The following is a 249230-nucleotide window of genomic DNA, read 5'->3' on the forward strand; positions in this document are numbered from 1 at the left end:
AAAGCAATTGCACTCAACAAAAACTTTCATATCCATCTCTAGGAATATGAAAAAAAAAATTCATCTAGAAACATTATTTAGGTGGACATACATTTGTGCATGGTTTAGAATTTTAAGTTTCGACCCATAGCATTAATAAGTTAACCAATTCTGTACTATGCATGAGCATAAAAATCTAATAGTTTAAAATCTTTTGCTATGTTTTATTATTTCAATTTTATAAAAAGTAGTGTTTCAGATGAAAGACTGCATGAAACCATAAAAGACAAAGCCTCTAGCTATCACATGAGATTTGAAATAAGGCAAATGTTAACTAAAAAAATTTCAGACTAATATTTTAAATAATGAAATGAGGACACAACTATGTATTTTATGGCAATCCTTGAAATACTTCTTTTCCATTAGTTGAGAGTAAGGAACAGAATTTGAGTAGATACTTCCAGGAAAAGTACCTCAAGTAAATCTACATCCTCATTAAACGTGACTAACGTCAAATACTGAATTTGGTTAATCATACATACAAACCATCAAGATTTATATTTTATTCTGGATGAATTTCCAACATATCAGTATAACATTTCTGTATTATGAACTGCAAAAGAACTCATGACAATACAATGGGCAATATGCAAGTTTATTTAAATAACTTAACACTGCACAGAAAGCTAATTCAGAAGTATAAAAATAGATGGTTTAGGAACCAAATATAAAGCACCACACTGAAGAATACACATACACCATCAGGCCTTTGGAAGATTAAGGCAACATTAATATCTCAAATAATTTTATGAGAACACTTTACTCATATGATAGATGTTATTAAAACATCTCAAAATAGAGTCCACAATTTTTTCAGCATGAAGTCTTCCCTTCCAGTTTTCTTGTCAATATATTAATGATTTTTCTTAAATACTGTACAACAATTAGTCTAGATTGACAAATGGGCTATCAAAGCCGCTATCTTGCTGGCTAGATAGAGGAGCAATTAATTTTCTCGAGGGCTGGCGACACACAGATGATGGTACTGTACTGCTCAGTTTTTTGAAATCTGACTTTAATATATCAGCCTTATGATGAGGTGGGTGTCTAAGAGTCATACTGATCTCTGGCTGGGAACAAAGGGTGTCTTCTGACAGGTCTGAAGTGTGGCCACTCTGACATTTCATTGGTTGACAAATCATTTTATTTTTCTCTGTAACTGAAAGACAACTGGTCGCTGAAAACTGTTTGAAATTAATAGCTTCAGTTGGTATATCCAGAGTTTCTTGTGGTCTGCTGTGTAGAAATGACACTTCGTTGCAGGGTAAAGTGGCACTGTTGGACTGCCAGCCTATGGAGTCATCCAGGTCCCCTCCATCCTTCACTGGAGTTTCCTGAACACCCAAACTTTGACTTTTCTCAGATGCAACATTTTCACTCTCCATTACTGGATTGCACTTATACACCTTCAAACCAAGCCTTTCATGAGGACCTCGAAAGGTTATATGTGTGGATCCAGATTCAGAAAGACTAGGGGTATACCTAGGTGAGGGTTTATTTCCAAAGGATCCAAGAAAGGGGTATACAGCAGAATGCCCTAGTGATTCAGAGCCAGTATCACTGAGGTCTTTCTTCTTGTGCAAACCGAATCCTTTTTCACCTTCGCAAGGAACAAACTCAGGGGAAACATTTTTTAGCAACATGTCTGGGTGTTTATAATCGTTATCGCCAAACTGGAAGCCCGAGTGTGATCCTTTGGAACCCACGTGCTTTGTGTCCCCATGCTCTGCGTCCTCTAACCGTCTTCTTAAGTTACAAGCAGCCCTTCTCTTAGGGACTTGGTCACATATACTTCTGGGGATAGTTTGTATACTGTTTGATTTGCTTTCAGTGCGACATGGTGTATTCTGATTCATATCATTTCTTTTTGATTTTTCAACTCTAGTCAGCATCTCTGAAGTCAGAGGTAGTACTAAATACAAGGGAACACAAAAGTAGGGGAAAACAAAATCAGGAGAAAAGAAACACTGAAAGAGGACGGGAAAAAATTACAGTTTCACACATTTCCAAAGAAAGCTTATATTTTAATCATTCTCAAAGAAAATACATTAATGCTGGACATTTAAAAATATTATTTTACATATATACATTAAATAAAGTGAAGCGATTTTGTTATTGAAATCTGACATTTTTATATATCTGATCTGTTATTTTCTGCCACAGATGTATATTGCACTTCAAGAGCCAACTGCAACATTTCCAATTCTGCTCTGAAGAAAATTTGCTAAAGAATCCCAACACCCAATGCCTACGACGTGTGGGCGCGCGCATGCGCGCACGCACGCGCGCGCGCACACACACACACACACACACACACACATACACACACAGAGAGACACAGTAAAAGCTAGAATGGAGTTTCTGATTTAAGCTACCTAAGACACGAAATCTGTTCAGAAGCAAAGCAGCAACATAGCAGAGAGTCAGAGAAATCAGACTTCACCATTCCCAAATTTACACAAATAATCTTTGTGCCTTTTTTTTTTTTTTAAGATTTTATTTATTGGATAGAGACACAGTGAGAGAGGGAACACAAGCAGGGGGAGCGGGAAAGGGAGAAGCAGGCTTCCTGCTGAGCAAGAAGCCTGATGCGGGCTCGATCCCAAGATCCTGGAATCAATGACCTGAGCCCAAGGCAAATGCTTAACAACTGAGCCAGCCAGGTGCCCAATCTTTATGCTTTTTGAAAGAATGTCTACCAATATCAGAAGATCAGGCTTGTGGATTCCTGAACAATCTCTGCTTCAAGGTTTCTAGAAGTTCAAAAATCCCATTTCCCCACAGATATGTTCAAAATCCCCCAGTGTGACTGGAAACTTATTTTTAAAACATTTCCATCAGCTTTTGCTTTATGTAGTCAAAGCTATTTTATTATGAATAGAAAGAGCCCATTTATAGGTACTTAGGAGTCTTTACTACTAGCAACTTTAATTCCTTTCAAGTATAATTGGCTTAATATTGTATTTAACTTTATAATATATCTAATATCAATACTGCATTGCTTAGTATATTTATTCTCAATTGTTTTCATAGAAATAACATATGTCTGGATTTTTAAAAAATAAAAATTATGGTCTTTTAATAAGTGAGTTTAACCTATTTATGTTCAGTGTGATTGCTGATGTTTGACCCTACAATAATTTTCTATTGACCCATGCTTTCTAGCTGTAGTTTTCCTCTTTTGTGATTCTGTTAGATTGAAAAGTTTTCCTTACAAAATTTTCCCCTACTAGTTTGAGAGTTATATATTCTATATCTCTATTGGCTAGCCTTCAATCTTATTTATTTATTTATTTATTTTTTTACGATTTTGTTTATTTGACAGAGATCACAAGTAGGCAGAGAGGCAGGCAGAGAGAGAGAGAGGAAGGGAAGCATAGTCTTCAATCTCAATACACATACTTAAACTTGTATTTTTCTAAAAATGCCTAGAGTTATCAGTAACTATACCCTTTCCTTGAACATAGTAAACCTCTTAGGCATATTTGTTAGTTTCCTCTACAATATGTTCTTACATCCTTTTGAGAATACTACACTTTGCTAACATTCTCAGGTCCTTTTGTTTGTTCTATTACTTGTATCCACAGGTATAAGTTGTGTTGTTTTTTTGCCTTGTCTTATTTTGAGTTTGGTGTCTTTTATCATGGTGCTGCTGGCTTTCTATATTATTTGCTAATTCTTGGTTGAATGTTTTGAGTTTGGTGTCTTTTACCATGGTGCTGGCTTTCTATAGATATTTGGTGATTCTTGGTTGAATGTTTTGAGTTTGGTGTCTTTTATCATGGTGCTGGCTTTCTATAATAGATATTTGCTGAATCTTGGTTGAATGCTTATTTCATAGATGTTCTGAGTATGGCATCACCTTATTTAAAGAAGTTGAGAGTGTAGTGAAAGGAACAAGCTGAAGGGTAGAAAAACTCAATAGCTACTACTTTGGGCGTGTATGATCTAAGCTCTCCCTTGGTGTGACTAGCCCTCTAGAGCCTTGCCCTGTTCTGAGACTCTTGGTTCCTCTTGCTCATACTCCAGCCCAGTATTGGGAGTAGAGGAAGGGAAAGGAGAATGATTAATAAAGAGGGTGACCCTACCTGGTTACTGTTGCTCTAGAACACCAGCTAATTATAATTATCTCACTGGTATCCCCTAGGCTTACTACTTCTCCTGCAACATACTGCTTTCATTTGTGGAACAGTTTTGATACTGCTCCTATGTGTAGGAGTTATCTTCTGGCAGTTTTGAACTGTTTCCATCTTCGGTCTTATATAGTCTTTCTTTCAGGGATTTCTCACAGCTTCTGGCCTTTCAGTTGTAACTTTTAAAAATTATTTATATATTTTTAAAAATTGAAGTACGCTTGCCATACAATATTGTATTAGTTTCAAGCATACATCATAGTGATTCAACAGTTCTAGACATATACACTGCTTACCATAATGTGTAATTACCAATCTACCTCCAAAGTTATTAAAATACTATTGACTATATTTCTCATGCTGTATTCTTCAACCCTGTGACTTGCCTATTTTATAACTGGAAATTTGTAGCTTTTAATCTTCCTCTTCCTTACTCTGGGATCTTCCTTACTCTGGGAACTATCGATTTGTTCTCTGTATTTATGAGACTGTTTTTCTTCAACATGTTGTTTTTTCAGATTACACATATAAGTGAAGTCGTATGGTATTTGTCTTTCTGTCTGACTTATTTCACTTAGCACAATACTCTCTATATCCATCCATGTTGTCATAAATGGTAAGATTTCTTTCTTTTATTATGGCTGTGTAATACTTGTGTGTGTGTGTGTGTGTGTGTGTGTGTGTATGAAGTCTTCTTAGTCCATTCACCTAGTGGTGGACAGTTAAGTTGCTTTCATGTCTTGGCTATTGTAAATAATGTTGCAATAAACATAGGTGCATATATTTTTTTCAAATTAGTGTTTTTTTAAATTTTTTATTTGGGGGGTAAATACCCAGTAATGCAACTACTAGACTGTAAGATAGTTCTATTTTTAACTTTTTGAGGAACCTTTATACTGCCTTCCACAGTAGCTGTACCAGTTTGCATTCCCACCAGTAGTGAGGGTCCCTTTTTCTCCACATTTTCTTCACCAACATTTGTTTCTTGTGTTTCTTATTTTAACCATTCTGACAGGTGTGAGATGATATCTCATTGGACTTTTGATTTGCATTTCTCTGATGATGACTGATGAGAGCATCTTTTCACATGTCTGTTGGCCATCTATGACTTCTTTGTAGAAAAATGTGTTCATGTCTTCTGCCCATTTTTTAATTTTTGATTTTTGGACTATTTGTTCTGTGGGTGCTGAGTTGAAGTCATATGATATTAACCCCCTTATGAAATATATCATTTGCAAATATGATCTACTATTCAGGAGGTTGCCTTTTTTTGTTGTTTCCTTTGCTGTGCAGAAACTTTTATTTTGCTGCATTCCCAATAGTTTATTTTTGCTTTTGTTTCCCTTGGCTGAGAAGACATACTCAGAAAAAAGCTGCTAAGGCCAATGTATAAGAGATTACTGTTTAATTTTTTATGGTTTGAGGTCTTATAAATATTTAGGTCTTTAATACATTTTGAGTTTATTTTTGTCTATGGTTTAAAAAAGTGATTCAGTTTCATGCTTTTGCATGTAGCTGTACAGTCACAGCTACACAATGACTCATTAAAGAGACTATCTTTTCACCATTGTATATTCTTGCCTCCTTTGTGGTATATTAATTGACCATATAATTAATTGACCATGTAATAATGAGCTTATTGAACTCTCTGTCATTTTCCATTGATCTATGTATCTACTTTTGTTCCAGTACCACAGTTTGATTACTAAAACTTTGTCATATAGCTTGAAATCTAGAACTGTGATACCTCTAGTTTTGTTCTTTCTCAAGATTGCTTCGGCTATTCAGGGTCTTAGTGTTTCCATACAAATTTTAGGGTTATTTGTTCTATTTTTGCAGAAAATACTATCAACACTTTTATAGGAATTGCACTAAATATGTAGTTTGCTTTGGGTAGTATGGGCATTTTAACAATATTAATCTTCTCATTTATTTACATCATTTTCAATTTCTTTCATTGATGTCTTAAAGTTTTCAGAGGATAGGTCTTTCACCTCTATCATCAAATTTATTCCTAGGTATTTCATTCTATCTGATGTAATTATAAATGGAATTATTTTATTTCTCTTTCTGATACTTTGTTATTAGTGTATATAAACACAACAGTTTTCCATACATTAATTTTATTTCCTACAACATTACTGAATTCATTTATTAATTCTAGTCATTTTTAAGTGTTGTCTTTAGGGTCTTTTATGTATAGTATCATAGCATCTGCAAATGACAGTTTTGCTTCTTCCCTAATAATTTGGATTTTTCTTATCTGACTCCTGTGGCCAGGACTTCTGGTGCTATGTTGAATAAAAGTGGTGGAATGGACATCTTTGTCTTGTTCCTTATCTTAGAGGAAAAGCTTTCAGTTTTTCCCCATTGAGTATGATGTCAGCTGTGGGTTTGTCATATACAGACTATATTATGTTGAATTATAATCCCTCTAAACCCACTTTGTTGAGAGTTTTTATCGTAAACTGATGGTGAATTTTATCAAAAGCTTTTTCTGCATCTATTGTGATGATCATATGGTTTGTTCGCTTAACTTTGTTATTGTGATGTATCATGTAGATTGATTTGTGAGTAATGAACCATCCTTGCATGCCTGGAATAAATCCCACTTGATCATCGTGAATGATTCTTTGCATGTACCATTGAATTTAGTCTGCTAATTATTTTGTCAAGGATTTTTGCATCTATACTCGTCAGAGATTTGGTCAGTAGTTTTCTTTTTTTTTAATAGTTTCTTTTTCTACGTTGGTATCAGCGTAATGCTGGCCTCGTAGAAATGAATTTGGAAATGAATTCCTTCCTCTTATATTTTTTGGAATAGTTTGAGGATGATAGGCATTAACTCTGCTCCATAAATTTGGTAGCATTTACCTGTGAATACATCTGGCTCTAGACTTGTGTTTGTTGGAAACTTTGTAATTATGGATTCAATTTCATTCTAGTAACAGGTCTGTTCGGATTTTCTATTTTTTTTCATGATTCGGTCTAAGAAGATTGTATATTTTGAGAAATGTATCCCTTTCTTCTAGGTTGTCCAACTTATTGGTATAGAGTTTTGTGGTAGTCTTTTACAATCCTCTGTATTTTTGTGGTGTCAGTTGTTACTTCTCTCACATTTCTAATTTTGTTTATTTGAGTCCTATCTTTTTTTTTCTTGAAGAGTCTGGGTAAAGGTTTATCAATTTCGTTTACCTTTTTTAAAAAACAGCTCTTGGTTTTGTTGACCTTTCCTACTATTTTTTAAAAATCTCTATTTCATTTATTTCTGCTCTGTTCTTTATCATTCCCTCCCTTCTACTAACTTTTCTAAAATATTTTCTGTCATTTCCAGGAAGGAAAACAACTATAGGAAGCTGATGGGTATGCTCAGTCTGCCTACTCAAAACTGAAAACTCTATACTTTTTTTAAGTTTTTAGTTTAAGTAAAGCACAGACACAACTTTATAAATTAACTCTCTCTTCTTACATTCCTTGTTCTTTTCCATGCTAAAAATGTTAAGTATTTAAGAGAGAAGAGAGAAAAAAGCCCTTTAAGTGACTCATTTTGACATACCTGACTGTGTAGTTTTGTTCTGGGATTTATGAGAAATTGGCGTTTCCAGCAATTTTGCCATTGTAGCAAGTTTGCTAGCAGCATTCATAATCTTTTTCTCAGCCCTGTGGGGAATTCCAGAATATTAAATTAATAATAGTTTAAAGGAAAAAATGAGTTTCCTTAGCCCCAGGATTTCTGTTTTCCTATTAGTTCTGCCAATATTTAGGGTAGTACAGACATAAGCCTCTCTTAACCCCTAATGGCCGATCATGTAGAAATAGTTAATTTTGTGGTTAAGGAAAATGTTTAGAAAATGACAACATGCTGTCCTGGTAGTCTCAGGACACACTGTTTGTTTAGATTGAACTTACCCTTCCTGTTTTCCATTATCCTGCAAAATCTGTTGGAGGCAAGTCAAGTAGTATTTGCGCATCTTTCGGGCGGTTTCTTGACGTTCTCGCAATACCTCTGCTTTTACCATTTCTGCAGCTCTTTCCTTACTCTCCTGAATATAACGAAGCATATCACCTAGTGGGAAGGTGAGAGTTGGTGGGGAGACAGGAATCCCCACAAAATGCATGTTTACTACCAGTTTTTCAAAAACAGGGGAGGCAGACTTCAGATCAATTTTCTGGGAGAGGAAGTGACTAGAGGCGTAGTTTAAACATTGTACTTTTCCACCATCATTAAAACGGAATGTTTCAGATCACTGTTTTAGGAGACTCAAAGGAGAAATAATCTAAAAGTCCTTTAAGAATGATGGTAGCCACATGTTAAGGAAACAGCATATTCCCTAGGAAAACAGAGAATACAGAAACTTTCACATTTCAATTATGTATTGTCTGATTAAGAGAAAAGGAAAAAAATACACATAAAGGGTGAGGAAGAAAGGAAGAAAGAATGAGACACAGAAAGATAGGAGGCAATATGGACTGAAGATACTCATATTCCGATTTACTTAAGCTCTGAAAATCCATGCTTCATTATTTATTCAATTCTTTCAGCAGCACTTATGAGTACCCAAGTAATATAGTATTACAATCCATGAGGGATATGTACAAAACGCCAGGGAGAAGGTTGAGACGTATGTGGCCTTCTGAAATATACATTTAAAAATAGTTCACGGGGACGCCTGAGTGGCTCAGTAGGTTAGGCGTCTGCCTTTGGCTCAGGTCATGATTCCAGGATCGCAGGATCGAGTCCTGCATCAGGCTCTTTTCTCAGCAGGGAGCCTGCTTCTCCCTCTGGCTGCTGTTCCCCCTGCTTGTGTGCTCTCTCTTTCTCTGACAAATAAATAAATAAAATCTTCAAATAAATAAATCAGTAACATTAAATAAAATAAAAATAGTTCACTGCTTTCAAATTTTCTTTCTATCTTTGATTCAACACGATTTGAGACTACCATTACTTAAGGTCAACATGTTTTTTTACTAAATCTAGGGCTATATCCTGCCTCTAGAATACCACCACTCTGTTATATTAAAGATTCAATTCATATGGGAATCTCCCTCAATATCAGTAAGCTCTTTCTGAAAATTAGATACTCTATGCAAAAAATACTAACTGAAAGACTACTTCTCATTATTTGTAGTGGGACAAATTAAATTGGAATACATAGCAACACAAAACCTCCAACCCATGTCTAAAATGTTAAACAATACACATACATACAAATTAACATGAGTATAAAAAAATGCTTAAAATTTCACAACCCAACTAATATGATTCTTAACAAAAAGTTGCTTTATTTTGTAGTAATATGTACTCTATTGGCACCAGCAACAACTGAGAAGTAAAGTGTCTTTATTGATAATGAGTGGGTTTTTCAAAACATCTACACAAGACTATGATAATCTAACACATTTGGAACTTATGACCTTTCCCACTCATTTTGTTAAAAATAAAAGCGATTTTAAGAGGTAAACGTACATTTCTCCTGTATCAACACTGGTTATTGTTCTGGGACATACATATAATCTAAGCAATATTGTAATTAAAAAACAGGAGATATCCTATGAGAAAACATAAACCAGAGAAATCCTCTGCATGGTATGCTATATCGCCTTTTAATGCAAAGGACCTGATAAATTTACATGTATGTCTTAACCCATTATCAAAATAATGGGAAAGAACAGAATAATGCCTAGCTAGATCTATTTCCTATGGTCTTTAATAGCTTATAGTAGAGGGACTCCTGGGTGGCTCAGTAAGTTAAGTTTCTGCCTTCAGCTCAGGTCCTGATCACAGGATCCTGGAATAGAATCCCAGATTGGGCTCCTTGCTCAGCAGGTAGTCTGCTTCTCCCGCTACCTGCCGCTCTCCCACTGGTTGTGCTCTCTCTCTTTCTCTGACAAATAAGTAAAATATTAAAAGAAAAGAAAAGCTTATGGTAGAAAGTAATACTTGCTAATTTAAAACTCATATCACATTTTGTTTTAGTTATTTAAGTTTTAAGATTCTGAAATTTTTAGTTTAACATTAGTACCCAAAAAAGAAACAAGAAAATTAACAACAAAGGGCGCCTGGGTGCCTCAGTGGGTAAAGCCTCTGCTTTCTGCTCAGGTCATGATCCCAGGGTCCTGGGATCGAGCCCCGCATCGGGGTCTCTCCTTAGCAGAGAGCCTGCTTCCCCCTCCCTCCCTGCCTGCCTCTCTGCCTACTTGTGATCTCTGTCAAATAAACAAATAAAATCTTAAAAACAAAAACAAAACAAAAACTCTACCCTCATGTCACTTCCAAAAGATATTAGGCAAAATGATGCATTGCTGCATAATTTAGAAAAGGTGCCACTAATTTCTTAAAAGTAGATAAGATCTCAGAACAAGATAGTTTGGAAAATTACTTCAAATTACTAGTGCTAGTAATATAAAAGGCTCAAACCACCTTAAAATCCTGGGACTCTCCTCAAGGACTTACGCTTAATTTTTTTTACAGCTTTAATGTACTGTCCACGAAGTTCTTCCAAGGCACTTCCATTGCACAGCAGGCAAGCATTTTCAATGGCCCCTTCTGACAACGACCTAAAAATGAACAAAACATTGCAAACAGAAATTGTTAAGTAAAATTACCTAGCTATCTATATATTCCAATAATATCTCACTGAGATGTGCTAAAAAATTATATACCAGGATCTTTATTATGTCGTTATTTAAAATAGAAGAAAAATAGAAACAAATGTTAGGGTTACTTAAATAAATGATAAATCCACATAATGAAAATATATGCAGCTACTAAAAAGCACATTATAGGAGAATATTTAATGATATGGAAATGTATATCTTATACCATCATATTAATAAAAGCTTACAAAATAGCTTACATGACAATCTCAGTTTTAAAAGCATGCACATATGAGTAAAAGGGGCTTAAATGATAAATAAGAGGTTAACAGAGGGTACCTACTAGAAATAAGGTTTTGGAAGTTTTTTTTTTATACTTCTTGCCATGTAACAATAACAAGTTTTATACTCTTGGTATGAGTATTATTGATATAAACGGTATTACAAAGTTAAAAAAAATACTTAGAAATAAAGTTTCTTTAAAATAGTAAAAGTTGGGCACCTGCCTGGCTCAGTGGGTTAACTAACTAAACTCTTTAACCCACTGAAAATATATGCAGCTACCAAAAAGCCCCCCCCCTTTTTCAAAGATTTTTATTTATTTATTTGACAGAGATCACAAGTAGGCAGAGAGGCAGGCAGAGAGAGAGAGGGAAGCAGACTCCCTGCTGAGCAGAGAGCCCAATGCGGGGCTTGATCCCATAACTAAACTCTTGATTTTGGCTGAGGTCATGATCTCGGGGTTGTGACATCAGGCCCTGAGTGGGGCTCTGTGCTGGATGTGGAGCCTGCTTAAAATTCTCTCTCCCTCCTCTTCCCCCCGCTCAACAAATGTTCTCTCTCTCTCAAAAAAATAAACAAAAATAAATTCAAAAATAAAAATAAGGGGCACCTGGGTGGCTCAGTTGGTTAAGCATCTGCCTTCAGCTCCTGATCCCAGGGTCCTGGGATCAAGTCCCATATTGGGCTCCTTGCTCGGCAGTGAGCCTGCTTCTCCCTCTGCCTGTCTCTGTCTCTCTGACAAATAAATAAAATCTTTAAAAAATAATAATAAAATAAATAAATAAATAAAAATAAAACAGTAAAAGTCTACCTTGGTGGTATTTTGTGAAGTGTTTTAAGTTCATCCAATTTACTCTTCATGTCATTGTTTTCTTCTAGTAATTCTTCAACAACTTTACTATTCTCTTCTAAAAAAAGAAAATTAACGGTATATCGGTCAGTCAATCTTTTTTTCCCCTCAGTCTTCCTCTTCCTGAAATTCCCAGTCAATTGTTTATAGAGGAGATTGTGGAACTGGCAGTTGCACCCTGTGTCATTCATTTCCTGATAAGTCCTCATGTGACCAGTCCCTGTTCCAGTTTCTTAGCACTTAAAATCTGTGTTATATCCACATCCTGCTCTGGGTTACATACTGCCCTGGAATAGGTCTCCAACTGTTTGATAGGCATCTATTTTGTTTCCCAGCTAGACTGAAGCTCTGTTGAAACATACTGGGTCTTCTACTTTCATCTTGCTCCTGGATCTATGCTCATATATATGCTCATATTTACAATTATTGAACAAGCACCACTATACAAAATAAAAAGAAAAGTAATATTAAGTAGATACCACTTTCACAATTAATGTAAGATTTTCAATTCTTTAAACTTCTAAAAAGAGGATGAGGAGACCAATGGAGTTCATACGGAATGGAGGATAAAGCATGAATTTCAGAGTGAGAGAGACATGGGTTTAAATCTTAGCTCTACTTCTTTACCAGTTAAATTAACTTAGGCAAATCACTTATGCTACTTATGCTTTCTGAACCTGAGTTTTCTCATATGTTACATGGAAATAGTATTACTTACCTTTAAGATAATAGAAATAAAATCCTAAGTGCACAGCACCTTACACAAAGTTTAGCAATACCAGTGCTTAATAAATATGAACAGGACACATCATGTTTCCTACCATGCCACTCTCTCAACACACTCTGTAAGTTCGGTAATGAACCATTCTACTCCTCCTAGTGATTGATATAACTTGTATATTTTTAAATCACTCACTCTTACTCTACCACTTTTCAATAAATGCTACCAGAAGAAAATGGAATTTAAGTAAAGAGCAACCATAATAGCAAAAATATTATCAACTAAGGGATGTACATTAAGACAAACACTGAAATCAAACTATCAGATGACTTAATTCTGACCCTGACCCGTTTTATCAGCCCACTGTTTTGAGCTAAGTCCCAAATTCTTGGATTATTTCTAAGTCTATGGATTACTTAAGACAGCCTCAAAAAGCACTATGCAGAACAACTATGATCACAATGTATGGTGCTACATACTATTTACAAATAATACTCTTATCCAGCTGCCTTTGTCATTTTATGTAAAACACATATTCTTGATTTCCATCAAATTCTTCAAGAGCTACAAATAAGCTCATTTACTCTTCTGGCCTCTACCAAAGAGCTAAGCCAACACCATGGGAATTACAGTTGTTAAAATTTTTATCTCAAAGTTCTTAAAATCCTGTCTTGTCTTAAAATAAGGATTATCTGTCTCTAACAGACTTGGTAAGTGGTAGAGGGGAGTGAAGCAGGTGGCTCCTCTAAGCCAACATTATTTCCCGAGTACATTAAGTGCCAGGCCAGGATCTGATTCTTGTCCTCATCATCAAGGCCACACTCCAAAGGACAATACAGACAAAAATTAATTACAAGCATGATATAATGTTAGAAAAATCATTGAAGCTGCAGGTAATGTCTAAGACAAGAAGCTAACCAAGTCTGGGGTGGTTAGGAAAGCCTTCCTGAGGAAGCCATGCACTGGGGAGGGAGGAGTGGGAGTTAGCCAGGCAAAGCAATCAGGATGGGAAGACATGTTTTGGTAAGTGGAGATGAAAACAGACAAGAGAAAAGAGATGGAAATCCATGATCTGGCCCAATGAGAGAATAAATGGTATGGGGCAAGACAAGGTGAAGGGCCTGGCAGATGCCGAATCATGAAAGGCTTCTTCGATGATGTTAAATAAAGTGTGTGTATTTGCTACTGAGGGCCAGCTAAGCCACAGGACTTTAAACAAGAGAGTGTCATGATTCGATTTACTTTTTTAAAAGGTCATGGAGCTGCCTGATGGGGAATGACTTGGAGGGACAAGATTAGAAGCAGAAAAGGGAAGGAGGTGACTGGTGTCCAGGCAAGCAATCAAGTTAAACTGTAGAAAAAAAGTGAACCCATCCGTCTGTTTTTTTCTGGATCACACAATTATTTGCGACCCTTGCATTCAGTCCTCATTCATTCAAACATTTATTTTCTATTATCGCCTGGCATGTAATGGGCATCATGACTATAATGATGAACAAGATACAACATATTCCTTTTTCTCAGGGAATGCATAGGTTGGAAAGGGTATCAGGAAGTAACCAAAAAAAATTAAATTCAGAATGGTAAGAGAGTAAGAGCCCAGAGTGCTATGGAGCCATACAGAAGTAGCCCAAATAACCCAGATGGGAAAATCAAGAAGGGCTCTGCAGATAAGGCATCTTTCTCAGCTGAACCTTAAAGGATGAGGAAGAGTTAGGCCAAATGAGAATGAAAGGATAAGGTGTAGGATAGTGTGACAACACTATATGCAAGGTCCAGCAGTACAATTCCTGCCCCACTCAGGAATCTGAGTACGACTTCAAATGCACACAGGAAAGCACAGGAGAGCACAGGAGAGAAGTGACTACAGTAAAGCAGCCCAGTAGCCTCCCTGGTGCAGAAGGGCAAGAGAAGATACTGGAAGCTCTCCCTTCCAGGCAATCTCCCTGACAGCACTGTGAAGAATGGACTAGAAGGATGTCAGACCAGGCCCATAGGTCTTTGTGCACATCTTTCCCCTCTGCCTAGAATGCTGTGCTCATTGGCAAACGCCTTCATCTTCCCAGGTCTAGTCAAGCCCTCCTTAACTCAAATAGGAGGAAGAGTTCACTCATATCCTTTCTGCCAAGTTTACACAAGCATACCGCCAGAAGCACTCGGCCCTGCAATTATTTATTAGACAGTTTTTCGGTCTCCTCTACTTGATGATAAGCTTCTTGAAGGAAGGAAACAAGAGTCTTGTTCATCTACAGCAGAACTGGAATTCCATCAGATGTCTTCACTGCTGTGTTCCTAGGGCCTAGAACACTGCCTGACACATACTGGGGACTCAATATCTATTCAGTCCAAAAAGGAAGAAAGGAATGTGACCTTTTAATTAGAGCTCCAGTTTTCCTCTTTGTAGTTCAGGAATAATAATTTGGTCAGTAAAAACAAGGTCCAAATTAGTTTACATTAATCCTCAAAGAGAATCGGGGCCTACATTAACTAAAATGTCACATTTGAACATTTCAAGGATCAAAGAGATTTATACCAGTAGTAGTGCTACTTTAAATGCTAACCTCCAATTTTTTCCACTACAGCTTTGTGCTTCCTTTCTAAATGCTGAAGATGCCTACAGCATTTCTCCAGTTTTCTTTTCAGATCTTGACATTCCTGCTTTGCCTTTTCAAGTTCTTGGAAGCAGTGTCCACAGCATGAATCTTTAATCTCAAGGATCTTTTTCTTATCTGCAAAAATTAAATGACAGCAAACTTTTATATCAGTTTAGACTAAGAACTAAAAAAGAAGAAAAGGAGTAAAGGAACTAACAAAGGAACTAAGGAATGAAAGAAGGAAGGAAACCAGGGGACATGACTAAAAAAAGGCAACAGTGCAACTGAAAAGAACGTGATGCTTAAGAGAGACAGACCTGGGTTTAGATCTTCTTTATACTATTTATTGGCAGTGTGGCTCAGAGCATACTATATAATGTGAGACCTCGTTTTTTAACATGTAAAATTAAATAATACCATCTATTTTAAAAATTGCTATGAAACATAATGTTCAGCTCTTGGTATTGAATACCATTCCTCACCAAAAGGAACCACGAATCTTCAAGAAACGCCTAGCTCCAGTACTGGGACAGGGGTATATACAAGATGAATGCCAGAAATTCCTGAAAAATACAGGAATGTCTCAAGGAAAAAGGAGCCAGTTTGAAAGGGCTCCAGTAGCTGAATATGGGGCAATCTGAACACTAAGTATACTACTGAATAATAAAATATTAAAAAAAAAATCCATGAGCCGTATCAATAATCTTACCCATAATGGGATAGATGGATAGATAGATAGGTAAGTAGGTGAAGTTGATAGGTAAGTAGGTAGATGGACTGATGTACAGATTGATAAATAAACAAAAAGACAGACCAATAAATAAGTACACAAACTAACAGGAGGATTCACGATTATAGCAACATTCCAAGTGCCAACTGGTAAAAGTGGAGGAAAGTCTAGAGCCAGAAAAATTGTAATATTGCAACCACCACAGTGAAGACTGAATCAGACAAGCATCATCAATGATTGCTAAATAGAAGGGAAATATTTAATAAGAAGGACATTTTCATGGTCTTAGAAGTGTCTCCCCACAGATTACTTATTAGTTGTAAGGTGGGAGAAACCCATTTAAGAAAATAGACCACGCTATGACAAGGTGTTCAAATGAACGTCACCAATAAGACAAATGGACACAGTGCACCTCCGCATGTGATAAGACATCACCCATGCAGCGTTCCAGGCAAGGAAACACAGCTTGAATCTAATTGTGAAGAAACATCAGACAAACTCAAAATGAGGAAAGTTCTTCCAAAAGCCGGAGGTGGGGGTGGAGCAGTGGAGAATAAGTCTTTCAAAAACGTCAATGTCATAAAAGTCAAAAAGAGACTGTGGAAATATTCTAGACTAAAGGAGACTAAAGAAAGACGACATCTGAAGGTAGTACGTGACCCTGGACAGATTCCTGTACTGCAGGGGGAAAAATAATGAAAGACATTATTGCATCAGTTGACAAAATTAGAATCCAAACAGGTCGATACAATATTTATCAAATGCTTAATTTACTATACTAAGGTATAAAAGAAAAAAATTCCTATTTTTTAAAAATACACACTGAAGTATTTAGGGGTAAAAGGGCACAATGAATATAATATCCTCAAATGGTTCAGGAAAGGAAATGAAATGTTCACATACACATAAGCACAGAAAAATATAAAATTGTATACAACGTTATTAACAAATGTATCTAGGTAAAGGATAGATGAGTGCTACTTGTAACTTTTCTGTAAGTTTAAAATTGTCTCCAAATGAAAAAAATACTTAAAACTATCAAAAGGTACAAATGTATAAAAGTTGTGTGGCACAGTACCTGGCAGAGAATAGCATACAATATGTAACAGCTATTGCTATTAGTAATATACAGAATTTGCAAAATTTAAATTATATGCAAAAATGATACAAAAATAGATTATTACTACTAACATAATTGATATAATAAAGTAGGAACACAGACTGGCATAGATCAAAAGCCCATACCCAAAAACTTAATGTAAAATCATTGGTTCAGCAAAATTATTCTTAGCTCTTTCCTGACTTTAATTTCCTTTGAATGGTGCCATTTATGTCCATGAGCATCAAAGAATTAATGAAGCATCACACTGGTATCATACACAGCATTTATATTTTTCATTTAAGATACTGTTGTAAAACTAGAAACCAGGCAAACGCCCACTGACAAGAGACTAAATTATAGTATATTCATGGAATGGACTAGTACACAGCAACTAGAACTACATGCATTAACATAGACAAGTATCAGAAGCTTGCTAGTAAGTGGAAAAAAGCAACAAAGACGACAATGAATATTATTAAAACGTTAGAAGACAAAATGATAGCTTTTGCAGGATACCTGTATTTGGTCAAAATACAAAGAAAAGCAAGAGAATAATTTTTAAAAATCAGAATATTTGTTACCCTGGATTGTAAGGAAATTACAGGGATGGAATTGTGGTCAAACACAGAGGGGTCTTCAACAGTACTGGTGACGCTCTAGTTCTTAAGTCAAAGAATGGGCTCCTGGTTGCTAGGTTTCCAAACTTACATGTCCGTTACATATTTTCTTTGCATGTATCAAGTGTTTCATAATATTTAACTTACTTTAAAAAATGATAAGATATTAGGAGACTATAATCAAATGGTTAACAATGGTGCTCTCTGGAAGTAATATTATAAAGGACTATAGCACTTAATATATATTTTGGATTATTTAGTCTTTTCTTTTTTTTTTTTTTTTAAATATTTTATTTATTTATTTGTCAGAAAGAGAGGGAGAGAGAGCGAGCACAGGCGGACAGAATGGCAGACAGAGGCAGAGGGAGAAGCAGGCTCCCTGCCAAGCAAGGAGCCCGATGTGGGACTCGATCCCAGGACACTGGGATCATGACCTGAGCCGAAGGCAGCGGCTTAACCCACTGAGCCACCCAGGCGTCCCTATTTAGTCTTTTCTAATGAATTGGTTAATGTGTTTGGTTTTAGGGAAAAAAGACTAAAGGAAGAAAATCTTTTTTGTTGTTTTGTCTTAAGTAAAAACAAATTCCTTTCATATTGATAGGGCTTTCCAAAGCCAAATAATATGTAAAACTTATTGCTACCCATTTCATAAATTTAAAAAAAAAATTCTCTGTTTATTCCAAATAAAAACAACAGATATACAATGACACTGAAAAGTAAGAAACAAAATACAAATTAAGGTAGTATTCCCATATACCTAATGAACAATAAGATATTCTCAACTACTCAGAATCTAGAAGTTAGGAAAAAGGGCTTATGGATGATCAGGAAAATAACTGTTAACCTACTTCTTAGGAAAGGCAGAGGTTCTCTAAAATTCTGATAATATTAGTTACTAAATTAGAAATGGTGGCAACTAAGGTTATTAGCCTAGTACATATAAGTTGTTCTGGCAATTCGCAGTTCTTTTCCAGGTTGCAATAGAGACAGCAGGTAACAAACAGAAAGAGTGGGTACATGTTTGTTTGTGGAGGGCAGAAGCAATCTGTGAGAGATCTGTATTTTGAAAAGGATTAGAGCTAATAAAGGCTATGTCAGTTCCTAGATGAGAATTCTCAGTGATGAGGCAACATAAGCCCAATCAATACTCTTCAGTGAGGTCTGAATATGTCAAGGAGCTTCATGACAATACAGTAATTCTTTTTCATAATGACAACTCTAAGTCATTATGGAAACGTTAAGCTATTAATTTACCAAATATTCAAGGACACATTCACTCTGCCATATATTGGAGAGGAAAAGATAAAACACTGCTCCTGCTCTCAAGAAACTCACAAATCAGGAAACACCTCTTCAGAAAGATTTCCATTAAAAAATGGTTGAAATAACTTCAATAACATGAACAAAAAGGTCCTAGTTATTTGGCAATTCTTTTATATGAAACCTGTGATTTCCCAATAAAGCCAGGAAATAAAAACATGACTGTTCTATTAAAATTCTCATTCTTCTCCTTATAATAAGAACTACTTATGAATGGCAGGAAGACCATGAAAAAATAGAATTAAGAGGGTCTAAAGCATCCCCGTCTCCTAAATGCAAAATGAAATCCAGGGAGAAGACACAGATTAGGTAGGAGTAATATTACCTACCACTTGTCCACTCATAAAAGCTGCATGCATCTTTGACTTCCTTTTATCCTCAAAGCAACCCTCTGCAACTGTGAGTATGAATGTAACAAAGACCAGTAGGAATAAAATCCCCATTACCAGCTTCTGCTTCTGTTTTTTGCAAGGCCAAGGCCTGAGCACAGCATCCAAAAGTAGGTGCAGGAAGGACTGCCAAGACTCCGGGGTCTCCTCTGCCAGTGACCTCTGTGGCAGGATCCTTAGAGATCTTGGCCATATTTCTCTGAAAAAGAGTATCTTCACAGTTAATGCATGTAAAAATCTTTACACAATTCTCTATTTAAAATGTTCATATTAAAAACATGAAAAGAAAACACTGCCTGAAAAAAATCTTGCTTAAACCATCACCAGTATTTTTGTTAGGGTGTTTCAGGAATACGGTCATTACTATGAATTAGTCTACCATGACCATAATTTTCAAATTAGAACATTATCTGACAGAAGTCTGGTGGGCCAACTATGAGACAGATAGGAGATATAGTTTGCACACATATATACGAATTTAAGATATTTTAATGGTTTATGTGGTCAAATCACAATTGTTCTTAGAAATCTAAAATATTAAAAAAAAAATCTAGAATATTTTCACTGCAGCAGAGGTCAAAATCAGAAACTATATCAAACTTTTGTCTCCCACAAATTTAAAGTTTCATTTATATAGTATGTTACATTTCTAAATACTTTAATATATACTCTCAACTTATAAGGAAGTTCTGTTGAATTCCAAAGTTAGAGAAACTGAAGCTAACCTAAACATTTTGCACAAAACTATTTCTTCACTAACATTTACTGAACACTTTCGGTGTTCTAGTCCCTTTTATAGCAATACAGCTACTAAAACCATTAATGGTGAAACATTCTTTTAAGGCAGTGTTTTCAGATTCTAGATGACTACTAAATCCCAAAGGAACAGAACAGGTGATCTTGAAAAAGGCACCTTGTTTAATTACTTAAAACCGACATATCAGCTTGATTCTAGAAGCCTCGGTTTTGATTATAAGAAACCCATTTAACTGGCTGTTGGAAAACCTACTTAAAATGTGCATCAGAAGCAGAGGTGAGCAGTTACATAGAAAATGCAAACTCCAGGCAATTAAGGGGATATGAGGCTGAGGCCAAAAGGAGAAATAAAAGTTGAACGCTAAGGTAGCCAATGTTTCCAGATTTTACTCAAAATTGGAGAAAAGCTAAGATGACAAAAATAGCAGAAGCGGCAACTTTCTTGTCTTAGTTTTAACTTGACATTGGTGGTAAGGAAAGACAGAACAAGCATCCTTAAATTTGTTTGAAAATTCTGTTCCAATTGATATTTTTGCCTTTTGCATTTTTTTTCCCCATCATGGCCAATTGTATTAATGTATTGCAATAAGGCACTAATTTTCTTGGAAACTTCATTTTTTATCTGATTGCATCCTGTCCATTTTAAAAAACTTTTGATCATCTAAGTTATTTTAAACAAGGACTTGTTTTTTTATATGTACTGATTATTTTTTCCTGGTTTAATTTTCACAAACAGTTCTAAAAATGACAAATTTAATAAACTATGATTCATAATTTCTTTATATTAATAGCACTTATATTGCAAACTTACAATCACTGGTTACAATCTTTGCTTTACCTCAAGGTCCTGAGCTGGGACAGATCTCGAACAGCAGACAATCCAGTATTCTTCTATGACAAATGCCAGAGGAGGCATTTCAAAGTCACACTTTTTTCAGGAAAAGAATCTGATCCCACCCAACAAAAGCCACAAAAGTCTAAGTTCTTAACCAAATTATGTGATTCTGTCTCCATAGGCATGTGAGCAACATTAAGTCATCCAGATGATCTTAACACTGCTAGCACAATCAGAAACCCTATACAGAGACCCCAGAATTGAGTGTATATTGATAGAAAAAAGGTGTTATATTTTCCTGATCTTTGAAGTAGAGATTGCCTTTTCAGGAAAGTAAACGAGGAAGCACGTAACATGATTTTCTCATCTCTACTCACCCTTAACACTCGCTCTAAGTAATTCTTATTTTTCCAAATTTTTAAATTAAGTATTACAACCATTATTCATGGGAAGTGATCTTGCCCAGTTATTTTTACATTGAAAACAACTCTTAACTGGTTGCTTTCACATCTCTGAGAAATCAGAGTAATAGTATCAACTAGGGTGAACTGGGATGGGGTAAACTGATCTTTCAGGTAACTTTTGGGTATAAAATTCTGTACTATCTCAAACACAGGAGGCAGAAAGTCCAAGCCGTGTCATTTATACCCTACAAAACACTGGCAGTTAAACTGGCAGTTACCAGTTATGCAGGTAACAGAGTAATTATCCTCAAGTGTAGGACTGGAACTCAGATTTTCTTTCCCAGCTTGTAACTTTCCAGTAAGTATTACTATCAAATGTTCAATCCTGCCTTGAAAATCATTAATCATGGTATCTTAATAAAACTTAACTCTTATGTCTGTTCTCAAAACTTATAATATCGGCATTTTTTTCTACCTCTAATTCCAAATGTTGAAACTGGCTACATATCATTCTAGACTTTTCATGCATATCTCCTTTCTTTAATCATCAGATCTTTCACCAAAACTAAAAGCTAGTATCAGAGACTACTTAGACAACTGAAAGAATATCATTAACTCATTCTACATGCACAGATATAGTAGAGCAACAAAACTGGGCTTCAGAGTTTTGTATGAGTGAGCCATACTTCTAACTGCTTGTTCTACATTTTTTGTACTTGGTTGGCATTTTTTTGCCTTTGTGACATAAATTCCTTGAGGGCAAGAAACAGGCTTCCAAACTCTTTAGAAGCTCTTAAGAAACCCTAGTTTAATATGATGCATATTTCTTGAAGTGCTCATGCCCAAGAAACAAAAATAGGAATGAGAGTTAATTCAGTTTCTCAAAGCTCAGGCCCTTACAAAGAACAGCATATATTTTTTAGGAAAAAGAAGTCTACAGCCTAAAAGCTCTGTCTCATATTTGTGGCACCATGAAGAAGCAAAGCTTTTTGGCAAAAAGAAATGAAATCCTCTGGATTCACTACAAAAAGTTGTTATGCCACTGCTAAAAACTCAAGTTTCATGTCTACTAAACTGTAAAATGAACAAAGAAAAAAAGACCATATTCGACTTCTACAATCATCTCTGATATTTATTAATAGTGCTTTTCATTTATCAGGAACATACCTTTTCCCACTCGGAGTTGGCATTTTCTATAGCTAGGGAGAGGAGATCTCGAAAAGCTTTCTGTATGCAGGCCTTTAGTTTTTCAAAATATTGGGCAGACACCCATTTTGAAGAACAAGTTGACACGAGTTCCAAGAGTTGCTTGTTTTCTGAATCACTGACATGTTCCTTTTGGGTGTCCTTCAGGAGAAATTCAAGTACAGTGAGGATGTCTTCCTCATACTGATAGATTTCCAGTTGGATCCTCCTGGCTTCCTGCGCTGCCCATTCCCTACGACTCTGGTCTAGACATGTTTGCAATTCTGTCTCCTTCTGAAGAAGTAGTTCAGTTTTCTGTTTCACAAAGTCTTCTTTGGCTGCCGCAAGCACCTCATTAATTTTATTTCGATGATCATCTAAAAATTGCCGGTAATCTTGTTCATTTTGTTCTTGAATTTTGTGGATTTCTTCTTGCTTTTCTTTGTTCCATTCACTCCGGGCCTTTGCCAGCTCAGCCCTGACAACCACAGGGACTTCCTCATTCTTTAACTCAAGCTCTCTCTGGAGAGAATGAATCTTCTCTTCCAATTCTTTTCCAGGTATTCCACTTTTTTTCATATTTTCAAGCTCGTTTTTCCATTTCTCTTTAGCTTCAGAAATAGCAAATGATATCTAAAAGACATAACAATGCACATTTAAAATTATTTGTGATCTCCTCATTAATTAAAAAATTACAGTAGCTATTTGGGATAAGACATTGTTCCTAAAATATACCTATATACCTTATTTTTTTTTAAAGACTTCATTTATTTATTTGAGAGAGAATGAGCAGGGGGAGGAAGAGAGGGAAAAGCAGAAGCAGACTCCCCACTGATCAGGGAGCCCAATGCGGGGCTCCATCCCAGGACCCAGGATCATGACCCAAGCCCAAGGCAGACGCTTAAATGACTGAGCCACCTAGGTGCCCCCTCTTCATTTTAAATGACCTAATATTTTTGTCTTAAAACACCAGTTTCCTGAAAGAGAACTAGAAATTTAAACTGACCCCAAATATATGTAATTATACAATTACCCAAAATTAACTTCTGAAAAAAATTCCTATTAGTCTTACACAGATGTAGCCTCAAATTTTATCTATGTCCATAGCAAATGAAATATCTTCTTACATAAAGCAAAAGAAGCCTCATAAAGAAATCTATAACATATACCTGCATAACTTGTAGACAAATATAACTGTATTTTAATGGAAGCACAGTGGTTAGCAGAGTTCATTAAATGACAATACCAGACAGAAAAAGTCATTTTACTCATTAATCTAATTTTCTGAAAGAATAAGAAGACTAGCAGATCACAGAGAGTAGTAGTACATAACCAAGAAGTCCTAGGGAACCAAAAAGCCAAAGCTTGGCTCTAACCCCACCTCTGGCTGCCGAGAGCTGCCTAGCACGGTGCTTAACAGGGCAGGCTCTGGGGACACACTACCATAGGAAACTGACCAGCTGTGGGATCAAGGGCACAATCCTTAATTTCTTTGAGCCTTAGGGTCCTCAATTATAAAATGGGGACCAATTATAATGCTTACCTGACAGAATTTTGTTAGGAATAAATGACGAAAGAAAAAAAATCCATTTGAAGCCTTCAGTCTAGAGCCTGGCAGATAAGGACTCAATAAATGTTATGTCGTTCTTACTTTTGGCTGCATGGCCTCAGAAAAGTCACTTAATCTATTTTGTATATAATATGAGATTAATCACCTTAATCTCATAAGGTGCAGATCAGATAATGACCTTAAGTCTCTTTTATATATTCAAAAATGTCAAAAGCATATATGTGTTAAAGCAAGCATTTCCAAAAGCTTGGCCTGGACAGTGATGATTGCTAGTAATCAGTACTATCTAAATGTATGCTCTGGCTGTTGAAATAGGGTTATTTCCTAAGTTTTCAGGTATTATATAATCTTAGCAAACATCTTCAACTAAAAAATTCTTAAATATGTTATAAACCTTTATTCAACAATGTATTCCTGAAGAGTTGCACATAAATCAAAATTTTTGAATTGTATTTTAAATTTTCTAAGGGAACCCACCATCTAAGATGAGCTTTACAAAAGAATGCACAGCAAAATTCTTTTGCTACCAGCAGGATAATTCAGTAGTGATGTGAAACATGTTTAAAGAGTGCTGTTAGGGAAAACAGGCTTGTCACCGTGGATACCTGAAAATCATTACCAGGTGACTTGGTGGAGGTGGAAGATCCTACAGAATTTGGATGACCTGTTGACCTCATCAAAAGTGTGTATCCTCTCACATGAAGTGGTGCAAAGCAAATTTGACAGCATTAAGCAACTCAGGGGTTTCCTGATAGTTGCTATACATTACATCACTTGAGAAGTGATGCACATATTATTTTCCAAAATGGTTGTAATATTGGGAGAACAGTATGTACTTAATACTTCACTTAAAACATTGAGCCTGGGGGATGGGAGCCTGGCAACAGTATTTTTTAAAAGATCCTCTTCACTTTGACATTCAGAGCACTGGGCAGAAATCACATTGTGTCAACACCCGCCGTGGGCCTTCACGATGCTTTGTTTCAAGTCTTTCTAATGTGCAGCTAAAGTTTAGGAACCACTGAACCACCTTGACTCTGGTCAAAGTTGGACTCTGGACAAACTGGCTTTAAATTTTTACAGATCTTGAAGGATCATTCTAACCTTATAAGAACCCTCCAGCCAGTGCTATGAAACTGGCCCTTGCTCACCTTCTTTGGTTTGGAGGAAGGATCCACAAGACGTTAACATTATGTTTTGTGGCTCAATAATTATTTAGAAGAGTGCTACTTACACCCCAGTGGCTCTAAAAACTTGCAGTGTTACATCACCTAGGAGTCTGTTAGACACACAAATTCTCAGGATTCTCTTAGGCCCACCATTTCAGAATCTCAAGGAAAAAAGCCCAGGAATCTGCTCTAACAAACCCTCCAGGGGGATCTCATGCCAGCTAAAGTTTGAGAATTAACACACTGTCCTCTGATTTCTGCATATCTGCATTCACATATATCCAGGTCTTCTGGTTCTTAAGGAAAGATCTCTTGACTACTTTATTTTCTATATTCTACCCAACTTTATAATTCCTGACTTCAGAGCTCTGAAACACATGCACGTCCTCACATTATTTCCCTTTTCTCTTCCTCTTAAATTTCCTTTTGAAATATGTCAGCTTACTAAAAAGTATAGAGAATAATGCAATGAGCACCAGTGTGTACTATCACGTAACTTAAGAAGAAAGTTAGAACAGTCTATTTGTGCTGAATTATTTCCCTAAGTAACCTGTGGAATAAGATTATAAATATGACATATGAATAATTCACAATGTCTGTTGCACATATTATTTTCCAAAATGGTTGTAATATTGGGAGAACAGTATGTACTTAATACTGCAATGTATTTTTTTGTATTATAATTAAGAAGACAGAATTTACACATGTGGCATAAAATAGTACCCTAAATTTGTTATTTGGACTTCTCATGAAGATTGTATGTCCATTTTCTGCTGTACTTATCCACAGATTCTTGTTTTTCTCATAAATTTGTATTGTTTTTATCGTGTATTAGTATTAACATTTCTCATGTTTAAGATTATTTATTTATTTATTTGACAGAGAGAGAGAGAGAAAGAAAGAGAGAGCGCGCGAGCACAAGCGGACAGAGTGGCAGGCCGAGGGAGAGAAAGTAGCAGACTTCCCACTGAGCAAGGAGCCCAATGTGGGGTCCTGATTCCAGGACTCTCAGATCATGACCTGAGCCAAAGGCAGACACTCAAATGACTGAGCCACCCAGGTGCCCCATCGTTTCCCGTGTTTAATTCCTTCATTTTCCTTTTTATTATCCTGTCACTTTTTTTTAATTATAAAAGCAAAAATGTTTTAAATGTTTGTACCTATTTTATCTACTTACTTTATCTTTGCTACTACGTCTGTTGTCCCAAAATTGAGTTATTATGGTAAAGATCTAAAATATCCCTTTTTTCCCCTATGTGCTTATTTAAAAATGTTTTTCTTTTTTCCTTTTTTCTTTTCTTTGGTGGGTAGTAAAGCAAAACCTATTGATAGTAAAGTTTATTGACTGATAGTACAAAGCTCCTGGAGAGAGACCCGAGAGGGTTGCCCTAAAAATGTTTAACTTCTTAATAATTTAGCCTTTATTGTGATGCATGCTTGGGTAACCTTAATTTTTCCAAATTGCTCTCTGGCTATCATAAAAGTATTTATTATGGAATAATTCCTTATCCCCTTGTTTTGAAACAATTAAGCTTTTATTCACAGTTGGTCCTATCTCTGCAGTATGTATAATACAGAATTCTCAAAAAGAATTCTCTTTTTGTGACTCAACACTGAATTGTCATTTTCCAACATATTCTATTATGTGTTAGGGCTGGACTACTATTTCTTTTCCAGAACATTTAAAAAATTTCTAGTCCTTTCCAAGTAAATTTTAGTATTATTGTGTCAAATTTCAAAACCATGTTCAGTTTACTGTCATTTTGATTAGAATTGGTTTACTCTAATAAATTGGGAGAATGCAAAATGATTTTGTTTCTGCTCAAACATGAGGTATCCGGAAAGGAGTGTTGGCTATTTTCCAAGACTATAAGACTACTGAGTGAGCGCAGAGAACAAACCATGTGAAAGGATACTGCACGACTATTAATAAACAGATAAATACCTGCTCCGAATTTCTCCTAATGATAGGGCAAGATCAAATGGGATTCAGTTTCACAGTTAAGGTTACCTTCCTGACTATGAGAGTTTCAGGACCCTAAAATATATTCTTTCTCCCTCAATATCTTGATGATGATAACAGACATCATCAGCCAGGCTCTGAGCTAATGTTCAACATGGATGATTGTACTTAATCCTTCCATAACCATCTGAGTAGATACAAATTCCCAGGACAAAGCTGGGAGGTCAGGAGAGAGGCTGTTGTGAAGCATCTCTCAAGGAGAGCGCTTACCCGTCTGGCCACAGTGATGTCTTGTTGTTCTTCCCACTTCTTCTGTTCTGCTCTGACACGTGCTTTATACTCTGCAAGGTCAGGCATTTCTTCCAGCCATCGATGACGAGCATTTTGCACAGCTGTTTCCACCTGCAATTGGATATTGCAAGAGAAAGAGGTAAAGTGAGGTATTAACCTTCAGAAAGAGCCCATTTGCAAATAGCTACTACAATTTCATGTGTATTTCCCACTGTACCACACTACATTAGTTACAGAGACTTCTAGTACTCCACCTTACCCCCAACAGTAGATTCTCATCCTTCTGTTCAAAACTCCCCACACTGCCCCAAGTGAATGCCACCACAACAAGCAGGAATCTATAAATGTTCGACAGTCAATATTACTATTGGAAAGCTTCATACAAAGTACCAATGCCATTTCCAAAAAACTCCTATTTCTCTTAAGAAAAAGGAGAAGACATGCAGGAATGCTACTTGAGGTCAGCCGCTGTCTAGGAGCACACCAACCATATCCACAGTCCTCCTGCCTTACATATAAACACATTAACACATGCCAGCACACACCGATATTTTTTATAGCTTTGTCCCAGAGCAAGTTTTCCTGTCTATTGTGAGTTTGCAACTAAAGAATGAAGGTGATGCATCGATTTAGGCAAAAATGTAAGACCTGAAGAATTATGAGGGCTACATGGTTGTAAATCTGTCACAGTTTACCACAAGATAATTAAGTACTCTTCCCTTATTTTGAAATACACACAAACACACATATACCTACATCCATACAAACATACAGAAACCAAGTTGACATAAGGGGCTGAACTGTTTTTGCAAAATGCTATATATATTTACAGGTAAATTCCAGGGAGTTAAAATTATGGGGAAAAGATAAAGTTCCTATAGAAATTTATATTCCTTAAAAAGTTATTATGAATACTTCCTTTCTACTACATCATGTTATTTATTTTTCTTCACAAGATCTGTGATTAGATATACACCAGAGCAGTATCCTTAAACATATCTCCTTGTAGAACATTTTCTTAACTCTGTTCAAACCTTAAACATTTCAGGAAATTATTTAACTGACAGAAGATGCCCTTGATACCATTATATATATTTGCCTATGTTTCCATTCCATAAGGATTCCCTATAAAATCACACAGAACCATTTAACAAAGAAGCAGAATGTCAAGTTTTTATCAAAAGTGGAATACTTTTTTAACATATTACTTCAGGTATTATTTTAAGAGTTTTTTAACAGTGATAGCTCTAAAAGAGTAAATATACACTAAAGAATGTTATATTAAGGTCCAGGAACCTCTGAGAGACTAAATATCCTGTCAGGTGCTCTGTGAGGTCAAGACTATTTTCAAAATAATATTCAGACCTTTTCTTTTTTCACTCCCACTCATTCATGTGTGGACAACACAATGCTGCAGAGGCTACATGCTATATAGCATCTCACTGCTCTGACAGCCAATGGCAAGCACACCTCAGTATTCTTTTTTAAAAATTTCTCAAAGTTATTTTCCAATACAGTAAATAGGTATAACACACACAGAGAAAAGCTCTTTAGGGTCTTACATTTTTTGAAAGTGTAAAGGCATCCTGAAACCAAAAAATCACTATAATAATACAGATAAAAAAATATTAATTCTTTATTCCATTTATACAGAGCTATACTTTTCTCAGTATGACACTTTCGGAAACCAAGTAACATGGCCCAGTTAAATGGGAGCTAGTTGTCTGAGTGCTTGGTCCAAGGGGAGCCAATGGCACCGCTTTCTGGCAGGATATGGGATTAACAATGTCCCAGTTGAGGGGCATGCCTGCACATTCAACTCTGCAAGTCTCAATGTAAATACTGTTAAATATCTTACTTGCTTTAAATTTGTTTTTCTAGAACTACTTCAGTGAAGTATTTTCTGTAAAGTTAGATATGAAAGATACATAGTGAAATTGCGCTTCATTCAGCTGTAAAACCACCTTTAACCTTGATCATCCTAATGCTAGATTGAAAAAGAGCAAATATTCTGAAAACTTAAAGAATACACAGAAAAACCAAGGGAGTAAAAGCTTTGTGACAGAAATATAATGAAGAAAATTTTAGTAACAACATAAGATGTTCTCTACCCTAGAATTCATAAAATTTTTTTAAAATATAAAGTTATGAGGGTGCCTGGGTGTCTCAGTCTGTTAAGCAGTTGCTTTCGGCTCAGGTCATGATCCCAGGGTCCTGGAATCGAGCCCTATTTCGGTTTCCTTGTTTGGCAAGGAACCTGCTTCTCCCTCTCCCTCTGCCTGCCTGTAGCTCCCCCGGCTTGTGTTCTCTCTATCTGTGTCAAAAAAAAAATAAAGTCTTAAAAAATATGTACATAAAGTTACAAACAAGTTCAATGATAACATTTTACAGGTTTTCATTAATAGGCAGTTCCGATAATTTTACAATAATAAAGCATTAATATTACCTGTTTGGCAATATTTTCACAGTATTTGAGTTCTAATTCAACCTCAAGTTTTTTCAAGCCCCCACTGATAGCTGTCTCCTTCTCTTGTTCTAAATCTTGCCGGATCTTCCGCGTTTGTTCTTCTAGCATGATTGCCATCTCTTTCTTGGCAATAACATCCATGGCGGTAACTTGATCAGTTTGGCTGCAACAATCTGAGGTCTTCTTTTTCAGGGCCTTTATGGTTTGATCCAGCTTAGACTGCCACTCCTTTTCAAGCTGTTGAATAAGTTCTTGTTTGATCTGTTTTCAGAAGAAAAATCATACAAAAAAAATACTCAAATAAGCAAAAACTAGAATTAATAGCTAGCCAAAAGAGCAACCACAGCTGTGTTTGAAAACCATCTAGACATTGTTGTAGTAATTACATGAGATTTAGAAACTTGGTTGATGAAAATATATTCTCAAGTAAATCCTGAAAGTTACTGTGTATATACATGACATAAATCACATGGAGGATTTAAGTGTACTGCATAAGGTTAGGCTATCTCGCTCTCAAGATGCAACCTTCTGGAAGCTTTGACACCGCCACTATAAAGATGACTTGATTCCTTTTTTTTTTTTTAGAAGAAAACTTCTATTAATATGTGGTTTTTTCCCCATCAACACCAGGCTTTCCACAAAGCAAGGACTGAGTTAAATCTAATTAATCAACCTAAAACTGAACAATCTAAAAACAGTTCTATTTATTAAACAGATTAGAATCTTGTTTGTTATGATACTAAGCTCTAGTGTTAGAGTTAACTGTAAATTCAAGAAGGGGGGAGGCAGAGTAGAAGAACGTGTTGTTGTTATTTTTACTTTATTTTTTTCAGTGTTCCAAGATTGTTTATGCACCACACTCAGTGCTCCATGCAGTACGTGCCCTCCTGAATACACACCACCAGGCCATCCCACCCTCCCACACCCCCCGCAAAACCCTCAGTTTGTTTCTCAGAGTCCACAGTCTCTCATGGTTTGTTTCCCCTCTGATTCCCCCAACTCACTTCTCCTCTCCATCTCCCACTGTCCTCCGTGTTATTCCTTGTGCTCCACAAGTAAGTCAGAAGAATGTTTTAATGATAACTTTCTACTTTCAACAAAATGCTAGGATGCATCCAAACACAGTCAGTCTTAGGCAAAAATGTGATACAACAGAACTTGCTTTTTCTTTTTCCTGTTTTCTACCTTCTGGGTATCCAGAGTTCTCGAACCACTTCCCTGGCTACCACATTCCCAGATCGTATTGGTTCATTTGAAATGGCAACCTGTGTAAGGGTTTATGCTTTCCTGACAGTCTCCCCAAAACATTAGCTATCTCATCCTTCTTGTAAAAACTGGTGAGCAAATTCAACGAAAAACAATTTGCGACAATGTAAAAATAGGGAATTTGTATTGTGCTACCCAGATTTTATATATATAAATACATACAACATATATATTCTAGAATATATATTTTTATATTAAAACATGACAAGAAAAAGAATTTCAGGTGCCAGCATTAGACTAATGAATTGCTCTTGGGGATGTGGAAAGCAGGAAAGGCCGAAAGAAAGAACAGTGGTCTACTAATCCACTTTTAGGTGGTACCAATTCCAATTAATAGTGATCTTGTGCTTAAAAGAACCTAGTTTCAATAAGCGTGAAAATTTATTTCATTTCTGACTAAGTTTTCTAGATCATAAACTGATTCTAAATTTTGTAGAAAACTACTAGCAATCTCATTTGCTACTTAGGTAACAAAGGTAATGTTTTGTGCTTCTGAGCCTGTCTAGTCATTACTTCTATCTTCTAATCTACAATACAGGGTATTTATTTCTTATTATAGACTGTTCTGGAGTTATCTGACCCATTCCCCAATATGAAATTAGATGTGGATTTCATTTTGAGGAATCAAAAAAGTGCTCCTCCAAAATCCATTATATCCTGAATTGGGTTGAAGAGTTGCGGGGCAGGGGGAGTTTTAAAAAAATAAAAGCTTACTAGTGTAAGCTGCCAATGGCCCAATTCTGAGACATGAAATAAATGATTACGTATGTACTTGGCAATTAAAAATTGTGTTCAGGAAGAACTGTTCTCTACAGTTAATACTACCCTTTTTAAACATGGTGACTAGAAAGAAATTTTAACCCACACCTCTTTCTGCTCCTCATCCCAGTGTGATTTGGCTAACATCACTTCATTTTCAACCTGTTGCTTAATATCAGTTTCTTGTTCTTTCAGCCACTTGTTCTTTTCCATCATTAGGGTATCTTGGTACTTTTCTTCAAGATCCACCTGCAGTTTGCTTACATATTCTTCTCTTTCCTCCAATAGCTGTCTCTTTAAACAAAATTCAAGTAAATATCTCTGTACGAACTAATACTCTTCAAGTCAAATATATAAAATAATGGTTACATGCATGTAATAGCAACAGAGACAAATGATCTTCCTACATACTAACTCTATCTGCTTAGTGAACTGTCTTGTGAAGACCTTAGACCTCAAATATTGGATTAAAAAATTTATATATGGCTATATAAAAAGAAAAAGCATCTAACTATTCAATAAATAAATTCCCAGAACACCAACTTTTTAAAAAAGTGAAACTGACATTTACATTTACACCTTACCCATCACGGGACCCATTAGATATTATAGCCCAGAAATAAAATGTATACTTCTCAAAGACTTATAATCCAATGCAAGTCAAAAATTATTGCTCTATCTTAAAAGTTACTCATCCTGTAATAAATTCAGATTGGTATTATTTTTTTTCACTACCAAAGACAAAATTTTTTATCAAAACCAGCTAAAGCATTATCAAATAGCTTGATATTTGATATCAAGGACCAGATAAAGTCTAATAATTTAAGTATTACTATAACATTCTCTACTTACTCTAGGAATCCAGTTGATCAAAAACTCTAATAAAGGTCTACTACTCAGGGGTCGAAATAACCTGTAAAAGTTTTGTTTTGGAAATTTTCAGAAATGGTTCTCTGGACATTCCACTGAGATCCCACTGAAGCCCACAGAATGTCATGCCTGAGAAGTGTACATGTGCCATTCCTACTGCCAAGCAGCAAGAGAGCTCAGGCTCGGTGTCTCTTTAACATTAGTTCTGATTTAGGACTAGCTGGTTGTCTGAGTTTTTTTCTGGTTCACACCTGACCTGACTTATTTTGGTCTGAATTGCCGTCTGATGCCTTTCCACCAACGGCAGGTGCCAAAAAGATACCACCTAGTTTTGCTCAGTGTTGCATGGTTGCATGGTTTCGGAAATTCTCTGGTAACTAAAGGATCCATTTACTCACACTCAAGTCATGGAAACTACAGTTGTACTAATACTATAGGACAGTCTCCATCACATGGCTGAGAAAGTTGTCTAGGCTCATATCACATATCACTGTTATTTTTTGTTGACTTTAGAAAGAATCCTCAAATTATCTTCTGTGTACATCTATCCTTCAGGAGTTGTTTCCATATGAACCTACATTTCCTTTAGACTCAACAGAAAACTGCTACCAATTTTCTGTGTATTTGTATGTTTGTGTATAGATCAGCTTTGCTACATAGTAAGCCAGCCAAAATTTAATAAAACTAAACTAAAATAGCAAACATCTATTATTTCTCATGATTCTCTGGGTCAGCTGGGTGGTGGTTCTGACCTAAGTCAATGCTGCTGATCTCTGCAAGCAGTTGAGGTTATATGGTCTAAGATGGCCTCACTCACATGTCTGGGTATTAGCTTAATGTCTGGATAGAAGGATGACTTGGTCACATGGGTCATCACCCAGCAAGTTATCCCAGATCATTCACATGGTGGTGGTCACAGTGTTCCTCAGAGCATCAAGCTTGTAAGCTCCAATGCACAAGTGCTTTTTAAGGCTCTTTTTGCGTATACTAATGTCCCATTGCCCAAAGTAAGTCACGCAGCCAAGATCAGATTCAAGGGATGACAAACAGACCACTTCTTACTGAGAATAGCCACAAAGTCACACTATAATACTATAGCATGCATTCACTGCCGGAAGAATATGTGGCCATTTTTGCAATCTACCACAATGAGGAAAATCTTGCTTTCCTCTCCTTATAGAAGTAAAGTAATAGACCTATTGAGCACCGGGGACCTGCCATTTGAACATCCTACACGGGAATACCTAATTTTTAAAGTTTTATCATTAAAGGAAAGTAAATTTCTGGATAGCTTTAAAACATTTAAACTTTGCATGCCCAAGACAGCAAAAGAATTCTAACTTCCAAGGAATGACTTAGCATGTATTACAATTTGTATAAATGAGTCTTAAGGTATATGGAAATGACATTATGAATGGGAATACTGCCCACCTTTGCCTTGTCTGCAAATTCATGACCTCCAATGATTACTACAGTCTGAAGGGCTCTGTGTCTACATTTTTCCCATTCTCTGAACAAGCCAGGCTAACATGTGAGGGAAGTTCTCTGTGTTTTAATAAAAGTTTTAAAACTTGGAATTGAGTTCTACTTAACCCACAGTCTGACTCAATAAGTGTTTCAGAAAAGAACATATATGGAACAGGAAAATAAACCCTAGGATTCTTGGGGTTACCTATCTTATAAATTCTGTATCCAGACTAAGTTACTGACCTGCAAGCCAACTGCAGGGAAAATGGCTATGTCCTGCCGAGAAGGACTACCCTGAAGTTCCCTAGCTTGCTTGAGTTTAGTAAGAGTCTTCCACGGTGTGCGTATGAGACATTTCCTAGGAAAACAGATTGGTATATCTTTGCCTACCTCTGGAGGATATGAAAAGATTAATAAATTTCTCTCAAACTTAAAATTCTGTTCTGTCTGGCTTACAAAGATCACTAAATTTTATAACGGGTTTGTGTAAGTCTAAATAAAAAACTAAGGTATTCCCAGAGAAGGAATGAATTCTACTTCTCATGTGTTTAAGTACTTGGGCCCTCTCAGTGGGGTGGGTATAACTCCAAAGGGCTAGCACAAGGCAGTCTTGTAGGGTGGTAAATCTTCTGTACCCTCATCATTCCATACCTGTGTTAAATCCTGTGTTAAAAGTGTATAGAACTCTAAACCAGATTAAAAGTCAATTTCACTGTATGACAATTTGAAATTTTTAAAGAAAAAAATTTAACCTCTAAGTTTTTTTGGAAGGGCCAGATCGCAGTTTTAACTTTCCTTCCTGCTGTGGTGCGCAAGCATTCATGAGCCAGTGTCATATCTGCTGTTAACTGCAAGTGGCTCATTATATGAGATCCAGTTTTATAGCTAAACTGATTCTTTTAAAAGTATCAAAAAATATATTCCTGAAAGGAATGACCTCTTTGAGAGAAGTGCTCTGTTCTTTGTCAATTTATATATTTAAAAAGAAATAATCCTAGTAGAGATCTCCCCCCATTTTAATTTTTTTAAACATTACTGAAAAGTTCTTAATTTCTAAGTAATTTAATATCCCTTTTAAATTTTATACTGCCAGCACTCACTCAAATAGCTCCCTTTAGAAGTTCTTTTTCCATTAGATGATATGTGTACATGGCATGTTTTTTTTTTATCATACTAATCTACTCAAAAATAATCAAAATATTAAATGAGCTGAATTCCTCACCTGCTCTTTACTAATTCTTTTTAAGTCTGTAGTAGCAATAGCCTGCTTTAATGTAACTTTATTCAGAAAACCTCTGTATAGAACATTTACTCAAGCCTTTAAAAATATTTTCTAATCTTGACGCAGGTGGCTTTCAAATTGTGGTCTGTAGGCTGGTCCAAAGTGGAAGGGAGAGTCAGACGTGTGTCTGGATGAGACTCCCGCCAGGACAGAGAAGAAAAGAGAGGTGACTGTTTACATGTGATTTTACTCCTGGACACTCACCAATAGCAACTTCAAAGATTCAGGCAGGAGGAGGGAGTACAGTAGCCCCTCCGGCTTCCCTAAAAATGAGAAATTCCCTGAAAGATTGGGTCACACTAACAGTGTGACCTTGCTCTCCATAGCTCCATAAGTTCCAAGTTCAAATTCCTGCCCTTCTTCCCAGAAGAAGAAAATGATACTTAGGTACTGAGAGAGAAGTGGGTCAGAGGAAAATGTGTCTGAGGGAATATTTTGTGCAGTGCTCACAGGACGAGGCAGGTTTGCCTGCAGCCAACAAATGACTACAAAACAAGGATCCCTGGGTTTCAGAGTCAAAGTGACTTGGGTCCATTCTTATTTATTTATTTATTTGTTTGTTTGTTTTTAGAACCCTATTTTGCCTCTTAGAATAAACATGTAAGGAAGAATCCTTTTCTTCTATATGTACGACATTTTCTACTTAGGCTTTACTAACCATCTCAATACTTACTATACGTTGTGTGCTATACTGATGTGATACATCCAAAAGCAAAGGGACTTCGTATGCCTTCCCCAGTTCACAAGACAACAAGAGCATTGGTTTCCACGACAACAGTGAGGCCAGAGGGATGAGATGGAACAAAGAGAGCATGAACTTGTCCCATACCTTCTCCTGAGCCTGTTGCTCCTTTTCAATGGTCTTCCTGAGAGTCGATTCCAGGTCATCCTTCTCTCTGCACACCTCCAGGTAACATTCTTGCACAGCAGCCATCTCCTTATTCATCTTGTCTAAGTCAGACCTTGGATACACAAAACCGGCAACTAAATGACCGCAAAATAATACAAGGGCTGCAAAACAATTTTCCCCTCAAGTATGGAACAGAATACTGTCTCTACAGCGTAAAGGGTAGCTACACGCTCCTGTTCTTACCTAAGTTGCAATCGAGCCCCCTCATAAACTTCAAAGAGCTGCTGCTTCTCCAGAGCATGCTTTGCTAGGAGGCTTTCCCGAATTTGGGCTTTCATGGCTTCATGGTGCTGCTGGTAAGTCCTCTCACACCTAGAAACAGAAAACAGACAGTAGAATCTGTGGCAGTACCCAGTGTTACTAGAAACACCAAGATGAACTGGTGTCTTTTCCTTCCTTCCCTATCCACTCCCTCCCTCTGATGCAACTTATAATCAAGGTCAGGTTGGTTTTCCCCAACCAAAAGTGGTAATAATTAATTCCCAATTGATGAGCTTAAAGAATCTTCAAAATCGTCTTTCTTCTGTTTCTAGAGAAAAATTAGAAACTTGGACATGAAAATGCCCCAATCCTTCACACAGATAATGGTCTTTGGTTGAGGATTATTGACAAAAAATTAATTGAAATAGGGTATAGTTCCAAAATTCCAAGGTATCTAGATTAAATGTAAATACTAGAAGTACCCAACTCACAAGTAAGTTATACTCCAAAAATCTGTTTCCAAGTTTATGATTTGGTATTTGGAAGACATATTCCCTCCCACAGATTTCTTCCTAATAAAGAATAGTTTCCCAGACAGTCTACAAAAACCATAAAGCTATACTATTTCAATGAACTAGTTTTGATGATGCCATAGAACCCAACCCACGGAAAAGGTGTTCTGAATTCTAATTTGAGAAGCCAGGGACTCCCTCTTCTTCTAAGATCTCAGCAGGGAGGGTTCACTCCATAACTTCTCTTGAATCTTTCTTTCTTTTTTTTTTTTTTTTCTAAGCAGGGACAGGAGGGCAGAGAGTGGAGGCAGGCATTAGATCTCTATGTAGACTTTACCTATCCACAGCCTCCTGTTTATCACGGTCAAAATCTTGTACCATTTGTCTCATCTGACTACATAAGTCTTGATTTGTATTTCTCAGTTTTTCTTCAGTTTCTTTAAGTTCCTAGATACAAAAGAATAAAGTAGTTAGAGGATATAAACATCATTTTCACTGATTAGTCCAATCTTATCTTTTAATATCCTCTGTGCTTTATCTCTACCCTGTAACATTGATGAATCATTTTCATAATCCTACAAAGTCTCTTTATAACCCCTGTAAGAGTATAGATTCATTTATTTGACAAGTAGCTTTCTGATAGGGTTAAGATTTAAAATTTTGAATTCCTTTTGCACTGTATGACATGAAAACATTTAACCAGAGAAGTATTAGCTGACTGAGTCTTAAAATAAGTCTTAGAATTCAATAATCTTCACAGCTATATAAATAAACAAGGTTTAATTTTTTTGGTCAAGAGAAGAACACCTCTAGTAGCCATGTTTCTCTATAGACAGGAAACTGGAATCACCTTCTCATGAAACTACTACCTCATGACCAATAAAGGGGAATAACTGGAATCCTTAGTCACCTACTAATAAACCTGTCTACTAAATCACATTGTCTCTGGATTTTTGAGAAGTCTGTTATATCCTTTGAATTTAATGAGGTCATAAAAATTCTCACAAAATACAGGAAACGTTTTTAATCACCTGATTTTGTTGTTGTAAAACGTGAATTTCATTTTTAAGTCGCAGAATTTCATCTTTGACAATCATATCAGAAGAGCCAGGCCATAATTGGTTAGTTCCATTTTCGGAGGTCTCTTTTTTAGTCTAAATGTTAAAAAGAAATCAAAAGCTTTTCAGGCTTTTAAAAAATTCTAAGTTCTGCTTTTGAATGAATTTCATACCTTCAAAGAAACTGCAAAAACACAAATAATTTCCATATAACTTTTATCACCATCCCCAAATATAACCACAGTATAATGATCAGAACCAGGAAATTAACAAGGATATAGTACTATTAACTAATCTGCAGACCCTATAAAAAAATTCTCCAATTTTTCTCTCACGTCCATTTTCCTAATTCAGGATCCAATCAACGATTCCACATTGCATTTAATTGTCATGTCTCCTTAGTCTCCTTCAATCTAGGGACAATTCAGTCTTTGTCTTTCAAACCTATGACTTTTTTTTTTAAGAGTATCAACTAGTTATTTTGTAAGATGTCTTTCAATTTGGGTTTCTCTGATATTACTTCATTATTAAATTCAGGTCATCCATTTTTGTCATGAATACCACAGAAGTGACTTGTGTGTGCTTTAGGAAACAGAGGATGTCAATGCGTGTCATCACTGATGATGGTCAATAAATGAAGGTGGTGTCCACAGGCACCTTCACTGTAAAGTCATAATTTCTCTACTTGTTATTAGGAATAAGTAGCTTATGAAGAGATACTTGACTATGCAAATATTCTATTTTCTATCTTACACCCACTAAGTTTAGCATCTTTTTTATTTCTGTACTTATTTGTTTGTATAACCAGTATTAACTCATAGATCTGTATTTTATTCAACAGGTACAATTTTTGAGTCATGACAGACTTTGGCAAGTTGTTTCCCACAAGGCCATGCAAATGTACATGGTCGGAGAGTCTGAGCAAATCTGTCCAACTCTCTTTGCCTCCAATGGCAGTGACTCTCTAGAAATAATTATTGTACTTGATGGGGTAAGGGTAGCCAACTATTGTTTTTATTTGCATTTCTTGCATTGCCATCATACCAGAACCTCTTACATAACCTTCACTGTTTGTTTTTCATCTTCCGAGATTTGTCTGTTTACAGGACTTCTTATTTTCCTCTCACCTCTAAGTGTCTTCCTTACCTACCTTTATACCTTTATGAATTCTTTATTCATTGTGGATGCCACAAAGATTTTTATTTTTTTTTTAAATATCTGCTACATTTGACTTGTTGGTTTATGTATTTACTTTAAGTCTGAGCTCTCTTTCACAATGTCTGAAAAATATCCTGTATTGAGATTCATTCTCCTCATTGGGGAGATAATGTGCATCTCACTCATGTGTGGGGTGGTGGAACACCAAGGTTCTGGTTCAGTCTTCCATTTCATAGCATTTGCCTTTCTTTACAGGGAGACTGCTCTAGTTGTTGACTTTCCCCTTTCACTTGCCATCATTGCCCAGAAGCCATGCTTTTACTCTAGTCAGAAAAGAGAAGAGCTACCAACACCTACTGTTACCTTCTCTCTAAATGTAGGGGTACTAATGAGACTTTTAAGGATTTTACTGACTCATTAGAATGGCCTTTTTTTTTTTTAACTTGGGCCCCACTTTTTAAAGTTTATGATATTCATTTGTGCTTCCTTCCCCATTGGTGAGTTTTTATTCCTATGAGATGAAATGATTGAAAATAACATCATACTGATATATGGGAAAACGATTTTCATGGCTAGCTATGACACTCAGTTTTGACATATTATCACACTGCAGGCAGACAGACACTAGATACTTATACCTATCAGCACAAAACTCTTATGAAAATCTTTAAAGAGAAAACCACCACTTGAGTGTCACAATGAAACTTCTTTCTAAAGTTGGAATACTAAAGACATTACCTTCAAGAAAATAAGACATGTAATACACCAATTCTCACATTGTCTTCCTAATTTCTATGTCTAAAAAGATTCTAGCTAGGAACCTTCTGAGCTATTGAACACTGTCTATCAAGTACCTTGGAATCAGAGTATGGCTTTAACGGCTTTAACTACAGCTCGTAGTTAGGTAATGATCTCTACTGAATATCAGATACAGAAAGGCCTCTGTGCTTTATTATTATGCTAACAAAAAGTTCCATGTGGATATGGGTCCTGACTGCTAGACTGATCTTCTGAAGAACTTTACTACATTCTGCCTTAATGGCCCAGTTGTTCAATTAGAATGAACAGCAGAGGATTTGGTCCACTCCCAATCAGTGCATAGTGCTGCATGTGGACAAGCTACTAACCTTCATCACTTATGATCCTGGAAATGTCAGAGAGCAGCACTGTTTGAACAGTCAAATGACACGAAAGCAAAAACAACAGACTCTTTGTGATAATCTGTAATTGTTCTGTATAAAATGGATATGAGCAAACATAAAATATACTACAAGGTTATAAAGCAGTAAAAATAGTAAGACTTTTAAATGTTCATAAAGGAAACATGCTAAGTAAGATTACATAGTACATATTCTTGCTTGCCTTCTCAATACTTAGAAAAAATTTAAGAAAGGATTTTGATGACCTAATTCTCTTTAGAAAGATATCTGAGGAAGTTTAAATTGACATGTTCTCTCTCTTAACACCCTTACAGCAAGCAGAGAAACTCAACATTATAACATTAATGTCAGGATTTAATATTATTCTAAAAACTGATATAATATCTATATACTTGTGGCTTCAAAGATTCCAGAAAGATTGAGTTTATACAGTATAGACTTTCAGTCACATAACCTACTCCCTACTTACATCAGCTTATTTGCTACAACCTCTCATATACTTCTGCTCACTGCTGAAATGTTTCTTCCTACTTTCTCTCCTGCATTTATCCTTCAGGAGAGAGAGCAAACATTTTCTCCTTAAAGACCTCACTAAGGCTTGTCTTACCATTTCCCCTACAAACATACCTGGTTAGTTATTCCATCTCAGAGCACTTAGCAACTAGCATCATCCTTACTACACAAAGTCATACACATCCATCTCCTTACAGACCTGTACTGTTGAATATGGTAGCCACTAATCTCATATGGCTATAGAGCACTTGAAAAATGTCCATTGACAGATGAATGGATAAAGCTGTGGTACACAAACCACAAACACACACACACAATGGAATATTAGCCATCAAAAGAATGAAATCTTGCCATTTGCAATGATGTGGATGAATCACTAAATTCTACCTCTGAAAATAATAATATAGCATATGTTAATTAAATTGAAATTAAATAAAAAATTATCAAGAAAGAAATGTGTCTTGTCCAAATTGAAATGTGCTATAAGTAGATAATACATGTTAGATTTCAAGGACTTGGCATAAACATAGAAAATGTAAATCAACTAATTAATAATTCTATATTGATTACATACTGAGAAGATAGTATTTTTAATATATTGGGTCGAATAAAATATATTCTTAAAATTAATTTCACCATTACTTTTACTTTAATGGGATTACTAGAAGATTTTAAATTACATAGGTGGTTCCATTATACTGCTATTAGGATAGTGTAGTTCTAGATTCTAAATTCCTTCAATTGTTTCTTTTCACTGCACCCCACAAGACCTTGCATAGAATAGCTTTACCAAAAACAAAAACCAAAAATAAACAAACAAAAAAACACCTTAAGCTGAAGAGTTTGCTCTTACTCCATATATCCCCCAACCCTGCTTTCTAATGCTACAGACTAAGTAGAAAGCTCATTAGAAATGTGGGAAATAAGTAAAGGTATAGTTTGAAGGTGACCATGGGCTAATCAGATGACTATGAACTTGAGTGTTCATCTAAAAAAATACCCATTGGTTAAATTACTACTTCCTCCAGCTTCATTTTCCTCATCTGTAAAGTGAGGACACTAACTAAAGGATATAAAAGTGGATTCAATGATTCTGACTTAACTGGTTTCTGTGCGGATCCCACTCATACCACCACCACTACATAATTAATTTCCTTATGTAGAATGATGATTACAGGAGCACGGGCCAGAGAATTCTTATGGACAAAATGCTGAAAGATCTAGCTATGAAGAACTTAAGGCTATAACAACTTCATTGATACAAGCCAGTCTTGAGGAAATACAGGTAATTTGTTACATAGACTGTTTCCTTGGATTTGTGGTAAAAGAATTTTACCTAATGAGATGCTAATTAGGTAAAATTCTTTTATCACAAATTTGCCAAGAGGAACTAGAAAATATAATATTTTATGTGGCATTCCCTTCTTTATACTTTACTTCTAAATAATGTCAAATGAAACCCTGGAAGACAAAGGTTTGATTTAAATGTGAAGACTGTAAACATTTTCGTTATTTAACTTTTTAAAAATGGGTTTTTGACGACAAATTCTACAAACCTCAACTATGATGCTTTTCTCATCTTTCTCCGCTTGTTGGAAACCTTCAATTTTCTTGCGACAGTCTCTGAGATCATTTTGTAACTGAGACACCAGGTGACGCTTCACAGAGTTGCTTCCCAGCAAACGCTGCACTTCCGCTTTCAGCTTCAGAATGACCTCATCTTTGGAAAGTTCATCCTTTGGCTCTTCTTGCTGTATACTGCTAATAGAGAAATTATCACATTTAATATTAAAGCAAGTAACAAATCAAGCATGGTTAGTCCTTGAAAATAACTGACTGCAGTTGAGACCACGTTTTGTGACCATGTATACAACTATACACTAGTATTTCAAAAACAATTTTAAGTTCTTTCATACACAACGATATAACCCTCACTATGTCCCCATATATAGAAGTCTATTGATAAGACTATGATTATGCTTAGACCACCTGCCTCACTTTAAAGAGTTGAACCATGTGAACTTCGGTATGGCATGCTTTTTTTGCTTTTGGTTAAGTTGCATGCTTTATATACATGCCCTGTATGAATCGAAGAGAAACAACACAAAAATAAAGGAGGCAGTGAAAAAAGAAAGAAACTAGTCATCCTAACAATTTCTGTATCTCTTTTATTAATACACAAATCTGGGTGGTTATCTGAGCAACTGGGGCAAAAATAACAAAAATAAAAGCCACGCTAATTTAATTCCAAATTTAGTTTCAATAAATTTCAAAACTGGAATGAGAAGGAGAAATCTGTGCCATGCTGTAATAGATTAATTACCGAATTTCTCTTCTTGCCTTAAAAAACAAGAAAACCAAATAAAATACATGACATGATCATTTTCAATCATTAGACAACAGACAGCACAGCATAATGAGCCCTCAGGAAAGGAAAACAAGGTGAGCCCTATCTATGCTCATTCCTGTTTTCTCCCCAGGAAGTTTCCAGCCTGCAGCACAGGGAGAGAAAAGCCAAAGGCAGCCTAGTAATCTTACCAAGTTGCAGAGTTCAGTTTGGGAAGGACAAAATGGCTAGAATTTGATGAGGGAAATACTATGAGAAAGGTAACTACAGAAAGAGCTCTAGAGATCTGTATATCCATGTGAGAATATTACTGCAAGGCCAGGGAAAGAGTCACAGAAAAGAAATAGGGCTGGGAATACTGCAGGTTCCAAAGAACCATAGTGGAAAGACCCAATTCACAAAATATCAAATACTGCCTTAGTAATGGTGCCAAATTAGGCCCAGATTAAATAAAGACTGCTCTAAATCTGACCTAACAAAACCTATAAAGAAGCCTTAAAAGGACCAAATGGATTCCAGGAAACTTAAGTGTGCCAAAGAAAAAGAATAACAATATTTTTAAAATTAAACAAGATTAACATCTCAAACATAAAATTCAAAATGTTCAGCATCCAATCAAAATTTACCAGGCATGCAAATAGGGAAAGAAAATAAAAACCACAACCAGGAGAAAAATCAGTCAATAGAAACTGACCCAGCAATAATGCTGGCAGTAGAACTAATTATATTTCATATGTTAAGGTAAGAGAAACAACACGAACACAATGAGAAATAAAGGATATTAAAATGACCCAAACCAAACTTTGATGAAAAATTACAACATCTGAAATGAAAAATATCCTGGATGAGATTAACAGCTTATTTAATTAACATTAATTATTAATGCAGAAAATATCAGCAGACATAGAGACATAACAATAGAACCCTATAAAATTAAACACGGAGAGAAAGAAGACTAAAAGAGAAATATACTAAGCATGTTAAGTTTTCTAACCCCATTGTAACTGAAATCCCAGAAGAGGAGAGGGGAAGGGGACCAAAAAAAATTTGTTTATTCTTTTAAAGATTTTACTTATTTCAGAGAGAGAAAATAAGCACAAGTAGGAGAGGGAGAGGGGGAAGCAGACTCCTGACTGAGCAGGTAGCCCAACAAAGGGCTCAATCCCAGAACCCTGGGATCATGACTTAAGCCGAAGTACTGAGCCACCCAGGCACAACCCAATATTTTTTTAATGACCAAAACTCTATTTGATGAAAATTAAAACCCTACTAAAATCTACAAGCTCAATGAATCTCAAGCAGAAAATGAAAAAAAAAACACTGTAAGTTATATTAACATCAAATTGCTGAAAACCAAGATAAAGAGAGAGTGCAGGAAGACTCCTGGAGAGGAGAGAACCAGAGAAAGGAGTCATAAATTCTGTGCATAAATGTATACACGCCTAGTCTAAGCCCTGAACTATGCATGCACAGAACAGACTCACGAACCTGCAGAGTAAATATTTGGAGAATTTAATTGAAATGTAAACCACACACACAAATCTCACAATGACTAACTTTTGAGCTATGCATATAAAGACAGATTCAGATCAATGTGGCAAAGGCTTGGACAAATAAACTGAGATTTGAAACTCCATACAAGTTTCTACACAACTTAAAAATCTGAACGTCTAATATAGGCATTCCCAGGTGATATCACAGATTTGGTTGCAGACCACCACAGTAAAGCAAACAATGCAGTAAAGTGACTCAAATGAAGTCGACTAAGTGAGTAATACCATTATATCTAAAAAACAATATACAAACTTTACTTAAAAAATACTTTCTTGCTAAAACATGATGACCATTGTCTGAGTTTTAGCGAGTTGTAATCATAGATCACAGATGACCATAACAAATATAATAAGAAAGTTTGAAATATAGTAAGAATTACCAAAATGTGACATAGAGACATGAGATCTGAGATAACCAAACACTGTTGGCAAAATGGCATCAATAGAATTGCTTGATGCAGGGTTGCCAATCTGTAAAGAAAATACAGTATCTGCAAAGCACAATACAACAAGATGTGCCTGATCATAATCTAAAATTACTCGACATGCAACTAACCAAGAAAATGGACCAATCTGCAAGAAAAAAAAAATCTACAGATGATGAAAATGCTGGAGCTATCACAAAGAGTTTTCAAAGTTTAAAGCACCTATTATGTCTCTGTTCTATGAAATAAAGGGAAACATATTTAAAACGGATGAAAAGATAGGAATTCTCAGCAAATAAAAACTATAAAGGAACCAAAAAGAAATGTTATCATTGAAAAATACAGTATTTGACAGGGCGCCTGGGTGGCTCAGTGGGTTAAAGCCTCTGCCTTCGGCTCAGGTCATGATCTCGGGGTCCTGGGATTGAGTCCCGCATTGGGCTCTCTGCTCAGTGGGGAGCCTGCTTCCCCCTTTCTCTCGGCCTGCCTCTTTGCCTACTTGTGATCTCTCTGTTTCAAATAAATAAATAAAATCTTTGAAAAAGAGGAAAAAAAGGAAAAAACAGAAAAATACAGTATTTAAAAGTTAAAAGAAAAAAAAATTCCTCACTGGACAAGTTTAATAAAACTCAGATAACAGAACAAAGAGTGAGTAAACTTAAATATAGCTCAACAGAAATTATTCAAAATGAAACAGAAAAAAAAATTGGAAAAAAATGAAGTGTCTCAGGAACCGTGGGACAATATAAAAAAATTTAAGTTGTATAGAGACCTAGAGTAGGAGAGAAGAAGCAGGGACAGAAAAGATACTTGAATAATGGTCAACATTCCAGGAGTCTGGTAAAAGACACAAGAAATTTACATTTTCCATAAACTTGGTGAACCCCAAATGAACTAAAACACACACACACACCCACACACACTTAAGACACATCATAATCAAAGTGTGAAAAGGAGAAAAAAATCTTGAAAACAACAAAAGTAAAACAACATATTATACACAAGATAATGGTCCAAATAACAACAGATTTCTCTTCAGAAACCACCAAGGCCAGAGACAGTGCAAGAACATATCTTTAAAATGCTGAAATAAAAGAACAATTGGCCCAGAATTCTATAATCAGGAAATAAAAGGACATCATCTAAGGAAGCTTAGAAGAAATGCTAAAGAAAATTATTCAATTTAACGGAAAATGTCATCTATGAAAAACTACAGGGATGCCTGGGTGGCTTAGTGGGTTAAGCCTCTGCCTTCGGCTCAGGTCATGATCTCAGGGTCCTGGGATCAAGTCCCACATTGGGCTCTCTCTGTTCATCAGGGAGCCTGTTTCCTCTCTCTCTGCCTGCCCCTCTGCCCACTTGTGATCTCTGTCTCTGTCAAATAAATAAATAAATAAAATCTTAAAAAAAAAAAACACTACAAAACATTACTGGAGAGAAACTAAAGAAGACATAAATAAAGAGAGAGGTACAACATGTATGTTCTGAAATTGGAGGACTCATTTTTTTTCTTCCTCCAGCTTTATTTAGGTATAACTGACAAATAGCAATTTCTTAAGGTGTCGATTCTCTCCAAATTTGTCTACAGATTCAACATAATCCCAATTAAAAGTCCAGTAGACTATGTTGTAGAAATTGACTAGCTAATCATTAAATTCATTTTGTAATGCAAAGAACTTAGAATATTCAAAACAATTTTGAAAATAAAGTTGAAGGACTTGTCCAAAACATTTCAACACTTTACTGTAAAGCTACATTATCAAGACTGTTACTAACCAAAAGCATAGGGGAACAGAATGGAAAGTACAGAAACGGGCCATAAATGGTCAATTAATTATCAACAAAGATACCAAGGTAATTCAATGAGGAAAGAGAAGTTTTTCTGACAAATGGTATTAGATCAACTGGATATTGATATGAAAAAATTTAGAGTGGTGCAACCAGTACCACAATGTAATTTAGAACATTTCAACATCCCAAAAAAGAAATCCTATACCTACATTCCTCATACATTCCTCATTACCCCTGCTTGTCCTCACAGCTCCAAGCAATCACTAATGGACCTTCTACTTAGGGATTTGCCTATTCTGTACATTTACATTTACCTCATACCATACTAAAAAACTAATTTATAATGGACCATAGATATAAATATAAGAGGTAAAACTATCAAATTTCTAAAGTCCTAAGAAAATTTCTGTGACACAGGTACATTAGAACAAAAAACCATGAACTCTTTTAAAAGAGATAACTGATCAATATGAATTCATAAAAACTTAAGCTCTTGCTCTTCAAAAGATACATTAAGAACGTGATAAGGAAAACCAGAGCAGAAGAAAATATTCACAACATACATATCAGAGAAAGGGCTTGTACCCTGGAATAAAGACAAAATGACATATATAAATGGCAAATAAGCACATCAGAAAAAAAAAAGGCGGCGGGGAGAGAAGCACATCAAAAGATGCTGAGGGGCATCTAGGTGGCTCAATCAGTTCAATGTCCAACTGCTGATTTCGGCTCAGGTCATGATTTCAGAGTTGTGAAATTAAGCCCAGTGTCAGCTCCTTCCACCCTGGCCCTGAACCTGCTTAAAATTCTCTCGCCCCTGCCCCTCCCCTCCCTCGTGCACATGTTCTCTCTCTCTCTCTCTCCAATCAATCAATCAATCAATCCAAGAAAAAAAGATGCTTAGATCATGGGTCATTAGGTAAATAAAAATTAAACGACAGTAAGATTACCACTACACACACTACAAATTTAAAAAGATTAATACCACCAAGTTTTAACAAAAACGTAGAACAACCGAAACCTCAGACATTTTTTCTGGTAATGCAAAATAGTATGATCACTTCGAAAAACAGCATTCACACTATCAATATCCTAATAAAATAGAAGGACTCTAATGTAACCTTAAAGAGAATGTGGAGCATAAGTGAAACAAAAAAGCTACAATTATCTCCACTAGCAAATGATATAATCCTATCTAGTAAAACCTAAAATATAATGGAAAAATTACTACAAACAGTAAGAGAATTAAAATGTAACAGGTTATAACAAAAAATATAGAAATCATATGTACAAACATTATTCAAGAAGAAATAACAGAAATGAATACCCTACTTACTATTGCAAAAATATCTAAGCATCAATTTTACAAGATTTGTGCAAAAACCTAAATATAAAAAATTCCAAAACACTTTTGAGAAAACAAAAATAGATTTAAGCAAATTAAAAGGCATGCTATATTCTTAGATTAAGAAATTCAACATCATAATAATATCAATTCTCCCTAAGAACTGGGAGAGAGTCAATGCATATGTTTAATGTGATCCTAATAAAAATTAGGATTGTATTCTATTGTATTCTCAGGACTTTTTCCAGGAGTAGAACAAGTTAATTATAAAGTTCATTTGCACATGTAAACAAGCAAGACCCATCAGAAAAACCCTAACAAAAACAGCAATTCCAGAGAGATGGTAAAACTCAAGTACAAGGCAATGTATTAAAGCTTTTAGAAGGCAGCATAGAATAGGAAAGGTTTAGTTTTTGTTTGTTTTTTAAGATTGATTTATTTTAGAGAGAAGGCACACGAGTGCATGAGCAAGGGGAGGAACAGAGGAGAGAAAGAATCCTTGAGTCAACTCCCCTCTGAGTGCAGAGCCCCAAGTACCAGGACCCTGAGACCATGACCTGAGCCAAAACCAAGAGTTCGCCACTTAACCAACTGAGCCACCCAGGTGCCCCCCACAGGAAAGATTTCTTAAAAGAAACATAAAAAGCACTAACCATGATTGACAAATTTGACTACAGTTAAAAAATTTCCATTCATCAAAAGACAAATTAAAAGGTTAAAAAGTGAGAAGATATTTACAATACACATTACTGTCAAAGAACTCCTATCTGGAACAGATATTAAAAAAAGAAAAAACTGCTACATTTCAACAGAACACATGCACACGCAAACACAAAGTCATTTAAAAACTGAGGAGGGACATGAGCAAGTCACACATACACACACACACACGCACACATGCATACAAAGCCAATAAACAGTTTTTCTCAATGGAGCTCAATCTCATTAGTAATCCAGGATAATGGATTATGTGGAAAACTATAACAGAGTATCACAACACATTAAATGGCTTAAAGTAAACAACTTAAAATATCAAGTGTCAGCAAAGAGAGCAATTAAGAATTTCATACACTTCTCATGTAAAGGTAAATCAGCACAACCACTATGGAAAACAGGTTGGCATGACCTCTTTAAAGTTTGAAATACACAAACCACAAGCAATTTCACCTCTAAGTATATACCCAACAGAAATGTATGCACATTGCACTAGGAAGGAACATTAAAAATCTATGGTTAGTAGAATGGAAAATAAGCTGGAATATTCATACAAATAAAGATACACATTAAATATTTATATATGCAAATGAATGAGCTACAGTTACATGCTACACCATGAGTCTCACAACAAAATGTCTGAAGAACACCTATGTATATGAAAAACACACAGCTAGCACTCATGCTTAATGGAGAATGACCAAATGCTTCCCTGTAAGATGAGGAGCAAAACAAGAATATCAATTTTTACCACTTCTATTTAACCTTGTACTAGAAATTCTAGCTGGAGCAAGTAGTCAGGGAAAAAATAAAGGCATCCAGATTGGAAAGACAGACAAAATGATCTCTATTTTCAGGTGACATGACCCTATACCTAAAATATCCTAAGAAATCCACTAAAAAAACTATTTGAACTAAATTGACAAGTTTAACAATGTGTCAGGATATAATATCAATATACTTAAAATCAATTGTATCTCTCTACACTAGGAATTAACCACCCAAAAATAAAATTAAGAAAACAATCCAGCAAAAAGAATAGCCAAGAGAATGAAACACCGAGGAGTAAATTTAACATAAGTATATGACTAGGACACCAAAAACCACAAAAAATACAAAATACATGAGTAGTACACTCAAAGAAATTAAAGAAGACCTAAATAAATGGAAAGACCTCCTGTGTTCAGGAATCAGAACCCAGTATTGGTAAGATTGCAATACTCGCCTAAACTGATATACAGACTACATGCAAACCTCAATAAAAATCCCAGCTGGTTACTGTACAGGAATTGATCCAAAAACTTCTATGGAAATATAAGAGATCCAGGATAGACCAGGAAATATTGAAATAGAAGACAAAGTTGAAAGATTTAGACATTACAATTTCAAAAGTTAACAAAGCAAGACTGTTTGGCACTGGCATAAGGACAGGCATATAGATCAATGGAATAGAAGTGAGAGTCCAGAAATAAATCCTCATATTTAGAGTCAACTGATTTTTGACAAGGATGTAAAAACAAATTCTGGTACTGGGACAACCAGATATTCACATACAAAAGAGTGAAGTTCTATATCACATCATATAGTAAAAATTAATTTAAAATGAATCCAAGACCTAATATAAGAGATAAAACTCTTGGAGAGAAAATATAGGTATAAATCTTCAGGATCTCAATGTGAGAAAGGAATCCATCAAAATCCTTGAGGAGAACACAGGCAGCAACCTCTTCGACCTCAGCCGCAGCAACATCTTCCTAGGAACATCACCAAAGGCAAGGGAAGCAAGGGCAAAAATGAACTATTGGGATTTTATCAAGATCAAAAGCTTTTGCACAGCAAAGGAAACAGTTAACAAAATCAAAAGACAACTGACAGAATGGGAGAAGATATTTGCAAACGACATATCAGATAAAGGACTAGTGTCCAAAATCTATAAAGGGCTCAGCAAACTCAACACCCAAAGAACAAATAATCCAATCAAGAAATGGGCAGAGGACATGAACAGACATTTCTGCAAAGAAGACATCCAGATGGCCAACAGACACATGAAAAAGTGCTCCATATCACTCGGCATCAGGGAAATACAAATCAAAACCACAATGAGATATCACCTCACACCAGTCAGAATGCCTAAAATCAACAAGTCAGGAAATGACAGACGCTGGCGAGGATGCGGAGAAAGGGGAACCCTCCTACACTGTTGGTGGGAATGCAAGCTGGTGCAACCACTCTGGAAAACAGCATGGAGGTTCCTCAAAATGTTGAAAATAGAACTGCCCTATGACCCAGCAATTGCACTACTGGGTATTTACCCTAAAGATACAAACGTAGTGATCCGAAGAGGCACGTGCACCCGGATGTTTATAGCAGCCATGTCTACAATAGCCAAACTATGGAAAGAACCTAGATGTCCATCAGCACATGAATGGATAAAGAAGATGTGGTATATATACACAATGGAATACTTTGCAGCCATCAAAAGAAATGAATTCTTGCCATTTGTGACAACGTGGATGGAACTAGAGGGTATCATGCTTAGCTAAATAAGTCAAGCGGAGAAAGACAACTATCATATGATCTCCCTCATATGAGGAAGTGGTGATGCAACATGGGGGCTTAAGGGGGTAGGAGAAGAATAAATGAAACAAGATGGGATTGGGAGGGAGACAAACCATAAGTGACTCTTAATCTCACAAAACAAACTGAGGGTTGCTGGGGGGAGGGAGGATGGGAGAAGGGGGGTGGGGTTATGGACACTGGGGAGGGTATGTGCTTTGGTGAGTGCTGTGAAGTGTGTAAACCTGGCGATTCACATACCTGTACCCCTGGGGATAAAAATATATTATATGTTTATAAAAATTAAAAATTAAAAAAAAATCTTCAGGATCTGGGATTAGAGAATGGTTTCTTAGAAAGTCAAAAGCACAAGCAACCAAAGAAAAAATACGTTAAGTTGGACTTCATAAAAATAAAGACTTGTGCTTCAAAGGATGCCATCAAAGTGAAAAAACAACCCACAGGAGAAAATACTTGCAAATCATATATCTGACAATGAACTTGTATTCAGAATATATAAAGAACTCTCAAAACCAATAAAAGGACAACCCAATTTAAAATGGGCAAAAGATTCAAAGAGATCTTTCCAAAGAAGATATACAAATGGCCAATAAACTCAGCAAAAGATGTTCAACATAGTTAACCAACAAATAAAACTACATCATTAGAAAATCAAAACCAAATAGCAAGTGTTGGCAAGGATATAAATATACTGGAACCCTCATACATCACTGGTGGGAACATAAAATGGTGTAGCCACTTTGGAAAACAGTAGGACCATTTTTTGAAATGCTAAACATAGAACTACCACATTACCCAGCAATTCCCCTCCCAGATAAACAGCTGCCCTTGAGTAATATGGGTTTGAACTGCACAGGTCCACTTATACGTAGATGTTTTTTTAATACAATACAGTATCATAAATGTATTTTCTCTTATGATTGTCTCAACATTTTCTTTTCTTTAGCTTACTTTAATGTAAGAACAAAATATACAATATACATAACATGCAAAATATGTGTTAATTAACAGCTTGTGTTATTGGTAAGGTTTCTGGTCAATAGCAGGCTATTAGGGGCACCTGGGTGGCTCAGCGGGTTAAAGCCTCTGCCTTTGGCTCAAGTCATGATCTCAGGATGCTGGGATTGAGTCCCGCATTGGGCTCTCTGCTCGGCAAGGAGCCTGCTTCCCCCTCTCTCTCTCTGCCTGCCTCTCTGCCTACTTGTGATCTCTGTCAAATAAATGGATGGGATCTTTAAAAAAAAAAAAAAAATAGCAGGCTATTAGCAGTTAAGTTTTTGAAAAGTCAAAGTCATATGCAGATTCTCAACCACACAGCAGGTCAGCGCCCCTAACGTGTGCACTGACCAAGGGTCAACTGTGTATCTAAGAGAAATAAAAACATATATCCGCACAAATTTGTGCATAAATATTCCTACTAGCATTATTCATTATAGCCAAAAAGTAGAAACAACTCAAATAAGTGTCTATTAGTAGATGCATGACTAAGTCAAGGTGGTATATATTCACACAATGGAATATTTTATTTGGCTACAAAAGGGAATGAAGCACTGATACAGCAACACGGATGAACCTGAAAAGCATTATGCTAAGTGAAAGAAGTCAGTTACAAAATACCACATACTATACAATTCCATCCATATGAAAAGTACAGAATAGGCAAATCCATAGGTAGACGGTAGATTAGTGATTGCTTGGAGCTGTGAGGACAAGAAGGGGTAATGAGGAATGTATGAGGAATGTAGGCATAGGGTTTCTTTTTTGGGATGTTGAAATGTTCTAAATTAGGTTGTGGTACTGGTTGCACCACTCTCAATATACAAAACACCACTGGACCGTAAACTTCAAATGGGTGAGTTTTATGGTGTTTTAAATACAGTTCAATAAAATTATAGTAGAAAAAAATAACATCTAACGTATGAGTTACATTATATAAAGGCAAACCTAACCTATAGTGTTTAGGTAGGAATAATTAGGTCTTATGAGATAACAAAAAAAAACAGAAAACAATTGTTACACAGCAATTAGGATAGTTGTTAACTTCAAGGTTATGACTGGAAAGAGGCATATGAATAACTGCTGGCAATGTTTACTTCTGGGTGGTGGTTTCATGGGCATTCACTTTAAAATGAGTTAAGCTGTACACTTATGTTTCATGCACTTTTCTCAATTTTAAAAGGTTTAAAAAGTAAAATAAAACTATACAGCTTACTAGAAAAACACCATCAAGAAATCATACATGTAGAAAATGATGGATCTAACTGCATAAAAAGTTTAAACACGAAAACTCTCAGCACTGGCTAGGATACACAGAAACAGGTATTGCCACACGATGTGGGTAATAATGAAACTACAGAGCTGCTTGAAGTATGTATCAAAAACCTCAAATATGTGCACACCTCTTGGCATATCCAAGGGGTATTTCTTTTAAGAAATTTTTTAAGGTACTGACTTCTTTAAGATGTGGGTGAGATATTCACCCACATCTTAAAAAAATAAAGATGTGCCTGAAGACATGACTACAAAGATGCCTGTGATAATAATACTGCATTATTTATTTAAAAAAAGTGTATTACTATAGTTCCTTCATCCACACATCCATCCGTAAATACATACAAAAATATTTATTGTCATCTATAGATCTCAGAATATATTAATTTAAAAAACACATTATCAAACAATATATTCAGCATTATTTTATCTTTCAGAAATACACAAAACAGATAATGTGGAAATTATACACCAAAATGTTAAAAGTGGTTTTCTTTGTGGGAGGTAAAGGAAGATGATGTTGCTTCTAACTTTCTTCAATTTTCTTAATCTATATTTTCTAATTTTTTCATAATAAAGGAAAATGTTACTTTTTAAGAGAAATAGTTTTGCTAGTATGCACCCTTAATATGATGTGAAGAAAATGGCATCTCATCACTATGGTCTTCCTCCACAAAACCCATGAAAAAAATACAATCATAAAAGAAACATCAAATTCCAAGAGGGGCTTCCTACCAAGTAACTTAACCGGTACTTCTCAAACTGTCAAGGTCATCAAAAACATGGAAAGTTAAGAGGAACCTAAGGAAACATAACTCCTAAATGTAATGTGGTATACTGGGTGTAATTCTAGAAAAGAAAAAGGACACCAGGCAAAAACTGAGGACATCTAAATAAACTATGGGCATTAGTTAATAATGTGTCAATATTAATTCATTAACTGTAACAAAGGTTCCAGGCTGGTGCAAGACGTGAACAGAGGAAAATGGGTGCAGCGTATAGGGAAACTCTGTATTAATTTTTCTGGTAATCTGAAACTATTCTAAAAAACTAAAAGGTAGTTCTAAAAAGAGAAATAAATAATAGTATCTTGAGTTTAATTTTTATTGTTCTTCAGTTTCAGATGATTCCAAATGAAATATATACATATATATTATGTGTACACACACATATATACAGAGAGACAGAGGGAAAAGGAGAACAAAATATTAGGGTTTCTTAGACACTATATTATAAAAGGAGTTTCTTATAATATACTACATATTTACCAATATACACAACACCTGTATAGGACATCGATATGATATAAATAGGTCTGTGTAGATCTCATCTATTTAAACCACTTCTATTTATACAGAAATAGTAGTAGAAGATGAAAATATAATTCACAGAAATAGAATTATATAAAAAATATAAAATCTATTACAGTGCATCTTCCTGAGCTGTAAGATCAGGAAAACTTTTAGCAGAAGGCTTATTTTGCTCAACTAACAAATTAGGCACCCCTAATTTCTTTTCTTACTGAATGCTGACCACTGAAATAGCACATCATGTACTCCTAGAGGGAGCCAAGTCAGAGAGCAAAGGAAGTGCTTGCTAAAATAATTTTCTCTTCTTTCCCAAAAGGGAAAAAGTCAGCAGTGGTGACCAGTCCTGCTGAGCCCTGTGGAAGTCAGTTCCCCTAAGTCCAAATAAACTGTAGTCCCTTATGAAGCCTGCTGAGAACACCAAAGGGAAAAGGCATTCCACTTGTTAAATGTTTATTATTTGAGCTTCGCAGCCAACTATAATAAGGGAGAGGGGAAGCTGTCTGCAAGCTGCATGCAGATTTAGCTACTCAAATTCCATGAATGTGAAATAGAACACTGCGCCTAAACCCTTAAAATTTACTAGGCAGTAGCTTGAGAGAGGTGGTAGTTGAGAATAAAAGCTTGGAGCCGCTAATATTTGGGTCAGTGATTTGAAAGCAGCTCAAGTCAACAAAGAACCAAAATTCTCGACACTGGGAAAACTGTGGCTTCCTCTTGTTCTAAGAATCACAATCCAGCAGAGAAAAAGTACAAATCTCTTTTCTCCTACAATAAATATTTTTGATCTACAAATAAATATTTTTACTTTTGCCTCAAAGCTGAACTCTATCTATTAAACTGCTGGTGGGTGGGATGACTACAAACTAAACCTTTTTTTACTAATCCTGTGATTCAGAGGATGTCTTCTAGCTGAATCTCAATGACCACTCACTCTGTGTTGAGTTATTCTCCATTTTCTTAGCTGAATGAGGCAGAAATCCTTTTACTAAAATAGTGATATGATGTCTCAGGTTGGATATTCACAGGAATGTGCTTTATATTACTGTAGGATTTTGGCTATGAGAACTAATTAAATACAAAGGGCAGAAGAAGAATACATTTTTAGCAGATATCATGATGAAACAAGTCTACTTGAAAAAATAAAATATATATGTATTATTTGTATATAACATATATGTATTATTTTCCAAATTCCCATAGCTCAAATTAAAATAACAACCTGGATGAGAATGAAAGCTGGTGCAAGCCACTCCGGAAAACAGTATGGAGGTTCCTCAAAAAGTTGAAAATAGAGCTACCCTACGACCCAACAATTGCACTACTGTGTATTTACCTCAAAGATACAAATGTAGTGATCTAAAAGGGCACCTGCACCCCAATGTTTATAGCAGCAATGTCCACAACAGCCAAAATATGGAAAGAACCTAGATGTCCATCAATAGATGAATGGATAAAGATATGGCATATATATATAGTAGAATATTGTGCAGCCATCAAAAAAAAAAATGCAATCTTGCCATTTGCAATGACATGGATGGATCTAGAGGGTATTATGCTAAGTGAAATAAGTCAGTCAGAGAAAGACAATTACCATATGATCTCGCTGATATGTGGAATTTGAGAAACAAGGCAGAGGATCATAGGGGAAGAGAGGAAACAATGAAACAAGATGAAACCAGAGAGGGAGACAAACCATAAGAGACTCTCAATCTCAGGAAACAAACTGAGGGTTGCTGGAGGGGAGGTGAGTAGGAGGGATGGGGTGGTTAGGTGTTGGACACGGGAGGGTATGTGCTACGGTGAGTGCTGTGAATTGTGCAAGACTGATGAATCACAGACCTGTACCCCTGAAACAAATAATACATTATATGTTAACAAAAAATAGAAAATAAATTAAAACAACAAAAAAAAAAACAAAAACAACAACCTGGAGAAAAATCTTTGAGATGAGCTAAATCTTTAATGCTCTAAAATACAAGGCATAAGGAAGAATGAAGTTGAAAGTAAAAAGACTTGATTGTCATGTAAATAAAACCAACAGATTACAGGACAGTGAAGTTTTGGGCTCCAGGACTGGTTCTCTGCTAATGGTCTCTCTTCTTGGGCAAAAGAGTTCGACCCTTTCAGCTCCAGTTTTCCCAACCCTAAAATGAAGATACAGATCTGATGTTGCCCCAAGGTTGAGATGAGGATCAAAAACCTTTTACAAAGTATATGTTGAATTAAAAGAGAATATGAAAACTGTATCAATGGTATATTTTAGCTAATGATCTACTAAATAATAATAGCAATAGCTATCAACAATTAAATATCTGATATGTGTGGGGCACCTGGGGGCTCAGTCGGTTAGGCGTCCAACTCTTGATTTTGGCTCCAGTCATTATCTCAGGGTCCTGGGGTCCAGCTGCATTGGGCTCCATGCTCAGTGGGGAGTCTGTTTGAGATCCTCTCTCTCCCTCTGACCCTTCCCCCACTGCTTGCACACTCACTCTCTAATAATTTTTTTTAATTAAAAATAAATGCCTAATATGTGCAAGAACATATTCTATGAGGTCCTTTATATTTTAATCCTCATTTTAACCCCAAAGGACACCTATAATCTACTTAATAGAAAAAGCCTGATGAGAAAACAGGCTCAGAAAACCAAGAAACTTGCCCAGGATCACAAAGCTAGTGATGAATGGCGAAACTGCAAATCAAAACAAAATCTGGGTCTAAAAACCATGCTCTTTCCACTAGTCATTTAGAACTAACCTGGCATGAACAGGAAATAAAGCATTCACAGCAGTAAATTTTCCAGATAACTACCTTTTAACTTCAAAATTTTATATACATCCGTCTAAAAAATACAATGCATGCAATCTTTTTTTGCTTTAACTAACCAAAGATGATGGCTTTCTTCAAAACTCAGGAGTATGACCATGGTCATTTTGAGGGAGATTACAGCTGTGGTTCTCATAGTTCTCTCCCTGCTAAAGCTGAGCTAGCAGACTCAAACGCTGGCATTACCTCTCCCAAATCTCTGCCCCAGCTACTGCACAGCCAGGAACTCAGAGAATTCACGGGATACACACAAATCTAAGTCAGTAAGACCCTGGGTAAGAGCCTGCAGGAGACTCCTGCTTAAACACAGTGCCCATGCTAGTTGTGCTATTTGTGTTCTAGCTTCCTGCTGGGTTGTAGCTGTCATCTGTCAAAACAGACGTCCCGAAAGACCAACCCTCCAGATAAATGGAGCCTTACTGAACTGAATAAACACTTTGTTTCACAGTATTACCCAATCACTTTAGATTTCAATTTTCTCAATGTCCTCTTACTGTTTTGAAAATAGAATCACGGGATTAAAATACCTCACTTCTAAAACCTACTGTAGAGCAAAACCTTCAGGAGATTCATACACTTGTATTTAGTTGCAGAATACCTGAAATACGACAGGTAATCAACACTCTCCTGGAACAACGATGATGGTAAACTCAGTCTGAAACTACCGATTAGCCCGTGGGTGTGTGGCATATGAATGCATTCAAGAAAGGCTCTCCTTGGCCTACATGCAATCCTTGCCACACACCCATTCTTCATCCTTCTCCCACATCAGCAGAAGGAATGACTGGATAAACGCTTCTTCGTTCATCAGGGATAATGTGTAGCATGCAGCACTCAGCTGCTCACAAGTAGGTCTCCCTCTCCCTGCTCAGGCAAATGCAAACTCCCTGCCGGAAGGGAGATCTTCATCCTCATCTTCCGTACTCCACTCCCAGAGCCTTGGGTAGCATCTTCCAGACTGCGATTGCCTCAAGAGTGTACATCCTGCCCATTCATCTACTAAGTATTTAATGCACCAAAATGTGTTCCCTCTTCTACCACCTCACTCCCTGCAAGGGATGATAAGGCCCTCCCTTTCATGAGATTGCTGAAGTATCTGTGTTAAACAGTGGACTAAAAGAATCTCTATGTTAAAAGTAAGGTCACAGGAAAGAGCCTATGAAAAATTAATGCTTGTTTTCTCACATGCCATTGATACATTGATAAATGCCATGAACCCGACTTCAACACAGAGTGAATAAAAATAATACGTCCTTGCCTTAATAATAAAAGATATATAACCACAGTCATAGAATTTACTCTGTATATTTTAACTGTAACTTCATCATTTTTACCTTATTGAAACTGATGTGCCTACCAGTACCAAAGATAGTACAATATCAATAGTTGAGGTTTCGTTCATTTTGATTTCAGACATTTACACTTCATTAGAAATAACTAAAAACTTCTGTCCCATATTCAAGGCCCCTAGTCAACTCATCAGGTCATGCCTGGTGTCACTTATTTACATGTATCATCAGTACTATTAATGTAGGTTCTTCTATAGTAAATGATTTTCTTAATACCTCTTCACTTTGGATTTTTTCCAGTTGACTCTTTTAATACCCAAATCCACATATGATTCAGTGAGTTCTATATTTAATTCTCCTTCTGAGTCACTTGGAAGTATTCCTAATTTTGCAGCAGATTCATAGAGAGAAATTTCATCTTTCAGTTCTGCTAATTCTTCCTGAAACATAAAATTATTGAAAATTATTTTCTTATATGAAAGAATCAGTCATTCATCTATGCTTCGAAATTCATTTTAATCAGCAGAAATGCTTCTTCACATACACTAAAAATAACTTTAAAATAATGCTGCTATGAACACAGGTGTACAACTGATATATACATTAATAACTTTAGAGGTATACATACACAGAGAGAGATATATGACTTTAGAAAGGCCAGCACACATCAGTTTTCAAGTAAACTGTATGAACAAATGAATAAATGAAGGAGAAAGCAAATGTAAGGAGCTTCTCTCATACCTCCCTCGCTTACGTTCTGTCCTCCACAAAAAGTGTCCCTTGAGCGGAGAAATTGACGGCAGCACTTTTTGGCATTCTAGAGGACAGAGTGGACTGGTTTGCCAAGAACGTGTTGTACTTCAGTCTGCCGGTGGGAAAAGGCAGAATGTGTCTTTCCAGTAGAGGTAATACTGGAACTCGTCCTCCAGCGGAAAATGTAAGTAGCGCTGGAGGAGGAGGGGAGAGAGCTGTAGGTCCCCCACACCTGTACATGTACTTAATTCCGGGATACACCCATAAATGAAAGGACACGCCACGTGAAGGAGGCTACCGGCAGCCTGGGGGTGGGGGCGCGGTGCCCTGGCTCTGCAGTCAAGAAGGACCAGGGCTTGACTACCTAACTGTGTGGGTTAGACTGCGAACAACTCTCAGTGTCTGGTCTGGAGATGGTCCAACTACCTCTTTTACAGAGAAATCCAAGGTTCAGAAAAGTGATGTAAGCACTGCCTAATTCAGCTACCCACAGAGTCTCTTCCAAGTGGCAACACTCACTTGCAAAGCCTTGTTCATGTTTTCACTCATCGCATGTGCTTTCTGTGCTTGCTGCAGCTGGAACCGTAGCTGAGCCACCTCCTGTACAGAGCCTGTGGGGGAAAAAAAATCACAGAGTACACCACAAGTAAAGGGACAAAGTACCCACGATGTTCAGAAGACCTTGAATCCACTGAGGCTATGGAAGGTGGAGCTCTGTTTCATTACCTTTCTAGGAGCACAAAAGTGTAGCCACTGGGACCCAGAAGGAGGAGATCCAGACATTTCCAAGACGTGTCCACATTTAGTATGGCTCCTCTTGTGTCCCTGGGAGGCTGAAGACTTGGGACTACTGTGACCTTGCTCTGAATCAAATCAGCCACATCTACAGACCTTAATACTCCACAAGTCCTTTAACAGGAGCATAACGTTCCAACTCATAGAAAGCCAAAGCAAAAATTCTTTGGAACCCATTTCTACCCTCTAATAAGAAAACTACATCTTGCTGCCTTTAGCTTCTTTCGAAATGCTTTTATTTCCACCACCCCCACCTCCACATGTGAAAAAACCACATTCAGGCCATGCTTCGGAAACTTCGGTAACCTAATGTTTTAAATGTACTAGGGGAGGCTCCCATTTAAAAGGAACTTTATGGGGCCTTCTCAAAAGAAAATGAGCATCTGGGAAATGGTTAAGCAGAGTAATGATGGCATATTATGCAATGAAAGAAAATAGTATTTTCAAACCCTTTAGTGGCCAGGAGAAAAGCTCACTAAATAATGCCATGTGAAACAAACGGATACAAAACTGAAGAGGGAGCGGGGGCCCGAATGGTATAAGCCAAATTTTGCCCCTTCCAAAACCTCTGCACACACATATTTTGACAGCCTTTGACTTCAGCACCTTCAGCTTCTGAGTAAGTGACTCTGATACACATTGTACCAACAGTCTGAATAGGCTTTATGTGCCGAAGCATGACTTTCATATGTTGGGTCCTGAAGAACCACTGAGCTATTTCCACAGCAGGAGCTACTCACCAGCACCCAGGGCAGTTTTGTCGGTGGGACAGTTTGCATAAACATGTGATTATTTTATTGCCTTTTACTCTAATGTCATTCTATAAAAACGGATAAGAAAAGTACTGCTGAAACTAATGATGAACAATGTAGGTCACAAACTTAATACCATGGAAACCATATGAGAAATCTAATCATGACAAAAATAGAACTCCCTAGCTTCAACTGACCAGATTAAGTGCAAGAGGGGGAAAAAAAACAATTAAAGAAGTTTCACAAAACAATAGAAACACACAATCAGACTGATGTTAAAAAGCAAAATATGATGGGATTTCATAATCATTTTTACTTCCCAGGGATAGAACCCACATTCTAACATACATTGTATTGTTCAATTTTTGCACATTCAGCTTTGGTATGTTTTCAAAAATGTATTATGTGCAGAAGCAGGGAATTACCTAAGTGTATGTCTTCAATTTCACTTGAGGGCAATGCATTCAAACATTAAAAAGTTACCTCTGTGTCACAGGATTATTGGTTATTTTTATTTGCTACTTTGTACTTATCTATGTTTTCTAAATTATCTAATGAAAACGCATTATACTTTTATACATATATACTAGTAATGTTTAAAAAATTGTCACTGATGATCTTTTCTGTCTTTTCTGGATTTTAATAATTCACAGATCCTACTCTGTTCTCTCTGCATATTATACTAGCCACCTGGGGAGACAAGGGTTCATCCCAGAGACCCACCTGAGTGCAAGAAGTTGGCACACTGCTTCTGACTCTCCTCTAGACTTCTCGTCAATCTGTTAATGATCTCAGTCTTTTCTAATTTCATTGCTTCTTGATTCCTTTCCAGTTCTTTCACTTGATCTTTCAAATGACGACAAATATCTTCCTAAGTAGAAAAAGTATTCAAGAAGTAATTTTCATGATCAGTTATTAAATACTAAACTAACAAATACAATACATAATTGGATTTTAGCTCAAACATAAAATCATCACAGAGCAGCATCACTTCTCTTTCAAGGTTAAGCACATAGGACTGGAAGTTAGAACAAACTTTTATTATCTTGGGGGAGTCATCAACTTCTCCATCTATTTTTTCTTTTATAATTACGCTAATAAAGGTTAAATTCAATGATTTCTGAAGTCCTTTCTGTTCTACAATCACAAGACATCGATATTCTAAAACGAGATTCCATTCAGGCCAAAGAAAATGTATTATACCTACCTCTATCTGCATGTTACACTGTCAGTATAAGTGTATGTATATACATTTAGGCAGACCACCTTGAACCATGGAACCTATATCCCAAAACAGCAAGGATTCAGATAAATACATGGAAACTCACCTATTCTGAAGAGCCAAAAGCTCATTCTACTCTGAGCAGCCAAAAATAATCTTTCCCTCCTCTGGACTTCATTTATACTTAATCTGTCTCTTTATTATATTTTTACATGTCTTATTTTTCTTTTCTTTTTTTTTTTTCCTTAAGATTTTATTTATTTATTTGACAGAGAGAGATCGCAAAATAGGCAGAGAGGCAGGCAGAGAGAGAGAGGAGGAAGCAGGCTCCCCGCTGAGCAGAGAGCCCGATGTGGGACTCGATCCCAGGACCCTGAGATCATGACCTGAGCCGAAGGCAGCGGCTTAACCCACTGAGCCACCCAGGCGCCCCTGTCTTATTTTTCTTAATAAAGTCTCCTTGAAGGTACCTATGTAATGCCTTATACACAGTGAGCGTTATAAAAACAAACAGACAACCCTTTAAAAATGAATGACAGAAAACCAGACAGGATGTATGTGTATGCGTGTGCACGCACTTGTGCACACACACATGCATGCATTCATGTGTGTAACTGTATGGGGATATATGGAAAAATAGGAGCATGTATATAATATATTCAAATTTCTTCAAAAAGAGAAATGTGTTTAGGAGTAATAAGCCATGCTAGTCCCAAGCCTATGTAGAAGAAATCATCCCTTCTCATTCAAGAAAGACTACACATGGGAATGCCTGGGTGACTCAGTTGTTAAGCATCTACCTTTAGCTCAGTTCATGATCCCAGGGTCCTGGGATCAAGAGCCCCACGTCAGGCTTCCTGTTTCTCCCTCTCCCACTCCCTCTGCTTGTCTCCTTCTCTTGCTGTGTCTCTCTCCATCAAATAAATAAATAAAAATCTTAAAAAAAAAACAAAAACAAAAAAGAAAGACTACACAGGCTGAATTGCAGAGCATGAGACAGGCAGGAGTAAGTTAACTGGCTGAAGTCACCTGAAAAAGCCTCAAGAAAATAAGTATTAAGAATATCAAGGGAGGGTTTTGAAGCAAAGAGAAGCATTTGCGACCTGATCCATAGGATACCCTAAAGCCCAATAATGCCTTAAGGATAGTAACATAAGGTACACCTCATAAGGATACTGACAGCATCACTAAGCAGAGAAAAGGGACTCTGAAGTCTTCTATTTTAGTTAAAAAAATTCGTGTGAATTTTGCATTCTATTTCATAATGTAGTCATGTTTGCTTTAAATTTTTTCTACCAAATTTCTGAGCAAAATGAAGCTTCTGGAAACTGCTCCATGTTTATTCAACAGTGCAAACCTCTTGGCACACTGCTGCGGATTCCCAAGCCAGTTTGAAAAGCGTGGTCCTAAAGCGCCAAAATAACACGGCAAACACAATGAATGGGCTAACATTAACAACAGCGTAAATGTATATGTGAGAAGGGGTGGGGAGACAACATTTATGGGCTGGGGAGGCTGTAATACTTTTATAAGAGACTAAGAACTGGCAAAAAGAAAGTTCAAGAAAAAGTAGATATGAAAAACATATGAAGAGAAGGCTGATGGTGGCAATAACTTGACTAAATGCAACAATCAACTGAACCATGTTATTTCCTATTGACAAGTTCAGGGAAACCAATTACACTCAAACTTGCTCAGTTTCAATACCATGGAACACTACATCAAACTAATGATGTACTATATGGTGACTAACATAATAAAAAAAAAAAAAAACAATCAGAAGACCTTCAAAAATGAATAAACAAAATGAGTTATTCCTTCTTTTCTATGGGTAGCTTGAGTGAGAACATGCAGTTCAAGATGGTTAAAGGCTGAAGCTTTAAGACTCAACAAAGCAGCAATGTCCACAACAGCCCAGCTGTGGCAGGGACCGAGATGCCCTTCAACAGGTGAATAGATAAAAAAGATGTGGTCCATACATACAATGGAATATCATTCAGCCATCAGAAAGGATAAATACCCACCATTTGCATCCACATGGATGGAAATGGAGGGGATTATGTTAAATGAAGTTAACAGTCAAGCAGTCAAGCAGAGAAAGACAGTTACCATATGGTTTCACTCACATGTGGAACATAAGCAATAGCATGGAGGACATGGGGGAAAGGAAGGAAATCCAAAGGAGAAAATCAGAGAGTGAGATGAACCATGAGAAACTATGGACCCCAAGAGACAATGTGGGGGTTTCAGACGGGAGGTGGGTGGGGATGGGGGGAAATCTGGTGATGGGTATTGAGGAGGGCACGTGTTATGAAGAGCACTGGGTGTTATACTTAACCAATGAATCAGTGAACACTACATCAAAAACTAATTATGTACTAAACAGTGGCTAACTGAATGTAGTAAAAAAATGAAAAAAAAAAAAAAAGACTGAGCAAGACAAGTCTGATGACAGAGATAATAGCTGAATCTATGGGAACAAATAGAATTGAACAGATTTTTAGAGCACAGAGACATGAGTATTATGCCACACAAAGGTCTGTGGTAATCTCTTAGCCAAGAGAAGGTATTTCAACCGGAGCCTTTAAATATAACGTTAAAGGAAAGTTAGAAAGTAGACCAGGCAAAAATCATGATGTAGAAACCAAAGTCCACGACTTCACCCAAAGCTGCAGATCTCAAGAAGGTCAGAGTGAAGAAAGATTTTATACCATCAAAGAGATAATCAGAGATCTTAACCTGACATTCAGAGACCTCAGAACATGACACTCCCAAGAATGAGAGACAGAAGACAGGGGAGTCCAGGAGATGGTTTGGTATAAGAGTTCTGTCACTGAAGAAACACGGAGCTCCGAGAAGTTTTGGCTGAGTATAACAATATGATTAGTTTACAACTGTAGTCCTTTCCCGCTGAGAAACTTACTCAAGTTTATCTACTAAATTATCCAGTCATTTGTACCTTCCTACTATTTTCCAAGAATTGTTTTAGTTGTCTTGGTACTATGCTGAATGGAACATAGGAAAAGGTTTGTCTGAAAGGGAAATACTTTATAAAGTATATCCCTCTTCAATAACTTTATAAAGAAAAAGAGGGCAAGGGGCAAAATGCAGGATGTATGTATGGTTATCAGCTACTCTAAGAAATCAACCCCCTCTGTATAGAATATTCATACAATTTTTTCTGATTATAGGCAGGCAACTCCCTAGCTCCTGGTTGATCTAATTTATAACAGCTTTCTAATCAGGAATCTCAATTTGGATTCTAAGATAGTATGGATTGTCTTTTTATTAAAAATACTGCTGAGCCAACTGATCCCAAATTGTCAGCACAAAAGGAATACCCTAAATACCCTTGGGAATGGGTATTCCCAAGAGGAAAGACTATAAGCACTTCGGAATCATCACTTTGCAAAGCAGCTATGCAATTACATCCAGAGGGCTAATATCAGTCTTATGATATGTTTAAAAAAATAAAATCAGTCACAGAATGTAACAGTAGAAAAGACATCAGTCAACACCTTCAATCTGTGGTTCAGGAATCTGAAACCCAGTCAGCACAGAATCAAGACTTTGTTCTGTGTTCTAGTCCAAGGTCCTTTTATTGGGAGTGGGGAGAGGTGTAGTGGTGAAAACAGAATGGAGTGGGCACAGGGGTTGAACACAGCAAGAATTTCTTTCAGCCATCCCCTGTGTAATGTGTCAAAGTCAGCAGAGAATGGAGAGATCCTCTACCCTGCAAGGAAAAGCCACCAGACTCCACCCCTCTTGTCATCCAAAAAGGACCACTGCCCAAGTCCAACTAACTTTAATGCTACTATACCAACATAGCCAAAATAAATAAAACTATATCTCAAATGTCATTTGTTTAAATACTGAAGATTTTTTCAATAATTTGGCATAGCTTTTGTCTTTCCCCACATAGCCTTCACACCAATCAAACTCACAATATTTTTCTATACAAAAAGTATATTTAAGAAAATAAATCTCATAACTCATATAAATACATATAAAAATAAGACGGTATACAATTATTACTGGTAATAATGCAGTGCTTATGTACCTAATCTTTGTACTTCTACCTAAAATATGGAAAAATTTAGTCAGCTATTAGAAATAAAAAATAGCAACACAAATCAGGATGAATTTTAAGTGCACTGGGATTTGCCATACCCTCCCATTTTATTTTTTTGCTCTTCTTCCCTTGGGTTAAATTAATTTTAAAATTACACGAAGTAAATTACACTCTGAAATTTTACTCATTCAAGTGGTTACCTGGGGTTTGGAACACAAGCAAACTCACCACCTGACTCCCCGTCAACTTCCATTTTATTCTCTTTGGGGCAGAAATAATACAGACGGTGAGAGATGCTCAAGTTTTACATCTCGGCGATTTCAGATCAGATTTTCTTCCTTATGTTATTACACTATTCTCAAAAATTAACTCTTCTCCCAAGAACCACTTCTACACAATATTTACCGACAGGTAAATTACCAGAAAGACTTTCTACTGGTTAAGCTCCCAGGACAACCTCTCAAGTTCACTCCAGCTCCCAGAACACTCACTCTTTTCCGTATGGATTTGCTCTAGAGCAACAACAATATGTATAAATACTGTACAAATTCAGGACTAGTAATGCAAGAACTGAGAAAGTACTAACCAATCCTATTAGGGAGAGAATTTCCAAAATTAAGCCTTCAGGACATATTCATTGATGAAAAATCATTGGCTTTTAAGTTTTACTCATAAACACCTACTGCAAACATCCAAAATTTTCACATGAGGAACCACAAAATATCAGTTACAAAAAATAGCCAGCCTTCCTCGTTTATAACAGTTGCTTATGTGAAAGCCTCCTAACCTGTTCCTTAAGGGCAGTAACTGTAGCATCCAGCTTCCTTTGTAAGGACACCACTTGCTCTTCGTGCTTCTTTGTGAGGCCCATTACGATGCTCTCATGCTGCTCTCTAGCACGCTGAAGGGATTCCGAGTGACGGAGGTCCAGCAGCTGCTGCTTCAGGCTCTCCAGAGCCATTTCAGTTGTCCTGGACTTCTTAATCATCTAGTGGATACACACAGGAGAGCCATGTTTACAGTACTTTAACTCTTCCCTCTCTTTATAGATTGTAATGCCAAAAATTAACCATCCTTCAAGAAGAATGGTCAAGAAAGGGTCTCCCTCTGGTGGGGCAGATTTAGTTCCTTAGGACTTCCCTAGCTGGAACCCACCAGGCCCACAGTTGCTGGAAACATTCACTGAGAAAAAGAACCTATAGTTACCTGAGGAGAGTGATAGAGGATTTTGCTCAGCATAATGGCAATGTGGGTACAATTGCTGCTACAATAGTGGTCGCAGCGCTGTTTGCATTGCTCTGTGAACCAAGTGTGAGGGGTAAGCCAATTTCTGGGTCACAGAAAAATGACAACCATTTCTTGAAAGACTGATGAAAACTGTCAACGACCATTTGTTAAAAACAAAGTTTTGAATCTCTACAGTTGTGGAAAAAACAATGGTGTACCAGGCTAAACAACGGTTCCCAAAAGAAGGCCGTATCCTAATACCTAAACCCTGTGAATATGTTATGTTACATGGCAAGGAAAAAGTAAGGCTGTAGACCAAATTAAAACCGCTGTTCAGATGACCTTAAATTAAAAATGATTATCCTGGATTATCTGGGTGGGCCCAATGTATCGAGAAATGTCCTTAAATGAGGAAAACTGAGGCAGAAAAATCAGAATCAGTGACTTCTGGCTCTGAAGATGAAAATGGGCCACAAGCCAAAAAATGCCGGTAGCCTCCAGGAGCTAGAAAAGGCAAGAAAATGGATTCTTCCTTAGAGCGTCTGAAAAGCAAAAAATCCCTGCTGACAGCTTGATTCTTACCCAGTGAGACCCATGTCAGACTTCCGGCCTCTAGAACAGTAAGATAATATGCATTGTTTCAAGCAATTAAGTTTATGCTAACAATAGAAAATTAGTACACATGGTGATTCTGTTGCTTTTATGTTTTCATTTATGCTATATTTTTTTATACATGCAATTTCTAATTTATAAAAAGATTTAAAAGTTATAACATTTTACTATATAAAAGCAATTCAACTTTTTATAAGAACTATCAATTTTCAGAAAGTTAAAAATGCTAACAGTCTCTTACACAAAAAAATTAAAATTTCAAATGAGGCTTATTCTTCCTATTACAGAGATTGACCATTTATTCCAATACTGTTTAAAGCGCTTATGACAGTTATTCATTTGCTCAATAAAGAATGGGACTACTTTGTACCAGGCAGGCTTCTAAAAACTTAAGGACATGATGACAGGACAGGCAAGGTCCAAGCTCTGTCTCTTTCCACCAGAAAGTAGCAAAACAATAACAAGTAAACAAAGATCGTTTCAGATAGTTTTAAAGATTTTATTTATTTATTTGTCAGAGAGAGGAGCGAGAGTGAGCACAAGCAGACAGAGTGGTAGGCAGAGGCAGAGGGAGAAGCAGGCTCCCAGCTGAGCAAGGAGCCCGATGCGGGACCCGATCCCAGGATGCTAGGACCATGACCTGAGCCGAAGGCAGCCGCCCAACCAGCTGAGCCACCCAGTTTTAAAATAGAGTAACAGGATATGGCATGATGAAGGAGAGTAGGAATATGGAGCTATGGGCTACTCTAGATATAACATGGCTTGTTTTAGCTGACACCCGATAGATAAGGAGCCAGCTATGAGACAACATTGTTTAAATTCTTTCATAGAACCATCCTCAGAACTAACCACACATCTCCAAAACCAAACTCACAACTTTATAGGCACTTTTAATTTTAACAACCTTCCTTCCCCCCAACCTCCAAACAGTATCTCTCTCACGAGTCACCCCCACCAGCCTTCCCTACCAATGACTTATGACCATTTCCAACCATTAAATGGCTATCTACCTCATTAATTAAAGAATGTACCACCACCTTTTTTTTTTTTAAGATTTTATTTTTAACTAACTTCTATACCCAATGTGGGGATTGAACCCACAACCCCCAGATCAAGTCACACATTCCACCAACTGAGCCAGCCAGGCTCCCTTGTGCCACCACTTTAAAGGCAAGTCTACCGGGGTCAGGAAATTCAGGCACTGCTGTTTTGTCAATAACTGGCTTCGTAACCTTGGGCAATTTTGACTTCCCCAAAACTTAACTCATCGATAAAATAGTAAACACAATGCCTCATGCCTCACTAACCAAAATCCCAACAAGATTTTTACAAACATAAAAAGTTGATATGCAAAATCTAGAAAAGAAAATGTGAAAAAGGGCTACCAATTTTTTAAGAATGCTAATTTGTTTACCACATTTTAAAACACACCATAAAACCATAGTCATGCCAGTATCAGAGCAAGAATAGAGAAATACATAAGACAAAATATGTACAGGTTACATCAGTTTTCAACAGCATTCACTCAACCTATCCTGACCTCCTATTATGTGCCAGAAGGCAGGGAAGACTTAGGAAAAGAAAACCCACGAGCAGGGGTGTTAATCAACTAGCAGTTTGCTGAGGAAAGCACCTTCCAGAGAGAAGAAATGGCATATACAAGTACATAAAAGCAACACATGCACTATTGAGTTTGAGAAGAATAAGGAAAGAGGTAGGCAAGGATCTGATGGCCATTTCCATGCCATACTTCATCCCACAAGTAAAGTGGGGTCAGGCCTTAAGCAAGGGAAAAACAATCAGGATTTTAGAAAGACTGGCCAAGAGAAAATTTGCAGAAGGGGTAAAAGCCTAGAGACTAGGAATGCCTGGATGACTCAGTGGGTTAAGTGCCCAACTCTCGATTTCAGCTCAGGTCGCAATCTCAGGGTCATGAGATCAACCCCCATATTAGGCTCCACGGTTCTCTTTCTCCAGCTCCCTCTGCCCCTCCTTCCACCCTACACCCCCCACTCCTTAAAAAAAAGACTAGAGACTAGTTAAGATACTTTTGTAACAAATGGTAAAATCCTGAATCAGGGACATGGGGACAGAAATGTGGAGACTCAACAGAAGGTAGTGGCTGACTGGATGAGGGGGAACAGAGGAGCTGTGCAGACTTTTATCTGGTAAGCAGTTGACTGGGTAGATGAGAGCACCGTCCCTCCAAGGTCAGGGAAACCAAAGCAGGCTGACGCTGGAAGAAGATATAAACTGCAAAGTTCTGCTGAATTTAGCCCCACATTACCATAAGTTAAGTAAAGTTTTCACTGTAATGAATAATCTTTTACCATAAATAATCACAATAAAATATTTACCTGTTCTTCGTTCACTTTTAATGCTTGTATTTGGGTCTCCAGTGATTTTATTTGTGCTTCAAGCTGTATCTCTCTTTCTTTTCCATTCTGAAAGAGTTTCTGTGATTCTCGGAGGCTGAGGCTCAAACCATCCTTTTCATCTACAACATTAAAAATTATTATATAAATAACTTACTGTGAGGGGACCCTTATTTTCACAATCTCTTATCAAATATCAGGTTGGTATCATATGAATGTTCAGTTCAATTCAGATAGTAAACTTCAGTTGATTTAGAGAAAACCAGGAAAGTTCCAAAAAAAGAATGCCTCAGTGGCACCAAAAAATTGAGAAAATCAGAACCACTTCCCTCAAAAATATTACTGTATCCTTTTGAGGACCACAAGATTTCCTAACAATGGTTTCAGCATTTGTTTACTTGAGAAGTTACATAGATGGGACAAATCTCTGCTAATCAAAGAAGGAATCTGAAGACTATTTGTTTTTCATACGCACTTGCAATGAACTTTAACATTCACCTAATCTTAAATTCTTCCCACATATTTTATGGTAACAGTTTACAAGTTCTTCTCTCAAAATAAATTTTATAAACATTACAGAAAGAGATCTTTTCACTATTAATTAAGTTTGAAACAAGCTAGAGTTCAGTCACAAAATTATTCTACAAATGAAAATTTCACCATTGACCAAAACTACAAAATGCATGAAGAGTAAACAATTATAACTTGAACTGTTTTCCTCTACGTGCCTCTCTCAGTAATGGCACTATTTTTCTCCTTGAAACACCAAAAGGAGTTCGAGATCACAAACTCTTACTTGGATTAAAATCTTATTTTAATCTGTAGGCTTAGGGGGGAGGGGGTTTGGGAGAAGGGGGTGGGATTATGGACATTGGGGAGGGTATGTGCTTTGGTGAGTGCTGTGAAGTGTGTAAACCTGGTGATTCACAGACCTGTACCCCTGGGGATAAAAATATATGTTTATAAAAAATAAAAAATTAAAAAAATAATAATAATAATCTGTAGGCTTAGAAAATGTATTGCAAACTAAACACAAGTCTCTCTGGGAATTCGAATACTTCGTCCAAGGTAAACTACATATGCAATCAACAACTTATTCTTATTAGGACAGAACGCTATCAGCCTAGTTAAATAATGTTCACTGATTCTAACAGCCCAATAGAAGAGAATGAGAAAGCGAGGACCTCAAAATAGAATGTCCTGGTGAGAAATAATCCAAGGCAAGGTGTCAAAATCCTGGGTTTTTGTTTCATTCTGACTGACTCATTATGAGCCCTTTGACCAAGTGCATCCACTCTCCAAGCTTCATATTTAAAATAAGCTGTTAGAAACAAGATGTCTAGCTTTAGTGTACCTCATAAATGACAGCATCCAACAGGTGTCATCTTACCTTTGATTATCAGAAGCTGGTGATTCAGATATCTAATTTGACGCTCACTTTCATTTAACTTTTCAACTAAATTGTCTAGTTGTCTCTCTTTTGCTTTGTTAAGAACCTGAAGTTGGATAATCTGCATATTTTCTGCAGCATCTGCATTAAAATTAGAGATAATTTATTAGATAAAAACATACCCAAATGGAAATTTGTGGATACAACTCATTAGTATCATGAAATCAATTCAGTGAATTTTGATTACCGTTTTTTAAAGAAATAAGACAATATATCCGAGTGCAACATGGAGTATGAATAATGATTATTTTGTGAAATGTGTTTTCGTTACGTATGGTTATTTACATAGGTAAATATTATAAGACCAAATCACAATGTAAAAAAGGTACTTCTTACTGTGGTCACTGCCAAAAAAGTTTAAGAAGTCCCTGGTCTAGAGTATAACCCTGAGTCACACTACCATTTTGGCTAATTAAAAATAAGCACATACCAATTACAATGGAACAGAGTTCTATGTTCTCATAAAATTGAAAAAAGAAAACTACATCAGATTCTATAAAGCCAATTTTAAAGAAAATTTCTAGGCACTCTTCTCAAAGTGTTTTATCTTAAACAGGAATGGAAATTACATCGTATTCATGTTCATGCTAGCACATAACTGCTGCACTAATAAATCAATGAAGAGATGAATAAAGAATTTTGAGGTCTTCCTTCAGAAATGATTAAAGTCATTTTAGGGACCACTTAAAAATGACTCGGGGGAAAAAGAGAAAAAGTGATGTGTAGGAGAAGGATAGCGCTTCAACCACAAAACAACAAATATTTTTCTTCATTTTCTTCTAGAACAATACTTCTACTTGCCAACAAACAAAACAATCTTCTTTTTAAAAAAGAGATAAGGCTGAGAACAAAAGAAACCCCTGAAGACTGAAAACTTTGTTACAGGTCAACTTAGAACAGGGTTAACTCAAGAACGAGCAGTCTACAGGCCACACCTCTCCCCAAAGTCATTTTTTTTTTAACTACTGTGGCTAAGAAGCTATAATCACTAAAATTCAGCACTACTGTACCATTAAGTTACCTAATTAACTTCCAAATGTTTAATTTAGGCAAATGGGTAACTTATTTAAACAAAAAATAAATCAACTTGATAAAACACAGACTCTTAAGACAGTCACGTAAGGTTATCTACACAGAAAGACCAGACATAGAAACATCACTGAACACAGTAGAACTGAAAGAGCAAATACCAAGATATCAGGCCACTGGTGTGATGCTTATTAACTCAGCCTAAAATCAGTTATGCAACCCATGCTGTCCACCCCCTCACCTCATTCCATAAAACCTCCTGAACAAAGAGAGGCGACCCTGATTTTGCTGTCAACTCCTTGTGGGGAAGTGAGGTCTGGCCTCCCCCCCATAGCTCTCCTGCAGGCCACGTGTATGTTATCCCACAAGCAGTGCTCTGAAGTTAGGGCGTTGTAGCCCAGTCTTCTAGGTGGAGCCCAGGATGCCCAGAACAGCCAGTGACATACCCCCCTGCTTCTTAAACGTGAAACAAACCACCACCTTGCTGTCACACTCTAGAGTCACCCTGGCTCTTCAATATGCACAATAACTGGAAGCTATTTCACATGCTGGAGAGTAGGACAACAAAAGTCAAATGTAGGAAACACTATTCAGGTCAGTCACAGCCTAAGTTCTGGCTTTTGATTTTGGGTGTTTCATCTCCTCCAAACTCTCCAGTAACATTTCTCTCGTTCTCATATTTATACATGCAGCATAAAAAGGGAATTTTTTTCGCAAATGCCACATGACTGAACCCGAGATAACCCTAGTTTAAATTCTAAATATTAAGTACTATATATCAGAGTTACCAAATTACTACACTAAAAGTCTAAAAATTAAAAGAAAAACTTCAGATGATAATGGCTAACGTACTGAATTATATTTCTATATAGTAATAAAAAAATCTAAGTTTGAAGAGAAAACTCAATTTCATTTTCCAAATTAGACATCAGTAAGAAAAACATGTGTCTAATGAAAAGTCTTAACCAACTAGAACAACTGAAATATGCAGCTGAGAAGAACTATTAATGTTTTATTATGTAAGTTTCAAATATATAAGGTAGAGAGTAGAGTGGCAATGAACCCCATAAACATACCACTCAGAATCAGTAACTACAAACTCATGGTCTGTCTTGCTTTATCTGTATCTCCACCTAACACTATCCCCAACAACATATTATTTAAAGTAAATCCAAGACTCCTTATCAGTTTATTCATAAACACTTCTGGATTTCTAATAACAGAACTAAAAAAACAAAACAAACAAAAAAAAACAACACCACAATCCCATTATCATACTTTAAGAAAAAATGACAATTTTTGAGTATGCCCAGTGTTCAAAACTAATTCTGTTATTAAGAAATAAATATAAACTTGATACCTACTTTCATTAGCTCCTAAAAATTGTTGTTGCAGGCTTTCAAATGTGTCACTTCCTGCTATCTCTTGGGCTGGCGAGTCATTATTCTGTGCAGAAGCTTGATAAGGTTTATATGTCACTTTATATGGTTCCAAAGCTTGACAACTGGGACCTTGTGATGTAACAAATTGCTATCAAAAGATGATAAATGAAACTGACAATCAGGATTTGGCTTTTTCTTTGAAAATGATCTGAATTAGACACCTCAACTTTGTTAGGAAATTAAATTGTGGTACAATTACAAACTTAATACATATATCTTAGCTTAAAAATACCACTTACAGTCATTTAACACTATTAATTAAAAGTCTATAATATATAATTTTACGTATCTTAAGGGTACTTCTGAGCTAAAAGTCTATAATATATAATTTTACGTATCTTAAGGGTACTTCTGAGCATACAATGGGTCCAATTACATAAATAACACTCAAGAATTCCAGTAAGATTGTATATAAATAAGAATGATTTAGGTGATGCCAACATCTTGAGAACATAAGAGTGTACATATTCAATAGCAAGAACATGCCTCATATATAATAAATATTCACTAACATTTACAGAATAGTTAATATTCCACAGAGATAGAAAATGACCATCTTAAAGGAATGAAAAAGTCATCCTGTCATTGGGTTACACAGAATAGCTGTTGGCAAAAAGATAAAAGCTACTGGCAAAATCAATGTCACTCAAAGTCCAAGAAGCAGCCATCCATATCCTAAGCTCATCCTATATCTGAGCCACCTATATCCTTAGCTCATTAAGAAACTTCCCCGGGTGTGGGGGGCAAAGAAGGGAACGACCTTTGTTTATTTCCTTAGCATTCATCCTGTCTACTGCTATATCACCTCAAAACAGATAACAGCTTTGAAGTATTCGACCTAAAATTTGTTATCAAGGTGGTGGGCTACAAAATCAAGTAACTAAATGGGATCGTCTATGTAGATTGGCCACTTTAAAACTATATCAAGATATCTGAACATGGCTTCTCACTGAAGCATGGTGAAGTGGTAGAAGCCAGAGGCGGCAGTAAATGAGGATGGTTCTTCTTCGGTAAACTTAACTTTTACCTTTTAACTGTTTCTGTAAAGCCTCCTTTATTTTAAAATTTGAACGTAAGGCCATGATTTCATTAGATTGTAAACAGAAAACAGCATGACTAATTCAGCATGAGCCTGAATAAAAGCACTCTCAGGGATTTTTGTACTTAAAGCTTATCATTGCACCTACATACGTTTTTTAAATATACACATCCACATACAAGCAAATGTGTGCAGACATACACACAAATTCCTGAAAGTCAAGTTCTTATAATACCTGGAAATGATTCCTTTGAGGATCTGAAAATTTAATTACATTGGTTGGTTGACTATTAAATTCCTGCTTCTGACCACTGATATATGGTCTAAAGTTTTCAGGAAGGTGATATAAATCTGTCTGTTCATAATTACTTGGAGGACTATAACCACTTCCGCCTTCATCTCCACCTTCTTTGGGATGGTAGCCAGGATGCTGGTCGTCATTTTTACTTGGATTGTCTTCCCAGCCGTTGCTACTTTTCTCTCCAATATACACATCCCGAATCTCATTATAGTCCTAGTAGATAACAAGAGTGAAACAAAGGCACTAAGATCTATTCCTGCCCTTGCCAAAGTCATTACCCGTTAGATACTTACATTCACACTTTGAGATTTGGGCAGCACCGGATGCTCACACCAATTCACCTCCAATTGCTCGGAGCGATGCAGTCTTGAGAAAAATCAATACTTTAGATTTAGAGCCCATCACTTATTGGGACACAAATTTCACAAAGAACCTCAAGATTTTAACATGTTCTCCCTCTATCACCTACAATTCTAAGAATTAGTCTACAATTTTACAACGTGCCCATTATTGCCTACAGGGAATCAAAAGAAAGAGCCTTATAGAATCGAAATATATGAGCGCAAGTGACTTCAGGTCCTTACTCTCCCTCTGTGCCATCCTCGCTGCAGTCAGAATAGCGGAGCTCGGGCGAGGACAGGTCATCATCCAGCATATCGTGCGGCAGGTCAGTGAGTAACTGCTGCAACTGAGACAGGAAAGTCGGCGTCAATATCACACTGACGGAGACATGAACTGCCAAACCAAAGCGGCCTTGCAACGAGTGACTTTGACTTGAGAAGTTTGTGACCATCCTAAATTCTCCATTTAATAACTGTTTGAAATTCCACACAAATTATCAGGATTTATTCTGGAAGGCTTTTTTTTTTTCTACAAAAGTCTTAGACTTAAATACACTTAACATTATAATAGAACTTTAAACCTTCTTTATGGAAACACAGCAACTCATGGTAACAGTACAATCACCGTATTATGTTATCTTGCAGCAGACCTGAGTCTCAGAATCCTGTTCTCCCAGTAATCAGACCTTGGGGACTTGACAATCACACATTCCCCTGGGAATCCAAGCAGCCAGCTCTGCTGTGCCCAGGTGGTAAGAACAGTAGTACCAGCAGCAGCAGGTGGCCCAGAAGCTCTTAAAAGCTTTAATAATGTGATAGAAACCCCTTGGAGAGTGACTAATTTAGCAGACTGCCATCTAATTCCAACGATGAAAAGATACATGATACTGGGCTCTGCTAACACAATTGAATAAAAAGGGAGTTTTAAGACTCAGTTTTCTACCAAGAGCACTCTCAAAAGCATAACTCCTAACCGGACATAAAAGCATTTGACTTCACTCTCCAATTTTTGTCCAGATAAATCACATCTTTAGCATTCTTCTACCATTAAAAACTAGATAAATTTGTTTATTGTTTCAAGATAAACGGTGATTAAGAGATGAATGAATTGTCTAATTTGTCGAATTTCGGTATCTGTAAATGACTTTCTTCAATTCCCAATATATTGTCTTAAAATTTATAGCCATCAGAATATTCAAATATTATATTATTAAACAGAAGAGGGCTGCTTATGACTTCTCTTTAAAATTAAGCACGGGCGCCTGGGTGGCTCAGTGGCTTAGAGCCTCTGCCTTCAGCCCGGGTCACAATCCTGGGATCCTGGGATCGAGCCCCGAATTGGTCACTCTGCTCGGCAGGGAGCCTGCTTCCCACCCCACCCCCCACCAGCCCTGCCTACTTGTGATCTCTGTCTGTCAAATAAATGAATAAAACCTTTAAAAAAATTTAAAAATTAAAAAATAAAATTAGGCATTAAATTAACAAGTTGACTGAATTGCCACAGTTCATAAATAAATGAACCCCATCAAGTTATGCAATGAGTTAATCTTTTTTTTTTTTTTTTTTTAAAGAGTGTATTTATAGATTGATGAGAGAGGAGAGAGAACAAGCAGGGAGAGCAGCAGGGAGAGGGAGAGGCAGCGTCACTGCCGAGCAAGGAACCCCAGTGCAGGACTCGGACCCAGGATCCTGGGTTCTGGATCATGACACTTAACTGACTGAGCCACCCAGGCGTCCTGCAATGACTGAATTTTAAAGATTTTAATAATCTGTAAAACCTGGGCGGGGGGGGGGGGGGATGAGATGCTCCTTGGTCTATGGCAAGTTTTTTTTTATCCATTTTAAAAGAAATGAAATGTAGCTATAAAATATATCTGAGTGTTACATCAAAAGCCTTCTGAAAGCAAATACATATGTGAAAAATTAAAATATTACTGGGGCACATGGATGGCTCAATCAGTTAAGGCTTAACTCTTTGTCCGAGCACAGATCTTGATCTCAGAGTCATGAGCTCAAGCCCTGCACTGGGCTCCACACTGGGCATGGAACGCACTTTTTTAAAAACTTGTTTTAAGAAACGTCTCAAAGGAATGTTCCAGTTGTTAACAGGGTTTTGGAGTTGTCAAATTTGGGAATGGAAATGGGGTATGTGAAGAGGGGAGGGGGAGATTTCCTTGATCTCACATATATTTCTAATATTCACTATTATTTTTTTAAAAAAGGTTTGTCTTGATCCATCATTCTTTAAAAATTAAACAAGAGAAAAATATTCTAACCCAATGAAAAGTTAACTTCATCTCAAAATTTATTTGCTATTAATATTAGTAACCAAGACCTTGATTTATTGGTCACCTGCTCATGTTGGGTAATTGAAAAGTCATTCTGAGAATTAGCCCTATCATAGATGACCCAAAGATATAAAGAATAAGAAACACAAAAGAATCATCAAAAACTAAACAGAACACATCAAAATATTAGCATACCACACGTGTGCCTTAAGTGAAAGGTAGCCAAGTGATTTGAGAAAGACACAAAATTCACTAAAAAAAAATACATGAGGTCTTTTAAAAGTGGTCCAACCTGCTTGTCTATAATTACGCATCACTCCTTTATGGAAAAAGACTACCCCCACATTCTACACAGAGAAAAATAACAAAATAAATCTCTTGTACTTGCATCGAGTAAAGAGTCCTGTACAGAAAGAATATTTTCTTCTAAAACTTCCGTGAGGTTCAAGTATATGGCCTTATAATTAAGGGGAACCTTAAGAGAGACATCTGAACAGTACATTTTTTTTTCCTCTCACCTAGAAAAAGCTGTATGATAACTAAGCAGTTCTTGTGGCTTTCTTTATGACACCTCAAAATTTACAAAATTGGCATCCAGAGGAAAATTAATTTAAGCAAAAGCAGTAAGTTCATGAAAATGTTTCTGGAACCACAGGTGAACTTATCAACTGGCAAAATCATTCCTATAGTATTTATTTTCTTATAAAATATTTTACATATATGCTAACACTTTGAAAGCATTTCATTCACCTTCAAAAAATTTCTCCATGAAGCTCTTTGGCATAGCTAGGCCATATTCCTTGGTTCCCATAACTCTCAGGACCAAGAAAAGCTAAATGAGGTGAGTCCGTCTCATAAAGCTATTCAGGAACAAAATCCTCCCCCAAGCCCTCCATTCCCAGGACCAAAGTGTGCCCTTGTCATATACACTGTCAAACAGATTTTGCTTTCGGTCATTGAACCTTGTGCCATAAAACACAGAATTATCAGATCAACTTGGCATGTTACCAAGTATAGAATTTTATAAACCATAAATTTTCCTTGTTAAAGATTCACCTGGCTACCAAAGAGATTCATGGGCAAAGAGAATAATCTTTATAAATGACACTTAATTCCACTCACTAATTTCAAATTCATCAGACTGCTTTTTGGTCACAAATGCAATCTTTTCAGTGGGAAGTTCTTATGTGTCAACTGAGTTTAATTATTTTTTTTATTTCTTGTTTTTATTAATTAATTTATTTTTAGAAAAACAGTATTCATTATTTTTTCACCACACCCAGTGCTCCATGCAATCGAGTTTAATTATTAAACAGATACCTTGCCTAGGGAAGAAAAGATCATTTGCCATTGCTAACACTTCTATGGAATGGTTTAGAATACATTTCAGTAAACTCCTCTACCTTTACTAGACAGGTTTCTTCCCTAAAAAGAAAAAAAACTGAGGGCATTTTACTCAACTTCAACAGCAAAATACTTTGCAATAACCCATGAAGAACATCCAAAACACCTACGTTTAGGGGCAATGTAAAACAGAGAACATGTAAACATTTTGTTAGGATTTTCTACTTAAATTAACTAAACACACTGTCTCGGGAGACTATTACCTTCAATACTCATGAAAACCAGAGTTCTCGGATTACAAACCATACATCTCCCAGGAGAAAAGCAGCAGCAAATCGAGTAACCAACGTTCATATGGCTTTTGAACAGGTTACCTCATAAGTATACTGAAAAGATTGATATTTTACAATATAAATTATTAAATAATGCTTTCATGGATACAGTCAGGAGAATCTTCCTTTTAGCCTAAGAGCCGAGTTAAAAACCTCCTTAAAAAGTCTCAGTATGGGAACGCTAAAGGGCCAAGTAACTGGGCAGCCAGAGCTTTAGTTTATGAATTATATTGCATGCAGAATTTTTTTAAAAAAACCATTCCATTAGTTAAACTAAATTTTAGGTTAGTGGGGAAGGCTATACCTAGATTGCCCCATATCTGAAAAAGAAATATGGCAGCATTTGTTAGACAAGTACTGGCTGCCCCACAAATGACACAGAACTTTAGGCCTGGGAGGAATACCGGAGCTCCTCCCAGGCAAATCTGGCCTTGTAAAAGGGAGCAAACCAAGGCCCAGAGAAGGTGACGGGCAAGCCCAACGAAGAGAGTTCCAGCCCCAGAGCCGGCAGCAGAACCTGAATCTCACCATTCTCACTCCAATTTTCTTCTACAAGAATTTCATTTGTCACTAGAAGACAGTTATTTGTACCTGTTTGTGTACAACTGAGCTACAGTCTGCCAGAGTAATGTTTGTGTTCCTATTGTGACAGTCTCTGAAAAACTGTATGTTTTGAGAAACACTCAAAAGGCACAATCCAGATCAAGTATAAGAAATTGCTAAAGAAAGACATCAACCATGTGAATTACTAAACCATCTGTTTCTTTTTCTCTGGTGATGACAAGAAAATGCCACTAAATAAGTCAAATATCATAAAATGTAAACAAATACTAGCTTCATAACTCCCTCTAGTGGGGACAAAATGTCAAAAACCTTTCTATAATTACATCAAACAAGGCAATTAAAAAGTAGAAGAAAGGCTATGCAATGGGAAACCTTACCTCTTAAAAATACAGGATTTGAAGCTCAAATGAGCTCTATTATTCTATTAGAGAAGCACTGATATAAAAACCAAATGGACGCCTATCAGCATGGCCAGGTGTGAACTTCTCTCTGCCATCTGCTACTTAAACCACATACGTTTCTACTCAAGATCATTTTCCTGGCTTCAAATTGATCATTACTCAAATATTACCTTTACAGCAGAGATTACTGGTACTTCTGCTAGTACCATACCTAGAAGCGAGCAATAAGCATAGAGCTATTTCTGGGGAGACAGCAGAAAAGTATGTGTATACTCCAGCAAACTGGAAGGTCCCAAATGAAAGATCTTAAGCTGTGGGTTCACCAATAACTTTGGACCTTCACTCCTATCACAATAACAACAACAACTATATGTCTGTAATATCCCACGGTGATCACAAAGCATGCTGACTTAAGTGAAAAGTATTTTGAAAAATCACATTGTTACATTATGAATGAGTTAATAAAAGAACTTTTTAATTCCTCTTCTCTGGGCCAGTTTTCCAAGGAAAAGTTTGCCTAGAATACTTTGGATGAGGTCTACTTGGTAGCAAAGATAACTACAGCCAAAATTCTCAAATGGTACCATAAGAAAGTAGTGTGCTCCAGTATGTCATGAGAAATAGGAGTGAGATGAACACTAGTTGACGTGACCGTGTAAATCCATGGTCCTCACTCATCTGCACCCTAATCTGCCCTGTTTACTCTGTAGAAAATGGAGTTTTGGGTGAAACACTAGGTGAGGCTGGGGGTTGTACACTTCTCTGCTATGCCTTGACCAACAGTGCCCAAACTTTACCATAACATCATTTAGAACTGAGGGACTTTACAAAGGACTGTCGTGCCAGACTCTTCTGCAAAAATCTTGGAGATTTTTTCAATATATGGGTCTAATCATGTGGTTTGAGATTCCACTGATCTAAATGTCCTCTGAATATTGAATCGCTTTACTAAATGAGGTGACTATTTCCTCTTCCAAAGATTAAATGCACTTTCTTCCCTCACTCTTCAATGCAAACAATGGAGGGAACAGAAATGGAAAAGGCAAGATCATAATTATAGAGCTGCTGCTGGAATGACAAGGAAGTCAGAATTTGACTGTGACTTATTCACTGACTTAGGGGCAAGTGTGGACAAAATTCAAACTGACCCCCAAAGCACCAAAATTAAACTTAGCAACTTGCCATTCATACCAGAAGGTCAAAATCAAGATTACTCTAACATTTCTAGAGAGAGGATCTCATAAATCCTTAGCAGGGTAGACCGAGAGTCAGATACGTCCTGCTTGGCCCTATAGTACATCCTTAGGGATACAGACATTCCTCCTACATGAGGAAATTGAATACCAAGTGATTCACTAAATAGAGAAAGCAATATGCCTTAGGCCACTACTAACACTTATAACTCAGTTGTCAATCCCAAAGCTACCAACAAGGGAGCAGGAAGACCACTCTTCTTTAACCACTCAAGGCTGTGAAATGTTCTGCTATGGCAAGGTCAGACAGCCTGAGGAGGTTGAAATGGCCTCTGGATATGCAAACAAACTTAGGTTTGATTAACCAATTTATCATTTTAACATGCAGTGACAAAATATACGTCAGTCTAATTTTATGAATAATCCTTAATTTTGTTGGTGAAAATCTGAAACCCTCTAGCCTCTGATCTCACTTCTTCCCTTGAAGCAACTAAAGAAGAAAAAAGGCAAAAACACATTTTATTAACACAATACATAATCATGTCAGAGTCAAGTTGGCTGTACATTCTTTTCTTCCATTCTGCTAGAAACACTCATTCTTAGGTATTTCACTTCTTTTTTTTTTTTTTTAAAGATTTTATTTATTTGTCAGAGACAGAGAGGGAGAGAGAGCGAGCACAGGCAGACAGAATGGCAGGCAGAGGCAGAGGGAGAAGCAGGCTCCCTGCCGAGCAAGGAGCCGGATGTGGGACTCGATCCCAGGAGGCTGGGATCATGACCTGAGCCGAAGGCAGCCTCTTAACCAACTGAGCCACCCAGGCGTCCCAGGTATTTCACTTAAGAGCTCCTTTTCCTCTGGAAATTCCCTATCCCAGCTTATAACCTACCAAGAAGTGATCCCTAGGGCTATTTTCTATATACCTAGAATTAACTGCCTCTTTTAAAGTTACTAATGTCACCCTTAAAACTTTCACCACAAAATACACCTCTAATTAGTTCCTGTAATACCCTAATGATCTCTCTAATATCTTTTCCAATGAAAAATCACCTGTCAGATTATTTTTTCTTTTTCTTTAAAGTCTATTATAATAATTACTTAAACTGATCCCCTCAGGAATCCCGGTAGCTAAATTCCAGTGAACTATCCAAAGCCATTGGGGTCATCAAGACCTCATGCTGTGAGTTCACAAAGTAACAGAAAATCCTCACCTCCATCCTTGCCACAACAATTGCTGTGAAGGACCCAGTCAAAATCCGGAAACCCTGCTCAGGGTGATAAATGCCAATGAGCAACTGGCAGAGGACTGACAAGAGCGAAGCTGTTAAGTTCACGTGAACAAGGCCATGTCGGTTTGAGAGGACCATGGCCAGCTGGGAAGGGACAGCTCGGATCCAGCCTGCCTGCTGCCATGTGCGCATGTGGACAGGGCATTGGATGTTTCAAGACAAGCCAGAAACTCTGGCTTGTTACAAGAAATTTTCCAATCTTTAAATATAGATTGAACTTTAAAAACACTACACAACCAAACAAGACAAAATGTCTATGGACAAAAATCTACCAAGATGCCAGTTTCTAGCTCTACCCGAACTCTACTGCCAGCTACATGGGCAACTGACCTTATTCCCTGCTTCCTGTTGATACAGATAGCTCACAGTAACGATTAAAAAGGTTTATAGCTGAGAAAATGGATCATATCAAGCATAAGCTCAGTATAAAAGAAGCCCATCATCACAGGCAATCAGGAAATCTGACTCAAGGGGCACCTGCGTGGCTTAGTTGTTAAAGCTCTGCCTTGGGCACAGGTCATGATCCCAGGGTCCTGGGATCAAGCCCCGCATTGGGCTCCCTGCTCAGCGGGAAGCCTGCTTCTCCCTCTCCCACTCCCTCTGCCTGTGTTCTCTCTCTTGCTGTCTCTCTCTCTGTGTCAAATAAATAAAATCTTAAAAAAAAAAAGAAATCTGACTCAAACTAAAAATGATCCTAATAAATTGACTTTCATCAACTGCTGCTACTACTATTGGCCCCATTTACTGAACATGACTTGGTGCCAGGAATTTCGCTAAACTCATTTATGTATCTAAAATATAATCTTCTCCTCTTATTCTTTTTCTCCTTGTCTTTCATCACACAGCAGAAAGTAAGATCTTTAAAAACATGATCAGACATCACTTTCCTGCTTAAAATCCTCCACTGAATTCCCATTGCTCCTGGAATAAATTCCAAACATCTTCCCATTACATACACTGATTTGACCCTAGCTCACCTCTTCATGCTGTCTCCATACTCACCCCTTGGTTACACAGTCCCCACACCATGGCCTTCTGGCTGGTTTGCAGATATACAGGGTCTATTCCCACTTGTGTGCTTTACACTCATTGCATGTTTTGGGAATATTCTTCCTTAGGCCTCTGCATGGCTGTTCCTTCTCATGAGTCAAGTCTCAACTTAGGCATTTCCTCCTTCAAAAGGCCTTCTCTCACCAGTTGTTTTAATTTCACTCTTTTGTTTCCTTAGCACTTATCAGTGCTAAATTATCAGTCACTTGAATTAATTTATTCATCTGTTTACTTGCCTATTGCTTGCCTCCACAAGGACATAAGCTACCTAAAGCCAAGAACCTTGCTGGACTTGTTCAAGGCAAAGTTCTAAACGACGAGAAACTAAGTCTCTGCCTCCAAAACCAACCACTACCTCCTAAATGAAAAGATCTTAAAGAATCATACCATTTACTATGTTTTAGTCTTGTCTCAAAAAAGGAAGCATTCCACTCAACCACCTTTTAAAAGTTCAAATACTGGGGGCGCCTGGGTGGCTCAGTGGGTTAAGCCGCTGCCTTCGGCTCAGGTCATGATCTCAGGGTCCTGGGATCGAGAGTCCCGCATCGGGCTCTCTGCTCAGCAGGGAGCCTGCTTCCTTCTCTCTCTCTCTGCCTGCCTCTCTGCCTGCTTGTCATCTCTCTCTGTCAAATAAATAAATCTTTAAAAAAAAAAAATTCAAATACTGTTCAGGTTTTAGGGAATGACAAAAAAATTATAAATTCCTTCAAAAGGACACAAGAAGATAGCATTTTGACTAGGAAATAAAACTTTAAGATTGGGTTTAGAGTCTTTTCTCTGGGTAACCTACCTCTTTCTCCCTTTCATAGTCTTCTTTGTCATACTCTTCATCTTCATTTTGTGTCTGCAGTGCCACGCTGCCAAAATCTAATGACATGGTGTTCCTGTGGAAAGAGAAAGACACTTGGTTTCTAAATATCCCATAAAATCTCTCCAAATGACACACAGATGCCACAAACACACACACAAAAAGACAGTAGCAGCCAGGGAAAAGATATATGTAACTCATGCATAACAAATGGTTAATATTTCAAATATAAAGACTACGCTGACAAATTAATTGTGATTCACAGAAAATAGCTGTATGACAGTAACTCAAAGAAAAGGAAAATGCAGGGTACCTGGGGGTCTCAGCTGGTTAAATGTCTGCCTTGGGTCCTCTGGGCTCTCTGCTCAGCAGGGGGCCTCCTTCTACTCCCCCACCCCCTACTCGTGCTCTCTTGGTAGCCCTCTTTGAAATAAATAAATAAAATCTTAAAGAAAAAAGAAAAATGCAAAAAGCGAATAAATCTGTGACTAGACCTTTCTCATGGTCTGGAACATATCACTTAAAGCAGCAAGAGTTTTGTTCACACACATAAAAATAAAATAATTTATTCTACTAAAAATTTTAAGAATATGCTCAAAGTTATTAAATTTGTTTATTAGATATGGCAAAGGTGGTAACCTCCACAAATTGGTTCATCCTTTCGGTATCACAAATCCAAACGTCATGTTTTACAAAAAGAGACCCACTAAATGCCGAGTTAATGATTGCCAGCTGAAAACCTTGACGGATCTGCTCAACTCTGTTTAGCACATGACAAAAATGTCAATGTTAAATGTCCTGCTCTTTCGCTTGACAAAATCAGGCTCAAGGAAAAAATACTCAGGAAAAACAGAAGTGAAGAGTGTGAAGCTGTACCATGTAGAGTTCCAATTCCAAAAGCAACAGCAGAATTTCTCTGCAGAGCGGTTACTGCTGTGGTAGAAGCAGCAGCAGCAGCAGCAGGAGGTGGGTTTTCAAGTACTTACAGTCAAAAGCCTGCTGATGATTTGAATTATATTTAGGAATCGATGCTACATGGTGACTAGCCAGAATTTCAAAGGTCCAAAGAATCCCAACAAAAAAGTAGGCAGGCGTCATCAATTACCCAGCCTAATACTGCCTTCCCTTCACTCCACTCCTCTGCATGCCAGCAAAATGCACTTTGATGTGAGCCTGAGCCACAACTCATTCCCTGCACTTTTCGGGCTCTAAAATGCCATTAAATTGGAAGCGAATTAAGAAGCACAGGCCCAGGCATTTTACCATAAAGAAGACCATTTTACCATAAAGAACTTAGCTCCCTCGTGTTAACAGCTGAGAACTATGACGACAAACTTTCATGTAAGCCGACAGCTCTACAAGCAAAAGATATTCCACTGCATCAGATCTAACATGCCTTTGATTTTATGACTCCATTCCATTTGTACCACTAAGAAAAAGATGTGGCCAATTAAATTATGACACATCATTCATTTTAAACTGCAGCCTGACTTTGTAGATGTTAAAATCTAAAAAGAAAATGAGCACTTTAGAATAGATGAAATATGGTGTTAGACTAACACAAATTTTAATGCTGAAAATCCCCAAACATCAAGTTTTTGTTTGTTTTTCAAGGACTGAATTACACTTCTTGTCCAAACTGTACTTTGCAGTGGACCTTCCTTAACCCTCTCTCTCTGGTCCCTACATCCAGCGCATCCCTTTCAACTCATCAGTTCAAACCCCTTGCATCAACTTAAACTCTTCCAGCTTCTGTTTCTTAGACCAGACTTGCTCCTTTCTATTCTTGCGCCAGAGCTGAAAGGAGGAAGAGAAATGTGCACTTTTTCACTAAGAGGGAAAATACACAAGTTTAGGAAATCTAAACCTCGTCTCCATCCAACAGCTACGAGAACCTTCTTGTACACCTGCATTAGTTACAGACCTGAATGTAAAGAGCCTATAATATAGCTGAAATGGTAAGGGGAAAACACTCACACAAGCCCATGTCTCTAGGGGTTTTTTTATTACTGCAAGTGAACACCAAGTCTATAGAATTCAACAGATAATGAAAATACTAGCCAATTTAAATCCTGGCTCCTTAAAGGAGGAGTTAAAGACTTTAAGGACATCCCTGAATTCTCTAGGCAGAAATCATCTTTCCTGCTTCACCAGAAGTTTACAGTATTTACAGTAATTCTCTACCTCTTTACAGTATTTTACAGTATTCACAGTATTCTCTACCGCTTCCTGCATTTTATAGTTAAAGCCAGAATATGGATTTCGGTTAATTTCTCCTGTATTAGGTAAAAGAAAGGAGAGGGGTTTTTTTTTTCAGTTGTTCACTAACATGCCATCAATTCCTGTTGAATATTGGAAAAGAACATCAAGATTTACAAAAGCCTTTTGCTAAATACAGCTATTTTATTTTTTAAAAAAATTTTATTTATTTATTTGACAGAGAGAGATCACAAGTAGGTAGAGAAGCTGGCAGAGAGAGAGGAAGGGAAGCAGGCTCCCCGCTGAGCAGAGAGCCCAATGTTGGGTTCAATCTCAGGACTCTGGGATCATGACCTGAGGTGAAGGTAGAGGCTTTAACCCACTGAGCCACCCAGGCACCCCAATACAGCTATTTTAAATAAAGTGCTACTTTTTCTCTCAGAAAATAGTGAATTTTGCAAGGTATTTTCATTTTTAAATGAACAGAATGTAAAAGACCAAAACGTATTGCTTTTGAAAGGCTTTTTAATCCAACGTCATTGAAGAAATCTGCAAATATCTGAAAAGACTAAAGTCTCTCGAGACTGGGGAAGAAAAGATACAGATAAGTTTTTCTTCTCAAAAGTGCAAACTACTGGAGACCTAAGAAACTACTTTGGCATAAAGAGAAATCTGATAACCTTATTGTGGATAAATAGATAATTAGTATTTTAATGAAATTTTAAAATAAAAGCTAATGCTTTTCCTCAACTTATTAACCACTACTACTTACCACTGTTATCAGAGACTTTATCATAATATTCAGAATAAAAGAGACTGCTTCATAAGAAAAACTAAATAGTAAGACCATAAACCCAGAAGCCATGAAAGAAAAACTTGAAAGAAACTTAATCACAAAAAATAAAATTTTCATATGGCAAAAGACATCACTAACAAGTCAAATATCATGTATGAAAAACACACTTAACAAAGTCAAAAGATAAAATAATGCATAAGAAAATGTTTGCAAAACACATGACAAAATCCCAATATACAGCTTTCAAAAAGAAATGAGAAAGACAACCTAATTAAAAATGGGCAACTGACAATTCATTTTTAGAAAGTGTCTAATATTCAATTAACTTAAAAGTAAGCTCATGAAGAATTCACAGTGTCATTTAAACACTGAAATGATTTTCAACCACTAAATTAAAAAAAAAGTTAACAACACCTAGTGGTGGCTATTTTGTAGGAAAGAGATATCCTCATGAATTCCTGGTGAAACATATGAATTGCTGTGAAATGTATGAATTGCAAAAACCATCCTGAAAACTACCATACGAGTATACTGAAAAAGAACACTTGTCCTAGTAAAAGTACTTTTGAATAAATTTGGTGATACTATACTAATAAGAGAAATAATGACATATTTCTGTATTTACTGACTGATCCTTAAACAATCGAGACACAGAATAAGTGTGCTGTATAATTAAAAAAAAATAGTTAATACTTTCTCCCCAGATAACTTTTTCTGAATCTATTAATAAGACTATGTTCGCGTTTTTTGGTTGTTTTTATTTTTGTTTGTTTTTAACACTGAGATCAGAAGGGCTCAGTCTCAGTACTCATTTTGTAGTTACTCTTTGTTTTCTTTGCCCTCCTTGCAATTAGAGGAATAACCAATGAGTGTTTAGTTGGACAAAATATCAGAAACCAAAAGTACTACTTTGGTCTCATCCAAAAACCTATAAGATCTCTGAAAGCAGAGTTAAAATGCATGTCCTCCACATTTTGCACAAGGCAGGCACACAATAAGAATCTGTTGAATGAATATGACACATTCATGCCACCCTCTAGGATTCATTATTTCAATAAAACTTTCCTCTGCATCTAATGTGTGCCAGTTTATATCCTAGATGTATCTAAGGCATGGTATCAGCCATGGGGAGTTTACCATCCCTTAGAGAAACAATGATATAAATCAAGAGTTACCGTGATACATTGTAATCTGCAATAGAGGAGAGTATAAAGCACAAATTAACTTTGAAAAGAAAGGGCAGGGGCGCCTGGGTGGCTCAGTGGGTTAAGCTGCTGCCTTTGGCTCGGGTCATGATCTCAGGGTCCTGGGATCGAGTCCCACATCGGGCTCTCTGCTCAGCGGGGAGCCTGCTTCCCTCTCTCTCTGTCTGCCTCTCCGTCTACTTGTGATTTCTCTTTGTCAAATAAATAAATAAAATCTTAAAAAAAAAAGAAAAGAAAAGAAAAGAAAGGGCAGCTGAGGGAAATTTCACAGAAAAAGACTTGCAGTTAGAAAAAACTCAAGACCTCTGGAAGTAGTTAAGAATAAGGGCACTCATTCAGACAACCTGGGCTCAATTCTAGCTCTTTTATCAGCTGTGCATGTTTGAGGCCCCTGCTTCCATTTTTTCATTAAATAAATGCGGGTAAAATAGTACCTGCTTCAAAGATTGGTTATGAAGATTCACAAGATAATGAATATAAAGTGTTTAGCACCATGTACCAATCACTACATGGTTTTGTTACTGTAACACTCTTACCTATGAACAGGAGTCTGCAGCTACAGAAGAGGTAAACAGCATTCAGTGTATCTAAGAAAGGTGAACACGCTGCCTGTGGGAAACCTAACTTAAACTAATACCTCTTCTGGGATGAAAACACTACCTCCTTCAAGATGCCCTCCCCATCCTGTTGCCCTAGGGAGGAGGGGAGGATTCTGCACTTTCAGACTATATTTCTTATACTTTTCTTACGGCTTCCATTTCAACCTCTCACTTCGTTGTACACATTTAAATATCTAGGGAGTGCATATAAATTGCCATGCATTGTGAAGGAGATGGTCAAATTCAGCTTAAATCAGACTCAAGTTCATGACTATAAGATAAAAAAAGGTTAAGTGCCAGGAAGGGGGTTGGTCTATAAACGCGCTAGGAAATTCTACTCACTTGCTTACATGCTAGCTTCCCTTCTCCAAGGAAAATAACCAGAACGCACTAGCCTGTTTTAGACGTGCATTATCAGTTTAAGAGGCCTGGTTATTTATTCAACAATTATTCACCATGCACTGTTCAAGATTACAAAGTTCAGCAGGACTTGGTAGAGAAGAGACTAGACATGTAAACAAATGATGACAATCTGTCATCAGTGCTAATGTCAGCAGCTTGGACAAATCGAGTCAAGGGGCCTGAAGAATGCTGCAAGTAGGCACCCAAAGCTGAACGACAGAATCAGTCAGCGGCCTTACCAAGGAACTCCGTTTGGCGTCACCTGCAGCACAACAAATAGATACGGCGACAGCGAAGCTGGAGAGTGCCAGCACGGGGTGCCTTGGGGCTGCTGGCTTTAGCTGCCGGCGTCACATGCACTCGGTCAACACACGTGTACAGAGCACCCACTGTGAGCCAGGCGCGGCGCCAGGGTGACCACAGCGGGGGTTCCCAGGAGAGGGTCTCAGGCTTTCCCCCGTAGCCTGCAGGGGGCTAGGGGGGCTTCCCACACGTCGCTTGTAAGGAGAAACTGGGGTCTCGCTGACACTTCAAAGTCAAAGCCGGAATCCTGCAACCCGCGGACAGTCCACCACCACCGGATTTGAGGAGGGGGCGGCGGGTGAACCCGCGGGCAGCCACAGCCAGAATCCCGAGGACTCCGCACCTCCTCCAACCCCAGCTCCAAGCCCAGCCGAGAAGCGAAACTCACCGGAGGCCACGGGTGCTGCCACCACGGGGAAACCCTAATCCCCGCCGAAGACAGACTTCTAACAAACCCCCTTCCCAAGGACTCTAATCCGCTCGTTCCTTCCTCGTCACAACCGAACCCAGCGGTGCCGAGGCCATTGAGGATCAGCCGCCTCCTTCAATCGCCGCCTAAAAGCTGGCTGGGCGGGCGGGGCCGTGCCGGCTCGAGGCGGGGCGTGGCGGCGGAAGTCCCCGCCTTTCTCAAGCTTGGTTGAGAATTCCGCCCGCAGTTGCGAATGTCTGGCTGTTTGAAAGCGGGCGCCAGAGGTGGCGGGAAGGTCCTCCTGTGCTCCCATTGGTGGGTTAGGGAGCCAATTACGAAAGGGTTGGCCTCTAGACTGGGCGGGTTTACGGTTGCTAAGAGATGCCAAGGGGCGTGGTTTAGGACTTTGGCGGGGACGAGCCGGTTTTGTCAGGGGTCCCCCGCCCCTTCCTGTACCTGCTGGTTCCCCCTTGGCCCCTCTCGCCCCCGCGCTCTCCATTCCTAAATCTCAGCTCTCGATTACAGCACACAGAATCCCTCACTTTCCCCACCGAACCCTGACCTTAAAGGTGTTAGCACCTGCCCTTCTGATTCTCTAAGGTGCCTGCTGCCCCATCACCTAAACGCACTTAGCTGTAGTTTTACTTTGTCTTCTTTCTTACTGGGTTCTGCCTTGTTTGAATTTGTGTTTTTTTCATTACCGATGAGATGGCACATTTTCCACTTGTCTACTCAATTCCCCAAGTGTGAATGTTCTTGTTTTAGGTATCTGTTAACCCGAGCTTTAAGACAGCGCTGTCCAGGGTGCACTAAAGCCCATTCTGTATCCACCTGCCAAGCTAAAACGCTTTTGGTGACTATCAAGGAATTAGCAGCCCTAGGTTCACATATCTTTTTCACCCTTTCCCATTAGTATGAGAAAAGTATGGAGTAAAATGCTTGTTTAAGGCTCTTCATAATCCAGCTAGTTTTCTTTTGCTACCTCACCACGCCACTCCTGTGATGTCTGTACTAATCCCTCGTTACCCCACCAACTAGCATAAGGTTATGCCACATAATAAGTACTCACTCAATCCATAGCAATAAGGTACTGAACTACGGGCTGAGCTGCCTACTGTTCCCAGGGTGCTTTTGTTTTGCTCAAGCTCTTTCTCTCGCCCGTATTTCCCTCTTACTATCCACTCAGTCTTGAAGACAGATGAGCACCTCTTCTGAAACCCTTCATGACACACTTCCCCCTACCTTGACAGAAATGATCCTTTCTACATCTGTACATGGTATACATATCTTAAGTTTCTTGTTATCTTTTGTAATTAGTTGCACATCTGTTTTACTCAGTTCAACGTCAATATCTTGAGGTACTTAAATTACTTCTTGGACATCAATCATGCTTCATGGTCTCTGGCTGGCACTCAGAACAAACAGGTTAAATGAGGAAAGGAATGAACAAATAAATTAAGACTTCTGTACCAGAAAATATGAATAAAAAGCATTCAGGTAAATGGCAGTTGTTGAAACCTGAGCCAAGGTATCTGTTAGCGGGAACTAGACTTGGTTTAAGATGGAATGCTATAGCAAGGATGCTAAGTGATCCCTGTTTCTTACAGAGATGAACGCATTAAAGATATAAGGGGGGGGTACATGAGGAGACAATGTTTATAATCCCTTACATAGTACTTTAGAATTTGGTGAGTTCTTACAACAAACCTGTGAGGACCCAGGACACGTGTTCATATCCCATTTTACAGCAGAAGAAACAGGTTAAAAAAAAAATGACTTGTCCAAGTGTCCAAGGCTACACAGCTAATGCAAGACAGAGAAAGACTTTCTTTCTTTTTTTTTTTTTACACTTAAAAAAAATTATTTATTTGACGGAGAGAGAGAGAGATCACAACAGGGGGAACAACAAGCAGAGGAAGAAGGAGAAGCAGACTCCCCACTGAGCAGGGAGCCCAGTAAGGGGAGTCTTGGTGAGGCTTGATCCCAGGCCCCTGGGATCATGACCTGAGCAGAAGGCAGACACTTAATGACTGAGCCACCCAGGTGCCCGTGAGACAGAGAATTTCAGCACATTTCCTTTATCTCCAAATCCAAAACTTTTTATATTTAATATTATATTAAATGTAACAGATTTAAGCACATAGGTTACCAAAAAAATGCAAAGTAAAGAATAGGTCAGAGCCCCTTGCCTCTAAAAATAGATTCGGATGAAGCTATGTATATAATCAATGAAATTTTTTTGACTGCCTATCCTGTTTAACTCCTGGCCTAGATGCTTGAATATAAAGTGTGAGGCAGGACCCCTCCCCTCAAGGTACCCATACTCTTTGACAGTGCAAGATGCTTACATAAGAAGACAAATACACACACAAATACACACACACACACATATGCACACGAACCCACAAAATAATTTACACATGCAATGTAAGAATGGGTGATGAATCTGGGGAAAACAGAATATCTAAGAAAGGATTATCAGAAGGAGTTCTTGGAGGCAGAGGAAAAGAGAGTCAACAAGAAGGTGGTTAGGATGAGTTACTGCAAGTGAAACCACACCAGCAAAAACAAAAGATTCTTATATTTATGGGGCACATGGATGGCTCAGTAGGTTAAGTGTCTAACTGGAATTTGACTCAGGTTATGATCTCAGGTCCTGGGATCAGAGCCCCATGCTGAGCTCCATGCTCAGGGGCCAGTCTTCTTGTCTCTCTCTCCTTTCCCCCTCCTCCTGAGAACTCTCCCTCTCTCTCTGTGTGTGTGTCTCTCTCTTAAATAAATAAATCCTTTAAAAAAAAAAAGGATTCTTATAAGAGTGGAGAAGTGGGCTGGAAGGGGGACAGCCAATTGAAGAGCTTGATGCTTGAAGAAATGGGAAATGCATGCTACAGAAGTAAGGTATGATGTACACAAAGAATGAACTTAATAACATGTCCAGAGAAACATAAGTAGATAAAGTCATTCTGGAATAATAAAAATACATGTGGAGGAAGAGGGACGCATGGGTGGCTCAGTCGGTTGGGCCACTGCCTTCGGTTCAGGTCATGATCCTGGGGTCCTGGGATCAAGTCCCACATCGGGCTCCTTCCTCAGTGGAGAGCCTGCTTCTCTCTCTGCCTCTGCCTGCCACTCTGCCTACTTGAGTTCCTTCTCTCTCTCTCTCCGACAAATAAATAAATAAATAAAATCTTTAAAGAATTTGGAACTTTAAAAAAAAAAATGTGGGGGAAGAGAGAAAAACTGCCGAAGATCTTATGCGCTAGGCAAGAGATTATTTCTGGAATGTTGGGTCAATATTTATCTTGCATGTTTAAACAGACACACCTGTGAGCTGGGAGGGACAATACCTCTACCAGCCTTGTCTATATTTCAAGCAGAAATGTCATGCTGTTGAGGAGATGTGGAGGAGAAGGTGGAGCTAAACATCATTCTTCTTTTTTACTACCTTCTCTCTGGTGTCAAAGCTAACAGGTCAAAGCAACGCCATCACAAAATAAGGAGTGCTATCCTTAAAAGAGGACTGAACTTAAAGAATATCTGAGTTCAAGTTCCAGCTCTCCTACCCACTAGCTTTTATCCACAGCAGTTTTTTTAACCCCTCTGAGCCTCAAAGTTTTTACTTAAAAAGAGGAATGATAATATCTACCTTGCAGGATTGTAAAAAGGATGAAGTCGGACTGTGTGAAAGAAATTCTAAAATGTAGAAACGCTATCTCACTGAGTGTTATTTAACTGAGAAAGATCAGACCATTATTTGCAGTATATTCATTTAATAATATTTCTGAGCATCCACTCTGCACCATGCACTATTCTAGGGTCTCATTTAATAATTCATGAGTCAAAATGCTTGCCCTAATTAAGCCCCTAATTGCCAATTCTATTCCTGCCCACAGGCACTCTAACTTCACCACCACCACTTCCCCACCATCCTAGATCTGGCCATCCCTTCCCAAGTAACTGAAATAAGACTTCATGAAATTGAATCAGGTGGTAAACATACGGAAGAGAAGCAGACTTTTATTACAGTTGTCTGTATTGTATGGGAAATGCACTACTTCCATATATGGAATTGTATGTTTATGGTGGAGCCTAGACTGACGATCACGAACTTCTGGCGCTCGGAGCCATGGGTCTGCCTGATTCTTGTATTTTGTAAAGCCTGAGAGTTCAGCTTTTCTTTGGGTCTTGTGATAACCTGAACCTTAAAGCAACCTTTTGACTTAAGCTGACTCAGATTGTTTAGGAATGGATACTGTCCCCCTGAATTTCATGTCCGCCCAGAACTCAGAATGTAACCTTATTTGGAAATAGGGTCTTTGCAAATGTAATTAGTTAATATAGATGACGATGGGTCCTAAATCTAAAACCGGTGTCCTTAAAAGAAGAGAAGGAAGCACCTGAAACTAATGTAACAGCACGTGTCAATTATACACACATGCACACAAATATATACATTATTGTAGTACAGGGCTCACTTTTAAAATTAAATTTTTAATTTCATAAAAAAGAAGAAGAAAGGGGGGGAGGAAGAAGAAAAAAGAGAGAGAACACAGAAAAACACACAAGGAGAGGACAGCCATGCGAAGAGGAAGGCGGAGAAAGGAGTTATGTCACCATAAGCCAAGGAACATCCAGGGCCACCAGAAGCTGGCAATGGATTCTTCTCCAGAACTTTCAGGAGCACGGCCCTGTCAACACCTTGATTTCAGACTTCTAATCTCCAGTACTGTGAGGGAATAAATTTGTTATTTTAAGCATCTAGTTTGTAGTACTTTGCTGCAGTAGCGCTAGGAAATTAATACAGGTAGGTTTTCATTCCTTATAACCAGTTATGACTAGGATGCATTTGTGACAATAGATTGATTGTCTGTGAATAGTCTAAATCAGTGGTTCTCCAAGTATGATCCATAGCCCACTGGTGGACCTCGAGGATATTCCTGATAGGTCATTAAATTGTAAACTGACCATGTAAGCTGTTTCTTCAGTTTTCACGGCAAAATATCTTGCAATTTTATGGTTTTTATTTTCACATACAACTAAGGTTTATCTATTAGGAATCTACCAAGTAAGATATGATGGATTACTAATGTTTAGAATTTGTAAATTAAAGTTATCATATTATGTAAGCTTACCAAGAATGGTGTATCATTGTTTCTATGTGAAACATTATAAAAACTGCTCATGCACATCTGAAGATAACTTAAATGCCCACTTTGGGGAGAAGGGTGTAAATAGTGTCATTCCCAGGAAACTCTTTTTTTAAAGAGATGTTATTCCTGTTTCTTAATTATGAACTCTCTTTTCTTGGCTTCATCAACATCAATTAGGTTTGTTGTAAGCTGTTGGGTTAACTCAACTGTGTGGTGTAGTGTTAATTACTTTAATAAATGAATTTGTACTTTTCCTATAATTTGACTTTAAAATAATATCCAAGTTCTAGTTCAATTTTTATCATTAGTCATCTATTACTAATATTATCAATTTATAATTCTTCTGAAGTTTGCTTATACTTTATTGAAATTTATTGGGCATTTACTGAAATTGGAAATTTATTGAAATTAATAGAACTATGAATTTGTTCTATTTAAACAACTGAAAACATATTATCAAGGCAAGTCATCAAATAACTCGTTTCTGAAAAATCTAAGGCAGTATTTGGGGATATAAAATCATGTAAATGATATTTCTCCTTTAAAAGTAAATAAATAAGCAACCCCCATGGTTCCTCTTCAGTTCTTCGTTGTCACTGAGTTATTTTTTCACTACCAAAAAAAAAAAGAGAAAAAGAAAGGAGGATTGGGGGTGAAATGTACATGGGGCAATAGGTCTTTCGCCTCTCTATGGTCTTCGACCAAAAGTGTGAGAGCCAATTGCCAGGATTTAATGTTCAGGATTTTCATTCACACCAAATTTTTTCATCAGAAAACCTGTGAAAGTTGTCAGTGGTAGTGACAATGATCATTTGATAAAGAGCCAAAGCTGCCAGAATCATACCTGAGTGTGAAATGCAGTCCCTCTCAGATGCCACACTACTTCTGTTTCTCAAAACAAGATCATTAAATTGGTGAATATTTTAAATGTTAACATGTTCAATGCATATTAATAAAATACAAAATAAGGATACCATTCCCATGATAATTACAGGATTTATTTAAAATGTTCAGGTATTCGAACACTTAGATAGTATAGTCCCATAATGGTGCACATGTTTAAAATTATTTGATGTTCTTCTGCCCTAGGTCAGGTTCCCAGAAATGACCTCTGGCATGAAAATTTGAGTACATAGGATTTAGTAAGGAAGGCTTTCCCAGAGAAAGCTGTTAGGGAGTGAGGAAACAGGTCAGGAAAGGAGAAAAGTCAAGCAGGTGTGGGCTTTCTGGAGATGTGCTGGTCGATGTGACCCCATGGGGAGCTCCGAAGTTTAATCAGGATGGGCAATGCACTCTTGCACCAGAGATGGTGGCAGGGCAGGGGAGAAGGAAACTCACAGGCACCTCTGGCTCTTGGTGACTCAAAGCAGCTCCCCTTACCTGAAGCTGTCTTCAGCAAGAGCCCCTCTGTAGTAGTTAGGAGCAAAACACACAGAAGCCAGCAGGGGGCAGGCAGAAATGATTCAAGGGATCTGAAAGGGTCTGGGCGGAGGGGCCATGTCTCACAAGCCATCTGTGTTTGCCATCCTTTGATGTTGTCAGCGTATCTCTGGAGATAATATCAAACATTACATTTGAGGCCCCTGGTGAAGGTGGCTTCATGTAGTTCATCTAGATGACTCCTCCTAGTCCTAGTATGATGGGACCTAGGATGACCAAGATGATCCCACTGGTGAAAATGTCAACAGTTAAAGTAGTGATCTTCCTAAAATCTCTTGACATATCTATCTCTTAGCCCCAAAACATTTTTTAAATTGAAACTTTTATTTTGGAAAAATTGTAGATTCACAAGCAGTTAGTCGTAAGAAATAACTGGGAAATAACAGGGAGAGCTTCTCCACAAATAACATTGTTTTCAAAACTATAGTATAGTATCACAACCATAATATCCACATTGATACAATCAAAATTCAAAACTATTGCATCGCACAAAGATTCCCCACATTGCCCTTTTGTAACTGTATCCATTCTCCTTCCTCCTTAACACCTAATCTATTCTCCATTTCTATAATTTTGTCATTATAAGAATATTATATAATTATAGTCCTATAGTATGTAAACTTTTGGGATTAGCTTTTTGCTCCGTATAATTCTCTGCAGATTCAGTCACATTGTATGTATCAGTTTGCCATTCCTTTTGATTACTGAGTAGTATTCCATGGTATGTGTGTACCACAGTCCATTTCACCATTCACCCATTAAAGGAACACGTGGGGTATTGCAAACAAACAAAGCTACTATAAACTTTCCTGTGTATACGTAGGTTTTCACTTCCCTGTGATCCAAGCCCAGTGGTGTTATTACTGGGTTGAATGTTAGCTGCATGGTTAGTTTCTTAAATAAACCCTCAGAGGGGCTGTACTATTTTACATTCTCACCAGGAATGCATGTGTGGTCCTCTTTCTCCTCATTAGGCCAGCATTTAGTATTGTCAGTATTTTTCATTTTACCCATTCAGGTATGTGTATAGTAATATCTAATTGTGATTTTAATCTGCATTTCCTAACTGGCTAATGATTGTGAAAATATTTTCACATGTTTGTTTGCCATCTGTATATCTTCATTGAATTGTCTGTTTGTGTTTTTTGCCCACTTTTTGATTAGATTTTTTTTTTTTACTGTTGAGTTTTGAGTTTTTTACTTATTCTAGATACTAGCCCTCTCTCAGATATGTGGTTTTCAAATATTTTTTCCCAGTCTGTCGCTTGCCCTTCATCCTCTTTATGGAGTCTTTTACAGAGCAAAAATTCATTATTTCGGGGCGCCTGGGTGGCTTCAGTGGGTTAAGCCGCTGCCTTCGGCTCAGGTCATGATCTCAGGGTCCTGGGATCGAGTCCCGCGTCGGGCTCTCTGCTCAGCAGGGAGCCTGCTTCCTTCTCTCTCTCTCTCTGCCTGCCTCTCAGTGTACTTGTAATTTCTCTCTGTCAAATAAATAAATAATAATAATAATAAAAATTCATTATTTCGATGAAATGCAATGTACTAGTTTTTCCTTTAATGGATCATGTCAACTCTAAAAATTCTTTCCCTTACTCTATATTCTAAAGAGATTCTCCTGTGTTTTTCTTTCCTAAAAGTTTCATCATTTTACATTTTATGTTTAAATCCATAACCCATTTGAGTTAATGTCTATGTAAAGTGTGAGGTTTGTTCTCTTGCCACAGATGTCCAGCTGCTCCAATGCCATTTGTTGAAAAGGCTGTCCTTCCTCCATTAAGTATAATGTCCATAGCCTCCTCCTCGTGGAGTCACCAGGGCTGGGGGAGTACCTCCACTGGAGCCCACAGCTCCTAGGAGGAGCTCTCTCTCTCTGGATTACATTACCATCATCTCCCCTTACCTGTTCACTGGTCCCAGGGCACTGTGTCCTCCTTTGTGGTTTCCCCATACTCTGCCCACACCTTTGTAAAGAGTCCCTTTATTAAACCCTCCTCACATTACCCAACTGATGTGAGCCATCTGTTTCCTGTCAGGACACTGATACATCCTGCAAATGATAAATCTTCCAAACCCCAACATCAGACATATACAGTCAATTGTCACAAAGCAATGATCATTTATTTTTTTTTTTTGAAAAATCATTTACAGGTATTTAGAGACAAATGGATTTCCACTTTAAAACAGATGAAGATAAGCATGTGTCATTAAAATAGCATGCAATCAAATATTTCTTCTATTGTTTCATTTTGTTTTAACTGTGTCTGTGGTACTTGTAAGTGCAGTATTTGCTTACCTAACTACTATAACATTACAGTCAAATACTGATTATCTATGTACCGGTTCATTCTGTGCCAGGATTCATGTACTGCTCGTATCATTTACACTCTCTGCATCTGTTTCTATCAAGAACTTTTTCCTGCAATCCCATTAACACTCTGCTCAACCAATCTTGAGACCACAACCCTGCTCTGTCTCTGCCAGGTGACTAGATCACCCACAAGTTTCTACTATCTATACTCATGCTGACCCCTTTTTGTGGGGACAGATCATCAAGAACCAAGGTATATATAAAACTGATGAAAGAGCCATTATTTCCTTACTGTGTAAAAGGAAACAAACCTACCTAAGCAATCAGTGACACCAGAAGTAGGAGAAAATCATAAACCTTTATAGAGGAAATATTACAGTTCAGTGTTCCTTGATGTCTGATGATTTCTACCCTCCAAAAATTTCTTGTCTTTTACTTAAAACTTAGCAAATATATCACAATTACAAAGATTAAGTTGTATCTACATGGCCAAAATGAAGTGGGGTTAAGGCAACTGTCCAGATTACTCAGGATAAAAAAGCATCCTAAAGCAATGGCCAAGCCACTCTATGCAAAGGCTGGGAAAAGACTGAAGCCACTTCCTGCTACTCCAAACAACCGAATCCACTTCCACTGTCACTGCTGAGAGCGCGCCAGTGTGTCTGTGTTTGTGATGGAAAGGCTCGGGGTCTCTGCTACCTGAATGTTGGTTTCAGTTGTGCCCTTCATTCTGTGAGTACAGGTACAGACTAAAGGAAAAAGCTCATTTTCACCTTCCTTTTACAAACTGATTATCAATACTGACCCCTAATAAATGGAAAACTTGCTTTTTGTAAACTCATCTTATCTTAGGGCTGAGATGCACCTCTGAATTCACCTAGCCCAAGTCCCTTATTTCATAGATAAGGAAACTGGAGTCCAGGTAGGCTCAGCAGCTGGCTCAAGGTCATATCAAGAGACCTAGCTTGCATTTTTCTCTACGCAACACTAATTACACCATCAGTTTACCAGTGTAACTACATGTGACAAAACTTTCCAGACGTTTCATTCAATATGTTTTCCCCCTTCTGCATTTTGTCTGATCATATCTAGAAAAGATGCTCAGGATACAGGTGAAAGACTATGATTCAGTCACAGCCAATCAAGAGGATATTTCCTGATACTTTCAAATAAAATCAGTATTTTAAATAAGAATGAAACCAATTTGAATGTTGAATATGAAGAACATGGGTTTGTCTGCCATGTTTTAAATCCATGCGTTCACAAGCTTCCTCTGTGTGTAGGGGAAGGGAGAGGGGGAGGAAAGAGGGATAAATATGATGAAATAGAAATGACTGATAGATTTGGCCTCTCTTCAGCTTATGCTATGCTGCATACAAACCATCCGAATAGCAAAGATTGAGAAATACTAGGCCAAAGAATTTAGGCTCCAACCCTTTAAGTAGTAAATGGGACAGGCCAGTGAAACAGACCAATGCTTTCAGTGACTTTTGCTTTGACTCTACTGGCATAGACAGAGTCCAAATTCAATGACAAATTTATTTTAACATTGCAGTGAAAGTGCTACTAAACCGAAAATGTAATAAAGTCAGTAACTATCAAGCAAATTACTTCTTATTTTTGTAACAAGGAAAAACTTCTTTTGGCAAATAGTTCTATAGTTAGAGAATATGAAGACACTTAGAACTAATCTCCCCAATATGAAAATGTCCCCAAATTATCAAGTTGAAAGGCACATACCACTGCCCCAGCAGTTCATCCAAGGAGTCTTTAACATGGGAAATTTTAATTGTGCTTTTAGCTTGCTATCAATGCAATATGGCCTTAAAAAGTGACATCCGTGCATATGTATAATTTCTTTTCAAAGGGACCAATCCTCTTCTCCTTTTCTGATTTTCACTTTCTGAAGATTGATCTTTGTTAGTTCTTTGTCTTATAAAGGACAGAGTCCATGATGGTCTTGGAAAAATGTACTTCACAGTTTGTGCTCTAGTTTGTCTATAAACCAGGTTTGGATTATCTTTGTGTCCTAACACCACTTTCTTGAAATATCAGTGTGATGGTACTTCCAAATGGTCACTTGTTGGAATGCAAAAGTCATGGATTATTTTCTTTTCTCACTGGTTGTTTAAGGCTTACTTCGCTTCCAGATGAAATGATCGGCAAACTGTTATCCATGTGGTATCTGATAAGATGGCCGACATTATCAAACACATGATCCTTGGTCCTTACCTTGAAAAGGAAGTACAAGTATTGAGGTTAAATGATAATAGTTCTTCCATAAGATGTAAACAATCAGGAAAAGAAAAAAAAAAAAAAGACACATCCCTGAAGGAAATATTTGGCTGAATAACAAAACAAACAAACAAACAAACAAAAAAAGAAAGAAAAAGAAAAAAAAAGAAAGGTACTTTTCAACTCTATATCCCTTAGGAAACACTTGTCTCATTCCCCATTACCATTTGTTTTTTTTTTTTTTAAGCAATTTTCCCTCTCAGTTAGAAAAATGATAAAAACTGTCACCCAATCCAAATTTGCAACAACTCTTTTTGCCATATTACTATTTCATGTATCTTGTCACATCGCCATTGCTATAAATATTTAATGGTATATAGAAGCATGAATCCCAGGATTACAATTATAACCCAGCAAGCAGACTGTTGCCAAAATATCTTGTGTCTGTATGAAGTAGCCCTTCTGGAGAAGTCCTGCCTCTTCTTGGAAGCTCAGCACAAATCCTGTCTCCTTCAAGAAGCCTTGTCAGACCTTCCTAATAGGCATTCATGTCTCCTTCCTGCAGACTTCATGGGAGCCCATTCATAAATATGTTATATGGAACTTCTTGCCTGTTGCCAAAGCAACTCGGTTTCCCTATGCTTGCTTTCTCCTGAGCTTTCTCTCTTGCTTACTCTCCATCATGACTCCACTGGCCACAATGGACTCCACTCCTTTGTAGGGGGTGGCTGGGAACTGCCCAGCAGCAGGACGTCCTGCAGCCAGAGACTAAGGCTTACTTCGTCTTATTCATGCTCCATGAATAAGAATCATACTCCAGAATCATGCTCCATGATTCTGCTACCTCTCTACAAGGGATTTTTTTTTTGTTCTGTTTAGATATTGGTTTTTAGCATATTAAAGAAAACACAATTTGGGGGGTAATAATTGCCCTAATTTGAATATAACCTTGAATTAGATAAGGGTAATGTTTCAATGTTAAAATTTCTTGATCTTGATCACTGTACTATGTCTGTGTAAGAGAACATCCCTACTCTTGGGAAATACACGCTCAAGGACTAAGAGGAAAAGTGCACAAGGTTTCCCACTTACTCTCAAATGGCTCCAAGCCTTGAAAACATTTTGATATCCTTCATCTCAACCCCAACCCATGTCAAATCAGTGGATCAGTCCTGCTAGTCTGTCTTGTAAATTCCAGCTCACTCTGCCCTCCTCTCTGTATTTCTCCTACCTCCATTCTGATTCAGGCTTTCACTAGTTCTTACCTGGAATCCCCTCATTACTTTCTTCTCTAAGCAATCCTGAATACAAATGTCAAGTTATCTTCCAGTGCAGGGATTATAAACTACCCACTCTCCAGCCGAACATACCAGGAGATGTTTTACAGTTTGCTGTGGGGAAAAGGTAGAAGGTGCCCAATAGAGAGTTCTTAAGTATTTTGAATTAAAAATGGGGAGATTACCTATACAAATTTCATTTTGTGGCTTCTTTGGGAAAATCACATCCAGCTATCCTGGACCCTTACTCCAAATGGCAGCAAGTGACCGGAGCTGCGTGTGACTGTCCCTCTTACACAGGACATGCTCTTCCCAGTTCATCATGACCCCCTGCACTCCATGTGCATTCCACCATTTGCCCAGCTTTACACACTGCAAATAGTGCTGCTGTTGTCCCAGTCACAAGGGGCGTGTGTGTGTGTGGGGGGGTGTTTGTATGAGAGAGAGAGAGATAACAAAACCATAACATGAGATCTACCCCCTGAACAAGTTTTTAAGTGTACAACAGTGTAGTTAACTCTAAGCATAATGCCATACATCAGATTACTGTAACTTTTTCATCTTACAAGGCTGAAACCAATAGTCATTAAACAACCACCACCACCTGTTTCTTCCTCCCCACCCGGCCCTGGCAACTATCATCCTACATTCTATTTCTACGAGTTTGACTACTTTTGATACCCCCATATAACTGGAATCATGCAGTACTTGTCATCCTGTGACTGGCTTATTTTAATTATTTTAATTTTAATTAGCAGGATATTCTCCAGGTTCATTCATGTTGTAGCATATGATAGACTTTTATCTTCTTACGGTGGAATAGTCTTCTGTTGTATACTTGTGTACGTATACATACACACACCACATTTTGTTAATCTATTAATCTATCAAGGGACATTAAGCTTGTTCCTACCACCTGGCTACTGTGAATAAGATGGGAGTGCAAATGTCTATTTAAAATCCTGATGTCAATTCTTTTGGGATAAAAACCTGTCCAATAAATATAAACCATATGGGAATTCTATTTTTAATTTTTTGAGGACACCCCATACTGCTTTCCATAGCAGCTACACCATTATACATTCCCACTAACAGGGCCCAACAGTTACATATTCTGCACACCGTCACCAAAACTTGTTCTTTTCTGTTTGTTTTTTATAATAATCATCCTAACAGAGGTGAGGTGATATCTTACTGTGAACTTGATTCCACTTCCCTGATGATTATAGTTGTTGAGCATCTTTTTTAAAATACCTGCTGGCCATATGTAGATCTTCTTTGGAGACATGACTGTTCAAATTATCTGCCCATTTTTAAATCAGATTATTTGGGGTTTTTTTAAAGATTTTATTTATTTTTCAGAGACAGAGGGAGAGAGCGCAAGCGAGCACAAGCAGACAGAGAGGCAGGCAGAGGCAGAGGGAGAAGCAGGCTCCCCGCCGAGCAAGGAGCCCGATGTGGGACTCGATCCCAGGACCCTGGGATCATGACCTGAGCCGAAGGCAGCTGCCTAACCAACTGAGCCACCCAGGCGTCCCAAGGGGGTTTTTTTGTTATTAAGTTGTAGAAATTTCTTATAGACTTTGAAAATTAACCCCTTACCAGACATACAGTTTGCAAATATTATCTCCCATTCTGATTTTCTTTCACTTTGTTGATTGTTTTCTTTGCTGTGCAGAAATTTTTTAGTTTTATATAGTCTCACTTGTCTGTTTTTGCATTTGCTTGCATTTTTGGTGTTATATCCAAGAAATCATTGTCAAGAGCAATATTATGACATTTTTCTTTTATCTTTTCTCCTAGTTTTACAGTGTCAGATCTTACATAGAAGTTTTTAATCTATTTTGGTTTTTTTTTCTTTATTTTTTTTCTTTAATCAATTTTGAATAAATTTGGGGGTGTGCTGTAATATACGGAGTCTAATTTTATTCTTTGCATATGGATATCATTCTCCCAAAACTATTTGCTGAAGGGAGTATTCCTTCTCTGTTGTGTATTCTTGGCAAAATTTGCAAAGACCATTTGGCCATAAATGCATCGGTTTATCTCTGGGCTCTCTGTTCTGTTCCATTGGTCTATATGTCTGTCTTCAAGCCAGTACCATGCTGGTTTGATTACTCTAGCTTTGAAATCAGTAAGTGTGATGTCTCCAGCTTTATTTTTCTTTCTGAAGATTGTTTTGGCTATTGTGGTTCCAAATGAATACTAAGAGTGTATTTCTATTTCTATAAAATGCTTTTAAAATTTTTATGGAGATTGCATTGAATTTGTAGATTACTTTGGATAATATGGAGGTTTTAACAATAGCAAATCCTCTAATCCATGAACATAGGATGTCTTTCCATTTGTGTCTTCTTTAATTTCTCTCAATCAGCAATGTTTTGTGGTTTTCAGCTTATAAGTCTTTTGTCTCCTTGGTTACATTTATACTTATGTATTTTATTCTTTTTGATGGTAATGTAAATGAGATTGTTTTCTGAATTTCCTTCTCAGATTGTTCATTATTATTATATACAAATGCAACTGATTTTTTTTTAAAGATTTTATTTATTTATTTGACAGAGAGAAATCACAAGTAGATGGAGAGGCAGGCAGAGAGAGAGAGAGGAGGAAGCAGGCTCCGTGCCAAGCAGAGAGCCCGATGCGGGACTCGATCCCAGGACCCTGAGATCATGACCTGAGCCGAAGGCAGCGGCTTAACCCACTGAGCCACCCAGGCGCCCCGCAACTGATTTTTGTATGTTCACTTTCTATCCTGAAATGTTGCTGAAATTATTTATTAGTCATAACAGGTTTTTTTTTAAAGATTTTATTTATTTAGGGCGCCTGGGTGGCTCAGTGGGTTAAGCCGCTGCCTTCGGCTCAGGTCATGATCTCAGGGTCCTGGGATCGAGTCCCGCATCGGGCTCTCTGCTCAGCAGGGAGCCTGCTTCCTTCTCTCTCTCTCTCTGCCTGCCTCTCAGTGTACTTGTAATTTATCTCTGTCAAATAAATAAATAAAATCTTTAAAAAAAAAAAAAAAAAGATTTTATTTATTTATTTGACAGAGAGATATCACAAGTAGGCAGAGAGGCAGGCAGAGAGAGAGAGGAGGAAGCAGGCTCCCTGCTGAGCAGAGAGCCTGATGCGGGACTCGATCCCAGGACTCTGAGATCATGACCTGAGCTGAAGGCAGCAGCTTAACCCACTGAGACTTCCAGGCGCCCCATAACAGGTTTTTTGTGGAATCTTTAGGATTGCCTACATATAAGATTATATCATCTTTGAAGAGATAATTTTACTTCTTCCTTTCCAATTTGGATGCCTTTTATTTCTTTCTCTTGCCTAATTTCCTGGGAGAGTACTTCCAGCACTATGTTGAGCAAAAGTGGTGAAAGGAAAAACTTTGTTTTTCACTGTGAGTATGGTATTAGATGTAGGCTGTAAACATATGGCCTTTGTCATGCTGAGGTAATTTCCTTCTACTCCTAGTTCACTGAGTGTGGTTTGCTTTTTTTTTTTAATTATGAAAGGGTGTTGGGGCACCTGGGTGGCTCAGTGGGTTAAAGCTTCTGCCTTTGGCTCAGGTCATAATCCTGGGGTCCTGGGATTGAGCCCCACATCGGGCTCTCTGCTCAGCGGGGAGCCTGCTTCCCCCCCCCTCTCTCTGCCTGTCTCTCTGCCTACTGGTGATCTCTGTCTGTCAAATAAATAAATAAATAATCTTTAATCATGAAAGGGTGTTTAGTTTTGTCAGATGCTTTTTATTCATCTATTGAGATGACCATATGATTTTTATCCAACATTTTGTTAATGTCGTGGGCCACATCAATTGCTTTCTTTGATGAACCTTCCTGGCAATCCAGGGATAAATCCCACTTGGTCATGGTATATGATCCTTTAGTGAACTATTGGATGTGGTTTGCTAGTATTTTTTTAAGGATTTTTACATGTATGTTCATCAGACATACTGGCCTCTGTTTTCCTTTCTTGTAGTGTCTTTTTCTAGTATTGGTATATGGGTAATGCAGGCCTCATAAAATGGGTTTTTAAGTATTTTTCCTCTTCATTTTCTTAAAATATTTTATTTATTTGAAAGAGAGAGAGAGAACACGCAAGAGAGCACAAGTCAGGGGAGGGGCAGAGGAAGATGGAAACACAGAGGCAGAGGGAGAAGCTGACTCACCGCCGAGCAGGGGGCCCTATGATAGGGAGAGGTGGATCTCAGGACCCCAAGATCATGACCTGAGCCAAAGGTAGACACTTAACCAACTGAGCCACCCAGGCGCCTCTCCTCTTCACTTTTTTGGAAAAAGTTTAAGAAGCATAGACATTAATTCTTTAAATGTCCAAAAGAATTTATGAGTGAAACTATCTGGTCCTGGACTTTTTTGTGTGTGGGAAGTTTTTGACTAGTGATTCAATCTCCTTACTAACAATTTGTTCAGGTTTTCTATTTCTTTGTGGTTCACTCTTGGTAGGTTGTATGTTTTTAGGAATTTATCCATTTCTTCTGGGTTATCCAATTTGTTGGCATATAATTGTCTTAATAATCTCTTATAATTGTTTAATATAATCATTTAATCATTTAATTTGTCATCAGTTGTAATGTCTCTTCTTTCCTTTCTGATTTTATTTGTTTGAGCCTTCCTTCTTGCTTTCTAAGCCATCTAGCTAAAGATCAGTTTCATGTATCCTTTCAAAATACCAACTTGTAGTTTTGTGGATTTTTTCCTATTATGTTTCTATTCTCTTTCATTTATTTCACTGCAATCTGAAATATTTCCTTTCTTCTGCTAATTTTGAGTTTAATTTGTTCTTTTATAGTTCCTTGAGATGCAGACTTAGATTGTTTATTTGAGATCTTTTTTTTTTTTTTTGGTGTAGACATTTATCACCACATTTATCAACTTCCTTCATATTGTTTCTGCCACATCCCGTAGTTCTGGTATGTTGTGTTTTCATTTCCATTTGTTTCCAGATATTTTCTAATTTCCCCTTGATTTCTGTTTTGGCATTTGTTCTTCAAGAGTGTATTGTTTAACTCCACTTATTTGTAAATTTTCTCTCTGCCATTAATATCTAGTTTCATTCCATTGTGGTAAGAAAAGATACTTGGTATGATTTCACTCTTCTTACATCTCCTAAGACTTGTTTTTTGACCTGATAGGAGATCCATCCTAGTATTAGTGATCTAACATGTGAATGCTCTGAGTATGCTTGAGAAGAATGTGTATTCTGAGGCTAGTGCATTTGTCTGATAGGTCCATTTGGTCTACACTGTTGTTCAAGTCCTTCTGACTGGATGTTCTATCCATTATTGAAAGTGGAGCACTGAAATCTCCCACTAATATTGTGTTATTATTTCTCCCTTAAGTTCTGCCAATGTTTGTGTCATATATCTGGGTACTCTGATATTTGGTGCATATATATTTATAATTGTTATATCTTCCTGGTGAATTGATCCTTCTATCATTATATAATGTCCTTCTTTGTCTCTTTTAACAGTTTTTGACTTGAAGTCTATTTTTTCTGATACAAGTATGGCCACCCACCCCTGCTCTCTTTTGGTTATCATTTGCATGGAACATCTTTACCCATCCTTTCACTTTCAGACTATGCATGTCCTTAAATCTAAAGTGAGTCTCTTCTAGACAGCATATAGTCGGATCTTGCTTTATATCTGCTATTCTATATTTTTTGACTGAGAAGCCTAATCCATTTACATATAAACTAATTATTAATAGGGAAAGACTATTACCATTTTGTTAACATTTTTTGTCCATGATCATTTCTGTCCCATCCTCTGGCTAGCCATACACTTTTTAATTGGCTTAATGTCATTCTTCTGCTCTGTGTGTTCTTATGCTTCCTTCTCTATGCTCCAAATATACCCCCTTTTAAAATGCTGCTGTCTTTCAAGGTTCATTTTACATGCCAGACCCTGCAAGAAGTCTTTAGTTTCCCTCAACCAGAGCACTCCTCTATCACAAGAAACACTATAATGCTTTGGCTGAACCATTCTTACATCATTCATACTTGTGTTATAATTATTTAAGCATCTGTTTTTTGAAATCATAAGCTATAAGCACTCTGGTAGCAAGGACAAGGTATGTGATACTGAACAGTGGTCAGCTGTGAATCCTTACACTTCTGTGTTGTAGGTATTCACTTAGTGCTAAACTGAAGTGGGAAGGGCAGAAAGAGCTGCCCTCTACTTGATCCTCTGGGGTGGCTCCCTCTCAAACCCCTCCACTAACCCCCTTAGTTAGCACTTCCTGCTCCACCTAGCAGGCTCAAGAGAAAGAAAACTCTTAGCTTTAACATGCGACAGGGTTTGGACTAATCACTCAGAATAACCTTAATTAAAACATCCTGCGAAAACCATAAGAAGAAGTCAATGATACCTTGCCTTCGGGATCCACCAGGAGAAGATGCTTTGCCTGGCCTCCCTGTAGTCCACTTAGCACATACTGGCCAGGAGATGTTACACTCTCTCGAACCAGGAAGTCCCCATCCTTTACCAACAGGCTCTCTGCTGCCTTCCTGCTCAGCTTGCCATGGTAGCAGTCTTCATTCCGCAGCTGCTGCTTAATGTGTGGCAAAGAATGTGAGCTGGCAGGCTGGGCTGTGGCACCTGGCTGAACAGTTTCTGGTGCTTCTAGAGTCAAAACATAAATAGGGACATCACCACCTCTTTCGTTCATTCACTCATTCATTCGTTCAGCACATACAACTTAAGGCCCTACTGTGTGCTGTGCACTGTTTAAATAATGCTGCTTCTGGAACAAATGGGGTTTTTGTTTCCAGAACTTCCAACAGGCTTTAATTTAATGGTAGGTCCAAACATTGCCTTTGGCGTCTGTTACCAGGAAAAGCTTGCCCAGGTGCAGTTTTCCTTTCAGATGAGAAATGGAACTGACCCACAAGAACTGCTTACATAACTGCAGAGAGAGGCACATTACGTCCCAGGGGCTGTATGTTAAAGAGAAAGAAGCTTATGCAGACCCAGATCACAGATAACGTCTAAAACATTCCCAAACTCTTTGAAAATGCCTACAGTAACTTCAGACTGGGCCCACTTTTTGGTATTTAGCTTTTTATTTTTAAACCAAATTACTAATGTGTTTCAGAGATGCTTCTGACCCCAAACTTCAAAGCTATACTGAACCTCACAGCATTCCTATTAAGTGACCACTCTGCTGTTTTTGTCATTCACCTGTGGGGATGAAGCAGAGTTAAACGGGTAAAGGAAGGCAAAACATCAGGGAGGCGCTGGTCTCAGGCAGCTCCCCACAGTTCTGCAGAATAAATATTACATAGTGTCGATGGCAGTGGGGAATGAGAAGATATACCAAGTGGCACATAATTGTATTACTGATACCCACAGTGATAATAATTATTGTGTAGTTCCCATTTATCAAGTATGATAGGTACTGCTCAATGCTCTACATATATTATCTTGTTTCATTTTAAAATAGAAATGGTCAGGAAGTGGATTTTAAAGACTAAATGATTTACTTGAAGTCACACCACGAATATGTTGTAAATCTCAGCTTTGAAATGAGATCTATTTGACTCCAAATTCCAAGTTCTTAATCACCACACACTAAGACCCTTGCCTTGAATGTGAAAATCTTCCAATTTTCAAAATTGGTCTAACCACTCTGCTTCGGTAGTACCTACAATGGTCCCTAGCAGATAGCAAGATACACAGCATCTCCAGAAGTAATAACATAAAATTCTTAGGTCTGTATCCAGGTAAAAGTTGTCTGTTTTATATGGCAAATTTACTGGGAAAATAACCACAGAAATCAGACTTCATCTTTTTAAATGCAAAGGATCTTCTGCATAGAAACAAGCTTTCATCACTATAAATGTAAAGGTATATTTCCATGTCCTTATGCAAGGGTCTCACAAATGAGAAATCCTCTAAACTCTAAGTTTTACAACTTACATATGATGATTTCATGAAGTCATTGATACAGGCAACCAGGGCCCTGTAGACATAACCCAATTCTCCCATTAATATGTTACAGTTTTGTCTCTACTTAGGAACTTCTCTCTGGATAGCACAATTATGATGTAGCATTCACAAATATATCTTTTTGAAGATATCTTTAGTCTATATTTATGGCTGAAAATATTCTCCTCTCCAAACAATCATATCTATCTACTGTTACCAGAAAAAGGCTGAAGAAATGTGTCCAGATCAGATGAATAATAAATGAAGTTAGCCTTCATGCTGCTAGCTTTTAGGCATAATCGAGAACTCTGATAAGTAACCGTGGACCCATTTCAGTGAGTGAGTGTGTGAGTGGAAGAGAGATGCGTGAGTCTGTGTGTGTGTGTGTGTGTGTGTGTGTGCACGCACGTCATAATGCATGATGGTTTCCAGTTTATTCTGAGATAAGGGTGGAGAGCTTTTGGACAAGGACAAAACAAAAGAAAAACAGACGTTATATCATCTTGAAAAGACGCAACAGATCATGGGCCAGCCCGAGAGTATGGATAATATTTTCCTAACATAGTTTCCCAAATTAGCACAAGAACAACATACACTGTACTGGGACATTTCAATCATCTAAACCTTTACTGAAAATCTAATTTTACTAAAAGCAGAATATCTGACAGATTTTTTAAAAAATTTTGTTTTAATTTTAAAAGTTATGCATGCTAAAGAAGACATCCAAATGACCAACAGGCCCATGAAAAAGTGCTCAACATCACTTGGCATCATGGAAATACAAATTAAAACCACAGTTATATACCACCTCACTCCAGTCAGAATGGCTAAAATTAACAAGTCAGGAAATGACAGATGCTGGCGAGGATGAGGAGAAAGGGGAACCCTCCTACACTGTTGGTGGGAATGCAAGCTGGTGCAGCCACCCTGGAGAACAGTATGGATGTTCCTCAAAAAGTTGAAAATAGAGCTACCCTACCACCCAGCAATCGCACTACTGGTTATTTATCCTAAAGATACAAATGTAGTGATCTGAAAGGGCATGTGCACCTGAATGTTTATAGTAGAAATGTTCACAATAGCCAAACTATGGAAAGAACCTAGATGTCCATCAACAGATGAATGGATAAAGAATACTATGCAACCATCAAAACCCCAAAATCTTGCCATTTACAACAATGTGGATAGGACTATAGAGTACTATGCTAAGGGAAATGAGTCAATCAGAGAAAGACAGTTATCATATGATCTCTCTGATATGAGCAATTTGAGAGGCAGAGTGGGGGGTCGTGGGGGCTAGGGAAGGAAAAAAATGAAGCAAGATGGGATTGGGAGAGAGACAAGCAATAAGGGACACTTAATCTCAGGAAACAAACTGAGGGTTGCTGAGGGGTGGGGGGAGGATAGGGCAGCTGGATTATGGATATTGGGGAGGGTACATGCTATCATGAGTGCTGTGAATTGTGTAAGACTGGTGTTTCACACACCTGTACCCCTGAAGCCAATAATACATTATATGTTAATTTAAAAAAAAGTTATGCATGCTACTTCTTTAAATCTAGGAAACACAGAGAAACAAAGAAAATTAATCACCTATAGTCCCATCATCAATAGTTTTTACCATTGTACTGCATTACCTATTATCGACTCCTTTCATACATAATGCAGAATTTGAGAAAGATAATAACTTAAATCTAGTTATTTATATAAAATTTCCCTACAGTACATCATTAGTTTTTTTAATTTCTTTTCAGCATAACAGAATTTATTGTTTTTGCACCACACCTAGTGCTCCATGTAATACGTGCAGTTCTTAATACCCACCACCTGGCTCCCCCAACCTCCCACCCGGCCCCCCCCGCCCCTTCAAAACCCTCAGGTTGCTTTTCAGAGTCCATAGTCTCTCATGGTTCACCTACCCTTCCAATTTCCTTCAACTCCCTTCTCCTCTCCATCTCCCTATGTCCTCCATGTTATTTGTTATGCTCCACAAATAAGTGAAACCAACATCATTAGTTTTTGATGCAGTGTTCCATGATTCATTGTTGGTGACTAAAATAACATAATACAAAAATTATTAAAAAATAAAATAAAATAAAATTTCCCTACAAAATTTAATAAGTTATTGACTTGATATAACTAATAACGTATTTTCTCAGAAGTAGTGGAGGTTAAGGAAGCAACAAGAAAGGCTGTTCTGTATTTAACTGAGACCTAAAAAAGAAAAAAAAAAGTGACAGGAATGATGGAAGAAAGTAATCATGTCACTTGGAGTTCCTATGGCAACTGAAGACATATTATTCACAATCCGAAATTCAGGAAAGTTCAAGATAGATAAGAATATCTACACCCATAAGCATCTGACGGGTAAAACCTTAGAGAGGAGGCTTATGGCTTACAGGAGAAAAATAACGAGACGTGCAAATCAGATTAAATAATTACAAGTAATTCCAATGATAAAAAATGAGACATTTAAAGAAACCAATGTGAACTGTGAAGGTAGCATATTGACACACTCAATTTTTAAAAAGCACATGTAATTAGGTATTTTGGGGTAGTGATGATTATTATATCAGCAAAGGACTGTAAAAAATTAGGTGTCCATTAGTAAGGGAATGGTTATATAAACTATGATGTATTCATACAACAGAATACTATAAAACAATTGAAAATAACAAAGGTTTGTTAATCCAACATAGGAGGACATATATATCTAAAGCAAATATTAACAGTCTTGAAGGGAGAAATAGCAACATAGTAATAATAGGGGACTTCAATATCCCATTTTCAACAATAAATAGATCATCCAGACAGAAAATCAGTAAGGAAACATTGGACATAAACTACACATTAGACCAGACTGACTCAACAGACATTTGCAAAACATTTCACCCAAAAGTAATAGAATATATATTCTTCTCAAGAACATTTGGGACATTTTCCAGGATAAGTCATATGTTAGGCTACAAACAAGCCTTAATAAATTTTAAAAGAATGAAATAATATCAAGCATCTTTTCTGACCACAATGATATGAAACCAGAAATCAATTATAAGAAAACTAGGAAATTTGCAAATATGTGAAAATTAAACACCATGCTACTAAACAACAAATGGGTCAAAGGATAAATCAAAAGATAAATCAGAAAATATCCTGAGAGAAATGAAAATGAAAATACTACATACCACAATTTATGGGATGCTATCAAAGGCAGTTTGAGTTCAGAGCAATTAATACCTATATTAAGAAAAAAGAAAGATCTCAAATAAACAACCTAACTATACACCTCAAAGTTACTCTAAAATGAACAAACTAAGCCCAAATTTAATAGAAGAAAAAAATATAAAAGATCAGAGCAGGAATAAATGAAATAGAGAGTAAAAAGATAACACATAATATGCAATGAAAATAAGAAAAACAAAATAAACAAACTTTTAGCTAGACTTACCAAGAAAAAAAAAGGACTCAAATGAAATTAAAAATGAAAGGGGGGACATTGCAAGTGACAACACACAAATACAAAGGATCGTAAGGGACTACTCTGAACAATTATATGCCAACAAATTGGATTACCTAGAAAAATGGATAAATTCCTAAAAATATACAAACTACCAACACTGAATCATGAAGAAATAGAAAATTTCAACAGATGAATTAGTAGTAAAGAGACTGAATCACTCATCAAAAACCTCCCAGCAAAGAGAAGTCCAGAACCAACTGGTTTCACAGGTGAATTTTACCAAACATTTAAAGAGAAATTAATTCCAATCTTTCTTAAACCCTTCCAAAAAAATAGGAGGTAACACTTCCAAACTCACTTCCCAAGCCCAGCATTACCTGATACCAAAAACAGACAAGGATACCACTCATACACATACACACATTACAGGACAAATCCGTGATGAACATAGATGTAAAGTCCTTAAGCAAACCAAATTCAACAACACTTCAAGTTGATCAAAGAAAAGGATCATACACTATGATCAAGTGAGATTTTAGGGATATGGGATCGTTCAACATCTACAAGTCAATCAATGTGACACATCACATTAGTGAAGGATGAAACCAGGTGATCATCTCAGAAGATGAAGAAAAACTATTTGACAAAATTCAACATCCACTCATGATAAAAGCTCTCAAGAAAGTCAGTGTGGTGGAAATGTACTATGACATAATAAAGACCATATATGACAAGGCTACAGCTAACATCATGCTCATCAGTGAAAAGCTGAAAGCTTTCCTTCTAAGATTAGGAAAAAAGGATGCCTACTCTCTCTATTTTTATTCAATATAGTATTGAAGGTCCTTGCCAGAGCAATTAGGCAAGAAAAAGAAATAAAGGGCATCCAAATTGGACAGGAAGAAGTAAATCTGTTTCTATTTGGAGGTGACATAATATATATAGAAAACCCTACAGAGTACACACACACACACACACACACACACACACACATGCACACACACACACACAAAACCCATTAGAACTAATAAATGAATTCAGTAAAGTTGTAGGATACAGTCAATCTATGAAAATCAGTTGTATTTCTATACACTAATAAACTCTCAGAAATAGAGATTAAGGAAACAATCCCAGTTACAATAGCATAAAATATAATAAAATACCGGGGCACCTGGCTGGCTCAGTCCAAAGAATATGTGACTCTTGATCTCAGAGTTGTGAGTGCAAACCCCACACTGGGTGCAGAGGTTATTTAAATAAATAAAACCTTTTAAAAATAATTTTAAAATACTTAAGAATAAATTTAAGTAAGGGAGTTAAAAATCTGTATACTCAAAACTCTAACACACTGATAAAAAAAATTGAAGAAACAAATAAATGGGAAAATAGTCTGTGCTCATAGACTGGAAGAATTAACATTGTTAAAAAGTCAATAATAACCAAAACACTATACAGATTCAGTGCAATCCTTATCAAAAATTTTAATGGCATTTTTCGCAGAACTAGAACAAACAAAGCTAAAATTTGTGCGGAAGCACAAAAGGCTTCAAATAGAGCAAACCTGAGAAAAAAGAACAAAGCTAGAAGTATCATATTCCTGATTTCAAACTATATTTCACAGCCAGAGCAATCCAAATAGTGTGGTATTGGCATAAAAACAGACACATAGATCAATGAAGCAGAATAGAAAGCCCCCAAATACACCCACACTTATATGGTCAATTAACTTACAACAAAGGAGCTAAGAAAATGATAATGGGAGGGACGCCTGGGTGGCTCAGTTGGTTAAGCAGCTGCCTTCGGCTCAGGTCATGATCCCAGAGTCCTGGGATCGAGTCCCACATAGGGCTCCTTGCTCCGCAGGGAGCCTGCTTCTCCCTCTGACTCTGCCTTCCACTCTGTCTGCCTGTGCTCGCTCTCACTCGCTCTCTCTCTGACAAATAAATAAATAAATAAATCTTTAAAAAAAAACGATAATGGGAAAAGGATAATGTCTTTAATAAATGATGTTGAGAAAACTGGACAGCCATATGCAAATGAATTAAATTGGACCCGTGTCTTACACCATAAACAAAACCAACTCAAAATGGATTAAAGACTTGAATATAAGACCTGAACCCATATAACTTCTAGAAGAAAACATAAGGTGTAAGCTCCTTGACATCAATTTTGACAATGATTTTTTGGATTTGACACCAAGAGCAAAAGCAACAAAAGCAAAAACAAAAACGTAAGGGCCACATCAAAACAAAAATCTGCACAGCAAAGGAAACAATCAACGAAACAAAAGACAACCTATGGGATAGGAGAAAATATTTACCAATCACTGATCCGATAAGGGGTTAATATCTGAAGAACACATACAACTCCGTGGCAAAAACCCCAAACAATCCAATTAAAAAATGATCATAGGAACTGAATAGATATTTTTCTAGAGAAGACATACAAATGGCTAACAGGTACATAAAAAGGTTCTCAACATCACTAGTCATCAGGGAAATGCAAATCAAAACCACAATGAAATAACACCTCACACCTGTTAGAGTGGCTCTCATCAAAAAGATGGAAGATAAATGTTGGCAAGGATGTGAAGGGGAAAAAACCCTCATGCCTTATTGGTGGGAATGTAAATTGCTGCAGCCCCCATGGAAAATGGTATGGAAGTTCTTAATAAAACTAAAAGTAGAACTACTGTAGATCCAAAGGAACAGAATCACTATCTCAAAAAGATACCTGCTCCCCCGCATTCACTGCAGCATGATTTACAAAAGCCAAGATATGGCAACAAGCTAAATATCCACTGATGGATCATTGGATAAGGTAAATGTGATTGGTTGATTTTACACACACACACACACACACACACACACACACACACACACACACATGAATATTATTTATTCAGCCAGAAAAAGGTAGGAAATCCTGCCATTTGCAACATGGATGGACCTTGGGGGCATTATGCTAAGTGAAATATGTCAGACAGAGAAATACAAATATTGTATAATCTCAGTTATATGTGGAATTTAAGAAAAACTCACAGAAACAGAAAACAGACTGATGATTGCTAAAGGCAGGGAATAAGGGGTGGGAGAAATGGGTAAAGGGAGTAAAAAGTTACAATCTTTCGGTTATGAGATAAATGGGTCCTGGGGGTGTAACCTACAGCCTGCAACCATAATTAATGATACTGTGTTGCATATTTGAAAGTTGTTAAGACAGTAAATCTTCAAAGTTCTCATCACAATAAAAGAAATTTTATAACTATGTGAGGTGACAGATGGATACCACACTAAAGTTAGTGTGTTAATCATTTTACAATATATACATATATCAAATCACTAGTACAATGTTATATGTCAATTATATCTCAATAAGACTGGAAAAAAGAAAATAATAAGGATATTACAAGTTCATTTGGACAAATCTCTAAAATGGAAGAGTGAAGTAAGTAAATATAGAAAGGGGTTATCATAACCTCTAAGGGGCTATAACTTTATTTTTAAAGGAGATAAAGTAGATAGATATATATTTTTTTAATTTAATTTTATTTTTTCACTGTTCCAAGATTCATTGTTTATGCACCACACCAGTCCTCCATGTTCTCTTGCTCTCCATGCTCTCCTTAATACCCACCACCACACCTCACTATGCATTAACATTCTGGTCATAATCAGAAGAAACTGTTAATATTTAAGGAGTTGAAGCCAGTATTGTAACTTAAGGAGGTACATTGTATGTTATTTTTTTATACTGCGTTTGGATTTCTTCCATGAGCACTTGGGTTACTTTTGAATTAAAAAAAAAATCTATTCATAGAATAAAAAATGTATACAAATGTCAGGATAGTCATACAACTGAAGATAAATTCAGAAGAGGAATTAAATTGGTGAGAAAAGTGTCAGGCCTGCGGAACGATTCTCAGTTTTCTGTTGTGGGAAGAAAAGCTTACCTCTATCTCCCACAGCATGTGAAAATGACTCCATCTCTGATTGTAAGTAGTTAATTCTCTTCACTGACAGTGTTTTTATTTTACAAAGTTGCTGTGAACGCTGAATTAGTCAAAACCGAAACACTGTCCACAGGAGAAATGCAGGGTTAGGTTCCTCCAAGCCTCAGGTCAGTACATGTTCATCAATCAATAAATACATAACCTTGTTTTATGTGTGTTCCTGTTTAAAGACTCCTTCTTTCGTATATACTGTTGACTCAAGAACACTGAACTTACAGCCAATGGATGCCTGAATAAAGCTTATCTAATATGTGGATTTTCTCCATCAGGTACATCGCAACCTTTTGTTCTTGGGAACAATAGACAGCACTTCAGCACAACACTCGGAGATTATTTTACTTTTATAAAAATTTTTATTTTTTAAAAGACTTTATTTATTTGAGAGAGAGAGAGTGAGAGCGAGCATGAGAGGGGAGAAGGTCAGAGGGAGAAGCAGACTCCCCATGAAACTAGGAGTCTGATGTGGGACTTGATCCCAGGACTCCAGAATCATGACTTGAGCTGAAGGCAGTTACTTAACCAACCAAGCCACCCAGGTGCCCCTTGGTAACTATTTAAAGAGCAAAATCATTAACAAATAGCACAAAAATGCAAAATATGTGGCACTAAATGGACTGCAAAAGGATACCTGTTTACAATACGAGAGCTGGAACGAGGAGGCAGAGTGTCACCTTATTTGACCTTAGCTGGAAAAGTGTGCATTGGGCAACTCAAATTTTTTCTTGCTCTGTGCATGTCTACATATGACCACAAGAGTGCCATGAGTATTTTGGGGTTACAAATACATATTAGCAAGCAAACAAGTTCTCCAATACGGAATGCATGCACTATGAGAAATGACCATACATTTTTTATCAATATGGGATCTTAAGTACACGTGTGAAAATTACAAAATGGGATTCAACTGCATTATTGAGGGGAAAAACACATTCACCTCTACAAAGTGCTTAAAAAGTTGGTAGAAAAAGATATTAACATATAATGTCAGTAATAAGTGAAAGTTTGAGATAGTACCCACTGAAAAATTATTTGTAATATAAAGAAAGAACTATATGTCTATTAAGTTATATTACAAAGCCCTACTAATTAATATACTGGTATAAAACAGGTAAGTAGGGGATTAGAAAAAGTATAATAAAGGCTCAGAAATATATTCACATACATAGAATCTAGCCTAATGGAGAGTGACATTAGAGAAAGAGGAGATTACTTAGTCAATGGTTTTTGCAAAATTGGATCACTTACATAGGCAAAATGAAGTTAGACCCCCCCTACCTCATAGAAAATATAAAGTCCATGTGAAGTAAATATTTTATTATGGAAAAAAACTATAAAGCCAATAGAAGAAAAGATAGTACAAGCTGGATATAGAAGAGAAAATTTAATTGAGAGTACAAAGAAAATATAAAAAAGATAAAAATGGAAATCAATGAAACAAAATAGAAAGCAATAGAGAAATGAAACCAAAACCTGGGGCCTTTAGAAAGATTAATTAAATTTACAAATCTCAAAGAACAGTAACCAAGAAGAGAGAACACAAAAATTACCAACAGGAAAGTGAGAAGGCATCCTTCAGGCAATAGGAAGCTAAGAAAGGAACATTGTGGGAAAGTTCATGAGGAACTGACTCTAAGCAAATACAGGAGAATCCTACTGAGTTTTTAAGGAAATGACATTGCCAATGAATCACAATCCCTCCTTGTCTATGCCTTTTTGGCTTCTAAAGCAGACTCCAATTTATCAAGCCCACACCCACAGAAAATAGGTTGCAAAAAGTGATGACACCCCCAAGAAAGGCAATTTCTCCATCATTGCCTTTAGATGCGTCCGCAGAGCATAACGGCTGGAACAACCCAGAGGACACAGTCCAGACTCACAGATAGCAATGGACAAGGAGACTCCTGTCCTAAAGCTGAACCAGAGTCCAAGCAAGTAATTTTCTCCAATTCCAGCTCAGGGAGTCTTCACAATTACTGCTTGATGGGATTTGGTCATTGCTATGTACCAGTGACCCCTGTGTCTTGGATGCTTCCCTTTAGCGCATGTAGGTTTTTTTTATGATGGTTATCTTATCCCTCTTTTCACCACTAATTTTGGGTGTGGGAGGGGACAGACAATTTGGCAAATAATAAGGATCCCCATCCAATCTTGATTGAGAGGACTTCATCCAGGTATCATGGGTTTTAAGCTGAATGCTCTAACTGTATGAGATATTTGCAAGGTCTCCCTTTGGGAGAGGGCAAGTATGTTCCATGTGAAAAGAACAGCTCATGGATAGGCAGGCAGGCAATTGTGTACCAATACCTGTTCTCCCTCGCATGATGTAGAGTTCCTAAGTTGTAGCTGGGCACATAGCCACCCTGCCAGAACAACTACTCTAGCTCCTTTGAAGCTAGGTCTGACCACATGTCTAAGCTGTGTGGAGGGCAGGTGAATAGAAATGATGCCTGCCTTCCATTTCTGGGACCATACATTCCAAGGAATGTATGCACACTCTTCTTGTCTTTCTTTCTTCCTACTGGCTGAACACTCATGTGATAGTAGGAGCTCAAGCTTATAGACCAGAGACCAAAGACCTTAAGCCAGATAAAAGATCTCAGGCTGTACTGAAACTCAGGCCAGAGATGCAACATCTTAGACCGGAGATGCAACCCAGGTATTGAGAATGACAAAGCAGTCTCACCAGTCCTGTACCACCAATCTGTGGGCTACAGGGAAAGTAAACTTTGGTGTTTTTTTACACTATTATATTGAGGGAGTTTCTTTGTTATGACTGGCTCTACTGGGACAATAAATTGGTACACAGATTAGATTGTGTCAATACCAGTGATTTCCTTCTGCCACGTTTGATAAAAATAAAGATTGTATGGAACTTTTCTTACATTGGTGGCATAATAGGATGCACTGGGAGCCTGGGAGCCGCTTGAGAAATACTAGGTTCATGTCTCTGGAGTTGGTTTTGTTTCGTCTTACTGAACTAATCAGTAAGCTTCTGTCTGGAAAATGGAGGCTAAGTAGGTCTAACGAAGCTAACCAGGGTGTTTGAGGAAGTAAGGAAAGAGATAGCACGAAACATTATGGAGAAAAAAAGTGTATTTAAGACATTTTGCAGAAAAGTATGTATAAAGTTATCCCCACTCCATCTTACTTCATTTTTATTAAATCAATATTATTTATACTTTTGGAGCTGGAATTAATTTTTTTGGAGAGAGCAATGGTAGCAAGAAGCCCAGGAGGGCTATGGAACATTATAGCCTAGTAGGAAATAAAAAGTAAAAAATACCAGAAGCCTAAATTATTAAACACACTGCTGCCAATGCAGGGAGAGGCAAAAGGATGAAAAAAGAAGGCTAAAATCAGTGAAAACACATTTTTGATAGTACAGTTTTGGACAAAAGTGACTTTATTTACTTCCAACTAATGACAGGAATGTTATTATAGATTGATTTTTACCTTGAATTGTCTATGGCAAAAGGCAATGTTTCTTTGCTTAAATGACACAGATTTTTCCCCTTATGCTGTGCCTTTTATTCCAATGACTTATTCATTCCATAACTGGAGGCTTTTATCCACCCATTTTGCACATCCCCTCAGCCCTCTCCTCTCTGGCAACCATCGGTTTTTTCCCCTGTATTTATAGGTCTAATTCTGCTTCTTGTTTGTTTATTCATTTGCTGTCTTTTTAGATTCCACATATGAGTGAAATCACACAGGATTCGTCTTTCTCAGTCTGACTTATTTCCGACTAAGCATAATGCTCTCAGCGTCCATCCATATTGATGTAAATGGCCCCATCTCATCCTTTTTTATGGCTGTGAATTTTTATGGCTGTGTAATAATATTCTCTCTCTCTCTCTCTCACACACACACACACACAGACAGACACATACACACACACACACCCCTTCCTTATCTATTCATTTATCGATGGTCACTTAGGTTGCTTCCATATCCTGGCTGAGTTTTAAAGATTTCTAACATTAGAGATTTGTTTATAAAGAAACTGCAGTTATGAATCAATGAATATCCCAGATCACCTAATTTGGGGCACCCAATAAATGACTTTTCTAATAATACACTGGTGCTCCGAGAAGTCCGTGAAATGGAAGCTATCAAGTATATATTCTTAGCAAGTTACTTTTAATAGAAGTTTCTGAGGTCCAGAAACTTCAAAAAACATCCCTCTAACAAATACTGCCTTATCCACACTAGTCACTGAACACTGAACAGTTAAATTCACTGCAGAAATATGAATCAACTGTATATCCCATCATCCGTGACCCGAGATACCCTCTGTGGTAAACACGGAGATGCACTACCCAGATAACTGGGTAATTGTTAGCTTCATTGTAACTACTTAGCCTCCATTTTCCAGACAGTGAAGGACCAAGTGCCCCAGATGTCCACAGCCAGCCTGCAGATGACTGCCCCTTCAGGCTCTGCCTCACCAGCAGAATGCTGCCTTGCCCAAAGGCTTGCCCTCCCTCATGCAGCCTCTACCTAAAGATTAAGACAAGTGGGATAAAAGCCCAACCCTTTGGGACCAGTGTGGGACAGCTCTGATGGGCCCCACATACTCTCAGTAGGGTTGGCTGAGGCTCTGTCTGGACTGCTTCTCCTTCTGCCTAAGCCTACTGGCTCCCCCTCCCTTCCTGATAGTGATCCCAATAAAGACCCCACAGGCCAAAACCCCATCTCAGTGTTTGCTTCCAAAGAATCCAACCAGGTTGTCTGGGTGCCAAGACGGGTCTTAGAAAGCTTGCAAGAAGGTGGCTCACTTGTCATGTGGCTGGCAATGAGGACCTTTGTTTCTTAGTTTAGGAGTTAAGATGGTCTGGTGAAGTCCGGGTTCAGCAATATCTCCTTCAAAATTCATCTTGTCTTTGCTCACACTAGCTGGAAAGTTGCCCTTGGCAGTCTGGAGAGACTTCCTCAGCTAGCAAAAGGGCTTTCTGAACAACTGGTTCTCCATCTTTGGAGTGAACCAAATTTGGCTCACCCAAATTTGAACCCAATAGACTTTAATATTTTACAAAAAGCATTTTTTGGTTTACTTATTTTTTAATTGATTGTAGGCTTTTTGCTTGTTTTGCTTTTATTTATTTATGTTCCTATTCATGTATTTACCCCTGGAAGCAATTTAGCAGGAAAATGATGTTTGTCTTACTGTATTTTACTCACAGGCTATGGTTGAAGAAAGGAGCCATGTTATTTTAGTGCTGTATAGATGACTTAACAAGGAGTTTTGAAATGAATAAAAGTAAAACCATCACCAAGCAGAGCCAGATAATGGTCATTGTTCCTAATGCAAGCCAACAAATTCAAAATCATATCCTGGCTTTGACAGTCCTTACTTCAGCAAAAGTACACAGGAGAAACCAGAAGTTGGGAGCCATTAAAGTATCTGAAAAGATTATTCAAAATCAAAGTCCCCAAACCTTGAAATCCATAACATCTCCACAATTAACTATGGTATAAGACTGAGGTAAGAATCCTTTTCATTCCCTGAAAATGAGGCCAATGAAACAGACTTCCTGAAAATGAGAGACAGTGTAGTGGGTTAAATAGTGGCCCCCCAAATGATATGTTCAAGTCCTGATCCCTAGTCCCTGTGAATGTGGCTTCATTTGAAAAAAAGGGTCTTTGTACGTGTAATTAAATCAAGGATCTCGAGATGAGATCTTCCTGGATTTAGGGCCCACCTAGAAGAGAAAGGTATTGTCCTGGAAGACACAGGAGGGAGAGGTTTGAGACATAGAGGTGAAGGCCATGTGAAGACTGAGACAGAGACTGATGTGTCTACAAGCCGAGGAACACCAAAAATTGCCAACAGTCACTAGAAGCTGGGAGAAAGGCATGGAATGGCTTCTCCTCCAGAGCCTCCAGAAGGAACCACTCCAGAACTGTGACATAATAAATTTCTGTTGCCTTAAGACACTCAGTTTGCAGTAACTCGTTACAGCAGCCATAGGACGCTAATACAGACAGTGAGCAGCTACTTACTTTCACGGTGCCATGGGCTCCCCAGGGGGTGAGCTGAGCCTTGATTTGGGGCAGAGCCAAGTCTACTTTGAAGAGCCTGTGTATTTATGTAGCAGGGGTCATTGAAGAAATCCACTCGACATGTTTGCTTCATTAATGAGGAATCTCGATGGGATTGCACTCCTCTCTCTGGTGCATTACCTGTAGTGATTAATGATCAATGTATCATTGTACATTGATACATATCAATGTATCATATCATATGTATCATATCAATGTATCATATTTTTACTTTGCAAACAATAAGTAAAATCGTGTTTGAGTCTAGAACTGATAGGGAGGGAAAAGCCACCCCCATCCCATACAGATTTTAATACTGACTTCTAGATTTGACCTGTAAAAACAAGATGAACACCAGGCTTTGAGAGAAAGAACCCTCCCCTTGGACTCCCAGACTCTCTCTGACAGTCCCTCAGCTGACCCTCTACTTCAACACCAGATAGGAAACAAACCAAGAAGACCCGAGAGAGGATCAGCCAGAGAAAAAAGAGAGCCAACTGTCCAGCGAACAATACAAACCATACTTAACACTGCTCAGGGCTGTGGTCCAGGAACCAAGAAAACACACGTGCCATACAGAACTTGAATATCTATTATTTAAACTGCCTTTAAAAAAAAAAAACAAAAGATTTTTATTTGTTTCTCTATTTGAGAGAGAGAGAGAGCCCTAGCAGGGAAAGGAGCAGAAGGAGAGGGACAAGTGGACTCTGCACTGAGCACAGAGCCCAACGTGGGGCTCGATCCCTCAACCCCGAGATCATGACCTGAGCTGAAACCAAGAGTCGCACACTTAACCCACAGAGCCACCCAGACACCCCACTTTTTTTAGAGAGAGAGATAGCATGCCACGCGAGCTGGGGTGGGAGAGGATAGAGGGAGAGGGAGAGACTCTTATGTAGGCTGCACATCCTTCATGAAACCCAGTATGGAGCTCAGTCTCCCAACCTGAGCTCATGATCTGAGCCAAAATCAAGAGTTGGATGCCGAACCAACTGAGGGCACCACTCAGGTGCCCTTAAACTGCTTTTCACAATCCTCATTATTTAAAATTATTAGGAATGCAAAGTCTGTCGTCTCTCTATGCCCAAAGTTTTGTTTTGCTAAGCTCAGCATCAAATCAATTGCTGATGTTTATTCCGGTATTTAATGGAAAGAACCCACCTCTCAGGTTATCGCCTTCTTCACTCCTACTCTGTTCCCTCCTCTTCTCTTCTATTCTATACGCTGTGGCCAAAATGATCTTTTTATTGAAATCTGATCATATTTTTCAGTGGTTTAAGAACCCCTTAACTACCTCCAACTGTTCTTTGGATAAAACTCAAACTCTTCAACAGGGCCCAAGCCCTGGTCCTGCCTGTCTAGCTTCCCTTGTACCTCCATGCCCCTCAGTCACATTGACCTTCTTCAAGGATAATCTCCACCATAAGGCCATCTTCTCCGATTGACAGGCTCTTCCCACCACTTCTCCATGACCCTCACTCTTCAGGTGTTAGTTTTAATATCTCTTTTCTCAATAGAGCCTTCGCTGACCTTCTCAGACCACACTAAGACTCTCTGCTTTCCTAGAAGTTTGTTCTTCACCTTTGGAGCCCCTATCACAAGAATATTTCTATTACGTCATTTTGTTTAATGTCTGCCCTGCATCTATACTCCATGTTCCATGAAGGTAGGGATCCTGTCTTCTGTGTGCACAAACCTGGCACATAATATGACAACGAACAGTCACTGAATGAATGGATGCTAGCTAGCACCAGATTTCAGTACCCAATGGCACAAAGTATTTTGTACCATCCAGATGGTTCTGTCCTCAGAATGCCAGGACAGAATATTTTTGTTTTTCTGTTTAAACAACTTCATTTGTATTTTTGGCCACATGGGCTACAAGACTCCTGTGAGGCTGACCTGAAGTGGCAACACTTGTGACATTCCACTGTCTTACCATAAAACATCAGTCCTTTTATTGTTTCTGTCATTAAACCCTTTAATGTGGCCCCAAAAGGGCCAACTTTATATTGGATTTCACATCATGATGAATAGCGCTATAATCCTTATAATATAAAATACAGAAACTCGAGAGTACACCAAATAGGGGAAGCCCAGTTAGAAGACTACAGCCTTACTACCTACTCCTTCTTTCATCTTGGTCTGCCAGCTGTCACACATCATGTTGTCCCCCACCAGACTCTGCATATGGGATATCCTGAGGAGGAGTGGGATTTCTAAAGAAGGGGGGATCAGGGCACCTCGTTTCTTTGTTGCATTTTACAAGACATGACAGTCTCCATTTGCTTGGTTATGTGGATTTATGAATTATATTATCTAGTTTAAACTAAACTTACTTTCATAAATGGGTAAGTGGCTAAAAGATCGCTGCCAGTAAATCAAAGACGTAAGATCATTCTTTTATTACAAACTCTTCCTCAGCTGCATCCTGAGCTTATATAAACAAGAATGATCTAATTAGATCAGAACTCTGGCCTCCCAAAAGTTAAAATAATCAAGATCTGAAATGTGGATGTATGCCTATTCTGTCAGTAAATGCTCTAAATGTATATTTGGACACGTTAGCCCAATATATATATATACCAATGACATCTCAATGATATTACCTTAAGATACTGAGATATTATCTAATGAGAGTATTCAGCCACTGTAATTAGCAATATATTTTTAAAATGTCTTTATTATCATTAACTCTAACTTTAAAATTGTCTCTTTTCTGTGTGTGTTATAATCCATGCATATTAACATAATTTTATTAACATATTAACATTTTCTATGAATGTCATCAAGACATTTTTAAAATGCCTTTATTATCATTAACTCTAAATTTGAAATGTTCTATTTTTGTGTGTGTTGTAAGACATGTATAACATATTAGTATATATATATATATAACTTATATGTGATTGAATTACCATTTATTTAGGAGTGTCTGCTGATAAAAATCTATTGAAAGTAGACTATGATCACAAGAGTTTGTAAGAGGTCTGCTTCTAAATTAACATGGACCAGTTCAAACCCCTGTGATACTTCTTACTGTTGGTGTGGCCTAGGGCAATTTACTTAATGTCTCAAATTGTTAGTTTTCACTTCTGTAAAATGGGGGTGCCTGGCTTAGAATACACTTGTGAGGATAAATGAAAGAATGTGGGTGAGACACTCTCTGGAAATAGGGCCTGCTTACTAGATAATATCTGCTCAGTTACCTATTTATTCATTGATGCTGGGGCTCTGCGCATGGTTCTTAGCTATCCCTTTCTGTACCTAATCCCCATTTGTCCTTTAAGATTCTGTTCTGAATTCACCTCCTTCAAGAAGCCTCCCCCTTAGTCCTTCCTTCCCCCAGGCTGGGTTAGATGCCACTCCATAACGTAATGTATGTTTGCTTCTCTGTCTGTCTTCACCTTGAGACTGCAGATTCCTCGAGTCCTCAAGAAGAGACTAGAACTCATTTATCTGTGTATCTTCTGCAACTTCAATACCTGGTACGAAACAGGCACTCGAAGGAAAAATGTTTGTCAGCTGAATGAACAGATGCTGAAATAAAAATGTCCACCTGGTCTACCTTTCTCAGCATATTTGACCCCCTACGTTCTGAGTCATTCTTTAACACAAGGTCCTGACTCCTCTGCCCCTTAGAGACCATGGCACGAGCTGACCACATCAGGTTTACCGTTCCATAGGATTACACAGAAGCATTCATGTCTTTACCGAGTCTCTCTTGAAAACAACCATTCCTTTTCTTCAACTGCACCATTCTATTTAACTCAGCAATGTTGCCTTAAAATAAATATATGTACTCCACTCTATACCCAAATTTAAAATCTTTCTTGGGTCAAGTGTGTGGCTGAGAAGAGCTTAACCACATATGCCAGCCCTTACACATTCCAAAATTTCTTTTTGCCAAGTGTTATTCCACGAACCTATCCAACCTGCCGAAGAGAAGATTGGTGGCAGAAAACAAACACATCATGTATGCAGTGTATATACTTTAAGTACCAAAGTTTTCAAGTGCAAACCCTTAGGGTTTGGGGAATTTAATGTCTTCTTGATTACAAGCATCTTATTTCCATTTTAATTTGAAGGTCAGGGAAATATTATTCTGCTTAGCTAATTAATTTTTTCCACAAGAGAATTTAGTAGCAGGGACAGGTTTCTTTCCTAAGTCTGGTGATAAATATAATTAACTATGTCAACAAGCAGAAGGCTATTACGGTATTTATAATATGTTGGCATTCAAGTTTTGAGTCAGTATTTGAATAAATAAATGTCTTAGGAGAAAAAAAAAAGCCAAAACTTATTGAAAATATTTGTATAGGTGTCTCTCAAATGCTTAAGTATAAATCTCTAGGAAAAGCCAAAAAATTTATGTATTTGCTATTCTGGCAACTGCTATTAATTTGCTCATTGGTCAGGAATTTCAGAACAGTTTTTAAACATAGGCCCAAGTAGTCACAGGAGGCCCCAAGCTAGGAACACCTGATTTCTGGGTGTCTGTGAATGAATGGACACCACAGTAATAAAGTCCTTCCTACCACAATATGAGTGGCCTTATTTGTTATGGCCCCTGGAGTGGGGGTTGGGTTCTTCTATCCCTCTATGGCCTTAGTGGCCGAGGTCTAGAGAGATGGCTCCCTAGCATTCTGGCTCCTTGGGGGAACTAAGAACCTGCTTTTCTTTTCCTTTCTTTTTTAAAAAATATTTTATTTATTTATTTGACAGAGATCACAAGTAGGCAGAGAGGCAGGCAGAGAGAGAGGGGGAAGCAGGCTCCCCGCTGAGCAGAGAGCCCAATGTGGGGCTCGATCCCAGGACTCTGGGATCATGACCCAAGCTGAAGGCAGAGGCCCAACCCATTGAGCCACCCAGGTGCCCTAGAACCTGCTTTTCTAAGGAAACAATGTTACAGCTCTGTGATTTTCAGGGGAAAAAAGTATCCCGCGGGAGGACTTTTTCCAAACTGCTAATACCATCTCTCAACTTCGCAAGATTCGGAAAGGCTCCCAGTTACGAACTGTTATCTCAGGGCCACCACATGGAAGGCAGCTCTGTACCGGTTACAGACTATCCTACAGTTAGAGTACAACTGAAGAACAGGCACTTGCAATAGAATCTTCTATTGTTGTGTTTGTCATTCCAAAATATACATTTAAGCTCATTAATACAGGCAAACCAGAACAGAAGAAGATGGTGCACTTGTCTAGGAGATAGCCATCATGGCTAAAATTAATTCTGGAATTAACTAATTCTGGAAAAGTATATTCCAGGCTCCAAATAAAGGCTCTTCATAAGTTTGGATCTGCTTACATTAGCTTAAGGCACGTATAAACCATGAAAGTATAAGGGGTTACACTGTTTGTTGGGTTTGACAAGAATTAAAACCAAGATAAACAAAAAAATAAATTGGATTCTATGACAAAGATCACACTTATAAAAAGAAGTATCTTGAAAAAAGCTGAGACAGTACCTCTATATCCATTAATCCCTTCATAAATGTGTTTTGGGGTTCTTGACAGGGAAAAAAGGGGGGTCATGCCCCTTTTCTCCAATGGGAGTGTTGTGACTGAGCATATGTTACCTTATTCTAGGAATGATGGCTGTTTCCCTTCAGTGAGTTCCCTTCAGAAGCCAAGCGACTGAGGACAGAAGGACGTCCCAAGATGATTTGTTTAATGGCGAGGAGGAAGATGAGCTGGGAAGGAAGGTGTATATGGGACCAAAAATGCTGGAGTTCCTTAGGACTCTATTCTAGGTCCAAGTCTCTCTCTCTCTCTCTCCTGTCCTCTAACTGTGCAGTGATCTAGGAAGGGAGCCAGGCACACCAGGAATTCTAATTCCCATTTATACTTTTCATGCTCTCTCCCTCTCTGGCCCCTCCTTCCGCATTTCCTTCTCTGTGCCTGGATAATTCCCACTCATCCCTCAGGTCCTGATTTCGCTGTTTGCTTGTAGAACGTTTAGAAAGACCCTTTATAGCCCCCCTCGATTAATTTAGGCTTCCCTGTTGTTTGTTCCCATAACATGCTGGGCTTTGAAACGCTCATCCTATCTGTCAGCATTTGCTTAAGATGTGTCTTCCTGCTTCGACTGCAAACATGAGTACTGGTTGTGACTCCATTCCTACCATCTGGCATAGGACCAGACCCACAGGAGGGCCTTGTAAATAACCACTGAGTGAAGTGTTGTATAAATGAAGAGATACAGTCAGATGAAACAGGACATGGACTTATTTCCAAGTGAGCTTCAGCACAGGCAGGAAATGATTATCATGCTACAGGGCATATGTGATATGGTCCTGACTATTATTGAACCCTTAGGTTAGGGATTTCTGAGTAAGGGAGCGGAGGGAGGGAGGAATATAGCTCCTAGGGATCACAGGTGTAAAAAGACATTTACACTTACCATTAGCTTAATTTGTTTTAGTCATATTATTAAAAGTTAGGTTAAAGTTGTTAATAACTTTAAATAATGGCATGGAATTTTAACATCTATCAAAAAGAACCATATTTTTAGAGAATTAACAATACTGTCTTAGCTCACTACTCCTATTATTTTTGCACGGTAGAGGGAGGTAGTAATCATAGCTGTACCTAAAATGATAAATTTTCATGTATCCCCCCATACAAGAAATAATAAAATTAGGGACACCTGGGTGGCTCAGTCACTTAAGCATTTGACTCTTGATTTTAGTGCAGGTCATGATCCCAATGTTGTGAGATCAAGCCCCATATTGTAAGATTCTCCCTCTCCCTCTGCCCTGACCCCCCATTCTTTCTTTCTCTCTCTCAAAAAACAACAATAATAAAATTCATAGATTACATTGGCATAAGTCCGAAGGAGGAAGTATGAAAGTATCCTTAGAAGTGACTACCTTCTAGGTAGTAAGTTCCTGCTAATTTAAGTCCCTGAGTTTCGTTACCCAACTTTATCCTCCATCCTATTACTTATATCATCCAGTTCTCTCCCCCTCTAATGCTGCAAAACTTTGCTTCCCAAAGAAATAAGTACTTTCAACAATTTATAAGAATTAAATGACTAACTAGCAGCATGACCTTATGGAACCATATTTCCAGTTTGGTGGCTGACGTTCTACATTTGTGTTGCAGGAAAGTTGTGTCCAACACCAATTATCACGTGCAGTAATAAGACACTTAATTCCCTGGGAAGTGTGAGGTACATGGGCCCCTAATTGGGACCCTCACATTTCAGATTTCTTTTTGTTTTCTGCTTAAAAGATTTTATCTTAATCCTAATGGATTTGACACACATCAATTTTCACATTAACTTAATGTCTGATCTTCTTTGAAGTGGAACTCCCTTGAGTTTTAAGCAGAGAAAGCAGCTTTCCAGGAAGACGTAATATGATGTGAAAGCAGGGCAAGACTTCCTAAGGTAGAATGATGGTGTGGTCGAGCACACAAGCACGAGGCAAAACCATGAACAGTCCAAGTGACGCACATGTGGCATTCTGGGCCGCTCAGAATGTGGGAAGCCTGCAGCTGAAGCATTATGTGTCTGGTTATGTACACCCGCCTTCCCCCTGAGGTGTTTAAGAGCCAGGGCCACACACCCCCATATGACTTGCAAGGAATAAGGAGAGTGGCAGATGGGGAAAGACAATTGTACCTACCTATTGCTCGGCTTTGTTCTAAACAGTTCTCGTACACACTGCTACCCTTGGAGTTCCCAGGCTGCACAAAAAAAGAAAAAAAAATTGTGAAACATTTACAAACGCAGCATACAGTCAGACTTTCAAAAAACAAACAGGACAAACAGAACGCTAGTAACACCAGTAATGCTCCCAGCAGACAACTTCACTTTCTGACACAGAAAGTGTCTGATAGGAAACTGAGATTTTGGGTGGGGAGTGGGGACTCCTGTGATAGTGCATTCCCTGGGGGCTGCAGAGGTGGGTCTGAAGCAGGAAGTCATAAAGGCTGCCGATATAAGGCCTATAGCCTGAGGGTTACTGCTTTGCTTGGGAGGTCCCATTCCAGGACTCAATCCGAGTCTCAGCCAGAAAGTGTGATTTCCAGGACACTTGTATAAACAGTCGGTATTTAGCAAACTTCTAACAGTGGCAGATTGGAGCCCTACTCTACTGAGGTTATGCCCGGCTCACTTTCCATCTTTGAAAATCTTTTCCATCAAAGGGTTGCAATGAGGGGCACCTGGGTGGCTCAGTGTGTTAAAGCCTCTGCCTTCGGCTCAGGTTACGATCCCAGGGTCCTGGGATCGAGCCCCGCATCGGGCTCTCTGCTCAGCGGGGAGCCTGCTTCCCTTCCTCTCTCTCTGCCTGCCTCTCTGCCTACTTGTGATCTCTGTCTGTCAAATAAATAAATAAATAAAATCTTTAAAAAAAAAGGGTTGCAATGATCCCAAATATAATAGATAGATAAATAGATAGATAGATGTCTTCAATAATGGAATGAGATCACTGATGTCTTTGAAAAGGACAATATCTATACTTCAGAAAGATCATTCTGGCAGTACCATGCAGAAGGCTTTGGGGGAATGAAATTAGAGACAAAGAAGGGGTTTTCAGAATCATGAGAGCAAGTGAAGACCAGAACTTAAAAGGTGCAACAGGAATGACAGAGGTTGGGTAGATTCAAAAGATTTCGTTTTAGACTCCTAGGTCTTGAAGACTGAGCTGATATGGAGTCCAAAGTGTGAGAAAAACAAAAGACTGCAGATTAATGACATAACAGCAGTGCCATTAATATACATGAGGAAATCAATAGAGGATTGTGGTTTGTAGTCACAGAGAAAATGCTGAGTTCAATCTTAAGACAAACAATGTAATGCTTATGGCATTATACCTGGAGAGATAGGTAATGGCTGAAAACAGAGAAGCTGGAGGAGTGTGTACACAAATGTCATGCCAGAAGAGAAATCAAGGACAAGGGCAAGGCCAAAGACAGAGAAAGGATGGTAAGGTCAAGGGCTTGGGTTTGCAGGGGAGGGAGTAAGAAAATCAGATATAAAGAAAAGATATTATAGCAGCATTATCAACAATAGTCAGACTATGGAGAAAGCCTAAATGTCTATCAACTATTGAATGGATAAAGAAGATGTGGCGTATATACAATGGAATATTACTCAGCCATCAGAAAGGATGAAATCTTGCCATTTGCAATGACATGGATGGAACTAGAGTGTATGATGCTAAGTGAAATAAGTCAGTCAGAGAAAGACAAATACCATATGATCTCACATGTGGAATTTAAGAAAGAAATCATATAAGCATATGGAAAGAGGGGGAAGAAAGGAAAATGGGAAACAAGCCATAAGAAACTCTTTTTTTTTTTTCTTTTTAAAGACCCTATTCATTTATTTGACAGACAGAGATCACAAGTAGGCAGAGAGGCAGGAAGAGAGAGAGGGAGAAGCAGGCTCTCCACTGAGCGGAGAGCCCAATGCGGGGCTTGATCCCAGACCCTGGGATCATGACCTTAGCTGAAGACAGAGGCTCTGACCCACTGAGCCACCCAGGCGCACAACTCTTAATGACAGAGGACATACGGTAGGTTAATGGAGGGTGGTGGGTGGGGAATGGGCTAGGTGGGGGATGGGCATTAAGGAGGGCACTTGTGAAGAGCACTGGGTGTTGTATGTAAGTGGTGGATCACTGAATTCTAGTCCAGAAACCAATACTGCACTATACGTTATCTAACAAAATTTAAATTTTAAAAAAGATGCCAAAAAGAAAAGAAAAGAAAAATGTAACTTACTTGGAAACATACCAACAATAAGATATGTTGATGGATGATAGCTACATAGGATGACAGGGTAAATTCAGTGAAACGTTAATTGTAGTTAACTGTAGACTCTTGATGGTGAATGTATGAGTGTTCACTGCATAATTATTTCAACTTTTCTGTATGTTTGAAAACATTCATAATAAAATATTGGAGAACATGAAATAAAGTGAAAAAAGCAGCAACTAGAGATGGGGGCTAAGAATGACACAATAGAACTGCTTTAGAAGATCAGAGAAGAGGTCTAAAAAGAGGAAGAGGCAGCCTGCAGGTACCCGATTCTGTAGACAGGTTCAGAAGATTGAAGAAGAAAACTCATTTAGCAATTAAGCCATCGGTGAACCACAGTTGACTACTGTAAAGGTCATTTCTGTCAAGTTGTCAAGCAGAATTCAGATCTTAGAAATTCAGTGCTGATGTGATAGAGACAACGTTTTCTAGATGTCTGTGCGTATAAGGAAAATGAGAAGGAGGTGAGACATTACGAGTTGGTTGGAGGGGTCCAAATTTATTTCTGGACGGAAAAGAGATAACCAGTAGACAAAGAGTAAGTGAAGATTGAGATGGGGCGGGGGGGGGGGGGGGGTTAATGGACAGAACCAAGGCAGAGGGTTGGAAGGGGCGATGGGACCAGGAGCTCAGGGGTAGGACTGGCTGGGGGGGCCAGTAGCTGAGGAGGAGCAAGGAGAACAGAGCAAGACTGGAGATGGGGACGGGTGACGTGGAGCACCCCGTGCTGGCCTGCCAGGGTCTTCCCAGCAAAGGGAGACGTGAAGCCATCCACGGAGGCCGAGGGCGGGGGACTCGGAGTGAAAATGATGGAGTGCGGGCTCCGACAGTGATTCATTCTCTGGCTCTGTCCTGAGGAGGATGATACTGTCTCTAAACTCGCATTTGGAAACTCTCAAATTAAACTCTCCAGGCGCAAGGACAGAATCGCATGGCTAAGTTTCAGTAACAATAAAACATCCCTTACCAAATAGCACAACTTCTCACACCGAATGGGGCAGTAAGCCATGTGTTCTGTGGCTTGGACTTTGAGCCGCACGTCGGAAACGCCCCCCGCAGGTGGCTGCTTCCCTGGGATTTCATTGTAGTACTCAGGGTCTTCTCTCTCCTCGCTGGGACCATCACTGGGCACCTCCTCACTGTAAGGGGAAAAAAAGAATCCCCTAGAAGCTGGGCGGGAATTCGGATGCTGCAGGGGAGGCAGAGGGATCGGAACCACACAAAATCATCCTGAAAAACTCTGCATTCAAGTTTTAAGTTTATAGCTGTTCGGAAGTGATGTCAAACATCTGGATGGAAGCAGCCAGATGGTTGTTTAGCTTTCCATAGACAATTAAAGTAGGCTAAGCCAACAGAAAGTGCCAAGGGTGAGGCTTTTGTTTCTCCTCCCAGTGATTAAGAAACACACACACGCACACACACACACACACACACACACACACGCACACACATACACACATACCTATGAGCTCTCTGAATGTATGTCATTTTTGTCAGTAGGATATAAAAATAAGGTTTTCCTTAATATCTTTAGCATGCTTTGATTGTACCATTTTGGAAATGTTTTCCTAAAAAAAAAAAATTAGATATTGGGCAGAGGGCCTGGCCCCGTTTATTAAACCAAGATGAAAAGCATAAGGGCTCTGGCCAGCTATCTTGTCTGCACAAATCTGGAGGACTATATGGGATTTATAAAGAAATATTGGAACCATATGTGGCAAGTGGGTAGATTTATGTAAACATGCATTGTTTTAAAAATTGAAACAGGACAAAAAAACAAACAACTTTCCTTCCAAATTGGAATTAGTAGAAGTTTCTTATGAAAAAGAATAAATCAAGTCCTTTTGGATTGAACTGACTCCACTAACAACCGACATAGTTTTGTTGGGTTCATTACATGTCAACAGCATGATAGCACTAAGATGTAAGTGTTATCCTGGGAAAAATTCAACATGAAGGCCTCCTGGTAACCCCCTCTCGTTTGCTACCCCAGATCACCTTATAAAAGCAGATCCCCAAACCCAGCGTTTACTGATACACAAAATAATTAATTGGGGGATGAGTGCATTTATAAGGGGCCAAGAGTGAGTTTTGTCTCTCCGTGTGAATTCTCCAAGGCAGAGGCCTCACCACACCCCACACGTGCTGGAGTCTGTATGGCCTGAAGGATTCAGCTTTCCTTACAGACTCTCTGTGCCTCAGACAGAACCCCCCACTTCCTTGGTTCACATCACCTTCCAGCCCCCCACACATTAGCCGGAGCACCTCTATTTACACTGCAAACCAGCAAACTAACAGTGATTCTAGCTACAGACATTCGATTCTTACTATTTTGCACTTCATTCTTGATTTTTTTTTTTTTAAGTTGTATGCAAGGGATCTGGGACTGACAATTCTGAGAAATGTACTGATGTCTGTTATTTTATGATACCACTTAATTCATAGCTCTGTAGAATAGCAGAGAAACAGGGCATACCCCTTCCTACTTTGAGTGTCTCTTTTAATTTTGAAACAAAGCAAGAGGAAATATCTGGACAAATATAAATGGAAGGAAAATAGAAAATGCCATTACGTGTTCATACTGAAACTGCCTATTTGTAAGAAAAGAAATGATCCGTTTTATGAGCTTCAAAATTCATTTTAAAATAAAACAGAATCAATACAGTAAGTCAAGTAATTATAGAACACTTGGCTGACCTTTCAAAAGAAGTATTCAAAGAAGGATTTTTCAAATACTGTTTAAACCGGAGTTCAAAAGCCTGCCCTATGGTGCTTATGACATCTTGGGCCATCCCACTGCGGCATTCCAGTATGTGACAGGCTGCAAGAGGGTGTACAAAAACAAAGAAAAAAAACTGTCATAAATTTTCAACAAGAAGAGGTTATATAAAGTTAAAATACTTTCAGAACATGAACTTTTAACTGAGTAAAAGGGAGCAGGTTTACAGCCTTCCAGGGGCGGAAGAGTACCTCCTACTTCATATGCATCAAAGAGAAGAAACGTATGTATTCTCCATTTAAATACTTCAGAACACTGACAAATTCTGGTCTCAAGATAGGTTTTGGGGCCCTCTCTTTTATAAAACTAGACTGATCTTAACCAATAATGTGACTCGAGTTCAATGTTAGCTCTAGAATTCAGTACAGGAGACACTCAGGGTAGCAATCTGGCAGGAAGATGAGGTCTTCGCATGGTACTTTGTCTTTGCAAAAATATAACTTTCCAAACCTCTCCCTGACTTCCCCACACCCCACTCCCCTCAAAGTGTGGGATGAGCTGCTGGTGAAGGCAGGAGCTTTATAACACCCCTTTGCCCTGTCATTGCTACTATAAAGTGACAATGGTGTGATGATCCCTGTCTTCAAAATCCTACTAAAGAACTATCTCCATCAAGTATCAAAAATATATATATTTTTTTAAAAAGCAAGTTTTGTGATGATGACCAAAAGATATTAAAATTTTTATTAGGTATTTTCTCTGAGAAGCAGCTACTGGGAAGGGGGAAATGAAATTTGCACAAGTAATTTACAGAAATAAATTAGGACGGGTGAAGCTAGGAGAGTATCACAAATGAGCAAATCTGCTGCCACATAGAACCAGGAGCTTGTGTTCGGGGACTATAAATTCACCTTCCACCATATGGAATGCTTTGGTGAGAGTATGGAATCTTGCTTAGGGCCTTGCAGAATGGAGATTTAATTGAAATGCGAGTGTCATAAGGATGGCTTAGACAGAGTCCCAAGGATGACTTTAATATGGAGGCAATAAGTCCCAGGAGAAATAATACTTTTAAAAAAATATCTTGGCTTGGATAGCCTGAAGCATGGAGGGATGAGAAAAAGTTCTGATGACAGTTAAATATATACCAGAGTGTTAGAAAAATTGCTGGCTATTCTCTAAGAATAGAAAGGCTTAATCAAGTGCATGAGGAATGAGAGGAAATGCCCAGGGATCTTCATGGATCTCGGAGCAGTGAAGCCAACACTGGGGCACATTAATGAAAGGGATACCACAGGAGAGGGGAGAGAGCTGCCTTTATAGAATGATTTAACTGTACTGACTTGGAAGCACGATTTTATGCTCGCATTGTCCTGGAAAGGATTTTGTTATCTATTTAGAGTAAAAGGTAATTCATTTACATCTGATAGAATTTGCAGAGCCTATACCAGTATGTAATAGTAGAACCTACAACTGTGTCTTTTCTTAGCCTTATGTTAATACTTATCTCAAGGAATCTCCAGATAATTCTCATTCAGGAACTAACTTGACTTTCATTTAAAGGATTTTTTTTTTAAAGATTTTATTTATTTATTTGACAGAGAGAAATCACAAGTAGGCAGAGAGGCAGGCAGAGAGAGAGAGAGAGGAGGAAGCAGGCTCCCCGCTGAGCAGAGAGCCCGACGAGGGACTCGATCCCAGGACCCCGAGATCATGACCTGAGCCGAAGGCAGCGGCTTAACCCACTGAGCCACCCAGGCGCCCCTCATTTAAAGGACTTAAATGAAGGGCTGCCTCAGTGGCACAATTGGTGAGCATCTGACTTTTGGTTTCAGCTCAGCTCATGGTCTCAGGGTCATCCTGGCATCCTGTGTCAAGCCCCCAGGTCGGGTTCCACGCTGAGCTCAAGTCTGCGTGGGATTCTCTCTCCCTCTCCCCCTCCTGCTTGTGTTTTCTCTCAAAAATAAATAAATAAATCTTTTTTTAAAAAATGATAAAATAAAGGATTTAAATATTTTTAGAAGGCTTGTGTTTGTGTGTGTGTGTGTGGTTTTACTAAATCAAACAATGCTGAGGTGTCCAATCTCTAGAAGAATTATCATCCATTTCTTATAAGGTTGTCCCTTTAAACAACCAACTTGGATCCTGATATAGACTTTGGAGCTAATTCTAGTTTCAAATCCCAATTAGGAACATCTATAAATGTATATCCTTTCTAAGGATATAGGATATAAGAATAAAGGAAAATGTTTGATCTATCTTTAAACGTGAATTTTAAATTGCCCTTCTTTTGCAGTAGTTGGTCACACATGACCAACACATAGAAGGTGTTTTAAAAACTGTGTTGACTGAATACATATTGATCTTCCTGAATCGCATCAATAATTCTAGTGTGAGAAGTTGTCTTCAATTGCATTGATAAGACTGACACCTGCAGTGAGTCCCATAGTGAGGCAGGTTCTTCCAGCCACTGAGTAGTGTGAATCACTGCTCGCTTTGCTCTTGGAGACAGCCTTCAACCTACAAAGTACCCTTGGAAAGTGCCCTCCAGCTGAGCAAAGAGAAGTTGTATTACCTAAAGATAAGAAAAGGCAATTCACTTGAATTCCTTTGTTTTTTGTCTCATAAATTTCTGGTCCAATTTGAAATAAAGTCAATATCAGATATATATCAACATATAGAAAATGATTTTTTAATTTTATTTTTTTCTTAGGTTCAAGAAGAAGACGAAAATAAGGAAGATAATGAGAAAGGCAGGAAATTCAAACAAATGTACATATGTCTATACACACAAAGAAAAAATGAGTGTATCTCCCTTTAAAGGGGTGAGAAAACAAGAACACTCCGAAGAACTCCATGGAAAGATTCAGATTCAGCTTCAAATTCCAATTACGCCACAGTCTCTGTGACCCTGAACAAGTTACTTTGCAGCAACAACTTGACCTGCCGAGACAAGGCACTGGTGATCTTTGAAGTCCCTTGTTGCTTTATAGAGATCCTAACCTCCCTCTGTCACAGCGGCTCAAGCCTTCTGGGGAACAGGCATGTGGGTTCTTGTGGCCTGCAGGTCCTCAGCAAGGAAGGGAACTACCAAACCCACCACCACTTCTCACATTCTTCTAAAATGTTTTTACTTCTCTCAACTCTTCTGATTCTGATACTTTGAGGGTTTGGTTCTGTTCTTGGGCTGATGCTACCAACATTTCTGCTTTGCTTTGGATAACCTCATTACTGCCATATTACTCTTTTGAGAAGATTCAGTAGAAAACAAACAGTGGTGCCCATCACCATGAAAGGAATGCCACTGGACAAAAAGGCAGACCCTGTGTAGATATCCTATGCCTTCAGAGAACACACACAGTGCTGTTGTTGCTACTTACAGACATGCTGCCCTGTAAACACTGTCTTGGTTCTTTTTGAGGTGGGTCATGGGCCAACATACAGATAGGCTTTGAATCACAAACAAATGTGTCCATTTCTCAGGGTTAGACCTATCTCCAAAAGCTTGGATAAGCAGCCAGGTTGGCCAAGAATTGACCAGTTTTTAGCTAATGGGAAGGAAGGAAAGACAAGTATATGAAAAGTCCCAAGGGCCAAAAAAGGAATGTGGCTTTCCAATGATACGGTAACTTTGCATGAAGGCCTGAGATAGAATCAGATGCAAATATGGGTTCTTTTCATTCCAACTGAAGCCAGACAGACCCATAATTCTACCTTTGGGTATCAAGTACTACATTAAGGAGGATTTTTAAAAATCTTAGATGCATAGGCTTCAATTTTTTTCATTTGGTTTCCTAATTGAATATTCAATTTAAAAAAAAAGAGGCTGAGAAATATTCTTAGAGGATACCAGGCCTTTCTTTACTAGTTTACGTTTATTTTTAACAGACCTAGGTTTTTAAAAATTATTTTGTTTCTGTTTTTTTGTTTTTCAAATAAACACAATATTCAAAAGTGCAGCACCTCAGGTTAACCACCAGATGGTGCTGTAGTACTGAAACAACAAGCCCTCCAGGCCTAGGAAAAAACTAGCCCAAAGAGGCAAGCTAGCTAGTCAAGTCCATAGTTATCTGATGTCACCAGGGCAGTCATCCATATATTTTATAACCATAACCATAAATATAAACAAATAGGTTAATTTAAATTGTTTTTAAGTTTTAAAAAAATTTTTTTAACTTTCTTCAGAGACAGAACCATGGCCTTCCTGTTCCCATGTAAACTGGGGCCTCTTCACATACTAGATACAGAGAAAATATTTAAACCTTCCTGGACTACTACCCACTTGGAGTGAGAGGTGAAGAGAATACGGAAATCCTATCCACAGCAATTACAGGGGCAAGCTGTATTAGTCACTAAGTAAATTCAAAACATTCTTAGAGTAACTAGCCTTTTCTACAGAAAAGGCTTTTCATAAAATGTGGAGTTCACTAAGAGGTCCTAGCCAAGATGGGAGAAAGTGACCACTGCCCTGACTTGAGTATACTAATGCTAAAACTGAATTGAACAAACAAGAAGCAGTGGGAACATTCAGGGTTCTTAGCACTGAGCGCTGGTTTCCCCTGACTGCTGGGCTATGTTCTTCCTCATCCCTGAGGTTGGCTTCCTCCTGCCCTTTATCCCATCCACTGACATTGTGCTTCCCAGGGGGAACAATGGCCTGCTAATTGCTGGACAGAAAGGCATTGCCCGCCTTCACTGCCCCTAACTCCTTTTCAGTATGTGGCGTTCTGAGGTGTCTTATTCTGGGATGTCTTTTCCCAGAGAAATGCGCTCTCCGTCCTTCTTAGATGATACTCATCTCCTGACTTTCTCTCCTTCCCCTGCCTATCCCTCTGGCTCTTCACAGTCTCTTCTGACTTCTACTCCCTGAGACTCTTGGCTCTCTCCTTTCGAGGCTTCTCCTTCAGTGATCTTACTCTTAGGGCTATGAAGTCGCCGTTTTCCCAAACCTGAACTTGAAGGCCTAGCTCTGTCTCTATCTCTGTCTCCCGCAGTCCCCATCCTCTCATCCTCCCATTCCTTTCCCCCCTCATTTCCCCCTACATTTCCCCTTCCCGACCTTGAGCTTCTCCTGCCTACGACATATTTCCCCTACATGAACCAAACTCATTATGTAATTCTATAAACATCTTCTTTCTGGTTTCAGCATTTTTTAAAATTTATTCAAGGATTTAGATTATTTTTTCTCTTTACAAATATAATAAATATTCATTGCAGGAGTTTTAGAAAATAAAAAGGCACCACGAAAAAAAAGATGTCTCATTACCTAAAGATTACTGCTATTAGTATTTTGACATCTTTTTCTTAAGTATATCTACCTCCAAAAAATTACCTGGGGTCATATTACACACACTTCTCACAATCTGCTTTTTGCACTTGATAACATTGTCGACATTTACTCCAGGTTATTATTTATTCTTCTGTAACACTAGCTTTAAATTGCTGCCGTGGTAGTACATTCTATGGATTCATTTACATAACTTGCTATTCATGAATATTGAATCAATTACAGTTTTTCTATTATATAAATAATATATGACAATGATCTTTATTGCTTAATCTTTGTGCATATCCTAATTATTTCTCTGGAAGTTAAATTGCTGGTTCAAAAGTATTTACTTTTTTAAGTCTTTGGATGCAAATTGTCAACTTGCTCTCCAAAACATTTGGATCCGTGCTCCTGCCGGCATTGTTAAGAATAACTACTACTTTAAACCCATTTTACTTTTTTTCTGTATTTGAAATTTGAAGATGAAATACGATATCTATGATAATTTGATTGCTAACAACATAGCTAGTAAACCTGTAAAATTTTTAAAATATTTCTCAGTGCCTTGTAATGTTCTTTTGCAAAGGTGTGCTCAGACCCTGGAAGTTGATTCGGAAGTGGATGGCTGAGCTTCAGAAAACAATCTCAATTTTCTCAACGCCAGTGCTTGCTTTTATAATAAAGAATAAATTAACACCGATCTCAGAGGGTTGCTGTAAGGATGAAATGAGACGACGCCTGCCATGTGGCAAGCATGCAATAAATGGTAGGTCTTTTCCCCGTTTCTCTAGGGGATTGTCTTCTTTCCAGTTTGTAATAATCCCTGTTTCTTTAATGGCAACACTAATCCATATCACACAGGATAATAATAGTTACCATTTATTATATACTTACTACAAGCCCCCCCCACCCCCCGTATAGAGGTATTTGCATTGTATATATATCTAAGTCCTCAGGAACATCTGATCTCTATTTCTTGGACAACCTTCCTATCTAAATTGTTGCCAGTTTCCATTAGTTCACAGATGTGTCCAAAATGTTCCTTCCTCCCCCAGCGTAAGCAGTACCATTCCTGCCTGGGACTAATAAGATGTCCTCCGAACTGGACTCCACAATTCCAGACTGTTTTCCGCCCTCTGGTATCACTTTCACAAAAACAAATGCCAGAAAAGTTATCATTCTGCCATTTCAGTAAAATGGCAGAAGCCAGAATAATGGTTATAAAGCTCAAAATCTTCAGAGGCTCCCAGTGACCTTGTGGCCATCATTCAAAGCCCTCTACACTCTGTTTCGGGCCAAGCTTTTCAGCCACGGCTCCCCTACTTCTTTTCCTTCCTTTCTCTGCAACCCCACCTTTACACACACACTCACACACCCAAACACCCAGCCATTAGCTCTCATTACACGGCTCTTTCACAGGGGCCTGGACTCACTTCTCCCACAAGTCCTGACGGAGCACCTGCTGTGTCCACATGCTGTGGTTGGGCACCTCCCCCTTCTCATGCACCTCCAACACGCCAGGTTCTCTCTCCCACTAAATGATGAGCCCAGGCTGAGCAGGAATTGTTTTACCTTCACAGCGATTAGCTCAGCCCCTTTCATATTAGTATGTAATAATTATTTGCAGGCTTGAAAGCTGTGTCAGCACCTCTGTGCACAAATTAAAGCCCAGGGGCTAGGTGAGGAGAAGGGATTTGGCACTAGAGGGGTGTGCAAGCAGGGGGCTATGCTGACAACAGGGTGGCTTCTCATGGAAGTTTCCATAACCAAGATAAATAAGAAAGGGAAGGAGGAGACTGGAAAAGGAGCAATAAGGATGAGGAGACGCTAACTTTTTAATCCAAGAAAATTACTGTTTTTTGTTTCGTTTTGTTTTGTTTTAAGACTGATTTATTTATTCTAGAGAGAGTACCCGGGTGAGGGACAGAAGGAGAGGGAGAGAGAGAAACCTCACCCCGACCCCCGCAATGAGCGCAGAGTCTGATGCCAACTTGATCCCAGGACCCTGAGATCATGACCTGAGCTGAAATCAAGAGTCAGACGCTTTAACAGGCTGAGCCAGCCAGGCACCCGGAAAAAGACCCTATGCTTCTAAATCATCTATTTTCTAGGTAGACCCGTTGCCCTAGAAAGCAAGCTACTGGCATCAGTCTTTGAACCCGTCACCAGCATTCATGGAAGAGGAATGACACGACTGAGCTACGCAGTGACGGACGGCAAAGCTACTAAACATCGGAAGTTCCTGATCTATTCGTTCTTCCTTTCAGGTTAAGAGAAAAGGCTTTGTTGTTCAGAGCCCTTCCCCCAAATAGCATGCAGTTATTCTCTCGGGAAACTCGGGCTGAATTAAAAGAGGTTGCTCTTTTCTGGTATCTTTGGTTGTGTTCCAATCCTACACCCCCGCTCCCCTGCACTAGTTCCTGTCTCTCGTCCTCCTCTTTGACGGTGATCCATTCTTCATCATACGGCTTACAGGGAGTCAGTTTCAGTGGAGTATTGCTTGGTTCTTGTCACCTGTTTCTTCTTTTCCATCTCACTGAGCCGTTGTGCTTTTGGCAAGCATTTGCTGCTCATCTACTACGTGCCAGGTCCTGTGCCAGCAGCTGGTCCTCATCATTTCCTTTTTGACTGTCATAATAGCTTCCAAACAGATCTCCCTGCCTTAAGTTTCTCTCTGCATCCACTCTATTCCCAAATAAATCTTTCTGAAACTTTGCTTTGTAAACAGCATTTTCCACCCATTTACTCGGAGATTAAGTTCCTACTGATCAGCTATATTCTATCTCCCTCTGGATGTCTCTCAGAATTCTTTTCTCCATTCTCCATACCAACCTGCACTCTAGGAAACGTGTTCCATTCACGTACTGTCCCACCCCGAGCGTGCCACGTACGACACTTCGACCCCTTTGTCGTGTGGCTCTCTGAATGTCCAAATTCTACTTCATGTGTACTTAATTAATGTGCTGGGTCAACCTCTATCCTTGGGGTGGCAGACAATGCTGCCCTAATAGGTTCGAGTTTGAGGAGAAGAAGCAACTTAAGACTTATCCTTAAAAGAGGAATCAGATGCGCTCACTCTCTAAGTAAAAAAAAAAAAAAATCTTAAAAAAAAATATTTTAGGGGCGCCTGGTGGCTCAGTGGGTTAAAGCCTCTGCCTTCGGCTCAGGTCATGATCCCAGGGTCCTGGGATCGAGTCCTGCATCGGGCTCTCTGCTCAGCAGGGAGCCTGCTTCTCCATCTCTCTCTGCCTGTCTCTCTGCCTACTTGCGATCTGTCTGTCAAATAAATAAATAAAATCTTTAAAAATATATATATTTTTAAAAAGGGAGTCTGGGTGGCTCAGTTGGTTAAGCCACTGCCTTTGGCTGAGATCATGATCCTGGAGTTTCGGGATCGAGTCCCACATCAGGCTCCCAACTCGGTGGGGTGTCTGCTTCTCCCTCTGACCTTCTCCCCTCTCGTGCTCTCTCTCACTCTCTCTCTTAAAAAAAACAAAATCTTTAAAAATTTTTTAAAAAATGGAGTCAAATGGCTCGGAATCAGGGATGAGAAGCAGCACTAACCATGTCTGTCTAAAAAGGCCCAATGACTTAAGAAACTTCAGGCCCCTATCCCAAAGTTTCACTGGCAATCTTTACTTAGTAAAGTTTACTTAGGCAATCTTCCTAAATCCTGTGATGAGAAATCCAATCAGTTCAACTCTTCCATTCACTGAGACACTCAACAAAGATAGTTGTTTTTGTTGCAACACCTATGTGCCTGGCTCTTTGATGAGTCCTTTGGAAACAACAATGAATAAGGTAGATAGGTTCCTGCCCTCATGGAGCTTTCAGTAGGAAGGACAGACGTGAAACACACCCACAAATGAGTAAATAAAATAATAAAAATGTGGACTAAGTGTTAATAAGAAGAGAAATAAAGTATTATGATGCAGCGAGGTGGGTTATGTTACTGGAGACATGAGGTGCTATCAGTCAAGGATCTCTAGGAAGAAGAGACATTTAAGCTGAGATCCCCAAATGAGAAGAAGCCAGACACTCAAAGTGACATGGACACTTTGGACAACAAATGCACAGGCTCAACACACATATACTCACATACATGTATGCACATACACAAATACACACACATATGCACACAAGCACACTTGTCAAGCCTGATGCAGGCCAATAACCTCACTGGCTTGGGCTTCTCTGTAAGTTATTCATTCACTGGGGGTGTGGCAGCCAGCCCCTTCTATTATAACCAAAACAGCTTCCCTTTTGATTATACAAATAGATAATAAGCTTTCTGGTATAAGGGGTCCCTCAAATGACTGGGATTTAAATCCCAGCTATATATTTTTTTTCTTCTTTGTTCTGGAAGCAGGGCTATTTATTTTAGCTCAAATTCACATACTATTATACCACTCTAGTGATCCTCACTCTGTATATTGAAAAGAACTGCTTGTTCCTTTTTAAAGGTACTATCTACCAGCTCTTAAGAAAATCTAGAAGTTGCTTTCCATACCTCGTTGATTAACTGGATCTTTAGCTACATAGGCAACATAGTCCGTAGTATCCTATAAAAAAGGGAAAACGATTGCATTTAATATGAATGGATTGCACTGTTCAAAGATTAGAGTACATTTAGGACATGATACTGAAGTAAGGACTTACATACAAATGTTTCTACTTAAAGAGAAAAACAAAGCATCCTAGGAGGGAACATAAATACACACTGTATAGTCCAGCCATTGTGAAGTCCACATCCTCTTCCCCTTGGAGAGAGAAGTTGAAAATTAAAAATTTGGGGGCAGATTGAATGATACTTTTTCACTGAGACTAAAAAAGAATCTAGACAGGAAATATATTAGGACATACATTCTGTAAAAATGGTTAGAGACCATGAGTGTCTCCTGTGTTGACAGGTGACATACCAGAGGTTATGCCATCATGAAGGACTCATAAACTAGGAGGTAGTGCCATGATCTCCTAGTTGACCCAAGAGACACCATCTATGTCAGAAAGTAAGTCAATTACAGAGACACGCTGGGTTTTGTGGTTGTTAGCTTGCTTTTGTGCGGTGCGAGTTAAGTTAAGAAGTAACAAAGCAAAAATACAAAGCATTTATTTGATCAGTATCTAGAAAGGAAAAATCATTTTTGAAAACTAGAACCCATGAAAAATCCAAGGAGTTCAGAAAGATGTGTGGCTGACTTTGTAAAAACAAACAAAAACCACTTGGTAATTCTGACTTTTATTGAAACAGTAAACTGATGAGTGATAAGATTTTAATAATTAAAGATGCTTTTTGTTATCTCAGTTCTCAGGGAAAAAAAAATACACACAGTGCCATTTGCAGATTAGAAGTATGACTCTCCAGAGGGAAGATGCAATCAACTGGCAGGAAATAAAAGCCCGTGTACAATACCCTCAAGGGCAATCACTGAGTAACCCATAGTGAAACACGCAGGAAGCAGATCTCAGGGTCAGCATAACTGGTCTTCAGTTATTTTAAAAAATAACAAACGCCTAAGTAAATTTATCTTATGCTAACAGATAAAAGGTTTGAAATATCTTGTAAATAAATAAGGTCACATCTATGAGCTTTGTTTTATATGAATTTAGAAGCAAAGCCACAAGTGCTAGGGGCTTGGCTGCTATTTATAAAGTTGAAGAGGTGGCAGGATACCAGCAACACTGTCTGGGGCACTGGATGATGGGAAAGAGGTGTGGGACCTCATCCTCCAGCAGTCTCCAGCGGTCTTATAGTTCTAAAATTCTACAACTGTACACATCTGGGGGAATCTAAAGAATGTTAAGAGGCCCAAATAATGGAAAAAATACAAGAAAATATATTTGTGACATACTTGTAATGCATTTTTGAAAAGGAGAAAGTATATAGAGATACAGAAGCATTACCAAGAACTGTCTTCAGGACTGACGAGAGGAAGGCAAGTAAATGCCTTCAAGAAGAGAGTAAAGGTAAGGGTAAGGTCAAGAGGTAAGGAAGAATAGCCAGATTTCTTAAACTTGGGAGGAAATCTGTTTGGAAAGAAAGGCACCACATTGAGCCATGGAGACTTTTAGCATCTTGCACCCAGTTAGCTGTGAAGTTGTACACGATCTTAGGGAGTGTCCCAGACAAAGCTATGGCCATGTACTAGCAATGGTGCTGATAGCTATCTCCCATCACGCTGTGCCAGGCACAGTGCGAGGAGCTTACGCACTTGAGATCACGTTATTCTCACATGCTGTGAGGCAAGGGTGGTCACTCCTCAATTTAGAGATGAGGGCTCCGGAGCTAGGAAAGGTTAAATAAGCCAAGTCTCACTGACTGCAAAGCCTGGCATTTTACCTGGGGGACCCTGAATACCAATTCTTGCAGTGGCTCCTGTTTTCTGTTTTAAATTCAAATAGTAGGCTTTTGTCCCAGTTGCACAAAGCACAGGGGTCCCCCCACCAAGCTGTAGGTACAAACTTCCCCACAGGGCTACAAATTTTTTCCCATTTGTTTTTGGTAAGGGCAAAGTATTGGTGGGCTGTAAGTTAAAGAACTCATGGCACGTGAAGACCATCTAAAAAGAATTAGGGTTCTGGAGAACTGTGACAGACCTCATGTATGCCAAGGGTGCCTGCCTGCATGCCAAGGGTGAATGATGATTTGCATATTGATGATAAAATGACAGCAACCCTTGTAACGTGAAAGGAAAATTTAGGGCAAACACCTATAATTATTTTTAAAACTTCACTCATAGAACTCATTACATCACTTAAGGGATAGTATTTGAGATCTTTTATGGATGACTGAGCTATAATGAATTAGGAAGAGAAGAGACAATGCTGACCTTTTCAGGCTGGATTCAGTCAACCCTCTCTGCTACCAAACACGTCCCTTTGCTGTCACTGTCAAGGCCAGATTACAAGGCTGGCTGGATGGGAGCTCAGGTTCAGTACTGGACCCACACTGCCGCTGCTATATGCTAGACACCTCGCATGCCCCCTGTTTGCTAATGAATCCACACTTAGCCATCTGTGGAATCTCTTGGGGAAGAGGCAGAACTCCTAAAATTGTTTACATATTAATTAAATGGTAGGCCCAGGGAACTGATATATTCATTTGAAAATAACTATACCCAAAATTGAAAGCTGAGAAAATAGAGAAGCTTAAAGGAAAAATTAAGTATCCCTTAATAAAAGAAAAAAAACCCCAGTGACTTGAAGTCCCATAAATAGGATTTTTTCTTCCATATGCTTCAAATAAGTGCTGAAGACAGGATATTTAGGTTTGACACGCTTGAATATTTTGAGTCACTGGTAGCCAATGTGAAGACAAGTAATTACTGAAATTTTTAAAGAATAGGGCAATTTAAATGGCATTTAACTATATATTTCACGCACAAAAAAGTTACACCAACAACCAAAGAAAGAAAGTCACTTACTTTAGATGCCAATAAGGGAAGCAATGATTACAACAGAGTAACTTCAGAACTTCATTTCATTTTAGAATAGACAATAGTTTTTCCTTTTAAATATTTAGCATAGAGATCAGCACCTGGCAGTGACATCAGCCGCCAGATTTAGTTTTTACTAATGTTCCATACCTCTTTTAGATTTCTGAGTTATATGTCCTATAATTTATGACCCTCTCTTTGATTCCTCAGTTGGAAATGAGAAACTTAATGTGGGGGATAGAAAAAAAACACTATTATACTGGATTTTACTCCCTTATTTCTAAAGGATACAATCTTTAATAATAAATTCTCAGCAGAAAAGAAGGTAATACATTGTCAGGAAGAACAGGGTCTATATCTGCTCCCCTTAAATTCTTGACCTTACTCATGTTTAATCCTTATGAATATCAAACTCAGTCCACTTCTAGCTTCTCTATGTTTGCAGGGAGACGAAAAATGTCCCAATATCATGGAGCAGCAAAATCCTCCCTCTACCCCCAGTTCAAACAGATCTGTTTCTTGGTCAGTCACAAGCTTCCTAACTTCAACAACTCTCTCCTTTCACTCTGCTTCAGAAGTGATGGAGTAGGGAGTCAGGGAATGACTTTCTACTCGATAAAGTAGGTTTAGAGAGCAAGCACTTGCTCAGTCTCCACAATTCATGGGAAATGTGGCCTCTAGGGAGGAAGGAACTGCAGTTTTCTCCTGTTAGCTAAGCATTCCCTCCATGAACTTCTGCAAACCTGGTTGCTCATTTTATGTTAGACTTGGTGGCCTTGGTCGACAGCCAGAATGGCAACAAGGCTTCCCCTCATATGCCAAATCCATTGCTTAAAAGGCTCTGCCTGGAACTCTGTGTTAAGAACAATGCTGAGGGAGGACTGGCAACACATGCATAACATATTTGTTTTTCATGACTTAACATCTAAAATGTCACCTACCAGAAGAGTTTCAGATGATAACTCCATGACTCACAACACAATGAAATATTATTAGCTCCCCTACTAATCCAAATATTTTAAAATTCAGTAACAGAAAATATTTTGTCAAAGCCAAATCTTTGACGGTACACAGCTATTCACAAATTGTAATAAAACACTGGAAAAGACAGATAGTGGCTAACATGCTCGACATGGAAGTTCTTTTAACTCTTACAAAAAGATCTTTCGTGAGTCGATACTTACAGGATCCCCTCCAGAGGCAAATGAAATAGACTGCATATGATGATTTGCAATAATCTGTAAGACATAAACAGATCAAACATGTATGATTCTACAAATTAATTATGACTGGTTACATACACTCTAACAGTGATGGACATACAGCTGTATGTTTTGTTTTTGCCTGGTCAGCATCTTTGAAACTACTCCATCCCCATTCTGTAATAATCTCATGAGGTTCAAGCAGGTTTTACATGCCGATCTCTCTGCCCCTCTTCCTATGGCTGGACACATGATCCAAGCCTAGTTCATCAGAATGGGCTTTACCCTCTGGATAAAGCAAAGCCAATCAATATCAAGGGGAGGAAGTGAAATTGATAATAGGAAGGAATGCACCTCTGCCATTAAGGGCCTTAGTTTAAGTCCAAAGCTTCTGGGAGCCATCTTTTGCTGACATCTGGGAAAAGCCTGATGGAAAAATGAAGCTTTTCCTCTGGAGAATATCAGAGCTGAGAGTTTAAAAAAAAAAAAATCTGGGGGTAATATTTAGTCCATCATTTCAACCAACACATTTCCCCCTTTATCTTTTTATGCATTTTTCTATTTTATTTATTTATTTTTACATAAGTTAGTTTGAATTGAGTTCAGTCCTTCACCACCAAAAGGCTCTAAAGTTAAGGTTTTCAATATGAAGTAGACTATCCAAGTGACCTGCATTAGTTAGCAAAGAAGATGATCTCTTTCACTTGAGAGTTTAGGCTTGTTTGGAAATCACAGTGTAATGACCAATTTACAGAGAAGTATTTCTCATACTGTTTTGAAGGTTCATGGAAATACCAGCTGTGCATGAGTTAGCTAATCTCATCTTCAGAATTGTTTAACCTAACCTATATACAATTCCGCTTACATAAGATGGCCAAGCAATTCTATTCTTAGCTGTATTCCAATGGATGGCGTAAATATATGCACCAAAGATCTTCTCAAGAAAGATAATTACTGCCCTGTTTGTAATATTCCCAAACAGGAAACAATCCCAATGATGATCACTGTGATATTTAAACAATGGACTACTATGTAGCAAAGAACATATTTCTTGGGCCAAAGAAGCCAGACACAAAGAATATACACTGCATGGTTTAGTTTCTTTAAAGTTCAAAAACGGGCAAAAGTATTTTATTCTGTTTGAAATCAGGATGGTGGCGATAGTGGAGCAAAGGAAGAAAAAGCCAATGGTTTCTGGGATACTGCAAGTGGTGTTTCTCGAGCTGGGTCGTGGTCGCGCAAAACATGTCCATTTTGTAATAACCAGCTGCACAGTTATAACGTGGGCACTTTTCTATATTTGTATTTCAGTTAAAAGTGATTCCTAAAAACAAATCAATATACAAAGATCAACTGTCATTCCTACATACCAGTAATAGCTAATCAGACATTGTATTGCAGTGAAGGGTCTATTTTACAAGAGTACCTAAGTATAAAGCTAGTATGAATCATGTAAGGCTTTTTAGAAAACTTTATTGAAGGGTATAAGTAAGACACAAACAAGGAGAAAGATACATATCACTTCTATGGAGGAGAAGACAATATTGTATAAAGATGTCAATTCTCCCCCAAATTAATCTGTAAATTCCACGCAACACCAAAAAAATTCCACCTTTGTCATTCGGATAACATTTCAAGCTACTTCTAAAATTCACATGAAAGAACAAATGTGCAAAAAACGAAGGCAATTTTTTAAAGAACAAAGAGAGAAGATTTTCTTTATCAGCAATACATACTATAAAACTGTAGAAATTCATTTGAATACAGAGTCTAAAAACAAACTCACACATTCATTGTCTTTTAGTCTATGACAACTGTGGCACCAAACAGCCAACAAAAGGACAGTGATTAAATTAGTGGGGTTGGCTGAATTAGCTGAATATATATGTAAAAAATATATAAATGAAGCCTATTCTCATAGTATTTATATAAATGTTTTATCCATAAAAAGATCTATTCAAATATTAGAAGACAAATAAAAAACCATGCTTGTGATCTATGAAGTAGGAAAATCTACATTAATAGAAAGAAAAAGACATATAGAAAAAAAACCCTTCAATTTGGTTATAGGAAAACTCATTTTAAGACTGTGGTACAAAAAAAAAGAAAAAATCCCTGAAATGTGACAAATAATAACAGGCAGGACCATATATTTGCAACATGTAAAATAAAGTACTCATATAGTTTATAAGAAATTCCTACAAACCAATAATAAAAAGAAATAAACCAAAAATAAGACCAGCTAATTTCCCTAAGTAATACAAATGTTCAATAAACATATTGGGAAAATACTTAATCTCCAAGAAATCAAGGCTATGGAAAATAAAACAAGATATCATTAAATTGATAAAACTGCTCAACAAAACCATGTGCGGCAAGGATGTTCTCAAACACTGTTGAGGGGATCTTAAATTTGTACAGCAATCTTGGAGAACAGTTTGACACTATGTATTAAAACTAAAGTACACATACCCTACAATTATGCCTTTCCACTTCTAGGTTATTTATTCTAAAGAAATGTTATGTACCCATAGTTCATAATACCGAAAAACCACATCTAGAGGAAGTGATTTACCCATAGTTCATAATAACGAAAAATCGGAATTTTTTGCGCATAGTTAGGTCAACTATAGTTATACAGACGACATGCTATGAAAAAAAAAGACTCATCTATGTATACTAAGAAAACGAAATCTTCAAAACATTGCTGAGAGGCTTTTTGTTTTGTCGTTTGAAGACAGTTATGTAAGGCATGCAAAAACAAAAACAAAAACAAAACCCACATAAAATAAGATTCCTCCACGAGGACGTAAAGAGCCATATAAAGGCAAAGGAAAAAGATTTTAAAAATACACACGAAACTGATCATAGTGGGAGGTTACCATCTGATAAAATAAATGGAACCTAGTACTTCTTCAGCATCTATCTTTTTAATATAGATAATATGTTTGTGAATTTAACTTTTTTGAAGATGGGGCAAACAGAAGCGCTGAATGCATGAGTTCTCAGTATGTTGTTGTGTGGCTGGGAACACTGTGTTCTGGAGGTGTGGATTTTAGAAGTGCATAGATGCCCTTCAACGAACGAATGGATAAGGAAGATGTGGTCCATATATACCATGGAGTATTATGCCTCCATCAGGAAGGATGAATACCCAACTTTTGTAGCAACATGGACGGGACTGGCGGAGATTATGCTGAGTGAAATAAGTCAAGCAGGGAGAGTCAATTATCATATGGCTTCACTTATTTGTGGAGCATAACAAATAGCATGGAGGACAAGGGGTGTTAGAGTGGAGAAGGGAGTTGGGGGAAATTGGAAGGGGAGGTGAATCACGACTATGGACTCTGAAAAACAATCTGAGGGGTTTGAAGGGGGGGAGGTTGGGGGTACCAGGTGGTGGGTATTATAGAGGGCACGGATTGCATGGAGCACTGGGTGTGGTGCAAAAATAATGAATACTGTTTTTCTGAAAATAAATAATTAAAAAAAAAAGTGCATAGATGAAAGGTGGTTAAAGCCTTGGAGCAGAGGCGATTGCGGGAGTGGGAGGAAGAGGAGCAGGAGGAGAGAGCCGAAGGGGAAGGAGCAGGGGGAGGAGGACTAAAAGTTGTCACAGAGGCCACGTGCAGTATTTTCAAGTTCACAGCATCCTTAGCAGCGGAACCGTTAGCTAAGCGCAGATTAAGGAACTCTTCAACGCGGAGGGTCTAGCTACGGAATTTGAACCCACCGAAAGCGAGACCACGCCTCCCCGCACCTCCCGCCCCAGGGGCGAGCCAAGCGGGAGGCGTAGTCTGGGGGTCGCGCAAACGCACGGGGTCACGCAAGCGCGCGGCGTTGGCGCACGCGCAGAACCGCTCGGCCGCGTAGCTCCGGTTTTGCAAAACCGCCTTGCCACAGCTTGAGCTGCTTGGACAATGTCGGAAATGAACGAGCTGTCCGAGCTGTATGAAGAGAGCAACGACCTGCAGATGGACGTGATGCCCGGCGAGGGTGACCTTCCGCAGATGGAGGTAGGCAGCGGGAACCGGGAGCCGTCCCCGAACCCCTCCCGCATCGGGGCCCCGCCACAGCTCGAGGAGGAAGGCCCCATGGAGGAGGAGGCGGCCCAGCCAATGGCGGAACCCCAGGGGGGACGAGGCCTGGCTCAGCGGCCCAGCCCTGGGGAGCAGCCAGGCCAGCTCGCGGGCCCTGACTTCGAGAGCGAGGACGAGGGCGAGGAATTTGATGACTGGGAGGACGACTATGATTATCCCGAAGAGGAGCAGCTGAGCGGCGCAGGCTACAGAGTATCCGCAGCCCTGGAAGAAGCCAACAAGATGTTTCTGAGAACATCCAGAGCAAGGGAAGCAGCCCTGGATGGCGGGTTTCAAATGCATTATGAGAAGACCCCGTTTGATCAGTTGGCTTTTATCGAAGAGCTTTTTTCCCTTATGGTTGTCAATCGCCTGACCGAAGAACTCGGCTGTGATGAGATTATTGATAGAGAGTAATTAAATGCTGTTAAAAGAGGAGGAAACTACTTGAGGAGAGACCCAACATTCCACTGCCTTTTGGGTTCATTCCAGATCGTACGGTGCCAATGAAAAACTTGATCCTCAAAAAAAATTTTTTTTTTTTGCGTGTGGTGGTGGTTTTGCAAAATATAATAGGGCAGTGACTGCACAGTTATGAAAAGGAATTGTTAAAGAAGAAGGAGAAGAAACGTCTTAGGACTGCGGAAATTTGTTTTCAAGAATGCTCCTGAAACACCTGTGGCTTGGACTTTGTCATTGATCCAGATTATTTTCCTTGCATTGGGGAAAATACCTTTCACATTTCACTGTAAGGAATGGTTTTGCAAAAATAAGTTAAAGACAAGAGTTTCTTATTTGCAAGAATAAGACCAAGACAAACAAGTACAAGACCCCAGTGACATTAATTACATAAGAAAAAGTAACTAATACATGCAATTTAGGACTCAAGATTTCTGAATCATTTGGACTGAAAGCCTACTGAGAGCCTTTTGAGAGAACTCTGAAGATTCTACTTTGTGGTCTGTACAAGCTAGTGATCAGAGGCTGAATTTTTAGTGTAAAATAAATTGGGTATTCTTCAGTATCCCCAAAAGATAAGCAAACCCAAAAAGAAATATGTATCACGTATGCTGTATCTCAAAATGTGTTTTCAAGAGCACCTGAAATTTTGTCTGTACATGTATCTTGATAGTTTATAAGGCTACTGTGATCTGTAATTCAAGGAAATTCATTGTCTCAACCATTTTTAAAACTCAAAAATTAAAACATCCGTAATAAACACAAATTTAGGCATGAAAATGTATGTGAAAGAAAAACGATTTCTAATACTCCTACGTAATAGAGAAATTGTTTTACTGGCTCTCTGTTTTTTCATTTAATTTTACAGGTGAAAGACTTGGGTTGAACTTCATAACATAAGAACTGTTAAAGTGAAAATGTCAAGTAAAAGGAAAGACCTACATCTTAAAAAAAAAAAAAAAAAAGAGCAATTATGCCCTCAACCTTTAAAAGTTTTAAACTTGCCCAGAAATCCACCTCAGTTTCTGAAGTTTCCCTCTGTCTCCTCCTCTAATTAAGCTTGTTATTGGTTATGCACCAGCATTCAAGATAATAAAATTTCTTGTTCTGTGTACTTTGTTTGGCCAATAGTATTGTTCACATACTTTAAACATTACTTTTTATTGTATTGTGCTATTCTATTTTATTACTAAAGTCACTTTATGATTTAAATTTAACCACTGTTTATAAGGGAAAGTGCTCCAGCTTCAAATACCTGATTTATAAAATAACTTGTGGATATTAAACTTGGCAAATTCCTATAAAAGAATTTGCCAGCCTGAGAAAACCTGTTCTATTAGTGGCATGTTGCTGTGGTTATTAAGGCTCTGAAATTGTAGAAGAATAATTATGTCAGAAAGCTGTCCCCAGTAAAACAGTGTATAAGTAGGTCTGATGATCAACAAAAAGGTACCATCTGCTCTTGATGGCAGTAAAGGACACATAAAACACTACAACTCAGCCTTATTTATATTACAGTCATCTTTTAATTTAAGTAAGGGGTTTCTTGTCTGTAAAGTGGAGGACTGATAAGAATGTTCATAATTATTTAAATACCAGCTTGGTAAGGAAGAGGATAGATAGATCGGGAAATAATAGAAGATGAGATGTTAGTACTTTACCATCTGAATCCTGCCAATCCCATGCCTCACTTTCACTGCATTTTCAAGCAGCTTATAGCTGCAACTCGATGAGTCTGGATAGATAATTGCTTGTATGATGTGAACTAACTGAATTTGGGGGTGGGGCATAGGTAACTGACCAGTTGCATGTACCACCAGATAAAGATGTCAGAAAATAGAAAAGAAAAAAAAAAAACCAATAAGGAAGGGTGATTAGGTTCCTCTCTGGGACTGAGTAGGGAGCAAGAGGCGAGGAAAAGAAAATCACTCCCTGGTGGGTTGGAAAACTCCTTTTGGGGAGAAAGACCTGGACAACATAATGGACCCCTCTTGATGGTTGGATTGCTGGTCTTGGAAAAATAGACCATAATCTGAGAGATCACTGAAATTAATACTTGTTTGTATTTACTGAAGATAGAAAATGGTAGCATTTTAACACCCCTTTGAAAGTGTAAAATCACTTGTTTTAAAGGTTAAAGTTAACACTTAATTGAAACCAGCCTAACCTCCTTCAAATCTGGGCTGATGGGAACTAAAGAAAGGAGTTCTGGAGAGATTCCGCTCCTTATTTTGTAAATGGGAGAGGGTGGGGATGTGGGATGGGGAAAGCGAACGCTGAAAAGCTTATGAGTATGTAGGGTGATTGGGGTGGTGGATAGTTTTCTGGATCTATACATAGAATAAATTTTTGCTTAGATCAGATTGTCCTACATTGGCTGCCCTAAGGACGTAGATCTGTTTTGTTTGCCTCATGCTTAAAATATTAGTTCTTAATTAAAGACCAACATCGCATAATCCAGAGAGAGCCGCAAAACTGCCAGATTTCCATTTTCTACCCCCACAAAAGTTGATCAGGTAACCCTTGACCCATAGTTATATGGGAAAAGTATCCAATTTCCCTTTACGTGGGGATGGTATTGTACTACCATGTTTCCCAGTGTTGTCTCCACAACATGGAGACCAAGTGGAAGTCACCATATATCATTATGCTTGGGCCATTGTTTTTCTTGTAGCTGGACAATAAGCACTACCTGCCTGGCGTCTCTTCATGGAGACTAAAGAATGTCTCCATTTTTTGCCTGGTTTACCTTCTCGATCTCTGTTACCCTTCTCAGTAGCATTTCGCTAGCTGGTAGAATTGATGGTAGGATCATAGATAAGAGTAAAGAATAGTGGGAGTGGAAGCTACTGAGCCTGACATTTTTTTGCTTAAGCCCCGTAACATTTTAAAAGTAACATTTTAAAATACGTCAGGCAAGTCTTGCTTGAATTTTTAAACAAGGAATATACAAAAATCTCTAAAACTTGCTTTTGCAAAATGTATTTTCCATCCTAAAATATGGTAAGTTTTAAAAATTGCAAGCATTACGTGTTTAATATTTTATTTTCTGCCTCTGAGGTTCCTTGAGACATTTTCTGGGAGTGAATGGTTATATTCCTGAAGATGTTCTCAGCGGCTGAAGATGAATGTGAACCATCTGACCCATAAATACTGTCATCTATGAATGTATCTGTACACTTGTTTGTTTTCAGTCCAAAGTATGGCTTAGAAGTTGGGACAGGGGAGGCATTAATATTTCTTGGTATTTATCTTAGAACGTCAAAAGGTAGCTTTCTTTAAGGAGAATTCAATTAGTAAATCATTTCTCATGTACATCTATAAGGTCGCTTCTCTGCTGCCTTCATTCCTTGAACATTTTACTTGCCTTTTTTTTTTTTTTAGATTTTATTTATTTATTTGACAGAAATCACAAGTAGGCAGAGAGGCAGGTGGGGGGAGGAGGCAGGCTCCCCATCGAGCAGAGAGCCGGATGCAGGGCTCGATCCCAGGACCCTGGGATCATGACCTGAGCTGAAGGCAGGCTTTAACCCACTGAGCCACCGAGGCACCCCTTTACTTGCCCTTTTGATGGGATTTACAAAGCTGCTTGAGTGAAGCCTCCACAATCACACATCTTTTTTATGCTTCCCCTCCCCCTGACCACCACCAAGCCATTTCCCATAGGCCTGCAGAATGGTTCAAAATTATTTTTAAAAATCAGCACCTGGGTATGAGGTCAATGAGATCCTAACTTTGGTCCTCTCTCCAACAGTGGGCTGAACACATTCCCACTCCATGCCACCAGTGTGGAAAAGAATCTCACTTCCAGAGGTACTCATTGCTATAACTATGGGTAGTGGAAGCCACCCATGCCCGCTGTCCCTACTTCTATTCCTCCAGAAAGATGAAGGGCACTTGACAATACCCCCTCTAATTGCAGTAGCCCAGAAAAACTGTAGTAGAAGAAAAAGAGAAATGAAAGAAGAGAAGAGAAAGAAATGAGAATAAACTGTGCCTCCTACCACACACAATCCTACTCTTCCTAAATTCCCCACTCCTTCAGTCACCCCAGAGAAAAAAACATTTTTTTAAATGCTCATTATATTCTGCACATAAGGCCATCACCGTGACGGCTGTAGATTTGCCTGCTCTTCCTCCTCTACAAAACTCTGAGATAATTCAAGTGCTTCTCTACTCAATGAGATCTCACAGCTCAAGGCAATGGTACCATACACATGGGTGAAAACTAACAATGAATTTTACATTCACAAATGTCTCATGGGCAAAGCATCTGAAAGATTGAATGCCTGTTTTTCTTCCACCTAGATTTGTTGCATCTTCCAAGCACAGCCTCAAATGTTCTACTGTCATTATACATTAGTGATATCACCTCCCTTGGATAATCAGTCTGGGCCCAAATAGATAGGAATTAATTTTGAACTATTTCATATTAAGCATTTTCCTCTATGGAGTTTTATACTACTGTGGAAGCAATATATTTTACTCTCCTTTTGAACTTAGAAAATAAAGCGGCCCTCAAAACTGCAAGTGAATTTTTTGGCAAAAACATTGGAGTCAAAAATGTATATAACTGTATTTATATGTTACTGAAAATTTTATAATTTTATGTTCTTAAATTTTGCTTTCCCTGTCAAGTACCAAGTTTATGAAAATGTCTCAAGGAAATAGGAAAAATGTTTAAGTAAATAATAATAATAGGTACTGCGCTGTGCTAAGTGATTTACATTGATGATCTTATTTAATCCTCTAAATAACCCAATGAGACACACTATTGCTATATCCAACCTTTCAGAAACTCTGCGAATAGGTACTATAATCTCATTTCACTAATGAGGAAAATTGAATGGTAGAGTAACTTGCTTGTTAGTGGCTGAGCCAGGATTTCAACCTATATGTGACCTCCAAGCCCAAGGGTGTTTTATCACAGTCAACTACACATTCAACCTTCCATGAGTCCCTGATCAACGGGACTCCATAGAGTAAAACCTTAAGTGCTAAGAACCTCAAATCATAACACACTAGACCAAGAAGAATTTGACTCTAACACACATAAATAACCCGATATAAGGAATTTAGCTTAGAAAACAGGAAGCAAGTCAAACAGTGCCCTAGTTGAAGGTACACATTTAGTCCAGTGCCTGTATATCGTCTATATTTGCTTCAGGCTTGCTGTTTTTTGAGAAATAAGGTTCACAGTGAGAACTCAGGCATACCATGGTATCATAAATCATCAAAGAAGAAAAAAAAGTGTTTATGTAATAACATTTTACAAAGCATTTCTACCTTAAAAGCTGGAAGAAAATGTTTTATGCTTAAATTTCAGTTTGCTAGAATATTAACCCTAACATCACCCTTCCCCTCTGTCCCTCATTTGCACCACCCATCCAACACACAGTCTGTTAATTCTGAAAATGGAATTGCTTTCCCTTTGGGGAGCACTGGTGGAAAATAATAAACAAGTGACTCAAGAATATGATCTACCAAATGCTCTGTACGACGTTATTTGTACCTTAGTCCCTATTACAAAGCCAATTAGGTAGAGGCAAGTATGCAAGCAGTTAATGGCCAGTGATGGGTTAATAATATCGTTGTTCTAATTACTGTTGTGCATAAATCCTTGGCAGATTTTTTTCCCCTTGTGTCTTATTAAATTCAAGGCACACTCTGTCTGAAACTTTATTTTCTTGATTATGCTGACTCTTCTAGAAAAATACATGGTATGTTAAACTTGAAATGACCATCATGATCTTACCTGTTGGTTGTCAATATTCATCAATGTGAGACTGCATGTTGAGATGGTCAATTTAATGTTCATTCCCGAAAACTGAAGATTACTTTTGCCAAGAACTGTTGATAGGAACTTAACCGGAGGCTTTGAAAAAAAAGCAAAACAACACTTCAAGTTAAGGATTTTGTTACAGAATATTAATCTTTTAAGTATTAAAAATGGATCAAAACACATGCTCTTCCTCTCTATTTTACTTTACACAAAACAGATGAAATGGAATCCTTCTTTTAAAAAAAAAGTTTTATTTATTTATTTATTTATTTATTTATTAAAGATTTTATTTGTTTATTTGACAGACAGAGATCACAAGTAGGCAGAGAGGCAGGCGGTGGGGAGGGAAGCAGGCTCCCTGCCTAGCAGAGAGCCCAATGCGGGACTTGATCCCAGGACCATGGGATCATGACCTGAGCCAAAGGCACCAGCTTAACCCACTGAGCAACCCAGGTGCCCCTAAAAAAATAAAGTTTTTAAAAATAGAATGCGCCCAATTTTTTAGGAAGTAGTGAAATCTGAGCCCTCAGAACTTTTCTGGTACATTTCCTTCTCTCCAAGTGTTGGGAGTAGGGGTCTGATTTAAATGAAAGGAATTCCGCTAGAGTTCGGGCTAGCTGAACTCTCCAGTCCCTTTCAACACCAGTCTAAAAAAAGAAAGAGTTGCTGTCTAGGTTTTTTGTGATCATTAAAAAAAAAGTATGAAAAACACACATACCAAACATATGGGACACAGTGAAAGAGGAGCTAAGAGAGGAATTTATAACCACAAACACATACATTAAAAAAGAAGAAAGCTCTCAAATCAAGAACCTAGATTTACAACTTAAGGAATTCAAAAAAAGAAGAACAAATTAAACTCAAAGCTAGTAGAAGGAAGGAAATAATAAAGATTAGAGCAGAGATCAATGACACAGAGACAAGAAGAACATAGAGAAAATCAATGAAACCAAAAGTTAGTCCTTCAAAAAGATCAACAAAATTGACCAAGCTTTAGCTAGATGGACTCAGAAAAAAAGAAAGGAGATTCAAAGCACTAAAATCAGGAACAAAAGTCTGGGTGGGGGGAGGAAGCAGAATGTAACTACCAATTCAACAGAGACAAAAAGGATTATAAGAGAGTGCTATGAACAATTGCACATTAACAAACTGGAGTGCCTGGATAAAACAGACAAATTCCTAGAAACATTAAACCTACGAAGACTTCATCATGAAGAAATAGAAAATCTAGATAGAAAAACAACTACTGGAAAACAAATGCAGAAACAACCACAATACTAGAAAATAACCAGTATTGGAAAGGACATGGAGAAATAGAAATCCTATATACTATTGGTAGACATGTACAATAATACAACAGCTATGGAAAATAGAATAGCCATTCCCAGTTCCTCAAAAAAATAAAAAAATATGATCCAGCAATTCTACCACTTGTTATCTCCCCCAAGAACTGAAAGCAGGGACTTGAATAGATAGTTGTATATCCACATTCACAGCAGTGTTATTCACAAAAGTTAAAACATAGAAACTACCCAAGTATCCATCAACAGATGAATGGATAAGCAAAATGTGGTACTTACATACAATGGAAAAGTATTCAGCCTTAAAAAGGGAAGAAAGTGTTTTTTTAATTTAAATTCGATTTAATTAACATATACTGTATTATGAGTTTCAGGGATGGAATTTAGTGATTCATCAGTTCTGTACCACACTCAGTGCTCATTAGTTCAAGTGCCCTCTTTAATGCCCACCACCCAGTTAAAAAAATATGGAACACTTCACAAATTTGCATGTCATCCTTGCCCAGGGGCCATACTAATCTTCTCTGTATCATTCCAATTTAGTAGACGTGCTGCCAAAACGAGCATGGGAGGGAAGTCAGACACACGCCACAGCATGGATGCATGTTGGGAACATTATGTGGAGTGAAATAATCCAGTCACAAAAAGACAAATACTGTATGATTCCACTTGGATGAGGTACTTAGACCAGTCAAATTCATAGAGACAGAAAGTAGAATGGTAGAAAGTAGAAAGTAGAATTCCACCTAGAGAAATGGTGGAATGGGAAGTCGTTGTTTAAATGCGTATACAGTTTCAATTTTACTGGTCAGGGGAAATGGTGGCACAATGATGTGAATGTACATAATATCACTGAGCGGTACACTTAACAATGGTTAACATTTTGTTATGCATATTTCACCAAGATTTTTTCAATTGGGAGGAAAAAGAGTATTAAGATATATAGTGCACCAAAGGTCCCTGGCATGTATTAAGTATGCAATAAATGTTGGCTATCAAAGGAAATTAACTCAATATTTTTTTTTCTGTCCCTGTGTACTTTCTGGAGAGATGATAACCTCATTTGTTTTGTTCTACTTTGTTTTGGGGTGTGAACTCCCTATTCTTGAAATAAGAGTCTTACATGAGTGAGCCCGTTTGTTGGGATCACCCAGTAAAAGCATCTTATTTGCAGAGGTTACAAGAGGCAGGAGGAAGCCAGAAACTACTTTGGGGCCATGGGTTTTGTCAAAGAAATTAGTAAATAAGGAGTTCTAATAGGATCCAAAGGCCCCTTATCAGTGTTTTTCCATGCCATGTGACTCATTTGAGTGACACTCAAATGAGTGACACTCGGTTCAGCCCTATGCAAAATAATGAAGAATAATAAAGAATGAGGCAGGGTGGTATGGAAATTAAGAACCAAGCTATAAGTCTGAAGACCTGGCTTCTATTGCTGTCTCTCACCTTCATCATCTAATTGACTCAAGGCAAATGTCCTCTGAACCAGTCTATCAGATGGCAAATGGGAGGGTTGGCCTGGAAGATCTCTAAAAATTCCTTCTCTCTTAAACAATCTACAAGTCCATGATTTACATAGTTATGAAGACCTTTTGCCCCTCCCCTTTGGACATTCTGAAACAACTAAATGTTCTCGGGTTGACAACTAAATAGCAATAATTCTAATTACCATTGCTGTTGAAAGCCTAATATATGCCAGACACTGAAATGATAGATACCATTTCATTTAATTCTACACAACTCTATAAAGTTTGTGCTCTTTCCTCCCATTTCACAGATGGGGAAACCAATGATCCAGAAGATGAAAGGACTTGTCTAAGATCACACGGTAGCTGGTAGAGTCAGGATTTAAATCCAAGTCTATGTAACATCAAATCTTATGCTATTTTTCAGCAGGAAAAGTTCCTTCTACTAGTGTTATCTCATCCCTACCAGCACCCACATTTCCATTTGAAAATGGGCCAAGGAGTTTAAAAATTCTATGTAGAATAGATACATTATGAAATATTGAAATCGGAAGGTACCACACTGAACATCTGGTTCAACTTCACTTTACAGGAACAAGAATGGGGTCTCAGAGAGAGGAGATTCCAGGCTCAAAGGTAAGTAAACACCCAGAACTGGGACCCAGATTTTTTTACTTAAACCCCAGGTTCTCTCTCCATTCTGTTGCTCAAGGCATCGTAGTGCCAGACAAGTCAGAAAAATTTGAGAGACAAGACCAACTTTCAGTGCATTTCTTATAGGCCAACTGGTAGAGGCCATTCTGCACTTCAGCTCCTGTGGTAGAATGAACTAACAACTATTTTGATATTCTTTTTCCCCTAGTTAGAGAAACAGAGAACAAGAACACCACACCAATATTTACCTTTCGCTTTTTAATGGCTCCATTTGCCCCAGAGACAGCTTCACACAGGCGACTTATTGCTTCCCTACAGAACAGAAACCATATAAAGACTTAGTGTACTAACATACAGTAAATGTTCAATAAACGTCAGCAAGTATTACAAACAAAATGTGCACACACATAATGGTGAGTCTGACATAAATTGACCTTCGCCTATCCCCATGGGATTAAGCATTGCACTTAGTCCCTCTGCCATTCAAACAGCACCACCCCAACACACACACACACACACACACACACACACACACACACAAAACCCGGCAACACACTAATGCTGAAAAAAAAAATCACTTTACAATAAGGCGTCCTACTATTCACCTTCTTGATCTCTTTTTTCCTTGGATTTTCAGGTTTGGTGTTTAGCAATGTTAATTTTTAACCAAAAAGGAGGGGTAAGAAACTTTGTTGTTTGGGAACACTTTGATTTTACTTCTAGCAAAATCTTCTCTGTGGTGTTATGAATAAAAAGCTTCCTGGTATCTCAGCACCAAAGGCGATGAAATACAAAAGAATCTGATACCAGAGGAAGTTTAAAAGGATCAGCAGAGAATTGGTGAACTTCAAGGTGGTCTCAAATGGAGCCTTATTGACTGAGATACTGCTACAAGCCATTGAGCTTTCACATAATTTCACAGAAGAAATGAAAATCAATAAGAAATTTCCTCCTTCGCTCCCCACCCCCCTTACTCTGTATTGTACTTCCTGAGAGAAGGGCACTACTAAAATACGAAGTTGTTCCTTAATGGAAGTGGTGAACAATTTGGCGCCCTCCTCTCCAGAAATGGAGTTAGAGCTAAGAGCTTTTGTCTCTGGAACTCAGCATTCACAATGGCTGGAGCTTTTTTGCTCAGTGTAATCTGAACCATAACCTTGCGGCTTTCAACCCAAATATTAAACTTTTCACAAAGCACATCTCTAAACTCTTTCCTGGATCACTGGAGGTCAGTGTTTAAATTAGTGAACTGAATTAGTACACACACACATAAGCGCACATGCAACCTTGTATCACAATTTTTATTTATATTTCTATTTATTTCTATTTATATTTTATTTATATAAATTTATATTTATATTTCATGAAAAAAATTTTCTCTGAGGTATTTTTGATTCCTAAAGGGAGGAAAGAACACTCAGAGGAATGCAGAAGAGATAATCTATCTCCCTCTCTATCCATATAGACAGATACATAATCAGACAGATAGAGATATATAGATACAGATATGTTAGTGAAGATCTATGTTTTCAGTGTTCTTCTAGTAGAGACTTTGGAAAGATAAGTAGAATTCCCAAAGATTCTAGGTACTATTTTAAATTCATAATGTGTGTTTTAGTTCAGATTTCTTTGGGAATGGGCGGATACATGAAATTCTTCAAGGTATTCTCTTGTCTGACTTTTGCATGCAGCCAACACACAGAATGGCTTTTTGGTTTAGCCTACTTTCTCAGGATTTTATATTTATATTTCTGGTTTCCATAGGATTCCAACCTTTGTTCTCTGGATGAAAACAGAAGGACTGCTCAGAGAGTTAGGCTCTTCAGTTGGTTGATTGATGCTTGAGTCATCCTAATGATTATTCAATAATTAATGAGATACATAATAATTAATCTGAATTAGCCTCTGGTGTTGCCAAAATAACTTGCCCAGGCAACTATGTTGTTGATATTTAATAAAAAGGGATTATAGAAAAGGTATTATCCTTCACTCTTAGCCAACTGGCGTGCTGTGGTCTAAAAAGCTCCTTGTAAATGGTTTGAAATAAAAATAGAAACAAAAATGGGCATTGATGAGGCAAGTATAACAAGAGTTATCATTGGATATTGTTACTTTTTATAAAGCCCCTTGTAGTTTTACAAAGTGCTTTCCCAGGCATTGTTTTCTTGATTCTCACACAGTCAATGTCGTCCATCTGCTACAGCAGAGCAGTAAACGGGAATTAAAAGGAGCATTTTATGCTGTGAGTACCTCTCAAGGACAGTTTAGAAGGATGAACCTTCCTGGCAGAGTGGAGTCTGGAAATTCCAGACAGAGGGAAGGGCATGTGTAAAGACACGAAAATATAAATCATCAAGATAGGAGGGGATAGATATCAAGTACTTTGATATTGTGGGACCACTAAGTGTGGAAGAACAAGAGTGAATGAGAGATGGGAAGAGACTCTGAAAACTTTTTCTGTAAAGGGCCAAACAATAAATTTTTTAGCCTTTTCTCTGTTTCAGTTACTCAACTCTGCCATTATAGCTCAAAAGTAGCGGTAGACAATATGTAAACAAACGGGCTGGCTGTGTTCCAATAAAACTCTATTTCTAAAAGCAGGCAGCTGGCTATATTTAGCCTAAGGGTCATAGTTTGCCAAACCCCGGATTAGATAATTCACACAAAAGAGACAGAAATAGTTCCGTTTTAAAAAACAGGAAAATGTTCACATTCATTACAATTTTAACATTGAAAATTAAAACAACTACAAGATACTTCATGCTCATTAAGTTAGCAAAAAAGAGAAGTACAAATGTGCTACTGGGGAAGATGGGAAAAGTCCACTTCAAGAGTACTTATCCATTGCTGGGGGCCCCGATTAGTATTAATACAGTCTTTCTATAGAGTGATTTAATAAATCTCTTAACCTTTATGAGAGCATTTGACAAGGGGAGGAGAATTTGTAGTGAAATAACATTGAGTATGTATATAGTATCAATATCTATTTTAGATTAAAAAACCAACTCCATAGTTTGTGATATAGATGTAAAACTCATCAATATAAATATTTCCCCTTGGAATGTTAAGTGTGAGGACTATAGAAATAAGGGTCTATATAAATTATCGGGGGAAAAGTAGAACATAGAATGGTATACACACCTTGGTAGCAGCTACATAAAATTAATTCTGTCTAAATAGTGATATAGAAAGCGCTTATGAACAATGACTTGGTTTAGGTGTTTGTGTGTGTGTGTGTGTGTGTGTGTGTGGTTTGTTGTACCCGGTTTTTATTCTATTGATATTTAGCTGTAAGCAATGTTATGTTTTCCCTTCACTGTGCACTTAATTGAATAAATAATCTTCTACAATATTAAAAGAATGCAAACTAATTTCAAGAGTTTTGCCTCTCTGCTGTGAAAATGTGAGGGCATGTCAAAGATATCTCCGTGAAAAGGGGTGACAGCTTTTCTCTCTTTTCCCAACATTCCCAGAGAGATGGGTCAATGTTCATGTTACAGATAAGAAAAGATCTTTATTTATTATCTTTGTCCCATCCCAACTTAGTCTTTAACTCCTCCATCTTTATGGCTTCAAAATCCAGATTTATTTTTTCAGTTTATTTGGTAGGCTTGCTTATTTCCTTTCTTCAAAATTTCATAAAGAAGAAAAATCTTGACCAGTTTTAGTAATGCTTTCACAATAGACCCTACCTTGAGATTGAGACACAACGTCATTGGCAGGGAGCCTGGATTTTAATGAAGGAACGGCTGCTATTTATATGGCCGGAGCTGGTACTATGTACCTTATATACATCATCTCCTTTATTCTTAACAATGTCATTTCAATCTTCAGTTCTTTATGATTCCACTCAACAAAGACCTGTAGAAGTGATTATTTTGGTATTTGGAGATGATACATTAGACAATTTTTTGGAAAACTTTTTTCACTCCATACTCAAATGTGCTTTATTGTCAAGTGCATATTTAGATTTGGTTCTTGAATTGTAATGGTGATCTGCTGTTTTTTCTTTTAATAAAATTTGACTCAAATATCTGACTTTTTTTAATGAGTTAACCAAAGAAGTACAGCTACTATTCCATACTAGCCTTGCATTTCTTCCCTAAATTCCATTTAGCTTAGATCTTTTTTTTAACTCTGATTTTTAATTCCACAAAATAACTTCAGAATTGATTACAAGTTGAGTATAACAATTAGTGTTTTAACTTCATAGAATATCTCACTGTGATGTTTTCCCTGATATGTAAAGCAGTCCATTGGCAAAAGTGTACATAGTTTCCTTCTAATTTGTAAGATTATATTTAGTGACATTCTTTTCTCTGATTGTTAAAGATTCTCATAGCAGCATTCTTATGCCTAAGAATGTTTCTGAAAGTTGTACCACTAATGCTACTTGCCAAGTTGAGTGTACAGAAAGTTTTCTCATCTCCTGTTCAATTCAAGTTAATCAACATCACGCATTGTGAATGCTTTAGGGTAAGATTGTAGTGCAGAATGCAGAAGTCTTGTCCCTGGGAAATTTGCAGGTGGTAGATTGTTTTTTTTCCCCCCTACTCCCTGAGCTCTGTTAATTCTGTCTGCAGTAGATCTAATGTTTGAATAAATCAGGTGTCTAATAAATTTTTTTAAAATGTCAATTCAAGATAGCTATTTCATACCCGCTTTACAAACGAGGAAACCAAAGTTCAAAGAATTTAAATAACCACTTCCAAATAATGCAGCTGATAGTGGGAGAGCCAGAATACAAATCCAGTTCTGAATTCAAAGCCTAATTCAAAATTAGCAAGGGAATAGGGCAAAGTGGCAAGGGTCAATTCCAGAAAAAAGCTCAAACAGATACCTTAGTCCTTTCTCAACCATTGCTTTCTCTACATTGGCTGTTACCTCCTCATGGAAGAAAAGAGCATCTAGAGTCCAGCTCTAAGCCCACGTGGGCAAACATGTTTATGTATGTATGAGCACACTCACTCGGAATTTTAAAGTCAGGAACACCACAAAAAAAGAAAATCAGAGGCCCATATTCTTGATAAGCATAGATGCAAAAATACTCAACAAATATTAACAAACCAAATTCAACAATACATTTGAAGGATCATATATTGTGATCAAGTGAGACTTATTCCAGGATGTAAAGATGGTTCAACATCTGCAAATCAATCAATGTGATACTCCACATTAACAAAATGAAGGACAAAATCATATGATCTTCTCAATAGATGTAGAAAAGCATTTTATAAAATTCAACATCCATTTATGATTTTAAAAACTGTCAACAAATTGAGTATAAAAGGAATATACCTTAACATAATAAGAGCTATCTATGACAAATCTACAGTTAATATCATCCTGAATGGTGAAAAGCTGAAAACCTTTCCTCTAAGATCAGGAATAAGACAAGGATGTCCACTCTCCCCACTTTTGTTCAAAATAATATTGGGGGGCGCCTGGTTGGCTCAGTGGGTTAAAGCCTCTGTCTTCAGCTCAGGTCTTGATCCCAGGGTCATGGGATAGAGGCCCGCACAGGGCTTCCTGCTCAGCAGGGAGCCTGTTTCCCCTCCCCACCTCTCCGCCTGCCTCTCTGCCTGCTTGTGATCTCTGTCTGTTGGATAAATAAATAAAATCTTAAAAAAAAATAGTATTGGATGTCCAAGCCAGAGCACTTAAGCAAAAATAATAACAATAATAAAGAAATAAAAGGCATCTAAACTGGAAAGGAAGAAGTAAAACTATCACTATTTACAGATGACATGATACTATATAGAGAGAACGTTAAATTAGAGAACCACCAAAAATTATTAGGACTAATAAATGAATTCAGTAAAGCTGCATGACACAAAATTAATATTTAGAAATCTGTTGCATTTCTATATACTAATAATGAACTATAAAAAAGAGATATGAAGAAAACAAACCCCTAAATCAACAACACAAGAAACAACAGGTGTTGGAAAGGATGTGGAAAAAAAGGAACCCTTGGGCACTATTGGTGGGAACGCAAATTGGTGCAGCCACAGTGGAAAACAGTAGGAGGGTCCTCAAAAAGTTAAAAATAAAACTGCCCTGTGATCCAGCAATCACACTACTAGGTACTTATACAGAGGATACAAAAATACTAATTCGAAGGGATATATGTACCCCTATATTTACTGCAGCATGATTTAAAATAGCCAAGATATGGAAGCAGCCCAAGTGTCCACTGACTAAAGAATGGATAAAGAAGATTTGCAATGTGTATATAATATTATTCAGCCACAAAAAAGAAGGGGATCCAACACTCAAAAAACAGATAATCAAGTCAAAAAATGGGCAGAAGACATGAACAGACACCAAAGAAGAAGACATATAAATGGCTAACAGACACATGAAAAAATGTTCATCACCACTAGCCATAAGGGAGATTCAAATCAAAATCACATTGAGATACCACCTTACACCAGTTAGAATGGCCAAAATTAACAAGACAGCAAACAAGTGTTGGAAAGGATGTGGAGAAAGGGGAACCCTCTTACACTGTTGGTGGGATTGCAAGTTGGTGCAGCCACTTTGGAAAACAGTATGGCGATTCCTTAAGAAATTAAAAAATAAAGCTACCTTATGACCCTGCAATTGCACTACTGGGTATTTACCCCAAAGATACAGATGTAGTGAAAAGAAGGGCCACCTGCACCCCAGTGTTCATAGCAGCAATGGCCACAGTCGCCAAACTGTGGAAAGAGCCAAGAAGCCCTTCAACAGATGAATGGATAAAGAAGATATGGTCGATATAGACAATGGAGTATTATGCCTCCATCAGAAAGGATGAATACCCAACTTTTGTATCAACATGGACAGGACTAAAGGAATGAAATAAGTTAAGCAGAGAGAGTCCATTATCATATGGTCTTACTTACTTATGGAGCATAAGGAACAACACAGAAGACATGGGAGAAGGAGAGGAGAAGGTAGTTGGGGGAAACTGGAGGGGGAGATGAACCATGAGAGACTGTGGACTCTGAGAAACAAACTGAGGGTTTTGGAAGGGAGGATGGTGGGGGGATGGGTGAGCCTGGTGGTGGGTATTAAGGAGGGCACGTATTACATGGAGCACTGGGTATGGTGCATAGACAATGAATCTTGGAACACTGAAAAAATAAGAAAAAATTTTAAATTTTAAAAATAGGGGAAAAAAGAATGAGATCTTGCCATTTCCAATGACATCGATGGAGCTAGGAAGTATAATGCTAAAGTGAAATAAGTTAGTCAGATAAAAACAAATATCATATGATTTCATTTATATATAGAATTTAAGAAACAAAACAAGCAAAAGGAAAAAAGAGAGAGAGATAGAGAGACAAACAAAGAAATAGACTCTTAACTCTAGATAGAGAGCAAACTGATGGTTACCAGAGGGGAGGTGGGTAAGGGGTATGGATGAAATAGGTGATGGGGATGAAGGAGAGCACTTGCTGTGATGAGCACAGGGTGTTATATGTAAGTATTGAATCACCATATAGCACACCTGGTACTAATATAACACTGCAAGCTAACTAACTGGCATTAAAATAAAAACCTTAAAAATATAAAAGAAAAATCCCATTTACAATCACACCAAACAGAATACCTAGGAATAAAATTAACCAAGAAGGTAAAGACCTGCCCACTAAAAAGTGTAAGACATTGATAAAAAAAAAATTGAAGAAAACACACATAAATGGAAAGATATTCCATTTTCATGTATTAGAAGAATTAATATTGTCAAAATGGCCATAGTTCCCAAAGCAATCCACACATTCAGTGCAATCCCTATCAAAATACCAGGGCCATTTTCCACAAAACTAGAACAAACAATTCTTCTTCTTCTTTTTTTTTTTTTTTAGATTTAATTAATTAATTTATTTGAGAGAGAGAGAGCACCTGCAACAGGGGGTGGGGCAGGGGGAGAGGCAAAGAATCCGAAAGATTCCATGCTGAGCACAGAGCCCAATGTGGGCTTCATCTCACGACTCCTGAGATCATGATCTGAGCTGAAACCAAGGGTCTGATGCTTACCCAACTAAACCACCCAGGAACCCCTACAAGAAATAATTCTTAAATTTATGTAATACCACAAAGACCCTGAATTGTCAAAACAATCTTGAGAAAGAAAAAGCTGGAGGTACCATGCTTCCTGATTTCAAACTGTACTACAAAGCTGTAGTAATCACAACAGTGAGGTACTGGTGTAAAAAACGTATCGCCCTCGACCCGCAAGGACGACAAGAAGCCTGGTTCGGTGTTAATGCTTCATTCCCTTTATTTCGTCAACTTCCTTAGCTTATATGCAGCAGGGTGACCAATAAGGGGCCAAGCAATGAGGAGAGCCAATGAGAGTCCTGTTACTATGCTGATTAAATTTGAAACAGCCAATGACTATGTCCTCCTCTAGGCGGGCTTCACCAGAAAGTTCGTTGTATACTTGCAGTGTATTTTGCTAGCAGTGAGCCAAGTGCTATCTTGTAATGGCGGGGACTTTCCCGGCCGGAGGCGGTCCCCGACAAAAACGGACACATAGATCAATAGAACAGAATAGAGAGCCTGGAAATAAACATATGCATACATGGTCAATTAATTTATGAAAAGAGGCAAGGATATACAAGGGAGAATGGACAGTCTCTTCAATAAATGGTGTTGGGAAAAACACAACGGCCACATGAAAAAGAGTGAAACTAGACCACCATCTTTTTTTTTTTTTTTTAAAGATTTTATTTATTTATTTGACAGACAGAGATCACAAGTAGGCAGTGAGGCAGGTAGAGAGAGAGGAAGGGAAGCAGGCTCCCTGCTGAGCAGAGAGCCCGATGTGGGACTCGATCCCAGGACCCTGAGATCATGACCTGAGCCGAAGGCAGAGGCTTAACCCACTGAGCCACCCAGGTGCCCCCCACCATCTTACACCATGCAGAAAAATTAATTCAAAATGGGTTAAAAACTTGAATGTAAGACCTGAAACCACAAAACTCCTAGAAAGAAAATATAAGCTCCTTGACATCAATCTTAACAATCCTTTTTTGGATCTGACTCCAAAAACAAGGGAAACAAAGGTGAAAATAAACAAATGGATAACATCAGATTAAAAGCTCTACACAGTAAAAGAAACCATCAACAAAATGCAAAGACAACTTACTAAATGGGAGAAGATATTTACAAATCATACACACTAATAATGGGTTAATATCTAAAATATATAAAGAACACATAGGACTTGATAACAACAACAACAGCAAAAACAAATAATCTAATTAAAAATGGACAGAGAATCTGAACAAAAAATTTTCAAAGAAGACATCCAGATGGCCAAAAGACACATGAAAAGATGTTCAACATCACTCATCATCAAGGAAATGCAAACCAAAACCACAACAAGATAACACCTCACACTCTTTGGAACAGCTATTTTTAAAAAGACAAGAAATAAGAATACTGGCAAGGATATGGAGAAAAGGGAGTCCTTGTACGCTGCTAATGGGAATGTAAATTGATGCAGTCACTATGGAAAACAGTATGGAGTTTCCTCAAAAAGTTGAAAAAAGAAATACCATATGATCTGGCAAATCCAATGCTGGGTTTCTATCAAAAGAAAACAAAAGCACCAATTTGAAAAGATATATGCACCCCTAGGTTCACTGCAGCATTACTTACAAGATATGGAAACAACCTAAGTATCCATCAATGGACAAATGGATAAAGGGGTGTGTGTGTGTGTGTGTGTGTGTGTGTGTGTAAACACACAATAAAATGCTACTTAGCGGGCGCCTGGGTGGCTCAGTGGGTTAAGCCGCTGCCTTCGGCTCAGGTCATGATCTCAAGGTCCTGGGATCGAGGCCCGCATCGGGCTCTCTGCTCAGCAGGGAGCCTGCTTCCCTCTCTCTCTGCCTGCCTCTCCATCTACTTGTGATTTCTCTCTGTCAAGTAAATAAATAAAATCTTTAAAAAAAATGCTACTTAGCCATAAAAACAATGAAATCTTGCCGTTTGTGACAACATGGACAGACTTTGAGGGTAACAGCTAAGTGGAATAAGTTTAGATAGAAAAGGCAAATACTGCATGATTTCAATTCCATAGGGAATCTATAAAACAAAACAAAATGAAACAAAACCCAGATTCATAGATACAAAGCACAGATTAGTGACTGCCAGAGGAGAGGGGATTGGAACAGGGGTAAACTGGGTGAAGGGGATCAAGATATACAAATCTCAATTATAAAATAGTCATGAGATGTAACGTACAGCATGGGCAGCATGGAGACTATAGTCTGATATTGTATTAACTTTGTATAGTGGCAGATGGTAGCTAGACTTATTGTGGTGATCATTTCACAATGTACACACGTGTCAAATCACTATGCCATACACCTGAATCTAATATAGTATTGTGTGTCAACTATACCTTAATATTAAGGAGTTTTAAGGAGTCGGGGCTTGGAAGCATTACCGATTCTGAAAATCTCATGATACAGAACTCTGCTCAAAAGAAAAAAAGGAGAAACTTGTGCTTACGGACTTGCTTTTAAAAAGTGGGGATATCCTACATCCACGTTCACAGCAGTATTATTCACAATAGCTAAAACATGGGAGCAACCCAAGGGCCCATTGGCGGGTGAATGCATAAGCAAAACGTGATATATGGATACAATGGACTATCATTCAACCTGGGAAAGGAAGGAAATCCTGTACTATGTTACAACATACTTAAGTGAAATACACCAGTCACAAATAGACAACTACTACATGATTCTACTTATACTACTTACACGACACTACTTAGTGTCGTCAAATTCATAAAGACAGAAAGTAGAAGGGTGGTTGCCGGGACTGGGGGAAGGGGGACTAGGTGTTATCATCTAATGGATATAGAGTTTCAGTTTTGCAAGATGAAAAGAATTACAAGGTTGGCAGGTAGCAATGACTGCACAATATGAATGTATTCAATAGCACTGAGCTGCACACTTAACAATGGTTAAGATGTTTGTTATATATTTTTACCACTATAAAAAAAGAAAAAATATATAAAGAAAGTGGTTATTAATTTTTTTTTTGGATTTGAGACTCCTGAGAATCACAGGCTCCCTCTGCAATAAAAGGTCTGTCTGTACAAACTATTCTATTCAATTTTAGAGGATGCGCCCCACCCCCTCACCACCACCCACAGAAAACCATCTGTGGGGCTCTTGGGAATCCAGAGATCCCAGGCTAAGAACCACGGCTTTTAAAATAACCTCTCAAATTCCGCTTTCTCTGCTGATATCAGAGTTAACAAATCTGCAACCCCAGCCAGGGAAGAGATAGATGCTTGCATTTTGTTGCCTTTCTTCACAAAGATCTTTTCTTTCCCTCAGACTAGGACCCAGAGATTAACTGTAACATTTTCAAGAACAAATAGAACTTTCAGTGCTTTTCTGGAGTTTCAGCCACACCCTCAGACACTTTACAAATGGAGAAGAAAAAGAAAACAGAGAGCCCAGGAGAGGGGATTTCTCCCAGGACTGGGGGTGTCCCACCATTCCAGCTGCCCGTGCAACCCGCATTTCTGCCTAACCCTTTTGGGACTGACTGGTCATGAGACATTCTCCAGCTAGCAACCATTCAGCCAACGTCCTCTCCTGGAGAAGCAGAAATTTTGGAGTTTAAATGGCTCAAGATTTCCATTCTGGGAGCCTGCACTAGAAAGAAAGAGGGAGAAACGCCCCACAGCACCAACAGTGGCCACTTTGTTTATTGTTTTGCCACAAGAGAGGGAAGGGGAGAAGTGGGCTGATGTAAGAGAAGGAGAATGCAGTGGAAGATTTGCTTTTAAGCATATAAAACCCTGCCTACGCCATAAGACCAAAAAAAGATATTTTGTCTGTCTTCACAGAGTCCAAACTAATCATCCAAACAAAGCCACCTTTCTTCATCAACCCTTAGCCACAACAGTACTTAGGTTATAATTTTTCTGTGTCTTTAACCCTTAAACAGTTAAACTCTTCTGGAAGTAAAGTCGCCTAACCCCCCCTCCCTTGTTTTAGGTTTGGAAGGCAATATCACAATCCAGGACAAAGTGGAAAGTTTAATAGGGGGAGGGGCTGTCGGATAGATTGTGTCTAGTGAATGTCAAAATGCCGTCCTTCAAGAAATAGGAAAGCCAGAAAATGTGTAACATGAAACCAGGCAAAAGGCCCAGTGGAATGGTTCAAGGCAACTCTTCCCACCTACACACACACTCACACACACACACGCGCACACACACAGAAGAAGTGGTTTTAATTTTGCCCAGGCAAATAGAAATGAGAATAAATTTTAATCACAGCAAAAACCTCTTCCAAATAAAACTCAAAAATAATCAGGCTAAACAAAGTCGCCTGTGTCTCCCTGTTATCTCCTAAGGGACTTTCCCTTACTTTTCCTCTCCCGCATGAATCCTTCCAGAAATCCGTGCACAGCATCGGAGGCACAGGTTGTCAATGTCTCAGAGCACCTTCGATTCGGTGAATGAAGAGCCTCGGGAGTGCCTCAAGCCCCACCTCAGTGTGGTATTATGTTGTACCATTGTTTTAGGGAAACCAGCACCTTCTTTTCTGAAATCTTTGCTTGTAGAAGATCAAGGCCCCGTGATCTATGTGTTCAATTTTGTTCAGCTTGGTGAAATTAAAGACATTCAAAAATCTGTGTAAACCCTCTGACAGGATGTTATAGAACATGAGCCTGCCTCTGTGGCGATAAGCGCACAATGAAGGTAGTCAGCACCCACAGACCTGTAGAAAATGGAAAGCTTCAAACTTCCTTTGTGCTGTTATCAAGGGCCATCACCCTTGCACTCTAGGAGGGTAGACACAGCCCATAAAATATATCCTTTCCTTTAGAAATTGGCATTTCAGATCCCAGGACGGTCAAATAAAACCTTTCAGGACTGCCCACACCTTCTGTTCTCACACTGACTTATCGCACCTCTCTGTCCAACCTGAAATTACATTTACAATTGGATTCTAAAGTACGTTTGCAGTTCTACCCAGTTCAGCAACCACAGCAAACAGTTGTCCTGTCTCCCCCGTGAAGCTACCCTTTGGCTCCAGGGCAAATGTTGCCCCATCCAGTGCACTTGACTGAGCGAGAGACCCCCTGCATCACCCCTCCTCCGCAAGTCTTCCGTGGTGAACAGAAATAAACTGCTGATTTTCTCCTATCCCCACAACGATTTCCTGTAACGGAATCACATATTTCAAAATGCAAACACCTAGACCCACAAGAACACCTTCCAAGTGGTTAAGCCTTATGAAAATGACAAGAGAGAAGTGGGGTTGATTTCATACAGAACACCCTGAAATCTGTAAAAGATTGGAAACAAAGAACTGTTTTCCATTACTTTGGGATAAACTGGGCTTTTCTTAAAAACAACTCTGTTTTGGATAAAATATTCAAAATACGATGAAGGCATGTCTTTGGGAGTGACAGAGTGAAATGGTACACAGTGTGGTCACTTATAAGTCAAAGGTCATTTTTTGAAAAGCCAAAACAGATCCAACTTAATCATCCACCTTATGTACCCTATTTCACTCCAAATGATGTTTATCTACTTCTAAAAAGTAGGCCTGTCTTCAAAGAAAGAAGATTGGCAGCATTTAGGATTTTTCAAACAGTTTGCCACAGAGGTATGTAGACTACTGAGCAAGAGAGTAATTGGTAGAAGAAGTACATGACTTCCACACTGTTTTTGTTTTTGTTTTAAATACTTCTGGCTATTTGAAAGGCCATTTGGCATATATTATAGATTTTACCTTTTTTTTTTTTTTAATGTGTGTGTGCCCACTTCAGAGGAATTAATAACTGGCCCAGCCAGTTGAGTCCACTGTGGCAAATAATGGTAGGACAGCTAATGCCTGAGTATCTGCTAAAAATTCAACAGCATAACCGTTTAAGTACGTAGTGATTCAACTTTAAAGTACTTAAGAATCAACGTAGGATGCAACCAGGATGCTGGTTAAAATGTAGATTCCCGGAACTATTCCTGGAGATTTTAATTCTATAGGTCTGGAGTGGGGCCCAGGAGCCTCCAGGTGATTCTGAAGCAGATCAGTCCATGTGCCATGCAGGTGATTACAATTTTTCTTGGTGGAAAAATGAAACAAGATGGGACCGGGGAGGGAGACAAACCATAAGGGACTCTTAATCTCAGGAAACAAACTGAGGGTTGCTGGGGGGAAGGAGGTGGGAGGAATGCCATCCCTGAATGATGGACACTGGGGAGGGTCTGTGCTATGGTGAGAGCTGTGAATTAGGTAAGACCGATGATTCCCAGACCTGTACGCCTGAAACAAATAAACATTATATGTTAATAAAAAGAAATAAAACTTCTATCCGTCCCGCTGCACAGGCTACCTGGTTCTCTGTTCTGCTGTTTCAAGCAGACGGTTGTGCTCATAGACGCTAAGGAATTAGGTCACGGAGTCCTAGCAGCTAGGGTAAGGACAGACACACTGCCTATCAGCTTGATGATGTTTCGTTTGGGGGGAAATGTGTCTTCAGCTGAGCAATTCAATATGCTGGGCCAGATACTTGGTATAATCCCCTCCTCTCGCCCACCCCCTTGATTCCTGCCAACCTCCTTATGGAAGGGCTTTCACCAGAGGGCATCTGGAGGTCCTGGACATCTTTGCTCACGTCGCCCCCCGAACACACAGGTGGTAAGGAGTGACCTGCTTTCTCTCTCCCATCTGGCAGCCTGGATGCCAACAGGCCTCCTCCACCTGTCCTTCCAAATGCCCTCATGCTCTAGGTAGTGGTTCCCAACCTTGGCCACACACTAGGGAAACACAGGGAGCTTTAACAAATCCTGAAGACATGGTCTCATGTTTTAAGTGATGCAGGGTAGAGCCTGGAGACTGGAAGGGAGAGCTCTGCAAAGCTCCCTCAAGTGTTTCTAACAGAGCTAACGCGGACAGTCTCTTAACAGCAGCCGTTGGCATGCCTTTCCTCTAAAGGGCCAGACAGTAAAAACCTTAGGCTTTGCTGACCATACGGTCTCTGTCACAACAACTTGACTCTGCGGACAGAGCTAGGAAAGCAGCCACAGACAGCATACACATGAATGGGCACGATCGTGTCATGGTAACACTTATGGCACTGAAATCTGAATTCCATATACTTTTCACATGCCATGAAATAATCTTCTTTTAATTTTTTTTTCCCCCTGAACCATTTAAAAAGGTCAAAACCATTCTTGGGTCACAAGGTGGCGGAATCAAAATCAGGAAGTAGGCTGAATTAGGCCCTCAGGCTGTGGTTTGCTGACGTTTCTCCTGAAGCAAACCAGAAATGAGTATCAGAGGCTTTGGGGTCATGGTCAGCTATGGAAAACCCATTAGAGCACAACCTTTTAATCTTTGCAGAGATTATTTATATACATTTGGGACTTGGCCTTAATTCAGTTTCTTGGTACAGGAAGATGGGTTTTATAAGAGGTGGGTCTTCTGTGTAAATATAAGAATTATGGAACTACTTTTGCAAACTGTGAATTATCATCTCCCCTTCTTTGTCCCTCCTACCAGGCTCAGTGGAGAAAGTGAGGTACTGAAATTCTTTTTGTTTTGTTTTGTTTTAATATCAACTAACCTTCATTAAGTGATGCCATGTGCATTATCCAGGGCAAACTATATGAAGGAATACAGAAGTAAATGCAAGTGCAAAAGTACAGTAAATGTTAAAAGGGAAAAATGTTAAAGCTTTAATTCATCTCTCATTCCTCTTCTACATGGTGACAGATCCTGGAAAAAGGCTGGTTCAGTGGGCTCTGCAAACGCACAGCCAAAGTTTCAAAAGTAGCTCTCTCCCAAGTTCTGTGACCCTGAGCAAGTCACGGCTTTATCCTTATAATGGCTGTCTGCTTTAAGAAATGGGTCTAACCTGCTTTTGACAATGCCTAGTACCCAGCAGGGTACTCCCTGTGTTATAACTGGGGTGCTACAGTTAATACGTTGGAGAAGAGATCCAATCATGTCTGTTATGCAACGAGTAATGGACAGTACAAGTTTCTAAAAAGGCAGAACGCGTCAATGTTTAGACGCTTCGTGGCACTGAATCACAGTGTGATACTTTTTCCCAGCTCCGCCTTCAGCGCAGAGGTACTCATGGCCCCTATTGTTGGGGTGTTCACTGCTAATGGCTCACAGCTAAGTTCCTTCTTCAGAAATGGTCTTCTCCTTAAAGCAGTTGCCTTGCCCACAGATCCATTCCCTCTCCCGAGACAGCGGGCATCCAATGATAGGTCAAGATGAAGTCCAAAGACCTGGTCTCTTTGCCCGTGAGATCTGCCTAGGCTTTGTTGAAACAGCATCGCTGGTCAATCTCCCCGCTGCCCGGTCCTCCCGCTTCCCTCCCTCCCTCACAGGTTGGTCCTGAGAGCCCACCCAGTAAATCTCTGCACTTCACTCTCCATCTCGGTGTCTGTTTCTACATTCAGGCTCAGCCCTGCCTCAAGAGCCGCTGCCATGAGCTTGACGCTAGCGTACACATTTAACTAGAGGTGGTCTTTTTTTTTTTTTTTTTAAATAATCTGTGTTGTTACAGATGACAGTGGAAAGAAATTATTTTCGGAGAAATTCTCATGAAGGGCTCAGATAATCTGGATCAAACAGATCCACTCGCATATTGTTCAATCGTATGTGAAAGCACCCATTTTCCTAGAGTAGGTGCAGCTCTCGCAAGCTACAGCTCATGTTTCATTAAAGGGATCAGAGCTGCACACTTATTCTGTGAGGCAATTCTCAGTTTTCCTAAGGAGAATACCAAAAGGACATGGAACAAGTCTGCCTGGCAGGTGGAGATGCACCAACTGTCCTGCATTTCCTTTGGCCACAAAGGTCTCTTTTTATCAAAGAAAGGACTCTTTCATGCTGAGATTAGTTTTTAATGAATTTTGAGTGCCTTCCATCTGGCTCGCTCTTCCCAAAAGGAACTGCATCATTGATTTTTCCAGCTATATATACACAGACATATAGCAAAATTTAGAACTCGCTGCTCTGGCATTCCCCAGGCTTTGCCCTTTTCTTAAAAATAAAAACAGAACAACAGTAAAAACCTCCAGATGCTTTGGGGGATTTTCTGGAGAACCACCTTTTCAAAATGAAGGGGTTTCCTTATGATCCATGGCCCAACTATAAACCTCATTGTGAAACCACAAGATATGCTTCTCTTGTACTGTGGTTCTCAACAGGTGCTTCCAGGACCAGCAGCATCAGTAAAACCTGGGAACGTGACAGTCTTGCAAATTATTGAGTCAAAAACATTGGGATTAGAGTACAACATTCTGTGCTTCAGCAAGGCCTCCAAGTGACTGATTCCCTTGCATGCTAAAGTTTGAGAGCCACTGTCTGACACAATCTTTATTTGTCCTTAGTAGAGATTGGAAAACAACACTAAAAGTATCCTCACCTACAGATTTATGAGTACCATTAGGAAGGCCCTTCCAGAGAGAACCCACAAATGAGAAATCTGGCATATTGAACCTAGGCCAAATTCCAAACTGAGTACTCAACCTTTCCTTACTCTGTCATTTCTGGCTTTCAGCATTTCCCGGAGCTTTGTTCCTTAAAGTTCTCTCATTTTGATGAAGGCAAGTTCACAGGATTCAGGAAGAACTGGTTTCTGGTTCTACTACTTATTAACTTGCTAGGTGACCTTGGGGAGTTCCATAATTTCTCTAAGTCTTGGTATCCTCATGGGCAAAATAAGATCAATAGTGGTATCTTTTTTACAAATGTTAACTTTTGTGATGATGACAATGCTGATGATAGTAGCTATTCCTTAGTCATAAACTACTCTGTTGACTGCTTGCTAATAGTTGAAACTAGGAAGAGGCTGAAGCCAGTTCCATGGGGATTAAGAAATCTTCCTCTTCATCTGAATCAACTTCTTGAGCCCCACGGGTCTTTGAACGAAACTGAGTATCTTCAGCGATTTTATTTTTATTCCTTTGTGTAGCAATATTTATGAATGGTGTCCACACGCCAAGCACTCTGCCTTGGAGCTAGGCGCCTGACCCAATTGTCTAAGAGTTCCTCATTCTGGAATTTGACCTTGATGCCAGATTCCATGTTGGTAGATCCTCTAGGTCTTTTCTGCTTTTCTCTGACTACCGGCAAGGACGTCCAGATTCACCTCAAGATCTGTGATGGAGGCCTGAGAAAACTCTTGCTTAATCAATAAATATTTATTGATCCAGCTATATCTTGAGCATTGTGGCTTTAAAACCTGCCAGCGCTAAGGACCAGGCATCAAGAATATTCAAACCCAAAGATGACAGATGATGGAGCTCTTATGATTAGTCCACCAAAACAGAACCACAGGAGACCCAACCCTTCCAGGCCAGGCACAGCCTGGGATGCATTCTGAGCTTTTTAAAGAGGCTTCCATGAATCTGTAACTTTAGTGTTTCTAGGGACATCGGCTCAAAAGGCCTATTCTACTTGCACTGTTAATGATTCAAACCAGTGTGTCTGTCAAAATCAAAATCATGGCAATCAACAGCAAAACTATTCTCTTGCTCTTGAAGAACATTTGTACTGACTATACTTAAGAATGCTTGCCATGCTACAAATCCAGTCCTGACTTCCATAGGAAACTAAAAAGGGCTACAAAACGGAGATACTCAAATGCTTTCTCATCTAGCTCTGCACGGTAGAGAAGGCCTGGGAATAAAATCACTGGAGAAACTATTTCACTCAGCAATGAGAGCTAAAAACACTGGGGTCTCCCCCAAATACAAAATGCTAAATGTTGAAATTCATGCATTTTAAGCTCTGAATTAATTTGTTCCTCCTCAAAACACTTGAGGCCATCCTCCACCATCCACACTTAGACATGGGCAGCTAATCATTCTCACTTGGCTCAGTAGATGTGTACATTCGACCTTTTTGAGAGTGTGTGCTTGTGTGTGTATGTGTTTGTGTGATAATACCTACCAACCTGTAAATTGCCATAGACTCATATGAACAAGTTAACAGGCCTTGGTTTTAGCTACAACATATTTTCAGAAAACACTTCATAAAGCGGATCACACTTTCCATGGAAAAGATGCTATCATTGGGATCTCATTCCTGACCAAAGACTCCTCCGCAAATAAAATATAGATACCGTAAACAACTTGTCATGGAACAAAAATAATGACCATTTTACAAAACTGTATAAATATCTGAAGCATTAAAACACTGCCCTTGATAAGCCCTGGGTGATACACACAACTAATGAACTGTTGACCACTACATCAAACACTAATGATGTACTATATGCTGACCTACTGGACATAATAAAATAAACTCCCCCCCCACCAAGAAAAAAACCAACCTCATTGCTCTAAATCCTATAAAAGGGAAATAAACATATATAATACCTATACATGTAGTCTCAAAGATTCTATCACCCCACAAAAATATAGCTCAATTGAATTATGTTCTAAAATTAATGGGCTAACTTTAATAACATGAAACATCTGATTAACAATTTAGCAAAACTTGGATTTTGGTGGAGCATTTTGGGGATGATTTAAATAGTGAAGTCTTTTTTGTTTTTTTTTTAAAGGTGTCCAAGCAAATTGATCTAATGCCTTCTTTTCCCTATGAGGTAGAAATCTATGTTTTCCTGTGTTTACTACCTCCATCCCATAAGCCTCTTTTTCCTCCTGCTTTTTCTGTTCTTCTTCCTCCTCCCCAGCAACTCCACTACCCAATATATGATTATTACAGAAATACCATATTTTCACAGTTCAACTCCGCCTTGGCCAAAGATGATTAGAGCAAGATAAGGTCTCAATCACTATCTCTTCTGGGAATCTGAAAATTGGAACCAAGAGAACCAGAGACGGGGAATCTCTGGAGTCCTCCAGCTGGGGCCTGGGGACCCCAGACCCCTGTCCTCCTACTGGTTTGTTCATGGTTTTCCAGGTTCCGTGAGCTGCCCCAATGTCCTTTCAGGAACGCCCCCTTTTCTGGCTTAAGCTAGGCAGAGCCATTTTCTGTTATTTAAAGCAAAAGAACTCTTAATAAATATACCTAGGACAAGTAGATGCACTTAAAATGATTGCTTCCACCTGGAAGCTGGGGTCAAAGCAAGTACTACTCATACTTCACAACCTCGAAAATGCACACAGCAAATGATGAAAACACCTAACAAATCACTAAGCGCTATATACTTTCACTTTACGTATTAAACACATGGCAGGAAAACCCTTGTCCTAAACTGTTCCTCTTAGTTATCTCCATTGAGTTGTCTGGTTTTTCCTTTTACTTTGCTCTACTTTCCAGTTCCCACAATGAGTCAGATTTACTTTTTGTAATCAGAAAAAAAAAAACAAAACAAAACCTCTTTTTCACTGTAAACAGTGAAAACAATGTTAAGCATGAGATATCCCACAGAGGATTGACATCGGCGATGATGATCATAGCCGGTGTTGTTCTCTCACTTAGAAGTGTTTTTTAAAGATGACTCAGGCCTGCTGTTCTTCTCTCAATGGTCCCCCACTGTCTTAGTCTATTCACGGCGAAAAGAGCAGTTTCTTAGCTTCAACGCACTGTCACTAGAAACACTAAGCACTGTGGGGATAGGATATGGAGTGGGAGTACTTGCGTTTGAGCTCCAGCCGAAGAGCTGTGTGGGCTTGGGCTGGTCATTTACCTTCTCTGAGCCTCAGCTTCCCCTGTTTTAAATTGGGGGGATTAAAGTACTCCCCTCTCAGGGTGTTTGTACAGTTCAAAAGAGACCACGGATGCAAAAGGTGTGTGCATGGGAAAGAAGCACTAACTCTTGGTGTCTACTCTCACCTCCTGTCCTCCGGCAGTCCTCTCAGCCAGTGCAGTTTTTGGCTGGGCTTCCTCGCCAGAAAATTAGGAGAAGCCACTCTGCCCTCCAAACCAAATTCTCTTGGCTGAGGACCTGCTGGAAACTCAGGCCCTGAAGCTTCAGTTATCCTTCTCCCACTGGCTTTCAACAAAATACTGAATATTCCCAAAATATAACTCATCTATCAAGTAACCATACTTAAAGAAAAAAAATCACAGTAAAATACACATATCATAAAATTTTCCATTGGGACTGTTTTCAAGTATACAGTTGAGTGGCATTGAGTCCATTCACATGGTTGTGCAACGGTCACCCCCATCCATCTCCAGGACTCTTCAACTTCCCAACCTGAAACTCTGTCCCTGTGAAGCACCGACTCCCTCCCAACAACCACACCCCTTGGCAACCACCACTCTACTTTCTGTCTCTGGATCTGACAACTCCAGATACTTTGCAGAAGTGAAATCACACAATATCTGTTCTTTGGTGACTGGTTTATTTCACTTTGCCTAATATCTTCAAGGGTTTGCTAGGATCTGAATGTTTGTGTCTTCCCAAAATTTGTAAGTTGCAATCGTCTTCCCCCAAAAGGGATGATAGTAGTAGGTGAGGTCTTTGGGAGGTCTTGAGGTCATGAGGATGGAGCCCTCATGAATGAGATGGACACTTTTACAAAAGAGATATCCCCAGCCCCTTTTGCAATACAGTAAGTCTGTGATTCGGAAAAGGGCCCTCACTAACCATGCGGTCACCTTGATCTCAGACATCCAGACCCTGGAACTCTGAAAAATAAGTATCTATTGTTTATAAACTATCTGAACTGTGGTATCGTGTTACAGCAGCCCAAACAGATTAAGACAAGACTTATCCATGTTGTAGCATGTACTGATTTCCTTACTTTTTCCTCAGCTTTATTGAGGCATCATTGACAAATAAAACTGTCATGTTTTTAAAGGGCACAATGTGATGATTTGCTATACATAGACATTGTGAAAGGACTCCCACAACCTACCTAATTAACACATCCATCACCTCCAGTATTTAACTTTTGTGCGTTTCTGTGTGTGTGAAAATTCTTAAGATCGAGTCTCAGCAAATTTTAACTATACAATACAATATTATCAGTCACAGTCACCACGCTCTGCATTAGATCCTCAGACCTTGATCATCTTAACATTAAAAGTTGGCACACTTTTGGGTGGCTCAGTGGGTTAAAGCCTCTGCCTTCGGCTCAGGTCATGATCCCAGGGTCCTGGAATCGAGCCCCGCATGGGGCTCTCTGCTCAGCGGGGAGCCTGCTTCCCCCTCTCTCTCTGCCTGCCTCTCTGCCTACTTGTGATCTCTGTCTGTCAAATAAATAAATAAAATCTTAAAAAAAAAAAAAAAAAGCTGGCACCCTTTTAACAACATCTCCACATTTCCCTCAAGCCCCAGCCCCTGGCAACTACCATTCTACACTGCTTCTATGAGTTAGACTTTCTGCTGTTGTTCCTCTTTTTTTTTTTAAGATTCCACATATAAGCGATACCACACAGAATGTCTTTCTCTGGCTTATTTCACTTCGCATAATGCCTTTTAGGTTTATGCATGTTGTCACAACTGGCAAGATGTTCTTCTTTTTTAAAGCTAATATTCCTGTGTGTGTGTGTGTGTGTGTGTGTGTGTGTGTATGTGTGTGTGTGTGAGTGATCTGGTTCTTCTATTTGTCTATCACTGGACACTGGGGTCACTTCCACATTTTGTGTATTGCGAATGATGTTGCTCTGATCATAGAAGTAAATATCTGTTTGAGTCACTGTTTTCGAGTCATTTAGAATTATACTCCCAAGTGGAATTGCTGGATCATATGGTAATTCTATTTTTAATACTTTTAGAAACTCCCATGCTGTTTTCCCTAGTGGCTGCACCATTTTACATTGCCACCAAGAATGCACAAGAGTTCCTAATTTTTCCACACCCTGCTAAGATCTGTTATTTTTCTGTTTTTGTTTTTTTGAGTTTGTGTATTTGTGTTTTCAATAATAGTCATTCTAATGAATGTGAAGAGCAGTCTCATCGTGGTTGCATTGATTTGCATTTCCCTAAAGACTAGTGACATTGAACATCTTTTCATGTGCTTGTTGCCCATTTGTATGTCTTCTTTGAAGAAATGTCTATTCAAGTCCTTTGCCCAGTTTTTCATAAAGTTGTCTGTTTTTTTTTTTTTTTGCTGCTGTTGAATTGTATAACTACTTTATATATTCTGGATATTAATTCTTTATCAAATATATGATTTGAATATATTTTCTTATTCTGTGGGTTGCCTTACACCTGTTCATTCAAATAGTAACTGTGTGCCTATATGTGAGACATTGCACTAATGACTGAGCAAAATAGCGCCACCAGCTTTCATACCCTCTCTCCCTTCACTTGACTCTGTCATGCTATCAGAACCTCCCTAATGTTTGGAAACATTTTTAAAAAATTATTATTACTAGATATTTGGAGTCTTCTAAAAGGAATTTAATTGACTATTTCATCTCAGATATCTGTGAATTGAGATCTTAGTCTTAAATAGGTTGTGAGGAACTGGGGAGCTATGAAACTTGACGCTAGAAGAGACAGTCACTGTCCACACACACACACACACACACACACACACACAGCCCCAAACCTCCAGCAAGAGCTTCCTACCATCTACACATGTGTGACAGGAAGTTCTTCCACTTTAATCAGTGCTTGCCAAAGAGTATTTGACTAATAGGTTTTATTGTAACTGTTCTCACCAGCTGACAAAGTTTATAAACCTTGACCCTGGGACACTGGACCCTCACTGGGGTCTTAACATTCTTTCCTGACCAATTTTTTTTTTTTTCTCCTTACCACTCTCCTCGGTAAATCTCTTCATCGAGGAATGTTTCCTTGCGTGGCAAGTTAAGAGACTCAGTCCTCTCTACCCACATCTGGCAGTCTTTATTTCATATGCCATGTGGGCTACAATCCTACTGACTCCAATGGTCTCCTCAGAAGTCAAAAAAGAACCCACACACCAGATTCAGTACAGTTACTCTAAGTTTTTTTTTTAAAGATTTATTTACTTATGTGAGAGAGAGAAAGAACAAGAGAGAGAGAGGACAGAGGGACAAGGAGAGAGAGAAAAACTTTAGCAGATTGTGCTGAACGTGGAGCCCGAGTCCGGGCTCAATCCCATGACCCTGAGATCACAACCTGAACAGAAACCAAGAAATGGACACTTAACAGACTGTGCCACCAAGGTGCCCCAGGCACTCCAAGATACACACACTTATTCCTGGGTAGCTGCAACCTATCTCATTCCTCTAATCCTCAGGACATTTAGATAAATGCCAGCCTATTTTCAAATAGATACCTTAATTTAGTCACCAAACATAGATATTTGACCTCTACAGAATACTTGCCCTCCTCACATTCGCATGCCTTAGAAACCACAAACACACGCCTTTATGTAAATGTTCAGCTGCACTGTGGATCTGCTTTGCATCAAATGGTTGCTAGTGTGCGTGCGTGTGCACACAGACACCCCCCCCCCACACACACCCACCCACAGTATGGATTGGTCTCTGAAGAACTGCTTAACATCCTGTTGAAGCCAAAGAATCAAAATTTCAAGATAGTGAATTAAATTTGCAGAATCAGTGTTCATTAGCAGTAATGTTTCAAACAGGAAATTGGTCCAATTACAATATCCTCTGAGTTATGATCTCTGGTTCCCCATTGCTTTAGCTAGTACCAAATCACACAAATAGCCGGCTTTGTGTCTACAGCAGCAGTTCGAAAAACGACACCACTCAAGGTTTTTTTGCCCCCATGGAATGGAATGGAATGGAATGGAATGGGGCAGATAAATTAATCCATGATGTTCAGCCCTTTACAGGAGGCTAGAGAAAATGAATCCCAAGCCAGGACCCTAAAAAGGGAACATTCACCACCCATTGTCTAACAATTTCCCATCTTCCTTCATAGACCCCCAGGGATGGCAATCACAGGAATGAGGCAAACCCATAGCCAGCTGCTGCTTCCCAGCTGTCGGGGAGCCTGGTGTGGGCAGATCCTGTGTTTGGTGTCTTGTGCTTAGTCAGGCTGATTTTATTACTAAATATGAGTTACAAACATAAGGCAATAAATAAGGAAGAGGATTGAGTAGTGAGACCACGATCTTGAGGTCCCTCCCACCAACAATGCACTCTGCCCCTTGAAGTAAATGACACCCTGTGATAAACGCGATGAACTAGTGGTGGGAATGTCACTCTGGAAAACAGTATGGACATTCCTCAAAAAGTTGAAAATAGAGCTACCTCTGACCCAAAAATTGCACCTCTAGGTATTTAACCAAGGATACAAATGTAGTGATCTGAAGGGGCACGTGCACCCAAATGTTTATAGCAGCAATGTTCATAATAGCCAAACTATGGAAAGAGCCTAGGTGTCCATCAACAGATGAATGGATAAAATAGATGTGGTGTATATATATATAATGGAATAGTAGGCAGCCATCAAAAAACTGAAATCTTGCCATTTGTAACAACGTGGATGGAACTAGAGGGTATTATGCTAAAAGAAATAAGTCAATCAGAGAAAGACAATTATCATATGATCTCACTGATATAAGGAATTTGAGAAACAAGACAGAGGATCATAAGGGAAGGGAGGGAAAAATGAAACAAGATAAAACCAGAGAGGGAGACAAATGATAAGAGACTCTTAATCTCAGGAAAAAAACTGAGGGTTGCTGGGGGGTGAACGGGTAGGGATAGGGTGGCTGGGTTATGGACGCTAGGAAGGGTCTGTGCTACGGTGAGCGTTGTGAATTGTGTTAAGACTGATGATTCACAGACCTGTACCCCTGAAACAAATAATACATTATATGTTAATTTAAAAATAAAAGGTGAAGCTGCTACACAGAAAGTGATGATAATCTAGTCCCGTGGCCAAAAGGCGACATAGCTGTGCTCTCCACCAGAGCTATGAATTTTCCACTCAGCTTTCTCATTACCAAGAAGTAAAACTTGCCATTAAAACAACCGATCCCACTCTGAGGGGAAAAAAAAAAATGTGATGAACCAGATGTCCCCTCCACAGCTTCCTATGAAGTTCTGTTCTTTGGGGTTGAGAGTCAAGCCCTGTTCCACCAGCTCCACTTATTGGGTTTACTCGGAAATGTTGTTTATCCCCCCTTCCATAGCTGAGGCGATTTCCCACCTAGAAACAAAGAAGGAGGCATCCTTAGGGAGAGATGGAAGATTTTTTTCTTCTTTGCCTGATGTGAATGCTCACTCAAAGAAGGGAAAACAGACTTAAGGCTTTAGTGACCTGACTTATTTTGTGTGAGTGTGTGTGTGTGTTTGTGTGTGTGTGCACACCCTGATTTAGAGTGAATGAGGCATTTTGTTTTCTTCAGCTTTGTTTTTAAAACCAGGATAGAAATTCCTTTTTGAAGAGTGCAGATGACACTAGTCATCCTTAGCACGATTTTTCTCTCATTTCCTCTTTATATTGTCTTCTAGACATTTTGAAGACAACTGTGGCTGTGAGCCTTTGTTCTAAATGATCGTGTTTCTCTTTTCTATCAGGAGAATCTCCTTCTAAGCCCATTTGCATGAATACCTGGTTACTCAAAACTGATATCTGGTCCTAAATCAGTCTGAAGGATAAATGCCTGGGTGAGAATTAGTGGTGGAACAACAGTAGAAACCACCCACGGGGCTCCTTTGGGGACTGAATCTGGAGTCAAGGAGGGAGGGGGGTGATGGAAGCTTTGAAAGGGGTACGATCCAGGGAACCGCCGAGAAAGTGAATGGCCTCTTGTCCTTTTCTTTGTTCTCTGCTCCATTTGAGGACTCTCTGTGTTCTAAAAGTCCTGTGCATTTACCCCTCAAACAATTGGCAGAAAGGTCTGTCATGAAGAGAAAAATTCAACTCCACCTTTCTTCTCTGTTTCAAATGCTGACCCCCCTGGTAGATCTTAATCATGGCTCCTCCTTTGTCATCTGGAATTTCCCATTGCTCTCTCCCTATTGTCTGGAATAATGTATTAACTAATTTGGAGATGATGAGACCATTTATCATGAGTGGGACATCAGCCTGAAATATCGTTTGTATCCACGGGGGCAATGAGCCCCACTAGCCGACCAGCACTCACACCTGATTGATTTTACATCTATGTTTGATGGTAAGGGGAGGGAGATGGCTGTGGCCATACAAAATAAAACCCCTTCTTTATTCTAACTAGTCCAGTGAAATCTTTCTTCTCTTACTAATTAGGATTATGAGTTATATGACCTTCGCAAGCATGTGAACTTTAGAGTTTTTAAAATAATTAAAAACCTGATTAAACCTAAGGTTTTAATGATAACACCCAAGACAACTGGTAACAAAGCAACTTGAAAAGTGACCAAATGTCAAAATACATGCAGGTTGAGAGAAGAAAGGAGAATGAGATAAAGAAGGAAAAATTAAGAGAAGGAAGAAAAGTAAGTATCTGGGAAGCGGTAGGAATTAGAGATTTTAGAGAAATCCTTGAACTTGCACAACTCTGCCCAGAGCACAGTGAGGTGTGCCTGAATCACTGGTGGGTGCATGTACAAGGATACAAAGATACCGTGCCGGGCACCTTCCCTTGGGTGTGTACATTAGTTATAAAATGAATCTTCATGGCATAGAAAAAATAATCTTTTACCAATTGCTAAACGATAGGAAAATACAGACTTTCAAGTTCACAAAGATTTAAAAAATCGATACTAAAAACAAAAGATACTATGTAGCTGAGAGGGAAGAATATCAAGTAGTCAGTTCTGCTGCAGAACAATTCAGCAACACACAACAAATGGCTTCAAAACAGTTCTACTGTTTGGTCTTGTTCGAAACCTTGAGGACATTATGCTAAATGGAATAAATCAGCCACAAAAGGACAAATACTACATGATTCCACTTATATGAGGTATCTAGAAGTAGTCAAATTTATAGACACAGAAAGTAAAATGGTGGTTGCCCTGGGCTGGGGGAGAAGGGGAGGAGGAGATATTATTTACTCAGTACAGAATTTCGACCTGGAAAGATGAGAAAGTTCTGAGACGGATGGTAAGTAACAGTTGCACAACAACATGAACGTAATTAATGCTTCTAAACAGTACACTTTAAAAATGTTACAATGGTAAGTTTTATGTTATGCATATTGTGTTACGATAAATAAAAGTTTTGAACATTGAGTAACAGAGAAATGTTCAAGATGATAGAAGGAGTATCAACTATTTTCTAGATTTTTTTTAAAGATTTTATTTATTTATTTGACAGAGAGATCACAAGTAGGAAGAGAGGCAGGCAGAGAGAGAGAGAGAGAGAGAGAGGGGAAAGCAGGCTCCCCGCTGAGCAGAGAGCCTGATGCCGGACTCGATCCCAGGACCCTGAGATCATGACCTGAGCCGAAGTCAGAGGCTTAACCCACTGAGCCACCCAGGTGCCCCTATTTTCTAGATTTTCTATAAAAAATCATCGTACATTCATGTATGAAAGAAAGACCAGAAAGGTATTCCGAAAGACAAAATGTTGGTAGATGTTATCTTAGGTGAGATTTATGAGTGATTTTCTTTTTTCATACTGTTCTGTATTTTCCAAATGTTCTCAGTAACCATACAGTCTTTTTATAACTAGAAAATAAAATTTAAAAGCCTCTAGACAGACGGTAACTACACTTGAGGCGAGCACAGTATAAAGTATAGAGAAGTTGAATCACTGTGTTGTTCACCTGACACTAATGTAACATTGTATAACAAATGTATACATTTGTCAACTATACACAAACTTCTAAAAAATTAAAAAATAAAAGCTCACCCCCTACATCTCTATCCCTCACCCTGCTTTATTATTATGGTAATGGCACTCGTTACTACGTGAAACTCTGTTGTATATTTATTTGTTTCCTTTCTATAGTCTTGTTTCCCCAGCTAGAACATAAACTCCATGAGGTCAGACGCTTCTGCAGCCTCAATTCTTGAACAGTTTCAGGCACTTAATGGGCACTCCATAAATTTTTGAGTGAAAGAAAATAAGTAGGAGAATAAACAGGAAAAACAGTCATCCTCAGGTAAAGACAGGGGGCATTCCTTTGTCCAGGATCCTTATCCCAGGTACCTGGCATAGCTATTTTTCCCTCCCATCTGTATTCTGCTCAGGATTGGAGAAAGGGCTTTCTCCAAGTCAAGGATCATGGGGATGAAAATAAAGCCTGGACACAACCAAAGTAGGATTAATATGGGAGAAAGTCATCTAGATACCAGGTCACCTGCAGAATAATTGAAGGACTGAGAATGGGAAAGAGAAAACTCAGAAGAGAAGAAATGCAGCTATCTCCAAATCCCAGGATGCAGTCAGGTAGAACCATGTATTTATTCAACAATCTCCATTGAGCCTCCTCTGTGTGCCCAGAACTGAGAAAGCCACCAAGAGTACAAAAGAAGTAGAATTAGATTTCATCTGAGTGGCCCCGTAGGGAATACTGGGGGTTGGTGAGAAATTTGGGAAGACAGATTAGAATGCATCCTAGTGAGTCCAAAATAGCATTTCCTAAAGTGCATTTCATGGAATCCTAGGGATCCGTGGGATGTTCATTTATGTTACATGAAAAAAGGGATTCTGGGGCCAAATAAGTTTAGACAATCTAGTGAGAGGATTTTTTGAACTGCTACACAGAACTTCTCAGGGTTTTTAATATTCTCTTGTATACTGCCACTCTCCTAAAGAGCAATGTGATTCCTTCTTTCAAAACTTTGAACCACGCGACATTTTTTCGAGGCCCACAATTTCATGGGATGAGCCCTAGGAAGAGTTATCCTGTCTTCACAACGAGAACATTCACCTTTGGAAAGGGTGGCCTGCCACCACAGATGCAGATGGGCACTGTGGCTTATCCCTGAGACACACGGCGACACCACATAGAAAAGATGCAGAAGGCTCCGTCCTGAATCACTCACATCAACCCAGTTCTCTTACCTCACCCCCTTACCTCACAATTCTCCCAGTTACCAGTCTGGACACTTGCTGTTCCTCTTTCCATTTTTGCCTTGAGCTTGACCTTAGTGACCCATGCCTTGTATTTCTGCTTCTCACTTGTGCTCTGTGTAATCACGATTTGGGTTCTTCCCCTATGCTGGGTAAGGCTCCCCTGGTTCAACCCCACGCAGCTCACTGTACACACAGGAAGAAGAGGCAAGTGGAGCAAGAGGGTTCTATGCCTCATAAGTGGGGAGAACGTGGGCTTTCTGACACAGAAAACTCTTCCCTGGTCTTCTTTTCAGCAACTTCTTCAACAGGTCTGAGGTTCTGTAATGGCCAATGTCTAGACATACTCTTAAATACTGTTGGTACTTGGAAAACTAGAGATTTCTATGACTTCATCATCTTATCGGTTCTTATATGTACTGCAGATGCTCCACCACACAGCTGGGAAGTCTTTCACATGATGAGGCCCTCACCCAAGGTCACTGGGCTATGTTCTACCTTCCAGCCATAAATAAAAGCCCATGGAAGATTTGAAAGCTTGCATGAAGTTCCTACAGGGAGAAACTGTTCTGACTTTAAACTATAGCCTCCAAAGCCTCTTCCATTTTTGTTCTCTTACCTTGTAACTTGGGTTCTCATTCCAAAATCCAGTGACCTCATTGACTGCAGTACTTCAATACAGCCCATGTACTGAAATAAGAAGAAAGAAAAAAAAGAATAAGTAGGGGTTAAAAATAGCACAATGATGTTTCTCATCTTCCTAGTGATTTCCTGGGAAACACCTTAAGTCAGCTCCTGATATCAACTTAACATTGGCACAGCCAGCCTACCATTGATATTTCGGACCATTAATGGACACATGCCTTAAGCCTCAGTTGAGTTCTAAAACATCAGCTAAATCCCAGCCATGATATCAGGAAGGCAGGTAAATAAAGATGATGTGAGTTCATTGGTTAAGGGCATGGGCTGTGTGCGTCTGACTCCTGGCTCTGCCACTTATTGGCAAGCTAAGCACGTGTCACTAATGGAAGCTCAGCACGTTACTCAACTTCTCTGCACTTCAATTTTGTCACCGGTAAAATGGGGACTACAATTAGAATTGTTACGGGAGTTAAATTTTTTCACATGGGTGAAGCTCGTAGAACAGCCCCAGGTAGCTGCATGTGCTCCAGTGTCATGTGAGGCAAATAACAGAGGAACAGTGAAGCTCCTAAGGAGATAAAACAAGCATCTAATTGCATAAGTACAGAATTTAGTCATAGAAGAAGATCGTTCTTTTTCACAAGATCATTTACTGAAAGGGTTCCAGAAAGGAAGAAAGAGTCATGTCCTATGCCAGGAATGGGTAAGCTTCCCTTGAACATGGAGTATTGGGAAAGGAATTATGACTTGTAAGGGAAAAGAGAGTTTATATTTATCTAATGTGGAAACCATGGTGGGCTGCCTGTACAAGAGCGAGGTGGTCAATCTGTGTGTGAGAAGCCTTATGTCGGCAGCAGTATGGTGGTGGGTTATTAGTGAGGGGAGAAGTGAGGATGTTCCTGTCAAGGGAGAAGTAATGAGAGCCCACACCGAGGAGAGATGGTGGCAATAGGAAGGAGGGGACAAATTCAAGTGACGTCATGGAAATGGGTACTACACGATTCGGCAGTTGGTTTGATCTAGAGAATAAGAGACAAGGATGAGTCAAGTATGACTCAGATGTTTCCAGCCAGGGTAGCAGAGGGAACAGTGATTCCATTAACAGAAACCGGAAAACCAGGAGAGGGGAAGATGATGAGTTGGTTTGGGATGCATTGACTGAAAGACATTGGTGGAGTATCCAGGAAATGACAAGCCTGCAGTTGAAAATTGGATTCTGGAATGGTGGAGAAGAATTAAGCCTAGGGATGCAGACTTAGTAGTCTTCTGTGTAGCTTTGCCAAGTGAGGCCGTGGGAGTAAATCCTCTTAGCAGAGCCTTAGCTGACAAGGGAGAGAGTTTCTCCGAGAATGAGCTCGGAAATGTTATGAGAGCCAAGCGGTCTGATTGAAAGTGATCTGTCAGCTCCTTAGAAATTATATGCTTCCTGTTTAGCTTTCCTTTGGAAGCCTTCCAGCCTCCCTCTGCTTGGAAATGGCAAAAGCACCGGGGAAGGATGGCAAGATCTGAGGGGTGCCTCCCCAGACACTTCTTAGAGTATTTCTGAGCAAATTCTGTAGATGTAGCATCTTAATGGCATACCAGCCTACCAAGTTGCCCAGAGCCTAGTGCTGGGACAGCTGGCTGGCCAGGACAATCACCTCGTGATTCTCAGCCAGATTCATTTATTACGCTCCTCTTGGGTCTCTAGTATTGACACAACAAGAAAAGTTTTGAATGCTTTCTATCATTCCAATCATGCTTAACTTCCCCAGGTTAAGATATAACTGGGAAATGAGTGAAGTCTAGAGAGTTCTGTCCAATAATCCATACGACTTATTAGGAAAGGAAATCTAAATTTAGGGGATATGGTAGAAAGCTCATCTCAGAACTACCAGGAAGGGGCACCTGGGTGGCTCAGTGGGTTAAGCCTCTGCCTTTGGCTCAGGTCATGATCTCAGGGTCCTGGGATCAAGCCCTGCATCAGGCTTCTCCCTATGTCTCTGTCTGCCTCTCTGCCTACTTGTGTTCTCTCTCTGTGTGAAATAAATAAATAAAATCTTTAAAAAAAAAAAAAAAAGAACTACTAGGAAAGGAGATTCCAAGGGTTCATGCTTTACATGGAGGTGCACTAAAAAGATTGTTTTTATATCCTCACTGGCTGCCCCAGTTTCTTCTACCTTCGGTGTCTTCTCCCATGTCAAGACTTAGCTCCAGGTCCCCTGTTTCCTGCACCCCTCACCCTGGAAAAAATGAAATCTCCACAAAGTTGAGGTACGGGTCTGGGCTACACCTCCAATTCCCGCAGGAGGCATTGTCAGTACAGAGATGGGTGTCATCTTTCCCTTCAGTGGTAAATCATCCAGATGAGGTAGTCCTAACCAGCCCATCAAGGCACATTTTGAAAATGTAAACACCTACATTTTCTGCCAGAGTGACTTTTCAAAAGTACACATCAGACCATGTCTCTCCTTTGCTTGAGACCCCTGGTTTTTATTATCAAAGCAAACATGTTATAAACGCCCAGACCCTGTGTCTTCTCACCCCTCCTTAACCTCCAACTTCATCTGTGTCCCTCTTCCCCTCTACACTTCACTGCCACATTGGTCTTCTCTCTCTTCCTCAGATACACCCAGTTCTTTGCAAACACAGGGCTTTTGCCTTTGCCCCTTCCCCTCTCCCGTTCTGCATTTCTCTTCCCCCATCTCTTTCCAGGACTGACTTCTTCTCATCCTTAATGTTTTAATTTAAATATCACCGCCTCCTGTCACCCTTCATCACAGCCCTTACTGGTCACCTTCATGCCACTGATTATCAGGTCTACTGGTTGGCTTGCTTGTTTACTGCGCGTCTTCATTCCCTTGACTGTAAACATTATAACCAACACTGTATTCCCAGCACCTGGGATGGTGCCTGGGACACGCTGGTACTCAATAAATACTAGTTGGAAGAATGACTAGAGCTTCTATTGTTCAACTCCAACAGTGTCTTTAAAATGAGCAGAGGGAGAGAAGAGATGGTGGGATGTGAAGGTTTGACTGGTCTCTCAGCTTGGGGGATAAATTAGGCATACAGGAGAAATAAGAACTCAGAAAAAGACTCCAGAACTATAAACCAGGTTGATACCTTTGGAAGACTTCTAAATTTCTCTGTTGTCTCCTCTGTTTGTTATTTTTGTTAGTCCCCATCTTAGAGATTGACAACAACCTAAATCGAAGAGGTTTTGTAGTGAAGAGAGAGGCTGGGGAGCACGTGCCTCCTCCTCAGGCAGTCTAGTGGCCGTGGGTAGGGAGAGCCCTGGATGATAAAGTTGATGGTGGGGACTTTAGCAGGAAGGTAGAGCACACTGCGTATCTGACAGGAATGGGAAAAAAAGCCAAACAGAGCGTCAGCTGGACAGAGATGCTCCAAGGTCAACGAGACTCAACACCCATACCCATGCGAGGAAGTGTCAAAGTGGGGGCAATTCTCAGTCCAGTGCCGGAAATCACCAATGGAGGAATTTGGGTTATCAGTGAGGAAAGAGATTTTTAGTGGAGAGACCGAGAACAGGAAGAGAGAGACTCTTCCAAGGCTTTGTTCTCAATCACACTTCACGGCAATACCCACCTCATCTGCTTCCTTCTAAGACAGACCCAGGCATTGCTTCTGATCCCCCTTCCTTCATTGGAACAGCTATTTTGCTCCATACGCTTGACCGCCAGCAATGGCACAGGTCACACCTTCTGCCAACTTCATTGTGATAAACCAAAGTTTCTGAAGAAATGTGAGTCATGCCTGAGGTGATATGACAATGAGTACATTTTCCCTTCCCCCCTGGGCATGTGTTAAGAAAGGCGTTCTGAACAAGATGATGGGAGGGAATTGGTGCCTGATTTTTCACAATTATCCTGAAGCCCAGAATGGACTTGGTCTTTTCATTAACTCACATAGTCCATTTCACTCAGAAACCATTGCTATGAGGAAGCAAAGAGAGGGCAGTGCATAAAAATAATCTGTTCACTTCTTTGTTTAGGTACCTGTTGACCACATAAGCAGACAATAGTTGAATGTCAGTGCCTGAGGAAGGAAAAGTTTGGTTTGTTGATTTAGGTATAAACTGGGAATGACAATACCTCTTACTTGTTTATTAAATGTGAATCTGAATAAGATAGGGTCTCTGTTCTTAAGAAGCCCAGCCTCAGGGCTACCTGGATGGCTCAGTCAGTGAAGCATCTGACCCTTGATCTCAGCTCAGGTCTCGATCTCCTGGTCATGAGTTCAAGCTTCATGTAGGCATGGAGCCTACATTAAAATAAAAAAAAAAAAAAGAAGGAGGAGGAGGAGGAGAAAAGAAAAGAAAGAAAAAAACCCAGCCTCATAAGGATAAGAGAATCATGAAAGAGATTATTTCTTTTCTTTCTAGGAGTTTAGTCATTCCATTCAGTAGATGAAGATATTAAAGTCTATTAAAGGGAAGTGCCTGTCTCAGTTTCATTTATTCAGTGAGACTGAATCAGGGTTTATTCCAAAGCCCATAGCCCATTCCTGCTACTCTGTGTAAGCCCTGTATAACAGGAAAAGAAAAAACAGAAAGGGTCACTGAGCTGGCCTCCCACTGACTCTTCCTTTGGTCTACTGACATGGCTAACAATGAGATGAGCCTGGGGGCCACAGCAGTGAGAGCAGGATGAATCCAACTACTTCTGGGGACCACAGGAGGTGGCACATGAGACACAAGACACTCCCTGATTCCTGACACTGAGAAGACACCAAAGACATTTATTAGAGGCATACAAGGGTGGTGAGAAAGTAGTGGAGTTCAGCAGTGCTCAGACAACCTTTCTATTCAGCCCTGAAAGCCGGCTTACCTAACTCCTAGCTCATGCTCTCTCTTCATGCCCCAAGGCAGCAATAATATTTTTGTACTGTTTGAGCTTCAACCACTTGCTCCCAGGGAGAGGTGAACAGCCTATTCATAGCTGTGTGTATCTTGGGCTTTGAAGAAATTACTAGGGTTTTCAGACAGGAGGAATGATAGCTAGCTTATAAGAATCTCTCATACTGGCTCTGTTACAGAATGATTTTGACCATATTACCTAAAGGAAAAGGATATATATTCTTATACCCTCAGAAAGAATGTCTGAAGGACACATAAGAAACTGGTAAGAAAGGTAACAGCAGTTACTTCTAGGAATGGGAGAGAAGCAGGCTTTTACTTTTTACTTTACACTTTTAGATTATTTAGTTTTTAAAATAAGTAGGTAATATTATTATAGGGTATAAAATTTAAATAAAGCCTGCCTTAACCTCTAGGAAGCACAGTTCATTAATTATTAAGTAGGAGTAACTCCTTTTTTTTTTTTTTCCTGTGGCATACAGTATTCCTTTCTTAGAATGTGCCTGCCCCTGTGCCAGGAATATAGCTGGATATTGTTCAAGAGAAGGCTCCAGGCATAGGCTCTGCATTTGATAAGACAGGGAAGAATGACACTTTCAAACAATCAGAACACTAAAGAACAGTATATAGTTCAGTGTGATACGACAACGGTCTGACCTTCATGCAATAAATGTTTGACAATAGTAGAGGCCACCAATGTGGCCCAAAGACACTGAAGGATTTTTGTGCCACCTTTAAATAACTTCTAGTCCTTCTCACTAAGAAGGGGGATCAGAAGGAGGACGTTCTCTTCAGAGTCTTGAGATGTTGTCTCCACTTCCTTTCTTTCTGCTCATGCCTCAACTCACTATAGTAGTTCTGTCCTCAAAACTCTACTGAAACTGAGCAAATCAACTACGTTATCATAGTCTACTTGAGTGCACTGTTTTTGGTCTCTGGTTCACCTGCCCAGGGCATTGCACTTGCTGACCTCCACTCACCTCCTTCTGTTTCCTCTGACCCTCTCTCCCTGCTTGACTTTCATGAGAACATTTTTCTCTAATTCCTTATCTTCATCTTCTGAATGTTCCTTCTTAGCCTCCTTCACTTTTTCCTTATTTTTACCCCCGTTTTTTCTTTAAACAATGGTCTCTTCTCCTCTCACACTATACTATGCAGTCAACCCTGACTGCATCTTGGAATCAACAGGGAAGCTTAGAAAATTCTGCTGCCCAAGTTCTACTCCCACCCAATAAAGTCAATCTCTACCACGTATGCCTTCAGTTATTACCTGGGCACTGATGGCACAGAGATTTTCCATCCAAGTTCTTTGTATGCTGCAGACTGGTATAATCACATGAATATTTATTCCACTCGGACTGCAGATTCGGTGTATCCAGATTATTCCTCTACTTAAATTTCTGATCTCAAGCAACAGTATCACCAACCACCTCATTACATGAACCAGAAAACTCAACTCTTCCCCTTCCTCTAAATCCCTCAGCCAACCAGGAGTCGAGCCCTACCAATTCAGGCTCCATATGACCTAGGGGATCTCTCTTGTCTTCTTCCCTCAACCCCACACCCTGACCCAAATTTTACCATGCTCTTTTGGGCACTCTGACTCTCAACTGCAACACATGCACGTTCCATGGACCTGAAATGAACCATATTCATTTGGCTGGCAGTAAGCAAGAGAGCAATCTCTTTGTTCAACCCTGTAGCCCCAAACCCTACTCTCCAAATTAGACCTTGACCTCAATGGCCCCAGGGAAAGAAGACCTCCCTGTAAATACAAACAAAAACATAAGACACTGATTCTGATCTTTGACGGTCCAAGTGCACAGATGTGGGAGATTTAGGGATGGCCCAGAGTATTCTTTACTCTACCTGAGTTTCACCTTAGTGCTGAATTTTGAACATAACTCCCACAACAAGAGAGTCTCTGGTGTCCCCCACACCTCTGAATCTGCCTTTCCCAATGCAGCTAACACCTTCTTGAAACTTGGGTCTGGCATGATATGACTCCATCCTATCCTACTCCATTCCCACCCAAAAATCTTCACAGGGCCCCCATCCTCAGACAGAGCTTCTCCAAATTTATAGAACTTCAAAATCATCAGAGAAAGTTAAAAAGAAGATATTAAAAAGCAGATTCCTGGACTCTGAGAGACTGTGCTTCAGTAGGTCTGAGTAACTGTGCTTTAACAAGCACTCAGGTGATTCCGCTACAGGTGGTCCAAGAACCACACTTTAGAGAAAAGACCAGTCTGCAGGAAAAGATGCAACTTTCTTAAGCTTAGTGGATAGGGTCCCAACTATCATCATGCAAAGGTCACTTCTTCCAAGAATCCTCTCCTATTCTCCCCTTCCTCACCCACAGTCTTGACTATACTCCCTTTCCTAAGCCCTCCTCTGCCCACTCTGGACTATTAGCAGACTGCTAGCAGACCTTTGATAAAAGTCTGGTTGCCCATATGGCACTTTTTATCAACATGTGAAAATCTCTTTATAAAGCAAAAATGGTGTCTATTTCTTCTTTGTATCCTCAGTGTAGAGCCTAGCTCACCAATGTTCCTAAGATAAATGTGTAAGATGAGGCTTGAATAACTTTTGAGAAAGAATAGGATGTGTATATAAAAATAATCATATTAAAGATTTAGATAATACTAACCCCGTATTCAAACTAAATCTCATCTAAGTTAGATTTCCCAAAAGAACAATCATAAAGGTCAAAAACTCAGTGCTTAATAATTATGATATTAATGAGTGAATTAACCCAGATGTAAGAAAGTAGCCAGATGAGGACAAACTCAGAACAAAGTGTCCTAAAAGAAGAACAGAATGCAAACCACTCACTCAAGTCCTTTGCTGTCATTTGGGATATGATTTTTCAAGAGAAGTCAGAAATCAGACTGTATCTGCAAGTTTTCCTAATTTCAAAACCCAACAGGTCACAGTGAACAATCCAAAAATGAAATTAAGAAAACAACCCCATTGTGACAGAATGAAAAAAAATAAAATATTTATGGATACATTTAACAAAATAAAAACAAAACTTATACTTTTAAAACTATAAAATATTGTTGAAAGAAATTCAAGAAGATCATAATAAATGGAAAGATATCCACCTTCATGGACCAGATGAGTTTATGTTAAGGTGGCAAAACCAAAATCTCTCAAAACTAATCTACAGAATTAACTAAATTCTTATCAAAATCCCAGACAACTTCTTTGCAGAAGTTGACAAGCTGCTCCTAAAACTCACAAGGAAATTCAAGAGGCCCAGAGTTGCCAACATGATTTTGAGAAAGAACAAAGTTAGAGGACTCACATGTCCCAATTTCAAAACTTACTACCCAGCAACACAGTCAAAACAGGTGTGGTATAGCATAAAGATAGATACATAGATCAAAGGAATAGAATTAGAACCCAGAAATAAAGCCTCATGTTTACTGTCAACTGATTTTTGACAAGGATGCCAAGATAATTCAAAAGGGGAAAGGACAGTCTTTTCAACAAATGGTGCTGAAGGAGGGGTGCCTGGGTGGCTCAGTTGTTAAGTGTCTGCCTTTGGTTCAGGTCATGATCCCAGAATCCTGGGATTGAGTCCTGGGATCAAGTTCAGGGATCAAGCCCTACATTGGGCTCTCTGCTCAGTGGGAGCCTACGTCTCCCTCCCCCTCTTCTCTTCCCCCTGCTTGTGTTTCATCACTCTCTGTCAGATAAATAAATAAAATCTTTTTTTTTAAATGGCATTAAAGCAACTGAATACCTATATAAAAAAAGAGAATGAAATTGGACCCCATACATCACACCATATGCAGAAATAAACTCAAAATGGTTCCAAGACCTATGTATGAGAGTTAAAATGGTAAAAGGAAATTGGCAAAAATCAGGACCTTGGCTATAACAGCAACAGCACAAGCTAATTAAAAAATAGATAAATTGGATTTCATAAAAATTAAATACTTTGGTGCTTCAAGGGAGATTATCAAGAAAATGAAAAGACCACCCACAAAATGGAAGAAAATATTTGCAAATGATATATCTGGTAATGGACTTGGATCCAGAATATAAAAAAACTCTTACAACCAATAATAAAAAGACAAATAACCCACTTTTAAAGTGGGCAAAAGACTGAATAAACATTTGCCCAAAGAAGATATATAAATGGTCAGTAAGCTTAAGATCATTCATCATTAGGGAAATGGAGAACAAAATGACGAGGTACCACTTCATGCTCTCTGAGACTGCCATCATTTAAAAAACAAATGGACCTTGGGGCGCCTGGGTGGCTCAGTGGGTTAAGCCGCTGCCTTCGGCTCGGGTCATGATCTCAGGGTCCTGGGATCGAGTCCCGCATCGGGCTCTCTGCTCAGCAGGGAGCCTGCTTCCTCCTCTCTCTCTCTCTCTCTGCCTGCCTCTCTGCCTACTTGTGATCTCTCTCTGTCAAATAAATAAATAAAATCTTTAAAAAAAAAAAAAAACAAAAAAAAACAAATGGACCCAACATAGCAAGTGTTGACAAAGATCTGGAGAAACTGGAACCCTCATACAAGGTGAGAATGTAAGATGGTGCAGGGACTAGGAAAAACAGCTTGACAATTCCTCAAAAAGTTAAATTTAGAATTACCATATGACCTAGCAATTCCACTCCTAGATAAATACCCATGAAAACTGTAAACATATGTCCACACCAAAATCTTGCACCTAAATATTCATGGCAGTATTATTCATAATGGCCAAAAAGTAGAAACCACCAAGTATCCGTCAATTGATGAATGGACTGATAAAAAGGACACATCACTCATTGGAAAAGCATTTGGCAATGAAAAGGAACAGATTACTGATACAGGCCACAACACGAGTGAATCCTGAAACTATTATTCTAAGTGAAAGAACGCAGTCACAAAAGACCACATGTTGCCTGATTTCATTTATGTGCAATGTCCAGAGTAGACAAACCTATGGAGCTAGAAAGGAGAGCTGTAAAGTTTAGTGGATGGGATTTGACTGCTGAAGAGTCCAGGGTTTTCTTTGGGGTTGATAAAGATGTTCTAAAATTGGAGGTATTGGTACAACCCTGTGAGTGTACTAAGAGCCATAGAATTGCACACTTTAAACGGGTGAATTGTATGTATGTGGATTACATCTCAATAAAGCTGTTACCAAGCAACAATAACAGGCAAAACAAACACTATCTGCGAGACAGCGTGTGACCCTGATGTAAACTATGCAGGAAATATGGTCGACTAGAGGGATAATGAAGAATGAAATGAGGCATCAGAAATCATTCAAGTTGTTGGACGTCCTCTTCAGCACTCCTGAGGCCGAGCTCACTGATCTTCCCTTGGGCTCCCGGAGCATCTTGGTCATGGAGCTGCTCACCCAGCTGTTCTGCCATTTATCTTTTTAAATGTCGACGCCTGCAGCTGGACTGTGGGCTTCTCAAGGGCAGGGAGTGTCTTAGTCATCATTATCCCCAGCACCTCTTACAGTGCAGTAAGTGATTTATTGGAATGAAGTAGCCAAGAAATGATATTCAGGAAGTCTCAAAATAACCTGCATCCTAACTGGACCGTCTGTCATGGGTTCCTTCTTAAAGGGGTATGTTGCCAGTTAAAATAATCAAGAGAACCCGGCCAAAGCGTCCTCGTGCCAACTCTGAGTCAGTACGTGCGTCGTACGAGAAGGAAGGGAAGGGCTTCCCCGCTTAGGGCAGCAACCATGGGAGGGAAACTGGGGCACGTAGTCAATGGGGCTGCAGGGCCCCTCTTCTGGAACAGGGAGCAATACTGGGGAGCACGTTTCGAGGGAGCTCAGTGAGACAAGCAAGAAGACAGGCCTCTGCGGAAGAGGCACAAGGGGTCTTGGCCAAAACAGACTGTTCTTGGAGTGGTGCGGTCACGCATTTGAAACCTGCACCCGAGAGCACAGAGCCGTGGACACCTTCCCTCTCTCTACCGTTCTCTCTTCTCTTGTATTTGTCTTTCTTCGGAGCACTGTTTGCTGCCAGCTTGGCGTGTTTGTTTGTTTGTTGTCTGTCTCCCCACACTAGAACGTTGGTAGCAAAGAGCCGAGATCACTCTATCCTCCACCCTTGGAAGGCCACCTGGCATGGAGTAGCCCTCAAAATCACAAGCTTTGGTTAATTAAACTTCACACACACACACACACACACACACACACACACACACACGCGCACCCCTTTGGTTGAATTGAATATATTTTTAGAAATCCAAACATCTCCCCTGCTGAGAGCTCCTTCTCTTGCCCCAGGTTCAACAGCCTGAGTATCTGTAATGGTTCATTCATTTACACTCCAGGTGTTGGCAAGCAAGCCATTTCAACCTGGAGTCCTCACTCTTCACAAAGATGCAATCTTCTAAAAGTAAGTTGTGCATTCTGCTTGTTCTTCTGAAAGCCAGAACTGCCTCTGCAGGCTTCTTGGCCAAGCCAGAGCAGGGCTGTGAAGGGGGCAAACCTCGGCACCTTGGCCACCCTCATCTCCCATGCTCTTTCCCGACCAAGTAGACTCTGTTGCCACAGCAGATGGAGAAAACATCTGTTGTTTTAAACTCCTTGTAAGGCAAGCGGAGCTGATGTCTTAACTTTCATTTCCTGGGGGAATTTTAGAATTAAATAAGGGAAGTTTAAGGGCGCCTGGGTGGCTCAGTCCTTAAGGGTCTGTCTTTAAGCTCAGGTCATGGTCCCAGAGTCCTGGGATTGAGCCCCATATTGGGCTCCCGGCTCAGCAGGAAGCCTGCTTCTCCCTCTCCCTCTGCTTGTGTTCTCTCTCTCACTGTATCTCTCTATCTCTGTCAAATAATAAATAAATAAATAATTTTTAAGGGACGCCTGGGTGTCTCAGTGGGTTAAAGCCTCTGCCTTTGGCTCAGGTCATGATCCCAGTGTCCTGGGATTGAGCCCCACATCTGGCTCTCTGCTCGGCAGGGAGCCTGCTTCCTCCTCTTTCTCTCTCTGCCTGCCTCTCTGCCTACTTGTGACCTCTGTCAAATAAATAAATAAAATCTTTTTTAAAAACTTTTTAAAATTATTAATTAATTAATAAGTAAGGGAAGTGTTAAATTGATTCAAAAGAAAATTTCTCTTTGATAGCAGTGGGCAATCCAGGATCCTGCAGATAAATCGTCTCGAGGGATAGAAGCCCAGATTAACAATAAAGATCTTGGTCAGGTTGGCACTTTGATGATGCTCTAACACACTAGGATATGAGCTATCTACAACTGGCCAAAGAAACCTTCCCATGTATCTGGAAAAAAGTCCCGGCCGTCCGTGGGCAAGGAAAGTATGCCAACCATCTGCATCATGTGGGGCGGCTATGCTGGGTCACATACCAACAGTCCTACTCCCATTGAGAACCCCTTACCACAGGGATTTTTTTGAACTGAGAGAGGTTTCTTCTCTGCCTACGGACCTGAGCACAGGCATAGTCACTCAGCCAGGGGTAATCCCTGTGGCAGAAAGCAGACGGGGAACTTTGGGAGGGCCACAGCCTCTCCCAGGAATAACTCAGCACCCACGCATGGGGAAACATGGGCAGCTCTTTCTGTGGCTGGGCAAGGCCAGAAGGGTCAGCCTATGCGACCACATGCTTTGACACAGAGATCTGCACGGTCTTTTTCATTTGATCATTGCGATAAAATTGCAGCAGACACTGAGTAAGGGTCTGACACTCAATTTATGGATGGGAATAATGGATTCTTAGAGGTTTGGTGCTCTGTTCAAGGGCCATGGAGCTGCTTAATGGGTCTCTTAATGCTTATTGCTATGATAGTCCATGGTATCTCCCTGACCTGGAGATGCTGATCATCTAGGGAAGACTCCAAGCTCAGCATTTCTCCAAGATACCAGATAGTACATAGTGATGTGCCTCCTGTTGATGAGACATCTGCTCACAGCAATTTCCTCACGGTACCTGGGCCAACTAGGAGTTTTCCCCATGATGCTGACCCCTCTGAAGTGCCCCATGCTTCATGATGGGTACGGCCTGGGGAGATATTTAAAATGAAAATGAATTCAGGACTCTGAAAACTTCTGGGTTGAAGACACTACACGGAGCCTCTCGTCCCCCATCCACCCAAACCCTCACTGTAAGCAGAAAAGACCTGATATTGCTGTATCCCCAATACCTAGAATACGGCCTGGCAGACAGTAGCCCCTCAAAATACCTGTAGTTGATTGAACTGCATATGTTTCCAAAAATCCAAACATCGACCCTGCTGAAAGCTCCTTCTTCTGCTCCAGGTTCAAAAGCCGAAAGCCTAAAAGCTAGACTTGTTCATTCAATATATATATATATTTTTTAATCCAGAGAAAAGAGAGTGGGAAGGCCAGCCATCCTCTGTAGGTGGCAGATGTTTATATAACCTACAGTCTCACAGTGGCTTGAAGCCTCATGGCTGCCTCCACTGCCCGAGACGGTAAGTATTGTGCTCTGTTCCACACCTTGTCGGTCACCCTCTGTGCTCTTGAAAAACAGGAATTGCACTGTACATCGGTGGATTTTCCTTGACCAAATATTCTCAATGTGCTCTTTGCAGAAACTCTTTAAGGGCCCTGTATCTAATATTCCATTTTAATGTTTATGAGATTCAAAAGCTGCACCCAACAGCTTTAAGCCAAGTCCCTTGTGGGGAGGAGCAAGTGTTAGCACTGTGTGCAGGCCTCCTAAGAAACTTTTAAGAGATTTTTTTTTTTTTTTTTTTTTGGTCACTGTGGAGGCCAAATCCTAGGAGACTGGGAATCCTTTTCTATTGTTCTTGGAGAAAGTCTCTAAGGTGGTGAGACTAGTTCCTCACAATGGAAGTGAGAACTGGGACGCCTGGGTGGCTCAGTTGTTAAGTGACTGCCTTCGGCTCAGGTCATGATCCCAGGGTCTTGGGATAGAGCCGCGCATTGGACTCCCTGCTCAGCAGGAAGCCTGCTTCTCCCTCTCCCACCCAGCCTGCTTGTGTTCCCTCTCCTGCTGTATCTCTCTCTCTGTCAAATAAATAAATAAATAAATAAATAAATAAATCCTTTTTAAAAAAAAGGCAAATGAGAATTGGAATACTGGCCTTACTCTGATTAGCTGCTTTTGTAATACTAATTGAGTATGCTCTCCTGATGGACCCAGTGAAATCCCAGGTTGTGTCAAAGCATTAATACATTCGGAAGAGAAGTCTTAACGGTGTTGCTCACAGGAAGAACAACTGAGTAATTGATCTCAACAGCCCTTTAACTAGAGACCTAGGGTTTAAAAAGGAAGGTTTTTCTTAATCCCTGGAAGACCTTCATTCCTCTGGACACTTTATCCTTCCATTTTGTCTTCATTCATCTACTCCCTGCCCCTCCTTTCTTCGTATATGTGGGAATTATTGGGGCTGTTCCACTATTGTTTCCGATTTTTTGCCTTCCCAGAACAAAGTAGAATTACACTTCTCCTGCCCATTTGAAGTTGGGTGCTGTGCCTGATTTGGCCAATAATATTCAGGTAGACTATCACTTTGAGAGTGGTTTTTCACATACCTTTCTCTTAACGATTGGAGACCTCAGGCCTCCTGAGCAAGGGGCAATGATTGTACTGGAATGACAGGTCCCTGAGGGAGAATAACTCAGTGCAGAGCCCCCCAGCCAATCTGCTGTGGACACGTGGTATAAACAAGAAATAAACTTTTGTTGTTTAAGTTGCTGTAAAGCTGAGATTGCTTATTCACAGAATGACCTAGTCTATCATGACTGATACAGTAACCACAGAAGTGGAAAATGAATATGCCAGAGTCTAGGAGCACAGGTTTTAACAGCCAGGCAGGCCTGTGTTTGAATCTCAGCTTTGCACATACTAGCTGTGAAACCTGAGGCAAATAACTTTACATCGCATCTCATCCTTATCTATAAAATAGGGACAATGAGTTATCCATTTCATAGGGTTATTACGAGGTTCCAATGTGGTAACACGTGTGGTGCTGAGCACAGTGACTGGCACATGGGAAGGGCTCAGCAAGGGGCAATGATTGTACTGGAATGACAGTGTTGTTCTTCCCAAACCCCCTGAGTTCTACCCACCTCCTAGTTTGGGGAGCTAATGAATAAGTCTCCACTACCATGAAGGGACTTCAATCAAGACTACTCTTCATAGGATTGTGATAAACACTGGGATACAATGTGCTATGGGAATGTGTAAGAGGGGGCTCCAACCGAGCCTCAGGGAATCAGGAAAGATATTTCAGAAGAAGGGATGCTGGTGTGAGTCATAAAGGGCAACTAAGGGGAGGTTGGAGGAGAGATTTCAGGCAAGAACATGACATGCTCAGTAGGTAAGAGTAAGAATAAGGGGTGCTGCTACTAGGTACTTACCAAAAGGATACAAACATAGTGATCCTAAGAGGCACCTGCAACCTAATGTCTATAGCAGCAATGTTCACAATAGTCAAACTACAGAAAGAGCCCAGATGTCCATCAGCAGATGAATGGATAGAGAAGATGTGGTATATATATGCAATGGAATATTACTCAGCCATCAAAAAGAATGAATTCTTGCCACTTGCAACAATGCGGATGGAACTAGAGGGTATTATGCTAAGCGAAATAAGTCAATCAGAGAAAGACCATTGTCATACTATTTCACTCATTTTAAGAAACTCAATTTAAGAAACAGCACAGAGGATCACAGAGGAAGGGAGAGAAAAATAAAATAGGATGAAATCAGAGACGGAAAAAACCATAAGAGACCCTTAACTATAGGAAATAAACTGAGGGTTGCTGGAGGGGAGGTGGGTTGGGGGAGATGGGGTAACTGGGGGACGGGCGTTAAGGAGGGTATGTGATGTAAGGAGCACTGGGTGTTACACGCAACTGATGGATCACCGAACTCTACCACTGAAACTAATAACACACTATATGTTAATTACTTAAATTTAAATAAAATTGATTTTTTTTTTTAAAAGAAGGGGTGCTGCAAAAATACCAAAGACTTCAATACGACTAAAATCCAGAGACACAGCTGGGAGGACAGGCAGTGGTTCTAGTACAACTACTATCAAGTTAGTTGTCTGCCCACACAATTCAGTGGGCTCTTGGTGGGCAGAAGCTGGGTCTCAGTCACTTGCATTTTTAGAGTCTGGCACGGTACATGACACATAGTAGGATCTCAACAAATGTTTATAGGATGTCTGATGATTATAAACAAATTTCAGGCTACTCAAGCTTACGTGTGATGCCAATTTCTTCCATAAGTTTCCAAACAACACTTCCGCTCAGCCCACTTCTCAGACCCAAATAAATACAAGCTAAAAATATAGCCCAGGTCATGAATCATAAATGAGATGGAAAAGCAGTGACTCACAGAAGTTAATCTGCTTCCCAGGAGAGTGTTGCTGGATGTCCTTTGCTGTGAAAGGTGGAGGCAAAATGCCAGCACCATCGCTGTACAGATAAAGTTAATGTAATTCCCAGACCTGCCATTGGGCACCCATCTGGTATTCCAAGGCTCCCATTCAGAGTTGCCAAGGGGCAGCAGCCCTGTGCATCCCATACAAGGCAGCAGAGGGATGGGCCCAGCAGAGGCTGACAAAGCTGCTCTGCGTCTGTGCTCAAGAAAATGGTATAGGGCTCTATCTACTGTCTCTAGTCGTCCAATCTGTGTACCATCTTGTTGGCTACGGCCTTATTTGGTTACAAATTAGCCAAGGCAACACCTTTACAGAATGACTTAGCAGATGACCAGCCAATTATGTTATATATCTTTGTTTAATTAAGTTGGGAACTTTAATCTAATAGTGACAGTGTGTGTATGGTCTCTTCTGCCAACCCCCAATCACTTAATATGCTACAATTTTGGGGATTTAAGATCTTATTTGTCAGTTCTGAATCTCCTCAAAAATATTAAATAAGGGGCGCCTGGGTGGCTCAGTGGGTTAAGCCGCTGCCTTCGGCTCAGGTCATGATCTCAGGGTCCTGGGATCGAGTCCCGCATCGGGTTCTCTGCTCCGCGGGGAGCCTGCTTCCTCCTCCTCTCTCTCTCTCTGCCTGCCTCTCTGCCTACTTGTGATCTCTCTGTGTCAAATGAATAAATAAAATCTTTAAAAAAAAATATTAAATAAATTATGCCCTACATGCTCCATCACACAAATCAGTCTCAGCCTTCAGTGCTCGGGACCTAGAGTTTTTAAATTGAATCAAACATTACTGGGGGAATACTGCACACTCACAAATGACGGCTTCGGCAAGTACGACCACAACGGAGACAACCTTAACAGCGCCATCAAACATTCTCTTCCATTCCCCTTCCCCCACCCAGCAGTGTCTGCACTTCAGAGATTCAGAGATCCACCCCCTTTCGCTAGATTCAAAGATCCTCACACTTCTGCTCCCACCCCTGCCTGTAAAGTAAATCTCACTCTCAGCAAATAATCTGAAATTGTAGCTAGCGGCATATATAGCTAAAATACTATTAAAAACTAAAGGTACCCTTTAATTATTACTGGAAAAGGCCAGCATTTTTACCATCAGTGGTCATACGTAGTCAAACATGATGTCCCCAGTAGGAGCATTTATATACGGTGGTTTTAATCTTTCCAGCTCTCTAGGACTGTAACCATGCCCTGTGTGTGGTCATGTCTGGAGGCTATGGTGGCCAAAGAGCCTCATTCATACCATCCTTCCTCCAAGTCACAGCACTCAAGTCCTCCATGAATGGTCGGTTGTTCTGTTATGCTGAAACCACAGCTCCCATTAGTCAGTCTCCCACATGATGATAAACTGTTGAATGACGTCATACTGGTTTTCAGCTTTTATGATTTCTCCGAAAATGTAGCAGCCGCCAACAACATGCCTTTGCAGAACTGCAGCCCAAATGTTAATCATCTCTCATTACACTTCTTTCTGCTTGAAACACAAGAGTTTTCTGTAGCTCAAGCCAGTGAATCCTGACCCCTTATAATGTGACTAGAAGGATATTCGAGTTTGAGGGAATTTAGAGATGACCCATTCAAACCCTTCTTACTTTTCATGGAGATTACCCATTCAAACTTTCTTACTTTTCACAAATAGTGCCCTATTTGATGTCACTCAGCATTTAAAGGGCAGGCAGGGTAGAGTCCATGAAAGATTCAAAACACAAGTTGGAAACACACAAGGAGAACCAGATGAGTGTGATACAGTGGAAGTAAGAGCACACAGATTTTTTTGGAGAAAGAGACTGTTTACTGAACTCAGGACAGTGAAGATGACCAAGATGCTAAGGGACTGGAAAGTGTCCACTGGAATCTGGCAACTGTTGGCTTTCATTGTTGGCTTCAGTGGAGCAGTATCGGTAGAGGGGAGAGGAAGAGGGCAGAGAGCAGGGGATTTAGAGTGTGATGTAGAGGTGAGGAAGTTAACCAGAAAGCATGGTGCTTTTGTTCTTATTTTTGCTTTGAGAACTTTACATTTTAACAAAAGAGGAAAGATAAACTAATAAGAGGAAGTTATTTTAAAAATGGAACAGGCTTGCCAACGTGCTCATAGGATAGAAAGGTTGACAATAACAGGACAGGGGAAGAGGATGCATGGTCACAGAGCCCGGGGAAACAGAAGTAGAGGCTCTCCGCGAAATGTGTAGGTTCTGGCTCAAATAAGCTCTTATAATAAGAGCTTGTCCCAAGTGCCCAAATCATATAGCTTTCAAAGTTGGAAGAAGCATTTGCCCTTTTCATAAGTCTGGATACCATTTGGGGATTCTTAAATATTCTTAAGTATTCTTAAATATTAAATATTCTTAAGAATATTTAAGAATGATGATTTTTTATAAATCATCAGGACTGAGCCCAAGGGTGGTAAGTGGAAATGCTGTTAGGATGGACAGCTGCACAAGCCTATGATTTTACCAACTGGAGCCTCCTTCAGAATTAAATCTCAGGAGCATTTTGATCAGAGCTAGAAGGGGATGACCTGCTAAGTCAATATTTTTACAAAAACAAAACCCTAGACTCACAAAACCTTTGCACTTGAAAAAACTCTTTGCCTCAATCCTCTAAATTTCAAAGCATTTAAAAAATTTGAACAAGGTCATGCAACATCACAAAACTCAAAACAAGTATAGAAATTTGCAGACATGTTCACTCTATCACAGACACCAAGTTCCCAACAAATTCTAACATAGATTTTTGAATCAAACTCAAATAATGCTTTTAAAAAAGTAACACCTTCAAAAAGCAACTCAAATAGAATTTCAGAATCAATTTGCTGGTTTTATAGCTTGTAATCATTTTTTTTTTTTAATTTCAGTGTTTTTAACTGAATAGGAAGAAAAGAGTGCAAGGAAGATCCTATTTTCTTTTAAAGTCCACTTGCATGGGGTAGATTACCTATACTATTGGTTATTATATTAAATAATGACTTTCTACAATGTGCCTGTGAAAGCATGCAATCTTGATCTCAGGGTTGTGAGTTTGAGTCCTACATTTGGTACGGAGATTACGTAAAAATAAAATCTTAAAAAAAAAAGTAATGACTTTCTAGGATATATTGTTCAATTAAGTCATCAAAAACCTAGGGGCAGGGAGAGTCAGGTGGTTATAGCTACTAATGAAGAGTCTAGTTCAGGTTTGAGATTCTCACGGAAATCAGGAAGTTTCTTTCCTTCCCTAGCCACTGACTACATTTTAAACTTCCAACTATTACCTTAAATACCCCTGACCATATATATATAACTGGAAACCAAGAAGAACAGGTGACATCACACAGAGGGGTCTGCATCAGCCATTCCCACACAACCTGAAAAGGGCCTCTGTTGATAGCATCATTTCCTTTAATGTTCTTCTAAATCCTATATCCTCTAGAAAGTCCTCTGATGCTCCCACTGAAGAGCTGAGAGGGACAATCCCATCATTACCAACAATCCTCCTTTTCAACAATCTGAGCCTACAAACTTTGAAGTGGTCCAGGGATGGGCTGCGGTAAAGCTTGGCACAGCTCTGTGTGTTTAACACGGTGTGGTGACCAGCCTCTGTCTTGTCCATCTTAAAACATAAGCTCCTAGGAGGCCAGGGTAGAGACTCTGGGCTGCCTACCTACATCCCCTCCTCTTTTTTCCTTTCCTCCTTTCTTCCCTGCCAACAGAACCCACTATGTGCCCAGCTTCAAAACCACCATTTCCAAGCTTTCCTTGAAGCCAGAAGACCAAAGAGATTTAAGAGGATGTCATCAGGTAGGATTTCAAGGAAAGCTCCTTTAAAGAGGCTCACTCAGCTAGGAAGGTGCCCCATTTTTGTCTTTGTCCTTCCTTCTTCCTGCCATCTGGAAAACACACATAATGGGGGGGGGTCTCCCATCTTTGTGTCACAGTCTTGAATAAGCCTGAGGATCGAAGGTATGTGTTAAGGATGGCCAAACAGAAAGATGGAAGGAGCCTGGGTGATTGATCACTGTGGGACCGTAATGCAGCCTTGGCCTACCTACCTATGGACATTTTTTACATGAGTGAAAAAGAAAACCTCTGTCTTGTTTACACCCTCATCATTTGAGCCTTTGTGACAACCTAATCCTAAGAGACAGAGGTCTTTTTAAGGTGGCGTTCGAGAAGTCAGGGTTCCTCTGTGGCTCCCTTCTTACCAAGTGAGAGCTCTAAGCACAGGTTTTAGACTAGAATCAGTTCAGTAGCTCATCAACAGATTTTCCCAAATCCCTATTATCTGAATGTAGCTTAATAGATTAACACCTTAAAAAGAAGTGTTCTACTTGACAACTTCAAGTGTCCTAAACATTGGTAAAAATACAGAAGTAAGTGACTGAGAGATTTTTTTTTTTTTTGAGAGAGAGAGAGAGAGAGCACATGGTTGAGCAAGCAGGGGTGGGAGAGAGGCAGAGGGAGAGGGAGAATCTTTTTTTTTTTTAAGATTTTATTTATTTGTCTGACAGAGAGGGGTCACAAGTAGGCAGGGAGGCAGGCAGAGAGAGAGGAAGGGAAGCAGGCTCCCTGTTAAGCAGAGAGCCTGGTGCGGGGCTTGATCCTAGGACCCTGGGATCATGACCTGAGCTGAAGGCAGAGGCTTTAACCCATTGAGCTACCCAGGCACCCCGGAGAGGGAGAATCTTAAGCAGACTTCCTGCCCAGTGAGGAGCCCAATGTGGGACTCAAACTCACGACCCTGAGATCACAACCTGAGTCGAAATCAAGAGTCGGATGTTTAACCAACTGAGCCATCCAGATATCCCAAATGAAGACCTATTTTAAAATTAAGCCAAACCCTAAAGTTTCTGTCCGTGTTTTAGAGCGAATTTACTCTTGATTTAGATACAGTGTTAACAGGTTGTCCTCTCAGAAGGCCAGAACCTCAAACTGAAATGTTGAATTCTCTCAAAGACAGGCTTACTACCAAGAGCAAACAGGCACAGCTCCTTGAACACAAGGAATCTGAAAAATTGTAGAAATATAGACACATAAGTTCAGAAAGCTCAGAGATTAGGGGACTCAGTGCGCAGAGGCAAGTAGCCAGTACAGTTACTAGCTCTGGCCGGTATACCTTGGGTCTCATTACAGCACCATGACTGCTACACCTGATGTTACCCAAAAAGCCAAGAAATGATAGCATCTCGATGATTCGAATGAAGACTCCATTTCCACCAGAAGAAAAAGGAAGTTCCATTCCAACCTGTATTCATTCACAGGTACAGACCAAAGAAAGTTGTAAACACATGTCCACACACACATTTATGCATGAATGCTCCTTGCAGCATTATTCATTACAACTGTTAAGTGGGAACAACTCAAATATCTATCAGCTGGTGAATGCAACAACAAATTGTGGTATATTCAGCCATAAAAGGAATGTGGTATATTCACCAAAAAGGTGAAAAGGAATTCACCTACTATTGGTAGGTGCTGCAACATGGGTGAATTTGGAAAATATTTTGCTCAGTGACAGACACCAGACACAAAAGACCACCTATTATATGATTCCATTTATATGAAATACCCCAAACAGCCAAATCTAGAGAGACAGAAAGTAGATTCATGGCTGCTGGGGGCTGTGGGGCAGAGGTAGGGAACTTAGAGGTACCTGGCTTCTTTTTGGAGTGATAAACATATTCTAAAACCTAATCATGGTGCAGCACCCACGTGGCTCAGTCAGTTAAGCGGCTGACTCTTAATTTCGGTTCAGGTCATGATCTCAAGGGTCGTGAGATCGAGGCCCATGTTGGGCTCCTTGCTGGGCATGGAGCCTGCTTGGGATTCTCTATCTTCCTCTGGCCCTCTGCCGCCAGCACATACTCTCTCTCTCAAAAAGATAAATAATAATAAAATAAAACCTCACTGTGGTTATGGTTGAACAAGTCTGTGAATATACTAACCGCCCCCCCCAAAAAACCCGAATTGTACACTTAAAGTGCGAATTTTATGGTATACAAATCGTATCTCAATAAAACTGCTATAAAAAATAAACCATAGATCTGAAGAAAAAAATCTGGCCTTTCCCTCCCCCCTCCAAATTTTTTTTTTTTTTCATTCAGTCATCAACCATCTCTGAAGAAAAGGAGCATACAGTCTTCATTATGCAGAGGTTTCCATGTAAAGTATTTTAAGTTTTAGAAGACTGACTTCTAAAGGGAGAAGCTTCAGTTATGTGAAAAATTCAATGATTTCCTGGTGATGTCAACTAAATGAGTTGACTGTATCAGGATTCCTACCGGTGGGTGTTGACAGTGTCTGTGGGCATCTCATTCAGGAGAAACAGCCCCCCTCTTAACTCACTTGAACAGTTGGGCGATGACTCACAGACTTTCTGTCCTTTCACTCCCACAGACTTGTTCAGTATGTGTAGGAAGCATTAACTCACTAGCAGGTGAGCCACCTCAAAACCTTTCTAGAAGTCAGTAGGGTATAATCCTAATAAAAATATGGCCCGTGAGTACACACATGATGCTTCCTGGAGGCCTCTGGGATGGATACTCACACCCTGCCAAGACCCAAGGACCTCCCACAGACACGCCCACCTCCTACCTCATCCTGCATCTTCCTTCCCCTTTCATTCCCTCCCTTCCCCCATCCCCTTTTCCTCCTTCTTTTCACAGGGAATAGCCTCTTGAGGAAATCTGATTCTTATATGTTGCAAAGGGAGATCTGGAAGCTTGCCACACATCCTGGGCCAGATCCCTTTCGTTTGCTCCACGTTGGGGTTGGCTGCACGGCTCCCTCCTCCCCTCCCAGTCCTCTGTCTCGCTCTCTGTGTATGTCCTGCCCATTCCCTCCACAAGTCCTTCCTACCGCTGGACCAGGCACAAGAATCAGGTGCTTGCAGTCTGGGCCTTTATCTCACCAGAATTTTGCAACTTGTCATGAAAGATAAAGAATGAAAGATCTGGTGTTGAATAAAGGTTTCTTTGTTTTTCAGGGAACAGCTTATAGCTACTCCAGATGGGTTAACATATTTTTTTTTTTTTAAACTCGTCTCTGTATTTAAAGGGATTAAGAAGAGATACTTGAAATAACTTAGACAGGACCCGAGAGTCCAGCATTATGTAGACAGCCATGTGTTGGCTCCCATGGGCTGTCTATCCACAATGTAAATGCTGGGGAGTTGGGGGTAGGGGATGCAGTTAGGTGTCTTGAAAGTTTCAGACATTTACTCCAAACTTTCAGGGCTTCCAAGATATTTTCTTTTCAAATCAAAAAGTCTTTCCAAGGATGTCTTCATTTAGCCAGAATATGTCTCTTTAAACATCATTTCAGAAAACAAAAGAAAACCAGCACAGAAATGGATGAGCCTCTGGTCAGGGTTCTCCTCTTCCCCATCCCTGGAAGACTCCTGGCTGAGGCACCAGGTCTCATGCTCTCTGGCAAAGCCCCTTATGTCTGCAGGCAGAAGAGAGTGGACCCTGTCTGCCCGGGAATACTCCTTCACAGTCAGCACCTTCTCTCAGCTGCTCAAGGGATGTCACTCACAACTAGTTCGACTTCTAGAAGTTGAGTGGAAGTTGAAGGGTGAACAAGACATCAAGATCCTAAAAGGATACCATCCCTTCTGACCCTAAATAAGCTAGTCTGTATACTAGAATGCCAGTAAAAGAATTTATTTAATTCCAGTATTATTCTGTCAGAGAAATACATCAGACAAAACTTTAGGCTTTGTTTTCTAAAACAACACACAGGCTTACCTGTGCAGATATGCACCCACATACTGGGGGCAGGGGGTGAGCGTTGTTGCACGGTGGCCAATCTGACTTAAGACTCTCTTACTTTTGGGAGGGAAATGGTCTATCTTGATGGATCCCAGCATCTCTAGCTACATAATAAGTAGAAGAATGTTCTCCTAAACTGAGGACCAGGATCCCCTCGTACTGAGAGCCCCTATCTCCAGCTTCATACAGGTGAGGAAGAAGCTGAGGAACAGAAGAAAGCACGCTGGGACAGCACAAGGAAGATGAAGGTCTCCTCCCCAGGTCAGGAACTCAGAGAACTGTCTCTCATTAGAGGAGTGGCCACAAGTTTGGCCCTTTCTCTGGGACACTGTGCTGCTCCTGGGGGGTCAGCATGTAGTGACCCATGAGGGGGCCCCCATCTACCCATCCAAGAGGGGGAAAGAATGTTGCAGGACAGTATGCGTACTATAATCTTCCTCATACACTAGTATGTGTATGTGTATATATAAATATGCAGTGCTTAGGAGGAATTCGGAAAGACTCCAACAAAACAAACTGTCAGGAGGGGTAATTACTCTAGAAAAGGGACCTTCACCTTCTATCTTCACTGTTTTGATTTTTACCAAATTAAGTATGGATTACTTCGACATTTCAGTAAATACAACTGAGAATGATTAGATTAAATAAAGTCTTCAGAAAAGTTAGCCCTCGTGACTTTCTCCCTTATTGTAGTTAAAAAAAAAAAAAAAAAAAACAAGTGAGAGAACAGTCTCCTTCACCTGGATCGTGGAGCCTTCACATCTCTAGGACTGCTGGGTCAGTAGGCGTTAAGCCATAGCCATTCTGGTGAGTAGAGCCCCATTTTTTGCTGGAGTGTATTTCCCATGGTTAATGTTATCCCACCTGAGAGAAATCTATATATTCTCCAAACAACAAACAAAAGCTACTGAGAACACATTACATGTGCCCTTCTGACAAACTTCATTGTCTTTGTTTATGTTTACAAAATGCGATGGAGAGGCAAAGGGCACCCTACAACATGCAGATCGATCGATCGTTATTAAGGGAAACAAAAACAGAGGGTCTTCACTGAGTTGTAATCCAGGAGATAATGTTGACCCCAGTGTGGGGAACTCAAACCTTACATGTTTTGGTTTTCTTTATAAGAAGAGAAAGTCTTAGGCCACAGATGAGTTTCTAAATCTAAACCTTCATCCCCAGAGATAGTCTTCTAGTTGCTGATTCAATTTCAGCTCCTGAAAACAGGGTCTTGGAGAGGATTCTGCTGGGGCAGTCAGGATACCTGCTGTGTTTTGTTTTAATTTTCTCGTTTGCCTTGGGACACCCTCTATCATTTTCCCTGAACAGAAACCACTGGGAGAGTAAGTACAAGAGTACTCATTAAATACTGTCTGCTCTTCAAGGGCAAGATGTTGTTGTCAAGTTTAGTAGGAAAAGGAAAATTGGAATCTACAACATGCTCATTGTGATGACAAAAATTGGAAATGTAACCTGAGACAGAGCAGCAAACCAAGGTGTTGAGCTGTTAGCACACAATACAACAATAAAACTCTGCTAACTGGTTGCCACTCCACAGGCTTGCCCCAGCCAGGAGAGATGCCTAACCTTCTGCTGACACAGTTTGGAATGTAGACTTACTAAGAACCCGGGTGTGTTGGTGCTGTACCTGTATATGGCTGTTGTAACTGTTGTTTAAGTCACGTGATCTAAGTAGATAGTAAGCAAACTGAAAATATAGGAGTTTCGGGGTTTTTTTTTTTAATGTAGTTATTTCTATGAAAATTAAAAGTTTTAGAGAGACTTTATGAAGGCAAGTTGCTTTTTTAAAAAATAGATCTAGGGGCGCTTGGGTGGCTCAGTGGGTTAAAGCCTCTGCCTTCGGCTCGGGTCATGATCTCAGGGTCCTGGGATCGAGCCCCGCATCGGACTCTCTACTCAGCGGGGAGCCTGCTTCCCCTCCTGTCTCTCTGCCTGCCTCTCTGCCTACTTGTGATCTCTATCTGTCAAATAAATAAATAAAATCTTAAAAAAAAAATAGATCTAACCCACATGTGGATAAAACAAACCTGAAAGATTTTAGAAATGAAACGTTCTGCACTCGGCTTACTTTAAAGAGCTCCCTAACAGCTTGTATCCCTTTGAAAACAATGATAGGACTATAAGTGAGGAATGATGGGTAGAATTTATACAAGAACAAGGAAAGGGGTATTGATCATCGTTCTAGAAGACTCCAACAAAAAGCCTTGACTCTACAACGCAAATGGATATTTATGTACGTTTAACTGAAACATTAAAAGTATACGTGAAATATTTCCATCAGAGAAGAGGCCTTCTACTATGTAGTATTAAGAAACACTCTATTCTTCCACTCATGAAAATCACCTGAAATCTCTCTGCCTTAATGGGATGCTTGTCAGATAAGGATGGCTAATTGCTTGGCTTGACCACTCTGCAGGCCTGTTGGACACCGCCTTCTCGTCTAGATGATTTTCTGTGTCGGATACTGAACCTTTTACCCCCCCTCTCAAAACCACTTCTCCTCCCGGAGTCCTCCGTGCCTTTCACTGGTCCACCCCAGGCCTTGTACCTCAAAATCTCACGCGGGTTGCATTGCATTCTGCCCTCCTTTGCCAGCATCATCAAATTTTTCTTCTGTGATATTGCCACCAGTGTTTCTTTATCTCACTCCCCCGTCAAGACCCTCATATAGACACTTCTCCCCTTAACTATTGCTGTAATAGCCTTCGAAAGGGCTTCCCCCCTTCCAGACACTCCTTCTCTAACACAAAGAGATCCCCATGCCTCTGCTCAGACTCCTCAGTCTGATATGAAAGGACTGTTAAAAGCTGGCTCAAGTCTTAATATTATCCACCAATCTTTTCCAAGCAGTCGCTACTCTAACCAAACTAAAATCAGTGCTCTTGATTGTATCTACCTCCATTTCCTTACCTATGCCCCCTCCAACTGCAATACCCCTTATTATTATATATTCCTTGTGGTTAAACTTCTATTTAATCTGTAGGGGCCATCTGAAATGCCCTCTCCCCTGGAAACCCTCCCTGAGCACCCAGCTAGAAGCCTCTTCTACCTCCTAGAGCTCATGACATCATTGCATCACACTATTTTCTACAGGTATGTATCGCTTTCCACCTCGTATTAGGATCATCCATCCATCTCCTAGTTGCAACCAGAAGCTTCAATGGCAGTGTTTTGCAAAGTGCATTTCACAAAATAGTAGAGGAAAGAGTAGACCAGTAAGAACCTGGTCAGCAAGTTTGAAAATGCTGCCTACTCTCATCCTCAACTTAGAAACTGCAGTGGGGATGGGGGGAAATGGATGTGTAGGAGAAACGTCATAAGGGTGGGATTGTCAGGGCTTGATAACTAAAGACTGCGTGGAGTGTGATGGCAAGCGACATAGACATGCCTTGGACTTCTGGCTCGGACATCTGGGAGATACCACTCAAGGAGAGGGCAAGCAGAGAGAGTGTAGATGAGGTCTATCCAGCGACAAGCGTGGTCTGCAAGAGCTCAACGGAAAATCTTCGTGGAGAGGGGAGTAAGAAAATCAGAGGCCAATCCTGTGGCTTTTGCAGGTCCCATTTTCCTTGAGTACTTCCCAGATTTTGCTGCTGTTTTGTCCAACATCCTTCTCAAAACTCTCCCCTCCTCCCCGGATGACTCTGTCTTCTCCCCATCCTGCTCCTCACTCAGCTAGTTCTGTCTCCAGTGCCTTTTCTTCTCTCTCCACAGAGCACCTAAAGGGTCACACACCAAAGCCCTCTCCTCTGCACTCTGCCAGCTCCCTTTAGTAGCCTTGTCCATTCCCTGGGCCTAGATGACAACAGCAACAGATATAGCTTCTCCTCAGTCCTAACTATTCTATTTTCTGCTGGAGATTTCCACCTGGATGCTTTGAGGTTTCCTTGAATGCATGATCTGCAGAATGGAAACTCACCTTTCACCCCCAAACGCTTTCTGTCTCTCCCTTTCCTCCCCTAAAGGGCCTCAAATCTGCCCTCACTCCTCCTGCCACTGCTTTTGCTCCTACACTGCTTCTCACCAGGCCTCACTTTGCCCAGTGTCCCTCCTCTTGGATCCTCTCTGAACACGGTAGCCCATGATCTCTGTAAAACACAGCTCCGAGTTTGTCAAAGTTCTGTTTTCTCTTGGAAAACCATACTTTTCAGATACTACACAAGTTTATTCTAGCCTCAGTCTGACTTATTTTCTGCTGATCTCCTACATATAGCTCATGCACTGTCCAACTCAGTCAAATCACTCACCGTTCTCCAAGTACATCCTCTGCTTTTCTACCTTTATGCCTTCGCTCTTGTCATTCTCTTTGCCTAGAATGTTCGGCCTGTATCTCTGCTTATGGAAACTCTACCCATTTCTCAAGACTCAATTAAAACGACTCCTCCCTCATGAAAACTTCCCTAATCATCTCAAAAGGAAGAAGTGCCCTTTCCTCCATGATATCCCACATACGTTACTTGGACCACTCTGGTGTCATTTACAAGGCATTGCCTTACGTTACAGTAATCTGTGTGGATGTCTTTGTTCCCTTTTCACACTGTAACCTCCTCATGCAAGAATTATATCTTACTCACCGTGCTAGTGAAAAGAGAACCCTCCTGGGAGTTGAGAGACTTAAGTTTTTGTCCTTGCTCTATGCTGAAGCGCCTTGTGACCTTGGGTAGCTTAACTCACAATGAAACAGAACTTTGCAGTCAATGTATCAGTCTGCACCCGTCCAGAGGACAGAGGAACTGAGAGGAGAGAAGAGGGGGGCAGTGCTTTTCCAGGACCTGGAGTTGGCACTAGGCTAAGAAAAATATTATGTCTGAACTATATATTTCACCATTTCCTAATGAATGATTCATAGAAATGATCATGGATGACATTGAGGGGGGAAAAAATTCAATTTCTGGGGTTGTCCTTATAGCACATGATCTTTTTCCTCAAGTTGTTTGCTTTCTGGCACTTCTTTGCCTCTAACTAAAGGAAGTTTCCAACCCCAAGATAGGCCCTGTTCTTAAAGCTTACTGGTAAGTTACTTGCTAAAACTGTTAATGCCCTTCCCTATGGAAATGAAGGTACCAGTAATGGTAGGAGACCATGGTTAGGATACCAAGCTAGCCTGTAAGTGCCATTTAGCCCAGACTGCACCTGAGTCAGGGTCGGCCTGCTGTGACTTTGGACAGACCTGATCCACGGCTGATCTCAGTTCCATCCCTTGAGATCCTGATGTTGGAAGCCGCGGGAATATTGTGTGGCTGGGGGGTGAGGAAGTGAACTATAATTTTTAAAGAATTTGTGGAATTAAAGAGGAGAAAGAAGAAAACTTGAGACAATTAGAAACAGCTTAGGTTAAAGTTTTCAAAAGCCAAATGACCAATCAACTGTTCATGCTTCCATCCACCATCACCTCCGAATGTACATCCCAGGGTGGCACTCTTTCCTCCACTGCCTCAGAGCTGCTCAGCCTCTGTTCCACCGGCCAGCAGGGCCTGAGAATCCTTTGTTGCGGGGACTGTCCTATGCCCTGTAGCATGTGTAACTGCATCCTGGCTTCTGGCCACTCAATCCAGTAGCCTCCACTGCTTCACCAGTTATGGTCACTAAAAAGTGTCCAGGCATCGCCACATGTCCCCTGAGTAGTACAATCATCGCTGTTGAAAACCACTACACCAAATGGACTCGCAGAGATTTTTGAGCTTTGTACGCTTCAGAATCACACAGTGAGTGTGTGATTCACACAGTGTGTCAATCACACAGGTTTCTGGGCCCCAGCCTCAGAGATTCTGACACAGAAACTTTAGGAGGGCCCTGTGAGTCTGCATTTCTGACGAACATTTTTCACTGCCATCGGTGGTCCTAAGGAAATTTTGAGAAACACTACAATAAAGAGTGAATGAGGGCACCTGGGTGACTCAGTAGGTTAAGCTTCTGCCTTCGGCTCAGGTCATGATCTCAGGGACCTGGGATCGAGCCCCGCATCGGGCTCTCTGCTCAGCGGGGAGCCTGCTTCCTCCTCTCTCTGCCTGCCTCTCTGCCTACTTGTGATCTCTGTCTGTCAAATAAGTAAATAAAATCTTTAAAAAAAAAAAAAAGGAGTGAATGAAGTAAAGAGATTTCTTTCCAAAATGCAAGCTTTCAGTCTGCTGCGCTGAGCGGGGAGGGAGGCCAACAACGGGGAGGCGGGTGGGGGCAACTGAGAGAGGCGGGCAGGCCTGCCCTGGGGAGTACCACAGGGAAGGACCGGGGAAGGAAGGTCTGCCAGGGCAGCGCTGCTGGCCAGGAGCGAGGATGCCAAGGGGACACAGTGAAACCGTGGAGTCAAGTTTAGTCTATTTCAATGTATTTGTGCCCAAAAGCACTCTTGGCCCTTTGAAAGTGTGTTTTCCTCCCTCTACCTGGGACCTACTATGTGTATATATCTATATATCTATATGTAGATATATATATTTCCATTTAATTCTCTCTCTCACTATAGGAAAAAGCTTATCAATTTTTAACACTGTTTCTCTGGAAAAATTCATTGTCTCAAAGAACTGACTACAAACAAAGTTTGACCCATGTCTTCACAAAATAGGGATGGCCTGTGCCCATCCTGGAGCTCCATTATCTTTTAAAACTCTGCAACTTGGGGCCCTTGGGTAGCTCAGTTGATTAAGTGGCTGCTTTTGGCTCAGGTCATGTTTCCAGTGTCCTGGGATCAAGTCGCACATCGGGCTCCCTGCTCAGCCGAGAGCCTGCTTCTCTCTCTCTCTCCCTCTGCCTGCTGCTCTGCTTACTCTCTGTCAAATAAATAAATAAAATCTTTAAAGAAACAACGAAACAAAACAAAACTCTGCAACTTCGCTAGAATGCACAAAGGCTCTCTGAGTTGGGAAGGCAACGTGTCTCTCATGGGCTCGCTCATCGCCTCGACTCTGTCCCGTTACACAAAGAAGTCCTGGTATGCTGCCCAAGAGTAAGACATTCTCAGCTTCTTTCCCAGATATTCCACATTAGAAAATGAAAGACAAAGGGCGCTGGAGTACCTTCCCATTCTGATGCCACAGGTGGGTATGTAAACCCAGTCACCTTCGGGGGTTGACAGGTGACATAAGTGAGTGAAACTGGGTGGGCCTGTGCCTTACTGGCCAGCTCTGGTCATCCGCTGGCATGTGGAATGACCTGTCCAAGGCTGTTGGCTCTCCTGAGAAGCCAGAAATCCAGAATTTTATATGGAATTTTTAAAAATTGGCAACAAAACAAAAAAACAAAAACAAAAACAAAACCCCTTTCTTCTAATCTGACCAAATAAAACATGACATTAAACTGTTGGTTTTATGACCTCGGTGCTCCAGATTCTTTTCTGGATAGGACACTGCCTGTACTATGCCTTCCTCCTCCACTCTCTCTCTCTCCGCCCTCCCCCTGCCTCCATCTCTCAATCCCCTCAACCTCCCACAGGCAGTGTAACGTCCAACTCCTCCCAAGAAATTTCAGCTTCATCTTCCATCAGAGCCCTTGACTGCCAGTGTCTGACCCTGACAAATGGGGGCAACTCTTTAAACTTCCTTCCATCTTTGCTCAGCCTCTGTAGGTGGGCTGTGTACTTTCCTTCCTGCCCCTCTGTTGTGCCCTCCCTCGATCAGTGCCCCCTCTGGTTGCTGGCTGCTTCTGGGTTTCCCATTAACTTGCTTAAGCCATCTGTCCTCCTGATCCTGCAGGGTCAGCGATGGGAGGAGGATGGGCAGTGGATACCGGCGAGTCTCTCAGCATTCCAGACCCTCAAACTGCATTCTGGCCAAGCCCTGGGGAAGTGGCAAGTCTTAGCAAGGGGAATGGCTGGACGGGGAGCCGGAAGGGCTGGATTCTCAGCAAGGGGCTCTCAGAATGGGTGAGGATTCTAGTGTGCAAATGGAGGTCGAGTCATAGGAGCGCCTCCTGTCTTCAGGGGACTATCAATATTCTATACCATGAACTGAAGGTCAGAGGCCGTTCCTTATTCAGGGGTGCAAAATAAGCCTCCCGATTCACTATGTGATTATGATTAGGGGTTGGAGGATGAGTAATGGCCAAAACTGAAATACTGCCGGCCAAGCAAGAAAGGGCTTGGTGTCACAGTTCATGTGATCTTTTGAAATACATTTGTAATGACATTTCTTGTACACCTGAGTTTACGGTTACAAATGTATACTTGCTTGTCACTGCTACGGTATCGACAAGTTTCATATGATTTCAGTCAATGTTCACAATAGAAAATCCAGCTCTCAGAAGGCGCTGACTTTTCCAAATACCCTCTCCCTAAACTCTGCTATTTCAGATGGAATCTTTTCCTGTAATGGCTATTTGTGGGCTGCACTAAGGCCTGCATCTTTCGGTAACCCTCTTCTTGATTCTTCTGCACAGATCTGACCAGACCTCTCTCATTCCGCCTCCACTGCCCCCCAACTCACCAAAATCTGAAGCTTGTATCTTTTAGGAGAGAGGAAGAAACCCCAGGGACCTCATATCCCTGATGCTGGGGAGGGGAGTGTAGAATGTCCTCGCCTCCCAAGCTGTGTGAAGGTTTAGATTTAGATTTAGGTCATGGGACTGCCATACTGGGAAACAGGGTTCAGCCGACAGTAACATGGTATTGGCTTTGGAGTAACAGGAAAATGGAAGTAAGGGGAGAAGCCATGATAGGGAAGTCATCCCCAAAAGCTGTGGAAGAGGAATTCACAGACGTCAGTCCATGCATGTCGTGAAGTCCTGGTCCCACAACAGGTCACCATGGGCAGGGACCACCTTCAACAAAAAGGGGAAACATGGATAAAGCTAAGGCATTTGGGGCTCCTTACCACTCTGCCTCACTTTTTCCTTCTTGTTGCTTTTGAAAGGCAATTTTTCTATTAGAAAAAAAAAGTTTTTATTCTGGTCTTCTTAAACAAAAGCGCACACACAGTATTTTCCTCAACAGAGATATTTGGCAGAGAACCTTTAGTTCAGGGAGTGAGGAGAGGTGAAGCAGGATGGAGGTACATAAGCGTGCTGTACACAGAACTGGGAGTTCTTGTCTGGGCTTCACCACTAGAAGCTGTGTGGCTTGGGGCAACTTACTTCCTATCTCTGAGCCTCTGTTTTCCTCAACTATAAAATGAAGATTTTGAACTAGGGGAACTCTAGGATTCTCTCTTCCAGGTAATGCTCTAGTATTCAGGGGTAGGAAGAACTAGAGGATATGTGAAAGTTGAAAAGGAATAACACTGGGGCACCTGGGTGGCTCAGGTAGTGATCTTAGGGTCCCGGGATCAAGTCCAGTTGCGGGCTCCATGTTGGTCATGGAGCCTGCTTGAGATTTCTCTCCCTTTCCCTCTATCCCTCTCCCTGTAAGTGCTTTCTCTCTCTCTCAAAATAAATAAATAAATAAATAATCTTTTTAAAAGTAAAAATAAATTAAAAAAAATAAAAAATAAGGGAATTAACAGGAACAACGGGTCAAATCTGCCAGGATTTTTCTAGATTCTAGGAGAATCTACTTTTACATTCACTCCAAGAAACAGAAAGGAAAATATAACACCCTGAATGACAAATTGTCAGTCTTCGATGGAAGTATTTCCTCCCAGCCATATGACCACCCTTTTAGCCACCAATAACTGAGAAAAAAGGGCAGCACACAGAAGCAGAAAGCCATCTGTTACCCATGATGGCCTGACCTACACCACTCAGGTCTGCCTTTATTTTGCATAAATCGTGGGACTGTCTCTTCAGGGGTTTCCCAGAGTTATAAATCTCCCTCTTTCAAGGTTAGGGTTACTAGAGTGTCTCTTTGTGTGGCAGGGCCTTTTTCTTTTAGCACTTCTCTCCAGAGAGAATAGAGAAGGGTTACTTTTTGCTGTTCCTACAGTCCTCAGGTTGGCTGGCTGGACCATGCACGCCATGACCCCTGCTACCATCACTCACCCTGGCCTGCCTCTTGGATCAGCCTGCCCTCCACTCCTCCCTGGAATCCTACACTTGGATGTTTTTCCACGACCTGATTTCTCTTACACCAACTCTCTAGAACTGAGTACCTGTGTCCAGGCCAGTATAACACACCCCTTTCTACTTTACTGGTGAAGCCAGCTCTGTGTTGGTAAGAGGGTGCTCAAGACATTTCTTTTCCCCTCTATTAACACAAAGATGTTAAACATGACTTCCTTTAGGAAACTGACCTGAATCCATTGTCTAAGCAAAAGAGATCCTAATAGACCAACGGGAAGGAGACCTAGAGTCTCAGGTTCTTAGGCAGCATTTTGCTCAAATCTCTTATTTTAAATATGAGAAAATGAGGCCCAGAGGGGTGAAATGACTCACATAAGGGCAGCTGGTAGCACCAGAACCATTAGATTAATGCAGATTTCATAACTCTTAGACTTGGGCTGCCCCGTGTGAAAGATCCTTGGGACAAACAGAGCAATGTGGTACTGTGGACTACGTCGAGTCTACACAACAGACAATAGACAATACTAGTCTGTTGGCTCAGTAATAAGCCATACCATTAGACAAGAAAGGATGGATGATAAGAGGAGGCTCTGAAATTTACAAAGGAAGTAAATAAATTCCTCAACATAAATTCATATTTGCACACAAAGCTGACGAGCCCAATAGACAAGAACACTTCTGTGGGCAAACACATTGCGATACGTGTTCTTGGGGACTGTTATGGCTTGAACTACAACACCCCCAAATTAAATGGATCTATGAAGGTGACCTTATCTGGAAGCAGATATAATCAAGTTAAGATGGGGACATATCGGATCAGCGAAGGCTCAAGTCCAATGACCTGTATCTTTATAAGAGGAGGGAAATTCAGAGATGGTCACGTTGGCAAGGAAGCCATGCTGAAAACAGAGGCAGAGGTTGGAGCGATGTTTCTCCAACTCAAGAAATGCCAAGAATTGTTGGCAACCACCCAAAGCTGGAAGAGGCAAGGAAGAATCCTCTCTTAGAGACTTCCAAGAGAGCCTCACCCTGCCAAGGCCTTGATTTCAGACTTCCTGCCTCCAGAATTTTGAAAGAATAGATTTCTGCGGCATAAGCCACCTAGTTTATTATATTTGTCACAGACGCCCTAGTGAATTAACACAACCTGGGGAAATCGTTGGGGTGGGTTGGACTGAAGTGATGAGACGGAAATCGTGCAAATAAATGCAACGAGGCAAGGTCTGGGGGTCGGTCCTGTAATAAAGCTGTCGTGCATTCATCTGTGTGGCCCTTCGTCTGGGCACTCCCATTCACAAGCTTTCAGGACCACCTGTCTTGGTCCAAGGTAGAGTCAGACGGTGGGAAGAAGATAAGCACAGGGGTGAGACAAATCTTGATGTGAACCCTGTCTGCTATTAACTTACCATGGAAAGCGTGAAGATAGAGAGTAGATAATAGAGATAGTAGAGAAGATACTTTGGAGGGCTTGGTGTCAGCATTTGGAGAATGCAGCCTCCCTTGGAGAACTAGCATCAGAACTGCCCTACTGGCATATGGCCACTCTGGCTCAGTTGGTTTCTTTGCCTCTGCTTCATTTAGCTCTCAACTAAATCAGAAGCAATTTGAGGGTTGGGAATCGGAATGGGAACTAAGGTTTTAAATCTCTTCCATATGAAGAAAGATGCTAGAGTCATTAAATGGGGGGGGCTTCAAGGCCCTATAGAGCAGTCCTCTGCTTCTAGAGATGAGAGTACTGGTCACATTGTGTATTTTCCATACTTGCCACGGACTACGTTGGGCAATGGAGAGACCTCTGAATGAATGTTGAGTGACAGATAAAGTGACTTGAGAATACCTCCTAAAGAAATAAGACTTAACCTTATGGGGGGAACAAAAGTCACTAATTGGCACCATGTCAGGGACTCCACTCACTTCACTGCTTTGCTCAGACCCGGGTCTGGTTGTCCCACTTCTGGCTTGGTATCTCAAAGAATAGCTTGCTGGCCTACCTTCCCTGAAAGATCTTCAGAGGGTTCAAGGTCTGAGCTTAAATGAAAGTGACTCAAAAATAGGTGTTCAGAACTTATAATACATTTTCAGCTGTATAACTGACTCTATATTGTAAGACCGAATGAACAGTCAATTAAAAAAAAATGATATTTACAGACACCTGGGTGACTAAGTCGGTTGGGCACCTAACTCTTGGTCTCAGTTCAGGTCATGATCTGATAGGTCATGAGATGGAGCCCTGCATTGGGCTCTTCACTCAGCGGGGAGTCTGCTTGAAAATTCTCTCCTTCTGCCCCTCCTTCACACTTGTAGGCTTGCTCTCTGTTTCTCTCTCTCTCAAATAAATAAATAAATCTTTAATTTAAAATGCTATTTAACCCAAAGTCAAATCTAACTTAGAGCAGAAGGCAAATACAGTTCCTATCGTAAAGATAAAAGATGCAAGAAAATAAAACAAAGAGTAACTACAACTCTGTCATTTTGCCCCAAAAGGAATGCAATACAACTGCCTTTCTTTACTTCCACTGTTTTATTGCTCTCCCTACCACTTAGTACGTGTGACATATTGTATTTACTTGTTTACTCAATCAGGGCCCCTCTCTACTCATGAGAATATGAGTTCCATGGGGTTCAGACCTGCTTTCTTTTATTCACTGATGTATCCCCAGGGTTTGGAAGAGTTCCAGTCACATAATGGGTTCATAATACATATTTGTTGAATAAACGAGTGAATGAATAAACAAATAAGTTTGGGCAGGGAGAGAAGTCACATGATATGGATAAGGAAGTAGAATGTGTAGCTACCTCCTGCCTACAAAAGTTGCTTCTATGTCCACTAGCCACCAAGAATATCTCTCTCACTTCTCTGCTCTGATTCCATCATCACTAAGCAACCTTTTATATAAATATATTATAAAGATTTTATTTACTTATTTATTTGAGAGAGAGGAGCAAGTAGAGGGAGGGACAGAAAGAGAGGGAGAGAATCACAAGTAGATTCTGCACTGGGCACTGAGCCAGACTCAGGACTTGAACTCACAACCCGAGGTAAAACCAACAGTCAGATATTCAGCTGACTGAGCCATCCAGGTACCCCTAAACAACTTTTGATTTAAATCTTCCTACGTGCATCTTTCTACAGATGGGAATACAGGAATTGCAATTTGGGTGCACTTGGTATGATAATTTTTAACTATAAACTAATAGGTCGGCAATAGAAAAAGATTAATAGGTTGGCATTTCATTTTTTTTTAAGATTTTATTTATTTATTTGACAGGCAGAGATCACAAGTAGGCAGAGAGGCAGGCAGAGAGAGGAGAGAAAGCAGGCTCCCCGCGGAGCAGAGAGCCCGATGCGGGGCTCAATCCTGGAACACTGAGATCATGACCTGAGCCGAAGGCAGAGGCTTTAACCCACTGAGCCACCCAGGCACCCCGGCATTTCATTTTTTAAATGGGTTCATATCTAAAAGAATTCTGAGGGGGCGCCTGGGTGGCTCAGTGGGTTAAGCCTCTGCCTTCGGCTCAGGTCGTTATCTCAGGGTCTCGGGATCGAGCCTCACATCGGGCTTTCTGCTCAGCGGGGAGCCTGCTTCCCCCTCTCTCTCTGCCTGCTTCTCTGACTACTTGTGATCTCTGTCTGTCAAATAAATAAATAAAATATTTTTAAAAAAAATTCTGAGGAACAGAATTTCAACCAGGATGGAAACCTGTGGTGAAAAGAGCAAAGAATAGCACACAGCAAACTTGAGTTCTAACTCTCCTTTTGCCTCACCTGGCAGCCTTAAAAAATCACTCCTCTGGGCTTCAGTTTCCCCACAGAGGCATTGAACTTGATAACTTCTGTGTCCCTTCTATCTTTCAAAGTGGGACTTCTATAAAAATTAACAAAGTAGGCTCTTCCATATATTTTGACCTCCTATGAGAAGTGTTAACCGGTGTCTCATGTCACTGTCTATTGGCAATACAGTGTGGCCCACCTGGGTGATGGGGGTCAGTGCCTTCCCTAGGGTCTGTTGTCATCACCACGAAAAGACAGATGATGTCCTCACTAAAAATCTAAAATGGAAACACTCCCTAGGGAAAGTGGAGGACATACAGCAACTCTTTTCACATCCAAAATTGTCCAGGTGTGTGGATATGGGGAGGTGGAAGGAGGTACAAAAGGGAAGGAAAGGCAGGGCAGAGGGTAGAGGATGTCTAGGTCATGGGAAGGCGGGTGCAGAGAGCATGGGTCTGGGGTCACTCGTTTTCCCACTAGAGCCTGGCAGACTCTTAGGCTGACAAATGAGAATGTGCCCATGAACTTTTAGTAGATACACGAAGCTATTCCCATTATGAGCCATGCCACTCTGGGGGAGGGCAAGAACTGCATGTCCCCTAAGTTTATCTTCCTTAGAGGTTTGACTTATCCATTTGCCAGAGCTGCCCCACGCCTGTTCTCCCTGGAACTCTCTCGCGTTCATTGTCTGCCCTTTCTTGAGATCTTAATTGTCCGTTGGTGCTAGTTACTGGTTATCTCTCAAATGTGCACCTTCGTGTCAGACTTCTCACCTGAGTGCCGGTCTTCCATGACTGCTCACTCACCCATGACTAGCCCTTAGGTACCATCACTTTAAAGATCATCTGTGCAAAGCAAACATAGCGTGACCCCTTCCCAACTCGCTCTGCTTCTATCTCTCTCCTCAGAACCTCCATAGACAACAATGACAAACTCACCGGTCTACCCACTGTTCAGGAAACGTCCACTATTCTGCCGTTTGGATCATGAGCTGAAATGGGCTGATGGACCGCCCACGGCTGCTGAGTCTTCTCACAGAGGTTCTTGTCTTCATCTCCTCCCTCACACCTCCACGTCAATCCACATTCCCATCCCTTCACGCCTAAACTCTCGGCTTTCCGACTGGCCTCCCAAATCTCTAATTTCTCCCCGTTTCCAGACATCTCAGATCAATTCAGGCTGATCCTTTTGAAACCACTTTCATCAAGTCCCAGTTTGCCTACAAACAAAGTGAGGGTTCTTGTTTACCAGTCACAGTGTTTACCAACTCCTCCTCTGACATTTAAGGGCTTTAGTCAACGGCTCCCTCTTACCTAAGCGACCCAGGATCTATATTTGTCTCTATTCAACTCACATTTGTTGGAGCACCAGTGATATGCCAGCCACTCTCTCTATCACCTACGACCCTCCAGCATCCCCCTCTTCCATTGAGCCTGGCCTGTAAGAGCCACCCCCGCAGCTGCCACTGTGATACCGGCCTTTCAGATGGCACCTATTCTTGCCCTGCCAGGAATCTCCTCCTTTCTGCCAATCCAGCTCTGATATCTCTTCCAAGACACACTTTCTGAAGGTTTCCCTTGTAAATGAATCCCCGACCACAGCAACCGTTCCCTTCTCCTGAATTCCTTCAGCATTCTCACACTAGATTTCGGTTACTAACTATTGCTCTCTTATTATTTCGTGCATTGGTTGGTTTCCTCGACTGAAATGTGAACTCCAGAAGAGCAGGGGACAAATCTCACCCAGATCTGGAATAAGCAAGGGCATATGGGAGGCCAGTAAGGACCCCGATTTTGCACCCAGCAGCTCATGGACAAGGCCCACTTGCCGCAGTATAGGCAATAAAGACAAGGTGGGGTGGGGGTGGGGGGAGCACGAAAGACCTAAGACTAGCTCTTAGCACAAGCAAAGAGACATGGCCACATTTTGAGAAGTTCTTGTTAAATGCTGAATTACATTTAAAAAATAGTAATTCAAGTCCCTTACACATCATGCATTCCTCTAGCACAGAAATCCCTACCGCAATACAGTGGCTGATAGAGTCTAGCAGGTCTCAATCACTAAACAGATTAGAAATTCTTCACCATTCTTGGTCAGAAAGCTAGGTCCAGGGGGGACAAGAAGACACCATCTCGTCATCTCCATCAAAAGCTGTCCCTCCCCCCTGGATACTACCTACAAGTTAGCAGCAGTTCATGTCCCTGAATCAAAAGTTGTCTGACTCCAGTACAAGCCACATATTCCTAGGAAAACTCATAAGCCCAGCTCCCCTCCTCTCAGTCCAGCTACACAATGTCTCGTCCAAACCTAGAACCCAGCTAGGTGGTGTGCAGCCCTTTTCAGAAGGAAAGATGCCCCTCTCCCCCGGAGTTCTTAGAAGGAGCACAGAGAGGGAGATAGACTTACCCTCACATAGTAGTTCATGCCCATCCCCAACAGGTGCTGTAGAAAGTGCCTGTCCTGCCTGCTCCCTGGGGTTGGCTCCCCAGGGCCAGGAAGGGGGCAGGCATCGGGAGTTAAGACAGTCGCCCTGTGCCCCACCAGGTCTGGCTGTGGTGGAGGTGCGGACCCAGCCCTATTTAGACCGGTCTCAGGGGAAGCCGGGCTGCTGGGAGCTGGGTCCTGGCTTTCCTGGAGCTTCAGCCGGGGCACCTCTTTGGTACCCAAGCAAAAGTTTTTCAGACTCAGCAAGGTGGCCGGGTTGGCCAGCTTCACGCTGGCCATGCGAGGGATCAAGGTGCACAGTGGGGTGGGGCTCTCCTGGGACGCCAAGGTGGCATCTTCAGCAGCCGGCAGGTGAGGTGCCAGGGTGGGGTAGGGAGGCTGAGGCGAGCCCTTGTTCCCCACGGAGCCTGCGGGGCTGCTTTCGTCCAAGGACGTGATGGACTCATTCCGAAAGCGGCTGTACTTGGCCCTGTGCAGCATGCCGGGGTGCCCGAAGAGTCCTACATACAGCACAAGTCCTGCCAGGCTGTCCTGACCGCGTTTTCGCATAGCCTTGGCAGTGCTGAAACAGGATACTGTTGCATAAATCGCCTCGTCGTCTGCTAGATAAACGGAACGGAAAGCGAATGCCTCAATGCCCCATGCAACTCGCGGCAGCCACCTCTCCAACTCTGCACTGTCCCTCGCCCACCTCGGCTGCCGGGCCCTTCTGGGTGACAGCCCGGGGGAAAACAACTCCCCGGCTGATTTCAGTCCCTCCCTGGCCCCAGCGGCAGCACTCGGTGTTCTCGCCTTGGATTCCTTGCTGGGAACGCCTGGACCCAGGCCCGCGGTGGCGGGGATCGCTCACGGCCAACTCTCAGGCACGGAATCGGGCCGAACACCGGCCAGCCCGTCCCGCCGCATCGCCAGCGAGCTGTGCGGGAGCCTTGCAGAAATATTTAGCGCCCCCCACCCCCAGCCTTCCCTTCCGCACACAGGAACTTTCAAACCTGCTCCCTCCGGCTCTCACAGGGCGGGGCAATGACTGGCCTATTAACCCTTTATTTGTTCCAGTGATTGTTCATTTAAAAAAAGGAAAAAGAGAAGATGTCTAGGAGAGGCGAAGGCGCCCTCAACCTGAGTTCGTTGATTCTGATGGCTGCCCTCTCTTGGAAGATCTTGTCTCGCATCCCGTCCGGGCCACAAGCCAGAAGTACTAGTGACCCGCGGCGCTCCGCATTATTTCATGGACTCGCGATCCCTCCGTATTCCTCAGCTCCCCTCCCTGCCTGCCCACCCTAGCTCTGAGCTTCCCTCCCTCCTGGAGTCGGCTCAGAGCTTCTTTCAGGAACCCGTCGGCAGCAGAAGGCTGAGATGTGCAGAATGATGCAGAGTGTTGAAATTTTTATGAATGAACTTTGCTGAATGAATTTCTCTGTGTGTGTGCAAGCTAATAAATCTGTGAATGAAGCTGAGAATAGCCGTAATTGACTGATGGTCTCAGGGGTGCTTGGTTTTTATCCAATCAGGCGGCAGCTTGATGACTCATGCACCATAAATATACTAAACTAGTAGCCAGGAGAAATAAAGCTGGAAGGAGAGATTTTATTTTGTGATATCTGATGAAAGGGTTAAAAGGAAAGGCAATCTGTACTAGGAGTCGTGGGGAAGCTGGGTAGCAGCAGGTTAAAAGGTCTCTTTTCTTTTTGTTGAGATGGCCGGGAAAGCCAAGCAGAAGAGCTAAGATTTAGCTCCATTGTTCCAGGGATATTAGGACATATGGTACACAACTCCGGTGGGAAGCCGTGATGCATTTTTCTTAGAAACATAGTTCTTTTTTTATTGATTGCTGGTTCCATCTCCCGTCTGGTGCAACTTCCTGTACCTATCAAATGCATTCTGAAGCCATGATGACAACTGCAAAGGCTTAGCGCACAGGAAGCCAGGAAGGGAGTCAGGAAAGGGAAATGCAGGTTCTTTGAGGAATAGAGGAGAGGAAACTGCTGAAACCCAGGGAAGATGTGGAAATCACATATCAGAAGAGACAAAATCTCTGCTGAAGATTACATTTCTCTGTAGGCCAACGCTCTTACATCTAAAATTGTTCATTAATTTACAAATTAAAACAACCCCTGGCAACCGGGAATGGGGGATGTCGCCTTCATTGTCTTACCGTCCACAAGGCTGCATTAGGCTCATGTGTATTCATGACTTCAGTGGCCCAAGCTCCCTTGGGATCTAAACACAGGTTCTGAATTAAATGGTTGCATCCTGGCTGGTTCCTGCTTCCCCAGAGAAAGGAGGCACCTTTTCACCTGCTGTCTGCCAAAACGGTTAGGGTGTGTTTTTTCCGTGGAAGGCCTTTTTGCCTTCTCATAAGCCTTCCCTTCAATCCTGGCTGACCTCTTCTCCTCACCCCACACCTTCTTCTGGTGAAACTGAGAGAGTGGCTAAGTCAGTTAGACCCCCCCACACACCTCCTGGGGAGCTGGGGAGACAAAGCTCTGAGCAAGGTGTGAAGTAGCCTTCTTTTTTTCTTTCTTCCCCTCCCCTTTGCTCCCCTCCTAGGACTCCCTTCTTTGTTGTCACAGATCCCCATACTGTGCTGCCTTGAGAAATTTACTTCACCTCTCTGTGCCTCAATGTCCTCATCTGAGGCGCCTGGGTAGCTCAGTCGTTAAGTATCTGCCTTTGGCTCAGGTCATGATATCAGGGTCCTGGGGCCGAGCCCTGCATCGAAGCATTGCACCGGGCTCCCTGCTCAGCTGGAAGCCTGCTTCTCCCTCTCCCACTTCCCCTGCTTGTGTTTCCTCTCTCGCTGTGTCAATCTCTGTCAAATGAATAAATAATAAAACTTAAAAAAAAAAAAAAGATAAGCTGCTATCTAGGGACGCCTGGGTGGCTCCGTTGGTTATGTGTCTGCCTTCAGCTCAAGTCATGATCCCCAGGGTCCTGGAATCAAATCCCGCTGGGGCTCCTTGCTCAGTGGAGACCCTGCTTCTCCCTCTGCCTGCTCCTCCCCCTGCTTGTGCTCTCTCTTTCCCTCTCTCTCTCTCTCTGACAAATAAATAAATAAATAAAATCTTAAAAAAAGAAAAGCAGCTATCTAGTGGACATGTTATGAGGGTCTGTGAGCTAATACTGATCCCTGTAAAGTACTTGGCTTCACGTGCTATACAGCGCCTGCCTCCTTGAGTACCTGGCAGTCAGGGCAAAGAAAGGCTTTGGAACCAGGGCCACTTGACCCTGACGCTAGTACTCTGATCCCCCGGGGTACAGAATCTACACCACGGCAGGCAATCAAAAACAGAGCACAGAGTGGGAGAAGCTGAGAAAGCCAACACCATTCAAAGAAACAATTTCTTAACAACTGCGTGGGCCTGGAGAAAGAAGGACGAACAGGAGCCCACGTGGTTAATGTGAGTCCTTGCTGAGGTCTTCACGACTGCAGGATGGGGTGCCCAGGACATCCTGCACTCCCGGGCAGGCCCTGTGCCGGTCAAACTAGGGGGACTCACAGCCGTCCACATTCCTCAGGAGGGCTGAGTCCTAGGAGGGCCGAGGGACAGGGTGGATCAGGTGGGACGAGGTGAGGTGGGTGGCTTCTCTGTCCCTGGGGACCCTGGAGACGTTGGCCGTCCTACGCAGCTCTGCCAGGGCCGATTACGAGGGTGAAAAGAACCAGACCTGCAACTTGGGAGCAGGGAACAGCCACAGAGGCCAGCCAACACACCCAGGCAGCTCTCAGCCCAAAGGCGGGGGCTGAAAAGCTGCCCCAGCTACCCCAAGAGAAGCTCATTCACTGAGAGCATTTCCATTCCAGGTAAGTGGCTGGGCAAGGCGGATGGTTTCCTTTTCTCCGGAACATTAGAATATCCTCTTCCATTAGCAGTGATAAAGATAATTAAAGTAAGAATTATTCTTTGTGGAACAAAAGAAGGTTCACCTGCCTCCTCAATCATTGTAACAACTGCTGGAGCCTGGAACTGTTTTCATCACCACCTTATAGATGTGGAAATGGGACCCAGATTCAGTTTAGGGACTTGGCCAAGGTTCCCTGGCTATTGAACCATGATGCCAGGATCGTTCCAGCAGCTCTGGCTGCCTCTGGAGCCTGGCTCAGTAGCCAGCATCGAGTGTGGCCTCCCAGGGCACCGGAGAGCTCACGTCTAGATCCCAGGCCCCTCGTCTGCATGCTGCAGAAGAGGCAGGCAGTCAAGACTCTGAGTTTGCCGTCAACCACTCTGGGTTATGGCTTGTCTAAACCTTATAGCCAATGACTCTACAAAGCAGGTCTAGCGTAGAACCAAACACTGTCTCACTTCAACTACATGTCCTTACCTGCTGTGATGCCAGCCAGTGTGGACAAAAAACTCACACTTGGTTCTCACTACATGTTAGTTTCTGTTCCCTTCTCCTCCTTGGAGATCATATCTATAACATTCACCCTAAATACCTCCTAGGATTGCCAGGAGTAAAAATATGAATAATAGATAAGAAAAACCATTACTGTCATTAAATCATCAGAGTACCATTAACCCCTTTCATCACTGCCCTTGGAAAACAGGGCTTTGCTTGGACCATGCCCGTATGCCTCCTTTGCTCAGAGCCATTCCACCCGCCCCGCCAAGGATGCCTGCTGGGAATCCACATGCTGGCTTCTTAAGGCACAGCCTGCCCTGGCTGGGCTTCTTGGCTGGAATGGGCAGGTTTAAGGAAGAGCTGGGTCGAGCTAGGTCATGATAGAATTAGCCAGGTCCTGCTGGGACTTCATAGAAGAGTGGGAGAGAAGGGGGCCTGGGCAAAAATGCCTGGCCAGCTTTGAAGACAGCTCCATAGGAGATTCGGGGTGGGGGGGTGCCAGAGAGTGCAGGGAGGTGGAAACAGAACAAGACAGAAACAGTGCTGGGGGATGACAGGCCAGTTGCTGCTCTGGAACCAAGGAGAGCAGGTGGCATCAGAGTACCGTCTAGCACGAGGACTCTTAACCCCAGCTACCCATACCATTTCTGTCACGAAGCAGACCTACTCTTCAAGAGAGTGCGCTGAGGCTGAATTCAACAGCTCATCAGTGAGTAATGGAAACACTGCTGAAGCTCTATTTCAATTAGCGATAATCGCGCCTCGGATAAACCTCTCAGGGGGAAAAGAACCCACAAAACCCATATTTATATAAAGTTCTTGCTGCAGACCAAAATAGCAGTTTAAAAATGGGTAGTGAAATGGTGAGAGGAAGGGCTGGGTCTCAGAGAGTCAGGGCCTCGCAGCACAAAGATGGTCATTAATGAGTTATGACCATCTCCAAAAGCACCATCTTCCTTTTGCCCCCTCAACAAAATTCTTTCATTTTCCCTATGGTCTTCAGCCTTGGCAGGTAAACAGCTCTCTGACAGTTGCTATCGGCCCTCGCTGGCTCTCTTCGAACCCAGGACCTGCTAGAAATGGCACAGGAAAATGGGTATTTACCTATCCATTGAAAATGAGACAGTGTGCCTGGAAGGGCTACGTAAAGTGTTAGACACCAAGCCGATGACAAGTAGGTGAGTTATTCAGGGTCAGGTTTAGATGCAAAAACACACAAATCCAAAAGAATAGTGATTTAGACAAAAAATGTATTTCCCTGGAGGTTGGGAGTCCAGGGAGAGTGCCAGCTCCTGGCCACCCTTAAAGTATAGTTAACCCTTGAACAAACGGGGGGAAGGGGTGCTAAGTGCCCTCCACCATGCAGTCAAAAATCCATGTGTAATTTTCGAGCCTCCCAAAACTTAACTACTAGTAGCCCACTGTTAATCGGAAGCCTTACTGATAACATAAACACCCAATTAATATATATTTTGTGTGTTGTATGTATTACATACTCTAGTCTTACAATAAAATAAGCTAGAGATAACACTGGCTAATTGAATTTAAATAAAAAATCTTAAAAAAAATAAGCTAGAGAAAAGAAAAAGTTATTAAGAAAAATCACAAGGGAGAGAAAATAGATTTATAGTAATGTAGTATGTTTACTGAAAAAAATCTGCATATGATAAGTGGATGCATGCTATTCAAACCCATGCTATTTCAAAGGTTAAACATATATCCCTCCTCCTCATAGTCCAAAATGGCTGACAGTGCTCTAGCCATTTCATCTGCATTCCAGATAGCAAAATGGATGAGTGGACAAAGAAGGACATGCCCACTTACTTTAAGGAAACATCTTGAAAGCCCAATACAATGTTTCCACTTATATCACATGAGCCAGAACTTAGTCACATGTCTGCATCTCGCTGTAAGAGAAACTGAAATCTTCATCTGAGAATGGAAAAGTCTTTTGTCCGGGACATGGTTTCTACACATAAAATCATAGTCTGTTACTGAGGAAGGAGAGGAGAATGGGTGGACCACAGTATCTCGCTAGAGTTACATGCTCAGAAGACCCTCTGCCTTGATAGAATTTAAAGCTAGCATAGGATAAAAATGTCCTTGGTCAATGTGGCCCACTTTCCCCTTTTCTTCTGCATGCATGCACACATGTTCATACATATACATACACACAGCCTGAAAATGACCCATGTGAAAACAGGTGCTGTCAGAATAGAAGCATGCCTCTGCATAGCCAGGGGGACTGATGGAGTCTTTGGGCCTCTGAAAGGTGGTTAGGTGCTGGCAGAGCCAGCGGGGGGCAGTGACAAGCACATCCAGGCCACTGCACATGGCAGTCTAAGTAGTCCGTTAGGGCCAGAGATATCTTAGAATAAGTGAGTTGGTTGTTGGACAGGTGGTCTGAGCACAGTCATTAGGAGGTGTCTGACTCAGGAACGTGATGCTAACCCTAACTGTGGACTCACAAGAGAAAAAGGCAAAGACAGAGTCTTGGACAGATTGAAATTCAGGCACTATGAGGTGGCTAATCCAAACTTCATTTCCAATTCTCTTTTCTTTCGCCCATATCTCCCAGGAAAAGCTAAATACCCACTTTCTCAGGCTTCCTTGCACCTGCAGGGGTTGGGGGCATATGACACAGCTCTGGTCTTTGAGATATAAAGAAAGTCTCATGAGTCTGGGAACACACCTGCCTTCCTGACAAAAGGGGCAGAAAACGACAACCACCAGCACCAAATAAGCAAAAAGGGGCAGACAAAACTGGAGTCTACCCTTCCTTTTCCTGAATCTTCATGTTTTTGTTTTTGAGAGAGAGAGAGAAGGAGTGAGTATGAGCTGGGGTGGGGGCGGGGGTGGGGCAGCGTGAGAGACTCTTAAGTAGACTCCAAGCTGAGCAGGGAGCCTGATGTGGGTCATGATCCCAGGACCCTGAGATCATGACCTGAGCTGAAATCAAGAGGCAGATGCTGAACGGACTGAAACACCCAGGCGCCCACCATGTCTTCCTGTCTTGAATGTGGATGTGATACCTGAAGCTGTGGAAGCCATATTGCAACCCTAAGGGAAGGGCCAACCAAATTATCAAGCCAAGGGCCTTGACATCATTGAATCACTGAAACCAGACCAGCGACCATCTCTAGATATGTTGTTAGGTGAGAAAAATAAACATTTACTGGTTTAAGTAGCTCGGGCTGCTCTTAGTTAAACGTTACCTATGACTTAACAGCCTTAAGCATTACCATCTGATACAATAAAAGTGGCAAGAACAGAGGTATGAGATGAGCAGGCCTTCTGGGCAGTTATGAGAGGATACCACGGAGTCCGGTAGGAAAAGTCCAAATGCAGTAAGACCAACTTGGGTTCAGATCTACTTGCTGACATGACTGATGGCAGGCAGACCAAAGGCTCTCAAAGATATCCATGACCTAATATTGAGAACATAGCAAAAGAAACTCTGCAAATGTAAAAGCTGGTTCTGATGACCAACTTCCAATGTTGGTATGTGGGATGGGGAGTTTCCCCTACACCACCAAGCAATTCTTGGCGACACCAGCTGGGTGTCCTATAATTCAACTCAGTTCTGACACTGTTCGGGAGACCAATAACCAGCCCGGGTTCTCACCTGTGCTTCTGACTGATTGACTACAGATCAGAGGTTCCAGTGATTCCTTCTGTGGATTATAGGTTAAGACCTCAGGGCAGGAGGAAAGAAGGGAGGGTGGGAGGGAAGATAGGAGGGAAGAAGAGAGAGAGAGAGAGACGCTTCTCTAAAGCCTCCAGAGAAGAATGCAGTCCTGCCAACACTTTTATTTTAGTCTGGTGAGACCCATGTGAGACTTCTACTCTAACATACAGAGCAGTAGGGTAATACGTTTCTAAAGTCTATTGTCTAAGCTAAGTTGGTGGCAATCTGTTACAGCAGCAATAGAAAACTAGCATGGATTTTGACACCAAGGGTAGGGTGTTACTCGTATAGAATGTGGAGAGGCTTAGAGACTGGGCAACAGGGAGGGGTTGGACGAATTCTGAGAGGCATGATCAGAGGCGCCTAAATTTCTCCACATGCAATCTTAGTAAAAATATGGACATTAAAGGTCCTGTGGAAGAGGTCACAGAACAAACTGAAAAACACATTATTGGCAACTGAAAACAGGAGGGAAGAGAATCCTTGTTAAACAGTGACAGAAAACTCAGGAAAATCGTGTCCTGCAGTCTTGTGAAAAGCAGAATTTGTTGAAAATTAATAAATAAAATAAAATTGAACACTTAGTGGAGATTTCCAAGTCAAGAGTTAAAAGGGAGGTCTAGTTTCCTCTTGCTGCTTTTAATAAAATGAGAGAGGAAAGGAATAAATTGAAGGAAGAAATGTTAAATAACCCCCTTTCCCTCCAGGATTCAGTAGTTTTGAAATCCCGCAGACTAACTGGATGGCAAAAGATGCTAATATTCACAAAATTCACTGTCAGAAATGCGTGTTCTACAGAAAAAGCCAAAGGAGTGACACCTTAGAAGATCCTGGTCAGAGTATAAAGTCACAAAAAAGGCTCTCAGATTAAGAGTGTGCCTCATAAATACCCCCAATCATCCTAGAGAGCTTAAGGTGTGTTCCCTCAGCCATTTCAACAAAAGCCAAAAATAGAGAGGAGATTATCCTGGAAAGGTCTATGAATAAGCCTCTTGTCTAACTGAGTAAATCCCCATGACACACATGGGAGACCCATAGGTTTCTTGAGAATGTCACACCGGTCAAACATTGCCAGCTTGAACTGAAATAGACAAAATCCAGAATGAAAGAAGGCTGTCCAACCACCAAAACTCTATTCACGAGGAACAGGCTGGTAAAACTGCTGGGCCGCACATACACGCTACGCCTCCTGAGAAAGGAACGGTGATTCCGATGACAGCCATGAGCACCGTGGACAGAGCCACAGTTACAAAGGATGATTCCCACAGCCTGACCCCTAACGGAATTTTCTCAGCGGGATTTAGAAGTAACTTAAGACCCACACTTCTTTTTTGCTTTCAGTTTTCTCCCTTTTTGAACTGGAACACCTGTGACTGCCAACATAAGCCTTTCTTCCCATTGTATTTTGAGAGCAGATAATTTATTTCTTGAGTGTCACGGGTCCACAAATGCAAAGATATCATGCCCCAGAACGAAAAATGGGTCATTCTCAGAGTTCTCTCATACCTGATTTAGATGATAGAACTTGGGACTTGTGAGCCAATGAGATTTGGAACTTTGAGCTAATGCTCTCCTAGGTTGAGACTTTGGGGAACCTGGTGGAGGTGAATGCATTTCACGTGTGGGGCAGATGTAAGCTTCAGCAGCCAGAGAATGGAATTACCTCCAGGTAGTTAGAAGAACAAATCTGCATTGTTCAAGCAGCTAAGTTTGTGGTAAATTTCTTTACGGCAGCAATACAACCAATCGTACTAATACAGACACCTTTTCAGTGAGTCAGGGGGAAGACACATTTTGCGTTGTGAGATTAAAAAAAGCAACAACAGCCACCGTAGTAAGTAAGTAAATAAATGAGAAAAATCTTGTCCCATCCAATTCTAGGCCCCAGATAAATAGTATCTTCATCTGTGCTCATCAGAACCATAGGATTAACTCTAGGAGGTGTTTCCAGTCTAATCTTCCATTCCCAACACATACACTTAAGAAATCTGCTTTGTGGTTCTGAGCCTTCACGTCTACAAAGTAAAACGGGAAAGGGGAGTATGAACTCTGTGCCCAGGTACTGAGCCATGGACTGTCCATGGCCCTGTTCCCAGCAGTAACATACTACAGTTGAAGAAGATGCCTTCTGCGGAACCATACCATTGTTCCCTAGCCACTGAAATAGTTCCCCAACGATCTGTTTTTCTTCAACAATCATACATAGGTCCATGGCTTCTATTCATAACCAATAATGAGCCTCAGATTTTCTCTCCACTTCAAGTTTGTAAGTTCCAGATTCAAACTCCAGATGATCTTCCAACTCAGCAGGTCAAAAATAACAGGGGGCTCCCCTTGATAACCATCCATCCAGCTGTCATCTCAGACACCTTCCTCCCTTCAGAGCCCGTATCTGGTCACTCATCAAATCTGTCCATCCTACCTTTGAATTGTCTTTTGACTCTATACTCAACTTTCCACTCATATACGTTCACAAAGAGGTCACACCCTGGTCACCCCTCAATGAGACTCTCCCTTCACACACTCCATATACTCTTGTCAGAATTATCTTTCTTTCTAAGTCAAAAATATGATCGTATCAGCTCCTGGGTTAAAATATTTAATGACTCCTGTGATTTACAGAACAAAATTCAAATCCTTTACCATGGCTAGCCCCAACCAGTTTTTCAAGCTCTTCCACCATCATTATTCCTTGAAAAATCCCATTTCTAGCAAGCCATGCTACTGGTCACTGCTCAAAGACAAAAGAAGCATGTGAAAAAAAAAAAAATGGAAGTACTCTGATACAACTGTCCTGAGAAGTCTGTCCAACTTTCCCTCCCCCAACCCTCTGCCTCTTCTTCCTCAGATCCTGAGTACTGTGTCTTTCAACTTCTCAAAATCTGTTCTCAGATTCTTCATTCATACTGGCAAATGATTAGTAACATTTTAAAGTGGTGTTGGTGCTGAGTCCCTTTAGATAGATTCTATTCAGCTCGTGGAAGAGGGACCAAACCAGCAGTGTGGTGAGTTTGGATGAAATGTGGAGAAGAGGAACGGGTACTTGTACAGCACACCAGGAAAGGTGTGAGGATGTAAGTTTGCCAAGTTGGAGGCAAAATTGGTTAATGTTCTACAGGACAATAAAACCATAACCTTTGGGGTTATCTTTTCTACTGGACAAAATTATGCACCTCTATTCTGGACAAGGTCTACAAGTTAACATGTAACTTCAGAGTCTGAGCCCTTAATTAATGGTATAAAGCCAAGTCAGACGCAGCTACCTTCCTCCAGGTAATTAAATAATTCTCCATTGAGCCTGTTCAATTGGTGTAACACCAAAAGGATAAACTGCCCACCTTTTCACCTATTCCCAAGTGTTTAATGATTTTTTTCAAGCCCATCAGTGCTGGCAATCACACTGGAGGACTTTCTGGCATCCATCAGTAGATGTATATGGGTAAATTTGAATTCTAGCATGTGCTCCTCCCTTTGATACCACCTAGAAAAATAGCTTTGCTGATAGAGCAAATCATGAAATTAGGGTGGTACTGCTCTGTATGGCTAATACCATCCGAGGAGCTCAGTGATTTCTGGGTCAAAGATAAAATTCGACCCACTGGGGTTTACTCTGGTGACCCAAGTCTAGCTGAGACTTCAAAAAGCAAACCAGGCCTTTTTTCTGTCTACCATTTCTTGGAAAACCCACCAGGGCAAACTGGTGATGCAGAGGTAACCTGGAACAAGGGGAAACCACTGGTTCTGGAACAGGCAGACCCAAATTTGAAACCTAATTCAACCACTTAGCTGATGGTCTCTGCAACTTAGTTTCCTCACCTGCCAGATTATAAAGATCAAAACCAGTGGAGAAATGGTTCCCAAACCAGGACTTGTCTGTGAAAAGGCATTTTCCACGTTATATAGAAATAATAATAATTTTTAAAGTATGTAATGGGAGATGTGGACCACACAATTAGATTTGAGAGTTAAATGTAAATCCTGTTGTTTTTTAAATGTTGAGATTGTCCTTCCTATTTTGTGTGTGTGGTAAAATGTCTTTTTTGCTATGAAGTATTTTTTTAAGTGGTTTTACGTGGCAAAATAAAAGTCCGCAGCCCTTTGTCCACCTTCAACTGACTTTTTTGATACTGCTTTGGGAACCACTGTAAAAGAGCGTGTGGACTTAGCTTCAGGAACTAAAAATATGTATACAGGGAGCTCTTATTACTGTTGTATACAGTGCCACTACGTGTATGGTGATGAAAATATGATCCAGCCGGTCCTAAAGTTTCCTAAAGAACACACGCTAAGGCAATGTCTCCCCTGGGAGTCTAACTGGGGCCGGTGTCTCAAAGAGAAAGAACT

The 249230-nt window shown here is 39.7% G+C and overlaps 3 protein-coding genes and 1 non-coding gene across 8 annotated transcripts; 1 reads left to right on the top strand and 3 right to left on the bottom strand.

Annotated features, from left to right (window-relative positions):
• Positions 1 to 525: 525 nt before the first annotated feature.
• Positions 526 to 92344, bottom strand: CEP152 (centrosomal protein 152). Of its 5 annotated transcripts, none has more exons than XM_032343652.1 (27): positions 92185 to 92344; positions 86275 to 86368; positions 77269 to 77372; positions 76978 to 77050; positions 76619 to 76897; positions 75267 to 75432; positions 72814 to 72954; positions 71406 to 71545; positions 67997 to 68197; positions 62639 to 62786; positions 60888 to 60979; positions 59892 to 60055; positions 42727 to 42928; positions 38313 to 38435; positions 37619 to 37728; positions 36752 to 36880; positions 36488 to 36620; positions 29994 to 30275; positions 27527 to 27658; positions 22537 to 23187; positions 19432 to 19573; positions 15184 to 15351; positions 11863 to 11959; positions 10627 to 10730; positions 8082 to 8238; positions 7729 to 7832; positions 526 to 1951 (listed from the first exon to the last, which is right to left on the bottom strand). In XM_032343652.1, exons 2-27 carry the CDS (start codon positions 86359 to 86361, stop codon positions 924 to 926), a joined length of 5157 nt encoding a protein of 1718 aa, XP_032199543.1. In that variant the 5' UTR covers positions 86362 to 86368; positions 92185 to 92344; the 3' UTR covers positions 526 to 923. The 5 variants fall into 5 exon arrangements, with proteins under 5 accessions (XP_032199543.1, XP_032199540.1, XP_032199541.1 ...); XM_032343649.1 differs by having other exon boundaries at positions 42727 to 42931; XM_032343650.1 differs by lacking the exon at positions 92185 to 92344 and adding an exon at positions 91733 to 92050 and having other exon boundaries at positions 42727 to 42931.
• Positions 92345 to 100897: 8553 nt separating this feature from the next.
• On the bottom strand, positions 100898 to 238292 carry SHC4 (SHC adaptor protein 4). Its single transcript, XM_032343654.1, has 12 exons — positions 236816 to 238292; positions 196669 to 196739; positions 166463 to 166526; positions 162767 to 162886; positions 152456 to 152509; positions 148346 to 148397; positions 138545 to 138668; positions 136815 to 136986; positions 133708 to 133768; positions 126036 to 126215; positions 111002 to 111255; positions 100898 to 103335 (listed from the first exon to the last, which is right to left on the bottom strand). The coding sequence occupies exons 1-12, from the start codon at positions 237401 to 237403 to the stop codon at positions 103201 to 103203; spliced, it is 1875 nt and encodes a 624-aa protein (XP_032199545.1). The 5' UTR covers positions 237404 to 238292; the 3' UTR covers positions 100898 to 103200.
• Positions 156300 to 158125, top strand: EID1 (EP300 interacting inhibitor of differentiation 1). Its single transcript, XM_032343656.1, has one exon. The coding sequence runs from the start codon at positions 156394 to 156396 to the stop codon at positions 156967 to 156969; it is 576 nt and encodes a 191-aa protein (XP_032199547.1). The 5' UTR covers positions 156300 to 156393; the 3' UTR covers positions 156970 to 158125.
• Positions 164556 to 164660, bottom strand: LOC116592125. The gene has a single exon (XR_004286317.1). It is a non-coding gene; the product is annotated as a U6 spliceosomal RNA (small nuclear RNA).
• Positions 238293 to 249230: the final 10938 nt, after the last annotated feature.

The sequence above is a fragment of the Mustela erminea genome, chromosome 5, assembly GCF_009829155.1.
Source record: "Mustela erminea isolate mMusErm1 chromosome 5, mMusErm1.Pri, whole genome shotgun sequence".
Taxonomy (NCBI): Eukaryota; Metazoa; Chordata; class Mammalia; order Carnivora; family Mustelidae; genus Mustela; species Mustela erminea.

Excerpts from the sequence above, each read along its gene's own strand:
- CEP152 (XM_032343649.1), bottom strand. The coding sequence starts at position 86,361 with ATGTCATTAGATTTTGGCAGCGTGGCACTGCAGACACAAAATGAAGAT. Across the intron at positions 68,198-71,405 it reads TAAAAGTGAACGAAGAACAG|ATGATTAAGAAGTCCAGGAC; the intron begins GTAAATATTTTA and ends TGTATCCACTAG. Across the intron at positions 15,352-19,431 it reads AAAAACAGAAGCAGAAGCTG|ATAAGAAAAAGATCCTTGAG; the intron begins GTAATGGGGATT and ends TAATTTTTGCAG.
- EID1 (XM_032343656.1), top strand. The coding sequence starts at position 156,394 with ATGTCGGAAATGAACGAGCTGTCCGAGCTGTATGAAGAGAGCAACGAC.
- SHC4 (XM_032343654.1), bottom strand. The coding sequence starts at position 237,403 with ATGCGAAAACGCGGTCAGGACAGCCTGGCAGGACTTGTGCTGTATGTA. Across the intron at positions 162,887-166,462 it reads GAGCCATTAAAAAGCGAAAG|CCTCCGGTTAAGTTCCTATC; the intron begins GTAAATATTGGT and ends TTTTTTTCAAAG. Across the intron at positions 111,256-126,035 it reads GAGCCCATGGCACCGTGAAA|AAGCACCAGAAACTGTTCAG; the intron begins GTAAGTAGCTGC and ends TTTTGACTCTAG.